At 47.8% G+C, this 286654-nt stretch overlaps 3 protein-coding genes and 1 pseudogene across 12 annotated transcripts in view; 1 reads left to right on the top strand and 3 right to left on the bottom strand.

Moving 5' to 3' along the window:
- The window catches only part of Cdc42bpb (CDC42 binding protein kinase beta), a 100016-nt gene extending 5979 nt beyond the window's left edge, over positions 1–94037 (top strand). The window contains exons 2-38 of one of the 2 annotated variants that reach the window (XM_028883766.2): positions 32164–32255; positions 38885–38968; positions 42035–42130; positions 45750–45898; positions 50601–50694; positions 53220–53420; positions 55623–55871; positions 56738–56817; positions 59142–59308; positions 59392–59511; positions 60710–60843; positions 62042–62284; positions 64041–64151; positions 65325–65569; positions 65655–65760; positions 66064–66188; positions 66432–66537; positions 69931–70079; positions 71072–71166; positions 73187–73266; positions 75326–75379; positions 76462–76551; positions 76846–76923; positions 78336–78441; positions 80272–80408; positions 80962–81101; positions 82238–82319; positions 83912–84128; positions 84236–84298; positions 85849–86448; positions 88950–89047; positions 89153–89237; positions 89379–89496; positions 89588–89705; positions 90177–90282; positions 90382–90452; positions 92778–94037. In XM_028883766.2, coding sequence (XP_028739599.1) covers positions 32164–32255; positions 38885–38968; positions 42035–42130; positions 45750–45898; positions 50601–50694; positions 53220–53420; positions 55623–55871; positions 56738–56817; positions 59142–59308; positions 59392–59511; positions 60710–60843; positions 62042–62284; positions 64041–64151; positions 65325–65569; positions 65655–65760; positions 66064–66188; positions 66432–66537; positions 69931–70079; positions 71072–71166; positions 73187–73266; positions 75326–75379; positions 76462–76551; positions 76846–76923; positions 78336–78441; positions 80272–80408; positions 80962–81101; positions 82238–82319; positions 83912–84128; positions 84236–84298; positions 85849–86448; positions 88950–89047; positions 89153–89237; positions 89379–89496; positions 89588–89705; positions 90177–90282; positions 90382–90452; positions 92778–92909 — 5021 coding nt within the window. In that variant the 3' untranslated portion in view covers positions 92910–94037. The remainder of the gene's footprint in view (positions 1–32163; positions 32256–38884; positions 38969–42034; positions 42131–45749; positions 45899–50600; positions 50695–53219; positions 53421–55622; positions 55872–56737; positions 56818–59141; positions 59309–59391; positions 59512–60709; positions 60844–62041; positions 62285–64040; positions 64152–65324; positions 65570–65654; positions 65761–66063; positions 66189–66431; positions 66538–69930; positions 70080–71071; positions 71167–73186; positions 73267–75325; positions 75380–76461; positions 76552–76845; positions 76924–78335; positions 78442–80271; positions 80409–80961; positions 81102–82237; positions 82320–83911; positions 84129–84235; positions 84299–85848; positions 86449–88949; positions 89048–89152; positions 89238–89378; positions 89497–89587; positions 89706–90176; positions 90283–90381; positions 90453–92777) is intronic. The other variant, XM_028883768.1, reaches the window with a different exon arrangement.
- Positions 94038–109447: 15410 nt separating this feature from the next.
- Positions 109448–116799, bottom strand: Amn (amnion associated transmembrane protein). Its single transcript, XM_037210862.1, has 12 exons — positions 116694–116799; positions 116025–116143; positions 115901–115945; positions 111456–111552; positions 111123–111340; positions 110858–110995; positions 110646–110754; positions 110474–110556; positions 110214–110361; positions 109963–110140; positions 109779–109872; positions 109448–109693 (listed from the first exon to the last, which is right to left on the bottom strand). Exons 1-12 carry the CDS (start codon positions 116794–116796, stop codon positions 109580–109582), a joined length of 1446 nt encoding a protein of 481 aa, XP_037066757.1. The 5' UTR covers positions 116797–116799; the 3' UTR covers positions 109448–109579.
- Positions 116800–120804: 4005 nt separating this feature from the next.
- Positions 120805–241310, bottom strand: Traf3 (TNF receptor associated factor 3). Of its 9 annotated transcripts, XM_037210860.1 has the most exons (15): positions 241121–241308; positions 240613–240721; positions 204365–204490; positions 192811–192946; positions 169265–169376; positions 149499–149757; positions 148139–148190; positions 145368–145472; positions 144359–144526; positions 137977–138057; positions 135514–135588; positions 133793–133885; positions 130404–130544; positions 127394–127568; positions 120805–126678 (listed from the first exon to the last, which is right to left on the bottom strand). In XM_037210860.1, exons 6-15 carry the CDS (start codon positions 149738–149740, stop codon positions 126107–126109), a joined length of 1704 nt encoding a protein of 567 aa, XP_037066755.1. In that variant the 5' UTR covers positions 149741–149757; positions 169265–169376; positions 192811–192946; positions 204365–204490; positions 240613–240721; positions 241121–241308; the 3' UTR covers positions 120805–126106. The 9 variants fall into 9 exon arrangements, with proteins under 9 accessions (XP_037066755.1, XP_037066756.1, XP_028739609.1 ...); XM_037210861.1 differs by lacking the exon at positions 169265–169376 and having other exon boundaries at positions 241121–241310; XM_028883776.2 differs by lacking the exon at positions 135514–135588.
- LOC114703074 lies at positions 186979–187573 on the bottom strand (annotated as a pseudogene).
- Positions 241311–286654: the final 45344 nt, after the last annotated feature.

The raw sequence follows: 286654 nt of genomic DNA, 5'->3' as shown, positions 1-286654 counted from the left end.
TTCTTGTTATATGAGACTGAACACAGGCTTTACCTTTATTTTTTTGAAAGAATTAAAAACTGGATAGGAATTTGGCTTAGTTGGTAGAGTATTTGCCTAGCCTGTACAAAATCCTGGCTTCAGTCTCTAGTACTGTATATAAACTTGGTGCACTGGTGCCTCCCTGCAAGCTAGTGCTAAGGAGGTAGAGGAAGGAAGGTCAGAATTCAAGGTCATCCTTGGCTACATATCAAGCTCAAGGTCAGCCAGGGCTACATGAGACCATGGGCCAAAAAAGAAAAACTTGTAAACACTAAAAAGCATAACCACGTAGTCATATCTGAGCCTGTGACAAGACACACCTTGGGTCCTTTTCCACTTTGATGTTTTATTATTTACTTATTTTTTAAAAGGTTATTTTGTGTGTGGATGGATGGGTACACCTGTGCCACAGTGCCTGTGTGGAAGTTAAAAGATGGTGTGTCAATCTGGGCTCTCTTCCTCCCTCAAATGCGCCCTGGGGATTACATATAAGATCATCAGGCTTGGTGGCAAAGCACCTTTACCTACCCTCTGAGCCATCTTGCTGGCCCTTGCTTATTTCTAACTTTTATTTATTTACTCTGAGAGACAGGGTTTTATGTAATCCAGCTGGCCAGGAGTTCTGTGTAGCCAAGGATGACTTTGGACTCTTAACCTCTCCGGTGCTGGGTAACAGACATGGGCCACCATGCCCAGTTCTTACTGGATTCCTAGGGTACTGTATAACAACAGGATCTCAGGAAGTGTGCGTTGGATCTCATTCATGCCTGTCCTTACTGATGAAGATCGAGATAACCATGCTCCTCAGTAGTAAGTGTGATGTACTTAGGACGATTCTCTTTCCTTTTTGGGTAGGGACTGTAGTCCCTTCACAGTAATATTTTTCACAATTTGTTTGGATTTAAAAATCTACCAGAAAAAGCTGGGCAGGGTGGTGCACGCCTTAAATCCTAGCGTTCTGGAGGCAGAGCCAGGTGGATCTCTGAGTTTGAGGCCAGCCTAGTCTACAGAGCTAGATCCAGGATAGCCAACAAACAAACTACCAGAAAAACCTTGTATGTGCAAACAGAATAGATACTACCTATGAGGTATAGGTCATTCCTTTAAGTTTGACATACACTCCTTCCATGACAGGGTTTCTCTGTGTAGTTTTGGTGCCTGTCCTGGAACTCGCTCTGTAGACCGGGCTGGCCTCGAACTCACAGAGATCTGTCTGGCTCTGCCTCCCGAGTGCTGGGATTAAAGGCGTTCGCCACCACTGCCCAGCTAAAATTAATCTTTTAAAAGTCTTTTTTAGGGGCTGGAGAGATGGCTCAGAGGTTAAGAGCACTGGCTGATCTTCCAAAGGTCCTGAGTTCAATTCCCTGCACCATATGATAGCTCACACCTACCTATAGCTGTAATACCATGGGGTCTGATGCCCTCTTCTGGTGTACAGAAGGCATATCACCATACACATAAAATACGTAAATAAATGAATTTAAAATTCTTTTTAATGTGCTCTTTGACCAGCAAGATGGCTTACTGGTGCCACTGTCCAGCTAAGTTTGACTTTAAACAGTCTGCGTTGACAGTTAGGTTTTGGTTGATTTCATTGGTTGGTGGTTGATTTCATTGGTTGTTTTTAGATGAATGTTGTCCAAAAAGATTATAGGGAACTTTGGATCTTTTTTTTTTTTTTTCTGTTCTTAGGAAGGTGTTAGAAATTCAGAAATTTTGAGTTATTTCATTCAAATTCTGCTCTGCACTGGAGCCTCGTTGGAGAAGTTGTGACACTTCTCCCTCAAGGGTGATTTCTAACGTCATCGAACCCATGATTCCTGTAGTCTCCAGAATGGGAATTTTGAGACACTGGGGCCTGCTCCATCCCATGCTCCTCTCCCTTGAGTAAACCAGTTGTAAACATTCCCTCTAATTCTGAGTCAGTGTCTAGCCCTGCCTGACTCTCTCAGGACCACAGTCATCCTTGGGCCTCCTGGTTGCTCGTTGGTTTTTGACTTTTTCTTTGGGTTCCCCTTGGCACTGGTCTGGATAAAGTTCTTGACCCTGGACGTAAGTGGGTGCTCTTCCCTGCATTCAGGGCCTCCGTAGGACCCTAAGTGGGTGCTATTTCTTCCCAGCGTTCTGCTATCCATTTCGTTACGATTTCTTCTAGAAGCTTCATTTCGTTATTTTTCCTAGAAGCTCATGCAGTGCTTCAGGATGTTGCCTTATAACATTGTCTGAAACCCAGGCCAGTGTGAGAGTTTAAAAGAGACTCAAGAAGATCCGTGGAATCCTAGTCTTAGAAGTTAAGGTTAACATTTCTGTTAAAAACACCTGAGAGTAATTTTCTTTATATTAAATTTTCCTTTATTAGTGTGGTACATTCACATAAAGCCAAGTAGAGCTATGGAATTCGAACATAATCCAGCAAGCTCCTTGGCTACCTCTGCCTCGGATTCTTTTGTCTCCTCTTTCTGCTTATCAGTTGGAATCACACTACACTGCCAGCCGAGGAGAGGAGAACTGGGAGACATAAAGCCAAGGCTGTGTCCACTGTCACAGAAAACTGGGATATCGTGGTCCAGGCTGGTAGGACACCTTGTTCTTAGAAGTGACCAGGGGCTGGAGAGATGGCTCAGTGGCTAAGAGCACAGCTTCTCTTCCAGAGGACCTGGGTTCAGTTCCAAGCATCCAAGGTGGCCGATAACCACCTGTAGGTCTAGTTGCAGAGGATCTGATGTCCTCTTCTGGCCTCTGAGGGTACCACCACGTGTGTGATATGCAAATACTCATGCAGACAAAATACCTGTACACATTAAAAAAAAAAGTGTGGGGCTTTGGGCCGCTCCTACTTACAGCTCACCTGTCAGCAGTGGCCAGCCCTTCCAGGTCTCAGGCAGCAGGTGGGGGTTACTATGGAAACCCTTGGCTGTCTGTGGCCACTTATTCAGCATCCCTGGTTCACTTCCTCCCACACAGCAGGCTTGTGTGGTCCTCCCACTTCCCTTTGGGCATCACCGGCCTCTTCCAGTGTCTCCTCACTCCTGCATCCGTGTCCTCCACTGCCCTGGAGACAGACTTTTCTGTCTCTCTCCGAACACTGCTTTGTAATTTGGCTTAGGTTGCTCTTCAGTGTTGCCATTCTTATCAATAAGTGAACCTGTCACAGCTAACCCATAAAGAGGACGGTTAATTTGGGTGTCCTTACTAAGACAGGGGAGATTTTTATGTGATTGGAGTGAATTATTTGCCTTTAGCTTGAGTTTCAGTGAACAGACCTGAATTTCATACTAGGTTTTTATTTTATTTTATTTTATTTACTAGAAACAGGATTCCACTATGCAGTCCTGGCTGTCCCTGAGCTGGCTGTGGAGACCAGGCTGGTCTTGAACTCACAGAGCTCCTCCTGCCTCTGCCTCCTGAGTGCTGGGACTAAAGGCGTGGGCCCCCATGCCTGGCTTCATACTAGGTTTGTAAGTGGAACATGAGTGTAGTCACATGCAGTCTGTTATTGTTGTTTTCTCTAGAGCCTTCCAGGGTTTCTGCTTCATTGTGGGATGTTCTGTAGGTTACAGCTGAGCTGCTGTCCATAGATCCTTTTCATCTTTATTGGACTCTTTCTCTTTCTGGGGTGGAGGTGGGGGTGGGGGGAGGTTTGAGATTGGCGTGGAACTTGGGGCCTCTGCCCGGGCTGGCCTCAGCCTCGCCCTCTCCTGTGCTTGCCTCCTGAGTGCTGTGTCTGCCACACCTGGCTGTCGTGGGGACTGCTTTGTTTCTCTCCTCCGTCATTTCAGTCCCTTCTGGATTCATCACAGGTAAATGTTTGAGGCCTGATCTGCCTAAAAATGCCCTTCCCCTCCCGACTGGGATCCCAGTTTGCCTGGATGTTGGGTGCTAGGTTGGAAAGGATTTCCCTGAGCAGTTTGAAGAATTCTGTTGCTTGTAATGAGAAGTCTGGGACCACTGAGGTTCTGTGGCCTTCATGTGATGTTTGGATCTGGAGGCTTTTGGAATGTGTAGTTTTGTCGTGTGCTGTCTGGTGGGAACCTTGGATCCTGAGATTCTGAGTGATTGCTAGTCGGCGGCTCTCTGTTTCCGGGTGACTCTGGGTAACTAGGTCCCTGGCTTTCTGTTTCTGGATTCTGCATTACGTGCTTCTTGAGCTGTGGGTACTCAAGACAGGAGACTCCTGAGTGGAAGGAGGTTCAGCTGCATCTTGTAGTCCTTACAGAGTATTTCCCTGGTGCCAGCTTTCATGTCTAGGTGTTCGTGTGCTTTAGTATTTCTTTTATAGCATCTTGTGTTTGTTTTATGAAGGCAATATCTTTTAAACATTTTTATGTTTTTATTGACTTATGCACACATATTTGTGTTGCACAGACATTTTCTTTTTTCATTCTTGTTTCTCTGCATGGTATAGGTGTGTGTGTGTGTGTGTGTGTGTGTGTGTGTGTGTGTGTATGCCTGTGTGTGTGGGGGTGTGCATATGTGAGCACGCTCCTGTGTAGAGGCCACAGGTAAACATAGGGTGTCTCTTTCTATTGTTCTCTACCTTATTTTTTGAAACAGTGTCTTTACTGAACCTGGAACTCACAGACTGCTAGACTAGCTGGCTAGTGAGCTCTAGGGTTATACCTGTGTCCACTCCCCTGGTGCTGGGGTTAAGGACTGTGTCATGCCAGTTTTTACATGGGTGCTGGGATCTGAACGCAGATCCGCCATGCTTGCACAGCCTGCACTCTACCCACTGAGCCCTCTCCATCCCCCCTTCCCTCCCCCCTCCTCCCTTCCCTTCCTCCCTCCCTCTCTTCCTAAGGGAGGGTCTCACTGTGTTACCCAGGCTGCCCATGGATTGGTATCCTCCCCTATAGCTCTGGGGTCACATTCTCCCTAGTTTCAGGAGTTGTCTCTGAGTTTCTGTTTTCCTGTCCTTGCTTTGGTCTGTGGGAAGGCTCTTTTCCCACATCTGGTGGTTTGGACTGTCTTTCTGTACTCGAATATTTGACTGGAACTCTGTATCACTGGCAAACTTGAAGCCTTGTCTCATCTTTAAGAGATAGGATGTGGGGGCTGGAGAGATGCTCAATATATAGAGCACTTCTTGTTCTTCTAGAGGACTCCAGTTTGGTTCCCAGCATCTGCCTAGGGTAACTCATAAGTGCCTGTAACTCCAGCTCCAAGGGATCTGACGTTCTTTTCTGGCCTATTTGGACACCTGTACACTTTGTGGCATGTACTCATACAGACACATGTAAACACTCCCCTTCCCCCCAGGGTTTCTCTGTATAACGACCCTGGCTGTTCTGAAACTTTGTAGACCAAGCTGGCCTTGAATTTACAGAGATCCTGCTTCTGCCTCCCCAAGTACTGGGATTAAAGGCTTGTGCCACCATACCCAACCCACTAAACATCTGAAAGAAAGAAAAAGACAGACAGACAGATAGCTGATAAGGCCCTGTCAGTGTGATTGGCAGTGCCAGAACTTAGTAATTTGGTAACATACTTTTCTCTTGGTCTTGAGAGTTTCCTCAGTGAGAAGCTTGTATGGCCTCCTCAGTTTGTCTCTCAGGCTCTGTCCCTGTGAAGCTTGCATGTTCTGATTGGGGTGGAGTCTTCTAACTGTAGGTAAAAGTTGTGCTGTGTTTTGTGGTTGTGGACTGGGGCCATGGAGTCCTTGTGCTTACTCTTTCCTTCGATTTGGATAGATTGCTGCTTCCGTTTTTTTATGCTCATTCATTTTCTTGAAAGGGACCCAGGTTGAGTAAGAGGAGAGAATGGAAGTGAGGGGTCAGACCTGCACTGAGGACAGAGATGGGCTAAAGAGGGATGAAGGGTGGAGGGACACCAGGCGGTGGTGTTGAAAGTCTGAAGGGTGCCTGACAGTTCCTGTTTCCAAGAAGGGGCTCCGTGTCAAGGGTGCCGTTTGTGGCACAGCAGCCGTGTGTATAAACTGTCTTGAGATGACATGGAGCTGAGTTTGTCTAGTGCCTGAGCTGCTGCTGTGTAGGAAGAAATCACTTGGAAATAAACAAGAGGGTAACAAGAAAATTCTCATCACTAGAACCTTTTTAAAAACAAAAACAGCTGGGCAGTGGTGGCGCACGCCTTTAATCCCAGCACTCGGGAGGCAGAGGCAGGCGGGTCTCTGTGAGTTCGAGGCCAGCCTTGGCTACCAAGTGAGTTCCAGGAAAGGTGCAAAGCTACACAGAGAAACTGTGTCTCGGGAAAAAACAAAAACAAAAGCAAAAAAAAAAAAAAAAAAAAACCATAAAAACAGCCTGGGTGGCGGCGGCACACGCCTTTAATCCTAGCACTCAGGAGGCAGAGGCAGGCAGGTCTCTGGGTTCAAGGCCAGCCTGGTCTACAGAGTGAGATCCAGGACAGCAAGGACTAAACAGAAAAATTCTGTCTTGAAAAACAACAACCACCAAAAAAAAAAAAAAAAAAAAAAAAAACAAAGAGGAGGGGAGGGGGAGGAGAAACCCAAAGGTCAGCAGTCTCCCTTACCTACAGCCACTGTTTGCAAGGCTGTTGCTCTGCTGCACGTCACCCTTGACAGTACAAGAAGGGAGTTGACACAGTTGACCCTGCCATTCTGTTTGAGAAATGAAATCTGCAAGCTGAGTGTATTTAGTATATACCACACCTTTAGTCCAAAGACCATTTTGTGTTGATTGTTTGCTATTGAGAAAGGTGCTGATTTCATAACTGGTGGATAGCTAGCAGTCCTTAAAGTAATTTCCTTTTATTTTATTTTTTAGACAGGGTCTCACTGTGTAGCCTTTGCTGGCCTGAAACTCACCATATAGTTCCGGCTGCCTCTACTACAAACATCTGCCTGCTTCGGCCTCCCAGTGCTAGGATTTAAGAGCCACCATGCCCTCCTTAAAGCTCAGTCACACATGGATGTTTTTTAACCCAAAGTGTTTGAAGTCAGGTTGTTGAAGTCTTTTAAGTATATGAAGAAAGCAGCTTTCTGGTGTACATTTACAATCCGTGTCGAGGAAACGTGGAAATGCGCTGTGTAATCTGTAGGTGGGTGTTGCTGGGAGGGGGCTGGTTCAGCTTTTTCTGGTTAGTTAAGGCATCGGGGAGAGCATTGGATTGTAAATATAGACGGTGTTTGAGAGATTTCTCAAACCAGGCACCAGAATAATTTTATATGACCAAAATGATAAACCCAGATACATTCCCTTCATAATAAATATTTCTTTTTTTTTTTTTTTTAAGAAAGCAAGGTTTATGTTCATGAAGTTTAGATAGCCCTTGTGAAATATTTTAAGAGGATTTTCAATTAAAACTGGAAGTCTGTTATAATAAATAAGAGAAATTTAAATTGAGTTATATAGGTGATTGTTTATTTTAGTGGAAAAAGTTTCTTCCTTTTCTTCATGAGTGTGTGTGTAGGTTGTGTGTGTGTTTGAAATAGGGTCTCTTGTGCACCTAGGCTGCCCTACAAAGATCCTGCCTCAGCTTCCCCAGTGCTGGGATTACAGGCTGTGTCACTTGTAATGCCTGGATCCTTAGTAACAGGTTTTCTGTTTTGTTTTGTTTTTTAAGGTATAGCTGTGCACGCCTTATCTGTTTAAATTTTATAATTCAACTCGGTGAGGTGCCTTGGTGGATGAAGTGCACAGGGGCCTGAGTTGGTATGCTAGCACCCTCCCTCCTCCCCCTCTCCCTTCCTCCGAAGCTGGGTGGGGTGGTTCACATCTCTAATTGCAGAGCTGGGAGATGGAAATCGGAGGATTGGGAGGCTGGTGTGGGGACACCTGATGGCTAGCTAGCCAAGCCAGATTGTTGAGCCCCAGGTTGTAAGAGACCCCTGCCTCGGGAAATAAAGTGGAGAGGGAGCATGTGAGGTGTGACACCTGACCCCTGGCTGCCACTTGCTCACACGTGGGGTTCATGCACCTGGTTATACATTGCGCGCGCGCGCGCGCGCGCACACACACACAAGCATACACCAGAAAACCCAAACAACCCCGAGTGTACAGCTCAGTGGTGTCTTAGTTGTGCCCCTGCAGAGCGTCTCTGCCTCACAGGGAAATTCTGCATGAGCCCACGCCCCCAGCTGGTGTCCTGTCACCTCAGCTCCAAGGTCACTGACCTTACACGTTTGCTATGCTATATGTAGTCATCCCCGCACCCAGGCCTTACTCTGTCTCAGGCTATTAAACTCATGGTGAACCTCCTGCCTCATCCACCCCAGTACAAGGTGAGCTAACCAGCCCGGCTTGCCTAGCTCTTTCACTGGCGTGTTTTCAGGGTTCCTCCCATAATCTTCCTTCCTCTCCATCATACAGTGAGTCTACAGTTTATCTATTCATCAACTGATGGACATTTGGGTTTCTATTGGGTTCTATTGACTATTAGGAGTAATATTATTATAATACTAGTATACAGTTCTTGTGGACATGTGTTTCTGTTTCTCTTGGGTTGTGGGCTGGCAGCTCTGTTTTTGGTGTTTTGAGGAACGACCAGATTGTTCTCCGCGGCAGTTGCCAGCAGCACAGGCCTGCCCCAGTCCATATCCTCCTGTGTGCGTGTCTGACTCTGTTCTGCTATTGGCAAGGGCAGGTCCTCACTCTTGACTTGATGTGCATCTCATCAGTGGCTCGTGATGTTGAACACCTTTTCCTCTGTCTGTTGACAGTCTGTCTGTCTCTTGTTTTGTTTTGTTTTTTTCGAGACAAGGTTTCTCCGTGTAGTTTTGGAGCCTGTCCTGGAGCTCGCTCTGTAGACCAGGCTGGCCTTGAACTCACACAGATCCACCTGCCTCTGCCTCCGGTGTGCGCTACCACCGCCTAGCCTGTCTCTTTTTTTAATAATCAGATTCTTTGCGTATTTAAAACTGAGTCAATTTTCTTTTCATTTTTGAGTCATTTATAGGATACATCACATATCAAACACATCTCAGTCTCTGGAGCTGCAATCTGCCGTCTCCATGGTATCTTTTGAAGCACAATGGTTAATTTTGATGAAGTCCAGTTTATTTTTTCTTTAGTTGCTTCTGATTTCTTCACAGCTAAGAAGTCATTGCCAAATCTAAGGTCATCTGTTCTTGCTTCTCTCTCCTCCCCCTTCTTTCCTCCCCTCCCCCTTCTCCTCTCCTCCCCCTTCTTTCTTCTCTCCTCCCCCTTCTTTCTTCTCCTCTCCCCCTTCTCCTTCTCCCCCATTCTTCCCTTTCCTTGGTTGGTTAGTTTGTTTTCAGGCATGGTCTCCTTATGTAGCTCCAGCTGGCTGTGAACTCAATTCTGCACCAGCCTTCTTTTGTTGTTTTTGAGACAGGGTCTCTCTGTGTAGCCATGGTTGTCCTGAAACTTACTTTGTAAACCAGGCTGGCCTCGAACTCAGAGAAAGATCCACCTGCCTCTGCTTCCTGAGTGCTGGGACTCAAGTTGTACACCACCACACCTGCCCTATACACCACCCTTCTGAGGATGGAACTGCACACCTACACCACTGTGCTCAGTGTCTCTTGTGAACTCACAATCCTGTGTCATCCTGCTGCAGCTGGAGTGAGACCTGACAACTATGCCCAGACTGCTGTTTGTTTGTTTGTTTGTTTTTAAGACAAGTATAGTTTTAGCATTTAGATTTGGGTCTTTGATTAAATTTTTTTTTTTTTTTTTTTTTTTTTTTTTTTTTTTTTGGTTTTTCGAGACAGGGTTTCTCTGTGTAGTTTTGCGCCTTTCCTGGAGCTCACTTGGTAGCCCAGGCTGGCCTCGAACTCACAGAGATCCGCCTGGCTCTGCCTCCCGAGTGCTGGGATTAAAGGCGTGCGCCACCACCGCCCGGCTTTGATTAAATTTTTATATGTTGGTTCGTTTGCGTGTAAATATCCAATTCAACCATTTGTTGAAGAATCTAGTTTCCTCCTTTGGATGACTGTGGGTGTTTTGAATGCAGAGCACTCCCATGTTCTCATGTGTTTGAATATTTGGTCCTCAGCTAGTGCCGATGTTTTTGGAGGTTGTAGAGTCTCAAGGAGCTGGTCCCTTTTTTCCCCCCGGCTGCCTCTGGGTGCAATGTAACTAGCCACCCGCTCTGCCATGGTGACTGTATCCTCTCAAACTGCAGGTCAGAAGAAATCCTTCCTCCCATGAGACCTTTCAGGTGTTGTGCCCAGCCATGGGGAAAGGTAAATCATTTGTAAATGTGTGGGTTTATTTAGACATTTCAGTTATCCCTTTGTTCTTTACACCAGTTATCACGGTGTCTTGATGATTACTGTTGCTATATGGTCAGGTGTTGAGTACTCCAGCTTTGTTCTTTCTAAGATGGTTTTGGCTACTGGGGGTTCCCTAGGTTCCCTGTGCATTTTCTGTTCACTTTGTTACTGCTGAGAGCCTCATAGGGACTGGGATAGACCGCATTGTCTGCCAGGAGTACTGCTGCCCTAAGGGTGGTGAGGTCCTCTCTTCATGAGCACCCATCCTCCTGGTCACGTAGATTGGCAGTATTCTGTGTTCTTTTCTGTATAGCAAAACATATAATGTAAAACCTGTCATTCTAACTATTAAATGTTCAATTCAGCGATTTTTTTTTGCAATCCAAGATTTCTTTCCCACATCATTGTAAATGGAAATTGTTTTCTCAACATCATTTTTAATTGTTCATTGGAAATATATCAAAAGACAGTTTCTTTGTGTATATTGATCCTGAGTCCTACAAATTGCTGAATGAATTCCCTTATTCAAGTAGTTTTTGTGGTGCTGGAGTTGGAATGTAGGGTTTTTTTTTTTTTTTCAGTTTTTAGAATTTATTTTACGGAGTTGTGAAATAGAGGCAGAGGCAGGGGGATCTATGTTCAAAGCCAGTATGATCTACACAGTGAGACCCTGTCTCAAAAAACAAACCAAAAGGCCAGATGTGACAGCACACATTTTAAGTTCCAGCACTCAGGAGGCAGAGGTAGGTGGATCTCTGTGAGTTTGAGGCCAGTCTAGTCTACGTAGTGAGTTCCAGGACAGCCAAGTCTAAATCAAGAGACCCTGTCTCAAGCAACAATTAAAAATTATAATTAAAAAAATTTGATTTTTATGTGTATGAGTGTTTTGCCTGCATACATAATGTACCATGTGCATGCAGTGCTCATGGAGACCAGAAGAGGGCATCAGATCACCCAGGACAGGAGCTGCAGACAGTTATGAGCTGCTGTTTGGGTGCTGGGAACTGAACCCTGGTCCTTTGGAAGAGCAATTTGTGCTTTTAACTACCAAGCCGTCTTTCTAGTCCTCAGTTGTAGCTGGAAGTTTTCCTATCCTGACCACTCACACCCCATCCTGGCAGCTGCTCCCAGTTTACCACACAGAGATTTAATATTATTTACAAATGCTCGGCTGATGACTCAGGCTTGTTAATAGCTAACTCTTACATTTAAATTGACCCATATTTCTAGTTATGCTTTGCCACATGGCTCAGGGCTTGTCACCTCATTTTTCTATGTCCTGCTTGCTCAGCAGCTGCTGGTGTCTCCTTCTCTCCACCCCCCTTCATCCTGGTATCCTCGGTTTGATTGTCCCACCTAACTATATCCTGCCTTGGTATAGGCAAATCAGCTTCTTTATTAACCAGTGAGAGTAATACATACTCACCGTGTACAGGAGGATTATTCCATAGCACCCGGTGCTAAGAATTTTAAATCTGTAAAACGAGGCTGGGTTTGCTGGCACAAGCTCTGGGCCAGCTTGGTCTGTGTAGTGTAGTGAGACCTTCGTTGAGAAACAAAGCAAAACAACACACACACACACAAACCCCAACTACCCCAAATTAAATATAGAGGAGCCGGGTGGTGGCGTACGCCTTTAATCCCAGCACTCAGGAGGCAGAGGCAGGTGGATCTCTGTGAGTTGGAGGCCAGCCTGGTCTACAGAGTGAGTTCCAGGACAGCCAAGGCTACACAAGGAAACTCTGTCTTGAAAAACTATAATAATAAAAACAACAACGACAGCAACAGTAATACATTTTTAAAGTAATTGTAGCTGAGTGTGGCTGAGGCATGAGTTTGAGGCCATGGTAAGACTTCCCCTAAAGACGAAGCAAAACAAAACTGAGGTGATTGTAAGTAGAAGTGACCTTGAGTAGAGCAAGGGTAATGTCCGTCGTCTGTCCGCTTGTACCGTTACTGCCGTTTACTCCTGATCTGGCTCTTCAGTTTGGGTTTAGCGATGAAGAGCACAGTGGCCAGAGCTAGTGTCTCTGATTCAGTCTGCCGTGTTGTTAGTAGGTTTGTTTGCTGTTGCTGTTTTCTGTGCTCTTCAGACCTTTCTCACTTCCTCTTCCCTAGTAGATTTCACAGATGATCCAGTCACCAGTTTGTGGTTTAGACTACCTTGTACTAAGCATCAACAGTATTGGAGCAGAGGTCACGGAAACTTAGGCAAGTACTGTTGTCGAAAGGATTGTTTATTTGTTTATTTTTGTGTTGAGAGGAGAATGGGGACTTGCTTTGTTGCCCAGGCTGGTCTTGAACTTGGAGATGAAAGTGATCTTTCTATCTCAACCTTCCAAAGCTGGGACTATAGTTACCTGTTGATCTGCCTACCTTTACTTACGTGTGCATGTGTGCATGTGTGTGTGTGGGGTACTCGCGTGCCTTGGTGTGCATGTGAAAATCAGAGGGCAAGAAGCCAGAGCTGATTCCCCTTTGACCATCAGGTCATGGGAACTTTTTTTTTTTTTTTTAAGATTTATTTATTTATTATGTATACAGTGTTCTGCCTGCAGATTTCATTATAGATGGTTGCGAGCCACCATGTGGTTGCTGGGAATTGAACTCAGGACCTCTGGAAGAGCAGCCAGTGCTCTTAACCTCTGAGCCATTGCTCCAGCCCTCATGGGAACTCTTAACTCAGGTCCTCAGGCTAAGTGACAGGTCCCTTTACCACGGAGCCATCTTGCTGACCCCGCTTTATTTTTTAAATTATGAAAATAATGTGAACTCATGGCTACATAAACTTAAATAGTGCAAAATAAAATATATTCCATAAAAAGCATCTCTTTCCTTACTTGTATCTTTTTTTACCTTTTAGATTTTAAACAGTTTCTCTTAGAGTTAAATATTATGTTTAAGTGTTTTAAATATTAAAATATATTCATTGTCTTTTGAGTTGTGAGCCTAGCCTTTACTGGCTGAGCCATCTCTCCAGCCCGTTAAAATCCCTTTCTGTTCATAGTCAAGACTTCTGTGAGAAGCTGATGCTGGTGTGTGGTGGTGTGTATATTGAGAGGATTTGGTTTTTGCCTGTGAATGCCTTTGTTGTGTTATCGTGCATTGTGCTGTTGACTCGTTCACTCCAGAATCAAACACGAAGTGCCATTTTATGTTCTGATGATGTAGTGAGCCTGTTAGGTTTATGCTTTGTTTGAAGACTAGGACTTAAAATTTATTGCACTATTATTTAAAAACTTTTATTTTGTGTGTGGTTGTTGCCTGTGTGTACCTGGTGCCTGCAGAAGCCGGAGTGCATCCGACCCCACAGAACTGGTGTTACACAGTTATGAATGTCCATGTGGGTGCCGAGGACCAAGCTCAAGGCCCTGAAGAGCTGCAGGTGCTCTTAACCACCAGACCATCTCTCCAGCCTGGTTTATCTGTGTGTTTGTGTGTGTGTGTGTTGCACACATGCCACAGTTCTTTTCTTCCTTCCTTCGTGGTTCTGGCCATCAAAGGACAAGTTTGTCTGGGGGCTGAGCCATCTCTCCAATCCTGATTTTGGGGGGGGGGGGGATTTTCCTCCTTTTTTTTTTTTTAAATTTGAGACAGGATCTCACTATGTAGTCCTGGCCATCCTGGAGCTCGGTAGTTGACCAGGCTTGCCTCTGCCTCTGGAATGGTGGAGTTAAAAAGCTGATTTTGATTAATAATTTTCTCTTAGAAACATCATCCACTTTCTCAGTAATTTCTGGTTTATTAACATGAATTGTCTAAGAATTACTAAATTTGATCTTTATACCTTTTCATTTTTATTTGAGTTAGAGGACTTAATTAGTTTATGACATTTATGTTGTGTGACTACAGTGATTCAGGGATGGAGATGTTGGGAAGGTGCTCTACCACAGACTGTATCCTTAGCTGTGACGTCTTTATGTTGGTTTAAAGAATCGAAAACCAGGCCGGGTGGTGGTGGCACAGGCCTTTAATACCAGCACTCCAGAGGCAGAGCCAGGCGGATCTCTGTGAGTTCGAGGCCAACCTGGTCTGCAAGTGAGATCCAGGAAAGGCACCAAAGCTACACAGAGAAACCCTGTCTCAAAAAACCAAAAAAAAAAAAAAAAAAAAAAGAATTACAAACCAGTGACAAACTTTTCTGGCTGAGTCATCCATTATAAGCCCTTGTCCTGTGAACGCGTCCAGTGAGAGTGCAGGCCCATGGACGTCCTTGAGCAGGTGAGTGGACGTGGGCTGTGGTTCGAGTGTGATGTGGACTGCCCCTCCCCTGACTCCTGGTGTTCTTCACGCACGCCGCTGCCTCCCACTCACCCACCACTACTCTCTTGTGCTCACCCCTTTTTCTTGGATTCTGTTTTTTTATATTTTTCTAGGGTCCTCATGGGTGTGTATATATGTCTATACACACAGTGTATGCATGCATTGCACATGTATGTGTACCTATAACTAACACTTGGGTTTATCCCCTTCTGAGGATTGAGATGTCTTCTGTTCGCAGCTGACTTAGAGTGAACGTGGAACTAGGGAGACATACATCTAGAGACCCTGCTTGGTGGTCATGTGGGTGGTAGAACGCTGTAAAGGCCTCTCGTTCGGTTGGTTAGAATTTCAGTGTTTTTTTCGGTGACGTTCAGTTTCCTCTAGACACAGCTCTTTGCAGACTCTGGCGTGTCCGGGTTGGTAGTCTTGGCTGTCCACTTGGCTCTAGGTTATGTACTTGTTTGTAGTGTAGGTCAGCACCGTTGTTAGTCTCTCTCTCCAGTAGCATCACAGTGGCCGTTGGCTGTACTCGAAGTTGAAGCGCGTGTTGCCGGGAATCGGGGCCCATCTCTCCCCCACCCTTCTCTCCGCTATCCTCTTCTTCTGTGGGAGTTCTTGTCGGTGGCAGCACGTCTACTTACTGTATTTACAGTCCTAGAGAAGAGTTCTCAGTAAGATGAACAGTAAATGTTTTTTGTGGAGAATTTCAATGCTTGTTTCTCATTTCCTGAGGTTTGTTCTGTAGCACTGTGTCTGGACGGAAGCCGGCATGTGGAACAGTAGAGAACCTGCACAGACCTGGCAGTCAAGTCCAGAGTGTGGCTGGGCTGGTGTTGACCAAGTTTGGGAAGTATGGATAGTTTGTGCTGAGTACTGAAACTGTCCATCACGTTAGCTCTGCAGGGTTTGCACAGAAGTTTTACCAGCCCGTAAAACTTTTATGGCCCGGAAGGAATGCCAGCAATAAACACAATGAATTCATAGCAACTCAGCTGGGCACGGAGCTGGTTGTCCTGACAGTGCTGTCCCGTGGGCTACAGGGCTGGCACTCACAGGGTTCTGGGTTCTGCTTGGAGAATGTGTGCATGGGCGCTTGTTCAGCAGTCTTTAGTGGTGTGTCCTCCAGACTCGTTTCTGGTGGCAGCCGCTGTCTCCCTTTACACCGTGAGGTCTGATTTGACCTTCCCAGACACTTCTGGTTTAGTTGGGGCCCTCCCTCCATGGGGTGGGAAATTTGCAGTGAAAGGGAGCTGTCTGGAAGGGTATACTCCCCCTCCCTCTAGCCCTTACCTTTCTTGTGCTGGCCAGATGTCCACCCAAGAGCTATAGGGCAGCTTCCTAGGATCCTCCTGTCTCATGGAACCACACAGACACAGGCTCTGGGGGGTGGAAGCCTTGTTTCTTCCTGTCTCTGGCCAGAGCACTCTCTGGTCCCGCCCTCCACTGGGTAGGAGGCTGTAGACTAGTTAGGAGGCAGTGACTGCCCCCTTTGCCAGGAGTGACTGGCAGGACCTCAGACCTGCTCCTCGGAGGGAGCAGAGGGAACAGAAATGTGTGGTGTCCTCCTAGCGTCCCCTGCCAGCAGTAGTGGACCCTTGCACCGAGTGTCTGTACAACAAACACATGGGCTCATTGCGTGCTCTACACTACTGCTCAGGATTCCACTACTGCCTGGAGACCCTTCATTGCTGAAGGTAGTGAGGACTCCGTTTGTTTTGAAAAAGGATCTCATGCAGCCCAGGCTGGCATGAACTCCTCATCTTCCCACCTCAGCCACCATGCCCAGCAGGACTTGGCTTTTAAATATGGGCTTGAGCTTTGTGGTATAATTGAGTTTAGGAAAAACAAGTTGATGCTTGCCCATCTCTGTGAGCCGTGCTGTGTCCAGCTACCTCAGGTGTGTGTGTGGATAGCTCTTCCAGTTGCTAGATCTCCAGACACTTGCTTGCAGATGAGTCCAGATGGCAGCCCTGGGCCGGGAGCCTCTTCCCACCAAGAGCGGTGTGTGCACCCAGGAGCAAGTATAACGCCCTGCACTTGTCTGTGTGCTCCCTTCCATTATGTGTTGAGCTTCTGTGTGGCTAGGCAGAAGTCCTTGGCACAGTTTTAAACTAGGGTACGGTGTTTGTCTTTTAGTCAGCCTCATATGAAAGTCTTTTCCATATTCTAGACAGATACAAACCCCTTATCAGCTGTGTGATTTGCAAATGCTTTTTTTTTTGACTGTGGTTGTTTCCTTCCCAGCCTCCCTTTTCAGTTTTTGATGCCCCCCCCCCCCCAGGAGATGTTGCCTGGTGTACGTGCTCACCAGAGCTCTCGGCTCAGCCTCGCAAGTGTCTGGGACTATAAGTACCCCACCGCCCCGCTCCACCACCCCGCTCCTTCTGCCTCTTCTTCCTCTTCTTCCTTTTGCTTTTTTTGAGACAGAGTCTATGTAGCCGAGGCTGGCCTCAAACTTGTGGTCTCTTGCCTCAGCCTTTCAAATGCTGGTATTATAGATGGGTACCACCGTTTTCTTAATACTGTCTCTTGTTTTAAGGTCTGAGGTGGAGGTCTGTGGTAGAGTGCTTCCTGGTACTCTGGACTCACTCTCCAGCACTGGGGAAGCTAGCCTACTGCCTTTGGCTCCTGACTGACACTTTCAAACACATTTTTATGCTTATAGTGTTTTGTTTGTTTTTTGACTTTTTGAGACAGGGTTTTACCAAGTAGTCCTGTGTAGCATGAATCTTAAAAAGTCTTATTAATAAAAACAAAACCTGGAGCCAGGTATTGGGGTCAATGCTGGAAGATCAGAGAAGCAGAACAAGCCACAGCTAATCTCACCTCGCCAATTCCTCAGCTGATCCCGTTTCCTCAGACTGGATGCCTCTGAGTTCTCATCCAAATAGATCTCAGCTGAACTGTTGCTCAAAAGCCTAAAAGCTTAACCATCTAATTCCTCATTCTCACACCTTAAATACCTTTCTGCTTTCTGTCATCAGTTCTGGGATTAAAGGCGTGAGTCACCATGCCTGGCTGTTTCCAGTGTGGCTTTAAACTCACAGAGATCTGGATGGATCTCTGCCTCTGGAATGCTAGGATTAAAAGTGTGAGTGCCACTATTTTCTGGCCTCTGTATCTAGTGGCTGTTCTGTTCTCTGACCCCAGATAAGTTTATTAGGGTACACAATATTTTGGGGAACACAATACCACCACATTTACCCTTTTTTGTCTAAAATTTTAAAAAAGCTTATAACTAATATAAGATAAACTATCCAATAAGTATATATAATATATTCAGTCAAGAATTACATTAACAATGTCTAGTCCACTAACATTTGACAGATTCAGACAAAAAACTTCATTTTATATATATTAACAATGTCCAGTCCAGTAACATTTGATAAACTCAGACAAAATTTTCATTGCTTATCCTATGTAAAACAAGTAGTTCCTTTTTAAAAGTAGATTTAATAATTGACCTTTTTGTCTTATCATATCCATATTCTCTTTTTTCTTTTCATAATAGATTCAGTAATCTACCTTTTGTCATTTTTATATCTTCCCCTTTTTCTTTTTAGAGTAGATTCAATGATCTACCAATTTACCCTATTATTTCTTTATCTTTTTTCTCAGAGTAGATTCAGTGATCTACTTCAAATCTATATTTTTTTAAACAAAAACTCTGATTCTAATCTCCTTTTTTTTCTGACCATTAACAATTAACAACCTGTAACCAACCATCATAAACAATAACAATATCCATAATTTATTAAACAACCAAAACCTCCCTTCCCACATCTTGGGAATGTGGGCATCATTTTCTTAAAATTACTTCCTGCTTTCTGGGGGTGAAGGCATCTTTAGGGAATCTTGAAAAGAAAATTTTTGTGTAAATTGTCAAGTCCTGTACCATTTGTCCAGTCTTTGCATAATGAGAAAATGCAGGGCTTGTTTCAAGTCCTTGTTCAAGTAGTCTGTCAGGCTGGATCATCTCAGCTAGCCATCTCAAAATTGTCCTGAGCAGTTTGTAGTCCAAAGTCGATCTTTCCATGGTGTTAATAGCTTTACCATAGTCCACATGGATTCATCTTTGTCGGGTCCCGTCATCCTTTTGAAGATTTCAAAGTCGCTGTTAGGCGTGGTCATGGTACCCTACAGACTTTTTTTTTTCTGCCTCCTCTGTGGTTTGGAGCAATCACAGTCTGATAAATGTCTGTCTCTCAGAACCATGAACGTTCTTCCCTAGAAGAGAAAATATTCACAGCAATTTCTCCCCACCATTGCTCTTGCCAAACTTTTCCAAACTGACCTTTGCCGATGCTTTCTTGTAACACGATGGTCCTGGCAATTCTTCTCTGAACCAGCAGCAGTAAGCCCTTCGTCCCAGGTAGCAGCATCACTGCAGTCACCAACACGATGAGAAGCAGCCACAACTCAGAGCAGTAGCCACTGCCTCCATGGTCCCACCGCCACTGTTTGTGGCTCGGCCCTGGCCGAAGGGATCCTCCTGTCTCTGCCTCCTTCAGTAAATCCAACCAGTGTGCCACCACAGCCAGTAACATGTAGCTCAGGTCTCAGCTGGGGCCCGCAAGGCCACAGGCAAGCGGCTTTTTTGTGAATTCATACCACAGACGTTGGGTGCCAGATGGAGCATGAATCTTAAAAAGTCTTATTAATAAAAACAAACCTGGAGCCAGGTATTGGGGTCAATGCTGGAAGATCAGAGAAGCAGAACAAACCACAGCTAATCTTACCTCGCCAATTCCTCAGCTGATCCCGTTTCCTCAGACTGGATGCCTCTGAGTTCTCATCCAAATAGATCTCAGCTGACCTGCTGCTCAAAAGCCTAAAAACTTAACCAGCATCTAATTCCTCATTCTCACGCCTTAAATACCTTTCTGTCATCAGTTCTGGGATTAAAGGCGTGAGTCACCATGTCTGGCGGTTTCCAGTGTGGCTTTGAACTCAGAGAGATCCAGGTGGATTTCTGCCTCTGGAATGCTAGGATTAAAGGCGTGTGTGCCACTATTTTCTGGCCTCTGTATCTAGTGGCTGTTCTGTTCTCTGATCCCAGATAAGTTTATTAGGGTGCACAGTATTTTGGGGAACACTATCACCACAGTCCTGGCCACTGTAGAACTTGATGTGCAGACCAGGCTGGCCTTGAACTCACAGATCTGCCTGCATCTGCCTCCTGCTCTTCAGAGCGTCTGCTGCCATGCCTGGCATGCTGTTTTGATGCTGGTTTGCTTGTGTTTTTGGTTTCATATCTAAAATTGTCACCTAGCTCAAGATTACCAAGATTGGGACCAGTTCTATTGTTCTAAGTGTTTCCTAGTGTTGCCCCCCACTTCCTTACTGAAGAGGCCGTTCTTTCCTGTTGGACTCCTGGTGGGGGGGTGCTTTTGAGTTCCCGGGGGTGTGGTGGATTGTGCCTGGTTTCATGTGTGGGTGTTCACACGTGTCCCACTCCCACCTTATCTTTAGAGACGTGGCTGTTACTGAGCCTGGTGTTCACTGATGGAGCCACGTTGACTCACACTCTGAGGCATCCTCCTGTCTCTGTTTCCCCAGCTCTGGAATTATAGGTGTGTTGGTGGTGTTTGTTTTGTTTTTAAACATGAGTTTTGGGATCCCCACCTCCCCAGTGCATGCCGCTCTCCCTCACCTTACGTTACGATTGATTTATGTGTGGGGGGTGGGTGGGCGTGTGGAAGAGCGTCAGGTGGGGGCTGGGCTCTCTCCTACTCCGTTAGTCTTCTGACTCCGGTCATCGGCTTGGCGGCAATGCTCTGCTCACTGGGCCATCTCGCTAGTGAGCACCCTTGGCCCTCACTTTCTCTTTGAGACAGTTTGTAGCCCAGCCTGGCCTTGAACCCATGATGATTTCTGCCTCAGCCACTCCAGCAGTAGGAGCATCGTGAGCTACTGTGCCCACCGTTAGCTTCCCATGGTGCTCCTGAGATACTCAAGTGTATCCGGCAGTAATCTGCTCTTTTTTAAGTGTAGTGATAGTATTTATCATATGAACAGAACAGATTGCCCCTTCACCTGGTAGGGAACGTGTGGGTGTTTTTAGATTTTGATGATCACAAATAAAGGTGCTGTGAACATCTCTGTGTGTCCTTTTTGATAGATTCGTCCATTGTTTCTCTTAGAGTTGCCTAGTCTGAATTCAGCCTTTGGGCTGCACCTGTGTTAGCCAGCGAGCTTCCTGCACAGGTTTGGGATGGTGGCAGCCAGATGTGCTTAGAGGAGAGTGAGATAATTTCCTGAAGTTAAACTTTTCCCTTCAACTAAGAGGCATGGCCCCTCTGACGGGCAGCGCTCAGAGCGGGCTCCTCCTACCGTGAGAAGCCACTGTCACTTGTCTGTTCAGCAGCACAGGCTGTTTTGATAATGTCATTTACTAATGATTACATTAAAAATAACCAAAAAAAAAGTCAGGAGCTAATTTCCCCTCTAGCTTTTAAAATGGAAGCATTTTAGTGTTACAGGAAATATAAGACATGGATGTGGAAGATGAAAATAAATGCTAACACATATAAATACCAAGTGTTACCATGAACTTAGACCTCACATTTCCTCCGTCTGCTTAGATAGTATCCATCCTTCAGGTTTTGAAGACAACAGTGTGATATCCCTGACACTTATTGTTCAGAAAACAGTAACTGCTGTCAGCTGTGAAGTGGATTTACTACTTACCTAAAAATTAGGATTCCGTGAGCAAACGATTTTTAGAATATTAGGTGAGTCCTGCCTTTCGAGTCTTAGATAGGAAGGACTGTAAGTCTGAGTCTTTGCAGGCTAGTGGTTTGTGGGGTCTGGAGAAATGCTTGTGTGGGTGGAGGGCTAGGATCGTGGCTGATCAGCCCCTTGGGTGCCAGAAGAAGCTTGGCCACATGAGAAGGACCAGTAGACAGCCCCTGAATGGATTTACATGCCCCTTACCCTCAGATTTTCGGGATTACGGAAGTTTAACCACCCACGTTCGCTTTAGTTTGTTGATGCCTGGTTAATCTCCCTGCTTCCTTCCCGGTGCAGTCTCTGCTCTGGCTGCCGGTTTAGCGAGTGCACTTGGTCCTCAGCCTGCCACTGCTGTCACCAGAAGCATGCTAGAGAGTCCCTTGGGCTTAAGGATTGGAGCCGAAGACCTCAGTTGTATTCTGTCAGACATCCCCAGCAACCAAAGTTGAATCTCCTTTTTGTCTTCCATTCACAGAAAACTCATGACCGGAGGCATTCTGGGAGGAAGAAGGGCAGACAGTTCCTTCCTCAGTGTCATGCCCTTCCTGTCGTAGCAGCCCCAGCCCATGCAAGTGTGGGAGCATCGCTGTGTGTTTAGAATGGCTCGGCCCAGTGCTGGGAAGGAAGGAGGAACCCAGTCTTGATTGGTCATCCTGCACCTGTACAGTACTTAAGTTCATTTCCCTTGTTGCTGCCCTGGAGACAGGCATTGTCCTAGGTTCTGTCTGCATGCTAGATCTGTCCATTTGATCTGGGGAACCAATCTGTATTGCTTCTTGTCTGTAAAGTGATTGCGTAGAACTTGAGGGTGGGGGAATGGGTCAGTCCCCACAGTCTGAGGTACTTAGTTCACAATAATGATGGGATTAGAAAACTTTATCTGCAGTGCTTTGCTAGTCTGTCTTGCTCACCTGCCAGTAGACTACACTCCATGGTACAAGATCCAAAATGACTCTGTTGAGCATGCTGTGGAATCTGCCACTACCAGATAACCCCAGGGTCTGGCTTTAGAAAACTGTGTGCGCCATCCTGGGAGGACATCACATATAAAGTCCCCCAAGGGCTTTCCTCAGTAAATGTGGGCAGAGGTAAATCTGGACTGGGAGACTTTGTTTCTCAGATTAGATGTTAAGGGGGATGGTTAAATTGGGACAAACCAGGGGCCTTTGTCTCTGTGTCTCTGCTAGAACACACTGTTTCAGCAAAGGTGATTTGCCAGTTAGCTGGTGGATGCCGCAGAAGACCCCAAGTTCTCTCAGCATGCAGAGCTGGTTCTTTTAATTTCACCCTCAGGGTGAATGATTCCAGATATTGAGTGAAATTCTTTGCATTTGAAGAGTGGTAGAGGTGAAGAGGGGTGGGAGTCCAGAGTTTGGGGAAAGGCCTGGAAAAGTAGGTGGTGGAGAAAGGAAAAGAAACCACAGCAGCTTCCTTCTGGAGGAGCAATGGTTTTATGATCTGTTCTCCGCTATTAAGCTCTTCATTCCCAATACTAAATGAAAGAAACAGACAAACGGCCTGCTGAATTCAAGACTCTTACTGAATTACATTTTGGAATGAGTTGGTGTCACAGGGTAACAGAAACAAGACGTTTCCCCTTGTGTCTTGGCTGTTCAACCCCAAAGCAGGAAGGTGGCTGTGGGGGAAATTTGGAAGCTAACTGGAAAGGCCCTTGTGACAGGGATGTGACCATCTAGCCTTCGCCTCTGCTTGGACTGTCCTAGCCTGTGCCCTGAGACCAGTGCCTGGGAGAAGGTGGCCCCCAGGGACCGACACAGTCAGATCTTTGATTTAGTCTTGGCCTGGGGTCGAAGCTCTGCTGTTTCCTGTGTGATGTGGCCACAGCCCTTAGTTGTCTACCTGTCAGATGGGGATGCTTCGGTACAGCCACATTGCTGGTGGTTGGGGTGGGTAGCAAAGTGTTCTGTGCACTCTGATTCACATCTGCTCACAGGCTGTCATTTCCATGGCAGGTTGTTCCACGCTTGTGTTTCCTTTCCATGCTCAGCTCAAGTTTTGCCCCATGTCTGTCTTTGTAAAACAAAGTTAAACAAAACAGTATTAAAGCTCTTACATTAAAGATTCTTCTTGCACTGGGCGGGGGTGGCAGAGGCAGGTGGAGCTCTGTAAGGCTACAGGAAAAAAAGTACATATTTTCCAAAATATTTTGTCCCATTTTCCCCCAAAGCAGCAGGGCACCGGACTTTACTGTGTCCTCTGGTACCCTCTCTTGTTGAGGTTCGTGGGAGGGCTCCACTTCCCACCCAGCGAGTGTCCGTCAGGATGACACTGAGGGCCTCTTACCACAGGGCTTCAGGGCTGGGAGGATGGCTCAGTGCAGTGCGAGGACCTGAGTTCTCAGCACCTGTGACAAGCAGGGTGTGGTGACACACGCCTGTAGCTCCGGTGCTGGCGGGGCAGAGAGACAGGTGGATCCCTGAGGCCTCTAGCCAGCTAGTCTAGACAAAGCGGAGCTCCAGGTTCAGTGAAAGAATCAAAGATGGCATCTGATGTTGACTTGTGGCCTCCACTCATCCATCCACTAATGAGTGCGCGTGCACATGTGAGACACACACACACACACACACACACACACACACACACACACATGCAAACACGCATGCACACGCAAGTGCACGTGCACCATACACACAGGTTGGGGTGTCTAAAGCATTGTAAGTCATAACTTCCTGAGTGCTGCCCCCCTTGCTGCTCCAGACTGGAGCATTCCACTTCTAAACTACCAGTGTTTTGTTGTTATTTAACATTTGTTTACTTATTTTGTGTGTGTTTGGCCGGGGGCTGATTATGGTGCAGACCACAGTGTAGCACAAATCTTAAAGAGTCTATTTAATAAAATCAAACCTGAGGCCAGTTATTGGGGTGAATGCTGAAAGAGCAGAGAAGCAGAACAAGCCACAGCTACCTCGCCTTGCCGGATCCTCAGCTGATCCTGTTTCCTCAGACTGGATGCCTCTCAGTCCTCATCCAGAATGAATCTCAGCTGAACTGCTGCTAGAAGCCTGAACACTTAACCAGCCAAATGCTTCTAGTTTCTGGTCCTCACAACTTATATACCTTTCTGCCTTCTGCCATTACTCCCTGGGATTAAAGGCGTGATGAGTTACCATGCCTGGCTGTTTCCAATGTGGCCTTGAACTCACTGAGATCCAGGGGGATTTCTGCCTTTGGAATGCTAGGATTAAAGGCATGTGCTACCACTGCCTATCCTCTGTTTAATATTGTGGCTGTTCTCTTCTCTGACCCCAGATAAGTTTATTAGCGTGCACAATATTTTGGGGAACACAATACCACCACACCCGGAGTGCATATGGAGGTCAGAGGACAGCCTGGAAGAGTTGGTTCTCTCTCCACTGTGAGGGTTCCAAGGATGAAACTCAGGTCATCAGCCAGCCTGGCAGCAAGCACTTTTCCCTACCCAGCCATCTTGCCGACACCAAAAAGCTGTCAGTTTGTACTCAGGGCACCATGGGCCTCTGGGCCCTTTTCAGCGTGTCTTTGGTTAGCTGGCAGAACTCCCGGGGAGACAGAGTTCAGGGAAAATATCCTGGCTTCTAGTTACTAAATCTCTGCCTTCTCCCAGCAGATGCTGTGGGCCAGTGAACTGGTTAGGGTTTTGTCAGCTTGACAGAGCTGGTTCATCTGGGAAGAAGGAACCTCAGCTGAGAAAATGCCAACTTCAGATTGGCCTGTAGGCAAGGCCAGGGGAGCATTTTCTTGATTAGTGGTTGATGTGGGAGGGTCCAGCCCACTGGGCAGGTGGTCTTGTGTTCTATAAGAAAGCAGGCTGAAGATGCCAGCTGGTGGTGGCGCACGCCTTTAAACCCGGCACTCAGGAGGCAGAGCCAGGCGGATCTCTGTGAGTTTGAGGCCAGCCTGGGCTACAGAGTGAGATCCAGGACAGGCACCAAAACTACACAGAGAAACCCTGTCTTGAGGGGGAAAAAAAAGAAAAAAAAAAAAAAAAAAAAAGCAAGCAGGCTGAGCGAGCCATGGAGAGCAAGTCAGTAAGCACCATCCTCCATGGCCTCTGCTTCAGTTCCTGCTCCGGGTTCCTGCTGTAAGTTCTTGCTCTCACCTCCCTGGGTCAGTGTGCATGTGGCTGGGTCACTGCCTTCTCAGAGGGTTCAGGTGGGGTGCACCATCTTGGAGCAGGAAGTCAGTGAGGTGATGGGGGAGTGGCTTGTTGAACAAAGCCCCTTCAATCAAGTGGGTGTGAGTGGAGAGAAGGAACCTGACCGACATGACACACGGAGTGCAGCCAGTGAGAGGCGTGAATTGGTCTGGAATTTAGGTGTGAATGGCTTCATAGGGGCCTAGGCTGCCCCTCCCATGACTGTATACTGCTGGAATGAAGGTTTCCCATCTGGGGTTGACTCAGCTCAGCCTCCCCGCCCCAGTGGACTTTCACTGCCCAAGCTTGTAGCTGGCTTGGCTCCTGACTCACTGTTAAAAAGCTGCTTCTCTACTCTGAAGTCTCATGTTGAGCATAGTTCACATTCACTGTTTGCTCACTAAGAGTGTTGCAGGTCTGCAGGTCCACGTCCGCTTGGGCGGGAGGGTTCTCGGGTAGGGAGCTAGAGCCAGGTGCCACTGGGGCTTCTTGGAAGAGTCAGATCAGTTTTCTCTAGCTGATGGTCATGGTGGAAGATTAGTAGTTGCCTGCCTGGGAGGCAGATGGCTGTCACTTTACAAATATCCGGTTATCTGTACAGTGAGTGCGGTTTTTATCATTTGAGCACAGTTTTCAGAACTCTTACGGTGAGTATTAATCTTTTGTGCCCTCACTAGGAGCCGCCCATGTGCCGGGGGCCACCCTACGCTCCCGAAGGGAGCCAGGCTCCCCGTGTCTCTATGATTCTGTCAGCTCTTCCCTTTGCCTCCTGTAGTTCTTCCGGGCAGAGCTTTCTTGTCTACAGGAACACTGGGCTTCAGTCTTTCTTAACAGATTGGATCTCATGTTTATCAGGAGTTCCTCTTTTTGTGTGTATGTTCTCGTGGGAGTGTGCCTGTGTGTGAACATGAAAGGCCAGAGGAGGATATCAGGGGTTCTCCTCTATTGCTCTGTGCCTTTTTGCCTTGAGACTGGGTCTCTCGTTGAAGTGGAAGTTTGCCTTTTTGGCTATGTTGACTGTCTGGTCATTGAATTCCTAGGACCTGTCTGTCTCTGCCCCTTCTGCTGGGGCACACAGAGCCATGCCTGCCCAGCAAGCAGTATTATTTACTGAGCCATAGTAGGTATCCTGGAACTCACTTTGTAGACCAGGCTGGCCTCGAACTCACAGAGATCCTCCTGCCTCTGCCTCCCAAGTGCTAGGATTAAAGGCGTGCGCCACCGCTGCCTGGCTTCATAGTAGGTATCTTGATTGATGAATTCATTGCCTTTTGGGCGACAAGAGAAGTTCAGAGGGTCAATAGAGATCTACAGCTCAGTGTAGAACACTTGCCTGGACTCTAGATTTGGCCTTGAGCTCTGCAAAAAGAGGAAAAGCAGTGTGGTTTAGAGAAATGGCAAGTCTACCTGGGTGAGGCGTTCACCCACCACCCCCACAGTTCCCCAGAGTTTTCTTGAGTGCGATCAGCAGGAAATATTAGAAGGATTTATTGCGGAGAATATCGCGGAGATAAACATAGAAAATAAAGGATAGCCTCGAGAGGGCCTGGAATCTATTCCAATGGGCCCCGACTGTCTCTGGCCCAGGGTTTTTATAGAGATGCCAAGGGGTGGAGCAAAAGACCTCCTCCCCCAGCACAGCCAAGTGCAGACCACCTCAGACACCTGCACTCAGGCCCGTGGTCCTGATCATCCTCTATTCGGACCTGCTGGGTAAAGCCACAAGGAACCCCAGAACGGGCTCCCACATACCTGCATAGACTTAGCGGTGTAAGCCTTCCACACAGAGAGGTAAATCTCTTTGGTGACTTGTCAGTGTGACCAGTTTGTGGCTGTACTGGGGAGAAAGCAGTGGTTAACCCATGGGAGGGAGACCTAGACTCCGAGTTCACTTTGTGAGGGGGTCTTGGTGTGTGGGAGTGTTTCAGGGCTCCTAGAGTCTAAGGCCAAGAGCACTGGTACCGGAGTGAGCCATTGAGGACTGGCTCTAAGTTAAAGCTGTGTGCCCGTCCCTTCCGGCCCTGTACTTGCAGGGTCCCTGTGGGCATTTACTGACCTGGCAGCATTTAGTGTTTAGATATAGACAGGTATAGATAGACGATGCAAGAAAGTTCTGCTGTAGTTTGTTTGTAAGACAGTCTCTCTCTGTGTAACCCATCGTAATGCCTCTGCCTCCTGAGTCTTGGGTTACAGGTGTTCGTCTCTGCACCTCACACAGTTCTGTTCTTGAAACTTAGAATTGTTGCATGTGGTCTTCCTGCTCCATTTATGACGTGTGGGTCTCACTGGGAGAGTCAGCGCCGTCACCTGAACCGTCTGCCTTTTTTAGCCTGTGTTGTGTGAGCTGGGAAGATGGATGCTCTTCAGAGGACCAGGGTTCCATTCCGAATACCCACACGGCAGCTCACAACCCTCTGTAACTTCAGTTCTAGGGGATCTGACACTGTCTTCTGGACTCTCTGGGGACTGCACATATGTGGACACAAACACATGCAGGCTGAACATCCATATATAGAAATAGTTCTTTTTGAAACAGGGTCTCTCTGTTTAGTCGTGGCTGTCCTGGAACTCACTCTGTAGACTAGGCTGGCCTTGAACTCACAGAGATCCGCCTGCCTCTGCCTCCCAGTGCTGGGATTAAAGGCACATGCCACCACCACCCGGCTTGAAGAACTTACTGATTTTGTCAGTACCGACTCCCTGGTTTGTGGTGTGTGCCGATGGTTTGTTACCACCGTGGACCATCTCTCCTTGAGCTTGTCTTCACACTGCAGGCTGCTCTGCCTTGCCTGAGGAGACCGGCTCCTTTGGAGGATATTGAGAAACTGAAACCTGGTATTAGGAGCTCATTTTTGTTGGAGTTTCTGTTTCTATGGCCCTCGGGAGGTAGAGCTTGATCAGATGTCTGTGTACACCCATTTATGTCTGTGCTCATTTCTATATGTCTGTCTGTCTGTCTCTGCCTCAGTATGTATATTTGAGACAGGATCTCACTGTCTTTCTGTATAATGGAAGTGGGGAGTCATGCTGACCCTATTGGATTCCCCCACATGCTCCCATTTCCTTCCTGTCCTTCCACCAATTTTATCTAGGTTTGTGCATTTACGTGATCACTCCCAAGTCTACACCAGCTCACCCCTCCATCCTCAGCCTCTCCCCAGTACAGAAGTCTTCCTTGCTCTGTCACCCAGAATGTGAGCTCTGACTCCTTTATTTTTTGGCCTAAAGAAAGTGCTAGATGAGGCTGAGAGATGGCTCAGTGGTTAAGAGCACTGACTCTCTTCCAGAGGACCTGAGTTCAATTCCCAGCAGCCACATGGCAGCTCACAACTGTCTGTAACTCCAGTTCCAGGGAATCTGACACCTTCACACCAATACATGTAAAATAAATAAAAAAAGAAACAAAGTGCTAGATAAACCCTCAAGGGCTTTCCTTCCAGGCCGCCATTGTCTGTCTCACTTTGTTTACATTGATTTCCTGGTTTTACTCCTGTACTTCTTTACTTTGTCTCATTCTCCTCTTAGGTTTGTTTCTGTAGTTGTCCAGTTTATCAGGCTGGCCCTGGTAACTCCATGTCAGCCTTTTGAGGACACCTGGGCAGGACTGTTGAAATGCACAAGCAACAGACAAAAGTTTGTCAGAGGGTAGAAAGAGAGCTTGACAAGACACTTAAGTGACCTTAGGGCAGGGATGTGGAAGGGTGGCCTGAAGGGAGGGACAGCCTGGGTGTGGGCTCCAGCGGGGAAGGACTTTGTGTGCAGAGAGAAGTCTATTCCCTAGAGCGTTGAGTGACCTCTAAGGTGGCGCAGGCGCCGGGTTGATCTGAGTCTGTGGTGGAGGCTGGAGCTTTTCTCTGGACCCCACAGTGAGGGTAGCTTCTGCCTGAGGAGGGAGAATTGAACAGAATTAGGCAAATCATGTTCAGACTACTTAGACGCATGTGGGTGGTTAAAAACAAGCATTAAAATCTGCATTTCACACCTGCTAAGAGATGAACAGTAGGTGGCATAAAGGATTAAATGGTTTTGAAAGCCATTTAACAGAAAATAGGATTAAATAGGATCTCCAAAGGATTAATTGGTTTTCTAAACCTTAATAAAATGATAGGAGAAAAAAGAACCAATTAAAATTTATTAAGATAATTTTTTGCCCTGCCTCAAAACCAAAATAAATAAATATATAAATATGATTTTCCTTAAACACTTTCTATAAAATGAAAAACAGTGTCATTCGTTAAAAAAAGGCCACAGTGTAGAAGAATTTCATTTACAGCCGTTATGTCTTGAGGGAATGAGGGTAAAGCATCCCCGTGCCCAGCAGGAAGAGCAGCGTGTGTAGGGTACAGAGCACACCGGTGGCTCACTAACCCAGCCCACTGGAGGGTTTCAGCTCTCCAGGTAGCATCTGAGAGCCGTGGTATTGAGAGTGTGGTCTGGGTTAGGTTTGCTTGGGAAGGCGTCTTAGGAGCTATACAACATTTCTGTGTTCTTTGGAGAGTCCAGGAATTTCATCCTCAAAATTAATTAAAATAATAAAAAGTTAGTGTGTACGCAAATGATCATTGTAAATTTATTCACTCTATGAAAATAATATTTATTAAAGTTAACGTATTCAATAGACTCAACTCATAAATCTACTAAAGCGATCATTGACTGATATAAAACATGAAAATCACAAGTAAAATAAAAACAGAGCAGAGGTTTGTAAGCAGTCGGTTAGTCCAGGAACAAGAACTGAAGTGGCAGTGTGGGCCAGTGCAGTACGCATGTGAGACTTTTATAGGTGGAATTCCCTTTGCTCCCCGAGTGCTTCTGTATGATGGCCCTCAAGCTTGTGCGCCTGGTTCCGTGGGGTCCAGAAAGCCCTCTGCTGTTGGCATTTGTGCTCTCGGTGGCTTGTGGGTAGGTGACCGGCACCCTTCCCTTCCCAGACACCTTTTTCTCCTGGTTTATAACAGAAGTCTGGTCCCTGTTTCTCCTCACAGTAGAGTGGAAGGTGCTGTTTGGTTTCTCCGAAAAGAAACCAAGAGGTGGTGTCCAGTGGCTGTCTAAAAGACTTGTTTCCTTCGGGGATTTTAAGAATGGTTATTTTTGGTGATATTTGAAAGAAACAAGCATGAACTGTAGATGACCCTTTAAGTTCTAACTTGAGGGTTTTCCTGTTAGACTGGCCTAAAAACCCAGGCTTTGTGTGTTCTGTTTTCTGAACTCTGTGCTGCTGGCGTTGCTGGTGATGGACTAGAGCCCACTGTTCAGCCTCTGAAGAAAGCCCAGAGTCTTCTGTTGCTTCCAGTCTGTTGTTCTGGGAACAGCAAACAACAATCATAGTGATTGACCGTAATAGTACTGAGCACCTGTGTAAGGAAGAATACAGAGAAGTAAGGTCAACGACGTGGACGTCAGTGTAAAGTTTAAAATGTCATGTTATTCATTTTGACAGAGCTAGTTTTAAATATTAATCTGCCCAGTTTCCCAACCACCTAATGTTCTAGAAACCTTAGAGTAGCCGGGCGGTGGTGGAGCACTCAGGAGGCAGAGGCAGGTGGATCTCTGAGTTCGAGGACAACCTGGTCTATAGAGTGAGTTCCAGGACAGTCAGGGTTACACAGAGAAACCCTGTCTCAAACAAACAAACAAAAAAAAAAAAAAAAGGAAAAAGGAGGAGAAGAAAGAAAAAGAAACCTCTAGTAATTAGGCCACATAGAAATGTGGGTTTGGGTCTGCCGGTGAAAGCAGGCAGCATCCGCAACCAGCCTACTTGCCAGGTGGGCAGACTGGGCAGGAGCACACTTCTCCAGAGTCGCAGTCCAGCCTCGTTTGTGGCATTCGCTGTGTCCTGGGAGAAATGAGCACCTCTCTGTGAGTTTCCTGGGATGACCATGCCTTGTCATATTGGTGGAGGTGGGGGGCGGGGCTTAAAGTGGCAGAGCCCTGCCTGTCACAGTTGTGAAGGCTAAAAGGCCAAAGTCAAGGTATGGTCTGTTGTTTCCTTGAAGGCTCAGGGAGAAACTTGTTTGCCTGCCCCAGCTCCCAGTGGCTACCAGTGTTCCGTGGTGTTAACTGGTTTGGGGCTCTCTCCCTCTTCTATTTTCATGTGGCTATTTCTCCTTCCTGCCTCTGTCCAAATTGTCTTCCTATAAGAACACCAATCTTGTTGGCTTTAGGGCCTACCCTGTTAGGGCCCACCCTGTTACAGTATATGACTTCATGCTAACTTGGTTATATTGGTGAAGACATAAATAAAGTCGCATTTTGGGGGAACACTTCATCCCATTACTACACCTTCCAAAACCCAGCTATTTACTCCTCTATAAAACATGGACAGTAATAGAGTTACTCTAAAGAGTTGGTGTGAAGAATACATACATAGTAACATGAAGTGTCTGACCGGCAGATGTCACGAGCAGATGTCGCCTGTCTTACCAAGGACATTTACAGCTCCCTGAGAATGCTAAAGGCATCTTTGAGTCTCACTGTCCTGCAGGAGTCTCCTGTTTCCATAGCTGTCCCATAGTTCCTGCATCACACGGGTAGGGACCACAGAAACACCCCACCCAGCACTCTGATCATTTTCAGAACTGTCCCTTAGGATGTTTGGGGACATGCCAGTTGCTCTCTCAGTGGACCAACCTTGGATCTGACCAGGAAATTTAGTTTTGGACTTTTTATTTTAAAACCAGGAGCTTTTCACAGCAATGGTATTTGCTACAGTAGATACTGAAGCGTGTGTAACTGTTGACAAACATCCACATTCAGAGAAACTTATAATGCGGTGTGGTGCTACCTCCATCGTTTAGGTTTTCATGGAGTGTTAGTGTGCTGGACTAAATTGGTATTTTTCTTTCTACTACAGCTAAGCCGTTCACACAGCTTGTGAAGGACATGCAGCTTCATCGGGAAGACTTCGAGATCATCAAAGTGATTGGAAGAGGGGCTTTTGGTGAGGTAAGAGGGACTCCCTCTTCATGGCCTGGGCAGCGCCAGCTCCATACTTCTTGGGTACCTGTCCACTGGCATCATCTGGGAAGCTCTGGGTGGGTAAACTCTGAGAAACAGAAGTAAGAAAACAAAGTTTATAAGTGATGAATTACCCTGCATATTTTGGGGCCTAAAAAATAGTTTCTTGGAGATAGAAGTTTTCAGTTTGTTGATTGAATTTTTTTTTTTTTTTAATTCTCTGTCTTTCCTTTTTTGTTTCTTTGCTTTTGGGGTGGGGGGGATGTCAAGATCTCATATAGCTCAGACTGGCCTTGAACTCACTATGTAGCTGAACTTTTGATCCTTCTGTTTTTGCCTCCCAAGTGCTGGGATTCCTGGCTCTTTACATTTTCCTAAAACTGCAGGAGGGGCTAAGTGAGATCCTGTTCTGTCTGTCTGTCCCGGGCACCTTTCTCTGGCCCTCCAGGGCCGTGCACTGTAGTGAGGTCTGACCTGATTCCCTAGCTTGCTTTGGAAGTGCATGTTAATCCCTGAGGAAGAGTCAAACAGTAACGAGGCGATGCATCACACTGGCTGGGCGTTGTGCTCTGCCTGGCAGTGACCCCGTCAGGCATTACCCACTGGGCACTGCTGTAGAGGGCTGCCAGACAGTCGATGTAGTACAGGGGATCCACTTTTCTCATTTAAAAAAGCAAACAAAAAAAATGAAGGAAAGTAATTTAGAGAGTGGCTGCTTCTCTCTGGGGTCCCATCTGACTAGAGTCTAAACCAGCTCAGTGTTGGAGGTCTCTTCATGATACCCCACTTTACTGCTGGCTGTGATGGACTCTGTGTCTCCCCATTCCTCCCTCTGCCTTCCCATATCTCCTCTCCAGACCCACCTCTCTCAGCCCTTTCCCATCAAGGGGAGAAAGGCATCCAGTCCCCAGTGGCTTTTCCACAGCTCCAGGCCTGTCTTAGTCCCGCTCTGGATAATTACATACAGAGTGCACAGATTTCAGCACATGGTTTGTGCCTGATGGAGGCCTGTGCCTCTGGAACCAGCACCCAGTCAGCCGAGTGTCTCCATCCCGAAGGTCCCCTCCTGTCTCCGACAGTACCTCAGCCACATCCAGACAGTGATTCTTCCGTTTCACTGGAGGGAACTTTTTATTTGAATGAGCCACAGGTAAAACCAGAGTTCCACATGAAGTCAGCACTCTTAAGTGGTCAGTAGCTTGCTTGATGGTATGCGTGTTGGTTTGTTGAGTAGTGAGATTTCTGTCTGGTAAACTCAGCCAGCTTCCACCCAGCCCACTGTTTGCCTGCAGTGGTGAGGCACCCGCCACAGCCAGAACATCCCTGCTGGAGGGAGCACACACCAGATGGAAGCAGAAGGGAAATTCCTTGGCCAGGACAGTTACAGTGTATGCCCATCGTGTGTTTACAAGTGTGTGTGACACTTTGGGGGGAGGGTGTTGAGAGCTTGTTGCAAAGCTCGGGTTTTAATGAGTTTCAGAGATGGCACTTAGCAGTATAGGCGTCTCTCAGGTTAAGAGAACCAAATCTCCTTCCAGGCTGGGCCTGCCCTCCTCTGTCTTCTCCCCTCTCTCCCTCTCTGTGATGCTGGACTCAGCCCACGGCCTCTGGAAGGCCTTGAAATGTTTTCTTCTTTTTCATTTTTTGTGTTTGATGAGTGGTGTCACTATGTGGCCCTGACTGTTCTGGAACTCTCTATGCAGACCAGGCTGGCCTCAAACTCACAGAGATCCACTTGCCTCTGCCTCTGGGTACTGGGATTAAAGGTGTGAGCCACCATATCTGGCTACCTTTTTTTGTTTTAAAGATTTTATTACTTTGGTTACATGTGTGTTATATGTAAGACTATATGAATTTATGTGCACTGCCTGCATGCAGGTACCCATGGAGGCCAGAGGGTGTCAGCTCTCCTCAGACTGGAATGACAGTGTGGGCCGCCTGGTGTGGGTGCTGGGAACAGAACCTGGGTCCTCTGCAGGAGCAGCTCTTAACTGCTGACCTTCTCTTCAGCCCCTTGGCCTTGCACCTTTTACCACCGGTCCCTCCCCCAACTCCCGTGAGGTATATTAGCTCATACCTGTGATGCAGCAGTTGGGAGACTAAGGCAGGAGGATTGCTGTGAGTTGAGTCCAACCTGGGCTATATAGTCCTATCACAAAAAACAATAACTAAAGAAAACTGCAAATTAAAAAACAAAAAATAAGCAAACAAAAACCCTCTTCTCTTTGTGTACTCTTGTTATCCTTTGGTGGCCTCAACATCATCCGTGACTGTCCTCCCAGGTCCCTGTGGCCTGGGCTTTGCACCCAGACCTCCTTGCTCAGTCCCCCAGCTAATCTGCTCGTTTTCCTGTGGCCATACACCCTTAGGTTTCCTCTGTCATAAACTAAACCTTTGGCCTCTGACTGAGGTTACCGCAGCCTTATGTCCCTGAAGTGTGCCAATCTTTGTACCTGTCTCTGGAAGCACTGAGCAAGTCACAAAAGGTGTGGACAGTTGCCAGTCATTGTTGGGAGAAATTTTCTTCCTGTCTGATCCGTTGAGGTTTGTGTTTATGAACATGTAATGTGTGTGTTTATGGGGCACAGGGTGGAGTCTTCAGTGTGCTCCCATGAAATCAGAGTCCCTGGCATGTCCCTGTCTGTCATTGTTATCACAGCGCTCAACTCCTCTCTCCAGCCTCTCACAAAGTACCTTCTGGGGTAGGCTTTCACATGTCACCGGTCTGCCTGTCTGCTCTGCACCGCCTGAGACCCTGTCCTCAGGTGAGAACACACACAGACCGGGTGTCCTAGTTAGGGTCACTACTGCGTTGATGAAACACCAAGAGCAAAGCGGATTGGCTTCCACTTCCACATCAGTCCGTCATTGACTGCTCAGGACAAGAACTCAATCAAACAGGGCAGGAACTGGAGGCAGGAGCTGGTGCAGAGGCCATGGAGGGGTGCTGCTTACTGACTTGCTCCCCATGGCTTTCTCAGCCTGCTCTTATAGAACCCAGGACCACCACAGTAGCCTGGGCCTTCCCATACCACTCACTAATTAAGAAAAGGCTCAACAGGCTTGCGTACAGCCAGATCTAATGGAGGCATTTTCTTTCTTTTTTGTTTTATCGAGACAGGGTTTCTCTGTGTAACAGTCCTTGCTGTCCTGGAACTCGCTTTGTAGACCAGGTTTGCCTCAAACTCACTGAGATCTGCTTGCCTCTGCCTCCCAAGTGCTGGGATTAAAGGCATGTGCCACCACTGCCTGGCTGGAGGCATTTTCTCAATTGAGGTTCCCTCCTCTCAGATGATTTTAGCTTGTGTAAAGTTGACATCCAACTATCCAGCACACCTGGACTGTACTGGTGCTTGATGTGCAGATGGGTCTCTGGGTAATCACCGTTGTAGGGTCAGGGCATGCTTTCCTGCTACCCCATCTCCATCTCAGGAGCAGCCTTATGCAGGGGATCCTGTGACAGGAACATGAAGGAGGCTTTCGAGGTGTATCTGAGGGATTATGGAGCCAACAGCGGACCTGACCCTGGGCAGCCCTTGGGTCTCATGGACACCTCCCCCTGGTGACCACACTAGGTATGGTGCCTGTTGTCCGGGAAGGACGAGAGAAGTTTGGAGCTGGAGCCCAGCCACTCTGCCTGCTGGAGTCACGTTAAAAATCAGATGAACAGCCAGGCAGTGGTGGCTGTGTGTGTGTGTGTGTGTGTGTGTGTGTGTGTGTTGCTGGAGAGAGAATCCGGGGCCTCGTGTGAGTCAAGTGAAGTGCCACTGAGCCACGCCCCAGCCCCAGGGACTCTTTTCAGAGGACACTACACACAGGACACACAGTTGTTTTTTTTTTTATTTTTTTGGTTTTTCGAGACAGGGTTTCTCTGTGTAGCTTTGTGCCTTTCCTGAATCTTGCTCCAGGCTGGCCTTGAACTCACAGAGATCTGCCTGCCTCTGCCTCCTGAGTGCTGGGACTAAAGGCTTAATGCCACCACCGCCCGGCAACATACAGTTAATTTAAAACAGGGTTTGTTTTTTGTTTTTTGGGTTTTTTTTTTTTTTCTCCTTTTTTCTTCCAGCACAGGACCAGCATGAAATATTAACTTTGTTCTCGTGTTTCAAGGTCAATTTTTAATGTTTCATGAAATTCCTTTGTTGAAATGTCTAATTTCAGAAATATTTTGACAATGATAACTGTGTTTGTATGTGTGTACATAAATGTGGGGGTGGTATTTGTACATGTTAGTACCTGGGGGGTCTTGGTGTAGCCTAAAGGTGATATCACATGTCTTTTGTCACTCTCCACCTTGTTTATGCAGGGGCAGGGTTGTCACTGAACCTGAACTCAGCCCGGCTGGCTCTGCCTCCCCAGTGCTGGGTTACAGGGTACAGTGTAGCATTCAGCTTTGCACTTGGGCCCTGGGCATTGAGCTAGCTCCCTAGCCCCAGGGGGATTGTTTTTGTTTGGGGTTTTTTTTGGGGGGGGGTGTCTTTTCTGAGACAGGGTTTCTCTGTGTAGCCCTGGCTGTCCTGGAACTCAATCTATAGACCAGGCTGGCCTCAAACTCAGAGATCCACCTGCCTCTGCCTCCAAGTGCTGGAATTAAAGGCATGCACCACCACTACCTGGCATAGAGGATTGTTTTTCTTTGAAAACTTGGATTGAAGTTTGGGCTGGAAAGTTTCTGGTAGGCCAAATGAGAATTTTATGCCTCGTTTATTTTGTAAGTTGTTTTGTAGTAAAATTTATCTAGCAGGCAAGGATTTGTTTTACATTAATTTTACTTGAATATTTCCCTGCTCTGGGAGGACTCTTCTATAAGCTGTAAAAGTATGTTACTCTCTTGGTTGATAATAAAAGCTAGTTTGGCCTATAGCCATGCAGAATAAGGCTGGGTGGGAAAGCCAAATGGAGATACAGGGAGAAAAAGGGAGGAGTCGGGACAGTCTTGAGCCAGACACAGAGGAAGCAAGATGAGAACACTCTAAAAACAGGTACCAAGACATTGGGCTAAACACAGATAAGGATTACGGGTTAATTTAAGTGTAAGAGCTAGTTAGTAATAAGCCTGAGCTACCAGCCAAACATTTATAATTAATATAAGCCCCTGTATGATAATTTGGGAAGCGGCTACAGACTCTTGGGAGTTGCTGGCAGGACAGAAACTTCCAATTACATTTCACTTCTACATATTCTTAACAGGTGTTTTTCTGTGACAAACATTTTATTGACTATTTTGTATGTTCTCCAAGCAGTAGTTGGTGCGAAATATGCATCTTGGGAGGATTGGGGTCCAGCAAGAGTTCCGATGTTGTGGGTCTTGTTCTCAGTGTCCCAAGTTGTTCTTAGGCTTCATCTTCAGAGTGTTAGTGCTTTTCTGAAGAAGCAGCTGCCTCTGCCGCCCTCTGCAGCAGGATGGTTTTCTGTGGTGAAGCCAGCGTGGTTTTAAATGGAGTGCCTCGCGCCAGCGCATGCGGCCTCAGGAGGGAAGAGCCACGCTGCTGCAGTCTGTACCCAGAGCTGCTGCTCCACGGAAACTCGCTGCATGCTCTGCTTTTCGTTTGCTCAGAGTGCAGCAAGCTTGGCGGGAAAGGCTGTCGTGAAGAGCCATCTGTGCTGACTCTGTAGCGAACGCTGCAGTGTAGGGCATATGTCCTTGACACAACCGGCCTGGGTTGGTCAGGGTGTGCTCATCAAGGAAGAGCCATTGTCCCCAAAAGACTTTGAGTTGGCTGTCATTTTAATGTGGGCTTTAAAAGCGTATGCCTGAGAGTGAGTTGAGATTCCTCCCACCCTCCAAGTCCACATCTGAAAAGTGCTGTCCAGCATCCTTACCATTGAGGACTGTGAGGACTGCTCAGCATGGTTCCCAGAACATGGCACATGCTTGAGACTTGTCAGCTCTCAGTCTCTTGGTGGTATTGTGAGGTGTGTGCTGTTTAGGAAAACAGGAAAGTAGGTGGTTCCATCTAAGAACTTTCTGTCCCATGGCTGTTATGTTCAAAGAGACACTTGGCCTTCTTGCCAGGGTGGCTCACAGTGTCTTGAAGATGTGGATGAGTGGACACATACTGTAGAATGGCCTGCCTTGATACTAGTCATGATGGAGCTCGTTCAGGGAACAGAGCCGGGAAGGCCTAGAGGACTTCTGAAAGGTGGTCACAGTCAGGCCTGAAGGCTGCCCTGAGCCTCCTGTGTGGAGTGTGAGGCCCGAAGAAGGAATCGTGTGCCATACTCTGACTCCACATGGCCACTGCCTCTGTGAGGCAGATCCAGATGAGTAACTGTAGAGAGCAGAGAAGGTGGACTTGGCAGGAGGGAGGGGGATGAAGGGAGAAAGCTTGAGAGCTACAAGCCAACTTCAAAAGGACTGGGTTTGTTTTTACTGGAAATCTTCAGATGTTGCTTAGTACTGAAGTGTTTTTAACTGAGCCAGGTGGTCCCACTCCGGCTACAGTGTCAAAGCCAAGTTTTGTTGTTTAAAGGGCAAATCTTTCTTCATATAGAAGACTTCTCTTTTTTTGACTTCTTGTTTCTCAGAGTTCCCAGGCAGTTAGGATTGCCATTTAAATGTGCAAGGCTTTTGAACCATTAACTAAATTCTTGTTAAATTCAAATTTGCACTCTAGGTTGCTGTGGTCAAAATGAAGAGCACTGAACGGATTTATGCAATGAAAATTCTCAACAAATGGGAGATGCTAAAGCGAGCAGAGGTATGTGTGGAGTGTGTAATAAGTAAAAACGGTGTGTGTGAGAAGAGACTGGCTGCACTGGCCCTTGCAGCCGCCTGAGACGCTTCTCTCCCACGTGCAAATGATACTTTCACGGTCGCTTATTGAGGGTGGTAGACGGGAAGGGTCAGAGGAAAGGGGCAGGGGTGGAAGGAGCTGCTTGGCCGTCTTGACACACTTGCCCTTGGTTCCTGCATCCCCACACCCAGCCTCTGGTCTCAGCCCTTCCGTCCCTCGTGAGCGTCAAGTTGTCTTCCTCTTGACTCTGCTCCATCCATTATGCTCACTCCATTTCCCTCTTACTCTGCCAGGCTCCCTTGGCTCCCCGTCTTTACAGATCCCACCTCTGGCCAAGCCCCTTGCTTGCCCAGGGCAGTCTGGGCTTCAGTGGAGCTGCAGTGTATGGCTATGGGTTTCTCTGTGTAGCTTTGCGCCTTTCCTGGATCTCGCACTATAGACCTCGGACTCACAAAGATCCTCCTGGCTCTGCCTCCCAAGTGCTGGGATTAAAGGCGTGCGCCACCACCACCTGGCGGGATATTCTTGATAGAAGTATACCTCCTTTTGGAAGACTTCTGTAGTTTCTGACTCTCGGCATCTTGCTACTCATACCTTTCTTGTCAGTTGCCCTGGACTTCTTACATGTTTTGCCATTGGTAGCTGCACCTTGGGCAGATAATAATATGTAAAATCCTTAAGCCAGGAGAGAGACAGAGACAGAGACAGAGACACAGAGACAGAGAGAGAGAAAGTATTGGTATTGTTTGGGGGAGAAAGGGTCTTGCTATGTAGCCCTGGCCTGGCTAGTCTAGAACTCACTATCAGGCTGGCCTCTAACTCATAGAGATCTCCTGCCTCTGCTTCCCAAGTGCTAGAATGAAAAGCATGTGCCGCCACCCCTGGCTATTACTAGGTAGGTCTTTCTTGAGCTTCAGATTTTGTGGACTGGGTAGTGTTGACCAGCCAGCCTCCCACAGACACTTCATGCTCTTGATGTCTAAATTGTTTGTATGTCTTGTTCTCCTTTGGTACCCATTTCCTGTTTCTGATGTAGCTCCACACATAAGGCCTTGCCCTCTGTCATTGCTCAAGAAGTGAATGTGGGTTGACAGAGTTGTCACCATTCTTGGTCACCTGGTAGCCCCATGACTGCCTTCGCCACCTGCATCACCGGCCTTGGAGTGGCACCCAGTGGCTTCCTTCCATTCTCTCTGCTTTCTGCTCTCACATAGTTTGTGTCTGTTGCTGTGATAAAACACTAACCGAAATCACCTGAGAGGGAGGGTTTGGTTGGCTGTCATTTCCCTGTCACGGTCATCGTTAAAGAAATTCAGGGCAGGAACTGAATGGAGATGTGGAGGATCACTGCTCACTGGCTTGCTCTCCATAGTTTGCTCAGCCTGCTTTCTTATATAACACAGGACTGCCTACCCAGCATTGGCACTGCCCGCAGTGAGCCGGAGCCTCCACATCAATCATTATCAAGAGAAGTCCCCACAGGTTTGTCTAGAGGCCTGTCTGATGGGGCCAGTTCCTCACTTGAGGGGCCTTCTTCCCAGATGACTCCAGCTGGTGTCAGGTCGACAAAAACACTTTGGCCAACAAGGGAGTCACTGAAGCAGTTGAGGGGAAGCAGCAGCTGGTGTGCCATAAAGTGTGGGAGGCGGAAGGTGTGTGGTCTGGATCCAGCGCCATGGCAGGAGAGCCGATTTAAGAGTTCCTTCCTACAGCTGATTCCGTTTGATGGGACACACAGCTTCAGTTGAACTAGCCACTCAGAAAAGGCTGACATACTCACTCGTGTGTGTGTGTGTGTGTGTGTGTGTGTGTGTGTGTGTGTGTGTGTGTGTGTACACATACGTACGTGTACACTTGCTTTCTCCCCTTTCCTTTTTAACCATACAGGCCTGAAAGCCTTTTTCCCGTGTGTCCGTGGCCCTCGGGGTTGACATAGGAGTGTCAGCTGTTTGTGATTGTTAATCAGCAGACTGAGTAAGCAGTGTTTCAGATCAGGAAGAAGTGTGCAGTTGGGCACCACGTGTGCCACACACCCAGGGCATGTGAAGAGGCTGTTGGTAAAGAGGTGTGAGGGTGTGTTGTGGTGGATGGGGGTGTGCAGTTGAGAGCTGCTGCTGAATCCATGCATCACATCAGGGTGACCTTAAGGTGTGGGCCACAGAGAGAGTCGTTGGGAAGGGGAAGGCATTTGTAGTCTCCATGATCCTTGCCCCTGCCCAGGGCTCAGGAGAGGGAAAGTGCAGCTGTGTTCAACTTCTAGGCTTCTGTAGAAGCTGTTGGGGACAGAGGTGCATTTGGTTCCAGGTGAGGTAAAGAGATCTGGCTCCGGGCAGTCAGGAGGTTTGGGGTTACTTACTGTGACCATGTGATCATGGTCACAACAGAGACTACTAATATTCAAGATTATGTTCTGTGGGAGTTCCCTAGGTCAGTGGTTCAACCTGTAGGTCACGACCCCTTTGGGGTTGATTGACCCTTTCAAAGGGGTCTCCTAAGACAATCAAAAAACAGATATTTACATTACAATTCATAACAGTAGCAAAATTACAGTTATGAAGTAGCAATGAAAATAATTTTATGGTTGGGGTCAGCACAACCTGAGGAACTGTGTTAAAGGGTCTCAGCATCAGGAAGGTTGGGAACCAGTGCCCTAGGTGGATACTGACTGACTTGCGGGGTGGCTACCCACCAACCCCACAGTTCCCCAGAGTTTTCTTGAGTGAGAGCAGCAGGAAATATTAATAGAAGGATTTAGAGTGTGGAGATAAACAGATAGAAAATACAGGATAGCCTCAAGAGGGCCTGGAACCTATTCCAACGATCCCCGACTGTCTCTGCCCTAGGGTATTTATAGAAATGCCAAGGGGTGGAGCAAAAGACCTCCCCCCAGCACAGCCAAGTGCAGACCACCTCAGACACCCACACTCAGGCCCGTGGTCCAACCATCCTCTCTATGTGGACCTGCTGGGTAAAGCCACGAGGAAACCTGAAAACGGGCTCCCACACTGACTGCCCTCTCCTCCCTCACAGACAGCGTGTTTCCGAGAAGAGCGCGACGTGCTGGTGAACGGCGACTGTCAGTGGATCACGGCGCTGCACTATGCCTTTCAGGATGAGAACTACCTGGTAGGTCCAGGCGCTCGGCACACCGCCAGGGACTCTTCCCTCACGGTTCTGGCTCTTCCTTGATGCCACTCAGGAAGACAGTGTGGAACGGACATTGTTAAGTACATGCTGGCCTACAAAAAACTGGGGAGGGGGTTCAATTTACTAGCCCTCAGGTAGAATTTTTAGCACTAGGTTCTCAAAGCGTGTACATCATTTTTCTCAAGCCATTAGTTTACTGTGTGACTTGGTTCTTAAAACATTTTAAATGGATAAAATTCTTTTTTGTTTGTTTCTTTTTCTATTTCTCATGGTTATTGTGTATAACCATAAGAAACTCAGCTTCAGTGGCAGCACACCTGTGGTCTCTAATACGAAGGCTAAGACAGCTAAGGGTCAGGGGTCAGAGAGAAGCTGTAACGCACGGGGTGTCACGGTGTCCTAGCTCGGCACTGCACGGCTGTTTCCTCCTTTGTCGCCGCTCTGAGTCTCCAGAGGGCGTGAGGACCTGGGCAGGTCTTCTGGGGTGCCTCGGTGCTGCCGAGTCCCCTCTGTTGCCTTGAGCCTGCACACTCTGTATTCCGTGAGTACTGTGGAAGTCCACCCGTGTGTGGATTTGAGTGTGGACAGCTGTGAGACCCTCCTCGCGCAGCCAGCGTAGAAGTGATGGCCTTCAGGACTGCCTCGTTTGGATTCCAGTCGGGGGGACTCTGAGGACCACGGAGAAGCAGGGCCACGCTTCCTTCCCTCTGACCAGTGCTCTTGCCTCATCAGTGGCTGAGCAGATGGGATCGCTCTTGTCCCCAGCCGGGAGCTGAGGCTCTTCTGTATCACAGGATGCCCTCCTCTGTGTGCCCTGGGAAGCTCCTTGGTCAAGTGTCCATTTGCTTGCAAAAACTTTTTATTCGTGTTAAAGCCATCTCTTAAACAGCAAAAATGCCTGAGATTTGAACCACCAGGATGTGGTAAATGGTATATGTCGTATTGTTTACTTAGAGGTTTGTTTTGTCCCAGCAGAGGGCAGCTGGTGTCTGCCGGGCACCCCATGACACATTAGGCCCTGGTCAGCCTTCTCAGTGACTCCATGATAGAAGCCTTTGTGAATGCCATCTTTTTATAATTGGGTGTCCAGGGCACAGAGTGTGTGGCTGTGTGCTCACAGTCCTTGTACAGAGGACAGCAGCCAGGTCAGGGCCCCTGCTCTGGTCTGCTGGGGCAGCTGGTTGATGTTGCTCAGTTCCTGATGATTGTTTCTGCCTGTGTGCTCACAACGCTGGCTGCTCTTCTGATAGGAACTATTTGAGCTTTCTGGGGAATACTAGGCAGCACGGGTCTGTTCAGTAGATGACAGTTGTGTTTTAAATTTCTTCTTTCAAATCAGTAGTGCGATGCTGTGTGAAGTGTGAGACAGGCATTATCGGGGTGTTCTAAATTCACACGTATCAGTTAGGAGTCTCCAGGGAAGATGCCAGTTCTCGGGTTCCCTTCTAGGGTGTGCCTGTGGTGAACCAGCAGGCCTGCCACTGCCCGAGCCAGAGCACAGAGGGATTGTTGGAATAGGAACTGTATTGTTATAAGGAGAGGAGGGAGACAGATACAGGAGCCCTGCTGCATGCCTGCGCCGGCTGAGAGCATGCATGCCTCACCTGGGAGCCTGCATGCCTCACCTGGGAGCATGCGTGCCTCACCTGGGAGCATGCGTGCCTCACCTGGGAGCATGCATGCCTCACCTGGGAGCATGCGTGCCTCTGCTGCCCAGGTGCTGGTGGCAGTGTTCTGATTTCTGTTGCAGATGTGTGGCATGAAGTCTCATCAGAGTAAGCCTGTTAACCGCCAGCTGAAAGACTTAAGTCTCAAGCCTGCATGACAAGCAGAGCTTACTGCCAACTAAGTTTCTTTGGTCTGTCCCATAAACTGTTAATTCCCTTTCCGTAGCTTGGTTTCAGGAAGCCGTCGGTCAGAATGGCCCTGGTACAGCTGCAGTGTGGCTCTTTAGATTCCTGGATAGGCACGAGACCCTTGGAGCTTGGCTGTACATGGTGCTGATTCTCACCCTCTGCTCTTTTAAGGGAGCTGTTTCATTTCTCCTAGGTCCACCCAGCCTCCGAATATGTCCTTTGGCAGCTCCCGGCTCTCTTCCTCCAGGGTTTCTAGAGTGTCTACCCCCTTCCTCCACACACAACGCCTTGCCTTCCTGCCTGGCCTCCAGTCTCGGTGATCCCCAACACAGCTGCCGAGCTCTTGCTACAGCTCTAGCTTCCTCCTCCCTGTACCCAGGCTCGGTTGTGCTCCAGCTGCCACATTCATCTCTTCCCTCCTGCCCTCCCCCCCCCCCCACTGGCCTTGACTCCAGCACCCCACAGTCTGTGCTCAGTAGCTTCTGTGCTTGTTGTGGTCTTCCTTAGTAATAGGAACCCTGCTGCTGAGCAAGGACATTTTCCATTTTCTACACTCCAGGCCTGGCCTCCCAAGGGTCCTAACGGGCTAAGTGTTGAGCGGGGTCAGGGCGCTGTGTGATGGAAACGGATACTTTAGTGTGTCCACCAGGACGCTCTGTGCAGTAACAGTTGAGCAGGGGTTGGGGCGGGAGACTTGCGGGTGCAGGAGTCTGCTCTAAAGAGTGCTGTTGGTTGGCAGGCAGGCTGAGGTGGCCTTCACAGGGTGGCGATGCAGGAAGAAGGAAGGATTTGTAGAGGAGGGGATACCTGAGGGGAATTTTGGAAGTGGGGTGAGAGCTGTTGGTCACACTCTAAGGCAGGGGTGCTCTGGTTTGCTCACACCCAGTGGGCCACTCTTAGTGGCGTGGTGACCGCTTTACTTTCATAGGGCATTCATCCCCTGTCCTACCGAGATTGTGGGCCCTGAGTTGGGCGTGAGAGGAGGGCTGTGTTGAGGACGGACAGGTAACAGGCCTGGCTCAGGGAGCTGGAGGCACAGCAGAGTCGGGCTGCCACTGTGTCAGATCTCAGTACTTGTTAAAGGGAGGTTTCCCTGGCCCAGTTAACCAGGCCATGATAGTCCTTACTGTGGCAGAGACTTAAAACTTAGGTTGACATGGAGATGAGACTGCCCGACACCCCGTGTGCCCGACACCCTGTGTGCCCGGCACCCCGTGTGCCCGGCACCCCGGCCTCGGGCCGTGTGAGTGAAGGGAAGCACGCGGTTCACTCGCAGAAGACATTTCTCCCCGTAGAGCAGGAGCAGCCTGGGCTGCCCGTGGCTGAGCATCTAAGTGCCACCCTCCGGCTTTGATGGCAGAGCTGCTGGTGTCTGTGATGTTAGATGCCCCCCCCCTTCAGTGTCCTCCTGTGACTGAGGACCTGAAGGACTAACCCTGCAGGCTCTTGACGGGCTCTCTCTGTGTGTGATGCCGTCAGCCGTTCTCCACTGACTGGCTACATTGTTCCGTGAACTCTGTCCTCTACCCTGTGTGCATTTGGACCGCAGCAGCACCATAGCGCATCAGAGTGTTTTCTGAGACAAGAGTCCTAGCACACTGCAGCCTGGGGCAGGAGGCCAGCCTGGGGCAGGAGGCCAGCCTGGGCTACTTGTCAGACCCGGCCTTGAGTCAGACAGCTTCCCTGGTAGTCAGCTGTCAGGTTTGATGTTAAGAACTGTGTTCTCTCTTTCTAACCTGTAGTACTTGGTTATGGATTACTATGTGGGCGGTGATTTGCTGACCCTGCTGAGTAAATTTGAAGACAAGCTTCCAGAAGACATGGCAAGGTTCTACATCGGCGAAATGGTGTTGGCCATTGATTCGATCCATCAGCTTCACTATGTGCACAGGTAACCACTTTTCATGAATACTTTCATGAATACTACATTAAACATCCAAGTTCTCCTTCTAACTAGTAGTTCCTTGTCTCGGGCCCCCTGAGGAATCCTGCAGGTGACAAGTCCTCCTGTCTACTTGTCTGAGAACCTGCCGTGACTCCCCATAGGCCATGTCATGAGCTCTGCACACCAGGAAGGAATGTTTTCTTTACTCTGCTCCGTTCTTCTTCGGTCTTGCTCTCCTGGGCTTATCCCTGGAGTGTCTTGAGTGGAGAGGTGCTCTCTGGTCTCTGGAATCCGAGCCCTGTTTTCTAAGCCTCTGACTTCCTTTTGTCGGCCTCATTGTTTGCTGTGGTGGTTTCTTGAGAAGGGACTTGTGAGGCGGTGACCTGGATCGCCCGTGGAGAGTGTCAAGCTGCAGGTAACTTCCTGGGGTTTTTGACATTGCAGCTCCTGTGTTTTCCTTCTCCACAGAGCTGCAGAGATGAGTGTTTGTGGTGTTGATTTGTTCTTTGCTTTTTATGTTTCTGGGGATCCAGGGCCTTGTGTGAGCTGAGCATACACTGGTGCTGCACCCCACCCAGCTCGCCTTGGCTTGAAGCACTTGTCAGGCCTCAGGCCTCTGTGAGGAGACTCCCTAAGGAGCAGAGCACCCACTGTAGAAGGATGGACTTTTCCATTTCACAGAGTGCCGCCTCATTACCAGGGGATGCAGCAGGTCCCAGGGGTGGCGTTGGCCCACTGGGGACCACAGGAGCTGCCCCGAGTACATAGTGCTCCCTGTAGCTCAGAGAGCTTCCATCAGTGCATTCCCCCCTTGTACTCTTCACTGGGGTATGCCTGCTTCTGTGGGTTACTGCGGTTCTTAGATTACGGTTATTATTTCACTGCTAGGGTTCAGACCTGAGCTTCACATTCTACCACTGAGCTGTTCCACACACGGCCCTTTTGTCGTGAGACAGTTTGCACCCGTCACCCGGGCAGGCCTTGTGCTTGTGGTCTTCCTGAGTAGCTGGGATTACAGGTGTGCATTCTACCAGGCCTGGCTATTGCAGTTCCGTTTTTCACTTTAAAATATTATTTTTATGTGTATGCATCTATGTGTGTGCCATGGGTGCACACCATGTGTGTATGGAAGCCTGCAGAGGCCAGGTGCTGTGAGCTGCCCAGTGTGGGCTAGGAACCAAACTTGCGTCCTTTAGAAGAGCAGCAAGTGTTCTTAATCACTGAACCATCTCTCTAATGCCCAGTGCATGCGTGAGAGAGAAAAAGTGTCCATGTGTGTATAGTCGTGTATGGAGACTGGAGGATTAGCTCTCCCCTTACACCCTTGTGTGGGCTCCAGGGATAGAACTCAGGTCATGAGGCTTGCACCCCCAAGCCATCACACTAGCCCTATTTGGGTTCTTAACATTTACATTTTGTACCCTGTCTCTGTGATAGAACTTTGCCAGCTCCATAATACAGAGAGAAATAGCTTTGTATTTGTCACAGGCTCTAGGGAAATTGTTTATCTATTTATTTCATGTGCATTGGTGTTTTGCCTGCATGTATGTTGTGACGATGCCATATGCCCTAGAACTGGAGTTATAGATAGGTGTGAGCTGCCATGTGGGTGCTGGGAATTGAACCTGGGTCCTCTGGAAGAGCAGCCAGTGCTCTTAACCACTGACCCATCTCTCCAGCCCCAATTAGGTTATATTTTAAATAGCTTATTCCTCTCTCTTTTCTTTCTTTTTACTTTTTAAATTTTGTTTTTGTCAATGTGTGTATTCCTGCTTTTCTGTGTGTGACGTGTGTGCAGTGCCCATGGAGGCCAGAAGAGGGCATCACACCCCAGGTTCTGGGGTCAGAAGTAACTGTGAAGTACCTGATGGGAGTGCTCGGAACCAAGCCTGAGCCGCCTCTCCAGCCCTTGCTCATTTTTAATTGGCCACACAGAAGTCCTGCTTTGTCATTTGACCTAGGAATAAACATACATAATTCAGAAACTTTTATTCTCCTCAAACCAGCTCAACTCAGATTGTATGCAGATGTAATACAGTAAGAGCTAATGCCGTCCAGTCTCAGGTAGGGGTGCTGTGAGGAGGTTGAAAACTTTATTTGGCCGTGTCAGAAGTGAGTCTCTTGGGCATACAAATGGCACTGGTGAACTCAACAGTAGAACTCAAGCACAGGCCGCAGCTGGGCTCCTTTCTTCTTCCTCTGTGGCTGGGGGTCATGACCCATTTGGTGGCCAGATGACCCCTTCACAGGGGTCGTGTATCAGTTATCCTGCATATCAGATATTTATGTTACTATTCATAAAGTAGCAGTGTTACAGTTTTGAAGTAGCAATGAAATAATCTTATGGTTGGGGGATCACAACATGAGGAACTGTATTGAAGGGTCACAGCATCAGGAAGATTGAGAACCGCTGCTCTGTGGACTGTGACAGCGCTGTGCTCTGCCCCCTTCCTCACAGCTGGATCCACCTGGCACTCAGGGAAACCCACGTGTGTGGCCCCTTCCCAAGGTGTCAGCCGCTAGGGGCCTGAGAAGGCAGACAGTGACAGGGTCACAGAGGACCACAGTGAGAACAGTGTGGATGCCCAGAGATGTGTCACACAGGTACATGGATGCAGATGAGCTGCAAGCTAGTACGCAGGCATCCAAAGGGTCAAAGCAGCCTAGGGGAAACTGAGGCGAGGGCAGGCAGAAGCAGAGCCGAGCGTAAAGCGAAAGCGGCTCACTGAAGGTGCTGGTCAGGCGTCCTTGTGCCTGGTGCCACCCGACGATGACGGAAGCTCATCCCGGGTGCGCGAGGCACCTGTTCTGCTGTGGGACTGGGATTGTGTCGACTGTCGCTCATGGGAAAGGAAAGGCTTTCGGAATACTGGGGGCTTTGTCAGAATGGTTTCCTTTTCTTACCTGCTGGTGAGTTTGGGCCGTAGATCGGTAGGTAACACCACACAGCTAAGGAGAGGGGACAGCAGGCAGTGGCTGACAGTCTCCTCCCGTAACAGAGAGGGACATTCATGTCGGCAGGTACTGTACAGGATGTAATGCTTGGTCCTAGCCAAGACACCCCTAACCATCGCCATAGTCTAATCTACATCTGTGTGTATGTTGGTACGAATGTGGCACATAGGTGTATGGGGTTAGAGGGCAAATTGCAGGCCTCATTTCTCTCTCATGAGGGTCCCAGGATCAAACTTAGGTGCTCTGGCTTGATGGCCATTCATTTACCCATGGAGCCATCTCTCTGGCTCTGGGTTCTTAATAAGTTAATCTAAATAGCTGTATGTGGCAAGAGACTTTATTAGATAAAGGAGCCTTGGGAATAGAAATTAGCTTGTTTTTAATTATATATCGTGAGCCATACTAGATATAAATTGTTTGTTGTGAGGTGATGGCCTGGAACTCGGGATCCCTTTGCTACAGCCTCGCTAACCCTGGGCTTACAATTCTGTGGAATGTTGTTGGTTCTATTTCAGTAGGGTTGTGTTTTATTATTGGGTTCCCTGTGTCTGTGGCCCTCTGCTGGCTCCCACCTCCGTCTTCAGCTCCTCGGCTGGCTTGTCTAGGTTCCTTCCCTCTGCCGTTAGGTTTGGTCTAAACTCACTCTCTTAAGCGTTGGTCATTAGTCTTCATTTGAGGCTGCAGTTCATCTTCTGGTTCTCCTTTAGTTAATCCGCTCCTCATTCTTCCTGGTTTTGTTTTGGTCCAGTGTTTTTATGTCACATCTTCCCCACCTTTCCCTTTCTCTCCCGTCTTTTCTAGTCTCACATTGTGGCTCAGGCTGACCTTGAACTCACAACACTCCAGCTTTGCCTTTCCGAGGGTGCTACACCCGACGTTTCTCTTTCCCTTAGTGTCTGTGTGAGGGCGTTACTTCAGGCTCCGTGTTGTGCTAGTTGTCTCCTGCTCTGTTTTCTGGTTTTGTGGCAGGATTCCTGCTGCCCTGCAGGGCTCCCCCGTGTGGCTGCATCGCAGTCTGCACACCTGCTTCTGCAGCGGATGCGGAGCATGTTTTTGTTCTGTGTGGTGCTGCTGGTGCTGCTGGAAACAGACTTGAGCATGACTTTGGACATCTTTTTTGCTTTCAGAACAGTCTGTAATGATTTTGTTCTCAGGGCTGTGGATACGCTGCAGCCCGGCATTGGGCATAGAAGGCAGGTGACAGCGAGGGCCCTGGGCGGCTCTGGGCTGTGTAGGCTGCTCAGCTTCGGGGTGCAGAGTAGGTTGTTAGCCCGCAAACAGCCGGCCCCACCTCTTCCCTGGCTCCTTACTTCCCCTGAAGATGCTTGCGGCAGCCACTCCATGCCGCAGTCCTCTGTAGCACTCTGCACAGGCCACAGTGTGGTGCCGTCCGAGGCAGCACCGCATTCGCTGTTGGGATGTCTCTCTCTCTCTCTTTAAAGAGAGTGCGAGCGCACCCAGGCTAGAAGAGAGCGTCCGATCCCTGAGCTGGAGCTGCAGGCGTTTGTGGAGCCCCTGGCTGTTACGTGGTTGCTGGGATCCAGAGGTTGCATAGCGAGCACCCTGACCTAGTGAACGTCTCCCCGACTCCTCAGTGGTGGTTCCTGTGGCTGAGCAGCCTCCCCAGGAGGCGGCAGGAACCTTGGCAGGGGCAGGAGTCGCAGGGCTGCTGGGAGGGTGGCTGCTCTCGGGGTGGCTGGGGTCCCTGTGAGCCGCGGGGACAGTTAACTTACTCTGCCCATCTCACCAACAGAGACATCAAGCCTGACAACGTCCTTTTGGATGTGAACGGTCATATCCGCCTGGCTGACTTTGGGTCATGTTTGAAGATGAATGATGATGGAACTGTAGGTATTTTTTGTTGAAGATCATCGTTTGCTTTGGAGTTTGACTTGTAGTTAAAAGGGGGTTAAGTGTTTAGTTTGACATAAAATTAAGAAAACCAAGTTTTTAAAATGTAAATTAAGAAAATGAATCTGTTTAGAAGACAATTGAAAATTTATATTTAGAGAATTTTGAAAGTTTGGAAATTGTGTGTGTGTGTGTGTGTGTATACTGTGTGCAGATGTGTATGTATGAGTGTACAGGTGTGCATGCTGTGCACAGATGTGTATGTATGAGTGTACAGGTGTGCATGCTGTGTGCAGATGTGTATGTATGAGTGTACAGGTGTGCATGCTGTGCGCAGATGTGTATGTATGAGCGTACAGGTGTGCATGCTGTGCGCAGATGTGTATGTATGAGTGTACAGGTGTGCATGCTGTGTGCAGATGTGTATGTATGAGTGTACAGGTGTGCATGCTGTGCGCAGATGTGTATGTATGAGCGTACAGGTGTGCATGCTGTGCGCAGATGTGTATGTATGAGTGTACAGGTGTGCATGCTGTGCGCAGATGTGTATGTATGAGTGTACAGGTGTGCATGCATGTGTATACCTGTGTTGGCTGGAAGCCAGCCCTGGGTGTCATTCCTCAGAAGCTACCCACCTTTTCTTTTGGAGACAGAGTCCCTCAGTGGCCTGGAACTCACAGAATGGGCTCTGTTGGCTGGCCAGTGGGCCACCTGTCCTCCCTCCCCAGCACCAGGGTTACAATGGCGTGCCACCATGGGCCACCCCACCCCCACTGCCCACTTCTTTTAACAATGTGGGTTATGACGATAGAGCACAAGATCTCATTCTTGTAAGGAAAGCAGTTTACCCACTGGACTGCCTTCCAGCCCTTCTCTTTTGTTTTGGTGTTGACATATGGGCCACTGGGGATTTGCCAGGTTCCCCAGACCCCTGGTGACTAAGCATGCCACACTGCAGCAAGTGAGGCCAGCCCCTTCCTCCTTTGAAAAGCCCTATCCATCTGGGCTCCGACTCCCTCTGCTCCAGGTAGCTTTCTGCCAGGTGAGCTTTCTCTTGTTGTTATTGCTGGCCTAAAAACTGGCTCCTTTGTACAGAGTGCTGTGAGCCCAGCTGTGGGACAGGAGGGTGCCCGGCTCAGCTGGTACCTCAGGTCAGATCAATACTGCTGCTGAGTGGCCTATGGGTAGTTGGTCTGTCTTACCTCAGTGGTCAGTTCCCCGAAATGATTTACTGCACTGTGTCATTGTATTCTTTCCTATGACCTCAGCAGCCCCTGCAGTCCCATACAGGAGGCTCTGCTCCTTTAAATCCTACACTTAAGTGTGATGCCAGATACTCCAAAAATGAGTGGCCCAGACATTTCCTACCAGTGTTTTTTCAAGTATCTATGTGCAGACACCAGCTGACCATGCCCCACAGGCCGTGGGGCTCCGGCTGACCATGCTGCATGGGCCATGCACAGGCCGTGGGGCTGACCATGCTGCACAGCCTGTGGAGCTGTTCACACCCTCCTCCACTGTCCTGTGCTTTGTTGTTGTTTTAACCCCCACACTGACTTGTTGGTGGGTTGGTGTTGTGGTCAGATCTACTCTTCTGGTAATGAGAGAACAGTGTCCGTGGGCACATTTACAGCGTCACCCTACCACAGTGGACATTGCCTTACCATCACCACCCTTGCTGCTTGCAGCGACTGCAGGCTGTATATGACCTGCCGTGATGACTCCCAGCTGTCTGTCCACTCTGAGTAGCATGTCTTACCCTGCTCACCCAGGGCACTGCTTGTCCCTGTGATGTTCCTTCCAAAGAAGACCCTAGAGAGTCTGGTCTCTTCTTAGATGGGCTTAGGACTCCTGCCCCATTTCTGCCTAAGTCTCAGTCTTAGAGACTTAGCCACTGCGGTGGCCACAGCCCTGCTCTTGTCCCATCTGCTTATCTAACTCTGTCTTGCTTTCCTGTGATGATTGGCCCTCACTGAAAGCAGCGCTGATAGAGTTCCTCTGCTCCAGGCCCGTGTCTGCCGATATGGATATTCGGGAACTGCTCTTTCTCTGGAGTAGTTACCACCTTCTCGGGCCCCTGAGCAGAGACTCTCTTGGGAACCGGTTTGTGCTGGGCCAACTTGCCTGTTTTCCTTCTGGATACTCAGGGTGGGCTGTGCTAGGAAGCTACAGCCCCTGAGGGCTTGTGAGAAGCCAGCGTATGCTTTTCCTAAGGCTCTACAGAAAACTGGAGGGCCGGCCTGGACGTGTGGCCCTAGACCACCCTAGGAGCGTGGACAGCAGGTGTGGAGCTGCTGCCTCGGGTCTCAGGCCCACGGGAACTTCAGAGTCTGAGTGCTCCGAGAGTGCTTGTGTATGTCGAGTTTTGAATGCCTGGTCTCTGGGTCCTGACCACTCACCGCTTTTATTTCAGGATTGCTTTGTTTTCTGTGGCTGCTAGATTCTAAGGAAGGTGGGTAGAAATCTGTCTTTAGTGATGCTCTCTGGTTTCCCTTCATTGCCCCTTCCTTCTCCCTCCAAGGTTCAGTCTTCTGTGGCTGTGGGCACACCTGACTACATCTCACCAGAGATCCTGCAGGCCATGGAGGATGGCATGGGCAAATACGGACCTGAGTGTGACTGGTGGTCGCTGGGCGTCTGCATGTATGAGATGCTGTATGGAGAAACGCCATTTTATGCAGAGTCACTGGTGGAGACCTATGGGAAGATCATGAACCATGAGGTGAGATGCTGTATGCTGTTCTGGTGCCTGAACAGGCTGGTGGGGGTGGGGTGGGGTGGGGGCTAATGGTGTTCAGGCCAGATGGGGTAGGGGGACAGGGAGAGGTGGGCAGGCGTTTGTGACATCATCAACAGAGGACGGTGCCACTGCACATGAGACAGAGAGGAAGGGATGCTTGAAAGATGACTCCCTGTGTCCCTGACGGTGCCTGTGTTCACTGACCTCAGACTCCCTGCAGGAGAAGCAGGCTTGTGTGGAACAACCCATGTGTTCATTTAACTGTCACACTGGGGCTTTAGATGACGCCTGAGACACAGTCGGTCCTGAGTGAGCTTGCCTTCATGTAGAGTGTCCTCATTCCTTCCCTGGTCCCAGTATATTCCTTTTTTCCCTTGTCAGGCTTTTTATTTTTCACTCTTACTTTGTTTCCCTGTTTTCTCCGTCTTCACCTCTGCCCCACAGTACATACTTGATTGAACACAGGGCTTCACACATGCCCGGTAGCCACCTACCACAGAGCCATACACCCAGCCCTGTAGATTATGGGGTAGGATTCCTTTCTCCTGCCTGCTCTAGTACAAACATGCCCAGGCATGTATGTGTGTATGTGCCTACATACATCCCAGAAAACAGAGTTGTATGTAGTTAACCTGGATTTCAGCCAGTCTCCCATTAACTGCTCATGTTGGGAGCAGATTGACATTAAAAACAGTAAATTGCTTTATATTTCACTCCAAATCAAAGTAAAAACTATAGAATATTTTCAGGATAGGGAGACAGCTCCAGCAATAAAGTGTTTGCTGTGCAGTCGTGCACACCTGATTTGAAGCCCCAGAACCCAAGTAAAAGACAGGTGTGGCGCTGCACAGCTGTAGCCTGTGGAGGGCCAGGTGTGGTGGTGCACAGCTGTAGCCTATGGAGGGCCAGGTGTGGCGGTGCACAGCTGTAGCCTATGGAGGGCCAGGTGTGGTGCACAGCTGTAGCCTATGGAGGGCCAGGTGTGGCGGTGCACAGCTGTAGTCTGTGGAGGGCCAGGTGTGGCTGTGCACAGCTGTAGCCTATGGAGGGCCAGGTGTGGCGGTGCACAGCTGTAGCCTATGGAGGGCCAGGTGTGGTGCACAGCTGTAGCCTATGGAGGGCCAGGTGTGGCGGTGCACAGCTGTAGCCTATGGAGGGCCAGGTGTGGTGCACAGCTGTAGCCTATGGAGGGCCAGGTGTGGCGGTGCACAGCTGTAGTCTGTGGAGGGCCAGGTGTGGCTGTGCACAGCTGTAGTCCCGTGGAGAGATAGGCACCCTGGAGCTAGCTGGTCCAGACAGATCAGTGCTGTCTAAGTTCTGTAAAGGTGGAAGGTAATTGAGGGGATCCCCCAGTGTGGACCTTTGGTGTACATACGCACACACGCACACACAACTCCATAAAATGAGGTAGATTTTTGACTTATAAATAAGTGCTTCCTAGAAAGACTTCACACAGTGCATACTCACGTCAAGTAGCTGGCAGCTCAGCGCTCAGCCCTGCGCTGTGCTTCATGTGTGAATGGGTTTCTGTTCATGTTTTGGTATTTTTTTCTGTAACACACAGGTACATATTTCTCATTGTTGGTGTCTATTCTATCCTTTCTAAACAAACCCCTTCCGTAGGAATTCAACTGAACACCTGTTCTCTTGGTCAGAGTGCAGATGTGAGGTGTTAGGAGCTTTAATCTGTTCTTTGGTCCTGACAGTTAAGGAGTGTGTGGTTTGTAGTTTTCCTGCATCATGAAGTGTAGATACTTGAGACCGCCTTCTTCTAAGAGTCGGTGGTGGCCGTGCACTGAGAGGGCTGTGCTGCGAGTCTCTCCAGCACTTTTGTCTGTCTGTGTGTCTTTGTCATTTGTGGGCAGTAGTTAACAAGTCAGCTCCCTTTGTTTGTTTATTTTAATGAATTCACTTACGTATGTGGGTGCATGTGTCACAGCGCATGTTGAGGACAGCTCTCTCCTACCTTCACACGGGTTCTAGGGATCAAAGTCCGTGTTTGAGGCTGAAAGCAAGCAAGTGCTTTTACCTGTGGAGCCACCTCACAGGCCCAAGGGAATCATTTCCTTGTTTGCCTTTATGCTTCGGATGACGTTTGGTTAATTGTAAAGTAAGGATTATTTCCTGTACTGTCTGCACATCTCAGGTTTTCCTGACTGTCCTCTGCTGTCCCTTCCTCCCCAGGAGCGATTTCAGTTCCCGTCCCATGTCACCGACGTCTCTGAAGAAGCGAAGGACCTCATTCAGAGGCTGATATGCAGTAGAGAGCGCCGGCTGGGGCAGAACGGGATCGAGGACTTTAAAAAACATGCCTTCTTTGAAGGTCTAAATTGGGAAAATATACGAAACCTAGAAGCACCGTACATTCCCGACGTGAGCAGTCCTTCTGACACATCCAACTTCGACGTGGATGACGATGTGCTGAGAAACACTGTGAGTGCCCAGGCTGGGTCTCTCTGGGTTGCTTCACGGTGGGGCTAAGTGTCAGGCTACAGTAAGGGGCAGAGTTGTTCTCATCTTTGAAAATCTTTGACAGCTGAGCTGGAGAATGGCTCAGCAGTCAAGATTACCTGGTGCTCTTCCAGAGGACCCAGGTTCTGGTCCCAGCACCCACATCAGGCAGCTCACGACTGCCTGCCACTCCAACTGTAGGGGCCCGACACCTTCCTCTGGTCTTTGCAGACACCTGCATGCATGTGGCATAGACACAGACACACACATAAAATAAGAATTAAAGTAGCTGAGGGTGGAAGCACACACCTTTAATTCCAGCACTCTTTGGCGGTAGGGGCAAGTAGATTTCTTTTGAGTTCAAGGCCAGCTAGTCTACATATTGAGTTCCAGGCCTGCCCAATGTAAGACCCTGTCTAAAAACAATTTTTTTTTTTTAATTTAGCAATTATTTTAAAGTCTTCAGCTTGGTCCTTAGTGTCCCTTTTAAAAGACGATGGATTACTCTTAAGACAAAAATTGTGCTCTTGTTACAGCACACATCTGAAATATTTTTGCTTTTATTTTTCCTGTATTTTGTACCTTTTTATGCAGTGTTGATTCATTATTGTGTGATTCATTATTGTGTGACAGCTTCATTGTTACCATGGCTACTTTGTGTATGTACAGGAAGCCTGGCCTATAGGCCTCTCGCTGGTGAGCCATCTTGCCAGCCCACATTAATTAATGCTGCTGGAGCTCAGAGTAGTGACCACAGTAATAGGGGTTTTGAGCTTTTTTGTGGCACGTGTTGTGTTGCTTATTGAAGGGAGATTTATTTCATTTGTGTTATGTGTGTTCTCGTGCAGGAAATATTACCTCCTGGCTCTCACACAGGCTTCTCTGGATTGCATTTGCCATTCATCGGTTTTACGTTCACAACAGAAAGGTATGGCTGGGTTGGTGCCGTGCCCATCACTCTTCACTAGGGGTAGGCACAGCCTGAGTGGGCTCTCAAGTGTCTGCTCATGCCCTAAGGGCTGGGAGGATGTCTCTCAAGAGAGAGAGATGCAGAGAGGCTTTGGTCCTCTATTGATTCCTATAGGTATATATCAGCACTAGCTGGCTTTTTCTGTAAAGGGAGAATTAGTAAATGTAGTCATGTCACAATGTTTTGGTCAACAACAGACCACATACACAGTGGTGGTCTGAAATATTCCCGTTGACAATGATGCCAATGTCTGCCATTTGTGGTGATGCATTACCATGGTAAACACATATGTTCAGTGGTCATACGTGGCACTGATAACAGGTAACTCGACTCACAGCTCCAGCACACTCTGTTGTGTTGTGTGGTATACTTGTTCACTGCACAGCATCCCACCATGCCAGCAACAGCTTAGGTCACATGTGTGCTCTGCAGTTCTGATTGCATCTCTCTGTCCTGCACATGGTTTACTCTCAGGTTGTGTAAATACACTTCATGCTGTTGGCACAAGATCACCTAACAGCACTTGCCAGAATGTGTCCCTGTCATTCCACAATGGATAACTGTAGCACATGTCTTCTGTTCTCTGTTACACATTTTTTTCTTCTCCAACCCCTTAAATGTATAGAAACTGAGGCAGTTAAGAGCCTGGCTGCTCCTCCAGAGGACTGGGGTTCCATTCCCAGCACCCACAGGGCAGCTTACAACCGTCTCTAACTCCCGTCCCAGGGGTTTTGATGCCCTCTTCTGGTCCCCTTGGGCACTGCAAGGATGTGGTGCACAGGCATACATTCATCCTCATACAATAAAATGGAAAATGGGAAAACTGGAAATGTAGCTCAATGGCAGTGCTTGGCCAGCATGCGTGAGGTCCTGGGTTCCATCCCTGGTGTGGGGGGTGGGGAGAGAGGATGGGGAGCAGTGACATGTAGAAAACATCCTTAGGCTCACGGAAGGTACAGGATTTGGCCCGCGGGCAGTGGTTGGTTGGCTCCTGTGTGTGGGCTGTCAGCTGGGAGGATTGGTTCTAGCGAAAGCCAGTGGCGGCCGCAGCTGTTTCCGCCCACACTCGGTCACAGAGTCTTTAGCGCACACTGCAGCCCCGGTTCCTAGTTCCCACCCGTGGAGCTGGAATTCAGTTCCTCCTGTGGTGTGACTTCAGTGTTTCCAAGAACATCCACCCCTGTGTGGCCTCAGCTCGTGGCATCAGATTGGTGTTTGCGTCTGTCATGTCCGTCCCCGGTGAGCCTGTCTGTTGGCGAAGTTGTGTGGTTGAGGACGTTCTGCCTCAGTTTTAGAAAGCAGCTGAGGTCCAAGAAGAAAGGACGGGGAGGTGAGAGTGAGGCGCGTCCTCTACCTGAGGGGAGTTACAGGACTGGAGTCCTGGGACCTTCTAGGCCCACTCTGGCGGTGGTGTGGTTGTTCCGGAAGGGCACCTCTGCTCAGGCTGGTAGGGGTCTGGGGATGTGGCATGCGAACCTCCCGTCTCCGATGCCACAGTGACTGCTGGCACCTCGTCACAGAAGGGTTCCAGGTGTTTTCAGTGACTCAGTGCCCTGAGTGCGCTCCACCTCATGGACACTTGTGAGTCCCAGGCCTGCCTGTCAAGACACAGTTTGTAAGGATGGGCTTAGAACTCTCCTTTTGTGGTAGGCTGTCTTCAGGCTGACTTACAGGCTGTAACAGAAGGGCATGTGCCTGGTGCCCGATTTCAGGTTCATGATAGGAATGGGACAGGCTAAGCAGCCCTGAGAGCCTCGTGCAACAGTCCAAAGATGCGTCTGCTGAATGACTGTCCTTGGCTTCCATGTGAGCAGGGGAGGGAGCGCACATACAGGAGTGTGGTTATGAGTCAGCTGATCCTTCACAGCTAAGCCTCTTGGCCAGAGCACTGCCATGTGCTATTTAGTCTCCAGGGCAAGAAGATGAGCCCTAACGTTAGCCTGGCACAGGTGTTAAGAGGCAGAACCGGTGAGCCTTTGACCACTTCCCAGAGGGCCATGCTTCCCTGTCAGCCCCACTCATTAGGCAGATGCCTTAGTTTTGACTTTCCACTTGAATGTGAGCACTGATTTCCCAGTGAGCATCTGTCTGTCCCTCCTGTGTCCTGTCCGGCCCCACTCCCTGCCCAGTCCTCTGTAGTAAGGAGGCTCTTGTCTGACTCTGGCTCCATCCACAATAAGGTCTTTTCACAGGTGTTTTGTGAGCCACTCTAAAAAGACTCTGAATGCTAATGAAGTCACCGGGGCGCTCAGTAGGTCAGAAGCCTGTCCTTCTGTTTGCAGCTGTTTTTCTGACCGAGGCTCTCTGAAGAGCATGATGCAGTCCAACACGTTGACCAGAGATGAGGACGTGCAGCGTGATCTGGAGAACAGCTTGCAGGTGGAGGCTTACGAGCGAAGGATACGAAGACTGGAGCAGGAGAAGCTGGAGCTGAGCCGGAAACTGCAGGGTGAGTGGCGGGAGTGGCCTGATGTGGGCGAGGGTCCTGCCTGCACACATGGCTGGCCCCTCCCAATGCTGTGTCTCCCTTAGAGTCCACCCAGACTGTGCAGTCCCTTCACGGCTCCACACGGGCCCTGGGCAACTCAAACCGAGACAAAGAAATCAAGAGGCTGAATGAAGAGATCGAACGTTTGAAGAACAAGATGGCAGGTCAGTGCTAGTCTCCCTGGTTGCCACTGGATCTTCATTCTTGAGTGTGAGTTCCTGTTTTCAGAATCCTTTTCCTTAAGGTGCAAAAAGTAGGGAGGAGCTAACGCTGTGCAAGCTCACACGGAGTTGTGGCGCGCTGTCTGCATTTGACGTTGTTTTCCTGCCTCGCTTGTTCTTACGACGTAGTATTCTCTAAACTCCTGCTTTTCCTGTACTTGGCTTGCCTGGCTGCTGCCTCAGAATTATAGGGGTTCAACCCCACCTCTACTTTCATTTTTTTGTTAGGAGTATTTATCTTACGCATATGAGCGTTTTGCCCACATCTCTGCATGTGTACTGTGTGTATGTGTGCTGTGCGTGTGCCTGGTACCTGTGGAGGCCAGAGGAGGCTGTCAGATTCCCTGGGCCAGAGGAGGCTGTCAGATTCCCTGGAACTGGAATTCCTGGTAGTTGGGGGCTGCCATGTGGTGCTGTGAACCAAAACCAAACGAGGTCCTCCGCAAGAGCAGCAGATGCTCTTAACTGTGGGGTTGTCTCTGCAGCACCGTCCACACTCTGTTATGGTCTTGGTCATCGGGACTTCCGAGGGCTCGGATCACTTCTAACTATAGCCCTTAGCCACCCGTGGCAGGCTCTTCGGCTGCCCCCATCTCTAGGTCACACCCCACCATGCTGACTAGAAATAATAAAGTGAATAGTCTCTTATTCACCAGATCACCTTTACTGCCTTCCACCCTGAGAGAGGGCCAGCACTCTGCTGGGTGACAGAGAGGGACTGAGGCAAGTCTTTGAAGCGAGAGACTCCAGCATAAAAAATGAGCAGACTACAAGTGTTTAGGATAAACACCAGGAAGCCTCCTGTGCCGGCGTGTGTGACACTGTGTGGGGAGACAAGGCTTCTGAGTGAAGACGTCGTGAGGCTGACAAGATGGTGCAGTGGGCGCCGGCCACAAAACCTGACGGTTAACGTTCAGTCCCTGTTGCCCACAGGCTGGCCTCTGCCCTCCACACCCTCACTGTGGCATGCACATGGGCACACACTACACAGACATACATGTCAAATAAGCAAGTGGAAACTAGTGAAAACAGTTGAAGAAAAAGACTTACCTGTGAATTGCCAGATGTCTTCAAGTCAGTAAGTCAGCTAACGCAAAATCGCCGTGCACAAAGGAACACAGGTCGTTTCTCTTCTGTCCAGATTCAAACAGGCTTGAACGACAGCTTGAGGACACAGTGACACTTCGCCAGGAGCATGAGGACTCCACACACCGGCTGAAAGGCCTGGAGAAGCAGTACCGCCTGGTTCGTCAGGAGAAGGAAGAGTTGCACAAGGTAGCCCAGCCTGTCTGTGTGGGAGGCCTGTGTGCGCGAGGAGGCCTGTGTGCGTGAGGAGGCCTGTTCACATGAGAGGAGGCCTGTGTGCATGAGAGGAGGCCTGTGTGCGTAAGGAGGCCTGTGTGCGTGAGGAGGACGTTCTGAGGAGGCCTGTGTGTGCAAGGAGGACGTTCTGAGGAGGCCTGTGCGTGAGGAGGCCTGTGTGCATGAGGAGGACGTTCTGAGGAGGCCTGTGCGTGAGGAGGCCTGTGTGCATGAGGAGGTCTGTGTGCGCGAGGAGGCCTGTGCGTGAGGAGGCCTGTGTGCATGAGGAGGCCTGTGTGCATGAGGAGGCTTGTGTACGTGAGGAGGCCTGTGTGCATGAGGAGGCTTGTGTACGTGAGGAGGCCTGTGTGCGCGAGGAGGCCTGTGTGCGCGAGGAGGCCTGTGTGCATGAGGAGGCCTGTGTGCATGAGGAGGCCTGTGTGCGCGAGGAGGCCTGTGTGCGTGAGGAGGCCTGTGTGCATGAGGAGGCCTGTGTGCGTGAGGAGGCCTGTGTGCGCGAGGAGGCCTGTGTGCATGAGGAGGACGTTCTGAGGAGGCCTGTGCGTGAGGAGGCCTGTGTGCATGAGGAGGTCTGTGTGCGCGAGGAGGCCTGTGCGTGAGGAGGCCTGTGTGCGTGAGGAGGCCTGTGTGCGCGAGGAGGCCTGTGTGCATGAGGAGGACGTTCTGAGGAGGCCTGTGCGTGAGGAGGCCTGTGTGCATGAGGAGGTCTGTGTGCGCGAGGAGGCCTGTGTGCATGAGGAAGACGTTCTGAGGAGGCCTGTGCATGAGGAGGCCTGTGTGCGTGAGGAGGCCTGTGTGCATGAGGAGGCCTGTGTGCATGAGGAGGCCTGTGTGCATGAGGAGGCCAGTTCACATGAGAGGAGGCCTGTGTGCGTGAGGAGGCCTGTGCGTGAGGAGGTCCTCGTTCTGCCTTGCCTTCCCTACGTGCAGCCTGCAGGAGGCACGCTGGCTCAGGTGCTGAGCACCCACACCACCAAGTCCCCGGGGACTCATGTAGGGCGGGTGGCCTGTTCCCAGGAGCACTTTCCAGACCCCGGCTATAATCCGAGCAGCATTTGAATCACTTTTCACTTTAATATGACAAAACAGCTTCTGGTTTTCCAGGTCTTTGTTAAGCAAATGTAAAACCTCCAGAATTCTTTTCGTTCAGCAATTGGTTGAAGCCTCAGAGCGATTGAAATCCCAGACCAAGGAACTCAAAGACGCCCATCAGCAGCGAAAGCGTGCCCTGCAGGAGTTTTCAGAGCTCAATGAGCGCATGGCAGAGCTCAGGTCCCAGAAGCAGAAGGTGTCCCGTCAGCTCCGGGACAAAGAGGAGGAGATGGAGGTGGCCATGCAGAAGATCGACTCCATGCGGCAGGATATCCGCAAGTCCGAGAAGTACAGGAAAGAGGTACTGTTGTCCTCGTTTGTTTTACCTATTGAGGGTGAGTTCGGATGCGCCTGTGCTGATAAGCACGGGGAGGCCAGAGACAGCCTGGGGTCAGTTCTCTCCTACTGTGTGGGTTCCAGGGGTAGAAATCAAGTCACCAGGCTCGGGGACAACTGCCTTCTGGTTTTTAAGAATTTGATAAAATACGTGAAAACTCCTAATGTTAGGTGCTTGAAAAAGGAGGGACTTTGGTCTTCTGAAGGTGCCTGGGACTGGGGGACCCTCCTCCTCGGTCCCCGCATGGTATGCTGCCACCCTGGGTAGTTGGTGTTCTGCTGTTTACTCTAAGCAATGCTTGGTTTTAAGTTTTCTTAAATATGTGTGATGGATTGTGAGCATAGACAGCCTGGCAGTGCATGATCTAATTTCTTCGTTCTCAGGCTGTGTGTCAGCCCCAAATACCTATTTGTTTTCTTAGTTTATAGCCCAGATATATTTGTAGTGGTAACCAAGTACAGCTCAAGTTAGTGAAACTCACAAGGATTAAGGAAGAAATAACAAGGTGCCTGGGCTTTGTTTTAAAACAACCTGTGTAGCTGGAGGCTTTTCTCTGTCCCGCTTGGTCCCGCAGCCGCTTAGAAAGAATCATTCAGAGGCTTATATCAATTACAGACTGTGTGGCCTATGGCGCAGGTTTCTTGCTAGCTAGCTCTTAGATCTTAAATTAACCCATTTCTGTTCATCTGTGTGTCGCCGTGTGGTTGGTGGCTCATGGGCACTTCCACGTCTTGCTTCTTGGGTGGCTCACTGCCGTCCCTCCACTCCACCCTCTCCTGTATCTCTCTTGGATTTCCCTCCTGGCTCTAGTCTGCCTTGCTATAGCCAAAGCAGCTTCTTTATTTATCAACCAATAAGAGCAACACATATTCACAGTGTACAGAATGGCATCCCACAGCAAACCTGAGAACGGACATACAGACGAAACAGGCGTGGTTCTTAGCTAATTGTCACCTGTCAGAGCTGGACTATGGGCATGTGGGTTTTTCTCTCCTTTGGAGGATGTTTGAATTTTTCTTCTAAAAGCTGGATTGTAAGTGTAATTTTTTGAAGATAGAAGAACACCATTTTATTGGGTGGTGTTTGGTCAAGAGGGATCAGAGTTTATTCTCTGAGCAAATGAAAGGCATTGAAACTCTACATTTGGGGCTGGAGAGATGGCTCAGCGGTTAGGAGCACTGCTGCTCTTCCAGAGGACCTGGGTTCGATCCCCAGTACCCACGTGGCAGCTCATACCTGTCTGTAACTCCAGTTTCAGGGGATTGATGTGCTCACACAGAGTATATACAGGCAAAATACCTTTGCACATTAAATAAATAAATACCTTTTTAAAAATTTGGGGGGGAAAAGTACATTGTTTTCCTTTTTCTTTTCCTCTTGTTTTTTTCTCTCATACATTACATCCTGAACACATCCTGAACACAGTTTCTCCCCACTCCTCCATTTCCACCTCCCATTCCGCCTCCACATGTCAGGATTGTTTCCACAATACAAGAAATACGGAGCTTTTCTTGAGTTTAAACCTCAAATTAATCTATTTGACTAGATCGCAGGCTTGTTTCATTACTAATGGTCATAGCTGACCTCTCCGATTAGAGTGTTCCTCGGCCTTCAACTCTTGGTGAATCTGATGAGGAGACTGTACAGAGACCTCCCTGCACCTGTTCCTCGGCTGGTTCTTACTGCAGTTTTATAAAAAGCAGATCTGCCTTTCCCTTAGCTGGAAGCTCAGCTTGAGGACGCCGCTGCCGAGGCCTCCAAAGAACGGAAGCTGCGTGAACACAGTGAGAACTTCTGCAAGCAGATGGAGAGCGAGCTGGAGGCCCTCAAGGTAGCGCTTCTCCCTGCGGCCGCTGGGCGGGGCTGTCACAGGGTTGTTGGACCCGTGTCACCCAGGGCAGTTCCAAGGAAGTAACAGGTGCGGGAGGAAGTGGAGTGTGGCCACTGCTTGGGACCACAGCTTTCATTATAAAAGCCGAGTTCGTTTCCTTGTTGTATAAAAGTTTTGGGTGTTTGTAGTCAGTATTGCAGAGTTAGCAGACGCCACCTCCTTCCTGTCCTGACTTCCTACGCTTGGGCATTTCAGTTCTGGAAGCGTTGTCGAAGCCATGCCCTGTTGTTGATGTGGCAGAGGCAGGCTGCCAGCTGATGGGGTCAGAGGGCAGAAAAGGCTAAGAGAAGGAACAGTCACGAGTGAGGCTCTCAGCCTCTCGTGCAGTGTGGTCTTGGATAAACGACTTCCCTCTTTGGAGCCGGGGCCTCCATACCCTTCTTGTGGTTGTGATGATGCCCAGGGCATTTATTCCTCTGTTGTCTTTGCTACCACCCGACCCAGCTCTCAGCAGCACTGTTTTCTAGACTGCTTACCTGTGACTGGCTCTCTCTGCCTGCTCCTTACCTCTGGGTAGGTGTCCTACCCCAGGACATGCAGCCATTGAGTTTAGCCGAATATCAGGGACACCTCTGGACTCAGCCTGCAGCCTGACAGTTTGCCGGCCTGAGTCAGAGCTCCTCTCCTGGCCCCTCTCACCAGCCTTGCCAGGCATGTCAGCCTTCCCGGTGGACCCAGCTCTCTCTCCTTCACCCCCAGCGTGCCCGTGCTGAGACCCTGCCAAGGTGGCACCATGCCCCTGCTGTGTCGCCTCTTCTTCCCTTTCTGAGGGTTTGCTGTGGCCACTCCCACTACCTGCCTGTGAGAGCAGGGACCTCAGTGTCACCCCAGTCACCAGAAGACTTGTGACAAGCAGTCGGTGGTACTCAAGAGTATTAGCGGGTGAAGAAGTAAACAGCCCACCACTGTGGGCCAAGCCTGTGCTGCACACTTTGCAAGACAGGTTCTGTCCCCAGACTACCTCGGGTTGTTAGAAGGACCCTGTCTCCCACGTGGGCTGCTCGGCCTGGTTCAGGCCTAGATGGCAGGTCCCTGCCAGTAGTAGAGACTGAAAAGACAACACAACCCTTGAGGGAGGACAGATTTGTCGTTTACATCAACCCTTGTCTGCAGGTGAAGCAAGGAGGCCGGGGACCAGGCGCCACATTAGAACACCAGCAGGAAATCTCCAAAATCAAGTCCGAGCTGGAGAAGAAAGTCCTGTTCTATGAGGAGGAGTTGGTCCGCCGAGAGGCCTCCCATGTGCTGGAAGTAAAGAATGTGAAGAAGGAGGTCCACGACTCAGAAAGCCACCAACTGGCCCTGCAGAAGGAGATCTTAATGCTGAGGGATAAACTCGAAAAGTCAAAGCGAGAACGGTAAGTTAGGATCTCATAGTGAGAACCGGAAGCTCGCTGCCGCCGTAGGCTCCCGTTAGTGAGGCTTTCTCCCTCCCCTCCACAGGCACAACGAGATGGAGGAGGCAGTGGGCACGGTGAGGGATAAGTACGAACGGGAGAGAGCAATGCTCTTCGAGGAGAACAAGAAGCTAACAGCCGAAAACGAAAAGGTGACTGAGTCCGTCCGCGCCACCCCTGAGGGGAAGTGGTGGTGTTTCCCGAGTCTCTTGGAAGCTTGTGCCTGTTTTAAATGTTTGGGTACTGAGATGAAACGGTCTTTTAATGGGATGTTTCCATTTGTGAAAAGCTGCTCATCCTTGGCTCTGTCACTGGGTTAGAATTGAACTGAGATGGGGTGAGATGCGGTGAAAGCCCCACAGTGCGGATGCGCTGCGAAGCTCCTGGGGTCACTGTGCTGTGTAGCGGAGAGGCTCCAGACAGACATGTGATGTGGTGACATTGTTTAATTTCAGCTTTGTTCCTTTGTGGATAAACTCACAGCCCAAAATAGACAGCTGGAAGATGAGCTGCAGGATCTGGCATCCAAGAAGGAGTCCGTTGCGCATTGGGAAGCACAGATCGCAGAGATCATTCAGTGGTACGTGCCCTGCAGTGCGTGAAAAGCTGCTCCTGGGCTGCCCTGTTGCCTGTAGGCTGGAGTGCCTCTTGCTGCTGCCTCTGGGTAACACGTAGCCAATGTACACTCAACTAGGGAGGCCCTAGGAGGGGCGGAGCCAATCTCTCCTCTGCTCAGTTAGAGGCAGCCGGTGCTCTGGCCACCTTGTCCTGAGGGATGCAGGACCTGCTCCTCTTCCTAAGACAAATGCCTGTCCCTGTGCAGGGTCAGCGATGAGAAAGACGCCAGGGGCTACCTCCAAGCCCTGGCTTCCAAGATGACCGAAGAACTGGAGGCCTTGAGAAGCTCCAGTTTGGGATCAAGAACTCTGGTAAGGTGCTCTCTGAAACTTGACGTCTCCTCGCTGGTGGTCTGTTACAGGTGAATGCGCAGCTTAGGTGGCAAGCTTCTCGGGGACGTTTCTTTAGTTGTCAACTTGACTGGGGCCTCAGAGTGTCAGGACAGGTGCTGCTCAGGGAACTTGATTGACTTCATCCTCCATCCGCTCACTTGGGGATCTGTTTTGAACTTGAGGGTGTAGCAGGCTCTGGGTTCTTTGGGGAACCGCCCCCTGTGAGGCTGCCTTTGCTCCTGTGAGGCAGCAGCCATGCAGCAGACGCTTCTCACCGCCACGGCGTTGGGGCTGGTTGCCCTCTGTTTTCTTGTTCAAGACAGGGTTTCTCTGTGTAACAGTCCTGGCTGTCCTGGAACTCACTCTGTAGACCAGGCTGGCCTCGAACTCACAGAGATCTGCCCGCCTCTGCCTCCCGAGTGCTGGGGTTAAAAGTGTGCACCACCACCGCCTGGCTGTCACCTTTTCTTAAGGTGATCTTGTGATGTAGCCCAGGTTGACTTAGGAATCACTCGGTGGCCCGTCCTGTCTTCAGACTGAGTCCTCCTGCTCTCGCCTTCGAGTGCTGCTGGGTACACAGGGGTACACTGCCACTCTCAGGCCCCAGGCTACCTTCTCAGCTGTGTATGTGTGTATGTGCATGGGAGTGTAGATAGATGCTCCCAGGGCCAGAGGCATCAGAGCCCCCTGGATTGAAGTCACAAGCAGCTGGGAGCAGCTCACGTGGGTACTGAGAACCGAACTTGAGTCCTGTGCAAGAATAATATGTCAAAGCCTTTGACTGCTGGAGCCATCTCTCTGGCCCCCGTTGTCCTCCCAAGACACGTGTACGAGTGGTGTGTGTGTGTGTGTGTGTGTGTGTGTGTGTGTGTGTACGTGTACATGAATAAATGGTAGTAAGAGCAAGACAGCATTTTATTTAGAATTTAAAGCTGGTCAACTCCCATTTTATCCACGTTTTCCTGGTTGAAGGGGTATTTGCTTGGGTATGGATGGCCAGGCTGGCATGGAGAGCATCTTACCTGCCCCCACGAGCCTGGAGCCCTCCCTGGGCACGCAGTGCTAGACGCCGAGACCCTGTGCTGTCAGCCTAGCTGTGCTCACTTCCCGTTCTTCCCGTTCTTCCCGTTCTTCCCCACTCTTTGAGAACACTGAACTCACTCTGTAGACCAGGCTGGCCTCGAACTCAGATCTGCCTGCCTCTGCCTCCTGAGTGCCGGCCAAGATTAACGGTGTGTGCCAGCACCTGGCTGAAAACACTGATAATTCTTAATTCTGCAGAAGGGTAGAAAGCAGCCATGTGTTTTACTCCATAGTGGAAAACATTTTTGGTTTTAGACTCGAGATTAAGAAACACCAATTAGGGGGCTGGAGAAATGGCTCAGCAGTTACGAGCACTTACTGCTGTTCCAGAGGACCCAGGTTCAATTCCCAGCACCTACAAGGAAAGAGGGAGTGAAAGAAGAGGGAGGGAGGGAGGAAGGGAGGGAGGAAGGAAGGAAGGAAGGAAGGAAGGAAGGAAGGAAGGAAGGAAGGAAGGAAGGAAGGAAGGGCAGTTGGAATATTCATTAAGGTGGGGGTCAGGTGGCAGCTTGGTTGGTAAAGTGCTTGCTGTGCAAGGAGGAGGACTTAGCTCTGATTCCCAGCACTCAAGTGAAAACTCAGCAGCTGTAGTCCTCACTGGGAGGACAGACAGACAGCACGGGACCTGGGCTTACTGACCGGGCAACTTAGACTAACGGGTGAGCCTCAGGCCCCAGTGAGAAACTTTCTTAGAAAATACAGTCAAAAGCTCTCGGTGAACAACATCTGGAGTTAACATCATGGCCTCTGTACTTGTGTGCACCCATGTGCAAGCATGCACAGCAGAAACAAAATGATAAATAAGGAATATTCAATAAGCTTATTCCATTTCTCATTTCTGTTTTATTCTAGTTGTTTATATATACGTTTGTAGTCCTGTTGATTTGTACTCGTGAGCAACAATAAGTAAATTTTTGCATAAACCTCATAAAAGATGGAAGTATGCTCTCATAGGCCTTTAGCAAAGTGGTAGAGATTCTTGTTTCAAAAACAGCCTGCCTTTTGAAGGGCCGACTGAGTAAGAATGGAGCAGTGTGTTTACCCATCAGGTCTTTAGGATGGACGGAAGCCGAGGAATCCCAAGGTTTTCTGTCACAGTCCACACCACCATTCTTAGCCTCTAGCTAGGGCGCCACCCCTCCCCCACCCTGTCCCTTTGATGGCATCTTGAAAAACATCTTCCTTGGATTAGTTTTCTTTTCTTGACTCTTAACGGGTGGAAGATGAAAGACTCAACTGTGTTTAATGAAAGCTTTTTAAGTAAGTCCACCAACATGGTGTTTGGAGACTTTTTAAGAATGGCATCATCAAGCGGGTTTTCTTCATTCACCGCGGCTTCATTCTGGCAGGTTATTCCTTCATTCCTTCTTTTCTTTGTAATAATTTTAGCCTTTACTGTAAGTAGGAATGAGTAATGACAGTTCCCTAGGGTGAAGTAGTAAAATGTTTCAGGATATAGGGAAAAGTTAAGAGACCCCATGTGATTTATGAATGTCCAATGGACCCACACAGAAATTGTGCCACAAAAATTAGATTTATTCTTTGTTTAAAAATCACACCAGTTGTGACACGATTCCAGCCCCTGAGAGGCAGAGGCAGGAGGACCTCTATGAGTTCAAGGCCACCCTGGTATATAGACAGTTCTTGGCTAGCTAAGGCTACATATTGAGACCCTGTCTCAAAAACAAAAGACCTATGCAGAGGTGCTGGGGCAGTGGCTGGTGCCAGATGGCGGATAATGGCACTTGTTGCCAAGCCTGACCATCTGAGTTCAAGCTCCAGAACCCGCGTAGTGGAAAGAGAGTACCTATTCCTACAGTAACCTTCTGACCTCTGTGTGAATGCAGTGGCTCGGTCACACACACAGTAAGGGAAACTTTGAAATTATTGTTTAGGTTTATTATTTTATATGAACTTTTGTCTGCGTGTATGTATGTGTAGTACAATTTTGCTTGGTGCCAGCAGAAGTCAGTTCCCTGGAACTATAGTTAGAAATGGTTATTAGCCACTGGATGAGTAATGGGAACTGAGCCCAGGAACTCTGGAGACAGAGGCAGGCGGATCTCTGTGAGTTCAAGGCCAGCCTGGTCTACAGAGAGAGATCCAGGAATGGCGCAAAGCTACACAGAGAAACCCTGTCTCGAAAAACCAAAAAAATTAAATTAAATTAAAAGCAGGACTGATGAAGGTAATTTGTAATATCCTAAAGGTGTGAGCCTGGAAATGGTGAATTACTTACTTGTATTCACTTTATTAAGTAATTTAAGACGTCTTTTTATTCTTTCAAAGGACCCGCTCTGGAAGGTCCGCCGGAGCCAGAAGCTGGACATGTCCGCACGACTGGAGCTGCAGTCGGCCCTCGAGGCTGAGATCCGCGCCAAACAGCTGGTTCAAGAGGAGCTGAGGAAGGTCAAAGACACAAGCCTCTCCTTCGAAAGGTTGGTTTGTCCTGGAGCTGACCCCTCAGCAGCTGGGCCTTTGTAACCTGCACACTGCCCCTGAGCTGGCCCAGAGAGACATGTGAGGTCCTTAAGTCAGGGTGAGGAGAAATGTTTTGAGGAGGCGTGTGCCTTTCCCGGAGGGTGTCACTTAGTGTTCCCAAGAAGTAATGAACCTGTGTGCTCTAATCCTGGCCCCTAGGCTGAGACAGATGCTGAGGCCAGCCTGGACTACACAGCCCTTAAAAACAAACAAACAAACAAATAAGCCATAAAGGGGGTGTGCCATTCAGTAGTAGAGAACATTTGCAATGGCCTGAATTAAATCACGTGTGACCCTCATACATCCCAGTGGAGTAGACATTATTGTCCCCATTCTCCAGGTGGTGAGACCAAGGTATAGGTGTTGGAGGTGAATGTCATCCTGTTGACTAGTGGCCATGCCCATGCTGGGTCCTACCCTCCTGTCCAGATTTTATCTGCTAACTCTGTCCTGGAGTAAGGCCTACTTAAGAGCCAGGCTCTCAGGGCCTCTGTACTCAACAATAGTTCTCTTGGTGTCGGTCGTGGGCAAGTCTTTTCCAGGATGACAGCCAAGGGATCTGGACTGTGTGTTTATCCTCAGAGGGCAGGCAAAAACTCACCCCCAGTTTCATGAGCTGCACTTTCTTTGACCAGGACCTTACTTAAATATTTTTGTTTTGTTGGTTTGATGTAGCCCCGACTGACCTTGACTCTTGATTCTCTTGTCTCTGCTTCCTGGTTGCTGGAATTGCAAACTTGTTCTCTCGTAACACCTTAGCCATGACTTAAAATCGGTGTTTGAATTCATAATTCTGAATTTTCTGTAAAATATGCTAAGTATAAAGGCCTAGCATGCCCTAAGCCGTTCCTGGGAAGCCAAGAAAGCCCCTTGTTCATACTCCAGCACACCGTAAACAAAGAACACGGCCTCAACCCCCTGCATTTACAGCTCTTTACTTTTATTTCAGTAAACTAAAGGAATCCGAAGCCAAAAACAGGGAGTTATTAGAAGAAATGCAAATTCTGAAGAAAAAGATGGAAGAGAAGTTTAGAGCAGATACAGGTAAATTAAACCTAAAGATTTGCATTACTAAATACCAGCCTTTTCCAATGAGTGGTTTTTCTTCTTAATAGCTATTTTTGGTTGTATAAAAATAATTCCGGCTGGGTCTTTAATCCCAGCACTTCAAGACAGAAGGCCCCAGGCCTCCACCAAACCAGATTATTTTGTTCTCAAAATCCCTCTCCAGCACTGGGGAGGCAGAGGCAGGCGATCTCTGTGAGTTTGAGGCCAGCCTGGTCTGTAGAGTGAGTTCCAAGACAGCCAGGGCTGTTACACAGAGAAACCTTGTCTCAAAAAACCAAAAAATAAATAAACCCGAGTTTGGTTATTTAACCAAAGTTAAAATTTTGAAACAATATGTTCAAAAATACCTTCCCCCAGATTAGCCATAAATTTTGGTCACTTCTTCCTTTGAAAATCAAAGCAAATGCGTGCGCACACACATTCTTATTCTCATTCTCATTCTCTCTCTCTCTCTCTCTCTCTCACTCTCTCTCTCTCTCTCTCTCTTTCTCTCTCTCTCTCTCTCTCTCACTCACTCACTCACTCACTCTCATACATTCCTATCCCCTGGTCACACAAAAGGTAAGCCTGTTCTGTGCCGAAGAGGCCACTGGACCACAGCCCATGGGAACCGTTTAGAGCCCTTTACAGCTGCTCTGTGCCCTCCAGGCAGAGCTCTTTGCTCACTGCAAAGTGCTGAGGTGTGGTGTAATCCCAGCACTCAGGAAGCCGAGGCAGGGGGATCCTGAGTTTGAGGGCAGATTGGAGTCTGTAGAGTTCTCCCCCACATGCTTCAGGGAGTAGCCATGTACATAAAACGTCCCATATTTTGAGATAGAGTTTTAGAAGTGAGACTTTGTCCACATCAAAAGGCAAAACGTCACATCTGTCAGTCTTGGACAAGAGGGTCTGTCCCCAGACCACACTCAACGTGAACTTCATGCTTGGGATTCTCCATCCCAAATAGGTGGCATCTCAGTACAGGAATTTGCATTCTGTCTGTTTCTTAAATTTGGGTTGTCTTACATTTCAGAAGCTTTTTATATATTGAGGAGGAAATCCTTTTATGATGTAAGTTACGGATATTTCCTCTTACTTAGATTTTGGCTAAGAAAGAGCCTTTCTAGGGCTCGGGTTGTAGCCTGTTAGCGTGTTTGCCTGGCATGCATAAACACCACAGAAACCAGGCGGGTGCACACACCTGTAGGCTCTACACTCAGGGCGTAGTAGGCGGTCCTGGTCTACTGAGACCCTGTCCCAGAAAGAGAAAGCTTTCCCTGTTTTGTGTCGAGTCTGTTAATCTTTCCTTGAAAAGGAAAATCTTCCCCGCTGCAGGCCGCTCAGGGGACACAGTACATTTTCCTGGTTATCTATTGGCTTATGTGCATTGCGGTTTTTGCTGGCGTGTGTGTCTGTGCATCACTTGCGTGTCTGGAGCCTTCAGAAGCTGGAAGCGAGTGTCAGACCCTCTGGAACTGGGCTTCAGTTACAGACAGTTGTGAGCAGCTGGGAATCCAGCGTAGTTCTCTGGAAGGGTAGCCAGCGCTCCTGACCATGGAGTCACCTTCCCAGCGCCCCCACCCCTTCCTAAACAAGACACAGTCTCACTGTGTTGATCAGACTGTTCTCAAACCCTTCATCTTCGCTGCAGCCTTCTGAGTGCCGGTCATTGCCGTGCACCTTGCATGGCTTCGGCTTTTAAGTTGGGGTGATTAGTTGATTTGGAACCCACTCTGGCCTGCAGCTCAAAGTGTCTTCCCAACTAAATGCTCATCTTAGTGTCCTTTCTCTCCTGCTCCCAGGTGTTCTCTGGGAACTGCTATTGTCATTTCTCATCACAGAGCATCCGTGGCCCTGTGGTCAGACTCTGTCACCCCTCCACCCACCCCCCAGAGGCTTTCCTAGATTTTCTTCGGAGGGAGTGTGTTAACTCTGCTTACCCTGGAGCCCCATCAGGTTGACATCGAAGACTGCTGTCTTTACAGTTTTTGCCTTAATTTTCCATTCTTTCTTGCAGGGCTCAAACTTCCAGATTTCCAGGACTCTATCTTTGAGTATTTCAACACTGCTCCTCTTGCACATGATCTGACATTTAGAGTGAGTACTGCTTTTTGAAAATACCAAGTATATGTAAGTTAGAAACAGTAGAATATGACTTGACTACCTGTGGGCCCAAAACATCTCCGGAAACAGGTCTGACATTCTGTGAGAGCTGTGCCAGTGACATCATGGCCAGGGAAGTCACGGTGGGAAGGTGGAGAGTGCTGTGGGTGTTGGAACTGTTTCTGGAGACTAAGAGGAACTGAGAAGATGCTTAGCCTCACTGCAGAAATCTACACTGGCCTCTGGCTGTGTGGTGATGTTTGGGGTCAGATTTAAAATATGAATAATAATGGTCATGTTGCCCTTTCTGGGACTTCTGTGTGAATATATAGCTTGGACCCAGTGATGAGTGGGAAAATGGTTTCTAAGTGATTCAGTACCAAGCAGTTCACCAAGAGCCGCCTGGTCCAGCTCCTTGCTGAGCCGGTGAACCTCAAGGTGACCAGTGCCGGCTGGTCTGCCTAGGATGCCCTTGCAGTGGGAGGAGCCCACTCCCCCTCTCCTGGAGCGGTGAAGTAGACTTGCTCTACGGGTTCCTTACAGCACGCATGTGGGAATGCTGAAGGCCAGGGATGCAGTTCAGTGATGAGCCCTCGCCTAGCCTGGGTTAGACCCCCAGTCCTGGGGGGCGGCTGGAAGAGTGAAAGCACTTGTCATGTGATGGACGAAGCTTCTGGTGAGGCACCCAGTGCTGCTTCCCACACTCGCTGTGTACGGTTGACAGAGTCAGAAGTCACACCGGAGCAGTGGCACCCTCCCCGGGCGTGAGCTTCGTGTGTGTACTCGATTCCCCTGCCTGTCTCCCTCACTCGCGTACACACGGGTCTCTTTCATCTAAACTGGTAGGAAGTGGTTTGAGAACAGCAGTGACCACAGGAAACTTGGCACCGGGTTTCAGCTCTGCAGACTCACCTGCGGTCCTGGCTGTGTCCTGGACAGCCGTGTTTCCTCCCAGTTCAGGACCCACCAGAAGTCACTGACAGCATTCAGTCATCAGGTTCTAGACAGTGCTACCTGTTCTACTTAGGGAGAGTGCCCTGCAGGCTGCGTTTATATCATGTTCCCTCTTGGTGCCCATGGGAAGGGGCTGTTGGCCCTGATTCTGCACAGGAGACAGGTTTTTTTCTGTTCAGAGGCCACTTTGCAGTTGCATCACCAGGTTGGTAGTGGCTCAGCAGGAGTGCCTCCCATTGTAAGCAGGGCACAGTGCAGCACTCCAGGAGTGCCCACATGGCACAGCGCAGCACTCCAGGAGTGCCCACATGGCACAGCGCAACATTCCAGGAGTGACCACATGGCACAGTGCAACACTCCAGGAGTGCCCACATGGCACAGTGCAACACTCCAGGAGTGCCCACATGGCACAGTGCAACACTCCAGGAGTGACCACATGGCACAGTGCAACACTCCAGGAGTTCCAGCTGTTCACCTTCACTCATCAGAGTATTTGTGGTTTTTCCCAAGTGGCAAAGTGTCTTTTCCCTTGATTTTTTTGTTTTGTTTTGTTTTCAAGATAGCTTTTCTCTGTGTAGCCCTGACTGTCCTGGAACTTGCTCTGTAGACCAGGCTGGCCTCGAACTCAGATCTGCCTGCCTCTGCCTTCCAAGTGCTGGGATCAAAGGTGTGCGCCACCACTGCCCGGCTAAGTCCTCAGTCCTTAAGCAAATATATTACAGCAGTAATCGCTGACCTTGCACGCTGGTTGCGTAGAGAGCTCAGTGGCAGTGGCTTTCACGGTACCGTCCATCAGCGTGGACTGAGTTTCATGGAGGTGGAGCAGCCATCAGTAGACCTCATTCACTGTCCAGCATCCTGCCATTTTTAGACCTCCTTCAAGGCTTTGTCATTTGAGTGTGAAGTGGCTTCCTTTAAAGGAAAACTCTCAGCTAGATCAGGTCCATGTTAAGTTTCCAGACTTGAGACCTGCCCAGGAGATCTTGTACTTGGCCAGATTAACCACGTTGCTGAGTGCTAGAGTGAGTCTGCACGGTAGCCTTGCCAGGCTTTGCTGGGGGAGATGATCATTTGTGTTCCTCCTGTCTGTTATACCAAGGACTCGCTCTCCTCCTCCTCGTCTGCATCTTCTCTGCTAGCCTTGTGGGAGGACGTAAGTGACCGCAAATGCCCTTCCGTGGCTTGCTCTCAGACTGCTAAGTCTGCATCCTTTGGTTAACAACTAAGGAAACTGGGCTCTTAAACCGCTAAAATTTACTCCATTGGCTTGCTCTTCACTCACCAGGTGGATTGCTAACTTGTTTAACTTGCCTTGTGGGTAATGTTCACATTTACTAGCTCTGCTCATTAGCTAGTTGATGGCCCTGTCCACAGGGGTTGTTGACGCACTCCAGCCCCCGAGTGTGCGGTTGTACCCGTGCTGTGTGTGACACCCCCCCCCCCGGAGTGTGCGGTTGTACCCGTGCTGTGTGTGACCCCCCCCCCCCAGGGTCTGATGAGTGCCGCTTTGGGAAGGTGCTCACCTGTGTGCTCTTGGGCTCCGCAGTGGGGCAGTTCAGCCGTGGACCTGCAGACTCTGCTCTGCAGTCTCCCATGCTAGCGCCGCCGTTCCGTGTGCTTACTGCACGCTGGGAATAGCGGTGACCTGGGCCCACGTGGCACTGTTCCAGGACTACACCTGCAGGGAGGTTCACCTCAGGTAGCCATTCGTGAAGTGTGCTGTGAGAGCCGCCACTGTCAGAGGAGGGCAGGCAGGCTCTGGCTGTGGGCTGTGGGCTGTGGGCAAACCGTCCTGATCTCTGGAAGGAGGTGACTATCTGGGCGGTCTGAGGACTGCCTGAGGGCGGTCTTCCCAGCTCCTTCTCTGAGGACTGAGGTTAATTTTTCTAGATCCATTAAAAAAAAACAACAGATTTTTACTACGTGGCCTTAGCAGATTAGAAGGCACTGTTTAGACCAGGATGGCCTCAAACCCTGAGATCTGCCTGTAGTGCACTGAGATCAAAGGGTGCGCTAACGGCCCCAGCCCCAGTCCCTACTTCTGAATGGCCGGAGGAGGGAAGGCTCGTGTAGGGAGCTGGCCAGGTACAGCTTTCCATTGAAATAACAGTGACTTGCCGCTCCCTGGCAAAGTTGGGGTAGCTGTGCGTCGACAGGTTCGTGGTAAGACTAGAGAGGCTCGGACACAGGGCACTGTCCAGGAAATACCTACTACCACCTTTGTCCTTGTCACAGACCAGCTCAGCCAGCGATCAGGAGACGCAGGCTTCCAAGCCGGACCTGTCCCCATCAGTGCCGGTGGCCTCCAGCACAGAGCAGCAGGAGGTGAGACTGCGCTGCCCTGGGGGCGCTCCGTGGGCCCTGGGGGCGCTCCGTGGGCCCTGGGGGTGCTCTTCAAAGGGGCCCTGCGCTTGTGGCTAGGCCCCTTCGCAGGTCTCCCCGCCCTTCCTCTTCAGAACTGTCAGACCATCAGCTAAATGAGGGAAACCTTGACAGGTGTCTGAACAATGTAGTAGATTAGAAATTCAGAATGTTAAATCATTTATCAATCCTAGAGAGAAGCCCCAGATAGGTTCTGGCAGCTAAGCTGAAGCTCACCTGTCCGCACCTTTCTCCTAGGGTACAACACGGGCCCAACAGAGACCATCTGCTGGGCCACTGCCCAACACACAGGCCCTCGCCATGGCTGGACCAAAGGTAGGCCCTCTCACATCGCTGGGTGCCTTCTTGGTTTTAGAAGATAAACTTTGGGTAAAATAGCTGTGCTCGCTGGTTTTGAATGTACACAGTCGGCCCTCGTGTTCTGTTGGGGGGATTCGCAAACCAAGTCCAGGGTCTACACTGTCGTCTTCACGCTTAGGCACTAAGTGTGTTCTTCAGCTGAAACAGTCCCTGAGCCTCCGCCTCCTCCACCTCCTCCTCCTCCTCCTCCTCCTCCTCCTCCTCCTCCTCCTCCCTGGGCAGCGGGGCCTCTCACACGCAGGTGCTGCTCTTTATTATTATTATGTCTGTTGTTGAGAACTATATGGTTTGTAGGAGAATGTCCCCAACATGAATAGCTACCCACAACGTGCAGTTTGGACCTCACCTTCTGCATGAGCACGGCAAGAACCTAGACTCAGTGTGTGTGTCCTCACCTCGTTTTCTTACGAGCCTTGAAGCTCAACTGGGTCTCCTTTCTCTTTGTAGATCCCAAGTTTCCAGCTGTGCCAGGCCCTGAGGTTCTGGCTTGGCTACATTTGGCCAGTATGCCTGGCATGGACTTGTGTCCTGGGTTTTGTTGTTGTTGCTTTAAATACAGACCTGGTCTATTGATGTTTTCCCCTGGAGACCTGAGAGGAATCCATGCTTTGGCTTTGGGACTCAGGCTCTTGTCGAATTAAGGCAAGGTGCAGGGCTGCTTGTTTAGTAGCTTCTGCTACCTGGAGAAGGAACTGTCAAGGTGACGTGTGTCTCAGTGATGACTGAACCCTGACCTCCTCTGGGCAGCTCCTCTGGGTGCTCCTGGGGCTGTGCTGACCACCCTACTCCTTGAGAAGCACATGTTCCTGCCGGTCCGTGTGTTCCTGCACAGTGTGTCACTTTGTCACTACATGTGGGCTTTCTAGGCAGCTGTCACGGCCGGTCCTTGTCTTCCCAGCTAGCCTCACGGTTCTTCGATCTGTTGCATTCTCGTTTTTCTGTCCTCCTGCAGGAGACAGTGGCTCTTTCCAAGACTTTGCTGTTAACATTTCTTGTAAATTAAAAGTGCTGTCTTGTTCACACACCCAAGAAGAGCCAAACCTAGACAGGGTTCCAGGCCAAATCCCCAAATCTAGTTGGTGCTGATCCCTGGAAAACGCCCCTAATCCAGTTAGAGTATCAGCTGTGAAAGGTAACACCACAACCTCGCCCAGCTCTGTGTGTAACAAAACTAACTGAAGGAAGCAGGGGTGGTGGCTTCGGGTTCTGGCTTGGGACCTTGGGGTTTAGGTGCCACTGATGAGAACCCATGGCAGGAAGAGAAAGAGCATGAAGCAGGCAGGCTGTGTCTACGTCAGTCAGGAGCAGACTGACCGCTTCTCCTGACTTCCCAGTCACCTGGCTTGTTTTGCTTGTTTTTCCTGCAGCCCAAAGCTCACCAGTTCAGCATCAAGTCCTTCCCCAGCCCCACCCAGTGCAGCCACTGCACATCCTTGATGGTCGGACTCATCCGACAGGGCTATGCCTGCGAAGGTGAGATCAGTGCACGCGAGCTGGGCAGTGCTGCTCGCGAGGGGGTGCTTACGTGATCGAGCAGTGTGGGCAGGCCTGTCTGCATCGATGCCTGGGCAGGCCTGTGGTCGTCCTGCACAGCCTGTAGGACCGACCATTAGCCAGGTTATCAGCTCAAAATTACTATAAAGCACACCACCTCCACCTGAGGTCCTGCTGTAGATCACACCTCCCCCTGATGGTCCTGCTGTAGATCACACCTCCCCCTGATGGTCCTGCTGTAGATCACACCTCCCCCTGAGGGTCCTGCTGTAGATCACACCTCCCCCTGAGGGTCCTGTAGAGCACACCTCCCCCTGAGGGTCCTGATGTAGATCACACCTCCCCCTGAGGGTCCTGTAGATCACACCTCCCCCTGAGGGTCCTGCTGTAGATCACACCTCCACCTGAGGGTCCTGTAGATCACACCTCCCCCTGAGGGTCCTGTAGATCACACCTCCCCCTGAGGGTCCTGCTGTAGATCACACCTCCACCCGAGGGTCCTGCTGTAGAGCACAGCACTCACAACCATTCTGTCACATCCGGAAACATGGAGGAGAGGCCAGAACTTCCCACTTTGTCGTATGGGGTTTGGGGGTTTCTTTGTTTTTGTTTTTAACTGTTAATTGCATTTACTTCCTGGTGTACGTGAGTGTGTGGGTGCGTGTGCCGTGGTGCATGCTGGGTGTCTAGGACAACTTGAAGGAGTCGCTTCTCTTCACCTTTGGTTCCAGAGGGCGAACTCGGGCCCTAAGCCTGGCAGTGATCGCCTTTCCCTGCTGAACCTCTCACAGGCTCCAGATTGTCTAGATCTCACAGGGATATAGTGTGTCTTTTGATGGCAGTTATTATTTTTAAATTACAAATCCCTCTTGTGCTCTGCTCCAGGCTGGCGTTTGGCCATGTGCTCTCGAGCCGGGCCACTGTGACTGTTGCCGCCTCACTTCACAGATGGCGCAGTGCGGAGTGAGATGCCTTGGTCAGAGCCTCCAACACTACTTGTAGCACAGATCCTAATTGGTCTTAATAAAAACCTGGAGTCGGATTTCAGGGTGAAAGCTGAGAGATCAGAGCAGCAGCCATTACAGTTCTTACCTCCAAGGAATTCTCAGCCTGAAAGGGCCCGAGCTCCTGTCTCCTCCCGCCTTATATTCCTTTCTCTGCTCAGCCATATCACGTCTTGTCTCAACCTCCCTAGTGCTGGGATTAAAGGCGTGTGAGCCACCACTGCCTGGCTGTTTCTCTTTTAGACTGGATCAATCTTGTATAACCCAGGATGGCCTTGAACTCACAGAGATCCATCTGCCTCTGCCTCCCGAATACTGGGATTAAAGGTGTGCGCCACTGCTTGGCCTCTGTGGCTAACTAGTGGCTTAGCTCCACACTCTGATCTTCAGGCAAGCTTTATTTGTTGATCATAAACAGAACATCACCACAACTATTGGCTGTGCTCTGCCTTTCTTCCTAGAGACATTCTTTTTCAGTTGCTAGTTTGTTAGTTGTTTTGGGTCTTCCGATTGGCTGTACATCACTGTGACCACTGCCCTGCAGGGACGCCCAGGTGACCTCAGTGAGCAGATCTGGAGACTGACTACCCATGTGGATTTAAGGCAGGCTTGTTGGGTAACTGTAACGCAGACTTCAGGCTTGTTCAGGTGGCCCCTGAACAAAAACCTTCGGGAATTGTTTTCAGTGGAGTCTGCCATCCTGGACACCTAGCTTCCTGGGCAGTGTGTGCAGAGAGCCTGTCTCAGCAGGTCTACTTCCTTGGTTGCATGGTGTGAGGTGGGTGGAACTTTTCCTCTTTTCCAGTGTGTGCGTTTTCCTGCCATGTGTCCTGCAAAGACAGCGCTCCCCAGGTGTGCCCCATACCTCCCGAGCAGTCCAAGAGGCCTCTCGGCGTGGATGTGCAGAGGGGTATAGGCACAGCCTACAAGGGCTATGTTAAGGTAAGAGGAGCCAGCGTCTGTCCCATAGTCCATTGTGGCTCATTTTTCATTCGGTCAGTTTGTGTCTTTGCTCTCTCTAGTAGCCCTGGTACCTTGAGGGTCTCGGGCACAACTGCTACTTTACATGGCCAAGAGCCCGAGTACCGTTGGACGTGGGGATCCTGCCTCATGGTCCTATAGTTACTCTTCTTGGGTGTCTGGCCATGAGCTCAAAGTCAAGGTTCCAAAGCCAAGCGGTACTTGCAGAACACAGGTACCTGGGCCACCTGCATGTCCTGTCCAGCCGCAGCGTCCAGGATGCGTGTGGTCCTGGGCTGCTAGCATCCCTTGTGCTTTCTTCCCATTCACAAGCTTCTAGTCAGGCCCTGAGTCTCCTGATCCAAGACCGGCTTGCCCAGATGCTTGGGAAGAGGGTTGATGGGGGAGCGTCCCTGGGGACCAGGACAGGCATACAGCAGGTGGACGCAGACTGAGTGAAATGCCAGGGGTCTGGCAGCCTCTGTGCTGCCCGTATTTGTGGCCCAAGGGAAACATGGTCATTGTTGGTCTGCAGGTCCCAAAGCCCACAGGAGTGAAGAAAGGCTGGCAGCGGGCTTACGCAGTGGTCTGTGACTGCAAACTCTTCCTGTACGACCTGCCGGAAGGAAAGTCTACCCAGCCTGGAGTCATTGCCAGCCAAGTCTTAGACCTCAGGTATGTTTCTCCAGCAAAACAACGGCCCTGGTACCCAGTGCTCACTGCCCACGGTGGCAGGCCCGTGCTTCCTGCCTGTTCTCGCCAAGGTTATGTGAAGAATGTAGCAGGGTAGGAGGAGCTGTCATGAGGATTAACCAAGGGCACACTCAGAACAGGGCTGGCAAGTGTTGCTGCTGTCATCGCCATGTATGTGGAAGGCCTGTGCTTTCCTCGCCGTATGCCAGATCAGGAAGGCAGGCATCATGACCGTCTGCGGTTAGCATCTGTCTGGTCTAGAGACACAAGCTCCAGCGTGTTCTTAGCAAAGGGGGCTCTCTGGCTGGTTCCTTCAGAGATCTGTAAGAGCACAGGGGAGTCAGAATCACCCAGCAGTGGCAGCGTCCCATACTTCCTGTGTCTGCATCACATGGTACCTTCCGCTTCCCTTGTTATGTACAACTGCCTTGGTCAGTGTTCTATCGCTGTGAAGAGACACCATGACCAGGGCAACTATTATAAAGGGAAACATTTAATTGGCTTGTTTACAGCTTCAGATATTTAGTCCATTATCATGACAGAGAGCATGGCAACATGCATGGTGCTGGAGCAGTAGCTGAGAGCTACATCCCCATCCAGAAGCAGAAAGAGAAGTGGGCCTGCCATGGGCTTTTAAAAACCTCCAAGCCCACCCCAGTGACACGCCTCCTCCAGCAAGGCCACGCCTCCTCCAGCAAGGCCACGCCTCCTCCAGCAAGGCCACACCTCCTCATCCTTTTAATCCTTTCAAATGGTTCCACTCCTTGGTGACTAAGTTTTCAAATATGTGAGCCTATGGAGACCATTCTATTCAGACCACTGTAGCAGCTCTGTCCTGGCCTGAGCCCACGTGATTGGGCACCGTCGAGGGTGGGAACAACTCAGCTGGCATGTCCCTGTGAACTCAGCACCTTCTGCTGCTTATTGACGAGCCTTTGCCTGATAGTACCACGGACAAGCCAAAAATAACTGTTGTGGAACTTGGAACTGGGGCACAGTGTGAGTCAGGCAGGGGCTGTTTTCAGTGTCCCCCCATTAAGATGTTGGGATGAGTTGTGAAAATGTGGCAGCAGATCTGCAAGGCTTTCCCAGAACTGAGTGTGTTTCTTTCTTGCCAGAGATGACGAGTTTTCTGTGAGCTCAGTCCTGGCCTCAGATGTCATCCATGCAACACGCCGAGACATTCCATGTATATTCAGGGTATGCGTTTCTCTGATTTCATTTGTTTGTTAGTCATTTAAAAAAAATAAATGAGCCGGGCGGTGGTGGCGCACACCTTTAATCCCAGCACTCAGGAGGCAGAGCCAGGCGGATCTCTGTGAGTTCAAGGCCAGCCTAGGCTACCAAGTGAGTTCCAGGAAAGGCGCAAAGCTACACAGAGAAACCCTGTCTTGAAAAAACCATAAATAAATAAATAAGTAAGTAAGTAAGTAAATAAATAAATAAATAAATAAATAAATAAATGACACTGTTAAAAGACAGCAATTTTTAAAAACAACCAAACCCACGGGCACAGTGGTACATACCTTTAATCCCAGCACTTAGGAGCCAAAGGTCATGGGGTCTCTGAGTTCCACGACAGCCAGAGAGCTACGTGGTGAGACCCTCACTCCCTACAGAAACAAAACCGAAAGGACAGCAATTCTCCGAGCATCTCGCTGTGCTGCGGCAAGCTCAGGGGTATCCCAGGTGGTCCCCCACCTACCTGCATTCCTACTGTGTACCGGGTTCCGCCTTTGCCACGGGCCTGGCGTAGCCGATCCTCACCGAGCACAGCGCCCTCTGCACTGACCACCACCCCTTTCTCTCCTCCGCTGAGCACCCTTCCTTCCCACCTGGTGTTCCTTCCACCCTGGCCACAGGCCTTAGCACTGAAGGGGTCTTCGTGGTCTGTGAGACGTGTCTTGCTAGGTCCCCTCCCTGGCATACATTCTCTCTCTGAATAAGGCAGAAAACATTTTTAAATGACCGCATCTGGTTTGTCTGTCTCTCTGGCTGAGCTGAGCTCTGTTCCCCCAGTTAGTGCTGTACACTAAAGCATCAGAAAGCTTCTGGAGGAGTGTTGGTCAGAGAAATACACACACCTTCAAGTAGGAATTTTTATAGGCACATCTGGTTGACCAGAAAGCTGTCTTTAGAGTTGTTTTTACTGAATCACACTGTTGTTCAGAAACAACTTGTGGATACAGTCCAGAAAAAGCACTGGCGTCCTGTGCTGAGAGTGGCCATTGTTGTGTAGCTGTGGAGCCCCCCAGGTTCCTTCCTAATGGTGCTTAGTGAACACTTAGTGGAGACCCTCTCTTCCCTGGACATGCCCAAAGAACCCACATCTTAATCATAATAAAGTTACTCAGGGAAGCTTTTTTTTTATTTTTGAGACAGGGTCTCTGTTTATAGTCCTGGATGTCCTGGAACTTGCTGTGTACTGCCATATGTATGTGGCCAGTGTGTGGCAGGCTGGCCTTGAACTCGCAGAGATCTGCCTCTGCTCCCGAGTGCTGGGATTAAAAGCGTGTGCCACCAGGCAGGGCAAGAAAGCAATTTTAGAATGTGTGTTTCCATGACCGTGTTGACAGGAGCAGAGTTAACCGACATGGCCAGGAAGGGACTTGTGTGTCCACGGCACTGCCCTTCCTGTTAGTGGCCTTTGGGGCAGCACAGGGACGGCGGGGACTTGAACCTCTTCCCATCCGTCCTGTTTGTGACCTCTGTGTCTGGGTGGCTCCAGCACAGTCCTTGCTCTGATCTGGCTGGCCGCTCATGGTTTTGTCTGTTTTGTCTCTCTCATGAAGGTGACGGCCTCTCTCTTAGGTTCACCTTCTAAGACCAGCTCACTGCTCATCCTGACAGAAAACGAGAATGAGAAGAGGAAGTGGGTCGGGATCCTTGAAGGGCTGCAGGCCATCCTCCATAAGAACCAGCTGAAGAGCCAGGTGGTGCACGTCGCCCAGGAGGCCTACGACAGCGCCCTGCCGCTCATCAAGGCTGTCCTTGCTGCTGCTATCGTGGGTACGTCTGCGGAGCCTGTGGCTCCCTCCGTCTGAATGTGTAGACATCGTCTCTCCTGTCTGAAGAAGCAGGCCTTGGCTCACAGGACTCGTGTGTTGTTTCCCCAGATGGAGACAGGATTGCAGTCGGCCTGGAAGAGGGCCTCTACGTCATTGAGCTCACCCGAGATGGTGAGTAAAAGGCCACCTGAGTCCCACTTTACTGCTCCAGACACACAGGGCCTTGAGAAGAGGGGTCAGTGGTTCACTTGGACTTTGTGTGGCACAGTGCCAGAAGGTGTGAGGCCCTGAGGTCCATCTCCAGCGCTGTACAATAAGGGACATCCTGTTATGTAATCGAGTGACAGTGTCAGAGGACTTAGACAAGAAGTGGAGACAAAGAACTTTCAGTTGACACAGCAGGCGTTCAGCCATCCAGGTGCCTGGACGTGTGGAGACAACAGCGAAGAGCCTTGTTATGGCTGTTCTGTTATTTGTTTGGTTTTTCCAGACAGGGTTTCTCTGTGTAGCCCTGTCCTGTAACTCTCCGTAGACCAGGCTGGCCTTGAACTCACAGAGATCCTCCTGCTTCTGCTTCCCAAGTGCTAGGATTAAAAATAGGCACCACCACCATCTGGCAGGCTAATTTTTTAAACGCACATTTATTTAATTCTGTGTGCATGTCTGTGCACATGTGTAAGTACAGAGGTCAGAAGACGGCCTGTGGTAGCTGGCTTCTCCTGTCGCCACGTGGGTCCTGTTACTCAAACGCAGGTCTTGCAGCCTGGCAGCAAGCACCCTTACCCACAGAGCCATCTTGCTAGCCCTCTGTTGAATTCTTTGTTTGCTTGCTTGCTTGCTTACTTATTTTTGAGACAGACATAACCCTGGAACTCACTCTGTATTCCAGGCTGACCTGGAAATCTCAGAGATCCACCTGTCTTTGCTTCCCGTGCTGGGGTTAAAGGTGTGCACCTCCACATCTGGCCTCTGTTGACCTCTGTTGAGTTTTTTTCTTTTCTTTTTTTTTTTTTTTTTTTTTTTTTTTTTTTTTTTTTTTTTTTTTTGGTTTTTCGAGACAGGGTTTCTCTGTGTAGCTTTGCGCCTTTCCTGGAACTCACTTGGTAGCCCAGGCTGGCCTCGAACTCACGGAGATCCGCCCGCCTCTGCCTCCTGAGTGCTGGGATTAAAGGCGTGCGCCACCACCACCCGGCTCTGTTGAGTTCTTTAAAGAGACGGGGATAGGGGGGTGAGTCCCAGGGCCTCTCAGGAGAACCCAGCAATGCTGGTGCACTGAAACTTAGCGGAGTTCCTGGGTCCCCTCTCCTGCCGGCGAGGGAAGATGGCCTTTCCTCCTGCCTTTCCCTACTCCATGGCCCCTTCCTGTTGAGAGAGAGTGAGCCAGAGCACGTGGGCAGCTGAGTCCTTCAGGCTCTAGACCAGGGAGGGCAGAGGAGGTCCTAAGCCGGCTAGTGTCCTAGTTTGAGTGGGCATGAGCTTGGAGAACTCCAGACCCGGCTCACAGGGCCTTACTGTGTTGTAAGGATCAGCCAGACCCTGGCTCACCAGTACAGGACAGGCAGTGGCGGGTCAGGGTTGTCAGGTAGCTGAGACAAGCGCCACTGTGTCTCTGTTAGGGACATTTGCAACATTGGCCCTGGGGCTGGCTGTGGTGGGAGGATGGCTAGGGACCCGAGGGGCCATGTCAGCCAGAGCAAGTCACCTGCATCCTCTGACCACAGTGATCGTCCGCGCTGCTGACTGCAAGAAGGTGTACCAGATCGAACTGGCGCCCAAGGAGAAGATCGTCATCCTCCTCTGTGGCCGGAACCACCACGTGCACCTCTACCCCTGGTCCTCCTTTGACGGAGCGGAAGCAAGCAACTTTGATATCAAGCTTCCAGAAACGAAAGGCTGCCAACTCATAGCAACAGGGACCCTGAGGAAGAGTTCATCCACCTGCCTGTTTGTCGCTGTGAAGCGACAGATCCTTTGCTACGAGATTCAGAGAACTAAGCCTTTCCACAGGAAGTTGAGCGAGGTGGCGGCACCAGGGCACGTGCAGTGGATGGCCGTGTTCAAGGACAGGCTCTGTGTGGGCTACCCTTCTGGGTTCTCTCTGTTGAGCATCCAGGGGGACGGGCCGCCTCTAGACCTGGTAAATCCCGCTGACCCCTCGCTTGCGTTCCTCTCCCAGCAGTCTTTCGATGCCCTTTGTGCTGTGGAGCTCAAAAGTGAGGAGTACCTGCTTTGCTTCAGCCACATGGGACTGTACGTGGACCCTCAAGGCCGGAGGTCACGCATGCAGGAGCTCATGTGGCCTGCGGCTCCTGTCGCCTGTAGTATGTATATGTTTTTCTGTTGCCATATCACTGTTGCTGCTTCTCATGCGGACAGTCGGCATGTGTTCTCTTGGCTTTGGTTTGTCTCCCGGTCCCCGAGCTGAGAGCTGAGGAGCAGAGCGACTCGGGTGATCAGAGACGCCGTGTGCAGGCCTGGCGCTGCACAGCAGTGCTGGGCTGGGCCGTGCTGCTGCTGCTGCTGGCCAGCAGCCCCTCCCGAGCAGCCAGGAGCACCCGCTTGTTCTTCAGTGTGTGACAGCAGGTGGCCTCCTGGGCAGAAAGGGACCTGGAGTCTCCTTCCAAAAGGCACTTCCTGTAGTAGACGAATTCACGGGGCAGGGTAGACTAAAGGGATTTGGTCACCAGGAGACTTAACTCCAGTGCCAGCCGGGTCATGCCCTTGTGGACCGAGCCTGTGGGTCTGTAATGCACTAACGGTGTGTGAGCGGGTGCTGTGCAGAGGCCAGAACGCCCTGCTTGGCTTGAGAAGCCCTAAGGCTGGAGAGCCGGGCAGCTCCGTTCCTTTGGGAGGCGTTGGCCTCTCCACCCTGCCCAGCTGTCGGAAGTGAGGTCTGTGGCCGGCAGGGCACAGGCTGGTCTTGACACCGAGCCTCTGGGGCTGCGGGATAGCCAGGAGTGTCGTGTTTCCTTGATGGTGGGCAACAAAACAGCAGGGCTGCCTCCTCCCGGTCTGGCCAAGCTAGGCACCAGGCTGTCCCGGCTGATAACCAGTCTGCGTTGTGACAGGCGCTGACAGACCCTTCTCACCCCGGAAGCGGGCCAGCACAGCAGGAGGCAGCCTTGCCGTCCATTTCCTGTCCCTCACAGGCAGTCCATGCAGCGCTCTGCCATGCGCTCCCTACTTCGAGATTTCATTTTTCTCTGCAGTCCTCAGGTCCCCGAGTGCAGTGTCTTTTTAATCCTGGGCACGGGTCACTAGCGTGGACACACAGTGGGCTACCTTCCGCCTTCATGGTCTTCCTTCTCAGCCCCGTGTGTAGCAGACTCCAGGCCAGCTTTAGAGCTGGGAGAAGTTCGGGAGCTCGAGGGTGGAGAAGTACTTGTTAGAGCCCCTCTGCGTGAGTGAGTGTCTGTCTCAGGAGACCGAGGTGCAGGGGCACCCAGCCTGCAGGTCTGCCCCGCTCGGAAGCACACGGCCTCCCGAGTTCTCTGTAGTGTCTGCTTTTCTTCAAACCTTCCAGTTGGAAGCTCGTCCCTTCTGACAAATCAGGAGTGAAGTCCCATACATTGAGCATGTAAGAGCGCTCGCCCCACCATCCCCTGTCGGGGGTTTTCATCTTAGAGGTAATTGAGGGCCGGCCTCTGCACACGGCATTCAAAAACCGCTCGTGTGTGCACACTCGTATGTGCACACTCGTATGTGCGTGTATGTGTGTGTGTGTGAAACTGCTGCTGGACAGGTGTGGTGGCTGGTTCCAGCATCTTACCTTGTCTAGGCTGACTGCAGCTGACTGGAATCAGGCAGAGCCATAGTGTATCTCCTAGAGCACATTCCCAGTGAGTGCTTACAGCCTCATTAATCCAGCTGTGTGCAGAGGCGCTCCAGCACTCAGCCTGGGATCAGGGTGCACCTCCTCCATTACTCTGCATTTCCATAAGGACACTGCAGCTTCCTGGTGGCGGCTGGGCAGTGTGCCGCAGCGGAGCTGAGGAAAAGTAGACAGCCACTCCTTAGGTCTGGCAGGCTATTCAGGTGGGCTTTGTTTGTTGTGTCCTAAACATGAGGGCGTCTCCTTCGACCTCCTGCTCATGGCGGCAGAGGGCGCTGGGCATGTATCTGCTGTGTACCAGTTGTCAGAACCTAACAGACGGCGTTTCTCAAGAGTGCTGGGAGAGAGAGGAGAGGGCACCATCCCTACACGCTCGCACTAGAGTGAGGCCCTGCCCTGCAGGGTAGTTAGAGTCCTCACGTGAAATGCACACCGCTAAGTCATGCCCAGAGCAAAGCAGTTAGTGTAGTCTGCAGAATACTCACCCACCCAGAGACCTGGCTGCTTCTTTCCATCATTTTAGAAGACTGGAGAGGTAGCTCGGTGGTTAGAGCACGGGCTGCTCCCCTAGAAACTGAGGTTCAATTCCCAGCACCCACACGGCAGCTCCCAGCCATCTGTAAGTACAGTTCCGGGGGATCTGGCACCTTTTACTCGTCTTCTCGGCACGGCATGAGCGTGGTGCCAGATGTACATGCAGGTAAAAGACCTCTAATGTGCAAGAAAGGAAAAGTGGAGATTTTGTCTGCTAATGTGGTCCCTGCCTGAACTTAACGGGTTGAGCCCCGCCAAGCTCACTTCTTAGGAGAGCTGAGCTGAGGAAGTAAACTTGGTAAATGAGCTTTCACATCTGGCTGTGCTGTGGGAGAGCGGAGGCCTCTGAGCCCCACACAGGCCGCGCATGCGCCTGCTCCTCACCGGTGCCGCTGTGGCCTGAGAGGGCAGGCGAGGCTGGAGCTCTGGCTTACTTGCTCTGCTTCGTCTGCCCAGGTTGTAGCCCCTCCCACGTCACAGTGTACAGCGAGTACGGGGTGGATGTCTTCGACGTGCGCACCATGGAGTGGGTGCAGACCATCGGCCTTCGGAGGGTAAGATAGCACGGTGGCCTCATCCAGGGCGGCTGCCCCCTCCCCCCTCCCCCCCCCCGTTTCCGGCTGCCACACACACGATGCATCTCCTCCACTCCTCCACAGATACGACCTTTGAACTCCGAGGGCACCCTCAACCTGCTGGGCTGTGAGCCCCCACGCCTCATCTACTTCAAGAACAAGTTCTCAGGTGAGCTTCCCCACGGGTGGGAGGCGGCCTCAGATGGAACAGGCCGCGTCCATCCCCCGACCTGCTGGGCGGTCTGAGGGATCGTTTCCGGCACGTGTGGCTGCACCTCCGTGCAGCAGCCCAGTGACTGCCCCCCTACAGGAGTGGTCCTCAATGTGCCCGACACCTCGGACAACAGCAAGAAGCAGATGCTGCGGACTCGGAGCAAACGGCGTTTCGTGTTCAAGGTTCCGGAGGAAGAAAGGATACAGCAGAGGCGGTGAGGCGGGTCCCCAAGTCCCCGTGATTGTGCAACCAAGTCCTGGAGGATGCTTCCCGATTCCTGAATCCCAAATGTTTCCTTTTTGCAGGGAGATGCTCAGAGACCCAGAATTGAGATCCAAAATGATATCCAACCCGACCAACTTCAACCACGTGGCTCACATGGGCCCCGGGGATGGGATGCAGGTGCTCATGGACCTGCCTCTGGTGCGTGCTCAGCCAGGTGTGGGCATGGGCTCCATCCCCTGCTGTGAGGATAGCCTGACAGACTGTCCTAAGGCCAGACCCCAGAAGCCTCTCCCCAGGCCCGTGAGCCTGTCCTGCCCCAGTGTGCTGTGCTGGCCTGTGAAACCCTCTGCAGTACTATGGGGCCATTCCTGGACCTTCCTGTGTCCACTCGTGTCCCTAGGAAACTGCTGTCCAGATGAGGTCTACAGTTTTGTGTCTTCATTTTAAACAGTGTTTTCTGTGGAATTTTTCTGCAGTTGCCATCTCTGGTTCTTAGTTCAGGCATTTGTGGTCCAGTGGTGCACATGGCTGTCTTGCGTTCTTAGCTCTGACTGATGAGAAGCCATGTCCAGGGACCTACAGCCGGCCTGTCATTACCCCTCATTGTGACAGCCCCACTGTGCCCCTGGTCCGTGTTCACAGACCACTCTCCTGTTCTGCTCTCCCCAGAGTGCTGCACCCACTGCCCAGGAGGAGAAGCAGGGCCCTGCCCCTCCAGGGCCCCCTCGGCATCCCCCGCCCAGGAGCAAGCCCTACATCTCATGGCCCTCATCAGGTACCGGGGGGCGGGGAGCTGCTGGGGTGGGTGGGGCGGGAACTCCACTCCTTCTTTCTCTTGGCCTCTCCCTGAGGTCACAGGTGTCCTTGTCCACAGGTGGCTCTGAGCCTGGAGTGAGCGTGCCTCTGAGGAGCATGTCTGATCCTGACCAGGACTTTGACAGAGAGGTATGTGTTCTCCAGCACAGAGGATGGGCACATAGGGCCGGCAGAGTGGAGACAGCCGTTCTTGTGTGCCTGTGACCCCGGGGCCAGCTGGCTGAGAACTGGGACACGGAAGACACCTTACAGCGGGGAGCGCAGTCTTGAACCCTTCTGGAGCTCTGCACTCCCTGGAATACAGTGGTCTGAGCACAGAGACCCTGGTAGGATGGGCAGCTGCCCGTCGTGAGTCACAGGCCCACCTCCAGCAGTGTAGCCAAGGTTGTGGGGTCACCAGGTACACCCCCCCTAGGGATGAGGATCTCCTGTGGAGCTGAGTGAGTTTCTGCCAGAGGTGCCTCTCCTTTGAACCTCTCTGTTCCCTAAAATGGTTTCGAGTAGCCCGGACTAGCCTCCAGCTTACTATGTAGTTGAGGATGACCTTGAACTCCTGATTCTCCAGAAGTAAACCCTACATCTTGGGGTATGGTGGTGAGTTCCATGTCCTGCTGTGTAGGCAGTCGTGCCTAGCAGAATGTCCCTGAGGCAGGGGCATGCTCAGGCCTCATGTATTGCCATTTTCTCCCAAGCTCTGGAGTCACAGGCCTGCACGACCTCACTTGCCTCCTTCTGGACTTTGTTCTGTAGTTTTGTTTGTGAGGGTTAGTTGCTTTTATGCAGGGTCTCACTATAAAGCCGGGTCTGGCCTGGAACTCACGATGTTGACCAGCCTCACTGAGCTCTGCCAGCCCCTGCCTGCCTCCTGAGTGCTGATGAAAGGTGTGGCCACCACATGGACCCTGCTTGTCTTTGCTTTTTCTGACAGGCTCTCAGTCCATTGCCCAGCCAGGCTCTGTACTCCTGATTCCTCTGCAACCTCCTGAGTTCTGAGCATGTGCCACCACACCTGGCCTTTCTGTCCAGCTTTTCTGTGTGTGTGTGTGTGTGTGTGTGTGTGTGTGTGTGTGTGTGTGTGTGTATCTCATCCTGGAGGGTCTTCTCTGGTCACCTGTGCTCCTTACCTTCTAGAACACTTGTGAGGGTGTGAGCAGCAACACTCCTATGCTCTTGAAGGTGACAGTAGCCCCTGCCTCAGTTTCCCTTCTGGAATGGGGATGAGAAACAGATGAGATAGGACTTACCTAGCATTTAGCACTGAGGTTCAAGACTTAGGTCTTTCTGGAAACAGGAGCTGGCCTGTCACCCATGGCCACCCCGTGGAAGTGGGGATTGACATGGCCTCTCTCCTGCTCCCTTTACAACCCTGAGGCTCACCACACTGGCCATCTTCTCCAGTGCAGACTGCAGAAGGGACCTTCTTCCCCCTTCTCAACTCAAGCATGCTGGGTGATGCCCTGCTCTCCATTGAAGGCAGCCTTGTCTCAGGGTTTTGTTTTATTTATGTGTATGGGTGTACAGACCTTGAACTTGTGACCCTTTCTCTTCAGTATCCCAAGCAGCTGGGATCATTGGCCAGAGTCACCAAGCCCAGGTTTTCTTCTATTTCTGCAAAAGGCCATTGGAATTTCAGGAGATCACATGGAGTCTGTAGGCCACTTTGGGGATTGATACCATCTTGATTATATTTCAGCCTATGAATATAGGGTCTTTCCATTTTTCTGAATCTTTATTATGTGTGTGTGTGGTGGTTGCTAGCACAGGCCAGATCCACCAGAGGTGGAGTTAGGGACAGTTCTGAGCTGCTTCGTGGGTGCTGGGAACTGAACTTGGGTCCTCTGCAAGAGCGGTTTGCACTCTGAACTGCTGAGCCATCTCTCCAGCCTCTTAAGTAGTGGTTTGTAAGTGTACAAATCACCTCCGTTGTTATTTTCAATGCTGCTATGACTTGAATTGTCTGGTTTTCATGTTGTCTGCTGTGTGTAGAAACGCAGATGGGTTTTGGATGTTGATACTGAACCCTGAGCCTGCTGAATTCACTTGCAGTTCTGGTTTATTCTTGCTGTGTGCAGAATCATGTCACCTGTAGATAGTGTCATGTAAATAGTGTCTGTCATGTCCTCTTCTAGTGCAGTGCTGAACTTGGGCAGGAAAGGAGCAGGTCATTCTTGTCCCGAGCCTCAGGGAAGCGCTTTCTCTTGAATATGGGATCTGTAGGCTTTTGTGGCAGGCTTTGACCCCGATGAAGTTCCCATCTGTTTATTCCTAGAGTGTCTTTTGGCTCCAGGCTTCTTCCTGCAGTCAGAGGTCCTAAGTCACTTCCGAGTGCAGGGGGCAGTGGATGACGTCCTCACCTGCAAAGTTAAGGCCCGATGAGGCTGTCTACAGCGTGTGCACTCATGCAAGGGGCAAGAGCACCGCCCGCCTCTCACATGTCTCTCTTTGCATTGGCAGCCTGACTCGGATTCCACCAAACACTCAACTCCATCCAATAGCTCCAACCCTAGCGGCCCCCCGAGCCCCAACTCACCCCATCGGAGCCAGCTCCCTCTGGAAGGCCTGGAACAGCCAGCCTGTGACGCCTGAGGCGGCCAGCATAGCAGCGTGGGGCCAGGGAGCCCAGATGGCCCCAACATCAGTGCCAAGACTGAGCTGACCCTCCAGTGTTGTCCAAGGAAATGTAGAATCAGTTTGTAGATAGAGAAAATAATCTTTATTATAATGAGCAGTTTTGTGCCACGTTGTTGGTGGCAATCGACCAGATGTGTTCGTCTGCACAGCCGTAAGGCATCACTGTTCCGTTTGCACATGAAGGACCACCGCTCACCTCCCACCAGGACCACCCAGGCCCTTTCCCATGGGCTTCCTCGGCAGATGCTGGGGATGTGGCCTCAAGCCCTTCCCCTGCTCCTGAAACTGTCTCAAGAACCTTAGACGAAAGTTGTGCGTCACCCAGTGTCAAGGAGGCAGAGGCCAGGTTGTGGCTCTCACTCATTTCGCCCCGACACAGCTGCAGCGGTCCTGACGGCCTGTGTCCGCGTTAGTCCATGCTGGGCCGCAGCCACGAGATGCCCCTGCTGCAGTGAGGGCAGCTGCGCACTGACTCCGTGGCTGCCCAGCCCGCTGCAGGCCAGCACACACCGGGCTGGCAAGCCCATGGCTGCTGAGCTCAGAGAAGGCCGGAGCCTGGGAAGCCATGCCGCAGGCCCTGGGACATCCCTCCCTCTCCCTCACCCTGCATGGAGCCTCTGTGCTTAATAGCCCAGTCAGTCACATAGAGTCGCCCGACACTCCTGCACACCGGCCCACAGCGCAGGCCCGGGAACGCCACATGTATTTAACCTCACCCCTCCCTGTGTTGAGTGACCAGGCCTGCAGCCCCGCCTGAAGGCCTGTGATAACGGGCAGCAGGCACGTCTTGTCCTCTTTTGGGACAGGCTTCCCTTTCCTATTGGCGTGCTTGGTGACGCTCTTCAGGATGTGCACTTGGCCGGGTTGGCACTGAGGGTCGTGGCACAGCTGGCCATGCCTGTGCGTCACCCCCAGCACCTGCCTGCCCCGTCCACCCTCCCGGCTCTGCGCTGGGGCAGGCAGGCGCTGGGGACTCTGGTTTTTACTTTTTCATGTAAGTCTGAGTCTTTGTAATTATTGAATTGTGAGAACATTTTTGAACAATTACCTGTCAATAAAGCAAAAGACAGCAGTTTTACAGTTCCCGGTGGCTTGTCTGAGTGCGAGGTCGCCCACTGTGCCCACAGGTGAATCTCTCCAGGGATGTACACATGCACTTGTATCCACAGCATAAGCTGGCATGTTAGCTGTGCCGTGGCAGGCAAGGCAGATGCGTGGTAGTAGGAGGGGCGATCTGCTCAGACGCTTTCACCAGGCCGGCGAGTCCCCCCAAGAAGCCTCTACACAGAGTTGGCCTTCCAGCCTGAGCAGCAAGGCAAAGGTGGCAGGCAGCCTTGGAGGACAGTGTGTTGTGAGACCCAGCAAAGCAGTGGACAAGCCCGTCAGGGAGGCTTGTGCAGGGCGGCCTGGCCAGCAAGACCTGCTCCCACCACTCAGCGTTCCTGAGGTTGGAGTGGCCACTCGGACCTCCTCCTGTAAGGCTTGGTAAATGAGGACACCACGAGCCTGCCCTGACTGGGCACGAGGGTGGCTGCAGGGTCAGCTGCTCGTCTAGGAGCTCCTTCCCTGGTACAGACAAACAGCAAGGATTAAACATTTGGAAAAACACATGACCCAGCCCCAGAAAATCAAAGGTAGCAGTTTCAGAATAGGAGGGGCCAGCCCTGGGTCCTGTTAGAAAACTGGGCCATGGGCATGCCTTTAATCCCAGCATTCGGGAGGCAGAGGCAGGTGGATCCCTGTGAGTTCAAGGCCAGCCTGATCTACAAAGCGAGTTCCAAAACAGCCAGGGCTACACACAGAGACCATGTCTTGGGGCATGGGGGACAAGCTGAAGAAGCCAGATGGAGCGAGCCAGTGAGCAGCAGTCCTCCACGGCCTCCACACCAGCTCCTGCCTCCAGGTTCCTGCCCTGCTTTCGTTCCCCTTTGCCTGGCTTCTTCAGTGATGAACAGTGATGTGGAAGCATGAGCCAGGTAAACCCTCTCCTCCCCAAGTTGCTTGGCACTGGTGGCCCTGTCGCCCTGGCCCTGCTCCAGGCCAGGCTAAGGGCTGAGCTGAGCACAGTTGGTCATGCTGCTTCACAGCAAGGACACCTTAACTAGGACAGGCCCTAAAAACTGGGGATGTGCTAAATGGGCTCTGGCTTGGGCTTTATAGGTCTCCTGGGTCCTCTTTCCCCTGCTGGTCCTTGTTTAGATGCTCACCCTGTACCTTGTTCTCACAGTACCGTCCAGGAATAAGCTCTCCTGTCGGGGAGCTCACCACCCCCACGTCCTTGTCATCCGCGGCACATCTAGCTGCTGCGTGCTGAGGGGGCAGAAGCTTGGGAGTGTCAGTCCAACAAAGAAGGGGCCCTTAGGAGGCAGGCTTCTGGGCCACTTCAGTGGGCTGTGGTCCCACAGCCTGAGCCACAGCCTGAGGTGATGCATTGGATCCCTTCAGAGCTCGGGTTGAACCTTTCTTCCAAACTTAAGAATGGCCTAGGTGGGCATTTTCTTCCATTAGGTCCTGGGCCAAGGCCAGTCAAAATAAAAGTGGGCTCTCTCTAAATCCTTGTGGGTTGGACAGTCCCAGGTGATAACCAGCTAGAGAACCTTGCTTAGATCCTGGGCAAGAGAAAGTTTAGCTTCCAAGGCCAGTCTTGAGGATGATGACACCAGAATCTGCTTTCAGGAACTTTCATCACTAGTGGAATGGCTAGAGTCACACTGTGAGGTCCCTCCTAGATGCCTTCTAGAAAGAGAAAAACAATCCAACCATCATTTGATCCCCACTCGCCTTAGGTTTAAACAGTAGGCCTGTCTTGGCTGTAGGTGGCCACTGCAGTGTTGAATCAAACCAAACTCATGATGTCCCATTCCTGGGCAGTTTTTTCCTCATCAATATTATTAGTGAGAAATACACGTCTAAAACATGTCACACCGGACGACAGTGGTGCACACCTTTAACCCTAGCACTCAGGAGGTAGAGCCAGGATGATCTCTGAGTTTGAGGCTAGCCTGGTCTACACAGTGAGATCCAGGACAGTCACCAAAACTACACAGAAACTCTGTCTCAAAAAAAAAAAAAACAACAACAAAAATGTCACATACGAATTTAAGCCTCGTGTCTAGGGAATATGATCCTACTTAGGAGTATGATCTTTTGACAATTAAATTCTGCATTCAGGAAGCAGAGGTACAAGGATCTCTGTGCGTTCAAGGCCAGCCTGGTCTACATAGCAAGTCCCAGACCAACCAGGGCTGCATAGTGAGACCCTGCCTTGGAAAAGAGGAAGGAAGGGAGGGAGAGAGCGGGGTGGAGGTGAGGAGAGAAGGGATAGAATAACCACTATTTTAGTCTTTGGTCCTGCTTTCCTGTTGGGTGTTCGAGATCCAAAATTAATCCTTTTTTTCCTCTTTGACTGTCAAGGCCGGTTGAGGTTCTGGTCTTTAGTCATTTGAATTGAGGGAACCTCTGGCTCCTCTAACCTTTTTGGTAGTGATTACATCCATGTGAGGATAAGTCAAAGGCCTTGCTTGGCCATGGCTTCTCTTGGAAGCAGAGAGGAAATTATCCCCCTGTATCGACCCTCCTGTTTCTGTATTGACCCTAGTGAAAACTTACCAGCTGGAGTCTCCTCAGCCATCCCAAACAAGAGAACAGGTGGCCCGCAGTCATGGCCCACGGTTGACCTTGGAGGGCAAGGGTTAAGTCTCCCCTTAACTCCTCTGACTGCACTGGTGTAGACCTCCAGGTGTGGTTATTGGACACCCAGAAGGTGGGTTACACCCTTTATTTTTTAACTACTGAGCAACGTTTAGATAAAGTTTAGGCAAAAATCAAGCACTTAAATAGACTTGGATTAGACACATTTGTTAAGTCAGTCCTTATAATTGCTAGGAAGAAGAGACCAAAAATTCCATCGATCTAAGGAGAGGTTTGACATCAGTGAACTAAATATTGGTCTTTTACATACCTTATGTAACTTGTTCAGACCTTTGTAACCTGCTCAAGCTTTCTTTCTTGTCTTAGTTGGGTTTACTGTTGTGATACCATAACCAAAAGCAAGATCCCTGGGGAGGAACGGGTCTCACTGACTCAACTTCTACTTCACTGTTCATCATTGAAGGAAGTCAGGACAGGAACTCAAACGGGCAGGAATCCAGAAGCAGGAGCTGATGCAGAGGCCATGGAGGGTGCTGTTTACTGACTTGCTCCCTCTGGCTAGCTCAGCCTGCTTTCTTATAGAACCCAGGACCACCAGCCCAGGGATGGCACCACCCACAATGGGCTGGGCCCTCCCCCATCAATCACTAATTAAGAAAATGTCCCACCTGCTTGCCTACATCCTGATCTTATGGAGGCATTTTCTCAATTGAAGTTCCTTCCTTTCAGATGGCACTCTCTAGCTTGTGTCAAATTAATATAAAACTCGCCAGCATATTTTTCTTTTTGAAAAAACATCCAGCCATCTTACATGAGAATAACATCAGCAAATCAACAAAGCCCACCGCACTGATCTCAGCTGACATCATGGCAGTTGTCTGGCTTGAAGACTGCTCTGTAACCCCGCCTTAACAAAGTTGAGCCAGGTGGTGGAGGTGCACGCCTTTGATCCCAGCTCTGGGGAGGCAGAGCCAGACAGATCTCTGTGAGTTTGAGACCAGCCTGGTCTACAGAGCGTGTTCCAAGACAGGTAGGGCTACACAAAGAAACCCTGTCTCAAGAGCAAAACATTGAATCAAAACTACATACATGTATGTAGTGATATTTTGTTTGTGCTCTAACAAATAAAGCTTGCCTGGAAATCAGAGTGTGGAGCTAAGCCTAAGCCACTAGTTAACCATAGAGGCCAGGCAGTGGTAGCTCATGCCTTTAATCCCAGCATTTGGGAGAAGAAAACAGGAAGTGATATGGCTGGGCAGAGAGGAAGTGATAAGGTGGGTGGAGACAGGATTCAGGCCCCGTTCAGTCTGAGGATTCAGAGAGGTAAAAAGTTGATGGGTGGTGATGTTCTGTATGCTGTGAATATGTGTTGCTTTGATTGGTTGATAAATAAAGCTGTTTGGCCAATAGTGAAGCAGAATAAGGTTAGGCAGGACATTCTAACTAGAGAAAGAGGAAGGAAAAAGAGGGAGCCGACGCCAGGAGAAGCAAGATGTAAAGATACCGGTAAGCCACAAGCCATGTGGCAAAGTATAGATTTATAGAAATGGGTTAATTTAAGATATAAGAGCTAGCTAGCAAGAAGCATACCATGGCCATAGTTTAAAAAAAAAAAAAATAATACAAGCCTGTGTATGTTTATTTGGGTCTGAGCAGCTGCGGCTCAGGTGGGACACAGGAAAACTTTCAGCTACAAAAGTCTCTGGTGGGAGCTGGAGAGATGGCTCAGAGGTTAAGAGCACTGGCTGCTCTTCCAAAGGTCCTGAGTTCAGTTCCCAGCAACCACATGGTGGCTCACAATCATCTGTAATGAGATCTGGTGCCCTCTTCTGGTGTGGAGGCATACATGCAGGCAGAACACTGTATCCATAATAAATAAATCTTTGGGGGGGGGGGAGTCTCTGTAGTGGCTGCTGGTCTACTTCTCTGATCTTTCAGCTTTCATCCTGATATCTGACTTCAGGTTTTATTGTTAAGATCAATTAGATCAATTAGAATTCCTGCTCCACGTGTACATGAAGCTATTAAACCATAGTGCTCTTGGTAAGTTCCCTGGTAAACCTTACAGAAAACACAAGAGCATCTCATACAGCACAGAGGCTGTAACTTTGCCCTGGTCTTGAGTGTGAGGAGCAGATAGGACCGAGGTGCTGTGGGGTTTTTATGGACAACAGCACCAGCAAGCGTAGCGGGCTTCTGCACTTGCCCGTGGCTCAGTCCCTGCCGTTTGGTGGTTCCCTCTTGAGTCTTGGGCCTGTATCACCCGCTGTCCTTCCCCACAGGGACCAGGGTTCAGGTCCTTACAGCTACCCAAGACATTTGATGTCACCCCTCCCTAAAACACTTGTCCCTTAAGCCCCATGAGCTGAGGGACCAGAGCCCCATTCACCAGGTTCCCTCAGCACATGCTACATGATGGAGCGGGCAGGGCTCCACCCTCACACGATCCCAGAACTGACGGTTAGGGGGTGCCCAGTGATCAGGAAGTGATCACTTGAGTTCACAGAGCTGGAGCAGGAGCCAGATGCAGACAGGATGCCGGTAACTTCAGCCCACCATGGGTCAAACAGCCAAGGCAGAGTCATCATGAGTCCAGAATTTGGGGTCTTCCTCATTCCGGGGTCAGCCACCCAACAATTAAATACTCAAGTGTTAGTCACTTGCAGAAATACCACAGAAAGAGGAGTACCAGCCCATCGTCAGCCCAGCTTTGTCTCCAGTTCCCATCACATTCCTACCTGGTCCAGAACGAGCAGTCTGGAGGTCTTTGGGGAAACAACTCCCGTCTCTGCGAGCTTCACACCCGTGGCTTGGCCCTGAGTCTAGTGTCTGCGTTCACGGGCCCTTTAGACCCGGCAGCAAGGTTCCAGGCACATGCAGCCTGCATCTGGGCCGTTACTACTCTGCTGGCTTTCCTCCAGGAACTGGCTAGTCAGAGCCACCTTCCTGTCACACCTCACACCAAGGCTGCCACAGTAGCTCCTGTAACACAGGAGTAGCCCAGGAGGGTGACTCCTCAACACCACCCCTTGGTGGGACAGGGGACCTAACAGATTAAAAAGTGGCCAAGGATCATCAGAAGAGTCCACAGCGCAACTCGGGGACATCTGCAAGGCGGCTGCTGCTGGACACTAGCCTAACAGTACCCTCCACGGTGACCCCGGCCACAGTCACCAGGCACAGGCCAGGGGCGTGGTGAGATGGAGCAGGAGCAGCAGCAGCAGTGAAACTAGATGCCACGCACACTCTTAACCTTGGGAAGCCAGAACACAGGAGAGTCACCCCAGGTGCTCAGGACATGTCTGACTTCAGAGCCCCGGAACCTAGCCCCTTCTGGTTTCTGCTACGGCTTGCAGCCTCTGTTGCCTCTGGGGACCTTCCTAAAGGTCCTTCCCTTGTTGGCACTTGGCAGAAGTCCTGAAGTACAGGAACAGCCAACAGCCTCTTCAGCTTCATCCAGCAAGCAGCAGCTCGTTGAGCGCTGGCCTACACCAGGGTTGGCCGTGCAGGCTTTCTCCGCTGCTGGTTTTCACATGCTCTGTAGCTCCATTAGAGATGAAGCCCGTATGCAGAAAAATACCAATTCTTCCCTTCTTACGGCTGTGGATCAGAGATCCCAATGGATAAAGACACAGCCTACGGGAGCCTTTGGGAACGACCATGCATTTGTGGACAAAAGGTGTACGGGAACATCTTCTAATCTTTGTCTTCAGCTCGAGAGTCTTCTGAGTTTTGTTTTGTTTTGTTTTTTGTTTTTGTTTTTTTTAAGATTATGTTCTGCCTGCATGTACGCCTGCAGGCCAGAAGAGGGCACCAGATCTCATTACAGATGGTTGTGAGCCACCATGTGGGTGCTGGGGATTGAACTCAGAACCTCTGGAAGAGCAGCCAGGGCTCTTAACCTCTGAGCAGTCTCTCCAGCTCCCTTATTTTGTTTTTTAAGCCAAGGTTTCTCTGTGTAGCTCTGGCTGTCCTGGAACTCACTCTGCAGACCAGGCTGACCTCGAACTCAAATCCGCCTGCCTCTGTCTCCTGAGTGCTGGGATGAAAGGTGAACACCACCGCTGCTGGCTGGGTCTTCTGGAGATTTTAACAACGTGGGCAGAGGGACCTGTGTCCTCTAGTTCCCCATCATCCACCATGAAAGGAGGGAGAGTGGTCCTTTTTAGGTCATGCTGGTGAGACTTCATGGGTGCACAACTAACTCCCTACACTTCTGGCTCTTCCTGCCCCTCTTTCCCAGCGATCTCAGAGCCTTAGGACAACAGCTGTGTTGTAAATTTATCGGTTGGGACTGGGCTCTGTAACTGCCCTTTGTGGCTTTTGACTGGTTGTGGCTTTCTGTAATGGTCTCCATCAATTAGACATGCTAACGTGGATGCTGGGTGGGGGGCATGTTGGGCTTGGGGAGCTCATGAGGCCTCAACCCGAGACACAATACTACAGGCAAGTAAGGAATGTGAGCGTAGGAGCAAGTCTTCCCCAGGGAAGAGCACGCCAAGAGACTGCCCCATACCGATGTTCAGCCCTGAAAACAAGGCAAGTCGAATACAGACTGAATAAGCTGTATTTATGCACTTAGGAATACAGACATGCCCACGTGTACCCACGCGTATGTGTAACACTAATTAAAAAGAATCCGTGAATTTGAGAAAGAGCAAAGGGTGAGGTACATGGGAGGGAGACAGGAAAGGGGGAAATGATACAATTATCTCAAAACATTAAATATTTTTGAAGAGAAAGAAAAGAGGGGAACTGTAATATCTGCCCTCTATGACTCTTCAGTACCCTGTGCCTTAATGAATTAACCACCATTCGCAAAAATCTCAAATCTCCGAGGTAAACAGGCCCTTTGACACCCTTTTCAAATTTATGATCTGTAAGCTGGATAAGCACTCAGTAAGTAATTTAGCGCATGGACCTGAAATCTAGAGAGTGTGGAACGCTTTTTCCTCAGCCTGTGCATGTGGCAGCAACCGGAAAATAAAAACAAAGTGGAACGGGACAGGACCCCAAGCAGGTGGCAAGGAGGGGTGACTATTCCATCTCAAGCAGACGAAACAAGTGTGGCTGGCAGGCAGGAAGAGCTGGCGTCCAGGTCCAGCCGGGCCCTGGTCTCTGCCTCCCACCCGGGCAGGCGCGGCCTCGGTTCTCGGCAGGTGTTCCTGGCAGCAGCTTCTCTTAGCACCCAGCCCCGAATGTTGCAAGTCACAAACGCCTCCCAGGCCATCCTAGTGCGACATGGCTGGGAAAGCTCTCGGTTCCCTTTGTCCCAGAGTCCAGTGTCCCCTGCAAGGCCAGCAGAGCAACACACACACACACACACACACACACACACACACACACACACACAGGGGACACAGAGCCTGGGCTGGAGAAGGGACGAGCCTGGAGGGGTATTTGCAAGGTCACAGCTGTCCCTGACACCCAGCCCTGTCTTAGAGTTCACATCAAACATTCTTACCTCTCCTCCATCAAACATTCTTACCTCTCCTCTAGGGAGCTCCAAGGGGGAGAAAGGACGAGCTTCTGGCAGCCATATAGTTCCAGACACAGCCAAAGCCTGTGAGCCATGCCAGCCCCCAGCAAAGTTTTCCGATAGGGAAAGCACCTCCCTCCCAGGCCACTCAAAGCAGCCTTGAGGTGGCATGCCTCACTTCAAACTCAAGGCAAGCCTGGGATCACTTTTTTCCCATCTATAATGGAAAAAAAACTTCAAGGTCAGGTTTTTCCCTGCATGCTAGATTGGCTCAAGAAACATTAGGGAAGCTGGGTGGTGGTGTCGTCGGCGCACGCCTTTAATTCTAGCACTTGGGAGGCACAGCCAGGCGGATCTCTGAGTTCATGGCCAGCCTGGTCTACAGAGCAAGATCCAGGAAAGGCACCAAAACTACACAGAGAAATCCTGTCTCGAAAAAACAAAAACAACAACAAAAAAGGAAATATTAGGGAAAGCTGAGTGGGTCTTCGTCCCCAGGTGCCTGCCCTCAGTTACTCACAGCCTGTGGGCCCCCAAGCCAGGTGGGGCGAGGAAGCTACGGAGCAGAAGAATGACCTTCCCGTGAACCTGGCCCAGCTGTGTCAAGTGGGCATCTGCCCTCCCCCCCCAAGCCCCCGGAAGTATCAGTTCCTTGGTTTGCCCTATCTTAGGAATGGTGGCTTCCACCCTGGTTCTTGGGGTGAAAACTCCTTCCAGCCAGAAAAGATCAAAGCTCTCTCCCTCAGAGTCTGAGTACCCTACTCTCCTCATGGAGCTAACTAGGGTTTCTCACCATGCTAGTCTTGGTACAGGGGTCTCAGAAGGGGCCCCCAGAGGGCCTGATGGTTGAGGCCACCTCCAAGCCCTCCTCCAGGATCTACTACAGTCTGGAATACAATCTTGAGTAGATTGCTCCCCAAATCCAGTATAAGTACCCTGAAAAATCTAACAGGGTACATTGCAGGCATCTCCAAGCTCATTCTCTGACTGGGGGAAAAAAAATCCAGGAAAGACAGAAGGCCAAAGCCAAGCAGGGAGAAAGTAACAGCTTCACCCTTCAGGGCTGGGGAGGCCCATGCCCCAGGCTTAGGTACTTCATAGGGCCCCTGGGTCCTCCCCTTCCTCCTATTGGCCCTGTTTAGACGCACACACCCACCAAGCCTCTGAGTGATGGGCAGGGCTGGAGCTTGGAAGGCAGCGCTGGACACCAGCACTGGACGCCAGCAGCAGCTCTCAGCCCAGCTCGGCCCTGCAGACCCAGGCCTCCCTGGGCCTCAGGCAGCAGTCAAGGAGGCAATGTGGTTTTAGAACATCAGCTCCAGGCTGGAGAGATGGCTCAGTGGTTAAGAACACTGTCTGCCCTTCCAGAGGTCCTGAGTTCAATTCTCAGCAACCACATGGTGGCTCACAACCACCTGTAATGAGATCTGGTGCCCTCTTCTGGCGTGCGGCAAACTTGCAGAACGAACACTGTTTACATAATAAATAAATCTTAAAAAACAAACAAATCAGCTCCACTGTTACCCATGAGGGGGGTCACATAGTCCCCTCCCATTTCTTGGGCAAATCAACTACAACCTCCCAGGAGCACAGTCCTCCAGCATGCCTAGAGGGGTTTAGATAGGGACATAGTGGGCTGCTTAGGACACAGAGGGCCCTTCCGAGCTGGTGGCTGAAGGAGCAGAGCACTAGGAACCAGGAACCAGCTGGGCTGGGTGGGCTGACCCATCCCTGACATACATGGTAGGCTTGAGGATTGAGAAAGGAATGACCATACTTGATGCTCGGGTCTGAAAAAACGCTCCAGCGTGAGCCACTTTTCAAAATACTAGTCCTCTTAGGATCGTGGCAGCATTGTAAAGGATGAGTCACAGCCACAAGAGTGCCACGGGCATCTCATTTACATGAAATCCCACACAGCTAAGCTGTCCCAATGGGGACAGTGCCACTTCAGAAGCACCTGACGACGTGAAGAAAAGGTTGCTGACCGTTCAAGCTGCACATATCCAGTCAGGAGCCCCGGCTCTGTGCACACACATGCTATGACCTGCCCAGTGGCTGTCCTATAAACACTCCAGCTCTGGCTCCCCAGTGTCTGCACCAGGCTTCTTCTCTTAGGTCACCAACCAGCTCCCAAATCATGACACAGAGACTTCATATTGGTTATGAATGCTTGGCCTTATTTTAGCTCTTTCTTTAATCTCTTTCTCTTTATCTACATTTTGCCTCGGGCCTTTTTACTTTCTTTTTGCATCTTACTTTCCTGCTGTCTGTCTGTCTGTCTGTCTGGCAGCTGCCTGGCTTCTGGCCCTAGGAGTGTCCCTCTTTCTCTTTCTCCTCCTCCTCTTCCTCTCTCCCCCTCCCCGCCCCACCCCTATACTTTTCCTGCCTAGCTCTTGGCTGTTTGTCTCTTTATCAGACCAATCAGGTGCCTTAGGCAGGCAAGGTGAAACAGATGCAACACATCTTTACATAGTTAAACAAATGCAGCAGAAACAAATGTAACACACCTTCACACAGTTAGAGTACTATATTCTGCAGCATAAATAAATGTAACACATCTTTACCTAGTTAAAATAATATTCCACAACAAGTGTGTACCTCAGAACTGCCCTTGGGGAAGGGTGGGCTTTGCCTTACAGCAATGGGAGAATAACAATTGTAAAAAGCGAGATGGCTTCTTGCTTGGGAGCCAGAACCACAATAAAAATGAGTAAGAGTTAGGAAGGGGGAGAGCCATGCCTGTGCAGCGCACCGGCCAAGAACATCATGGAACTTCAGAACACAGCCTCCTCCCACAACCCACTTCTTCAAGGACGTTTGTCCAGTGACAACTTCAGCTCCAGACTGGCCCCGTCCTTGTGAAGCCTTCCAGCTTTGTTTTTAAAAGCTGCTTTTAAAACCTTCCCTTTGCTTAGAGCTTTTGAACAGGCCCATGGCCTCCTGGGCACGCCAGTGCTCGAATGCAGTGCCCAGCTGTAGCCGGAAGGTTTCTCTGCTCCCACCAGGCCTGGCAGTCCCCAGGTCCTCTGGTTCCGCCCAGCCCCACAGTCCCTCAGCTGCTTATAAAATAGTCATTCAAAGGCTTATATTAATTACCAATTGTATGGCCTATGGCAGGCTTCTTGCTAGCTAGCTCGTATAACTTAACCCATTTCTATTAATCTAAAGGTTGCCACGTAGCCATGGTATTACCAGTCTGCTGGCATCTTGCTGCTCTTTGGTGGTGGCTGGCACCTCTCCCCTCTCTCCTTTCTTCTCTCCGTATATCTGCTCGGATTTCCTGCCTGCCTCTAAGCTGCCTTGCCATAGGCCAATGCAACTTTATCAACCAATCAGAGCAACACATATTCACAGCATACAGAAAGACATCCCACAGCACCTAGCTCTACCAGGATACGTCTAGTGTGGGCAGAGAGATCTGGTCAGGTCATCTTCAGAGGGACTCAGTAATTAAGTCTTTTAGACTCTGATTTTACATTTGGACCCAGAAGACACCCCCACCCTGATGCCTTGCCCATCTGCAGCCTGGCTGATTAGGTGGACCTGGGGTATTAGATCATATAGGAAGTGTCATCAAAAGGCTTCAATCAAGAGCTCTTTAAGTCACATAGATGCTACTGATGAAAACTGCCAAACTGTCCTCCTGTGATACCTCGGACCCACTCGTTAAAAACACCATCAAAAACAACCCCCTTGTCAGTGACTAAATTCAAAAATTCTAACTGTGGCTGTTCTAATTAGCTTGTCGCCCACAGTTCTGAAATGCTGGCTATCAGGTTCTGGAACCTTCATAAATACTCTCAGTACAGAGTTCCGATCACTTTCAAGATGGATGAAGTAGGGCTGGAGAGATGGCTCAGAGGTTAAGAGCACTGACTGCTCTTCCAGAGGTCCTGAGTTCAACTCCCAGCAACCACATGGTGGCTCACAACCATCTCTAGTGGGATCTGATGCCCTCTTCTGGCGTAACATTGTACATGCAGATAAAGCACTCATACAGTCCCAGGCCCCACATCAGATGCACCTGTCACTCTAGCTCAGAAGATCAAACACCCTCTTCTGGCCATCACAGACATCACTCACACATGCTGCACACATATCCATGAAGGGAACCACACATTCACATAAACTAAAAAATAAATCATTTGTTTAAAAAAAATCATTAAACAAAATGTAAAATGTCAGGCTAGACATGGTAGCACACACCTTTAATTCCAAAACATGAGAGGCAGAGGCAGGATGAGCTCTGTGTCTCTGAGGTTAGCCTGGTTCCAGGCCAGCCGGGGCTAAATCTCAAGAAAATGATATTCAGAACTCTGACTGACCCAAGGCTGGTCCTCTCATGAAAACCCACATAAAGCTACAGTGTAGAGGGGCAGCTGGAGAGCCGGCTCAAACCGGTAGGAAGACTTGTTCTTGCAGAGGACCTGTGTTTGGTTCCCAGTACCCACATGACAGCTCACAACTGCCTAGAACTCCAGTCCCAAGGAATGTCCTCTGACTTCCATGGTCACCCATACACATATTCCACACACTCGCATTCACACACACACATAATGAAAACAAAATCTTTTTTTGTTTTGTTTTGTTTTTCGAGACAGAGTTTCTCCGTGTAGTTTTGGTTCCTGTCCTGGATCTCGCTCTGCAGACCAGGCTGGCCTCGAACTCATAGAGATCCGCCTGGCTCAGTCTCCCGAGTGTTGGGATTAAAGGCATGCACCCCCACCTCCCAGCTAAAAACAAAATCTTAAAAAAAAAAAAAAAAAAAAAAAGCCACAGGAGTGGTAACGTGTGCCCAGCACTGGACAGACAGAGCCAGGAAATCAGTGGGGTTGCTGCCAGCCCATCTAGCCCAATCAGTGAGCTTGAGATTCAGCGAGAGACCCTGTCTCAAAAGGTAGAGGATAGAGGAGCCCAAGGTCCACCTCTGGCTTCCACATGTGCACTTCAGAGTTCAGAGCTGCTGGGTGCACACAGCCAAGGAAACTTCAAACACTGCAGGTTGGAATTACATGAACCCAGACAGAGTGCCCATGAAACCTGCTGTTTATAAAACACTGTGGTTTTGTTGTGGCTGTTTAAGATTTTATTTACATGTGTGTACATGTGCCTGCTTGTCTGTATGTACACCGTGTGTGTGCAGGTGCCTTCAGAGGCCAGAAGAGGGCATGGGATTCCTCAGAACTGGAGTTAGAGATGGTTGTGCGCCACCATGTGGGTGCTGGGAACCCAACTCTGGTCCTCTGCAAACCCAGTAGTTACCTGCTGATCATGTCTCCAGCCCGGATGTATTAAGATAATCCTACTATGTAGCCTAAGCTTGCCTCAAATTGGCAATCCTCCTGCCTCAGTTGGCTATGTGCTGGGATTACAGTTCTATACCTCATGCCAGGCTTGTTTTTTGACTGAAATTTTTTTCTTATAAATTAAGTTTAATTTTTTTTAAGTGCTGGGACACAAGGCTTCACTTCAGGAAGACTTCTGTACTCAGTGCCAACACAGGAAAACCCTAGGCTCCCTAGAGTTGGTAATAATTTAAGAACAACTTCTGCGAACAAGCGTAGAAGGCTTCATTTTTACTCTTCTAACTTAGGTCCACTAAAATTACATCTCCCTCTTAATGAAAACATTGTTCTATGCAGAGGTGAAGAGGAACCTGTTGTGCCTGTCGGGACAGCACACTTAAGAACAATACACAAGTCCTGCTCTTGGGGTCCCTGCTTCAGGGAGTGGGTTAAATCATGTCCCCTGAATCCTGCTTCCCCAGTGTCCCAAGAGCTAGGGAGACTTGCCTCCCCGCCCCAGAGTGGAACTTGAATGGTTTTTATGGTGAATCATGGGTGGTTGTTGTTTTTGGGTTTTGTGGTTTTGTTCCATTTATATAATCAAGCCAAATTTGATGAAACTAAATTCTTCTTTGTTTTGTTTTGTTTTTGTTTTTGAGACAAGGCCTCTCTATGGAACTCTCTGGCAGTCCTGGAACTCTCTATGTAGACCAGGCTGGCCTTAAACTCACAGAGACACCCCCACCCCTGCCACTGCCTCCCAAGTGCTGGGATCAAAGGCGTCATAAAAGAGAGAAGAAATGTTTTTTAAAAAACTATAATATACTTCATATTTATGAGGTTGTACTTCTGTGGTTTTAAGGCTGGTTTTTTATGTGTCAAGTGCTTTGCATGTACCTGTGTGCAGCACTTGTGTGCGGTGCTCAAGGAAGCCAAATCCCCTGGAACTGGAGTTACGGATGGTTGTGAGCTGGGTGGGTGCTGGGAACCAAACCCAGAGCCTGACGGAGCAGCCAGTGCTCTTGATCTCTGAGCCATCTCTCCAGCCTGTTTGTTTTTAAGGGATTTTTTTTCTACTTCTAGACTAGAATCCACCCTAAATCCTTGCCTGTGCTACCAATCTTACTTTCTCTATTCCTTCTTGTGAGGGGAGTGTGCATGTATGTGTGCATGTTCAGGTGCATACAGGTGCATGTGTGTGCGTGCAGGCATGTGGGGCAGAGTACCTGTGCAGGTGTCTTCCCTCTGGAGCTCACAAAGACTAGATGGGCAGATACCCCCCACCCCCCAGCACTGAGGTTACAAGCTTGCACCCCATGCCTGCGGGGTCTGGGAATCAACCTCAGCTCCCCCACTTGCAAGGCTAATATTCAGCCCACTGAGTCATCTCCTCAGCCCCTCCGCTCCTCCTCTTTGCTTACTTTGTTTTTGTTTATTGAGACAGTTTTACAGTACTGCCCAGGCTGTCCTCAAACTCTATCCTCCTGCCTCCGTTGTTAGCACTGGGACTGCAGGCGCTCACCACCATGCCTAGCACTGATACAGTTTTTCCCCACAAAATTACTAAGAACTGGAACTGCTCTTTCCTACCGCCCTGTAAGCTAAAGCCAGGCATCCTGGGATGAACCAAAGGGACAAGCTTCCTGTCCACTGTGTGGCTACAAAGAGCAGCCCCCTGCTCCTGGACCCTAACCAGAAACAACAGCTAAAGACCAGAATGAGCGAGTGCTGATGAGTTAGTGAGACTGAACCTGGAAGTGAGCTGAGGGAACTTAAAGTCACCGATTACTTCCCTCTGACATGAGACCAAGCCTGACCAGGTCAACAACTGGGACAGGTCCATCCGAGCATCAGTGGCCATCAATGGCCTAAAGCCCCAGCTAATCCTGGAGGCTAAGGCAGAGAGATACTTGAGCCCCGACATTTTAATGCCTTCCTAGGATATATGGTGAGACTCCCACCTCAAAACAAAACACCATGTCGAGTGGGTAAGAACACTTGCAGGGCAGGTCTGAGGACCTGAGTTCAGATCCCCATAAGTCACTTACTTAAGTATGACCACCCATGCTCGCAGGTTAAAAAAGAACAAAAACCCAAACAACCCTTTATTGGACAAGGTGGGCCCGTCCTTGCCATCAGGAGAGAAGTCGTGGTCTCAGAGGGGATGAAGAGTCCACTGGCTGGAGGAATAGCATTCTCCCAGGAGGTCAGGCCTCTGCCTCTGCCTCCCCGGCAAAGAGTGGGTTAACGAAGTAGCTGAAGTTGGTGTCCACGATGTCCACCTTCTGGTCTGAGCCAAGCGGCTCCACCGAGGGCTGTGGCTGCGGGGTTACAGTGTCAGGGGCTCACGGTGCCAGGTACCAGCCCCCCCGGGAAGACCCCCAAAGCTTCTTCCCGCTGTCTCACCTGCTGCTTGAAGACCATCACGTCGAAAAGCGGATTGCGGAAACCCAGCGGCAGCCCAGCGGTTGCGGGCCCAGCCTCTTCCTGCCTTCTCCACCTGCGGGATGCAGGAGCAGGTGAAGGCCTCGGGCCCGGCCAACCTCTGGGAGGCCGCGCTCGCTCGCTCAGGAGGGAGGGGCCGGCGTACCTGAGCCTGCCGCTGCGGTGCAGCAGCAGCAGCACGGTCCCCAGCAGGGCCAGCAGCACCACGGCCGCCACGCTGCCCGCCAGCCAGGCACGGGACCCGTCCAGGTACAGCGCCGAGCCTCCCGTCGCGGGCATGCCCGACTGCTGCAGGGTCGCCGACAGGATGCCGAGCACGCCGCCTGCAACCAGGGGGATTCAGCGGCGGCGCCCGGGCAGCCCGGGCAGCGGAGGGGCGGGAGGGCGCCAAGTTACCTTGTGCCACCGCGTCCTGCAGGAGCGCGTGGCCCAGCCGCCCCGCTGCGCCGGTCTCGGGCCCGGTCTCCACCAGCACCACCTGGATCTCGGTGTGAGCCTCGCGCAGCACCTTGGACACAGCCACCTGCACCCCCTGGTACTGGGGCTGGGGAGGGAGAGCGTTGATCCCGAGTCTGCCTTCGGGCTGGGGGCGGGGGAGGGCAGTAGAGTCGGGGCGCAGCTGCCAGCAGCCGGGACCCTGCCTGTGGCCTCGTTACCTGCTTTAGGAAGAGGTCCAGCAACCGTGCTCGATACTGCTCCAGGTCAAATGTGGGGTCGTGGGTCAACGACACGATGGCTCCTGCGACGGGAGGACAGATCAACGCCGCGGACCCCAGCAAGAGAGGGGAGCCCGCGGGGAGCGCATTAGAGGACCAGCGGGGCGCTCACCGCAGAGGTCGCAGCACTGGCCTTGGGGCAGCAGCGGGTCGCGGCAGGTGGCCTGGGGGCAGCGGCCGCCCAGGGGCTGCAGCAGAGACGCGCAGATCCACGGCAGCGTCTGGGTGGGGACACGGCGGTGAGCGCCGGAAAACGCAGCGACAGCCGCGCGCCCCACCACGGCCGAGCGGACCTCGCGCCGTCCCCGGCCGAGGCTCACTCACCTCGGCGTAGCCGCAGACGCAGCCTGACGCGTCGGTGCAGGCCTGGGAGCCCACTCTCAGCGCGCCCGGCCCGTGGAAGCGCAGGCGACCCTGGCGGGACGCCAAGAAAGCCGCCAGGTCCTCGTCGCGCGTGAACGTCTGCGGGTGGCGGCATCACCGGTGGCAGGCGAGGACAGAGTCTGAGCGCGCGGGGCCCCGCGCAGCGGCAGGACGCCCTGGGGACGCGCACAGGGGTTGGGACCCCAGCCCTCCCGCGCCTGCTCACCTGGCCCACGGCCGAGACGCTGCGGACGTGCACCGGGTTGGGGCCCGGGCCGAGCGCTACGCGGAAAGACCCGTCGCGCGGGAAGAGGACATCGTCGTAGCTGCAGGGCACGCGCTCGGCGTCCACGGAGAAGAGGCCGGGCGCCTGGGTCGCGGAGCTCCACAGGTGTGGGTCAAGCCAGGAGAAGCGGTCGGGATTTCGGAAGAGCAACGGGGCGCCTGCGGGGGCACGCACCAACCCACGCCGCGCACTGAGCCCCGCGCCACGCCCTCTCCAAAGCACGCCCACCCTAGCCACGCCCCGAGCCCGCCTCCCGAGCCACGCCCCCTGCACCTTCCTCTCCGGAGTGACAGGCCGGGTCCGAGCCGACTGCTGCAGCGCTGAATGAGGCTCCGGGCGCCAGGACGAACTCCCCGTCCAGCGGCAGGAGCTGCGGAAGGGGCGGGCTGAGGTGGCGCAGGGCCCAGGCACGCACTGCGCCCAACTAACACCTCCCGGGCACCAGGAGAACCCAAGCTGAGACGCTGGCAGCGATCTCGGTGAAGGAGTCAGGGCCCGGGAACCTTAACCTGGCTGAGGCTAACCGGAACAGCTGGATCTCACCAGGGAGAGAAAAGGGAAGGGCGTTGTACACCGGGCACGACATGTGCCAGGCCCGAAAGACCCCCACCTCTGAGCTGGAGCAGAGGCTAGAGGGATATATAGGCCTAGGTGGCAGAATCTGTTGCTACGGGGCAGGACACAGCTGAGATCCTGGGAACCCGTGGGGCAGGAGGTGACATTTGCCAGCACCCATCCCTCTGGAGAAAGGATAAGACAACGTGTCCCAGGTCCTAGAAGCCAAACTTTAAAATATTCATACTCCACTGGGGAAGGGGCCTCAGCTTCAGGGAGAGCGATGCCGGCGAAGGCAGGCACCGTGAGAGCGCCTGTACCTCGTGGCGTGGATCCACTTTGGGAGCCCCCTCACCCCTCAAATCCTCTTCTATGCTAGGAATATGCTGTGGGAAGGGGACATACCCTTTCCTGATCCCCCAAGCCGCATCCCTCCATCCTTCACCCAGAGTTTGAGGGGATGGGGGCCCGTGGGAGCTGCTCCTTGCGGGGCCACCAGGTTATCAGGCGTCACCCACAGCTCAGGCTCTTGTCCCCACTTGAGGGGACAGGGCCTGCTCCTTGGCCTCCCCAGAGCTCCAGACCTGCCCCAAAGCCCACAGCAGAGAGGGGAGATGAGGTCACAGGCTGGCTCCACCCATGCCAAGGGTGAAGCGCACTGAATGGAAGGGCCTCCACCCACAGCCGGGGACAGCGAGGGACAGACATAATGGGTCGTAAGCGTGGTAGCACCTCAGCCCAGGAGGGGCACACCCCCCTGTGTGAATGGAATGCATTTTCATGAAGAACCGGGCTGGGTAGAGCTCGGGGGCGCAGCACCTGCCTAGCATTTGTGAGGCCCAGGGCTCTGCCCCAACACCACAGCGAATGAACAGAGCTGAGGAGGAAGTAAGGAGAGAAGGTGGAAAACCACCCCAGTGAGATGAAATAGGCATCAGGGCTGATCCAGCTGAGGGTGCTCAGGCCAGGCTCCACAGAGGACAGCAGAGAAGTCCAGAACGGTGGACTACGAAGACCCAGATCCACACTCGAGGGCTGGGGGAGGCCGAGGCCGAAACAAGAGGGAGAGCGTCAACACCTGAGGCTGGGAACTTCAGCTCAAGTGCCAGCAAGCCGACTCCAACCCACATGTACCAAGCACAGAGAATATTCTAGAAAGGAAGGACAGATCACACAGGATATACAGAGACAAGAGAGGGCTGGAGAGATGGTTCAGTGGTTAAGGACACAGACTGCTCTTGCGGAAGATGCAGGCTGGATTTCCAGCACCCACGTGGTGGCTCACAACCCGCTGTTATCTGACGCCCTCTTCTGGCCTCTTCAGGTGCTGCATGCACATGTTGCCAGGAAGACTGGGGTGTGTGTGTGTGTGTGTGTGTGTGTGTGTGTGTGTGTGTGTGTGTGTGTGTGTTTTGGTTTTTCGAGACAGGGTTTCTCTGTGTAGCTTTGCACCTTTCCTGGAACTCACTTGATAGCCCAGGCTGGCCTCACAGAGATCCACCTGGCTCTGCCTCCCCAGTGCTGGGATTAAAGGCGTGCGCCACCACTGCCCGGCTGTGTGTTGTTTTTGTTGTTGTTGTTTTTCTGAAAATTGAAACTGAGGGTAGAACTTGCATCTCAATCCATTAGGACATGACACTGAGAAGTTCAACTACCTACTTAATTTTTTTAAAAGAGCTGTTAAGCTTTAGTAACAGAATTTCTACAATGTTCTAAAGCTTACATCATCCAAATTTAGAGCCAGCATGGCACTCAGTAGAGAAATGTAACACGCTTTTCCATTAACTAGACAACCTCACAAGGGCTCCTAATTCGATAGGAGCAGTGAGCATGACCAATAAGGAAAGGAAGAGACATACACGGCCTGGAAACAGGAGAGATGACTGCCGTCTTTCATGAGAAGAGCCACCGGAACTATAGAATATAATTCTTTTTGTTTGCTTTGTTTTTTGAAACAGGGTTTCTCTGTGTAGCCGTGGCTGTCCTGGAACTCCCTCTGTAGACCAAGCTGGCCTCAAACTCACAGAGATGTGCCTGCCTCTGCCTCCTGAGTGCTGGGATTAAAAGCATGCCTCACCACTGCCCGGCTTAGAATATAATTTTTAAGGGTACCATTCACGATAGACAAAACGCTATAAAGTACTTATGAGTTAGTCAGTATTCTACATGACCACCTATTTTTTTTAGTTAATGAAAAATTTATAGTATATGTAGCATTATATATGTTTATATACAAGTTATAGAAAAATACTGAATTTCTTCAATATAAGTTCTTAATGATCATTAAACTGGGAATCCAGAATTTTGAAAACTTTTCCTGTTTTCTAGGATGAAATAATGTGTTTCAGTCTTCCTTTTCAATTATGGCTACACATTCGAACAACAGTTTCCCCAAACTTCAAGGCTCCAGTCCAATAAAATGAAAACACAGTCCTCCACAGTCCCTGTGGGCCGGATGGGAGCTCCGGGTAGGACGACCACCTATTTTTTGTTTTGTTTTGAGACAGGATCTCACTGTGTAGCCCTGGCTGTCCTCGAACTCACTCTATAGATCAGGCTGGCCTTGAACCCACAGAGCTCTGACTGCCTGTGATCCAGAGTGCTGAGATTAAAGACATGCGCCAGCACTCGGAGAGCGTCTTAAGTTTGTAGGAGAATGAAGCTGGCGGAAATACTGGGAGACGCAGCCCATGCTCTAGAAGGGAGAACTCGGCAACTCAAATGCTCGGGTTCTGTTGGGGTGTGCATATGGGTTCTCTGCGCGACAATCAGAACCACAAGGAAGACCCCCGTGTTGAGGTAAAGGGGGGGAGGGCTGGGTATTTGCCCACCAACAAAGATGGAGATGGAGATAGAAGTGGGTAGGAGGGGAAAAACTCCAAGGGAGGAATGTGTGAGGAACTGATGAGGTCCAAGATGAGGCCACAAGAAATAGGGGTGACACTCTGCCTCCTCAAAGTGACCCCGTAGACATCCCTGGCAGTTCACACCCTGAGCTGGGGTACTGAAGAGGAAAGCGAGAAGGAAGGAAAGCTGACTGCCTGGGAGGATTTCACCTGTACACATGACTGTCTCTGGGGCCAGGGAGGTGGTGCTCTAAGTGGGTTGGGGCAATAGCTCAGGCAGGGACCGTCCTCTGGGTCTGCCACGCCCATGAGCCCCAGTGAGTACTCGGTGCAGGATGGGTGTGGTTAAAACCTGGGCACTGAGTCTTGGCTGGTGGCTCACACCTGTAATCCCAGCCTCTTGGAGGTGAGATGGGAAGGTCAGGAGTTCCAGGTCAGTCTCACGAACATAGTGAGTACAAAGCCACCTTGGGTTACTTGAGACCCTGACCCACAGAAAACATTATTTCTTGCCGGCCAGCACTTGGAAGGCAGAAGCAAGTGGATTGCTGAGTTCGAGTCCAGCCTGGTCTATAAAACGAGTTCTGGGACAGCCAGGAATACATAGAGAAACCCTGTCCTGAAAAACCAAAAACAACAACAAAAAACAAAAACTTGGAGAAATGGAGGGTTTTTTTGGGGGGGTTGCAATGAAATATTGTTGGTTTGGTTTGGTTTGGTTTGGTTGTTTGGTTTGGTTTGGTTTGGTGGTGTTGCCGGCTCAGCGTTTAAGAGCACCAGCTGTTCTTCGGGAAGGACCCGGGTTTGAATCCCAGCATCCACGACCCATGGTTCACAAACATCTGTAACTCCAGCTCCAAGGGCCCCTGCGCCCTCTTCTGGCCTGTGTGCACACTGCACACGGGTGGGGCACAAAACCCCCCAGTCCTAGTTCCAACCACAGGAACTGAACGCGGTACCGAGGCCGGCAGCCTTGGGCTCACTGAAGTCTTAGCATGTGCGGGCGGCAGAGGCTGGTCAGCCTCTTGCTTCTAACCTTCCAGGGTATCTGGGCCACCAGCTTTGCAGGCAGGTTGCTAACGAGGCCTCCAGGACGGGAAAGGGCAGGCGGCTTCCCAGAGCCCACCCTGTCCAGCAGACTGGGGCGGGGGACGGGGAGGAGAGCTGGGCTGTGAGACCCCATGTGCTCTCTGATGTCCCCTCCCAGAGAGTATCTCCACCCAGCGGCTCCCGTGGCGACGCACAGAGGCCTGGAGAGGGATCTTCGGCGACCCTGGGGCAGCCATGACCCCCTGTGGCCACAGCCCCGAGCCTTACCATGTCCGAGATGGCGTGACTGTCTCGCACCAGGACCGACACCATCTGCAGCAAGAGGCGGCGTCAGCTGCGGGCCTGGCCGACCTCCCCACCCCAGTGCCTCCCGCGCCCCCTACCAAGGCACCTTGTCCGCCGGGAACTGGACCGCATCTCCGGCGCACGGGGTCCGGTTCTGGCTCCAGTTGGAGGCAGAATCGAAGTAGGTGTTGGGGACCCAAAGTTTGTAGGCGGCCCGAGTCAGTGCTAGAGAAAGGAAGGCTGGGTGTCTGCCTCCCTCGAGGAAGGCGGCCCTCCAGGGGAGTGGTGCACACAGCCCGGGTGCAGGTCGGGTCCCCGAGGTGGCCCCGACCCGGGCGCTGGTCTCTCAGCGCAGGAGGTCGGACCCCACGGGAACCCCATTGCGCGGCCTTCTCCGGTGCACTCTTAGCAGATCTGCAGAGCCCGCGCAAACGTGCCCTCCCACGGGACGAAGTCCCTGTTCACCCGTCGCGGACATCCCGGGATGGAGGGGAATAGGACACAGAAAGACAGAAAGGAGCTCTGGCGGGAAGCGCCCTGGGCGTAGAGAGGCGTCCCGGGATCCGGGAGCCAAGGCCCTGGCCCTTCTGCGCACAGAGGAGCCGCGAGGGGCTTGGAGTCCACAGGGACAGGACTGCGGTTTCTCCACCTCCTGGGCACTGGCGACCTCACCAGCCCATGCCAGAGGACGGGGAAATCGAGGCAGGCTACGAACGCTGAGATCACGACCCCTCGGGCCTAGAGAAACAACCTGAGGGTCCGCACCCCGGCCTACCGCACAGCTGCAGCCACAGCAGGACCCGGCCCGCAGCGCCCATCTCGCCGCTGCCGACGCTCGCTCTCCTGTGGCAGGTGCGGACTTTGCTCCGCCGGCCCATGTGGCCGGGTGGGGCTGCGGGGCAGGGGGCGCCCAGATGTTACATATTTACCTCCGGACCGCCCAGCTGTCTCCTGAGGCTCCTTGGAGGAATCTTCCCAGTGACCTAAAGGGCAGGGCCCCCGGTGCCCAGTAAGAGGCCTGACTTGCCCTCTGACATGGCTTGGAAGTAGCCAACAACCCTGGGGGCTCAGCGTCTTTGCCCATCTTCTCCAGGCCGGAACTCCTGGCCTGAGTTCATGCTCTGCACGGATTGTGTGTACTGGAGACTGGAAAGGGCAGATGTGTGGTGGTGAACATGTAGGTAGGGCAGAGTGTGGTGTTCCTGGATAGGTAGAGGGACCGTGAAGATGCGTAAGGACAGCCGGTCACCAAATGGTGGAGGAGTGGGAGGGGGGCTTATGTGGGCTCAGGGTTGACAGAGGCTTCCGGCGCTGGATATTAAATGCCCGGGAGCAACGGGTGATGATGGTGGCTGGAGATGACTAGGTCGGTCGCAGAGGGTGGCTGACGGATAGTAGTGGGTGGGTGGGTGGGGACAGTGGGCGGTGGCAGGGTGGCTAGTGGTGAGCAGACAGACATGAATAGGTTGTGTGGGAATGGTGGGTGGCTGGGGGATGGTGGGTAGAGGAGAGCGGGCTGTGAAGGATGGGCAATGAGCTGTTGCTGTGGGTGAAGATGTTGGTAGGCACATCTGGATGGAAGGTTGGTTGGGGTCACAGGGAGGGGGAGGAGAGGTGTGGACTTTTTAACGGGGAAATGGGTGGAAATGGACGGTAGATGAGATGCTGAAAAGATGGAGAACGGGCAAATGGGGATAATGAGAGGTTACTGGGAAGCTCTTCCCTGTCCAGAGGTACACGCGTAACTCGAGAGTTGTCCCTTGTGATCCAGCCCTGCCCAGTCACGTGTTCCTGTGGGGCAAAATAGTTGCGTGCAGAAAGTACCGGGAAAGGAATGTGAGTGAACAGGGTGTGATGGTTAAACTTCATTGTCAGCCTAACTGGTCTCCCTGGAAACACCTCTGGGTGTGTCCGTGAAGGTATTTCCAGAGAAGCAGCAGTACACCATACTGCGACCAGCTGCCTCACGCCACCATGCCTTCCCAGCTGCGTCCTCTGTGAGCCCAAATACACGTTTCTTTCCTGAGGTTGCCTTTGTTGGATGTCTTGCCACAGCAGGGGTGTTGGAGGGATCAGCTTGGGTTCGAGTTCGTGGTGACAGATGCACGGATGCCAGGGTGATGGCGCACCTGTGGATGGTAGATGGATGTGTGTGGGTGATGGGAGGGAAGAGGTGCTCAGGCTTGGGGACTCCCTGAGCCCTCCTCCCTGGAGTCATCCACACTCATCGGCAGAGTTCAGTCCTTAACCCTCCACGCTTTTGCTTCTCCCGTGCAGAAGGCATTTCATCCACTAGGGGGCACTCATTTTCACACCCAAGTTGGGCCCAAACTGGCCAGGGAATGAGCTCGATGTACCCTTTACTCTGGTACTGTTGTCTTCAAAGGGGGCATCAGCTGTCCTGGCTCAGCAGGAGAAACTGTTGAGAGGGTCTTGCTCTTGGCCTCCAGCTAGGCCATGCACAAAGGAGACTCTTGCAGGGGGGGGGTGGAGGGGGGTGTCACATTCTTGTTGCCTATTGTTCTATTTCTTCCTGGAGAGGAAGCACTGTGACAGATTGGGCTCTGGCTGAGCCAGTATGGCCCGTAGGACATAAATTCCTGTGGCTCAGAGCCACAAGGTGGCCACATGGGAAGGGCAGTGAGTGCCTGGGCAAAGGGGGTCCCTGTAAGAGGCAGCCACAGAAAGGATGGGTCACAGCTGCAGTCACAGGGCAGGAAGACTGGCCGGGCCAGCAGGCAGTGTGTCTACAGAGCCCTGGATTACAAACATGACCCCAGGCACGTGTAGACACACACCTGTGAACTGGTCAGGCCCTTCACAGGAAGCGGGAGAAATGCAGAACCCTAGAGGAACGAGGCGGACTCATAGCATGGCTACTCCAGCAGGTAAGGGTGGAGCCAGGGGGTTGTGCCCTTGTGGTTTGACTGCCATCCTGTGTCAGATTATCTGTACAGTCAACCTGCACATGCCAGGGAAGCCATCTCCCTCACTAGGCCGCTGATACAGTCACCACGGGGCTTCCCATTGGTTCATTCAAACTGTGCAGTCGATTAATGTGGCTGGTTTTGTGCTTGGTCATTGTGGCTCATGGCCTACCCCAGGGTTGTGGGAACCCTGGATGACAGCCCTGTGGTGCTGCAGGGACGGGTAAGCAAAAGACAGATGGACAAGGATGTCTGCAGAAATAAAGCCTACAAGGCACTGAGGCAGGGGCATGGGAGGCTAGGAGGTGGCCAAAGCTAGAAGTGGAGCCGGCCCATTGCTGCCGAGACTGGCTTGATACAGCTCTGAGGGGTGAGGTGGAGAATGTGAATTAGATGGGTTGGGGCCCAGTTACACCCAGAGGTTCCAATGCTGGCAGCTTCTCCGACCCTCTAAGCCTCTGGTTCATTCTTCCAACTGAAAAGTGGGTCCCAGAGCCAGTTTCCCCTTCCTGTTGGGGTGTGGGACAGGCGCTCTCGGCAGTTGCTGCCTTCTCTATCTGTAGGCAGTGGAGGCGGACAGCGGGGAGGCAGAGGGCTCTCAGCTGTCCTGTTCTGAGAGATACCATTTAAGTCACTGGCCTCTAAGGATGAAGAACCAGCAGCCTTTGTCCTTCCCCCGTCACATGGCCACCTGTCGGCTTCTGTTTGTTCCTTTGCATTGAGACTGGAAGGCCATAGGTCTCTGGGTCAGGGGAAGTCACAGCTGGATGCTAGGCTTGCTGACTCCAGGCCTGAACACTCTTTGTCCCTCCTTGGGCGGGGTCCCTGCAAGGACAAAGGCTGCTTGGCTAGGAGCTGTCTGGTTGGTGGCATCCCAGTGAGGAGCAGCCCCAGAGCTGGTCCCTCGAGCTGGCCACCCACAGTGTGCTCACAGGGCTGCCTTCAGGACCCTACAGAGGTGGGGGCAGCTCAGGGCAGGGTCCCAAGTTCCATAGCCAGGGGCACACAGTGGGAGTCTTCTGAGCTCAGTGCCACGGCCCCGGTGTGCTTCTCCCCAGGGGGCTGCAGTGCCAGGCACCCTGGGAACTGAAGCACAGGGTGGAGGTGCAGGGTCCAGCAGTCCAAAGCCACTGGAGGATTCACCCTAATGGGATCTTGGGGACATTTGCTAGCTATCATGATGCCTGAGAGAAACCTTCATAGGTCTGGGTGTATTGCTACTCCGGAGTCAGCCCTCTACCATCCCCGCCCTCAGCCTGGGCCCACAGGCCCTGCCAGTTCCCAGGAGTTCCGAGTTCCACTATCCATGGCATCAGTCCCCATTTTGAGGTGTGGGCCACCAGCGTGTGCTCAGGGTTCTGCTGCAGTTGGCTGTGGCATGGTTTGAACAGGACAGGGAGGGTGGCATTGAATTCTCCAGGGCTTTAAAAATGAAGTGTTGATGAAACTGTCCATTTCCAAAAAGGGGGAACGCCAGACCTCCCAGTCTCCAATGCTCCCATGTGTGGTTCTAGTTACCTGGCAGCATCCTACAGAGCAGGCAAGGAGCACTGAGTAATCTCTGGCCACCGGCAGCAATCCCTCACAGGACAGAGCACATGGGCCCCAGACAGCCCGGGGCCTGCCTTCCTCTCTAAGCCTCCTGCTCTCTATTTGAGACAGAGCTTTCAGAACATGGGCTCCCCGCCCGGCCACGGCTCCTATCTAGTCCTGGTACCTGTGGATCTGGTTCTCACCCGTGTTTTCTTCTTCACCTGGACCGCCACACGGTCTTGTGAGCTGCAGGCAAGACCTGGGTGACATGAGCAAACAGGCCTTGCTCAGAACCTTCTGGTATCTCAGGATGGTGGCAGCTTGGAATGAAGGGGTCCGCAGGCAGCTGTCACTTAGCCACTTGTGAGAACAGCTGGAGGAGGCCAACCCAAAGCTCAGTGGTGACAGACTGCAGTAAGAACGCAGGACTCTTAAATCAGCTTTATTTTCCTCTAATAGACACTTTAGCATTGCAAAATTTTGCATTCTACAGTCTTACAAACTTTATTATTAGCAGCAGAACAGAAACATCGCAAGACCTCAAAACACAAATAAATACCAAATGAAACCACACATAACATACAGTAAACAGAATACAAAACATCATAATGCTATCAGGAAATGAGACATGTTGCTAACTCCTAGTGACAGGATTATTGCTGAGCAATAACTCACACTGTCTCAGTTTCTTAGAAGAGCGGAAGAACACGGGACGCTAATCACTGGTCACAATCACTTGGACTGTCAAGATGGGGCCTCACAGCGAGCGGTTACTACAGACGGCAAGTGTCGAAACAGGCAGATTAGAAATACAGTCAAATGAGAGATTGGCCTTCTTTGGTCTTTGTTTTTGGGTAATAGAACTGAACACAAGAGGCGTGCCATCAGAGAAAAGAACGCAACTCCACAGCAGTTATCTGCATCAATCCCCACTTCCTCAGTCAGCGCCTACAGATGCTTAGGGAAATCCTTGGAAGGAAGGCCGGCTTTTGTGTTTTCCAATTAGGTCATTTATTTGCTTTTGAAGGTTATCTGACTTGACTAAAGGGGACTAAGGGTGTACGGCAGTCACCACTGACTACGGAGTGGCACAGTGACCTCCTTTCCACAGTGAACTCACAAGAAAAACTCCAGACATGGTGTGGCAGGGGAAATGAATCACTCTGCTTGGCTGCTTGGGCCTGCTTAGCTGTATGGCTGCCTTTGTGTGGGTCACTGCCCACCTGCTAGCAATGGTGCCCAGGGAACCCTCCAAGTGGACACAGGCTGGGACATGTCCAGGCCTTTGGGATGGGCTGCTGGCCTCTTTCTACTGTCCCTGCAGGCCTGGCTCCCTGATGCCACAGTGCCCATGGCAACCAGCACCAGCTGGAGTGGAACAGTTAATGATGGCTGGATCACTTGCCAACTATCCCCTCACCTGACCCAGACCCTGTGGACACATTCTAGGCTGGAGAAAAGAGCTGCTATGGATTTGCAAACGGAAGACAAAACCGTGATCTTAGTCTGAGAAGATGTGGGGGCAGACCCTCATTTGTCACACTCAGACACAATGAATGGCATGCCGGGAACTCACACTAGCTCTCCTGCAGTCTAGCCAGGAAAGGGCTGGGTAGAAAGTTTAAAAACAAAACCCAAAGTACCCTAAGCTCCACCAAGCCGTCTCCCCTCACTGATGGTCCCAAGCAGAGGGGTGTATAGGAGGGTAGGGGTGTATAGGGGGGCAGGGACCGACCCACCCTGTCCCCGTCAGGTGGCAGATGTCTTGGCCAGGTACAAAGTGCTTCCCTGCAATGCTTGGCAGTGTGCAGGGGTGAGGAGGCGGCAAGGGTCATGCTGTTGGCACTGGCACTCCCCTGCCCCCCTCTTGGGCCGGCAGGAGTCGTCCACCTGAGCCCCTGTTGCTTGGCATGCCCAGACACACTCCCCTTGGCGGGATATAGTCCACTGGTCGTCAGGCCTGTCATGGGTGACTGCTACCATATACTGCTCAGTCACAGCGGCATCGTTAATGTCAGGCCCCAGGGAGCAGGCATGTGGTCCCGACTCCAGGTAGGACTCTGGGGCAGACTAAGGAGGTATGGGAAGGTGGCCAGCTACCCGAAAGGGACTGCATCTGACCTCTAGGACCTCATGAGGCTGACCACAGATAGTCAGACAAAGCCAATTCAAAGGGGATCTGTGGTGGTGGGTCTGAAGGCCCTGCTGGAGGCTGCCCAGGGAGCAAAGCCACAGGGCTTCATGCCACAGTGGACTCCCTGGAGTCCCAGTCTTTGGAGGAAATGGAGGAAGAAAAGAGAAAAGGAAGGAGGCAGGACGTGGCCATGCGCAGTGACCTCCTCCACTGAGTGCTGCGCTGTCCGGCTGCTCTGCTGTCTTAGGGACACGGTACATCTGTGCACAGGCTACTTCAAGAAGGGGAGACGGAAATGGACCGAGGTGCAGGCTCCCTCAACAGCCCTTTGCTTCTTCAAATGCTAAGCACGGGTTCGAGAGAAGCTGGTAGCTGGGTAGGTTAGGGTGTGGGCACTGCTCGCCTCCTCCGTAAGCCCATCACGCATACTCATCTGCAGTCTCATCCATTGCTGTCTTACCCACAGCCTGGCAGGCTACACGGCCTCGGTTGGGTCTGTCTATCCCCAAGAAGTAAGGGAGGCCCAGTCAGGGCCTTCAGGCTACCTTCCTTTCCCTGACCAACGAAGGCAGAAGGCGCTCACTCCCAGCCTGCTCTGGGCTGTTACTGACGCAGGCTTTCCACTACTCACAAAAACCCTGGGTCAGGCCTCAGGACACACTGCGACTTAGTGGCTTGTATCTTATCGGGGTGGCTTTGAGCAGTACAGACACTGGCCCAGGCCAGCAGGAGTTGTGTCCAATTTCCTCATGGAGGCCACGGGGCTAATGGCCTTTATAGAGTGAGCAACTGACACTTTCGCAGAGCCAGGTACACACTACATGACCAGCCTGTGTTTCTTGTGGCCAGGACCCTGTGAAATGGTGAGGACTGCCTGGCTGCCAGAACTGGCAGCAGGGCCTCAACTATGCTGAGACCACAGCCCAAAGCTGGCCCAGGCGGTGAGCACCAAGGGGCACCAAGGAATGCTGAGCCGGAGCAGAGCAAGGCACACCCAGGCAGGACATGACACGCTCCACCCCTCCCAGGAGACATGTCTCGCATGCACGTCCTCCACACACTGAGACAGGGCACAAAGGGATGAGCTTGCCCACTACTCTACTGTTACCAAGAAATGCAAAAGACACACTACAGGAAGCTGTGACATGCTGGGCCCTCATCCCAGGGGGCAACAGTTACTTAGTTGCTTTACTCACATCCTGCAGGTACCCAGGGGGGGACAGGAGGGCCCGCATCACGTAGGAAGAGTCTTTTAAAAAGTCTCACTAATGGAGTGCCTGAGGATCCCTCAGGGTCACCCTTATAGCAAGGTCTAAACCTAAAGACCTTTCTATCAGCCCACAATGTTGCTGGCCTCTACCTATTGGCCCTGTGCTGACTTCAAAGGGGTGTTGCAAGGATGTCCCTGCTGCTGACACCTGCCCATGAAAAAGCTACCTGAGGCCAGCTAAGGACTGCCAGGTCTTTGGGGAAGAACCCTGGGGGGCAGGCCCGGAGGAAAAGAGGGCACCTCTAAAAGGATGTGGGCTGTGCAGGCCTCCACTGACTTACCCCAAGCGATGCCAGCAGAGTGGAGAAGGGAGCAGCAGGTGAGGAAGCCAATGTTTCAGCCATGGAAGGGCAGGACAAGTGCTGGAGACCAGGAGGTCACTCATGGAGGCATGGGGACAGGTGTGCAGGAGGAGGGCACTTCCAGCAGGCACTGGGGCAAAGGCACACCCAGGACAGATGGCAGCACCAGAGACAAGGTGGGCCACCAGGCACCAACCCAGCTGTCCCCGCGCGACCATGGGGAGAGCCCAGAGGCAGGCAGTCTGAAGCGCGGGCCCAGCTGGCCAATTGTGGGCGCGCCTTTTGGGCAAGTGGCACAGATGTGGTGGTTCGCACACATTGGTTTTGCCTAAGAAGCACCCGTCGCGTGTAGCACCCATCAGTGTGAGAGCACCATGAAGTGTGGTGCATAGCAAAGGGGCACCGGGGCAGGGCTCCAGGCTTCTATCACAGTTGGACCATCGAGAGACGTAAACAGTGAGCTGGGAGTGCCATCTGGACAGGACAGGCTGGGGCATCAGCTGGCCATCCTTCTAACAGGGAGGCCAGGGCCGCTGCTGGCCAGCCTGGGCAGGCCCCCAGACCAGTGGTTCGGTCTTGGGAATGCTTAGGGTGGGGTGGGTGGGGGGGTTCTCCTTCATGCTGTGGGGGTTTTCAGGGCCCTTGTGGAGACCTGGAAGGGTGTGGCTTCTGCTTACACCTCCCTCCCTTGGGGTGGGACTGAGCTGCTCTTGGGGGCCTAGAGTTGGAATCCGTGACTATTTAGCAGCAGAGCCTCCAAAAGCTGCCAATGGAGGCCTGGCTTCCCCAGGCAGGTTCGCAGTTGTCTGAGGGCCCTGGTAGAGACAAAGATTGGTGGTGGAGAGAGAAAGATCTGGTTAAACTACCACTTTCTAGAATCATGGTGAACGCAAACCCAAGGACGAGAAGCAGCATGTCACATCTAAGGCACATGTACCGTATGCCACCATCTCTGAGCACAGACGTTGCTTTCGGAGATCATTGGCCTCCTGCAGCAGTATGACAGAATGAGAAACACTTGCTGGGGCCTCCTGCAGCACAGGTCACCTGCCTATCCCCATACACTGGACACTGGAGACCATGGCTGGTGCTGTCAGCAACAGAGAGCTTGTCTAAACATGGGGCAGAATTTTAAAAACCTACAGGGTTTTGTGTAGAACTCCAAAGTTCAACTAATGCCCTATTTTAGGGTGAAGACAACTGTAGTCTGCAATGATGCACAGCATCCATGAGCATTGTCCCTCTCAGTCATTGGGAAGATGTCACTAACTACGACAGATAGTGAAGGGTTACATTTCTAACGAGAAATAACGACAGGTTGAATATTCTCTTTCCTATCACAAGTGATAACCAGTGTTTGATATTTTACATTTTCTTCCAAGAAATATCAGTCTATCAACGTTTTAAAATAAAATGTTGCAGTAACAATTATTTGTAGAACTTTAAATTAAAAATGACTTCTGAATTTAGAGACTTGATGTCTACTCAGGGCCTTCTGACAAACAGATTATTAGAACAGAGACCAGATGAGGCCTTAAAAATAGACAACATACTATATTTGAAACAAGATTGCACTCTTGAATTTTAGGATGAATATATCAAAACTGTATTATTATTTCGTAAGTTCTCCTTTTAAATTAACATGCTGACACGCCCAGCTACCTCCACGTGTGTTTTCTGTTTTGGTGTTCAAGTTAAGGAAGAAAAATCATGTTTCTTTTTAGCATATATGTTTCCACCTTAATTAACTAGATCTTTAAAAATGAAAATGAAAACCTCCTCTGACAGCAGTATTTATCTTGTTGAAGGATAAATAATTCTTCAGAGTGAGTGTGGCTAGTCTATTAGAAATCCGTTGGGGTCTGTTTTCACGTGTGGCTCCTCCAGCCACGCCTCCTCCTCCTCCGGCTGCTTACCCTGTTCCACACGGTCCTTTTTGAGGGCGAGGACCTTCGTGAAGACAGACCGCTTCAACCCCCCAGAGGAGTTACCTTCTGCTGAATCCACCTCCCCAATTACTTGTCAGGGGTCAGGCAGATCCGAAGTATCCACTATGACTTTAATAAAAATTGTATCATCTTTAATATACGTCCCATTCTCCAGAACAGTTTGGGCGACAAAGACTGGGCAGCCAGAGGCGATATTCATCTCTCCAGTGGGTTTCTTGAAGCTGCTGCTGTTGGGATCAGGCTTGAATGCATCTCCCAGATGACGTCGAGAGGATCCCTGATCCATCAGCATGAGTGTCACTTTCTGCTTGAATGGCCACGGCAACAAAGCATCATATTCTCCACGCATAATGACAAAAAACAGCGACAAGTGTGTCCCTTTCCCCATTCCGTCCCCATTCAGGTAGACCCTGGCGCACATCTTATAGCCAAAATAGCCCGTGTAGAAAGGCTGGCTGTAGAGAGACAAGGTCTTCCCCATGACGGCTTCCTGCTTCCGGCGCTTGTAATCACGGATCTTCCAGATCAGCACACCATTGTAGCTGGCGGTCTCAAGGACCTGGAACCGCAGGTCCATGTCCGCCAAGCGGATGTCATGAACACTCAGCATCTGGTCATGCCGGCTCAGCTGGGACTCCAGCAAGCCTGCCACAGGCAAGAAAACATTTGGCAAACGAGACATGCAAACCTCAGAGAAGCACATATGTACCAGTGTCTGGACTGTGACTGCACAGGGCAGACATGTGCACGGTGAACAAGGTGTGGGGCATCTGCATTCTATCTTCCTTTCCCTCCTCTCTGGTGGCCACAGTGTACCAACTGTCAGGCCACAGCTGTCAGAGCCTGGCGGCCTACTTGCCCATGCTCCCCTGCCTTATGGCCCTGGCATACATAGGAGCACTAGGCTCTGAGCCTAAGCTGTCCCTACTCTGTTCTGACCACACACCCACCCATGTAGCACAGTCATCTACACCTACTCCCTAAGCCTTCCCCACAGGTCATCACTGCACTCGTTCCGACTCAAAGCTATAGGCACACATCTGCTCACCATGTCGGAGATACCTGTGCACTAGGCTGCCCACCTCCCCTGCCTGGTCTGCTCCTGTCTCTGGGCCCTCAGAGTGTGTCTGTGTAGTCCAGCCTCTCTAAAGGAGGGCTGTGTACCCCGCCACGCTGGGACTCCTGTGGAGGGACAACTCTAAGTGAAAACCCATCTCTGCAGGAAGCCTCTCCGCATGCAACACCTGTGCCTCCGGGCTGTGGTGCCCCGGCTGCCTGTGCTGTGCCTAACACACCCCCTCCTCAGGCAGTGGTGCCCCGGCAAGTGCACGCCGCTGCCTCAGACCCAGTGCCGCCTCACCTGTGTTGCGAGCCGCCTGCCCAGCACTTTTGTCCACGCTTTCCAGCTCGGTCACACGGTTCTGGAGGGACTCCACACTGCTCTTCATGCTGTCTGCTTCCTCCCAGTTCTGCCGGAAGGGACGGATCTCCTTGTCGAGTTCTTTCAGTTTCTCTGCTTGGCTGTCTATTACTCGCTTCCAGACCAGAGGGGTTAAGGGTAAAAAGCAGTCAGAACTCGGGGCATACTGTGCTGTCACCCCCAAGTGCCAGCCAGGTGGAGCTGTCAACCCCTGTCACCCACTGGCTGAGACCCACCAGCCTCCAGGGGACAAGAACTTGTCAGAACACAGTGAAGCTAAAAGCAGTCAGATAATGACCTGGATAACGTGCCATCACATCCAGCCTGCAGGGTTTCTGTGTGCATGTGGTCCAGAAGTCGTTCTTCCTTTTCCTGCCCATCAGACATGTGGTACATGACCTGTCTCTCTTTTCTTTCTGTGTGTGTGTGTGTGTGTGTGTGTGTACAGCCACACACACACACATGGAGTCAATTCTCTTTTTCTACCATGGGTTTTAGGGACTGAACTCAAGTTGTCAAGACTTGGCAACAAGCACCTTTATCCACTGATCCACTTTACCTACATATTCCCCCTCGCTCTCTCGCTTGCTTTCTCTCTCTCTCTCTCTCTCTCTCTCTCTCTCTCTCTCTCTCTCTCTCTCTTTAAATATCCCTTGAAGTGGTCCAAATGGAACCCAGGGTCTTAAGCATGCTAGGTAAGCACACTACCACTTAGCTTTGCACTCAGCCCTTTTTAGTTTTATTTTGAGACAGGCTATCACTAAACTGCCCAGGTTAGCCTTGGACTCTCCATCCAGGATATCTTTTTGTTTCTGTTTCTCTGTGTAACAGCCCTGACGGTCCTGGAACTCACTTTGTAGACCAGACTACTCTCAAAGTCACAGAGATCTGCCAAAGATGTGTGCCACCACACCCGGCTACTATTTTTAAAAAAATGATTCATTTTTATTTTATGTGCATTGTGTTTTGCCTGCATGTATGATTGTGTGAGGGTGTTGGATCCCCTAGAACTGGAGTTACAGAGAATTGTGAGCAGCTACGTGGGTGTTGGGAATTGAACCAGGTACTCTGGAAGAGCAGAGCCAGCTGTCAACTGCTGAGCCAGCTCTCCAGCCCCCAGGCTACCATTTTGATAAAGAAAAATTGGTTTGCTGGACCTAGGAGCAGAGGTCTGCGATCTCAGTTATTGAAGAGGCTGAAGAACGAGGGTCACAAGGGCAAGGCCTGCCTGGGCTATGAACTGTGTTGAAGCCCAGCCTAGGCAACTTACTGAGACTCTGTCCCAAATAAAAAGTCAACAGGGATCAAGTTTAGCCAGTTCAAGAACTTGGGTTCAATCCCAGTACTGGGGGTGGGGTGGGTGTCAAAACCCAAACATGTTTTTTTTTTTTTTTTTTTTTTTTTTTTTTGTGTGTGTGTGTGTGTGTGTGTGTGTGTGTGTGTATGTATGTATGCAGGTGTGGCTTGTGCAAGGGCCAGAGGTTCACTTTTGGATTCTTCCTTGCTTGTTCTTCACCTCATTCTTTTCACAAAGTTCTTTCAACTTAACCCAGAGCTCACTGCTATGACTAGTCTTGCTAGCCAGACTTTCTGGAGGCCTTTCGAGCACTGGAATTACAGACAGGTTGCCACGCCCACCCAGCATTCACATAGGTCCTGGGGTACCCAGCTAGTTTGTGTGACAAGCACTTTACCCATGACCCATCTCCCTAGCCCCAAACATATTCTTTGGTACTCACAAACATTCTCCTGCCTCTGCCTCCCAAGTGCTGGGATCAAAAGCAGGTGCCACACAGCCAGCTGTTCTTTAAAATTCTGTTAAGAAACACTTCACTTCAAGCCAGCTGGTGCTTTTTATCCCAGCACTTGGGAGGCAGAGTCAGGCGGATCTCTGAGTTCCAGGACAGCCTGGTCTATAGAGTGAGTTCCAGGACAGCCTGGTCTATAGAGTGAGTTCCAGGACAGCCTGGTCTACAGAGTGAGTTCCAGGACAGCCAGGGCTACACACAGAAATCCTGTCTTAAACAAAACAACACCCCCACACCCCCAAACATACACACAAAAAACCCCAACATACTTCATTCAATTCTATTTCCTTTAACAACTTCGGCACCACATGAATGCAATGCCCACAGAGGTCAGAAGAGGGCACCAGAGTCTTTGGAAATAGAGTTACAGAAAGCTGTGATGTAGGTTCTGGGAATTAAACCCTAGTCCTCTGCAAGAGTAGCTGGTGCTCTTACCCACAGAATATCTCTCCAGCTCTGCAAAAGTTTATGCATTTGTTGTTTTGGGAGGATCTTTGGATTATTATGGTAAAATAAAGTTAGGGGTGTGTGTGTGTCTGTGTGTGAAAACTCAGAACCAGCAGTTTGGCTTGATTTTGCTTTAGGAAGTGAAACTTGGCATACAGTACTAACGAACAATGTATCTTAAATAGTAATAAGAATAAGATTGTACACACACTCTCTTTTTGCAGTGGTGGGGGTGGAACCTAGGGCCTTGCACATGCTAGGCAAATAGTCTACCATTGAGCTATACGCCATCCAAAACAGCTCATTTTCTTTCCCTCCCTCCCTCCCTCCTCCCTCCCTCCCTCCCTCCCTCCCTCCCGTCCATCTATTTTGTTTTTTTGAGACAGGGTTTCTCTTCGTAGCTCTGGCTGTCCTCAAACTCAGAGACCTGTCTGCCTCTGCCTCCCAAGCACTGGGATTAAAGGTGTGCACCACCATAGCCTGGTGGTGGGCTAAAAACAGCTAATTTTTAAAACAAGGGCTTTAAGTTTTACTTTGCTCCAATGGGTTGAAAGAACACAAGAGGGGTTTTGGGTCAGCTTCCTAGGCAGGTCCACGCTGACCCAAGTTGCTCGAGTGTTCACACAAACAAGAGAAGCTGTGGGCCTGTCTGCCAGGACTCAGTGAGTGATGCCTGCACCAGGCAGGGTGCTCACCTGCAAATGAAGGATTTTGGATTCATTGTTTCGAAGCATTTCCTTCTGTCTCTCAATTTCAATTTCAAAGCTACATATCTGATTGTGCAAACTTTGGATGCTCTTGTTTTTTTCAACACTTTCATTCTGCAGCAAGGAAACCTGAGGAAGAAGAAGAACCAACAAACTAGTAAGTGCTCACTGAAAACAAGTCTTTTACCAGTGAAGCTTCCAGATTTGGCCAGGGCACATGATAACACAGTTTTCTATTTTATCCAGCTTACACAAGCACTGATAACACAGGCCTCACAGAATCATACCTGTTCTAAAAACACAGCATACTCGACAGTTTCTGCTTTAGTCTTTCTTTGTGACACAAAAATAATCATAGAAAGCTAGTCCTGGAGGGCATCACTGGCTGAAAGCAGGCCAGGGACAGAAAGACACACTGCCTGTTTTCACAACTGGAACTGAAAAGCTGAAGCCAGAAGCAAAGGGAAGGGGCACTGGGACTGGGGAGACAGACACCGGCCACATGCACAAAGCTTCGGCGTAACTGTTCTACAAACTCCTGCACAATATGCTGGCAACGGTTAGCAATGACATGAGGACACCAAACTGCTGAGAACAGATCTGAAATGTTCACATCATTAAAAAAGTGGTGGTGGTGGTGGTAGCGATGTATGGGCCCATCAACTAACTTGTTCTAATCATTTTCTAATATATGAATACCCAAACATCACACTATATATATAATCACTATCTGTCAATTTTTTTTTGAGACAGGGTTTCTCTGTGTCGTTTTTGGTGCTCGTTCTGGATCCCGCTCTGTAGATCAGTCTGGCCTCACAGCTATCCGCCTGGCACTGCCTCCTGAGTGCTGGGATTAAAGGTGTGCGGCGCCTCAGTCAATGTTTAAAAAGCCAATCACTGCCCAGTGAATGTGGTCTCAACTCTGCAAGGAGCCTACTCACTAGTGCGACATCCCTAAACACAAGGAGAGGGGCTGGAAAGCTGTTACACAGGTACTTCATTTCACCCTCGGGCTAGCCCATAACTCCTCAGAAACAGATGGAGCTCACACCCAAAGAGACCCTGACACAAAAACTCAGTAAGTTAGCCAGGTGTGGTGGCACAGGCCTTCAATTTTAGCACTTGGGAGGTGGAGGCAGACAGATCTCTGTGAGTTCCAGGACAGTCAGGGCTACACAGAGAAAGCCTGTCTCGAAAAACCTAGAAAAAAAAGAAAGAAAACAAATGGAGCGCACCAAGGCTGCATGTCTCTTAGGCAAACGACACCTTCAAGTTCCCAGCTTTCTCTCACCACCTAAGGCCATAAGCTTCTGCAGTACCAACTTGTACCAATGAAGGGCAACAGCAGTTTTACAAAACTCTTCTCAAGTTAATGTTCAATCATTCCCATCTGGCAAAGCAGATCGAGTTTCCAGGCCTTTCTCATCCTTACCCCAAGTGGGAACATCATTTTTAACAGAATCTCATTGATATTTCTAAAAATACCAATTTTCCTCAAGTATTGGTTGAACAGAAGCAACTAACAGTAACATGCACCCATTGTACCAACTAATCTTACTTTCTTCTCTTTCGAGTTTCCCTTCTTTGGACTGTGAATTCCCACTTACACACTGCCTTCATCTGCCTCTTGAATGACCGCCATCGAGGTTAGCAGGCAGCTGTGTTCCTGAAGCCCAGCTCACCTACTCCCGTCAGTTACAACAGAGACCCCAGTAACGTGCAAACCTGCTTTTACCCCCCACTTCCTGAGCGGGCCTACTGGACAGCCACACACCCCACAGCCACTAACGCCTGTGACAGTGCAGTGAACAAGACCAACACAACAAAACACTAATTCTTTTTTTTTTTCTTTTTGAGACAGGGTCTCAAGGAGCCTAGGCTGGTCTTGAACTTGCTATATAGCTAAAGATGACCTTGAACTTCTGACCTTCCCTCCCTCCACCTCCCAAGGGCTGGGATATCACAGGTATGTGCCACAATACCTGGGTAAAAATGAAGTAATTAAGTAAAAGGAAGAGCCTTTTAAATGTACTCGTGAGATACAAGACATCCTGAGTTATATAGTAACTTAAAAATGAGGGAAACAGAACAGCTTCTTCAAGAAGAGGGGGAAAAAAGATTCCTAGGGAGCTATCAATGGGCTCAGAGCAAAACTATGTGTCCCGGGGGAAATGGCCACCGACTGGGCTACCAGAGACTTTCTGTGCAATGGCACACTCCTGCAGCTGGTGGCTCTGGTTCTCCCTAGTCCTCACCTCACCTTTCCAGTTGCATCAGCACATGGTACCATGCTGGCTCTCTTGAGAATCTCCCGTTTTGTCACTTTAGACCAGCAGTTCTCAACCTGTAGGTCGTGACCCCTTTGCCAGGCTTCTATCTCCAAAACATATTTACATTACGATTCACAACACTAGCAAAATTACAGTTATGAAGTAGCAAGGACTATAATGTTATGGTTGGAGGTCAGCACAACCTGAGGAACCGTGTTAAAGGGTCTCAGATCAGGAAGGTCGAGAACCACTGCTTTAGACTCTGAAGTACATTTGTATTAAGCATTTAACACAAGACTCTCAGATCTTTATAAAACTCCAGTGTCACCTACACCAAGCACTTAAATCCATCTCAGTGCCCTCCTAACACAAGTTTTAACCGATGTACTGAATGTAAGTGAGCCATGGCAAGTGTGAGCCCATAACCAGTTCTCCCTTCAGTCCTTGGAGTGTCCACCTTCACCATGGGATCCAGCCCTGCTGTGGGGGAACACCACAGCACAGACGGCATGAGCATGGTGCACTCTCACTGGAAGGACCTTGCTTGAGGCCCACGCCCTCCTGGGAAATGAGACTGTTGGTAGTGGTGCTCTCTATGGGGTCGGCATAGCCGAGAAAACCAACTGCAAACACAGGGAGAAGGAAACACGTTTTCTGCTCTGGGTCTTACAAAAGGCACAGCTGTAGATCATCAACACTAGTAACCAGACACGTGGGGATTGGCAAACCTGCTCTGTGAGGAGCCAACCAGTACTTGGGGTTAAATGGTCCAGCCTAGCAGTTTCCATGCTGATCACTGTCAAAGCAGCCAGAGGCAATTCACCTGTCCAGAGTATGGATACTAGGCCCGTCTTTGTGCTAGATCAGTGCTAAGACGACCACAAGACGATTCAGTAGAGAAGGAATCGGGCACTGCACGTTGCTTGGCAGCTTAACAGGAGCAAATACCTCTCTGTGGAAGCTCAAGATTCAAAACAGAACTGACTGACAATCTCTTCATGCTGGTCCTTTCATTGAAAAACCCAATGATAATTACAGAACAGATTTCCTCTTCAAATAGTCTGAAGCATTACAGAACCTGACGAAAGCCAGGAGCCCCGAGCCTACCTTCTTCTCCAGGGAGTTGCTCCACTCCTTGAGCAGATTCACGTGCTGCACTGCGGAGCTGGCCTCGTGGGCCTTGATCTGCTGGTTTGTACCCTGCAAGAGCCAAGGGGGGACACTAAGCCAGCCACTCCACTCAAGGACAGAAAGCCTCAGACTCAACTCTAGGAGCAGCAGTACACATGAAGGGGCTTATTTATGGATAGAGAATTCCAGACTCTCACTCGGGGCCTCCTAGGCTACGGTGCAGGGCACATGCCAAGAGCACTGTGATGCTGCAGAGCTAACCTCAAGTTCTCTCTAGTGGCTTCTCATCAACGTTTCATACTTGCAAAACCAAATAATTAAATTTGAAACTCATCCTATTCCTTTACAAATCATTTTCATTAAGATGTACCAAGAGAATATTCTGGAATCTATAGCTGCAGCCAGATGCTGCTACAGCAGTCCAGTGAACTATGGTACAGCATTGTACCCAAAAAGACATCGCCTCACCAGGCTGAGTGTGCTGAGGAATTTACATACAGAACATAAACAATCTACAGAGTACATAAGATGCAGATCATTCAAGCCAAGAGCAAGCACATTAAATAGTACTTTGCATATTTAAGGAAACAACCAACTTGAGATTATAATTTGTTTTGATACCAGAAAATGAAGAAATCAGAAAAAGCGTTTTCATGATCTCCAAAACATATACTCTGTACATAGACTCTCTCTGTGTATGCCGATCTGAGCACAGCCCCGCATCAGCATACATACGCACACACAGATGGATGGCACTACGCACGACACAACAGGGAGGTGCAGGCGCCTCCTAGACTAAAGCAAGGGAGAACTTCATTCTTAGTCTCAGCTTTTTCTTAGGAAAAAGGACTGCAGCCGGGCGGGGTTAGCACACGCCTTTAATCCCAGCACTCGGGAGGCAGAGGCAGGCAGATCTCTGTGAGTTTGAGGTCAGCCTGGTCTACAGAGTGAGCTCTAGGACAGGAACCAAAAGCACACGGAGAAACCCTGTCTCGAAAAACCAAAAAAAAAAAAAAGAAGAAAGTACTGCAGTGCTGCTGACTGTCTCCATACTGACTCTGTAACAGTGCACTGCCGATACATAAAACTAAATAGATGTTTTCTTTGTAACATATTTTGCCTTTTGGTAAATAAACTCAGTCTTAACTTGTAATCCTAGGTATGTTTAGAAACAGAAAACCACAGGCAGGTTTCTGATATGAACACTGTTTCCCAGGAAGTAGTTTTTTTACAGGCTTTGCTCAGTCAAATCCAACTCTGGCAGGGTAAAAGCCAGCACATATGTGTAAACAAAGCATTACAGACACCCATGTGTGATTCTTACAGCTAAGGGCTGACAGACGATGTCAAAGCTACATCAAGTTTAATATTCACTCAGGTAATGAACAGTTAAAATCGCCACAGAAACTCCACCAGATGCCACTGCTTTCTTACTACCCGGAGCTGTCTGGGAGGGAGCAGTTCTCCTGGCATACTGACTTCCCCATGCTGTTCCATCTGAGTCTCAAAACGTCCTGGCCTGGCAAGTGAACACCCCCCCTGCTGCATGTATGGTTTGTTTCACCCATGCAGCAGGGTGATATGGTTTCACAACAAAGACTGAAAGAGTGAGAACTCAAATGTTAAAATATTATTATGAGAACTTTCTTCAATGGCAGAATGTCAGTGACTGGGAAGGACAAATGTTGGATACTGACCTGAAAAACGCAGCCATAGCGCTTAAAACTACAGGTGCTGGGGGCATTGACACACTCTGACAAGTGTGCACTCAACTGCAACGGGAAAAAGACGTGAGTTGTGACACAAACGTTTGCATGAAAATGTTCAAACATATCAGGGCACAGAGAGCATCCAGGCTGTACTGTTAAGGGTGTTTATCAGCTGCAGGTGTGTACGCATTGTCTGCGTGCTGGACTTCAGGCAGTAAAATACAGTTTCATCACAAATATACACGTATACACACCAATATACATAAATACATTTACTGTAACAATTCTTAACTTCCAATTTCTTTAGAACAAATTGTTCAAACTGTGACATGCCGTCTGAAGTGCCAGAATTGAAAAAAAAAAAAAAAAAAAAAAAAAAGAACTGAAATGCACATTTAAAGACTATTAACAAAAACTGTATGAAACACAAAAAATCAGAAAGCACTTGGGATGCAACTGGGTCACACACCTACTATACAGTACACAAAAATAAACCCATTTTCAAAACAAGCTCACACACCGAACCATTACTAGTAATACCTGAGATGGCTGAAGGCGAGTTACGCCTTCATCTGAAAAGCCTTTTTTCCCTGGCATGTTCAGAGCCTCATAAGCTTTTCAAAGGTCCCTACAGCTATTCTATCAACAGGAATCTCATGCTCTCTCCTCTAGCTGATAGATGAAAATTAGGAGCGCCTGGAAAAAATCCAAGCTACCCTGAGAGAAGACAGCCTCTTGTTTAACTCCAGGATGCCCCAAGCAAGAGACCAGGGAACTGAAAAGATGATCCTAAAGACAGACTTGTATCTGGGCTTGTGTCGCTGTGGGCTGCAACACAACTCCTGTATGCCTGCTGCCTTATTCTCACCGCTCTTACTCTGCACTGTCTGCGCAGATATGGGCAGGTGCAGGTTGGTGTAGCTTTGGAATTTTCCTTGGTCTACCAGGACCAAGGTGGCTATTGGCTATGCCTGGTATTTAGGAATGAGGGACAAACAGGGATCCAGTCTTGCTCTGCTCACTGACCCTGTCACAATAGCTCAGCAGAAAGGCAACCTGGAAAAGGGCCTTGAGGCCCCCACCACAACCAACCATAAAAAGGGCCTGTTAGTTAGGCAGTCATAATGATCAGCAGCCTAGTGTGCTTGCAGTTTCCCTGAACCCAGCCAGGACACCCTGGGCTGGACTCAGAGGAAGTACCCAGAAGGCCCCACAGGCAGGTCAACGTGGACCAGTTTAAAACTTGAAGGTGTGACATTCAGGGCCATTTACAATTACAAACACGACTGGCTAACACTTCTAATGCTACAACCAGGGCATGCTGTTCTGACATGTCATTTCTACCATAAACTCACTGTCCCACCTTTTCCTAACCTGGTTTTATTATAAGCACACTCAGGGCCCTGAAGAATTTACAGGAGCTTCGGAACAGAAGCAAGACTAATGCACAGTCCAACAGCTCCTTTCACTGAAACCAAGAGAAACGCAGTTGAATTTTTTATTTTGAAATAAAAGTAACTTAGAGGCTGCCTTTCATCTTAATTCCGAGCTCTGAGTGGACAGAACTGAGGCGAGGGTTATAAACTCGGGATCATTTTAGCAGTTACCCTCTCCAGACACTGACTTTAACAGAAGGATCTTCCAGTGGCCCAGCATGGACAGAGGCCTTTCAGCAACCTTACCCACCACTGTCCTGGAGGCTGTACCTAGGGAGCGACTCTCAGGGTCTTCCCAGCTCTTTGGGCCCCTAGCACAAGGCCCACATTAGCTAGTGTTTCTAAGCCACCTTCCTCCAACTGCCAGGAAGATGCCAGGCTGCTGGAGAAGACTCGGGAGGCTCCAAAGACTAGAGACTCAAATACTAAGTAACCAGGGGGTGGGGGGGGTGGGGGGTGGGCCTCCAGGTCAGGTCACAAGTTAGGATCCCTGGAACTTTCCACATGGATCCATCCATATGGGCAGATCAAATGAAATCAATGATAAAATCTACCCCCCCCCCACAGAAGCACCTGGGCAGGGTGCAGTGTACAGTCGCTGGGACCAGATGCTCCTCCACTCAGTATCTACTTCCCCTCTAGCACTGCCCTGCCCATGAGGTGGGCAAATGGTTTTAAGTTTAAAATCACTTTTTTGAGAAAATCTTACAGAAATTCATTATTTTGTAGAATTTAAAAATAAAGACTTTGAAGCACTACCTTTACTTACAATTGTAAATTAGTCACATTTTTTTCAATTCTTAATATTTTCAATCCCAAATTTACCTTTTTGTAGTGCTTTGTAGCTTCTGATTTCCAAAAAATCCCAGTTAGTTTTGTCTTTGTTGTTACACACATTACCATAGTTGACCATGAATGAAGACGGAAACAGATGCCCACAACTCGGGAGAGTGGGCCTACAGGACATGGGACCCACTGTCACAGGGCTCCTGCCTGGGCCCTGGCTGTGCCTTACCTCACTTCTCAGAAGAGTCTGGACGCTGCACTTATGCGGGCAGGACACCACCACACAGGGACAATCAGTGTCTTCGTGTTTCTACAAAGAAAGAGGAAGTGAGTCAAGTGTGGACCAGCAGTCTCCCTCTCAGGGCCCACCAGCTCTCCAATACAGACACAAAGGAAACTGCATCCACCATTACCCCATCACACTCATCAGACTATGACTGTCTAGGACCTTGTGACATCAGGTCAGATCTGACTCAAAGGGAACTTGTGGAGGACACTGCTGGTGGTATCCCAATGCCAGCTGCCTCCACAGCAGATTCCAGGTCAAGGGCCCTATGGACAATGTGGGGTTGGTCAAATGCCCATGCTCAGATTTTTCTCTGGCCTTTCAGTTTGGAGTCTGAACAATCCTGACAGTGGCATGGTCTCCTGGATACTGTCCTAAAATTTTGCCTACATTATCTTTAGTACACAGAATGGATAAATTTTGGTCTAGGCCCTGTTGAAATTGTATCATCTTTAGCTGTGTAGAAGAAGGGCGACTATTAATCTCAATGCCAGGGGCACCTGTCCATAAAAAAGCAAGGGCAAGGACTTGAGGACATCAAACCTAAAGGCCCAAGAAAGTACCACTAGACCCACAATGACGGCACAGGCAGAGACAGAAGTGCCAGTATAGCAACTCCTATTGAGTAAGGATGCTCAGTCGCTCTTCTGAGGTCCCGGGACACTTCAGCTCTTAGTAGGTCCTCTGGTTCTTTTGGCCTTCATTGACACTTGTCTTTAGGTGGATTTGGACCATGGCACTTGTTCCAGCACTGGTTCAGTCTAACTAGGCAGGTACAGGGCCAAAACAGTGTCCATACAAGAGAAGTACATGGTTTGTTTGTTTGTGTTTGTTTTTGTTTTTCAAGACAGGGTCTCTCTCTGTGCAACAGCCTTGGCTGTCCTGGAACTCTCTGTAGATCAGGCTGGCCTGGAACTCAGAGATCCACCTGCTTCTGCCTCCCAAGTGCTGGGATTAAAGGCATGTGCTACCACTGCCTGGCTAGAAGTACACATTTAGCAGGGGATACCAACCTGAGGGGGGTACCAGGCTCAATTTTGTTGGAATTTTGAAGGCCTATGCCTTCCTAGTATGAACACTGCATCTGCAGGACAGGGAAATGCCTACAAGATTAGCTGCTCTGACATATAATGCCTGGGGGGCGCTCACCAACCTAAGACAGAGCGCCTGTGTGGCCTGGGCAGGCATCTCCATGACAGGTAAGGTGACCTGCTGATGTCCCACACAACCTAAGTTAGAAGATCATTTTTTTAGTAAAACGAGGAGGACCTGTAGGGTCTTGGCCCCTGTTTTGGGTAACTGTTGCCTTGCTTGCTGACCTTGACCTTGATATCTTCCCTATGCTAATTCCCTCCCAGGTTCCACCCTCCTGAAAGCTTAAGGGAAGTTCCTTGTCTGTGTATCCTGCATAATGGGCATTAACAGCTTAGATGCAACATTGTAAAACATCAGTAGCAAACTTCTGCCCTCCAGGGCTCTCCCATTGTGCTATAAGCCTGTATTTAAGACCTCTTCCCTCCTTCAATAAACAGCATTTGGCATTAAATAAAAGAGAGAGAGAGGGAGAGAGAGAGAGAGAGAGAGAGAGAGAGAGAGAGAGAGAGAGAGAGAGAGAGAGAGAGAGAGAGAGAGAGAGAGAGAGATTGAGATTAGCTGCTCTGCTCCTGACCTGGGTCTCAAAGTCCCTAGAGTACATGGTAAGCAAGTCAATTTCCATTCCATATTGACCAGGAAGAACCTGGTCATAGGCCTACCTCAGGAGACAGCCTGCTCAAGGACCCAGCATACATGCTGGATTTGCATTGAGCTGGAGTTTTCAAGACCCACAAAGGCAAGGCATTCTGTACATTTCAGAGGAAACCCCAGTAACCAGTCTTGCTTCTCTGATACTGACCATATCTGTGAACCAAGTTTGACTACACAACCTCCCATGTGCGGAGACCACAAGCCCCCATCATAGAGCAGAGTGGGTCTCTGAACATGGTGAAGGAACCACAGGTGCTCTCTCTGCTCCCTGTTCCTACTACACACTCCCATCTTCATTCTCTGGGCTGGACGCTTGCCTCGTGCCTCATGGACACAAGCACAGTGGAGGGGGGGGGACCAAGATAGCACTGGGGGAGGTAAGGGAAAGCAGGGCTGGGAGAGGAGGGGAGAAAGGGTAGGCAGGCTGACTGGGAGGTCAATGAGGCAGAACAGCCAGTATCTCTGCATGACTTCTGCACACCTATGAAAGAATATCAGGAAGGTTTTAAAAGCATCAAAGGATGCACATTTTAAGTTAGATTTTGATGAACTGTTGTCAAATTACCCTCCAATAACCTGACCCCAATCTGGAATCTCATTATCATGAGAAAGCATATTCCTGCACTTTACCAATTCTATCACACTTTTTAATCTATGACAGTCTAATGGAAGGGATACAATGGGGGGGGGGCACGTGTCCTGCAGTGCAGGCATTGTGAATTGTTGTATTTCCTCTTATTAATCATAGATATTTTTTTTTCATTGAATTGCCTGTTCAAGACTTCTAGCCATAATAGTGACTGAATAGTGGGTCCTCTCACAATACTACCTATGTTCATTCAGAACCTGTGAATGGGACCTTATTGGATCTGGTTCTTCGCAGCTGTCATTAATTAGGACAGACCCTCAGTCTCATGACTGCATCCTTAGAGAAGCAAGGACTCAGGAGCAATCACCTAAACACAGAGACAGAGCAGGAGCTGTGCAACTTCTAGTCAAAGGTGGATGACAACCAGGAGTGTCTCGGGAAAGGAAGAAAGTACTCAGCTGCTGCTGGGAACACAGCCCTGTCAACACCTTGGTTTCTGATTTCTTTTTACATTTATTTGACTTAATGAGTGTGTGAGTGTTTTGCTTGCATGTATGGCTATGCATCACATGTGTGCCAGGTACCATGGAGGTCAGAGGATGGCATTACAGATGACCTTAAGCCACCACCTGATGCCTAGTGATACTGTGTTGTAACAGCCGAGGGAAGGATGCAACACTGAAAACACAAAACTTGGACCAGGCTTGTGCATGGTGCACACCTTTAACCCCAGCATTTCGGAAAGGCAGGCAGATCTCTGTGAGTTTGAGCTTAGCCTGATCTCATAGCAAGTTCCAGGTCAGCTGGGGCTACATAATGAGACTGTCACAAACAAAACAAAAACTTGATGAATGCTGTAGTGGTTTGTAAGAAGACTGGTTACCTAGAAAACAGTGTAGCTTTGAATCCTTGCCTCTGCCTTTTGATTGCAAATTAGACCACACATGTGGGAAATACAAAGCCTAGCTATACAATGAACATTCATGAAGCACTACCTAGGTGGAGAACATAATCAACACTTTCCACCTACCTCATCCTTACTTCCTTTAAGTAATCACTAAAACAATGCTGAATTCTGTATTTCTGCCTTTTACTTAAAAGCTTCATCACATATTTATGTGTCCTTAACAAAAGAGTTTCATTTGGGTTGTATTCAGATTTTATTAAAATACAGTTTGCTACAACAAGAACCGTATGTAGTCTGGTCCTGCACCAGACACTGGCAGTAATGCACTGCCAGCTATACAGTGTACGCTTACAGGTCCTATCCTAGCCTACTGTGTGGCACATTTCACTGTGGAGAGATTAAGGGTGCTAGAGCTAAAAATCACAAGATTTGGGCATGCCATGCTGGCACTAACTAGGAGAGGAAGACCAGAGCAAGTCACAGAACCTTCCTAGTATTACAAAGAAGTGAGTGCACACTTGCTCTGCTAGTGTCAGGAACTGTGCAGTGTCACAGAGGGAATGCACAGGCAATGCTAGTTAAAACCACTGCTGGAGCTGCAGACACACAGCTTATAGGTAGAGTGCACGCCTAGACCAACATGTTCAATGCTCTGGCTTCAGTTCTCACTATGATGTAAGAGTCTGAAAACTAGAGGAGAATGTGGTGGTATTGTGTTCCCCAAAATATTGTGTACCTTAATAAACTTATCTGGGGTCAGAGAACAGAAAAGCCACTAGTTAGGCAGTGATAGCACACGCCTTTAATCCTAGCATTCCAGAGGCAGAAATCCATCTGGGATCTCTGTGAGTTCAACACCACATTGGAAACATTCAGGCATGGTGACTCACACCTTTAATCCCAGGAAGCAAGCCTTTAATCCTAGGGAGTGATGGTAGAAAGCAGAAAGGTATATAAGGCGTGAGGACCAGAAACTAGAAGCATTTGGCTGGTTAAGTTTTCAGGCTTTGGAGCAACACAGTTCAGCTGAGATTTATTCTGGATGAGGACTCAGAGGCTTCCAACCTGAGGAAACAGGACCAGCTGAGGAATTGGCAAGGTGAGATAGCTGTGGCTTGTTCTCTCTCTGATTTTCCAGTATTCACCCCAATAACTGGCCTCAGGTTTGATTTTATTAATAAGAACTTTTAAGATTCCTGCTACAGGAGAAAGCAATCTGGGCCTTAATACAGGCAGGTAGTTGTGGCACACACCCATAATCCTAGTGCTTAGGAGGTGATGGCAAGAGAATCAGGAGTTCAAGGTCATCCCTGGGAATCTAGTAAATTGAAGATCAGCCTGGGCTTTTACGAAAGAACCTATTTCAAAACAGAAATGGAAACGAAAGACCACTGGGGTGCCACATGCTGGTGACTATAACTACTTAGGAGGCTAAGGCAGGAGGATGCCAAATTTTAAGCCCAGCCTGGATGAATGGTGATTTCAAGGACAGTCAGACCATGTCTTAAAATAAAAACAAAATTAAAAAGCAGTCTCTGAGGATGGCCTAGTTCAATCCTGAGTAACAAACAAAATGAACGCAGCAGAGGAACATGCCAGTGACACTGTTCAATGAACTTGCAGCCAGTTTCCACCACAAAGGCCTCCAGAGATTTACAAGCAACAGTCATTTCTTTGTGAACTTCAGATCTCAAACTGCCTTCCAGGTCCAATTAAAACTCAAATGAAATAAATACGCACTGCTTCTTCACTGACCTTTCCTGGCCCTTCCTTATTGGTGTTCTGTACACATGGTGGTCACAGTACTTTCCATACTATAGGAATTTAACTGCATACCTGGTTCTCCTTCCACAGACTGCTGACTAAAGATAGAAACTTCAAGTCAGCCCCTCTGCCATCAACACGTGGTTGACCATGACCCTCCTGACTCTTACAGCCTCGTCTGCTGTTCAGAGGTGGCTGCTTATGCGGCATCTAACTGACATGTTTTCAGTTCCTTCTCAAATGAATACTACTTGATTTTACTCTGTAAATAACTGATCTCTGCAAGAAGCAAAGTGTAACTTTGGTAGCAGTGTATTAATATGTGTACAGCCTGGACGGCTACTCATTAGGTCAGTGTCTCCCTCACTGCAAGTTTGTTACTGGATAAACTGTTCAATTAGAACACAGTCTACAGTTGCTTCCCAAGTGGGGAGACACAGTTCTGGAAAGCTCTTAGTAACTGGTAGTCTATAAGAAAAAGATGTTCAGATAAAATGAGGCCCAGACTCAGGCCTGGCTGGTGATGGAGTGAGTGCTGAGACAGCAGAGCAGAACACATCTCATTTCACAGGGTAGGAGACTCATGGTGACCATGACACGTACCCTGGCTATACCCAAACAGTCCCCCTTCTGATGACCCCAGCATCACCACCAAGAGTAGTCCCTACTTGCTTGGCCTCCCGACAATACCTGGTCAGGGCCCCCAGCTCTCTTGACATTCCTAAGGCCCCTCTCAACAACCTGCAAGCAGTCCGTGTGCTGGAATGGCATGGTGTACAGGTAGGTACACAACCGATATTTATTCGGTGAATGACTGTTTTTAAAGTTGTTCTTCTACCCTCAATGTCTCTTTCACCTTTCACACAGAAATGATTCCACTGCACACACACAAAGACCATGCCAAAACAATGAGGCAGGAAAACATTTAAATGCTCATCTCTCCCCAAGACAGACAGCTGCCTTTGACGCTGCAGGAAAAATGAGCCTGTTGTAAGTGATGGTTGTGTCATACAGCTGTGAGAAGATGAGCACTCCATCAAAATTTGAGGCTATTCTTTGGGACAAGTTACAAATTCTACCTTTTTTGAATCATCATTCTTCATTTTTTTTTGACATCTCAAATGAGTCAATCAAGGCAATGGAAAGTGTTAATTATATAAATCAAAATAGGCAAAACAAATACAGCTTTACTCTGAAATAAAGTTAGATGAAAATTGCTATTTAATCCTCTTTCTCTTTATCCTTGTTAGAATCCTCATCTCTGCAGAGGAAGTGCACCTGAGCTGAGCAGAAGGGACATGAACAGCACAACATCGCACCTGCAGTGTGATCATGGGGACTTGGCTCTTGCAGTGATTGCACGTGGCCTCTCGGTATTTACAGGCCTTTTCCACATGATCCCGCAAGTCTTTTCTCAATACTTTTTCTTTGCAATCGGCACGAAGACAGGGAAGCTCCTCAAACTGGCATTCGTTTTTTAGGTGCATCTGTAGAACAAACCAAAGTTTTTACTGGCAAAAAGTAAATGTGAAATGGCAGCCTGCCGCTGCCACAGTGAGGTCCTGCAGAGTGCTATGACCCTGCTATAGGGACGGTTCTACGCAACAGAGTGGCAGAGCACAGCAAGGGACAGGTTCACTGTGTGCACCTTGTGTTTCCTCAACACACATGTGAGGGAGGGACCGTACACCCTTCTCTCTGTTACCAGAACTGAGCACTGGGGTGTCTCTGTTAAGAACTGTTTTAGCCAGATGTGGCGATATAGACCTGACCTGTCATCCTAGCAGATGGGCTGAGATGGGGGGGGGGGTCTTGAGTTCAAAGCCTGCCTGAACTATATAGCAATACCAGTGTCAAAACCTACACACAGACACACACAGACTAGAGAGTAATACCTGTGTCAACTTCCCCTCCCACAAAAACACCACTACCACAGACACACACATACAACACACCAACCCTTTAAAGTCTTTATTCTAATTCAATTATCCACTCTGAATAAAATACAAAAATTAAAAATAAAAAAGCAACCTTAACTTATGTGTAATTTCATGGTAGAAGTAATAAAGTGCCTTTGAAAATCAAAACCCAACTCCAATTTCTTTATTCTAAGTAGGACAGAGGATGACAACTCACTGATGTCATGAAAAGTGACACTTTAGGTCCTAGGATTGGACACTCTCTTGCATGGCTCTGTTTGGAAAGAATATAGTAAAGAGAGCACACAGTGCACACAGTACTGTCAACCTGGCCAGGCAGTTAGATGAGATGATGCAGCTCTCTGCTGAACAGAGATGGCTCTGGTTCTGGGACCACTTGGGTACTCACCAGCAGATGTCCCAGAGTCAGTTGCTCTACACAACCTCTGCTTTCATTCCGACAGTAGATCTGAAGGGCCAGGATCTCTCTCTTGCAGCAATTATCCTTAAACACCTGAATTGAAAGATAGTTAGAGGATTAATACTTCTTAATCTTCACATGTTGCCATTGGACAAGGCAAAACCACTCTAAAAATGCTAAGAGCAACTCTTAAGTGGGCCTCAGAAAGCATTAAGGACTGTCTTAATTTCTGTAAGTACAATGAAGGAGCTGGCCCCACTAGGACACCGTTTAACTCATAGACCTTTGACCATTATCTCTTACTAGGTAGACCAGAAGGCACATGAGCAACGGTACTTTGGAGCACTATGGTCCTTGAGTACTGACACAGCCTCAGGACAGGGTAGGACCAAGTCCCCAGCCAATAAGCAGCAGATGGCCCTGGAGGACACCTCCTGCCAAAGGACTTGGCAACTCAACAGAGCGTATAAAAAGCTTGTCAGAGTCAAACCCAGAGTTATGGAGATAAGGTCATACTTTTCAATACATGTGAACAAGGTAGCCCACTGCCATGTAAAGAAAAGAAATGGGGTAAGAGCCAGGCTCGGTAGTGCACACCTTTAATCCCAGCACTTGGGAGGCAGAGGCAGGTGGATCTGAGTTCAAGGCCAGCCTGGTCTACAGAGTGAGTTCTAGGACAGCCTGGGCTACATGTACACAGAGAAACCCTGTCTCAAAAAAAAAAAAAAAAAAAAAAAAAAAAAAAAAAAAAAAAAAAAAAAAAAAAAGAAGAAGAAAAAGGAAGGAAGAAAGAGGGGGGGGGGAGGAAAGGAGTGGGGTAAGTGATCTGCTTTTCTTAACAACTGGCTAGAGTCTTCAGCAGCACAGATATGCTACTGTGCTAGACAAAGCAGGGAGCACCGGCTAACTGCCTTTCTACTATTCAGAACAAGGTCCATCAGAGGCCTCACCTGGCCTGCCCTGACCAGCAAGTCCAGCATTTGCAAATGCTTTTGACAGGAAACCCCAGAGCAAGACTCTTACTGTGGGATTTAATAGCTTACATTAAAAACTGTTAGGTTCATTAATCAGAATATTGGAATCATACATATTTTTATTGACATTTAAGTCCTTAAGAGTGAGCTATTTCAAGCTACAAGTGTGCCTGGAAGGGCTTAGCAGTATGTGGGTGGCCATGTGCCAGAGGAGAGGAGAGGGAGTGGGTTCAGGAGGAAGATGGAGGAGCGCCTCGGTGCTACCCACTCACTAAGTGCACACCGACACCCACAAGGGCAGAGAGCAGGCTGATCTCCCTCACTGTCTCAGCCCTTCAAGATACTAGTGAAGGGGAGGAGGACAAATTCCACTGCCCGCCCCACACTGGCACGGTGAGGGACGGACGCTGTAGGAGAGAAAGCTGAGAAGACAGCAATGGCTGGACCACAGGCAGCACTGCCGGGACAGACACCTCCGCACTTCTCAAGCCCCCACTCCGCATACACCCTCCCTTGCAGCAAACAGGTGCTACCAACGCTGTGATGGGGAAGCAACTGGCTCAGGGGACAGAGTGCCTTGCAGGAATTAGATCGGAAGTGTCTGCCCAGGCACTCACATGACACATCAGGCCCTGGAGCCTGCTGCACTACTGTCAAAACTAAGAGCTGTGTACTGTGGCACACACCTGCAATCCTAGGAGGCTGAGGCAGGAGGATTGCCATGAGTTTCAGGCCAGGATGGGCTACATAGGAAGACTCAATCCCAAAAAACAAAACAGAAGGAAGGAAGGAGTGAGGGAGGGAGGGAGGGAGAGAGGGAGGGAGGGAGGAAAAAAACAATCTCAGGGGACTTGCCTTGTGTGGAAGCAGAAGCAGGTAGAGAGGCCTCTGAGTTCAAGGCCAGTCAAGGCTACACAGTAAAACCCTGTCTCAAAAAACACCCAGGGTATGGAGATCTAACTCAGTTGGTGGTGTGCTTGCCTAGAATACTTGAAGCCCTGGGATATTTCCTCAAGTGCTGTATAAACAATGGGAGATGGAAACAGGACCTTAGCTACTAAGTTTAGTTCAAGGCTAGCTTGAGCTAGACTGCCATCCTCACCTCCCCACAAAAACATTAATTTTTTTTTTTTTTTTTTTTTTTTTTTTTTAAAAAGACAGCCTCTCTTTATTATGTAGTTCTAGCCGTCCTGGAATTGCCTATGTAGATGAGGCTGGCCTTAAACTCCCAGAGATCCCCTGCCTCTGCCTCCTGAGTACTGGGATTAAAGGTGTGCTCCACCATGTCTATTTTAATTTTAAAAGGTAAAATAGCTAGGCAGTGGTAGGACACGCCTTTAATCCCAGCACTTGGGAGGCAGAGGCAGGTGGATCACTGTGAGTTCAAGGCCCAAAAAACAAAAACAAAAAAGTGAAATAAAAACTGTACAAAAGTTATGTAAAAAGGTGGCTCAGAGATAAATTATTTTCTGTGCAAACCTGGCAACCTGAATTTGATCCCTAGGACCCAATTAAAGATAGGAGAGAATCTCATAAGGTTGTTCTCTGACCTCTACATGAACACTTAACTATGGCATACATGCACCTCCCCCCCAATAATAATGAATAAATAATAAATAAAATAAAAATTTAAGCTGAATTCCAGAGCACCAAATGCAAACTATGTGAAATGTATCAATCACCCAAGAAGCCCAGCATGGTGGCACACCCCTGCACTCAGAGGCTGGGGCCACCCTGGACTATAGAACAAGCCTCTGTTTGAAGAAAGGAAACAGGCAAGAGTACCTTGTCTTTGATGATGCTTTCTTGGCACGCTGTACATTTTGGACTCGAGGAGCTGAAGGAAACAAAGTAAGCATGTTAGAGCAGCAGCCTCCTTCCTTCCCTCAGGCTACCTGGGAACACAGAATGCTCTCCTTCATAGGCAGCCCGCTCTAGCTTGCAGCAACAGGCAGGGCTCCAGGATGCCATGGAAAATCTAACTTAAACAGCAATCCACAGGAGAACAAGAGCCAAACTTTAAAAAATGGTAATTTTTCAAAAGGAAGCTATTTTGTTCAATAACCCAGTCCCATTGGAAAGACTTAAAGAACACTCTGGTTTTCAGAGAGGGCCTTCTGGGAAGCGCACCCACAAGTACTGAGGGCCTTTGATGTTCTAGTCTTGGGCTACAGACAAGTTCTCTATGTGTAAAAACGCCAGTGGCTCCTGCACAGGAGGACTGCCCCTCCCCAGGATAACCCAAGTTCAACTAGGGTCCTTTCACCCTCAGCAGGCAAAGCCAAGTGGGCTGTGTGGATCCAGTGAATGGATGCGATGAGAATGTGGGGTACACAGGAGACTGGTTATGGGCCTGGCCTTGGTCTCAGGCACCCAGCTGTGAGTGGCCAGTTGGGAAGAAGGTGGCCCTCTCATGCTAATGTGCTGAGGGGCACTGAAGGTCCGATGATGCAGTATGTTCTGTAGTGACGCGTGCCAAGCACAATGCCTGGTAAATACACAACAGGATGTCGTTCTTCCTGGCCAATCCAACTCTGTCCTCTAACTCCAGCCTGCCCTTGTGATTTTACCACAGCAACCCATAAGGCTCATGAGCATCTAGGGTCTTGGTACAAGCTCTATGGGTACCCCCTGGGCAAACATGCATACTTACACCTGTTTTGTCCTACAGGTGACCCTGACCTTCCTCTACCGTGGGTCAGTGGTACCCTTCTAGTTTTTTTTTTTTTAAAGGATTTAATTTATTATGTATACAGTGTTCTGCCTGCATGTATGCCTGAGCACCAGATCTCATTACAGAAGGCTGTGAGCCACCATGTGGTTGCTGGGAATTGAACTCAGGACCTCAGGAAGAGCAGTCAGTACTCTTAACCTCTGAGCCATCTCTCCAGCCCCCGCACCCTTCTACTTTAGAGACTTATGACCATTTGGTGTCACTATCATAAACATGAACTTCTTGAGCAGAATACAGCAGCACAGATGGGGACAGAGGCTTTGTGGACAGAGCGCTGACACCATTGAGGAGACTTCAGGGGAGGGGCCTGGGGGAGTAGGATGTGAGGCAGGCAGGGCAAGGTACAGAGGCCTCAGAAAACTCAGCCATGAGATCTGCCTAAGTTTCCCTGAAGATGTGGACAGCACCCACCTGAGCAGGGCAGCCATGCAGCTCTCACAAAACCGGTGCCCACACTCAGTCTGCTTGGGGTTGCACAGCACCAGGCGGCACTTCTCACACTTGTACTTGTCCTCCACTGTCTTCACAAACTTCTCCTTGTAGCCGCCTTGCTCTGGCACGAGCACTGAGCCTGCACCCCGGTCAGGCTGCAGCTTGAGGGGGGGGTTGGGCTGCAGCGCGCCAGCAGCGTCCATCTTTTTGCTCGACTCCATCTTAGGAAAAAGAAATTCTGCCAGGAGAAAAGTAATGGTAAGTGTGCATCATCTCCTCCTCTCTTGAAAAGGCCTAACAAACATGCCCAAGAAAAGTAAAAGTGCCCGAGGGTCACACTTCCGTATTTAAATAGTGACCAGAATCCTTCCCAGCCTTAGTCTGCCATGGCACAAGACATGACCATGTAACTTCCTTCTTTATGTTATCCAGACGACATTGTTAACACCGATATTCAAATGCTTCCTGAGAAATAGACTTAGGAAACTGTATTTTCAAGATTCTTTAAAATACATATCATATTTTTCTGTGCCAAAACTTCATTCCAATGATTTGGCTGGAGCCTGAGCCATTGTTATTGTTAGGATTTGTTTTGCTTTTAATTGTGTGTGTGTGTGTGTGTGTGTGTGTGTGTGAGAGAGAGAGAGAGAGAGAGAGAGAGAGAGAGAGAGAGAGAGAGAGAGAGAGAGAGAGAGAGAGAGAGATTGATCTACACACGAAGACACACACATCAGCGCAGGCACCCTTGGAAGCAAAAGGCCTGAGATCCATGGAGCTGGAGTTAGAAGTAGTTGTAAGCTATCAGACTTGGGTCCTCTGCAAGAACAGTAGGCACTCCTAACCGCTGAGCCACCCACCTCTCCAGGCCCAGCAACAGCCATTCTTGACCAATTTTATTTTCTGGTTAACTCCCTGACCATAACTCCCACCATACTGTGATAGAACCAGAGTGGGCCTGTGGCTAGTACACTACCTTTTGTTCCAGCAGTAGTACTTACTGGAAACGAGGTGTTTCCAGACCACAAGAGCCATGTGTGAATGTGCCTGCAGGATGTAGGGCCCTTGTTTCTGCCCTCTGCCCTCAAGTTTACCAAGCCTGGGTTGGCCTGAGTAAGCCCCCACATCACAGAGCCATGGTATTGTCACATGAAGCCTGTGAAGAGCAGAGAGTAGAAAGATACAGGCAGGTAAAAGGTGCTCAAGTCAGGTCTGGCAGAGGAACATGGGACTGGATAGATCACCGAGCCCCTGCATAGGTTCATTTCTGACACCTGGCTACCAGTTTCTCTGCCTTCCACCTGCAAGTCCCATGATGGACAATGAGAGCACTCCCTAAATCAGCCACACAGATCCCAGAATAGGCAGCTTTGTTAGCTGAGCCTTGAGGTCAAGTAAGCAAAACTAAGCAAGAACACAAAGCGGTTGACTAGGTTCCTAAGGAAACACTGGCTGTCATGGAAATTAGAGCCAGCATCAAGAACACACACCAACACCGACTATCATCTTCAGCAGTCCAGCACAGACGAAATGAGTCCAGATGGTGGCAAAAAGGCTGGTTTCTCTTTCCTTCCTTTGTGGCTATTCCACAATCAGTGTGAAGTTTTATAACAAGAAACTTTGAATGATGGACAGTTACATCTATTAGTACATTGTGAAGTTCCTCAGAGAAGTTTTTTCGGAGTGTGTCACACTCCTCTCTGAGACCTTTCTGGGTGGCTCTAGCACACAGATACACTTTGTTTCAGTTCTGCTTGCAAAGCCCCATGAGCCCTGTCCCGTGTACCTCAGCAGAGAAGCAGGTCAGAGACCGCAGAAAGAAGCCTGTGCTGGCCTCCAAAATACAAAGTTTATTTTCCTGTCTCCCACTCCCAGTCCTTTCCCACACCATGCCATGTATCTGCTAAGTAAACAGGTTCTTTCAAAAGTTAACAGTTCCCTTAAAAAATGCATTGTGTTCTTGCCCAATTTATTTTTGCTACTTAAAAAACTACAAGTTTGAATGGGCATGTATATAATTCAGTTGGTAGAGAGTTGGAGTGGATTTGATCCCAAGTATCAAATAAAACGTGTCATGCACCTGTAATCCTAGCATTAAGGAGGCAAAGACAAAGGAGGATCAGTAGTTCAGGGTCACTCTCTGCTCCACAGTGAGTTTGAGGCTAGTTTGGGATCCATGAGAATCATCTCAAAAACAAAAAACATAAAAACAAAACTCTCTAAACCCATGGGACAAATCCCATCAACTCAACAATATCTGGAGCATCTGCCCCCAGGACTCCCCTTACTTCTCATGCAGTAAGACTGGGAACCCCCACATACCAGAGGCACAGAGCAGATACAAGTGCTCAGGAGAAGGCTGGGGCAGAGCCGAGTCCTCCTCTTCCCCAAGCCCTGCTCATGTACTGTTTTCTGCTGCTCTTTCTGAGGTGCAAGGAACAAATGTTTCATGGCTAGGGATGCACAAAAATGGCTGTCAGCAGCCACACCTGGGTAAGCTTTAATAAGAAAGAATGTTGCTGTGGCCTTGTATGAAACCTACAGATGTGTAAAAGTAAATTTTCAAGATGACTTCAAGCAGTCAGTGACTCTGCTTACAGTCTGACATTGAGAAGCTTGCTCACTAGAATGACAGCTTACCTTTCTGAGCTATGTGAGAAGGTGCCTGGACTGAAGATCTGCAGGGAGCTCACTGGCTGCCCATCACCAACAATACTTGGATGCTCCAGTATCTCTGCATAGCCCAACCTCACTGTGTCCCTTCCTCTAAAGGAGCTCCAAGCAATCCTGTGTGCTTGTCCAAGGCACTTTCCACTAAAGAGCAGTAGACTTGGATACGGTCTGGGATTTGGATCTCTTCAGCTGACTTATGAGCCCCAGGTGCTGAGAGCAGTGCCTGATAGGTAGTGAGTGCTCAGTATGCATTTGCTGAGTTACTAGACAGGCAAAGTCTGAGACACTTGTCTCAAATGATTTCTGTGACAAGCTAATTCCAGGAGCAGAGAACTTTAAAAAACTGATCTAATTCTATGCAATGTAAAAACCAAGAAGGATTTCTTTCAGCTACTCAGCTTTAGTGTGGTGCTCTGCTCTATAGTATTTGGGAGATTGGGGAAGCTGTGTTCAGTAGGATCTCATGACGAGAAATGAGGGTAACTGAATTCCTATTTCTAAGTATCTTAGTTGGGGTTTCTATTGCTGTGAAGAGACACCATGACTACACCAACTCTTAGAGAAGAAAGCATTTAATTGGGGCTGGCTTACAGTTCAGAAGTTTAGTCCATCATCAGCATGGTAGGAAGCTTAGCGGCACACAAGCAGACATGGTGCTGGAGAGGTAGCTGAGAGTTCTACATCTGGATCCACAGGCAGCAGCAGGGCTTGGGCATTTGAAACCCCAAAGCTCACCCCCAGTGACGTACTTCCTCCATCAAGGCCACACCTCCTACGGCCACTCCCTAAGCATTCACAGGTTTTTGTTTATAAGGGCCATTTTTATTTAAAGCACCACACTGAGGGACCAAGATAATGATGAATAATCTTTCTTCTTCTGTGGAATGCTATGCTCCACAGAAACAAGTAAAGACTGCAACTGCAGGTCTTTGTTTTTGTAGAATGCCAAAGAAAAGCAAACAAATAAAAAAAAAATGCTATCCCAAGCTTATCAACTAGAGCCTTGCAGCACTCTGCTGCAAAAGGTACAGAATATCTGGAGGCAGGTCTGCTGGGACTCATCTCACCACCTGCCCCCAAACACATACACCCAGGACCACCATAGGCCTCTGAAAACCTGTCTACCCCCATTACACAGCCATTCTTGAGCTCAGTGGTTGTGAAGGAAGCAGCTTTAGAAAAGAGAAACCACAGGATGGGTACAGCAGGTCTGTGTGCTGCACATTTACCAGCCATGACAGTCTGAGAAAAGTACCCAAGTCGAGTGCCCAGGGCAGGAGCCCAGACACAGTGGGGACCAGTGCTGCAGGGCCCAGGAAAGAAGAATGCGGCAGAGGCACTGCCAGGGGGCGTGGGGCTTCTTGGTGGGAAGGTAAGAATATTCTGGAATTAGAGTGCCGTTAGCTATACCACTGGGTACAAGCCACTGGGCTTGTACTTTAATGGGAGTGAATTTTGCATTTAAATATAAAAACTTGATGTAAACTAATATAAAATAATTTACTCAAAATAATACAATTTAAATTTGATTAGTTTGTGATATATAATAGACAGAGCAGGTCACATTGACCTTAATGCTGAAGCTGTACGGTGCTGCAAGCTGTGGACTGTATTTGCCACGAAGGACAAGACTCTCGTTTTTATTGTAATAATTAAGACATGAACAATCCCAGATTCCCTGATGCAAGTACCCAGCAGACAATTTCTTCCCATGTTTAGAGTAAAGAATGCAGCAACCCAGCCAATGCACAAGCAGGCAAACATCTACTCCTCCCTCCATAAGCTGGGCCAAACATCCGAATTAAGCTAAGTTTTCATTTGCTTCCAATAATTTATCCTAAAGAATTCTCTTATCAGCATGTGAAAGCCTGAATTATTATTATTTGTTATTCTAGGATACTTTTTATTGAGGTATCTTTCACTCATGCTGTTATCTTCTGAGTTTTATTATACAGCTTACTACTGACAGTTAAATTGTTTTGTTTTGTTTTTTAACCTGTAAATAGCGTGAACAAGTTTCTCCATAGGGACACGGAGAAAGATGATATGCCACAGGAATTTTTCTTTTTCTCTTCTTTTCCTCTTCCTTCCTTCCTTCCTTCATTTTTTGAGACAGGATTCCTCTTGTGTAGCCCTGGCTGCCCTGGAACTTTCTCTGTGGACAAGGCTAGCCTTGAACTCACAGAATTTCACCTGCCTCTGCTTCCTAAGTGCTGGGATTGAATGCATGGCAGTGCACTACTGCCTGGCACATGGTTTCTTTAAATTACATTAATTTATAGGGGAAGTTGAAGGAATAGTGAGTGTATGCTATGGTATACGTATCAGAAGACAATTTGCCAAGAGTCAGTTCTCTCCTTCCATCATATAAGTCTTAAGAATCAAACTTCAGTCAGCAAGTTCGGCAGCAAGAGCCCTTACCCACTGAGCCATCTCACTGGCTTCCATGTAGTGGTGTGTGTGTGTGTGTGTGTGTGTGTGTGTGTGTGTGTGTGTGCGCGCGCGCGCGCATCACTGGGATTAAAGGCATGTGTTATCATGCCTATATAGTTACCTTTCCTAGAATTTGACAATTAACCTAAAATTTTTCTTTCAGGATAAAGATAACTTCGCCCATACCCAGCAGGAAGCAACTTTAAGAATACAACGCCCACATTCTCAAAGAGGTGGTGTGGGGCGGGTGGTTTTTTGGTCTTTTAATGGGTTTTGGGTCTGGGATAATTTTCAATGTTTAGGGGGTTTGGTTACAAGTTGTTAATTGTTAATGGTCAGGAAAAAAGCTGAACATGGAGATTAGATTCAGAGGTTTGTTTAAAAAAGAAAGAAAAAAGAGAAAAGAATATAGACATGAGATAGATCACTGAATCTATTCTGAGAAAAAAGATAAAGACTAATAGGATAAATGGGTAGATCACTGAATCTACACTAAAAAGAAAAAGAGGAAAATATAAAAATGACAAAAGGTAGATTACTGAATCTATTATGAAAAGGAAAAATACTTTTAAAAAGGAATTACTTGTTTTAAATAAGATAAGTAATGAAAATTTTTGTATGAATTTGTCAAATGTTACTGGACTGGACATTGTTATATATTAATGGATTTTTCTGTCTGAATCTGTCAAATGTTAATGGACTAGACATCGTTAATGTGATCTTGACTGTGTATATTGTATATACTTAATTGGACATAATTTTTCTTCTATTAGCTTTTTTTAATTTTAGACAAAAAAGAAGAAATATGGTGGTATTGTGTTCCCCAAAATATTGTGCACCCTAATAAACCTATCTGGGGTCAGAGACGGAACAGCCACTAGAGATAGAGGCCAGAAAATAGTGGCACTCACACCTTTAATCCTAGCACTCCAGAGGTAGAAATCCCTCTGGATGTCTGTGAGTTCAAGGTGACATTGGAAACGGCCAGGCATGGTGACACATGCCTTTAATCCCAGGGAATGATGGTAGAAAGCAGAAAGGTATAGAAGGCATGAGGACCAGAAACTAGAAGCATTTGGCTGGTTAAGCTTTTAACTGGTTAAGCTTCAGACTTTCGAGCAGCAGTTCAGCTGAGAGCCATTGGGATGAGGAACACAGAAGCATCCAGTCTGAGAAAACAAGACCAGCTGAGAAGTTGGCCAGGCAAGGTGGGCTGTGGTTTGCTTTGTCTCTCTGATCTTCCAGAATTCACCCCAATAACTGGCCACAGGTTTGATTTTATTAATAAGACTCTTTAAGATTCCTGCTACAATGCCTGGCCCACATCTTTTTTAATTGCAAAGCTAACAAAATGTCTAGCTGCACTTCTTAAAATACATACACAAACCAGGTATAGTAACTGAGCTTCTACAGGCAATATATTTAAGCCAAAAGACTTAAAAAAGACCAACTGGGCTGTGGTGGCACATGCCTTTAATCCTAGCACACAGGAGGCAGAGGCAGGCAGATCTCTGTGAGTTCGAGGCCAGCCTGGTCTACAGACCGAGTTCCAGGAAAGGCTCCAAAGCCATACAGAGAAACCCTGTCTCAATAACAACAACAAAAAGATTTAAAAAGACCATGCTCTCTAGCCCAATTAGGGGAGTCTGGTTTCCTACAGAACACTCAGTATCAACAGCATGCTATACTCTCAGAGGCTGGATGACACCCTAATAATCCTGCTCAGAATATTTATTCCAATACCTTTCCCAGTTTCCAATTCACAAATAACGATAATAGTTTGTTTACTCTACTTCAGAAAGCCTCTTCCAAGTTGTTTTGTTCACAATGGCAATGTTCAAAAGTGCACTGAAGATAACTGGACCACAGACTATAGAAGCTCCTTCATAAGAACTTCGGAAGGAGCATGGGATGCAGTGCAATGCTAGAATGCATGGAAGCATGGGCAAGGCCCTAGGGCTGATCCTCAGTGCTTTTTACACGTGAATTAATAAGATAATTTAAAAGTTCATGTAGACATGTAAGAGCAGACAAATTTTGAAAAAGAGTAACACTCAACTCAGCTCAGCAATGAGGACTCTGGCATTAGGGTAAGAGCTGCAGAGCTGAGCTGGTGGTTGGTTACTGGCTAGTAGCTGCTTGGACACTTCTGGTGTCCTTGTGTTCCCTCCAAGTGGTCAACCCTATTGAAGACACTGCTTTGGAGACAATAAGTGGTAGGTTCTAAGACCTCTCTGGTGGGATCTTTTCTTTGCTTAGAAACAATGGACTAAGTGACACTAGACACATATTCTGATCATGTGCAAAATACACAGACCCATGAAGTGAAACTTCAAAGTTTAAGTATTGCTCCTTTCTTGTATCCCACCCCCTTCAAATGCAAACATCATCTGAACTTTCTGTTCTTAAGTTTCTTACTACATTCATATTTAAAAACTTTTGTTTTATGTATATGGATATTTTGCCTACATGTATATCTATGCATGTCTGGTGCCCAGGAGACCAGAAGAAAGTGTTGGATTTCCTGGAACTAGAATTCTAGACAGTTGTGAACTACCACATGAATGCTGGGAAATCAAGCCAGGATCTCTGTAAGAGAAGCTAACTCTTCAGATCCCTTGCTTGTTTTATTGAGACACAGAGTCAGATAGTCTAGGTTGGCCTCAAACTTAATATGTAGCTGAGGATGACCTTGATGGGTCGAATGTATTGGGCCAGAAGGACAGATAGAAAAAATTAAAACCATATGTGGCTAACATAACAATAAATATATGGGGAATTGATTTATTACAACAATGAAAAACACAGATTAACATTCCTCTGATCTCAAAAACAAACCATAAAGTAGAAAATGCTTCTGAGAGAAATATTAGGAGGCATTCTTAAAAGTGATCACAGACAGTTCAGGTTGTACATAAGCAGGGCACAGCAGCTGGTGATGTTTCAAAGGTGCCAACAGCCCTACCTTTATAATAGTTAACTGACAAACCCGTCTGGTGCAACAATGGCCTTTAACATCAGAAAACTTACAGGACTTAGAACAGCTGGTACAGGAGCAGCCAAATGTTGAACATATTGAAGGATCGCCCAGTCCTTGGAATTCTCCTGTATTTGTCACTACAAACAATTCTGGAGAATGTTAACAGATTTGGAGCCCTAAATAAGAAAATTCAGCCAGTGGAGTCTTTACAGGCTGGAACTAACTCCCTTGCCTTATCTATTAGCTAAAGGCTGGTCTATTATAGTGATTGATATAAAAGACTGTTTTCTTACTATATCTTTACAAGAACAGGACAGAGAAAATTTGCCTTCATGGTGCCTACTTATAGTAATTCTCAGCCTGTTAAAAGGTATCAGCGGAAAGTTCTTCCACAAGGAATGTTAAACAGCCCCACCTTGTGCCAATATTTTGTACAAGAGACATCAGAAATAATTCATAAAATTTCCACAATCTATAATTTACCATTATATGGATATCTTACTAGCTGATTCAAATGCAGATACCATAGGAAAAAATGTTTGAAGAAGTAAAGAAAATATTGCCTTGTGGAGATTACAAATTGCTCCTGAAAAAACAGAGAGGAGATTCTTATAACTTATAAGATAAGTTTACAAAAAAACTTATAAGATAAGTTTACAAAATATTCAACCACAAAAGATACAAATCAGGAAAGATCAATTGCAAACTCTTAATGATTTTCAAAAATTTCTGGGAGATATTAACTGGCTAACAGCCCACAACTGGATTAACAACTCAAGAACTAAGTAATTTATTTGAAACCTTTCAAAGTGATAAAGACTTAAGTAGTCCAAGAAAATTACCAGCTGAGGCTGAGAGAGAATTGACTTTGGTTAAAAAAAAAATGCACACACACACACACACACACACACACACACACACACACACACACACACACAAAGATACATATGTGGATCACTTGGATCCAGAGCTTGACTGTATCCTAGTCATTCTACCTTCTACTCATTCTCCTAGAGGAATTCTCATGCAGAGAGAAGATATACTTTAGAATGGATATTTTTGCCACACAAACAATGTAAAAAATTAAAGGTCTATGTAGAAAAGGTTTCTAAATTGATTCTGAAAGGAAAGTTGAGACTTTGTCAATTAACAGGAATGGACCCAACAGAAATTGCAGTACCTTTTACTATTGCTGAAATGTTCTCATTATGGGCAAAAAATGAACACTGTCAAAGAGCTTACAATAATTTTTTTGGAGTGATTAACAACAGATATCTTCAAAACAAGAGACTTCAATTTATAAAAAGATCCAACTGGGTCCTCCTCACATTGTGTGGGGAACACCAATATCTAGAGCCCCTATGTTCTATACTGACGCAAATAAATCAGGAAAGGCAGTTTATAAATCAGGAAGTTTAAGTAAAGTGGCTCAAAGCCCTTATGGGGATTCTGTCAAACACTGAAATTATATGCTATTCTCAAGGTATTATTAGATTTTCCAGAACTTCTCAGTATAGTTACCGACTCTCAATAGGCATAACAAATTGTTTTACACATTGAAACCGCTGAACTTATTTATGATGATTCAGAATTAACTTTGTTATTTATTCAATTGCAGGAAATAGTCAGAAATAGAAATCCCATATATATTACACATATCAGATCCCATACAGGCCCTACCAGACCTTTTAGCACAAGATAATGATGAAATTGATCAGCTATTGGTAGGAAATGTGCCAGAAGCCTCAAAATTTTGTAAGACACACCATGTTAATAGCAAAGGTTTAAAAACAGATTTTTCTATCACTTGGCAACAAGCCAAGAAAATTTTAAGAAAATTTCGTTATACTTGTGCCCTATAGAACTAAACTCCACTAACTGCAGGAAGTAATTCTAAGTGTATTCAAAGAAATGAAATCTGGCAAATGGATGTGTTTCATTTTGCAAAATTTGTAAAATTAAAGTATGTGCACTATACCATACATACATATTCAGGATTTCAATGGGCAACTGCTCTGAGTTCTGAAAAGGCTGATTCTGTAATCACATACTTATTAAAGACTATAGCCATTATGAAATACCTGTACAAATTAAGATTGACAATGCTCCAACATATATCTCTAATAAAATGAAACAGTTCTTTACATATTACAACATAAAGCATATTACAGGTATACCACACAATCTTACAGGACAGTAACAGAAAGATCTAATTGCACTTTAAAATATATGCTTAATAAACAGAAAGGGGGTAATAAAAACCCCTAGAGACAGATTGCACAATGTTTTATTAACTTTAATTTTTTTAAATGCTAATGAAAAAGGAATAACAGCTGCAGAGAGACATTGGATAATAGAAAAAAATGTTGAACTAAATCAGCCAGTATTATTTCAAAGATGTGCTGACCTCAGAATGGAAACCAGGATATGTGTTATGTTGGGGAAGAGGTTTTGCTTTTGTTTCCACAGGAGAAGAAAAGATATGGATACCATCAATATTGCTAAAGATTTATTTAGCAATTAGAACATGAGAGACCTCTTGATTAGGAGAGGTGATGGTTCATCAAACAGCTTGGTCATTCAACCTGGCAAAAAGGAAAATTCCCCCAAATTAAGGTTGGGGTAGGGTTTTGTTTTTGTCTTTCCAGGAGAATAAAAACATGCAACTAAGAAATCTGAAGACCTTTGGACAAATGAAGCATCTGAAGAAGGAAGAATCATCTGGAAAAACTGTCCCAAGAAGAGGAAAGAATAAATTGGCCTAATAGTATAGCACACTTTGCTGTGGGATGGTCTTTCTGTATGCTGTAAATATGCATTGCTACTATTGGTTAATAAAAAAGCTGTTTTGGGCTATGGTAAGGCAAGATAAAAGGCAGGTAGATAATCCAAGAGAGAGACAAGGAGAAGGGGGTGGAGTCAGAGAGATGCCAGCTCACCACCCAAGGAGCAACATGCCAGCAGACTGGTAAAACCATGACCACATGGCAAAATATAGATTAATAGAAATGGGTTAATTTAAGATGTAATAGCTAGCTAGCAATAAGCCTGAGCCATAGACCAAACAGTCTGTAATTAATATTAAGCCTCTGAGTGATTATCTTATAAGTGGTTGAGGGACCACAGAACTGGGTGGGACAGAGAAAGGCTTCTGGTTACAAATGGTGTCCAATGTGTGGCACAAACCCATGACCCTGAGATTAAGAGTCTCATGCTCTATCTGAGCTAGCCACGGGACCGGGTGGGACAGAGAAAGGCTTCTGGTTACAACATTGCCAACAGAATAAAAATTCATAAATCTTTCAAAATGTTTGTTTCTGCTGTTCTCGACTGACATGTTAGGCAAATGGTCTTTATGTAGTCCTAACTCAATTAAAAACTTAAGTTGGTTTTGAAGCTGGAGTACAGTTCTCTCCTTCTCTAAACTCAAGCATGTTTGTTAAAGAAAATCCAAATACTCTGTCTCATGTCAGAAGAGCCAGCTGGCATGGGACAGAAGAAAAATAAAATCTAGGGACTATTACATTGTCACTAATCTCATATTCCTCAAATTTATTTTGACTCTTTAAAACTTTTCTTAAGGCATAAATATTACCTCAAAATTTATAAGATCAATATACTATGTATTTATTTATCAATATATGTATTTAAATGTTCTGTTGTGATATTAATAGTCATACTGAGTACTAACTAATGCTTTTTTTGTTTTGTTATTTTGTTTTTGTTTTTGTTTTTTCGAGACAGGGTTTCTCTGTGTAGCTTTGCGCCCGCCTTTCCTGGAAATCACTTTGTAGACCAGGCTGGCCTCGAACTCACAGAGATCCACCTGCCTCTGCCTCCCAAGTGCTGGGATTAAAGGCGTGCACCACCACCGCCCGGCAAGTTTTTTTTTTTTTTTTTTTTTACGACAGAGTTTCTGTGTGTAGTTTTGATGCCTGTCCTGGATCTTGCTCTGTAGACCAGGCTGGCCTCAAACTCACAGAGATCTGCCTGGCTCTCCCTCCTAAATGTTTTTAAAGGTGTACGCCGCCACCACCCAGCTGAGTACTAACTAATTCTAACCTTAGGCTTCATGTAGCTTCCTGTATGTGATTTCATGCCTGAGTCTAAAGTGAGTATTTAGGACTTAAGCCTGTGTATCCTGGGTGTATTTAATATTTAATAATTAATATGGTCCTTTAACCTCTCTGAGATCTGCTGCATATTAAAATGTTTAAGTTTTCTGAAGTGAATGATGAGTATTCCTAACAGTGACCTTTGAAGTCTCCAAAAGATGATGGGGTCCCACAACAACAATTCTACCTGGATTGTGGTATTGCTGATAAGGTGACAAACACCATCCAAAGATCAGCTTTGGACTACCAACTGCTCAGGACAACTTCAAGACAGTTAAGATGGTCCAGCCTCTTAGACTACTCCAGCCAGGACTTCTGATAGCCTTGCACTGTCCTGTCACGCTAGACTGGACAACGGCTGGATTCCCTGGAACTTGACCATTATCTCTATTTTCTCAGGGTCCCCTAAAGATGCTAGCACCCCATGTCAACAGAAAACAGTCTAGAAAACATGACTCCTACATTCCCAAGAGGTGGATGGATGGTTTTTGTCCTTCAGTGTGGGATGACTCATCTCTAACAGGCTGGAGGGCCAGCCAGTCCAAACCAGTAAATTAGACACTTTCTGAAAGTCAACCTGGTTCTGCCTAAGGGCCCTAGCAACAGCAGCTGAGACATGACCTGGACCAATGAGAGGCAGCCATGTCATACCAGCAGATGCATATTCATTAGACTCCCCGCCCCCCCCTGTGTGGGGTGGAGAGTATATAAGGCTGCCTCTTCCTGAATAAAGTGAACTTGTTGTTTCAACATTCTCCCAGAGTCTGTGTCATTGATTCTGTGCCTACTTGGCCCCCCTCCCCCAAAGGGAACAATAACAAAGGACCCTGCCACACTTCAGTGGATTATGAATGTTTGTTATTGTTTAGGGGGGCTGGCTGAAAATTGTTATTAGTCTTGGTCAAGAAAAAACTATGCAAAGGAGTTAGGAATCTCTTTTGAAAAGAAAAAGGAGCCGGGCGGTGGTGGCGCACGCCTTTAATCCCAGCACTCGGGAGGTAGAGCCAGGCGGATCTCTGTGAGTTCGAGGCCAGCCTGGGCTACCAAGTGAGTTCCAGGAAAGGCGCAAAGCTACACAGAGAAACCCTGTTTCGAAAAAACCAAAAAAAAAAAAAAAAAAAAGAAAAAGAAAAAAAGAAAAGAAAAAGGGAGAGATATAGGAATAATAGGAAAAAAGTGTAGATTATTGAATCTACTTTAATCCAAAAAGCAACTATTAATCTCAAAAAATTTTACATTGGCATGGAGTTTACTTTCTTTGTGGCAAAAGCTGGCCATCTGGGCAAGAAATTGCCCTTTCCTCGACTGCTGACAGTAAGTACACTGTTCAAACTGGACAAGCAGGACACAAAGAAATGCGACTGCTGAACTTTGCCAAGACAAGGTAGGGCAGTCCTTCAAAATTTCCTGCTTCACAGAAATATCTGTCAGATATTCTAGGCCTATAGGCAGAAGTTGGATGTCCCAATATCTCTGAGGAACACAGGGTGACTGGCCAAGCAGCCAACTGTTTCTGTCATTTCTTACAATTTTGTAAGTTGCTTGCTCTGTATTTCCTGTTTACTCAGGTAACATTATATCCTTCTCAGGTCTTTGATGGGGTTGAAGACTAGATACTTACAGTTACAGTTCTCCTTAATCATGGTAGAAAGTATTTTAGGTACAAAACTTTGAACCCATCAGGAAAAGACAGCTAATTGGGTAGCTTCTCTAAATTTGACAAATACATATGGACTGGACATTGTGAATGTATTTCTTACTTGATAATTGTTCTTGTATATAGTTTCATTTTGTTAGGGTTAATACCTTCCCTTTCTATTTAGACAATACCTGATAATCATTCTTATTATATAGTTTTACTATGTTAGAGTTAGAACCTTTCCTTTTTAATTAGACAAAAAGAGGGAAATGTTATGGGAATTTTGTGTTGTGGTCTGATGTCCAATGGAGTCCAGCATTGGTTTGATACATGGGGTTCACATTCAGCTGGCCAGAATGGATCATGTAGTTCCCTGGTGGACTTGCGAGAAGGTAAAGAAAGGCCCTTGGAGGAGGAAGAGGTGGGTCCCGGGAATTGTGTGGGCATTTCAAGCCAGGAAGTGGACAGTGGTGGTATGTTGTGGTTGCTTGCAGTTCTCTTGGATTTATATCCTTAATATTCATCCCCAAGTTTTATTTTTTAATAAATGATAAAAATTGACCAAAAAAAAAAAAAAAAAAAAAAAACAAACTGTCTCGAAAACTTCCCCCCCAACAACAACAACAAAAGGATTCCTAAAGTTAGACAGCTACATCCATCCTGATGGGTCAGGAATCCCCCATGTCCCACCTGTAAGCCATGCACTATTATCAGAAAAAATAGCAAAATCAATCTTTAAAACCTCTCCAAATAGAAGACCATAGAAACTTTTGATTAGATTTCACAATTAGATAGAAATACTTTAATTTCACTTATTTTTGCATGGCTATAAACATCGTATACCTCTGTCCTAAAATCTAGATTTAGCAATTATAAGCTAATGAAATTCTGTATTTATAACTGTATTAAAGAAGAAAATTTATGCTGGGTCAGTCAAATGCATTAAAGACGGTGTTTGAAGCAACTTTTTAGGGTTTGGTCAACTAACGTTTAACAGCCTGAGCTGGAAAAGCAACATGGAGTTTCCAATGCCCAGAAACTGAACACATGCAAGTCTGGGTAACATGGCAGGTCACCCACACGATGGAAACCTGAGGCTATTGCCAACACTTCTGCTTCCATCCTCCTGGAAATCAAGTGGGAAAAGAATATTTGCTTCCACACATGAAGAGCTAGCTTTTGCTGAATGGACATGATGGCACCCCTAGGGAAGGGGTTACCCTAGGGAAGGGGTCACAGTGAAGGGAACTGCATGGCTAGAACATGGCATTTACCACTCATATACAATGGGACCGTGAAGAGGAACCACAGCCAGCAGTGAGCAGAAACAGCAGCCCTGGAGCCCACATCCTGGCACTGCTATATTATAGAACTCTGTGCTGTCCTTCAAGCAGACTTAGTGCTCTATTCTTCACTATCTGCTATATTTTCAGGTGTAAATGTATGGTATCTGAAGGCCTTATTTTACCCACCATAAGATATCTCTAGTCTTCTGAGGACATAGCTTTACGGTTTCCATTCAGCTGCTGTGGATGCTTCGCTTACATGTGTGATGCAGCAGAATGGATGGTGACTTCACACTTGTAACTTCAGTATTAAGGTCTCTACTGTGATTTCGCCATATTTTAATTTTGGAGCTTAGAAACTAGAAACAAAAGTACATCTGCTGACAAAAGTATTCCAAAAAACTGGAAAGCCCGGGGAAAACCGAAAAAGGGAAGCATCAAATAAACAAAGAAAATGGCTCCTGCCAGCGATTGAAAGGATGAAACAGCACTCATGCAGAGAACAAGCGTAACATCAAGTCCAGCAGGGAATCGGTGCCATCCAGCGAGGCCAATGGTGAAGGGGAGGGGAGGGTGGTGAGCAGGCAGGTGTGCTCTGACAATAAAGACACCTCCTGGGACCCTGCTTTGGCACAGCAGCCCTTCATGATTCCTGATGCCAGATGCCACACAGTGGCAGAAGGCCCAGCCTCTCCTGCACAGCACAGGTGAAGAGCACACCAACAAGCGAGCAGAGCATCCACACCATGTGTTACTCTCTGTGCCGGTTCTGTTACTGATCTGGCCAAGGCAACTTTAGGGAGGGAGGGAGGGAGGATGGGAGGGAGGATGGGAGGGTTCATCTTAGCTCTGAAGGTGCAGCTCTACATGGTGGGGGGGAGGTGTGGCAGCGAGGGCCTGAGGCAGCTGCAGTCAGGCAGCAGAGATGGATGCTGGTGCTCAGCCCACTTTCTCCTTCTTTTAATTTAGTCTACTGCCTCAGCCCCTGAAGTAATGCAGTCTGTATAGATGGTGGTCTTCTAGTAAATCTTTCCGGAAATATGTTCATATACACATCCAGAGGTGTGTTTCCATGGTGATTCTAAATTCAGTCAACCTAACAAGATTAATTATCTTATTAAAAGTCCTGGTTCCAAGAGAGAATGAGACAGACCAACCCACCCAAACTGAGAGGAGCAAAAACCTAAATTATAGATAATAGCTTACAACTATAAGAAAATAGCAGCCACTTGTAGCTCTACATTACCACTTGGTTCATACAATTTAGGATATTTATTAATTAAGATTTACTTATTTTTAATTTTTATGTATGAGTGTTTTATCTCACCTAGGTGTTCCATGCATGGTACTCAGGGAGGCAAGAAGATGGCACTGGACCCCCTGGAACTGGAGCTACAGGTGATTGTCAACTGAATGTCGGTGCTGGGAACTAAAACCTGGATTTCTCCAAGAGCAGTAAGTGTTCTTAGCTGCTGAACCATCTCTGCAGTCCCACAACTTAGGAGTTTGAAAGCACCTCTTAGATGCAGACCTGTAGCTCTCCTGGTCCATAGCTGGAGTCCTGCCATCTGGACAGAAAGGAAGCAGCAGGAGCCAGAGCTCAAGCCACTCTGCAGGTCACAGGAGCAGGCAGTCCCTTTTCAGGGGAGGTTCTGCCTGTCCATCAGAAAGGGGGTAGGGAGAGGGGGAGGGGCTGCAATTCCCTTTCCTAGAGTATTACCTTTATAGGAAAATGGAGTCAAAGAGCAAGACACAGGGCTACATTAAGGAGGGGCTTACACTATGTAAAACTTGAGAATAAAATGTGGTATTCAAGTCAGCAGCTTTCGCTTCTCCTTCCATTCCCCATCACACTGGCCCTTTTCTGCTGGATTCAAACTCGGCTCCAGTTCTAATCCAAATCCTCCCCTCTCCTTCACTGAACACTTGGCACTGAGGTACCTAGGTAGGGCATGGGGCCCTGAGAAGACACCTCTTCCTCTTCATCTCTGAAAACACATGAGAAACTTTAGCAACCTATTTTTTGTCACTGTGAAGAAGGATTGGGAATAGAAACTAGGATTTTTGAGAAGTATTTAATTGTGACTTAGAATCATGAAAAGGTTTTGTAAAGTCACAATACAAATAAAATGAAAAAGAACCTCTTCCCTTAAAAAATAGTGAAGTAAGTGTATTTAACCATGTAACCAGTTGATGGTACTGCAAGGGAATGGCTTATCTTAGTCAGGTTTTCTGTTGCTGTGACAAACACCACAACCAAGGCAACCAACAGAAGAAAGAGTTCATGTGGGCTCACAGTTCCAGAGGGAGAGTCCATGACAGGAAGCATGGCAGTGGGCAGGCAGGCATGGCACTGGAGCAGTAGCTGAGAGCTTACATTTAAATCCATAAGCAGGAGGCAGAGAGACGGGAGGTGGCAGGGGGTGGGGGGGACATGAGTCTTTTAAAACTCAAAGCCTATCCTCAGTGACACACCTCCTCCAATGAGGACATACCTCCTAGTCCTTCCCAAACAGCTCCACCAACTGGGGACCAAGCATTCAAATATATGAGCCCCTGGGGGCCATTTTCATTCAAATAACCACATGACTCAAGTGACTTAAAAAGACAGCTGTTTGGCAGTCCAATGACACAAAGAACTGCAGGAAATATAAAGCTGTGTTGGTAGTATAATGTTGGTGATATGTTGCTAGTACTGTTATTTAAAACAAGCACATACTTTTACAGGTTAAAACAAGTGAATGAATATGGTAAGTAAGTATGTTAGGAACCAAGATTTTCAGCATGAGGGGGAAAAAAGATAAATATAAAATCAAAGAAGTAAAACTCAAATACTCCTAAATCGCATGTGAAGACTGAACACATCATGGTCTCCAGAGATGATTAGCAGCTCCACAGCAGGAGCATTCATGCTGGCAAGCTCCCACATCGTGAGTGCCCATATCAGCAAGAGTCCTAGGGCCTCAAGATGCCACTTCCCACAAAGGAAACCAAGGCTCAAGGTAAGTAGATAACACCTACAGAGACCAGAAAGCAAGGAGGGCAAGCTTTGGTGCAGGTCAAACACTGTGGCTAGAACCAGGAGGCTCTGCTGGCCAGAAATGGCATCTGACCATCTCTAAGAATACCTGAAAATATGATTCAATTCACAAGTAACAACTGGTTACATGCCAAGTGATAGTAGAACCGTATGGCTGAGAGAATTTATAGAAATAAAGACTCAGGCATGTATTTATCCTATATTCTATTTGAACTGTCCCTTAGGGCAAGCAAATACCCAACGGGGAAGCTACTGACACAATAGTATAGAAACATTTCAGTTATTCAAGGAGGAATACATGACAAAGCTAGAACAGAAGCATTCTGCAGGCTCTAGTGACTGAGCACTGAGCAGGAGCAGACCCTGTGCCTCCCAACAAGAACACACTAGCACTGAGTGCCTACAAGGAGGGCTGATGAAACCAGGGAGCCAGCCTCTGCATAGACCCACCTGTCACATGTTCAGTGCTAATGGCCAAAGCAGGGAAAGCTCTGGTCACAGGACAACCAGCCTGGAATGTAGAGCACAAAAAAATCCAGGGGAACTGGGTGGAAAAGATTATAATGAATAAGACTCACTGGCTACTAGCCCCACTTCACAAACTGAAAGAACTGTTAACTATGGGGAGGGGGTGGCACTGTGATGATATTGTGATTAGAAATGAAACTTAAATGACAGTTTTCTCGCTACTTTTCAACTGATCAAAAGTAGCCATGTATTAACTCTCACTTTGCAATTTTCAAAACCTTCTGGTATTATCTTAATATGGTAACATATTACAGGTTCTTAATTCCAAGTATAAAATGTCACTCAATCACCATCATACCTAGAAACAGTCACGTCCTTTCCTTTTTTATTTCTTTTTTTCCAATCACAAATTAGAGATTAAAACAGTATTATTTTTTCCCCTTTCAAGTCTCTACTGAAAGATGGTTAAGAAGGCAAAGGCACAGTCCACGTGGCACTGGCCAGAAGGCTGTCAAGGAGGCATGCTTATGGGTGGGCTGCAGGGAGGGGTAAGAGTTTCCAGAGTAGGCCTGGCAAGACAGCAAGGCCGCTACTCTTGTTTTTCAAAGTTATGAAATCATTCTATAGCCTCAGAGGCCCTGTCCACCGTGGTCACAGTTTAGTGCTAGTTTTGAAAGACTGGAAGAGGGCTGAAGAGATGGTTCAGCAGTTAGGAGATGTAGTGCTTTTAAAAAGGTCCTGAGTTTGGATCCCAGGACCCTTATCAGGCAGCTCACAAGTGCCTGTACTTCCACCTCCAGGGTATTTTTACACCCTCCTGGATTTCACAGACATCCTGCACTCTGATGCACAAACCACAAAACATACACACATACACACACACATACAATAAATGTTAAAAAGGAAAGGAAAAAAAGCTGAAAGATACAGTCAAACACAAACCAAAACCCAGGGGCACATCTGCAGATCCTCAACAACTGTCTCAGAGGGAAACTGCTATGGCTAAAAGCCAGTAACTTCAGCATGTTTTGGAACTAGATTATTTTCATGCAAAGCAAAAAGATAATAGCTTAAGAAAGAAGCCTGCCCATATTAAAAATTCCTAACAGCATACCTGTGTCATATGCTGTAAGGAGGTTTCAGGGAGGCTCAGGAGTGAGGGAGAAGCTTCCACAAAGATGTCGAGCAGTGCCAGCCTTATCCTTCAAGTAATGGGGATCTTGTACCTGGGAATCAAGAGGAAGGCCTGGTCAGCTTTCATCTGGAAAATGTCAAAAGCTCTAAATAACAGAATTTCAGAGCATACATTTTTATAAAATGACAAAGTTCAAGGTAAGTATTTTTAATCATTCTATATGCATATGTACTATGGTTTTTCTACACTTTAAAAATCAAACCATGCATTATGAAGTCTGGTTCTTTTTTCCTTTAAGTCTCTTTTATGCTAAACTATTACATACAGACAGCAAAGTTCAGGGAACAATCACACAGTGTTACCATGGTTATTACACACTAAGATTAGTACCAACCTGGCCAGGTAAGGGAGTGCTGCCAGAACTCCAGAAACACAGAATGTCTTGTTCTGATAGCAATGATTCTGTAACTTCCAAGAAACCACTACCTTGGCCAGGTGGTGGTGGCACACACCTTTAATCCCAGCACTCAAGAAACAGAGACAGGTGAATCTCTCTGAGTTTGAGGCCAGCCTGATCTACAGAGCGAGTTCCAGGACAGCCAGGGTTAAATGGAAAAACACTGTTTTGAAAAACTAAAATAAATAAAAATAAAAAAGAAATCACTACCTTAACTTTTATGGTTGTATTTCTTTGAGTTTCTTACTACAGTTAAAACCCAGGTAAACAACCCTAGAACATACTGGAGTTTTCTTTTTCTTATTTTTGCTTGCTTCTGAATTTTATATAAATACACCAGGCTGGCTTCAATCTCACAGAGATCTGCCTGCCTCTGCCTCGAAGAACTAAGATTAAAGGTGTGTGCCACCATGCCTGGCTGTCTGTCTATAATCTCATCTTGCTTTTTGTTGTTCAACACTGCTGTTGCTATAGCTATGGTCTGTTTCCATTATCATGGAATACTGGAGTATAAACACACAACTTGGCTATCCAGTCCTTGGTCCAACATTCCTGATTAAGAACAATTATGAACCTCAAATGATCTTTCTGCTACATCCACCTCAAATATATAGGCACATAGGTGTGCACACACACATCTAGAAGAGCGACTGCTACATCAGGCAAGTACGTAATTGAACATTTTCTACAGAACGCTCAGTATTTCTCACAGCAGCTCTAATAATGTGCATTCCTAGAAGAAGGATCTGATAGGACCTCCTGCTCACTTTTCCAACAGAACTCGGTGGATGTATTCATCCTGCTGACTAAATAGCTGCGTAATGGTATCTTACAAACTCTTAATACAAAGTATAGATTATTTTGAATAAATTTTATAAAAATTTACATCTGATGATCACTGCATAGAAATTTAATTCTGCAACTAAGCATCTGTTCAGGGTCTTGTACCCAATTTCTCACCAAGTTTAACTTCCCATTCTGAGCCCACCAGCTTCTAAGCTCTGGGCCTAGAGAAGCACTAACTTGGGCCTGTCTTACCAGAGATGGTCTACTCTCTGAACATGGCCCAAGTCAAAAGTTTACGATGTTTTTACTTAAAGAGATTGTTTCCCACAGAACTTGAACATAAATATAAAGAAGTCTGCAGCTGACAATGTCATCAGCCAACTCTGAGTAAAGTTTTGACTTGAGAAGAGAGCAAACCTGGAGGACCATGCAAGAAAGAGCTTCACCCAGTAGGGTACCCACAGGCAGCCTACCCAATGTTTCCAACTGCTGATACAGAGTTTCTATTATTCTACTGTGGTGATATTTTAATTGTGCTAAAATGTGATTTTATTTGTACGTTAATAAGTAAAGTATGCCTAGAGATCAGAGGCCACATAGCGAGGTCACATAGCCATAAACAGGAATCAGGCGGTGGCAGTACGAGCCCTTAATCCAATCACATGGCAGGCAGAGTCTCTGTGTGGTCAAGGACACAGCCAAGAGTGGTGACACAAGCCTTTAATCCCAGTACCAACCATAGAGACCTGGAGGTCTGTACAAACAGGCAGTGATGAGGAAGTCATGTGGCTGAACTTAGAGCCAATGAGAAGGCAGAACAAGAAGGCAATAAAAACACAGGTTTAATGGGAAGAAACTCTCTGGGGAAGCGATGGTGGCGAGGTGGTAAGATAAGGCTCTTCACTAGTTCTCTGATCTCTTTGGCTATTACCTCTGTATTTGGCTCTGTGTTTCTTATTTAATAAGACCGTTTAGAAATTCGTCTACATTCTACCTAAAATGTTTTCTAGCTTTCACTAATGTTCTTTAATCGGGAGTTATGTGAAAGAATTATTTATTTTGAAATGAGTTTCACTATGTGGCCCTGGCTTGTCTGGAATTTACTGTGCAGATCAGGCTGGCCTCAAACTTGCAGCAACCCTCCCTCCCTCTGCTGAGTGCTAGTATTACAAACATGTACCATCATGCCCAACAAAAGTTTATTTTTAAACTCTGAGGATTTTGTAATTACCTTTTTATTCTTGATTTATAACTTAATTCCACAGAGGTCATAGATTACAATCGTATTACAACAGTGTTCTGAAATGCACTGACACTGATTTGAACTACTATGCAAGACTGGCCAGTTGTTTGCTTATTTATTTATTTATTTATTTGTTTTTTTTTTTCCCCCAAGACAGGGTTTCTCTGTGTAGCCCTGTCTTGGAACTCGCTCTGTAGACCAGGGTGGCCTTGAACTCAGAAATCCACTTACCTTTGCCTCCTGAGTGCTGGAATTTAAGGTGTGGGCCATCACCGCCTGGTCTGATTGGCCAAGGTTTATAAACATCTTTGCCTACTTGAAAGATAACTATGATGTTATTTTTTAGATATATTATGTATGTAACATCAAACCAGAGAGTTAGATGCTAGTTACATTTACCTTTTGTTTGCTTGTTTCATCAATTATAGTGATGTGCAAAATCTTCATCATGATTATGAATGTGCTCATTTCTCTTAGAACTGCTGTCAGTGTCTACTTGTCCATTCTGAAGTTATGCTGTTAGGTTTATCTACGTTTAAAGTTAGTTTTCCTCTGAACTGAAACTTTTATAATTACAAACTGAGGAAAGCTTTATATGCCCCCAAATAATTTTCTTATCCTGATGGGCACATAGATACATGCCAGTGACTAGCCTGTTGGATGAGTCAACTTCTGCTAAGAAAATGTAAGCACCTTTAATCCCAGCACTCGGGGAAGGAGCCAGCACCGTGGGACTCAATGAGAAGGACCAGAGCATTCTGCCTGAGGCCGACCCAGGGCCCAGCTGCCAATCCTGCAAAGCCCAACAACTTGGAGGTGTTGGTGAGATTGCCCTACTGATCAAACTGAGATCCATTTGGGAGAGGATTCAGAAGCCTGCAGCCTTCAGTCTGAGGAAACAAGATCAGCTGAGGAGTGGGTGAGCAACAGAGAAGGCAAAAGAGAAGGAGCCGTCCAGCCACCGAACCAGATCACCAGAGTCATAAGCCTACACTACATCAACTGGGAACAGGTAAGGCCCCATCTCCGGACAGGCAGACCAGGTCTCTAGTCCCTAGGCCCAGACATCACAGCCCAAGGAACTAGGTAGCTACCTTTCCCTGCTCCTTTGCCAAAAAAAAAAAAAAACAAAAACAAACAAACAAACAAAAAAACAGCCCCTGCGAACCCAACAACCACCGAAGTCATAAACCCACCCTGCACCAACTGGGAACAGCCATTGGAGCCCCAGGGACTGGACAGGGGCCTCTTTTCCTGTCCCCTCACCAAGAACACCATCCCATCTGACACCAACAATTACCGAAACCATAAACCCAACCTCCCTGATTGGGAACAGCTCCTCCCTGAGACAGAACCCACTAATACCCATTGGACTAAGCTGTTCCTGGAGAAACAGAGCCCAACAGCATCCATTTGACCAGGACTCCCAGAGGACCAAGATTATCAATTTGAACAAGAGAGGCACCCTCAGATACAGACACTGCCTGCACTGAGCGGAGGAAGAGATGAGTAGATGCCAGTGCAAAAATACAGGCAATAACATAAAGACCTATATGACACCACCAGAACCTAGCAATTCTACACCTGCAAGAGCTGAACATACCAAGACAGAAGAAACAGAAGAAATCAACCCTAAAAATGACTTTAAGAAGATGATAGAGGCCCTTAAGAGAAAATAAAAAATTCCCTTAAAGAAATGGAAGAAAAAAACAAACAAAAATTTGGAAGGAATCAAAGGAAGCCAAGAAAAAAGAAATTAAACAGATGAAGGAAACAGTTCAAGATTTGAAAATTGAAATTGACAAAATAAAGACACAAACTGAGAGAATGCTGGAAATAAAAAATCTGACTAAACAAACAGGAACTACAGATGCAAGCATAACCAACAGAATGCAAGAGATGGAACAGAGAATCTCTGACATTGAAGACACAATAGAGAAAATAAATTCAGCCAAAGAAAACACTAAAGCCAAAAAAAAAGTCATAACACAAAACATCCAGGAAATTTGGGATACCATGAAAACAACAAACCTAAGAATGACAGGGATAGAAGAAGAAGAAGAATACCAACCAAAGGCACAGAAAATATATTCAATAAAATCACAGAAGAAAACTTTCCCAATCTAAAGAAAAAAATACCTATGAAGATACAAGAAGCTTACATAACAGCAAATAGGCTGGATTAAAAAAAAAGTCCCCTTGCCACATAATAATTAAAACACTAAACATACATAACAAAGTAAAATTATTAAGAGCCGCAAAGGAAAAAGGCCAAGTAACATGTAAAGGCAGACCCATCAGAAAAACAGCAGACTTTTCAATAGAGACTATGAAAGCTAGAAGATCGGGGACAAATCTTATACAGACACTAAGAGACCACGGATGCCAACCCAGACTATTATACCCAGCAAAATTCTCAATCACCATAGAAGGAGTAAACAAAATATTCCACGATAAAACCAGATTTAAACAATACCTATCCACATATCCAGCTCCACAGAAAGCACTAGAAGGAAAAAGCCAACCTAAGGAAATTAAACACATCCATGAAAACTCAGGCAATAGATAATTCCACACCAACAGGAATTAACAATCACTGGTCATTAATATCCATCAATATTAATGGTCTCCACTTACCTATAAAAAGACACAGGCTAACAGAATGGATAAGAAAACAGGATCGATCCTTCTACTGCATACAAGAAACACACCTTAACTCCAAAGACAGACACTACCTCAGAGTAAAGGGCTGGGAAAAGACTTTCCAATCAAATGGACTTAAGAAGCAAGCTGGTGTAGCTATCCTAATATCTAATAAGACTTCAAATCAATCGAAAGAGATCAGAAAGAACATTACATATTTATCACAGGAAAAATCCACCAAGTTGAAGTCTCAATTCTGAACATTTATGCCCCAAATACAAAGGCACCCAAATTTGTAAAAGAAACATTACTAAAGCTTAAATCGAACATCAAACCCCACACACTAGTAGTGGGAGATTTCAACACACCACTCTCACCAATGGACAGATCTGCCAGACTTAACAGAGAAATAAAGGACCTACAGATGTTATGACTCAAATGGACTTAATAGATATCTACAGAACATTCTAGCCTAACACAAAAGAATATACCTTCTTCTCAGCACCCCATGGAACCTTCTCAAAAATTGACCACATGTTTGGTCACAAAGCAAATCTCAACAGATACAAAAACATTGGAATAATCTCCTGTATCTTATTGAACCACCATGCCTTAAAGTTAGATTTCAAAAACAACAAAAATTATAGGAAGTCTACAATCTCCTGGAAACTGAATAATGCCCACATGAAGCACCAATGGGTCAAGGAAGAAATCAAGAAAGTAAAGATTTCCTAGAATTCAATGAAAATGAAAGTACAACATACCTAAACTTATGGGACACTATGAAAGCAGTGCTAAGAGGAAAATTCACAGCACTAACTGCACACATAAAGAAGTTGGAGAAATCTCACATTAGTGACTTAACAGCACACCCAGAAAAGCTCTAGAACAAAAAGAAACAAACTCACCCAGGAGAAATAGACACCAGGAAATAATCAAATTAAGGGCTAAAATCAATGAAATAGAAACAAAGAGAACAATACAAAGAATCATGAAACAAAGAGTTGGTTCTTTGAAAAAAAAAAAAAAAAAAAGAATCAACAAGATAGACAAACCCCTATCCAAATTAACCAAAAGGCAGAGAGAGAGAGTATCCAAATTAACAAAATCAGAAATGAAGAGGGAGACATAACAACAGACAACAAGGAAATCCAAAAAATCATCAGGTCATACTTCAAAAACCTGTACTCCACAAAATAGAAAAATCTGAAAGAAATGGGACAATTTTCTGGATAGATACCACATACCAAAGTTAAGTCAAGACCAGATAAACTATTTAAATAGACCAATAACCCCTACGGAAAAGGAAACAGTCATTAAAAGTCTCCAATAACAACAAAAAAAACCCCAGGACCAGATGGTTTCAGTGTAGAATTCTACCAAATTTTCAAAGAAGAGCTAATTCCAATACTCTTCAAATTGTTCCACACAATAGCAACAGAAGGAACATTACCAAACTCTTTTTATGAGGCTACAGTTACCCTGATACCCAAACCACACAAAGATGCAACAAAGAAAGAGAATTAGACCAATCTCCCTCATGAACATTGATGCAAAAATACTCAACAAAATATTGGCAAACCGAATCCAAGAATACATCAAAAAAATTATCCACCATGACCAAGTAGGCTTCATCTCAGGCATGCAAGGATGATTCAACATACGAAAATCTGTCAATGTAATACACCATATAAATAAACTGAAAGAAAAAAACACATAATCATCTCATTAGATGCTAAAAAAGCCTTTGACAAAATCCAACACCCCTTCATGACAAAGGTCTTAGAGAGATCAGGAATACAAGGAACATACCTAAACATAATAAAGGCAATATACAGCAAGCCAACAGCCACCATCAAATTAAATGGAGAGAAACTCAAAGTGATTCCACTAAAATCAGGAACAAGACAAGGCTATCCATTCTCCCCATATTTATTCAATATAGTACTTGAAGTTCTAGCTAGAGCAATAAGACAACAAAAGGAGATCAAAGGGATACAAATTGGCAAGGAAGAAGTCAAACTTTCACTACTTGCAGATGATATGATAGTATACATAAGTGGCCCCCCAAAAATTCTACCAGGGAACTCCTACAGCTGATAAACTCCTTCAGTAAAGTGGCAGGATACAAGATCAACTCAAAAAAGTCAGTAGCTCTCCTATACACAAATGATAAAAGGGCTGAGAAAGAAATGAGAGAAACATCACCCTTTACAATAGTCACAAATAATATAAAATACCTTGGGGTAACACTAAACAAGTGAAGGACCTGTATGATAAGAACTTTAAGTCTCTAAAGAAAGAAACTGAAGAAGATATCAGAAAATGGAAAGATCTCCCATGTTCATGGATAGGCAGGATTAACATAATAAAAACGGCAATCTTACCAAAAGCAATCTACAGATTCAATGCAATCCCCATCAACATCCCAACACAATGCTTCACAGACTTGGAAAGAACAATACTCAACTTCATATGGAAAAACAAAAGACACAGGATAGCTAAAAGAATCCTGCACAATAAAGCAACATCTGGAGGCATCACCATCCCTGACCTCAAGCTCTACTATAGAGCTATAATAATAAAAACAGCTTGGTACTGGCAAAATAAACTGACATACGGACCAATGGAATCGAATTGAAGACCCTGACATTAATCCACACACATATGAACACCTGATTTTTGACAAAGAAGCCAAAACTATACAATGGAAAAAAGAAAATATCTTCAACAATCTTCAACAAATGGTGCTGGCATAACTGGATGTCAACATGTAAAAGATTGCAAGTAGATCCATATCTGTCACCATGCACAAAACTCAAGTCCAAGTGGATCAATGACCTCCACATAAATCCAGTTACACTGAACTTGATAGAGGAGAAAGTAGGAAGTACTCTTCAACATATTGGCACAGGAGATCACTTCCTAACTATAACACCAGTAGCACAGACACTGAGAGCAACAATTAATAAATGGGACCTCTTGAAACTGAGAAGCTTTTGTAGGGCAAAAGACACGGTCAATAAGACAAAAAGACAGCCTACAGAATGGGGAAAGATCTTCACCAACCCATCTAACAGAGGACTGATCTCCAAAGTATATAAAGAACTCAAGAAACTAGACATCAAAATACTAAACAATCCAATTAAAAAATGGGCTACATAGCTAAACAGAGAATTCTCAAAAGAAGAATCTCAAATGGCTGAAAGACATTTAAGGAAATGTTCAACATCATTAGTCATCAGAGAAAAGTAAATCAAAATGACTCTGAGATACATGGCTATGATCAAAAACACTAATGACAGTCTATGTTGAAGAGGATGTGGCGTAAGGGGAACACTCCTCTACTGTTGGTGGGAGTGCAAACTTGTACAACCACTGTGGAAATCAGTATGGCAGTTTCTCAGAAAACTGGGAATCAATCTTCCACAAGAATCAGCCATACCACTCTTGGGCATATACCCAAGGAATGCTCAATCATACCACAAAGATACACGCTCAACTATGTTCACAACAGCATTATTTGTAATAGCTAGAACCTGGAAACCACCTAGATGCCCATCAACTGAAACATGGATTAAGAAAATGTGGTACATATACACAATGGAGTACTACTCAGCAGAGAAAAACAATGACATCATGAAATTTGCAGGAAAATGGATGGAACTAGAAAGTATCATACTGAGTGAGGTAACTCAGACTCAGCATGACAAGCATGGTATGTACTCACTCATAAGTGGATACTAGATGTAAAACAAAAAACAATCAGACTGCAACCCACAACTCCAGGGAGGCTATATAGCAGGGGGGATCCTAGGACGACTGTGGCTTATAATAAGTTTTGGTTTTGCCTAACCACTGGGCAAGCTTTAGTGAAACAATTCACTATTAAGGTAAGAATTTGTACTGTATCAAGCTGATGAAAGAAAATGCTGGCCATACTTTCAGGAAAGGAGGCTAAAATCTTTTTAGATTATGGATTAGCCTATAGAAAAAAATGTCTGCCATAAATCAAAAAGTGAAGGGGAAGATGAATAGAAATCTCACTTACACAACTTAAGTAAAACATAGCTCTCTGAACAGATGAAGATAGGTTTCTTCTGTAGCCCAAAGTCTAGTCAATATTTATATGTATAATTCAGCTGTCATTTAGCTTAAAAGGGCTTATTGGGAAATGTTATCATTTTTACTATTTTCTACAGAGAAAATACTTTCCTGTTTAAAAGAAAAAAATAAAAGAAAATGTAAGCATAAGCAAAATGTATACTGCTTTCAGGCCTGGCCTAACCACATGTAGATTCTCTCTGCTCTCTTCCCCAAGTGAGACAATCCTGCAGAGCATGCCAAGGTTCTAAAAGATGATAATATGGAGGTAGAAAAAAAACCCGAAGTGGGCTGATGAAAAGGCTCATAGTAAATAAAGGCACTTGCCATACAAATCTGATGACCTGAGTTGTGATCCCTGGAGCCTACATCAGGGTGGAAGGAAACAAATTCAAAGCTGTCCTCTGACCACCACATGCTTACATGCTTTCTGTGGTGTACTTATCCACCTCTCCCTCCCTCCCTCCCTCCCTCCCTCCCTCCCTCCCTCCCTCCGTCTCTCTCTCTCTCTCTCTCTCTCTCTCTCTCTCTCTCTCTCTCTCACACACACACACACACACACACACACACAAACGCAAATGATAAAATTAAAAAAAAAACAACAAAAAACCTTGAATCCCCAAATTACCATGTGCAAGGCAATCTGCCCACTAGGACAGACCTCTACATGACAGAAAATGAATACATTAATAAACTGCTGATATGTGTGACACCCTCACCCACAGTACTATGTCTGTCACGGTGTGCATTTTATCTGATTTTATACAATTGTGCATCTGGTTGGTATCTGTGTTCTTCATTTTGATTTCAACATTTCTTAATCCTTATGCCCTAGAAGGGTCCCTAGAGAGCAGCACTGTCTTAAATTTCTTAGAATTACAATTTAATATTTTTATATTTTTCAACATTTTAAAAGATTTGTATTTTATATATGAATGCTTTATCTGCATATACACCTGCACATCAGAAGAGGGCATCAGATCCCATTATAAATGGTTGAGAGCCACCATGTGGTTGCTGGGAATTAAACTCGGTACCTTTGGAAGAGCAGCCACTGTTCTTAACGGCTAAACCATCTCACCAGCCCTAATATTTTTATCTTTAACTGGAACACTTGATCCATTTACACTAGAAGTGATTATTCATATTTGGGTTTCAATCTGCTTTTTTTTTTTTTTTTTAAAAAGATTCATTTATTTATTTTGTATACAACATGTATGATTACAGGTCAGAAGAGGGCACCAGATCTCATTACAGGTGGTTGTGAGCTACCATGTGGTTGCTGGAAATTGAACTCAGGACCTCTGGAAGAGCAGTCAGTGCTCTTAACCTCTGAGCCACCTCTCCAGCCCTCAATCTGCTCTTTTACAAGATTGTTTCCATTGCCTTCTTTTGGATTAGTTACCACTCCCGCCCCTGCTTCTTAGTCATCAAGCTAAATAGTCTCTTTTTTCTTTATTATTTAGAAATTATAGCATAAAGGGTGACTTATCAAGGCCCAACACTTGCAAAGTCTTACCACTCCTTTGGATGACAAAAACCATAAGCCATTAACTCCACTCACATTTCAACTGTTCCATGTGTACACATGCGTATGTGTTCACAACCTGCAAACCATTATGCTTTATGTGACAGTCATTTATCTCTGTTAGATACTGGACTTCTGTATGGTTGAGCAGTGTCTTGTGTAGCCCATACTGACCTCCACCTCAACTATGCAGCTGAGAATAACCCTGAACTCCTGATCCTCCTGTCTGCAGTCTGGCATCTTTCATATGCTCTGAACATCTTCAACCATTACTTTTCCAAGATACTCCTGTATCTTGGAAAGCCACCTCCCTCCCTCCTTTCCTTCCCCTTCTGTCTTCACTTTCATCTGGGGCATCATTTTATGTCTTCTGCCTTCTGTGCTTTCTATTTCCCATTTCTGCATCACTGTGGCATTTCTCTTTGCTTATTACTGTAGATGTAACCAATTGTCTTATTAAAATAAGAAACACAGAGCCAATGTAAAAGAGAAAGTCGAGAGGTCAGAGCTCGGAGCTAAAAATCTTACCTCCTGCAGTGCGCCTAGCTTCCCTGAGAGAGAGCTATTTCCTATTTGTCTGTCTTTAAATAGTCTTTCTGTTCTGCCTTCTCATTGGTTGTAAAGCCAGACACATGACTGCCTCGTCACTGCCTGTAAGTACCGCCCTCCAGGTCTTACAGGCGTATGTCTCCAATACTGGCTGTATCCCTGAACACACAGAAATCTACCTAGCTGTTCTAACCACCACGCTCTTGCTATGGCTCTAATAGCTCTGACCCCAGGGCAACTTTATTTATTAACATACAATTAAAATCACATTTCAGTACAAATAAAATATCACCATATATTACTCCAGTTGGCACAATGGATTTTCCAATGTTAAACCTACCTTTCATTCCCAAGATAAACTACTTTTGGCTATTATGGAGCAACCTCTTTATCTGTTGCTATATAGATTTGATTTGCCATATATATGGGGGATTTTTCTTTGATTTATAGATCTGTCATGGAAATTTGTCATTATGTCTTGTCTGGTCTTGCAATTAGGATAGTGCCAGCTTTGGAAAATTGATTAGAAAATATTTTCTATTTTTTGAAAAAAAGCTTTTTTTCTCTTATTTTTAGATTTACTTTATGCTTATGCATGCTTTGCCTGCATTCATATACAGGCACTAAGTGCACACTTGGTGCCTGTAGGGATGTGAAGAGGGCATTAGATCCCCTAGAACTGGAGGTACCGATGGTCCTGAGTCACCGTGAGAATGCTAGGAACTGAACCCAGGTCCTCTGCAAGAGCAACAAGTTCTCTTAGCCACTGAACCATCTCTCCAGCCCCAATGTTTTTTTTTTTTTTTCTTTTCTTTTTTTTTTTTTTTTTGGTGGTGGTGTGGGGGTAGGTTTCAAGACAGTGTTTTCCTGTTTAGTCCTTGCTGTCCTGGAACTCACTTTGTAGACCAGGCTAGCCTTGAACTCAGAGATCTTCCTGCCTCTGCCTCCCAAGTGCTGGGATTAAAGGGTGTTTCACCATCACCCGGCTAGCCCCAATATTCTTGGTTTTTCTTTTTTTTTTTTTTAAAGATTTATTTATTTATTATGTATACAGTATTCTGTCTGCATATATACCTGCAGGCCAGAAGAGGGTGCCAGATTTCATTACAGATGGTTGTGAGCCACCATGTGGTTACTGGGATTGAACTCAGGACCTTTGAAAGAACAGTCAGTGCTCTTAACTGCTGAGCCATCTCTCCAGCCCCCCAATATTCTTTCTCTTAAACGTTTAGTATAATTTGCCAGTAAAATATTGTATACATAGTCTTCTTTCAGGCATTTTAAATAAAACTAAGTTCTTTTTCAAAATTTTTTTCTTTTTCAAAAATTTTAAAGTTTTTTAAAATTACATTTATTTATTTTGTGTATGTGTGTAAAGTCAGAGGACAGCTTGCAGAGTTAGTCCCAGAGACTGAACTCCAGTCCTCAGGCTTGAGGTCCTTGGCCTTCACCTGCTCTGCTCTTACTAGCACTAAACATAGCTCTTTAATAAATAAATAAATAGATTGTATATCTTTCCTTGAGTAAGACTCAACAATTGTGTTCATTTGTCAAACTGCTGGCATAAAGACATTTATATTATCATGCTTCAGCCTGTAATCTGTGGTATTGTCTCATTGTGTATTTCTGATGTTGGCAATTGTTTTTTTCCCTGAAGAAATATTTCCCTGATCTAATTAATATACATCCTCAATTTTGTACAGTACAGAACCTTATATAGTTCAATAGCTAGGCACAGTGGCACATGCCTCTAATCCTACCATTCAGAAAGCTGAGACTGGAAGATCACAGACTCCCTGCCAGTCTAAGATACATAGAGACTGTCACAAAAAACAAAAACAAACAAAACCTTATGAACTCCATACTTGCATTTTCTTCCTTTCATTTTTTTTTTTTAAAGATTTATTTATTTATTATGTATACAGCATGTATGTCTGCAGGCCAGAAGAGGGCACCAGATCTCATTACAGATGGTTGTGAGCCACTATGTGGTTGCTGGGAATTGAACTCAGGGCCTCTGGAAGAGTAGTCAGTGCTCTTAACCTCTGAGCCATCTCTCCAGCCCTTCTTCCTTTCATTTCTTGCTGTTACTATTTACTTCACCTCTACAAGTATTACAGCTTCCAAAATACATTATTTATTTTTCACGTTAAATAGTCAACTTTTCAAAAGCCATTTAAAGTAAATAAAATGAGCCCTGTATGGACCATTTCAAGTTCCTACCTTTTTTTTTTTTTTTCTCCAAAAGCTTCCACATTGTCTTTTTCTTCTATCTGAACGCCCCTTGGTATTTCCTGAAGTGTAATTTTGCTGGCAATCAGCTGTTACTTTTCTTTCCTTTTTCTTTTTTTCTTTTTTTTTTTTTTAAGTTTAAATTTTTTTCCCCTGAGACAGGGTTTCTCTGTGTAGTTTTGGTGCCTTTCCTGAAACTCACTCTGAAGCCCAGGCTGGCCTCGAACTCAGAGATCCGTCTGCCTCTGCTTCCTGAGTGCTGGGATTAAAGGTGTGGGCCACCACTGCCCGGCTCTTGTTGAGTTTTAATGTAGTGGTTGGAAATAAACTCAGAGCCCTGTCTACACTAAGCATTCTCTCACCCATTGTGCCCCAGCCTCATGGGGCCTTACCATACCTTTTCAAGTTCCTGGGTTTTGTTCTTGGAATACAGATAAATGACCTAGACTTGGCTAGAGAAAATCTGAAGCAACTTTAGGGCTCCAGCCTCCTACAGGTTATATCCTTCTGAGCTAGCTACCCATCATCCTAGGTAAAAAGTTGCTCTGTATATCACTAACAGTAAAAAGGCAATCCTTTAAGGATCTAACTGACACCACCATAGCAGGAGAACATATTCCCAGCCTTCTGTGACAGTCTGCTCTTTCTGATGGCTTTTTCTGGCTTTGAGGTATGTCCACTGTGTATGTGACAATCCAAGCAAGATTTTGGGTCGCTGTGCAGATCCCTGCAGTTCTAAGCAAGTCTCTTCCTCAGATTTGCTCAGCTTTGTCACGTTGATGAGGCTGCTGGACTCTGGATTTTCTCCCCGTTACCTGAAGTGTGGAGACTCTGCCTCTGAATCAGGTAAAAAGCTACCTGAAGGCCAAATCCAACCTGCTGCTGCTTTTATAATGAAGTTTTGTTAGAACAAATCTATACTTGTTTGATTACATTCTTGCTTTCACAAAGGAAACACAAGTGATAGCAGAGTGGTCATGACAGAAACAAGAGTTCCAACCAGCCCAGCACGGGTGCTTGTGCCCTCTGTAAGGAAAGCATGCAGTGCCTGCTCCAGGAACGAGCTGGGCACTGTGCGCTTGCCCACCTGGTTCCCTGTCTCAGGGGACACAGTTCTAATCTACCCTGTATAAACCTCTGAAAATTGTTGTTTTACATATTCTGCCTGACTTCTAATTTATTAAGATGGTCTGTTCTGGATTAGGGTGAAGTAGAAGACTTGCTTCAGGCACAAATTTTAGGAGAATGCAGAAAAAGCACAATGATAGAGAACATCAAAACTATTGGGGAGGACACTAAGGAACAACACACACAAATTTTATATACAGCATCAGTCACAGTGCTGTGTGAGGAAAAACAATCAATACCAATATCATCTTTACCTAAACTTTTTATTTTTCACCACAGATTTCATTTGACTTTTAAAAGTATTACATTAAAATATCATTAATCTCAATTACCAACATTTTTGGTGCCCTCTTAAATTCTATACTATTTGCCTCCCCTAATCTGGCAGAGGTCTAGTCCCTGTTATTCCATCATAGTGCAAACAGAAGTCTCCAGGAATAAGTCTTCCTTCCATTCAGTAGAATTAAGACCAATGCTGACCAAGTTGAGAAAGAGCTACATCCTGATCCACAGGCAGAGAGAGAGACTGGGTCTAGATGTGGGCTTTTGAAACCTCAGAGCCAATGACATACTCCTCCAGTAAGAACACACCTCCTAATCCTTATAATCCTTTCAAATAGTGCCACTCCCTGGTGACTAAGCATGTAAATACTATGAGCCTGTGGGGACCGTTCTCATTCAACCCACCACAGGTAATAATTTATAATGGAATATGAGGAACAGCAAACAGCATCTGCAGCACTGATACCAAGTGAAGATCTTAGTGCATGTCAGTCCAATTATAAGTGGACTGACAAACTTCTTGACTTGGTTTTACAGAAAAACTATACATCTGAAATCAGCCATCTCATTTCCCAAATATTCCCAACTCCTAATTCTGCTGAATAAACAAGGAACTTTCACCCAATTCCCACATATTTTCTACATCATTTATTTCTTTTCTAATGCATAGTGTAAAAGAAGTCTTCAAATATTCTGTCAACATTCCTTATACAAATGAAATAGTTACATTAATGAATTTTGTTGAAAAAATTATGGGGGAAAAACTCTGAAGATAGGCTAGACAGTTACTAACCAAGTCCAGGAAAGACCCGGTGCAGAGGGTATACCTGGAAGACAGCTGGCACAAAAGGTGCTGTGGCACGGCCAATCCCACCTTGCCATGCAAGCTGGCAAGCCAGCCAGACACCAGCAGGAACCTAGCACCCACTATTTTTGAATGCCAACATTTTTTCCTCTGGCCTAGCACTTCGAGGAAAACAAACTTAAGAGGACTGCCTATAAATAAGAATGCCAAAAGCTCTGGGCAGGTTTTACTAGTTTTTCAAAAAATTACCTCATTCTCTCCATCTCTCTATTTAAATGCAAACACAAGGGAAGAGTAACAAGGAATGGCCTGCTCGGGACAAAAATGGTCATTTATTCAAGGAGGAGGAAGAAAATGGAAGTAATCAACAGTTTGAAAAACTAGTAAAGTTGATTATGAAAAAAAAAAAAAAACTTCTGAGGAAATCTTACAAAGGAAAGGGTTAACACAGACTTTAGACCACCCTAATTTATCTGATGTCGATGCTGGGGGCACTATGAAGGAGAAGAAGATAAGGACAGAGGCCCTGCATTCACCAACTGTCAGGCTAAGAAGGTGGTCAACCCGACCCCAGGTATAAGACAGGAAAACTACTAAAGGGAGATGTGAAAATTGAATTAGGTATGGCCTTCACAGACTCACGTGTTTGAATGCTTGGTCCATAGGGGGTGGCACTATTTGCAGGTGTGGCTTTGGTGGAGTAGGTGGCCTTGTTGGAGGAAGTGGGTCACTGTGGGGGGTGGGCTTTGAGGTCTCCTTTGCTCAAGCTTTGCTCAGTGTGACACTCAGCCCACTTCCAGTTGCCTGCAGATCAAGATGTAGACATCTCAGCTCCTTCTCCAGCACCATGTCTGCCTGCAAGATGCCATGTCCTACCAGGATGATAATGGGCTAAACTTCTGAACCTGTAAGCCACACTAATTAAATGTTTTCCTTTATAAGATTAGTGGTGGTCATGGCATCTCTTCACAGCAAGAGAAACCCTAAGACAAGAGATACACAATATATAGAGCAATGGCTCCTATGCACAGGGCTTTAGAAAAGATCTCCCCAAGAGGACATGTATGCATAAGCTAAAGGATAGACAGAAATTAATCATTTTCTCTAATCCTCAGATTTAGAAATAATAGACACAGGTAAACAGAGTAAAAAGCGGCTCAGTACTGAACATCTCACTTCCTGAAGCATGTGTTTTATATCAGTATGGATGTGTGTGTACAAGTACACAGGGCTTCATAAGTGATTAGGTAAACTGGGGAGGCTGTCCTCTTGAGCCTGAAGAGGACACTTGAAAGGATACTTCTTGGGGCTGGGGAGATGGCACAAAGGACACGAGTGCTTACTGTGCCCGCATGAGAGTCTCAGTTTGAATCCCCAGTGTCCACATAAAAAACTGGGCATGGCCACACATGCCTGTAACCCACCCCTACCATTGGCAAATTCCAGAGCTTGCTGGCCAGTCAGCCTGGCCAACATACAGAGTTTTAGGTTCAGTGAGAGACCCTGTCTCCAGAGAATAAAGCTGAGGGTGGTGGAAGAAGACACATGACATCCTCCTCTGGCCTCCACATGGGCATGCCTGGGTAAATGCATCTGCATACACCTCCCCATTTTTCCTCACACCTCTTTCCATAAAAGAAAAAAAGGGGGGCATCTCTCATCTTTTCCAAACGCAAAAGAAAACTTTGTGTTAAATGACTGCCAGGTATTAAATGGCACTTTAAAATTATTCTTATTGATGGGCAGTGGTGGTGCACACCTTTAATCCCAAAACTCAGGAGGCAAAGGCAGGTGGATCTCTGTGAGTTCGAGGCCTCCCTGGTCTACAGAGCTAGTTCTAGGACAGCCAGGGTTACACAAAGATACCCTGTCTCGAAAAACAAACAAACAAAAAAAAAAAAAAAACAAACTTTTTTAAAGGTGAAATATAGTTGGTTTTCTTGATTTTGTTTCAAATTTTTTACTCTTTTTTTGTATGCTGTTTTATTGTATGCTGCAGCCAGTGTATATAAAGTAGTTAAACCTTGTGAGACAGAAACCCATGAAAATTCAGAAGTAGATGTTAAAGATTGCTAAGATTGCATATTATGGCTCATGTATTATAGGGAGACTTTCTGTGTAGACTTCAAAATTTAGTTCTCTTGAACAGTCACTGGTTTGTGAAAAGTGCTTTGAGAAACCTCTGAAACATTTGACTACAAAAGGGAGCAGACTTTCTGGGGGCTGAAGGGACTTGTAGAAGACGACACTAGTCAACAGAAGATCATTTTGAACATTCTGTAGACAGAACTGTTTTGAGTATGCAGCTAGCTGCCTGGGAAAATTTCACATGGTTGAACCTGGCCTCTAGCCAGAGCTGCTGAACCACCTTCTCCATGGTGGTGATTCTGGAGGAACCCGACATGGTGCTCAGGACAATGTGTAACTCGTTTGTCCTAGTGAGAGGCAGGAGGTAGCAGGTGTCTGTCTGTTTTTTGAGACTGGCTGTCCTGGAACTCTATGTAGACCAGGTTAGCCTCAAACTCACAAAGATCCTCCTGCCCCCTGGGATTTAAGGCATTCTTAAACAAATAATACATTAAAAACCCGTTCTAAGTTAATACTACCAACAGAACTTTACATGAGCAAATGTGAAAGCAGGAAACAATTGGTTTTACAAGTTTAGAGGTGGCAGCTCTAGTGGTCGGTCACACTGACCATGATGACAATAGTAACAGCACTTTCTTCAGAAAGGGGGAAGCAAGTTGAGGAACCACAGGTTCTGAGTCAAGGCCCTAAGGCAAGCACATCACTGGTATTCTGGGCAGCAGGACTAGGTCTGAGAGAAAGGGCATCCCCAGATGGGCAGCACATAGCCTAGGGCCAGACAGGCTGGGCAAGAGGTGTCACCAAGACTATCACCTTGGCTTGAGTGTCTTCCACAGTTGGGAGCGTCAGAGGCAACTTTTCATGGTGTGGCAAACTGGATCTCACGTTTAACACTTTCTTTCAAAATATTTGAACTCAGCCTGCTAAGTGTAGGGACATGGTTTTAATTCTATGATAGATGTTACACAGAAATGTTACAGCCTGTCTTAGTAAGGCTTTTATTGCTATGAAGCAACACCATGACTCTTATAAAGAAAACATTTAGGGCTGGAGAGATGGCTCAGAGGTTAGGAGCACTGACTGCTCTTCCAGAGGTCCCGAGTTCAATTCCCAGCAACCACATGGTGGCTCACAACCATCCGTAATCAGATCTGGCGCCCTCTTCTGTATACATAATAAATAAATAAATCTTTAAAAAAAAAAAAAGAAAGAAAACATTTAATTGGGATGGCTCACTTACAGTTTCAGAGGTTCAATCCATTATCATCAGGATGGGGAGGATGATGGCTTGAGCATAAGAGACCTCAAAGCCCACCCCACAGTGGCACATTTCCTCCAACAAAGTCATACCTCCTAATAGTGCCACCCCCTTTTGAGGCCATTTTTATTTTTCAAACCACCACACAGACTAGAGAAGGACAGTCCAAAGTCTGGTTCTCTGGTCTGCTGAGTCCTCTGAATTGAAAGATATAGCAAGGGCTATATAAACAAGCCTCAAAAGCAAGTCTTCTCTGACCTCTTGTCCCCTGTCTTTTCTACTCTACAGTGATTCACAGAAACCATATTTCCTCTTCCCAAGTTAGGCCACATAAACTATGTAACTTCATCCCTACTCAAAATCTCAGGCCTACTTCAACTGATAGCAGGTCCTAAGACACTCCAGAGCACCCTGCTGGGGCAGGAAAAGATGAGGCTGCATATGGAGGCCAAGCAGGATCTGAATATCCAGGTTTCCTCAGGTCTCATTCAGTTTAGGACCACCATATCAAGGTCTCTGGTCATGTCTACACAACTGTCCACCATTCATTAAACCTAGACATTACAAACAAAAGAAAGTGTCACAGACAGAATCAGAGGCAAGAAAATCATACATCTGAGGCCAGTCTAGACAATACAGCCCAAGGCAGCTTTCCTGGAACCTTTAAGTCTTCATTTTTTTCCTTTGAGATGTGGTCTCACTCTGAAGCCCGGGTCAGCTTAGAGCTTACTATGTAGTACAGGCTGCTCCTGAACTGTAATAATCCCGCCTTAGCCTCTCAAATGCTGGAATTTCAAATGTGATCCACCCTAGAAATTTTCTTCATTTTTGTTTTGAGACAGAATCTCACTCTGTAGCCAGACTAGCCTGGAATTTGTTCTATAATCTCACAGTCTAGGCTAACTTTGAACTCATGGAGATCCTCCTGCCTCCCAGTGCTGAAATAATAGGTATAAGATACCATGCTCAGCTTGATGAAGCCTTCCTAAATCACATGAAAGTGTAAAAAACTAAAAATTTTGACGTTTCTTGTGGAAGCATTTAAGAGGTTTATGTTCTTGTGTATACACCATGTGCCACTGTGTATACATGTACATCAGAGGAAAACATGTGGGAGTCAAGTCTCCCTTTCTACATGTAGGTTCCAAGAATCAAACTCAGGTTGTCAGGTTTAGTATCAAGTGCCTTTAACTGTTGAGCCATCTTGTTGGCCCTGAATCAACTTCCTCTGTTCTTCTCTTATAAACCCATATTTTGTTACAGGAATGTCAGCTATGATCCTTATTACCTTTCTCCTCTATGGAAAATAGACATCCTCTAGCTAAACACAGGCCATCAGCTGAGGTATAGTATACACAAGGATGTGTTCCCCAACCAGAGGGTCTAGACACTTCTAAAAGGTTTAAATAATGCATCTGCTTGTGAAACATCATTCTCTAACACATGTAGGGTTTATCTGACCATGAAAAGTTAAATTCCCCTGAACTGAATTTCATCCTCTCCTCTTTGGTTTTGTTTGTTTGTTTTTTCAAGATAGGGTCTCACAATGTAGCTCTGGCTGCCCTGGAACTCACGAAGTGGCCAGGCTGACCTTGAACTCAGAGATCTGTCTGCCTCTATCTCATTAGTCCTAGGATTAAAGGCATGTAGCATTATACAGGCTCTGAGACAAGATGTCACTATGTAGTCCTGGAACTCACTATATAGACCAAGCTCACCTCAAACGGATCTATTTGATTCTGCCTCCTGAATACTGGGATCAAAGGGGTATACCACAATACTTGGCTCACATTTCTTTCTCTCTCTCTCTCTTTCTCTCTCTCTCTCTCTTTGTAAGTCAAGAAAATATCCTTCAATGACTATATTTTCTTCCTCTAAACAAAAGAATATTTATTTATTCATTCATTTATTTATTTATTTATTTATTTATTTATTTATTTATTTATTTATTTATTTATTTTTTGGTTTTTCGAGACAGGGTTTCTCTATGTAGCTTTACGCCTTTCCCGGAATTCACTTGGTAGCCCAGGCTGGCCTAAGAATAATCTTAATAAGATTTTTCTACTGAATTTATTCTTAGTGTAAAATATGCCTTTAATACTAGAACCAGTTTCACAGAGGCAGATACACAGCAATGACTCACAAATATTTATTAAATGGTCTTCTGCAGACAAATAGTGCTGACCCCACTGGTTCTGGCTAAGACCAGATCTTTCCTTTTGGGATCATGTCTTTACTTCTCCCACTGATGTGATCTTTAAAACAGGCATGTGTGGGAATAAAGGGGCACAGGACAGACAAGACAGGCAAATGCACACATGGCACAGGAAAACTGCGCAGGTACATCATACACTTAAACTCAAACCCTGTAGTCTATTTTCATCTGACCAGAAGATCTGCCACAAATGTGCTTCTGTCTGTAGTCTGACCTCTGACCTACCATAACTGACTTTCCCTCCTCAAAATTCTAGTTTACAGCTCACCTCTCACCAGAGTCTCAATATAAAGTCTTATTCACATAAGAAGTGCTTCTGAGCTGGATGGTGGCGCACACCTTTAATCCCAGCACACGGAAGGCAGAGCCAGGAGGATCTCTGTGAGTTCAAGGCCAGCCTGGTCTACAGAGTGAGTTCCAGGACAGACTCCAAAGCTACACAGAGAAACCCTGTCTTGAAAAACCAAAAAAAAAGAAGTGCTTCTTAAGTGCAGCAGCAAGGCCACTGTAGTTACAGGTTACCACTTCACTCTTCAATCTAAATGTGTTCCTGCAAGGTACACAGGACCACAGTTCAGCGTAATGTGCCATGATGCTGGTCTTTCATTCTTATTTGTCTGTTGAATAAATTGTCTATAACTTCAGGTTGATTAAAGTGTTCTAAAATCAAATAGAATTCTGAACAACTGTGAACATATCAACACTGGATACCACTGTATCACAAGACAGTTTATCCTATATGAATTATGTTATCAAAAACACATTTTGGCCCAATGAGATGGCTCACTGAATAAAGGCAATGCAGCAGAGAAAGAAGAAAAGAAGAAAGAGCTGGAGAGAAGGCTCAGTGATTAAGAGCACTTGCTCTTCTTCCAAGGGATCCGGATTTGGTTCCCAGCATCCACGAGGCAGCTTACAACCATTCTTAACTCCAGTTCTAGGGGAGCCACCGGCACTTCTGGTCTCTGTGAGCACCAGTCATGCACACATATATACACATAACACTCACACGAAGAAACTAAAAATTTTAAAAAAAAAATCTTTTTTGTGGGAGAAGAAAACAGGTGTGGTAGTGCACACCTTAAACCCCAGCGCTGGAGAAGCAGAGATAGACATCTCTGTGAGTTTAACACCGGCCTGGTCTACAGAGAGAGTTCTAGCACAGCCAGGGCTGTTGTTACACAGAGAAACCCTGTCTCAGAAAACCAAAATAAATAAATAGATTGACTGACTGAACCTACTGTCATTATGTCATTCTGCCTTCGTAGGTGTGGTGTCATAACGGTGACTGAATACAGGTGTTGAGCCAGAATTGTAAGTGTGTGAGTCTTGGTGGCAAGAGGTTGACACTGAGTGTCTTATTCTATCATTCTCCACCTCAGTTTTGTTTTTTGTTTTTTTGTTTTGTTTTTTGTTTTTTGGTTTGTTGAGGCAAGGTCCCTCTGTGTGGCCCTGGCTGTCCTGGAACTCACTCTAGACCAGGCTGGCCTTGAACTCAGAGATTCACCTGCCTCTGCCTCCCGAGGTGCTAGGATTAAAGGCATAGGCCACCACCGCCTGGCTAAGGTCTCTTCCTAAACCTGGAACTTGCTGACTTGGTAGACTTACTAACCAGCAGGCTCTGGGGACTCTCCTGTTTCTACCCCTCCCTGCTCCCTCAAGCCCTGGCACGTAGGATGCTGGGGATCCAAACCCTGGCCCTCATGCTTGCATGATAAGCACTGTACAACTGAGCCATCTCCCAAGCTCCTCAATTCTCTCAATTCTGAATCTAGCTGGAAAGTCCATGACTGCTCACAACTCTCAGCACAGAAAGTGGCACACAGAGCAGAGGCTATGTCCTCCCCATGAATGTATCAGTATCTGTACACTAAGCAGACATTCATAAATGATGCAAGAAAAAAAAAAGAAACATGGAAATTTAATGGTTTTTTTTTTTTTTTTTTTTTTTTTGGTTTTTCGAGACAGGGTTTCTCTGTGTAGCTTTGCACCTTTCCTGGGACTCACTTGGTAGCCCAGGCTGGCCTCGAACTCACAGAGATCCACCTGGCTCTGCCTCCCGAGTGCTGGGATTAAAGGCGAGTGCCACCACCGCCTGGCCATGTTTTTTTTTTTTTTAATTGAAACCTCTAAGTTAGAGACCTGAAATTATGAAAGACACCCTTTCTGACAAAAGGAAAACAAAAAAGTATTAACTGAGAGCAAACCTTGTCTGTCAGGAAATGAACCTCAGGGGATCAGACAGCCAGGAGCCAGGAGGAGGTTTCTGATAGTGGACCTGGTTCTGATCTATTCTGGGACCTCAACCAAGTGGATAACTTCTTTGGGCCTCAGTTTCTTCATCTGAAAATAAAGGGATAGAATTAGACAAAGATTCTAAATGAGACCCATAGGTAAGCCACAGCAATACACCTACTAAATGGGTAACTCCAATAATAAGCTCCCTTCGAATTAAAAGTTACACCATACAATTCTGAATTCTAGGCCAGACAGGTATGGGTAATAAACTCAAGCAAATTGGTGCTTTAAAGCAAGACCCTATCTCCAAAAAGATTGCAATGAGGTTTAAACACACATGGAAGACTGTTTTGTTTTGCTTTGTTTTGTTTTAATTTTTGCTGTTTGAGAAATCTATGTAGCTATGGCTGGCTTGGAACTCACTATATAGACCAGGTTGGCCTTGAACTCACAGATATCCATCTGCCTCTGCCTTCTGAGTGCTGGGATTAAAGGTGTATATCATCATGCTCAGCTTGGGGAATGAACTAGCTCTAAATGTTGCCAGCAATTCTTTGATAATGAAGCCATGGACAGTCCCCTCCCCTTTTATAACTCTCACAAGCTTGATCACGGGGGGCCCCCTTCCCCAAACCAACCACTACAACTTCCAAGCTAAGAGAAAGTCAGGCTTGGAGCCTGGAAACTTCCGGAAAGAAGTTCTTCACATGGAGAGAAAGCTCCACCAAGACACTACACCACATCAGGACATGAAGTACAAGTAGAGTTCAGGAAGCAGGGATCACCAGGCATTGTCAGTCCCATTCTACATGGCCCACTGGCCGATTGTGATGGCTCCTCAGCCTGAGGCTGAAAACAAGCTTTCAACCATAGTCTGTGACCAGGAACCAAGAGGCAAGGTAGATGTCACTAGAGAAAGAGCTGAGCAGGGTAGCCAACTCTGTTAAGCACAGAGAAAGGATGTGCATTCCATAGAAAGCTGAATTTATTTACACTGATCATGTATGCAGGCTCTCAGCTGGAAAATCTCAGTTAAAATGCCAGGAGGTTCAGAGCCCATTCACAAGCTTTTCAGAACACATGCAGTTGCCATGGTAACCCTGACATTATATTTCTTGGCGCTGGACATATAAAATTAACAACCATGAAGCATTCAATGCATTTTGGGGTCACCAATTTATAGCAAAACCATTCTGAGTTTGGATTTAGTCTCCCTTTTAGATAAACAAAGAGGACCAGCTGAAGGTAGTGGCCAGCTCACCCCATGCATAAGCACAGAGCTCCACACTTGAGAATATGCTCATCTGAGGATTTTTATCTGAGGAAAAATAAGAACTCAGGGAACTGGACTTTATCATCCATCATCTTATGGCTGATGATATATCTTATGCCAGATCAATGAAATAGTCATTGTTTAAAAGAAACAAATGTTATAATCCATATCTACATTTCTGAGATTCAAGCTTGCTTATTAGAAAGCCAAAGGAAAGGCTAACCCTTTTCAAAGAACACCCTGAGTAATTCATTAGAGAACATTAGTTCACAATAAATAAGACAATTCTTCAAATGTCAAAACTGTCATTAACAAGATACAAAGTTTTATTTCTTAGATTCAGTGGAGATCTATTCAAATCATGATTTACTTTGATTTTGGATATTCATAAATACTTAAAATACACAAATGCATGCTTTTTAAAGTCCCTTACCTTTGTATAACCTGCCATCTGAACTCATAGATGAAAACCAAATTACCAGGCACAGACTGCAAAGGCATCTTCAGTTTCACATTCCGAGGAAAGCCTACTGCACCAGGAACTAAGAGCTGCTGCAGGACAAGCCTGTGCTAGCAAAGGCACTCACAAAACTGCCTGCATCTAACCACAGAACCGAGGGTCCTGAGGCATGGTAGACCCACCATCTCCTCCTTCAGCTCACAGGCAGCAGGCAGCAGTCTGAAGGGGAGCGAGTGGCTTCCATATTAGCAGGGCTTTGCTAACCGCTGCATTGCAGTCTTTCTGAAAGCTACCAACCTCAGAAGCAAAGGCGCTGGAGACAGACTTCTCGGCAGAGGGAGCTGCGTTTGGAGCCACAAAGATTTTTTTTTTTTTTTAAAGGATCTTAAGAAATGTTACAAACTTCTAGAGGTATTTCTGGGTTTCTAACCTGTTTCCTAAGGGCTGTCTGGTTTGTGGTTTATACTGGGGTATGGCTGGGACAACTGGTTGAGCCAGGTAACAATGCTGAAATGAATGAAATGTACATAGTGACAGTCATTAATGCTCAAGATGCCTGTGAGGACTGTGCACATCTGCCACCAGGAATGTCAGCTTCCAGGCTCCTGCTGAGAAGCTCTGAGAATGAACCACAGCTTTCATTTAAAAAAAAAACAAGTAAGCCATGTCTAGCTCTTGTACAGGCAGCTTTCACCAAGACACCCAGCCACCTTCTCAGCATGGTAAAAACTCCCATGTGGTCAGAAGACCGAAAATATTAAACCATTGACCATGCAATCAAATTTAGAAAAAGACTTTAACAACAGTAGCAGTTTCTTAAATGACTTTTACATTGCATTAATTAATTTGTTCATTCATTGATTCATTTGGTGAACACTATGTATTATATGGAAAAGGGATATGAATGACAGTTTACCATTATGGTGGTTACAGGCCATTCAATGAGAGTGCAACTGGGGAACAAGTCATTCCAAATGTAAGGACAAGTGCTATGGTGAGGGCCAGCACACCGAAGGGAGAACAGGAGCTATTTTGGGAATCCAGACAGGGATCAGGACAAGGTCCTATAAGGAAAGAGCCTATGATGGATGAAAGAATGGGCTGGCCTGGAAAGAGGAAGGATGAGAGGATGTATACTCAAGACAGTTGTGCACATCCCTATGTGGGAAAACAGGTGGTCAGTAAAAGTTTATGAGCACCACTCTAATGTTAGGGCCTGACCCTCTAGACTCACAGCAGCACTCTTGAGTAGCTCTGTGCACACACAGATGACAGACTATCAGAGTATCTTGTATCTGAGGCATACACTTGCCCAAAGCTAATGAGGACCAAGTGGCAAGGCCAGAATGTGAACCTAGCAGACAGCTCTGTGCCATGCAGTCCTACTCTATTGCCCTGAGCAGGTTAACAGCTGGCTTCCATTCTTTCATCCATCATAGGCTCTTTCCTTATAGGACCTTGTCCTGATCCCTGTCTGGATTCCCAAAATAGCTCCTGTTCTCCCTTCGGTGTGCTGGCCCTCACCATAGCACTTGTCCTTACATTTGGACAAGTATTTGGATTCTGGTGACTGACCAGAAGGGATTCCTGTCTATAGTGGCTTCTGCTCAGATGTACTTTGTTCTACTGTAAATCTGTGGCCCAATCTGACTTGAACAGACAGTATATCAAGGACTAGGTGAGTGAATAAACAAGCTGAAGCTCTGCTGGCCACTCCCACACATTCCTGCAGACATCATGAAAACTCTCCCTCCTCTTCACCTCTCCTATCTACCTAACTATACTTTAACCACAGGCTCTGGGATCACCTCCTGGAAATTTTCAGAAACTCTTTTCCCATGGCCAGCATCAAAGCCCCTTTCTCCTGTCACCCCTAAGGGTTACCACACTATGCTCGTGACATATATTTCCATGGGTATCGCATGATGTTGTGGCTGCCATTCACAAGACACACCATCAGTCTCACTCAGAGAACTCAATTGCTCCCTGTGAGGTAGCTTCTAGTATCATCTCCACCTGACAGATAGGGAAACTGAGGCACAAGGACCCTACGTTATTATCCAGGATTGAAACTCAGACCCTGGCCTCCATAGGTCATTTGCTAACTAGCCACTTCCTGCTTTTATGGGCATCCACAAGGTTCACTGATACTAACTTGGAAAGAGGATGTTAGCCTTATAGAGAACTTTTAAGAACTATTTATTTATTTATCTGTTTGTTTGTTTGTTTTTCAAGACAGGATTTCTCTGTGTAGCCCGGGCTGTCTACAGAACTCATTCTGTAGACCAGGCTGGCCTCAAACTCACAGAGATCCCCCTGCCTCTGACTCCTGAGTGCTGGGATTTAAAGGCCTGTGCCACCACCGCCCAGCAAGAACATTTTCTATTCTTCCTGCTCTGTCTCTTTTTCCAAGCAAGACATGAATAAATCAATACAGTCTCATCACATGCCATCTGGTCAGCAGTGGACTACTATAAGGCTGTGGTCCCAGGACCACAGTCACAACCTGTGGTAGCTGTCCTGATGTGAGCATGCTATGATGGTCTCACTCTTCAGTCACTGGCACATTCTGTACATCCATCCTCCATCCTTTTGGGATGCATGACTGTTACTGTTGACTCTACTCACTAGTGAGTTCCTGACTGACCTGGAAACTCGCACAGCACGTAGAAAATGAGTGGGGAGACAGCAGGAGGAAATGTCTTTTTGTCATCACTGTGCTTTAGAGACTCACTGGAGTAGTTAAACCCTCAGAGGAGCTTTCATCGCATGCTGCTGGGCAAATTTAGGTGCCACTGTGGGCGCTCCCCACTGACGTCCCAGTAGAGCTCTACCTTTCAAGTTAGGGATCAAGGCTTGTGCTCTGTGGTCGTCTCAATCCCACCAGCTACAGGCAGCTGTAGCATAGCAGCTCAATTTCTCCACTTAGCTAGCCAGTCCAATGCAGCCCAGTGAAGCCAAGCCCTGTGCTCCAACCCGAACGGGGTTTCCCAGCAGAGTACTGCAGGGACAGGCCCTTCTATCAAGACTCTTGAGCCTCCTAGGGACACCTACAGAGGTGGAGCCAACAGCTAATCAGTGTACAATACATGGGGATGCAAAGAGGCCAGCAGTGGACACAACCTGCCCCTAGTGCTGGTGCTGGTAAACAAGAGGTACTCATCTTGTAGTCCTTCATTCCACCTTTAAGACTGACTGACCACTGGGAAGCCTAGAATAGGGAAGTTCAGTGTGGATGTGACTGGGTTCCACAGGTCTGTGGTGGTGGCTTCCTGCTACCTCTACTTTATAGAATACTACAATTGAGGAATGGCTTTCTTGGGTGTGCCAACACTCAAGCCATGCACCTGCACTTTTAGTTCAGATCTGGCATGACCAGAAGGCAGCACCTGCTCCTCTGGTGTACATTGTAGGCAGACTAGAAAGGGCTCTTACTACTCTGGGGTGACTCTTCTCAAGCAACTGCTCCTGTGCTAAATCCCAGGTTCCTTGACCAGAAAAGGAATGAGACGCATACTATCAAACCGTCATGGAGATGATGTGACTCAGCTGATGATGTGTATGAAAGACCCTTGAAAGGACAAGCTGTCTCAAAATGTTGGGCACAATGGTTACAAAATACAACTGTAAAACTCAGTCATTTTTCCAAGTCTAATTTGGTTTAAATATATGAGAGACCTTGGAATGACCACAGCAAGACCCGTCCCTTTACTAAATAGTCATATTGAAATTAATAATCCAACTTAAGCAAATTAACTATTAATAGTGCACATTTATGTGGATTTGATATGAATTATAAAAACATTCACAGAGGTTTCACTTTAAAAATGCTAAAGGGGGCCAGAGAGATGGCTGAGTGGTTAAGATAAAAGGATAGCTGAGTGGTTAAGCCATTTTGCTTTTCTTTCTCTAGGTTCAGTTCCCAGGATCCTCACAGTGGCTTACAACCATCTGATACTCAATGTAGTACCACATACATGCAAGCAAAACATATATACACATAAAGAATAAAAATAAAGCCTTCTATTGTTGTTTTGTTTGTCTATTGGTTTTTCAAGACAGGGTTTCTCTGTGTAGCCTGAATAGAAAACACAGAAAAACATTCACTGATTAATACCTGTAATCCTAGCACTCAGGAGTTGGAGGTAGGAAGATCAGGAGAATGAGACAAGCCTAGGCTACAAGAGGCTTAGAGGGCTGCAGAGACAGTTCAGTGGTTAAAAGCACTGGTTACTCTTGCATAGGATCCAGGTTTGATTCCCAGTACCCACACAAGGGCTCCAACCATCTGTAATATCAGTCCAGGAGATCTGAAGCACACGCAGATATACATGTAGCCCATATACTCATACACACAAAATAAATAACTAAATCTTAAAAATAAACAAAAAATCCAGCCAGTTTAGCCAGGTACGGTGGTGCAAGCCTTTAATCTCAGCACTGGAGAGGTGGAGGCAGGCAGATCTCTTTGATTTCAAAGCCAGCCTTGTCTACAGAGTGAGTTCCAGGACAGCCAAGGCTACATACACCATGAAATTCTGTATGGAGGGGGTGGGGTAAACAAACAAAACCCAGCCAGTTGGTAAACTAACTGTAATTCTACAATTGGCTGAAATCATCACCACAATAATGTGTCTTTACTTTCTGGGGGAGAGAATCACATCTACTCACAATGAGTCAACTAGTGTCAGGGTATTCTCATTAAGTCACCAGGAATTACAGGTATAGAGGTGCCTCTCTAGTAACTGAACCAAAATCAAGAAAAGAAACTACTACAGATATGCACACTTTTAGTCCCACAGACCAAATTCTTTTCGTGGTTATATTTAGAATTATTCACATTAGTAAATTCAGAGTTTTAAAATCAGCCTGTTGGCAACATAGATAACTTAAATTTAGCTGGGTAGTGGTGGCATACACCTTTAATCCCAGAACTCAGGAGGCAGAGGCAGGCAGATCTCTTAGTTTGAAGCCAGCATAATCTACAGAGCAAGTTCAAGGACAGCTAGGGCTACACAGAGAAACCCTGTCTCGAGAAAAATTAATTAATTAATTGAAATAAATTTGGTTTAGAGACACTATGTTGCTTGCTATTCCTGTAGCTAGGCAAAGCAAAACCTTGAGATGGCTTCAGGTTCAGTTTTCTGTTTCTGAGATGTGGTCTCACTACATCGCCCAGGACAGCCTTAGCCACATGAGTACAGGGTTACAAATGGGTACCACAATGCTTGGCTAGTGAACCCTAAAATGGTAACATGATGGTTCCTATCTGAAATGTCAATAGAGCCTTCTTCCTCCCATGATGCTTCACTGCAAAAACATTTTTCTGTAGAGACTCTTGTGATACTGGACTCAGTATTTCCCACATGCTATCTTCATTTTGTTTGTTTGTTTGGTTGGTTGGTTTTTTTTGAGACAGAGTTTCTCTGTGTAGCTTTGCGCCTTTCCTGGAACTAGCTTTGTAGACCAGGCTGGCCTCAAACTCACAGAGATCCACCTAGCTCTGCCTCCCGAGTGCTGGCATTAAAGGCGTGCGCCACCAACGCCCGGTTCATTGTTTTTTAAATAACAGTGAAAGCAGATATTCAAGCTATCAAAAACCTGGAACCTTCCTGTTTTTTCTAATTGTAATTCCATCACAATACAGAGATAGACATTTTATCTCTATCTACATGACATGCATTAAAAAATCAGAGGCTGATCACCTGCAGGTATGTGCAGCCAATCCTGTAACTTTTACTTTGGAAGTTAGTTCCCAGAAAAGGATAACTGTTAAACCTAGGATGGAGACTCTTTTCCTGCTTCCTTTTTTTTTTTTTTTTTTTTTTTTTGGTTTTTCGAGACAGGGTTTCTCTGTGTAGCTTTGCGCCTTTCCTGGGACTCACTTGGTAGCCCAGGCTGGCCTTGAACTCACAGAGATCCGCCTGCCTCTGCCTCCCGAGTGCTGGGATTAAAGGCGTGCGCCACCACCGCCCGGCTTCCTGCTTCCTTTTTAAAGATTTGCTGGTTGTAAGGCAGGACCCCAAGTTTGCCTCTATCTTGGCATCATTACTTAAAAGTCAGAATGTACAATAAAAGAAAACACTGCAGAGAGACACTGCCAGCCGCCACCATGACAAGCAGCATGTGAAGACGCCGGTAAGCCACGAGCCACGTGGCAAGGTACAGATTTATGGAAATGGATTAATTTAAGCTATAAGAACAGTTAGCAAGAAGCCTGCCACAGCCATACAGTTTGTAAGCAATATAAGTCTCTGTGTTTACTTGGTTGGGTCAGAGCGGCTGTGGGACTGGCGGGTGACAAAGATTTGTCCTGACTGTGGGCCAGGCAGGAAAACTCAAGCTACAAATGGCGCCCAACGTGTTGGCAAGAGTTTCCACCTAAAACCTGAGAAAAAAGATTCTAAAACGGAGCTAAAAACAGTTCCTAGTTGTTTCTCTCAAGTTAGCGGCAGCCTGCGTGTTTGAGCTACTATGGCCGGTTTCTGGCCTATGCGCTCAACCAGCACAATGGAAGGCCTCTCTGCAAGTGGCACATTAAGCTGCATGGTAGATTAAGCCTTTGCTAGTACAAAACAAAAAAAAGAGGTTTCTGGGCTACACGCTGCTTTGATAGACGCATAGACCCACTATTTCTGAGAATTAATGGCTCCCAGAGCTGGTGGAAAACGTACCACGGCCATTTTGGGAAGCTGAAGTGGGCGGAGTCAGCAGGCTTAAAAGGCTGCAGTTTAAAGCAATAGGCTCAAGGTAATATAAAAAATAAGCCATGTAAAGATGGCTACCACACAGAGAATCTGGATTATGTTCTCTTTGATATTTGTAACTGAAGAAAAACATTTGATTGCAAAAGCTGTTGAGTTATGCCAAAATGTATATTTTAAAGGTAACTTGACTTCAAACTTTAGATGTAAGGATATGTTGCTTTGGAAAGGAGGCTCTGCTTTTGTTTCCACAGAAAGCCAGAGGCTATGGATTTGTTCCAGATTAAGATACATCAGGTTTGACCAGCCAAGACCACCTGAAAGGTCTCTGATGACACAATGGCCCAGAGGATCCAACATCCAGAACCGTTTCAAGGCAACTGGCTCAGATGATACAGCCTCACAGAATACTCCATAGTCCTAAAAATTTTCTTTGTGTCACCATAAGAAAGAGCGCCCCCCTCCAGCAGGAAGTAGTAAGAGAAGCTACACCCAAATTCCCAAATATACCAAGCTGGCTTTGGAGATGTGTACAAATTAAAACCTTCCTTTTTAAAAAAAGAAAAGGGGAAGTGCTGTGGGATGGTCTGTATGTCAAATTGCTCTGATTGGTCAATAAATAAAACACTGATTTTCCAGTGGCTAGGCAGGAAGTAGGTGGGGCAGGGAGAGAGGAGAATTCTGGGAAGCATAAGGCTGAGGTAGAGAGACACTGCCAGCCGCCGCCATGACAAGTCGCATGTGAAGACACCGGTAAGCCACAAGCCACGTGGCAAGGTATAGATTTATGGAAATGGATTAATTTAAGCTATAAGAACAGTTAGCGGGGGCTGGAGAAATGGCTCAGAGGTTAAGAGCACCGACTGCTCTTCCAAAGGTCCTGAGTTCAATTCCCAGCAACCACATGGTGGCTCACAACCATCTGTAATGAGATCTGGCGCCCTCTTCTGTATACATAATAAATAAATAAATCTTTAAAAAAAAAAAAAAGAAAGAAAGAAAGAAAATGCTGCAATGCAAACTATTTAAATTTTGTGTATCTGTTTGATGACCACATCTGTAGGATATTCTACAATATGTGCTACACTCACTAATTTTCTTCACAAATCTGAAAATTCCAAATTTTCAGGATACCTATTCCTAAGAATTGCAGATAAAGGACTGTGGTCCCTAAAGCATTCAATGTCAACAGGACAAGCTCTGGCTGAGACATGCTACACTGGAGATGCAAATGGACAACATGAGGACATGCACTTTACTGGCCAGGAAACAGTACCAGTTTATGTTGGGGAAATGGGTATATCCCTGCCTGGTTGAATGAGACCCTGAATGAGAAGGCTGAACTTGTCCCCAGCAAACTCAGCTGGGGCTAGTATGGAATAGCAAGGAGGGGAGCTGATAATCTCTAGGAAGGAGCTGGCAGAGGAAGCACAAAAGGCCTCTGCAGGCTGCCAAACAACTGTGAGAAGGATGGACTGTGGTGGGCAAATAGTGTGCTATTATGGTAGAACATACCTCTAGAGAGTTAAGATAACTGAGACAGCCTACCTTGGAGGCTCTTGGAGTGGAGAAGCATGTAAATCTGGGAGGTGGCAGACCAGTTAGAATTTTTGTGGAAAAGGACAGAGTTTCACTATGTAGGCCAGGTTGTCCTTGAACTTGGAATCCTCTTCTCTTTCCCTCCTGAGTGCTGAGATTACAGGCATGCATCCCTACCAGCTAAAGTTTTTAAACTAATTTTCAACTGACAGGAAAAATGTATTTGTTTATGGGTTCAAACGATGTCTCAGTATATGTTCTCATTGTGAAAAGATTGGCATACCCATCATCTCAGCTATCTCTGTTGTATTTGGTAAGAACATTTAAGAGCTATTCCTTTAGCAACTGCCTATGTGCATTATGATTAACATAGTCATGGATGAACCTCAAGAATATTATGTTAAGTGAGACACTCTAGATGCATTCTACGTGTATTTTTAAAAGTTGAAGCGCTGGGCGGTGGTGGTGCACACCTTTAATCCCAGCACTCGGGAGGCAGAGCCAGGCGGATCTCTGTGAGTTCGAGGTCAGCCTGGGCTACCAAGTGAGTTTCAGGAAAGGCGCCAAAACTACACAGAGAAACCCTGTCTTGAAAAACAAACAAACAAACAAACAAAAAAGTTGAAGCAAGGTGTAGGGTAGTGGTTCCCACAGGCTGGGGGAGAGATATCAGTCATAGGGCACAAAATTTCAGTCAGCATTGGGACTTAAGTGTGAGAGACCTAGCCATTAATATATGGACTAATTACTGATCAACACCCCTCCCCACAGCCTGTCATGTCATCTTTCAAAAGGAAGAAGGACAGAGTTGATGCTGCAGTCCAGTCACTGTACTTCTTCCCAGTGAGGAGGGAGGGAGGGGCATGAGGACCTGGAGCTACACAAGAGCCTCTGCTACACAAGAACCTTTCTCAAAGAATAAGACAAAGGCCAGGTCTCTGCTTCCTCGAAGACTTCCTTCAATGACTGTTCACAGCACTTTCTTCTATAAAGGCTGAAAATTTTTCTTTTAAGACAGGGTTTCACTACATAAACCAGGCTGGTCTTAAATCTAAATGCTCCTGCCTCAACTTCCTAAGTGCTGATGTTACAGGCATGCACAACCATGTCAGGTTAGACTTCGATTGCCAAGGAAATTACTCACATTAACTGTATAGGAAGAAAAAAACGAGCTATGCCAACAATTTTCAATCACTGCTGACGATTAACTATTATAAACTGTAGCTAAGAACCCTGTATTTGGCTCACCCAAGCACTCTGCCAGAATTAGGAGGAGCAGCATCTCTATTAAGAGTGAACACATTGCCGAATGGTAGAGCAAGCCCTTAATCCCAGCGCCAGGAAGGCAAAGGCAGGTGGATCTCTTGAGTTTGAGGCCAGCCTGGTCTACAAAGTGAGTTCCAGGACAGCCAGAGCCATACACAGAAACACTGTCATGAAAACCAAAAACAAACAAACAAACAAACAGAGTAAGATGACAGGGAAAAAGAGCTCCTGACACTGCCCCTAGGGAGCCCAGGCAGGACCCATTCCCTCTACATCCTTACCTGGGGAGGACATGAGACTCTCTAGAGGCCACTGCAGTATGCCATGCAGACCTTCCCCAGTGCAGAATGAAGTGGCTTGCCAAACTATGCACAATTGGAGGGATATTTGGAGCAGCTGCAAAAGCTCTATTAGGGATAACAGAATGGGTAAGTGAATCTCAAACTCTTTAAGGTTAAACACTCACTAGGGTGAGATTTAATAACATAACAACAGACTACAATAATGAAGTGACTTCTCAAACTTTTCATCAAAGCACCCCCAAGGCACAGGAGAGAAAACCCTGAGGGGAAGCACTTAGAGGCAACTCAATTGATATGTATTCCTATGTTTTGTATTAAAAATTCACACAGTTTGCAATGAAACAAAATATACCCCTCAAAACCTTCCCCCTATTAATCTTTCCCTCTTGGAAACAGAGGCAATGGGAGATGCTCTTCCCTCCCACTGGCTGCCAAATGGAGGGCTTGCCTTCCTGATGTACTTGCCCTTGGTATTCCACAGGCAAGACCATACACCACTCTGGCACTGGGTCCTTGGCCCTCCTTCTCGCCCCACCCCTTTCCAGGTCACAGGCTGCTGGCAGTGAGCCCTGCCCCCCCCTCCCATTCTCCCATCCAATGACCACATCAGCATCTCCAACTAAGTACCAAAAGGCATCTCACACTTAGCAAGTCAAACACTGAACTCAGGGGCCCCTTCCTTCCCATCTGTCTTCAGCCATCCCTGCTCTAATAAACAGTACCATACAATTGCTCAGATCAAAAAGGTACCCCTTTCTCACATGCCTCCACCCTCAGAACCCAGAAGCAAACAGACACCAAACCAAGCCCACTCTCACTTCAGAGGGTTTCTACTCTCTGCTCCCTCTGCCTGAAATGTTCTGCTCTCAGGTCTTCATGCGGCCCCCTTGTCCTCAACTCTTTCAGTCCTGACTGAAATACCATCCTCTCAGAAAGACCTGGCAAATATACCAAGTGGGCAAGTACTCTGCCGGCAGCCTGTGATTCTGCTTTCTTTCCTTTGCTAATGCTGCCCTTTAGTATTAACTAATTTACTGCTTGTTAACCATTCCTCACTCACTAAAATATCAACTCCAAGACGACCAGAATTTGAACTACCAAATTTCCCAACCCTCCCAACAGAACTTGGAGACTCTCTATGCTTAGTGATTCTTTGCAGAGCCTTATTTTAAAACCAGTTTAAAATGAAAACATTCACAACTCTTAACATAAGAGTCTGTATTATGTAGACTACACAAACATGTTTATGCAGTGTCTTGGTAGCAGTCACAGGAGTACAGAAGACCACAGCAAGCAGAGAAAACTGGAAACAACCTACATGTCCAACAATACAGAACTGAGTCAAGAAACCATGATACAACCATTACATAACCAACCACATTATTAAGAAATACCTCTGGCCTCAACCCTAGACAAAGAACTACAGGCAAGTAAGGAATGCTGAGAGCAGAAGTGATCCTCCCTGGGGAAAAGCAGAGCAACTGATTATCCTATACCAAATTGCCAGGCCTGAACATATATACATATAAGTAACATCAGACAGACTGAGTAGTTTATACTTAATTATTTAGGAAAATATACATACACACATATTCATATGTAACAAATAAAGAGAGGCCTTGAATTTGAAAGAAAAGAAAAGGGCCAGAGAGGTGGCAAATGCTTTTAATTCCAGCACTTGGAAGGCAGAGGCAGGCAGATCTCTGTGAGTTTAGGGCTGGCCTGGTCTACACATGGAGGTCCAGGACTACATAATAAGACCCTGTTTGGGGGGAAAAAAATAAAAGAGAGGAAAGAAGGAAGCAAGGAAGGAAGAAAGAGAGGGAGGGAGGGAGGGAGGGAGGGAGAAGGTATGTAGGAGGGCTTGGAGAGAAGAAAGAGAAGGGGGATATATTATAATTATATAATAATCTCAAAAATACTAAAATGAAAATACCTCTGAAGGGTTTCAATACAGCTTACTGGTACACTACTTTCTTAGTGTACCCTGCGATCTAGCTCCAGCATGGGAGTAGGAGACATTCTAGTTTTTTTAAAAAAGGAAAAATTTCTGTTCAACAGAAATGACAAGGACATATGTCTTAGTCAGGGTTTCTATTGCTGTGAAGAGACACCATGACCATGGCAACTCTTATAAAAGAAAAACATTCAATTGAGGTGGCTTACATTTTCAGGTTTAGTCCATTATTATCATGGAGCAACATGGTGGCATGCAGGAAGACATGCAGGAGGGCATGGTGCTGGAGGAGCTAAGAGTCCTACAGGCAACAGGAAGGGTTTGTCTCACTGGGTGTGGCTTGAGCAGAGGAGTCCTCAAAGCCCACTTCCACAGTGACACACTTCCTCCAACAAGACTACACCTACTCTCTTTAGGGGCCATTTTCTTTTAAACCACAACATAACATATTTTTATTTGTTATTATTATTTGTGTATGTGCATGTGTAAAAATGCATGAACGTCTAAGAACCACTTTGTAAAGTCAGTTTTTTCCTTCTATCTTTACATGGGTTCCAGGAACCAAACTTAGGTCACCAGGTGTGCTCAGAAAGCACCGTTACTCACTGAACCATCCATCCCATTGGCCTGATAATCACATAATTTTATATGTCCTATTGGGCATATTGAAGTAACCCACAAGATTGGCTAATGAATATTATCTAACTCGATATAAGATTTTATAGTATCTTTTTTATTTTTGAGACCTTTATTTATTTTTATCTTCTGTGTTTTATGAAGTCTGTCCTGACAGCTATCACAGGCTACATGAAGACCAGCTCAAGGTTATTCAAAGGTAGCTACAGAAAGTAGGGATACTCTCCAGGGAGCAACTTGAAATAAGTGACTGCAAAGCCTCTGTCCTCACGAACTGGCCTGTCCCTAAAAATCAGACTGTCTGCTGGAATCGCAGCACCTTCTCTTCCTCTGAAAGAGCACATCCACACTCAGGTGTGCTGACTCTGACATACCACTGTGGAAATTCTACACACAGAAGGTAAATGGCTGAAACTGATATTGACTTCAGCAAGAACATTTCCATCTGTCTCTAGATTCTCTCAAGCTCCTCCGTTTAAATCACGTCTACTGCAGACCTGAAAGTGTAAACAAACGTCAACCCGAAATCACAGCTGTAGACCCGCTGAACACCCAACACCAGAACCAGAAGCCTGGCTGTAAGGAGTGTGCTCCCTTTTGAACATGTAACTGACAAGTGATGGAGAACATGTCTCAGAACCACCTGAACTGTTTGTTTTCAATTTAAAAGCTGTTTGTGGTTTGTAGCTTCAGATTACATTTAAGCTCTTCCCTTACAACCCCAAAGCACCACCCAAGGACACTGCCAATCTGCTGGACAGCAGGCACGCCTCTCCGCCATGGTATCTTCGCCATGGCATCTCCACTGTGACAAAACCACTACCACGGCTGCCCTGAAGTTAAAACAAAACAAAACAAAAAAATCTTATTTTGTAAAAATTCTTGCTTTGGTCTTGTTGTTGTTGTTGTTGCAGGTGTATGGGGCTTTTTTTTGTTTGTTTGTTTGTTTGTGGGATGGTGGTGGTTTTGTTTTTCTCCTTCTGGTAAAAATTCCTGAATTTCTAAGCCAAAAAAAACCAAACATTTTTGTGCATAAGATTAGAAAGCATGTATTTTCAGCAAAAGAGCCACATACAGTTCCTGTCATACACTCTTCTTTGCCTACTTTTACAACCCATAAAAACATGAATAAGCCAGGTGGTGGTGGCACACGCTTTAATCCCAGCACTCAAGATGCAGATGTAGGCAGATCTCTGTGAGTTCAAGGCCAGCCTGGTCTACAAAGTGAGTTCCACGACAGTCAGGGCTGTTACACAGAGAAACCCTGTCTTGGGGGGAAAAAATGAACATTATTACAACTGGGGTTTGCCAAATCTCTTAAGATACATTATTCTCACACCAGGCTCAAACGTCCATTCTGTGCCATTTCTGCCTTGTCATTATTAATTCCTAATGCTGTTGTTCTACTACACTTTCTGTTCTGCCCTGTCTAATACCTCACACTGCATACTGCCCCCACCCTTGCCCACAAGACTTCATGCTCTTTGAAACAGGAAAAATTTATTTCTATCAAACTAATACAATTGAAATTTTTGGTTCATGAATCTTCAAAATGATAATTTTTAAACAGAGTATGCTGAATGTTAAATTCTTAGTAAGCATTTTCCATCCCAAGCAGCTAAAAAAAAACTTGTTTTTGCTTAAGCAAACAGTTCTAAGGCACTTCTTGAGCACACAAAGACAGCGCGGTGTCAGAGGTATGAACCTTTGCAGTTTGGTTTCAGACAAACAAACTTGTGAGCTAAACAATCACTTTCTGTCAGAAATGTCTTCATGGTTTTTTTTTTATTTTTTTGAGACAGGGTTTCTCTGTGTAACAGCCCTAGCTATCCTGGAACTCGCTTTGAAGACCAGGATGGCCTCGAACTCACAGAGACCCACCTGTCTCTGCCTCCCAAGTGCTAGGACTAAAGGCATGAGCCATCGTGCCCAGCTAAAATAATTGTTTAAAATTTATCTTATGTATATGGTGCTCTATCTGCATATACACCTGAATGCCAGGAGAGGGCATCAAATCCTATTATAGATGGTTGTGAACCATCATGTGGTTGCTGGGAATTGAACGCAGGACCTCTGGAAGAGTTGCCAATGCTCTTAACTACTGAGCAATCTCTCCAGCCCCCATTTTCATGGTCTTTAAGAGCAGTGGGTAAAGGCACTTGTTGCCAAGCCTGACCACCTTAATTTGATCCCAGAAACATACATGGTGGAAGAAAAGAATAAATACCAAGGGATGTCCTCTGAACTCCACTTCCTTATCCTGGAGACAGACAGACAGACTCTCTCTCTCTCTCTCTCTCTCTCTCTCCCCCTCTCTCAACAAATAATAAGAGTAAAATCTAAAAAAATAATAAAAAGGTAAAATCCTGTGCTGTCAGAGATTTCATTATAAAACTTAAAAACAATCTTCAGGGGCTGGAGATGGTTTAGTACTTAAGAACACTGGCTGTTCTTCCAGAGGACCCACATGGTAGCTCATGACTTTCTGTAACTCCTCTTCTGGCCTCCATGGGCACAAGGCCTGCAAAGTGGTACAGAGACATAAATGTAGGCAAACTACCTATATACATAAAATAAAATATTAAAAAAAACAACAACCTTCACTTGGGAGCCTAGATTTGATTCCTTTCACCCATATGGCAGCTCACAGTTGGCTGTAACTCTAGTTCTGGGAAACTGGACACCCTCTTCTGGCCTCCATAGGTACCAGGCATGTACATGGCACACAAACATACATGCAGGCAAACACTTTTTTTTTTTTTCAGGGCTGAGGACCGAACCCAGGGCATTGCGCTTGCAAGGCAAGCGTGCTACCACTAAGCTAAATCCCCAACCCCGGCAAACACTTATATATATATATATATATATAAAATAATAAATTTAAAAATTGTGAGCCAGGCAGTGGTGGCGCAAGCCTTTGATACCAGCACTCAGGAGGCAGAGCCAGGCAGATCTCTGTGAGTTCAAGGTCAGCCTTGTCTACAGAGCAAGATCCAGGACAGACACCAAAACTACACAGAGAAACCCAGTCTCCAAAAAAACAAAACAAAAAAGTGAACCATAAAATCATCCTCACTTGGTGTACAGAGTTTCTAGATGAAACAGAAGTTTTCAAAAAGTAAAGGCTGGAGCCATAGGTCCGTGGTAGAATGTTTGCCTAGCATGCATGAGGCCTGAGGTTCAGACACCAACACCAACAAAAAATAAAATAAAATAAATAAATTAAAAAGTCTACTGTATCAAAAGCTTAAAAAAAAAAAAAAAAAAAAAGTAGGACCAAAACTGGGTATGGTAGAGCATCTTGTAATTTTAACACTTGCAAGACGGAGGCAGGGGGATTAGGCATTCAAAAGTGACTTCAGCTACAGGAGCAGAGTAGCCTAGGATACAAGAAACCTTGTTGAAAACAGATTTAGACAAGGACTAGAATTTCTCTAGAAACAGCACCAGCGATTACACTCAGAGTGTACTTCCCCAGCAGGAAATTAGTATCTCCAGCTCCTTTTAATAAAATGTGTGTCCACCCAAGACCTGTCTTTTAGATCAATTTGGAAATGTGTCACCCACAAATCATCCTAAATGTCTCAGTTTCTTCTCTCTGAAGCCCCTCAGGACTCCTGTGTCACCTGACTATCTTGTTGTCCTTCTTTCTAAATTTTAGAATGCCACAGCAAAGCCTGTCAGAAACAAGGGACAAAGCCAGAGTTACTCCTTCTGCCCCTTTCCACATCCTGCCCATCCAAAACACTGAACCAAACACACACACCATTTCAAGTACAGGCACCTGGACTGTGTACGTCCCATCTCTAACACACTGAGACGGAGCAATTTAGATATGACTTAAAGATCAGCAGAGCAGGAAGTGCACCACCTCAACTTTGTTGCCATAGCAATTTGCATGCTAGAGTAATTATGGCAATTCAGTGTCTTGAGTTTTCCACTTCCTTGTTGGTAATAAGAAAGGCAACTTCAAAAGCTTCTAACTTCACACAACTCCCCTTCTGAAGACAGGGATAACTACAGGCCAGCTGTAGGGATCAGAACTCCCAGGAGGTGCAATCACTGTCTCCACCCCTCATCACTTAAGCTGCAGTTCTTTTCATACTCTCAAAGGGTGAGGAAAAAATAGACAGAAAAATCCCCTATGCAAAAGTCCCAACTCTGCAGGAAGGAGGGTGGGTCCCTGTGAATCATCCCTCCTCTAGTGAAAGGTGGCACAGGTAAGTGGTTTTTGTGTCTGAAGAGGCCAATAGCCAGCGACACAGAACTGCAGGTGGGGGAAGAATCAGAGGGGCTCCTGCAGCAAAGAGATGAGTAGGTCTGAGTGCAGGAGCAGACTCACCACAGGAAGGGCAAAGCCAAGGGCAGGACGAGTAGGCATCCAAGAAATGGTATTCTAGGCAGGAGAGGCACACTACACGTAGATAATGTAGTGGGGACTGGAGCCGAGAAAAGTTAAGAGCAGCAGCATGACAAAAGGGCTCATTTGGACTGAGGGACCAGATGGATTAAAAACAGCACCAGGACTGAAGACGGGTCAGTGAGGAGCCCCAGTCTTCTGGCTTAGCTGGTAGTAGACAGGAAGGAGGCAGGAATCCTAGAGAAAGAGCAAGTGAAACCCCAGGTGCTCTCAGTTGGCCTAACTACTCCCTCCGGAGCTTGTGAGTAAAACGATTCCTTCTAGAAGCTAGACAGATGGCTCAGTGGTTAGTAGCACTGGCTACTCTTCCAGAGGTCCGGATTCAATACCCAGTACACACTGCTGCAGACAACCATCTGTAACTTCAGCCCCAAGGAATCTGAAACCCTCTTCTGGCTTCTGAGAGCACTGCATACATGTGCTGCACAGACACACAAGCAAGCAAAATATCCACACACAAAAAGCAAAATGAAAAACAATGGCAAAAATCTTCCTCCTCCAGAGGAGTTAGCTGACTCCTCTCAGATAACTGTGTGAAACATTCTACTCCATCTGTCACAACTCTACCAACACCCCTCAAATCTTCTGGTGTGAGCTGGTGGGCTTTCTGTCCTTCATGACAACGTGCTAGCCGCCAACATGGCTTCCTGAACATATTACCCTTAGGACTCCAGCAATAGTCCAATAAACACACAGTCCAATGGCAAAACTCAAGAGGAGCACAAACTAAACACACACATTTGGGGAACTTGGAACCACAGCTGGAAATTTATTATTTTTCTAATAGTACCTACTCAAAAAATCCCATTCTACTAACCTAAGTTTTGCTGTAGACTACAGAACCTTAGGAAGAGACTATCCAAGTAAATTTAATAGACATCTGGGCTTCTATCCCAGGCACTCTAACCTCCCAGTTTCCTCTGCCAGTTTTATTTTTTTAACATTTATTTTACAGCCAGGTGGTGGCTCATGCCTTTAATCCCAGCACTCAGGAGGCAGAGGCAGGCGGATCTCTGTGAGTTTGAGGCCAGCCTGGTCTACAGAGCAAGTTCCAGGATAACCAGAGAAACTCTGTCCTGTGGGGGAAAAAAAGATTTAGTTTTATCATACATATGTATGTGTATCTGCATATAGGTATGTACACATGAGTGCAGGTGCCTGTGGAGACCAGAGGAGTTGGATCCCCTGGAGCTAAGAGTGAGAGGCATTTGTGAGCCACTCAACATGGGTGCTGAGAACTGAACTTGGTTCTCCTATAAGAGCAGTATGTGTTAACTGCTAAACCATCTCCAGCTTCCTCCTTACACCCACCTGTTTTAACACACTCTCACTCTAGCCCTGCTATTTTAAAAATATTTTTAATGCTTAAGTCATTTAATGACTGAAACTTGAATTTTCTATCAGAAGTACTTCACCTTACAAAAACATTAAACCTGGGCCAGGCATGGTGGCATACACCTTTAATTCCAGCACTCAAGAGGCAGAGGCAGGCCTATCTCTGAGTTCCAGGCCACACTAGTTTACATAGGGAGTTCTAGGTCAGCCAGGGCTACACAGTGAGCCCATCTCAAAACAAACAGACGCACACATTAATCCTGAGTCACACACTTAACATAAACAAAAAAGGATGTCCTTGTACAATTTCTAGAACAAGATTTCTCACGTTGGCACTAAGTATATTTCATACCACATAAGTCCAGTGTGGTGCTGAGCATGGACTGTGGGTTTACAGTACCCTTAGCCTCTTACTAGCTGTTAGAGCGTATCCTCTAATCTAGAAAGTTCTCAAATACTGCCAACCAGCTTCTGGAACTTGAGATTAATCCCCTATCTCTGAATGAGAATACTGCTGTAGACAAGTAATTTCTTTTTAACTTGAGACAGGGTCTCCCATAGCTGTGACTGGCCTCAAACTTGCTAAGTAGCCAAGGATGACTTTAAAATTCTAATCCTCCTGAGTGCTGGAATTATGGGTCTGTGCCACTACATTCAATATATGCAATGCTGGGGATAACATCCAGGGTTCTGTCATACTAGGCAAACACTATACCAACTGAGGTACGTTCCCCAGCCCCAAACGATCTTTTATATAATTTGAACTACAAGGACAGGGATCAATACAGTTAAAATTTAAGTGCCCCTTAAAAACAACTAGATGAGCCGGGCAGTGGGGGCACACACCTTTGATCCCAGCACTCAGGAGGCAGAGGCAGGTGGATCTCTGTGAGCTGGAGGCCAGTCAGGGCTACACAGAGAAAAACAACAACGAGATGAGTACTTAGGAGGTGGAGGCAGACGGAAAATGAGTTCAAAGCCAGTCGCCATTACTTCAGAGAATTCTCGGCCAGCCCACAATATGCTAGTTAAACAACTAAGGAAACCCGATGATGAAGTCCAACCTGGTGAAGGTGAAAGCACACAGAGACAGCCATCCTAGTGAGACAGTTGGCCACAACATCAGAAATGCTGATGCTTCTTCTGGAGAGCGAGCGAGCGAGTGAGCGAGTCTGAGCTAAGAGCTGCGAGAGGAACACATCACCTGGCCTTTTCACTGCTACAGAAGGAAGATCCTCAAATAAAGCAACCGCCTGGCTGACACAGCCTCTCGAGGCTGACGACACACTGGAAAACAAGGCTCTGAAGCCCATGCTCTCAATCCGCAGGCAGCACTGGGGGAGTCACAGAAGTGACAGGCCTCCCTGGTACTGCTGTGCCATGCTGGCTCATCAGCTGGGAAAATCACACCTTCAGCCTCAGCAGAACCCCCAAGGGGCACTTGTCTGAAGTTAGTGTGGATTCTACTTGAAGAGCTTAGATGGCCCAGAACCCACAGACCAAGACTGAACCTCACGCAGGTACTTTCTTCTCCCTGATATCATTTCCATGAACACCACTTAGTGCAGAGAAGTCAGTGTTTCCTGCACACTTTAAATCACTTGAGACTTTGGTAATATCTCAGATGCTCACATCAACTTACCATTTTTTAAGGTTTTATCTTTCCCTCCACTATCTAAGAAGAGCCATCACACAAATGTCAGTGAGTCTCTTGGCCTTCCACATTCCCCTTGATGGGACTAGGGATGGTGGTTTCTAGACTAAAATTTCTCTCTCTCTCTCTCTCTCTCTCTCTCTCTCTCTCTCTCTCTCTCTCTCTCTCTCTCTGGTTTTTTTGAGACAGGGTTTCTCTGTGTAACAGCCCTGGCTGTCCTGGAAATTGTTCTGTAGATCAGGCTGGCCTCGAACTCACAAGAGATCTGCCTGCCTCTGCCTCCTGAATGCTAGGATTAAAGGCATGCACCACCACTGATTGAAATTTTTGATGAGACCAAAACCAGCTGCCAATTATCTAAATTATTTAAACCAAAAGGCACTAAATATGCATGTAGAGCAAATATGCCCCTAAGGGCCAAGGAAAACTGAAGATAAATAATTAAGAGATTAGAGAAGTGTCAATTTCTGTGCTCAAGGAAGGTCCAAATCCTTCCTGGTGCTTGATTTAAAAGCATGAATTGTATGGTGGGCAAAGTTATGTTGTACATTTTCCTGTCCTAAAAGGTCCAACTTCAGTGCACAGAAAGAATTTCAGATGTCTGTAACAGTAAAAATATACATTTACACCAGAATGTAAAATTCAGGTGAGTTTAAATAATACGAGTCCACAGAACCCAGTATTAAGAACAAGCTACTTCACAATGTTGTATTCCCGGCCCTCTGAAAGGGCATAGGTCACATGTTTACTCTCCTCTGTCACTGGGAGGCCTCCACAGTGGGCAGTTTGGGAGATACTTATAGTCATTTTCAATGCAATAAAAATGTCCCAATTATTTTCCCAGCCCAGGTCAATTAGAGTAAAAAATCTGAAGGATTCTCCAGAGAACTGAAGGGTCCAAGTCTCTTTAGAGAAAAATCAGTAAAGGTTGAACCTGTCTGTAAAGACAGGTACAAATACATGTTATTATTTCTGAATTTTCAGTCAGTTCTTTAGTGAACTTCATGTGGTCACCTCCTCAAAGGCAAGACCTGTATTGATGCGTATTTTTGTGATATGCGCAGCCATCATCAGAGACTCACAAAGAAAAAGAGTAGAGATGTAGTTCAGCTGGAGGAGTAGTTACTGACGGCCGCCAGCACTGCAAAGACCAAACACGGTGGCCCACATATGTAATCCCAGTACCCGAAAGGTAGCCACAGAAGGACAATAAACTCAAGGTCATCCTCAGCTACATGAGTGCAAGGCCAGCTTGGGATACAAGAGACTCTGCTGCTGCAGATTAATTAATGGTAAAATATGAAGGTACAAAAGGCAGAGAGAAATGGGCGACCACTCAAAGCCATTCTATAAGCAAGCAAGGACCCACTGGCTCCATCTCTCAAACCCAATCCCAACAAGAAAATTCCATTCAGAGTTCCAAGTTAGTCATTAGTTTCCACTACTATTCTTGTACCATTTACTAGTTTCTAATTAAACACTTGTGCTAAATGCTATTTATTTTACTTATTTTTTTTGAGACAGGATCTCACTGTATAGCTAAGGCTGGCTTGGAATTTGATACTGCTCAGCCTGGCTTCAAACCCACTATTTTCCTGTCTTGGCCTCCCAAGTCCTGGGATTACAAGTATATGCCATCATACGTGGCTTAGACACTTTTTTCATCTCTACTCTCTGAGATAGGTACTGTTACCCCTATTTCTAGATAAACATATACTCCAGAGGTGAAGTCATTTGCCCAAGACCCATGGTCACTTGGGCAAGACAGCCCGCACCCGGCATTCCCACTGTTAATCACCACACCACCCTTGTCCCTGGAGATACCCAGGTATGCATCATCTAGACAGAAAGAGAAGTAAAAAGTTGAGGGTCTGCCATCTCTCCCACATTTAATGCCCAACAAAAATCCCATCACCATCATGCAGTGGCCCCTGCAATCCCAGCACTCAGGAGGCTTAGGTATGAAGAATGAATTCCAAGCCAGCCTGGGCTACACAGTGAATCCCTGTCTTTAAAAAAATTCCTAGCTTCTATAAAAAGCTAGGCAGGAGACCAGACCAAGAGCATGAGCCACCTTCTAACATGTCTTCTTCTCTTGCCTTGAATGTCAATCACTTAAGTGGCTGGGGAAGCAGGCACTTTCCATCTATTCATGCTTTCTTTCTAGAACTATTTTCCAAGCTGTGCTGGCAAGTTCCGTGTCATATGACATTTGTCTTAGTTAGGTTTCTATTGCTGTGATAAATGCTGTAACCAAAGCAACTTAGGGAAAAAAGGGTTTAGTTTAGCTTATAGATGTAGTCCATGTGACAGGAAGTCAGGGCAGGAATTCAAAATGGGAACCTGAAGGCAGGAAGTGAAGCAGAGACCATGGAGGAGTGCTACAGACTGGCTTGCTCCTCATGGCAAGCTGACTCAGCCTGCCTTCTTATAGCACCCAGAACGATCTGCCCAGAGGTGGTACTGCCCAATGTGAGCTGGGTCCTCTTCTATCAGTCATCAATCAAGAAAATGCCCCACAGGCTTACCCACAGGCCAGTCTGGTGGGGCATTTTCTCAGCTGAGGTTCCCTCTTCACAAATGACTCTGGTTTGTGTCAAGGCCATGTAAACTAGATAGTGTAATATTTTTACCTCCATAACACCTAGCCAAGCGACCTCACAGACTAGATGATGCATACCCATTGTGGGTTCAATTTACTTCTGATTCACTCAGCCTGATTTACAAAAAACATTGCAGTATCTGAAAGACAAAGCCTGGCATACAAAATTTATATGTGCTGGGAAAATAGGAATGAAGCAGTGAAGTGAAGCCACACAAATGGAAGAATTGGGAGAGCACCAACAACTGCTTTGGTGAATGCCTTCTAACTCCCTGAATTTTACACACACTGACACATACCAATGTTGCCTAAGCTAACAGACCCATAAGATGGGCATCTATAACACCAATCAGTCTCTTATCCAATGGTGTTGTCAGGTGTGTTTCAGAGTTCAGAATATTTTTGGATTTTTAGAAAGGAAATATTTTTTGTGTACACTATATAGCACTTCCAGGTAAGTCTGGGATAATTTCCAGGAGAAAACACACTAAACTGTCTGCAGAGAAATACAGAAATATTCCCATGATTCACATGAAGTGGAACAGAGTCTAAGCAGCCTCCCCTAAGTTCAGTTCTGATGGTACAAACAAACCTACGGAAAAATTTGTTTTCAGAGGTTCTGAAGTTTCAAAATTGTGGCTGAGGAGTGGATGTCTGCATATCCATACTCATTTTGTGAGCAAGGGCCAGAGGCTCAGGAAGGCTGGTAACCTGCTCAGATTCATGAATGCTTTGAAGGACAGGTCTTGACTCACACCCCAACACAGTACAGTGCTTCTCGCACTGAATGCACAGGGGCTGAGATGGAAGCTGTGGATCATGCGGACCTGTGCGTATGTATTTCTCAAGAACTGAATAGAGAACGTTCATATAGCAAAGGCTCTTAGCCTGGTTAAGCATCATGTCATCTCTTGGGAGCTCTTAAAAAGTGATTTTTTAAAAAACAGCATCTCAAAATAGAGCCCAGGCTGGTCTCAAACTCATGATCTTCATACTTCCACCTCCTGAATATTACAGAGGTCAGGATAGAGATACAGCTCAGTGGTAAAGCACTTGCCCAGCATACATAAGGCCCTGGGTTCAATTCTCAATACCACACACACAAATAACAGGTATATACCACCATGCCTTTTTCAAAGAACCACCAAACTCCTATTTCTTGTCTTCCCTGACAGAAATGATCTGGAGTAGAGTCCACATTTTTGTGGTTATTTCTGATAGCTGTAATATGCAGTCAGGAATCAGAAATACCAGACCAAACTATTCGGAGAAGCCACTATGGAACAAGCCTGAGAAAGCGTCTGCACATCCTGTCAGGGAGTCCCCACGGAATCCATACTTCCATCAGAGAAGCTGGGAGGCTTCCAATGATGACCATGAAGTGACATTAAACTCTTCAGAGATGGAACATCCCCAGCATCAAAGACTCTAGACCATTTGTACTTTTTCCTTTCTCTGAATACAACAAACTCCTAATCATACCTCCCGAAGGCCATCAAGTCCTTACCAATAGGCACAGAAATGTGAAACCCAGAAATCCCGCTGCCTGGCAGCTGACGACAGAACAAATCTTAGCAGCAGAAAAGAAGGTTTGGCAGTTATGTTGGTGCTACTTTGTAGACATGAGCTTATTAACTGAGTAGACTCTGTGCACACTGGTCAAAGTGTGAATTTTACAACTATGCTCACCAAATTCTAATCTCAAAATAGACCTTAGGTTCATCCAGCCAGCTCCTCCAACATCTAGTACCCAAATGGTAACCTGCAATATGACCCCAACATTGTCACCCTCTTTTAAATTTTTTTATTATTATTCTATGTCTATGAGTGTTTTGCCTGCATGCATGACTGTGCACCATGTGCACGCCTGTATCCATGGAACCCAGAAGAGCATGTCAGATTCTCTAAAGTGGACTTACAAACAGTTGTAAGCTGCCATGTGGGTACTGGAAATTGAAGCCAGATCCTCTGGAAAAGCAGTCAGTGCTCTTAACCACTAAGCCGAATCGCCAGCCCCCATCACCCTAATTCTTAGCCACAGTCTCCCAGATGTGTCTCACATCACTCCTTCTGTCTTCTATGTGTACTCTGTCCCAGTTTCCACCCTAACATCAGTTTTATTTGGTAACATTTCCCATGTAGTCTGAACAGGTCTCCTAGCCTGATCTAAGCATCAGTTTGCTAGCTTAGCTTATGATCTGGGCACTCTACATTTCCATTCTACTGACCTTTACATAAAGCACAATATTCCAAACTCAGTAGCTTAATACATATTGAACTACAAATGTTCAGTGGGCATAGCCCACCTTCTCTCTCTGAATTGAAAAATATAACTTTAACCTTAAATACCTTTGTTTGTTTGCTTGCTTTTTTGTTTTGTTTTTTGTTTTTTCGAGACAAGGTTTCTCTGTGTGGCCCTGGCTGTCCTGGCACTCTGTAAATCAGGTTGGCCTTAAACTCAGAAATCCGCCTGCCTCTGCCTCCCGTGTTGGGAGAATAAAGGCATCCGCCACCACTGTCCAGCTTAGACAGCATTTGTTTTTTCCTGAAGCAGGGTTTCTCTGTGTAGCTTTGCGCCTTTCCTGGAACTCACTTTGTAAACCAGGCTGGCCTTGAACTCATAGAGATCCGCCTGCCTCTGCCTCCCGAGTGCTGGGATTAAAGGTGTGCGCCACCACTGCCCAGCTAAACAGCATTTTTTTATCTTTGTGGTAGGTGTGTTTATGATGAGCTTATTATTTTATTGCCACAGTAACTGTGAAAGTCATCTAGATATGGCTAAATCGTAGGACCCTTCCAAGAAAATGGGTTTCAACAGGGGCTACAAGAATTGCCAAAAGTCACAAGGACTGGTGGCCCACTTGGCTGCTGCCCCCCTGCTTTGACTCTTGTCCCTTCACCATACAGCCTTATCAGGCAAGAGGATACGCTCCCTAGAATTAGCTCCTTTTCTTGTTGCTGTGACCAAAGTCGTGTGACAAAAAGCCAAGTGTTTATTCTAGCTTACATTTGAGGAGGCAGTCCGTCATGGCAGGGAAGGCATGGACGAGAGAGAGAGAGAGAGAGAGAGAGAGAGAGAGAGAGAGAGAGAGAGAGAGAGAGAGAGAGAGAGAGAGAGAGAGAATGAGAATATTTTGGTACTCAACTAGCTCTCTCCTCGTGTGTGCGCGTGTGTATGCATGTGTATGCGTGTTAAGTGTGTGTGTGTGTGTGTGTGTGTGTGTGTGTGTGTGTGTGTGTGTGTGAGTGTTTTAAACTTAGTCCAAAACCCTATCACATGGGATGGTGCTACCTACACTAGGGTGGGTGTTTCCTCTTCAGTTAACCTTCTCTGGAACCTCCTTCACAGACACATCCATATCTGTTCCCTAGGTGACTTAAATCCTGTCAGGCTGAGCATCACAATTCCATGTCTCTTTAACTTGACACCCAAATTATATGTCACATTAAATCAAATATTCCACTTCTGGCTCCTAAAGTTTGTTTTTAATCTCATAATGAAAATACAGTTGGTCATCTCTTCCATCTCTAAAAGTTTCCATTGTCTTTTAACAATCCCACAATTGCTCAAGTCTATTCTGAGACTCAAGACAATCTCTTATCTATGAGTTTATGTTAAAAAAAAAAAAAGTTTTTCATATGGAAAAACAAAAGACCCAGGATAGCTAAAAGAATCCTATATGATAAAGCAACCTTTGGAGGCATCACCATCCCTGACCTCAAACTCTACTATAGAGCTATAGTAATAAAAACAGCTTGGTACTGGTATAAAAACCGACATACGGACCAATGGAATCGAATTGAAGACCCTGACATTAATCCATGCACATATGAACACCTGGTTTGTGACAAAGGAGCAAAAACTATACAATGGAAAAAAGAAAGTATCTTCAACAAATGGTGCTGGCATAACTGGATGTCAATATGTAAAAGATTACAAATAGATCCATATCTGTTACCATGCACAAAACTCAAGTCCAAGTGGATCAATGACCTCAACATAAATCCAGTTACACTAAACTTAATAGAAAAGAAAGTAGGAAGCACTCTTGAACGCATTGGCACTGGAGACCATTTCCTAAATAAAACACCAACAGCACAGACCCTGAGCACAACAATTAATAAACGGGACCTCTCAAAACTGAGAAGCTTTTGCAGGGCAAAAGACACAGTCAATAAGACAAAAAGACAGCCAACAGAATGGGAAAAGATCTTCACCAACCCCAAATCTGACAGAGGATTGATCTCCACAGTATATAAAGAACTCAAGAAACTAGACATCAAAGTACTGAACAGTCCAATTAAAAAATGGGCTAAAGAGCTAAACTGAGAATTCACAAAACAAGAACTACAAATGGCTGAAAGACATTTAAAGAAATGCTCAACATCCTTAATCATCAGAGAAATGCAAATCAAAATGACTCTGAGATACCACCTTACACCCGTTAGAATGGCTACGATCAAAAACACCAATGACACTCAATGTTGGAGAGGATGTGGAGCAAAGGGAACACTCCTCCACTGTTGGTGGGAATGTAAACTTGTACAACCACTGTGGAAATCAGTATGGCGGTTTCTCAGAAAATTAGGAATCGAACTACCTCAAGACCCAGCCATCCCACTCTTGGGCATATACCCAAGGAATGCTGATTCATACCATAAAGATACATGCTCAGCTATGTTCATAGCAGCACTATTTGTAATAGCCAGAACCTGGAAACAACCTAGATGCCCATCAACGGAAGAATGGATGGAAAAAAATGTGGTACATATACACAATGGAGTACTACTCAGCAGAGAAAAACAATGAAAGCATGAAATTTGCAGGCAAATGGATGGAATTAGAAAAAATCATCCTGAGTGAGGTAACCCAAACCCAGAAAGACAGTCATGGTATGTACTCACTCATAAGTGGATTCTAGATATAAAATAAAGAACAATCAGACCACAACCCATAGAACCATGGAGGCTATATATATATAGCATGGAGGTCCCTAGGACGACTGTGGCTTATAATAAAATTCGGTTTTACTCAATTATTGAAAAATGGAAACACATGAACTATGAACCAAAGGCTGAGGGGCCCCGAGCTGGATCAGGCCCTCTGAATAGGTGAGACAGTTGTTTGGCTTGATCAGTTTGGGAGGCAACTAGGCAGTGGGACCAAGTCCTGTGCTCATTGTATGAGTTGGCTGTTTGAAACCTGGAGCTTATGCAGGGACACTTGGCTCAGTCTGGGAGGAAGGGACTGGACCTGCCTGGACTGAGTCTACCAGGTTGATCGCAGTCCTGGGGGGGGGGGGGGATTTGCCCTGGAGGAGATGGGAATGGGGGGTGGGCTGCAGGTAAGGGGAGGGTGTGGGAGGGGGGAGAATAGGGGACCCCGTGGCTGATATGTAGAACTGAATGGTATTGTAAAATAAAATAAATAAATAAGAAAAAAAAAGTTTTAAAAAGGTAGCTAGTCCCAATATACAAAGGTACAAAATAAACATTTCCCATATCAAAATGGAGGATTGGGGGCATAGTAAGGAGACAGCAGGACAAACCAAGATCCATATTCCACAAGGCAAACATCAAATCCTGAGGCTCCCTGCCCAGAACATCATCTGGACCCCCACAGGCTAGACCAGCACTGGGTTTTCAGTTGTGCCACCTGCTGCACACACAGCCTCTAGAGGAGCTGCTTCATTCTGTGTCCCCACTGTTCTCAGTAGACATTCCTGGGCCTCAGGTGCAGTTCAGGCTTTACCACCACAACCTCCTACCATGACCTCTTGGGCCTCATTGTAGGAAATCCAACCCTACCAGACACTGTGTGGCTTCAACAGCTTTCTGGATCCTTGGTGCAAGCTGCCTTCATTACTTCATAATTCTTGCATTTTTCATGCCTGAAAAACACATGGACAATAATGCCAAGTCCTGCTGCCAGCTGAAGATATAGTCTGACCCCCTTCTACCACAGCTAAACTGGCTTCTCTGTGCCTTGAGGGCTGAACCTGGGAGAACTCTAGAGGTTTGTTTTCAAGCAGGAAATCCCTTCCTTGGCATTAGCAATCTGGTCTCTCTTTCAAATGAATCTCCATTTTCATTGATTACAACCATCTTCTGGGTGGGGGTCTACTCTCAGGGCATGGCTCCTCTACTGTCTGCATATTCTGAGGACTCTTCAATAGTGCTTATCTTGTCAATAGGTATAGCTGCTTCTTCTACACCAACCTCCACTGAAACTTTAGACTTACTCAAATTCTGTCTTCACCAAACTACAGACGTTATTTCTGTTCTTCCTCGACGTAAGTCTGAGAAAGAGTAGTAAACAGTACTCACACCAGTCTTCATGCTATGCTGGGTTAAATCTCCCTACACCAGCTGGGCATGGTGGCAAATGATCTGAATCCCAGCACTAGGGAGGCAAAGGTAGGAGGATCTCTGTGGCTAGCCTGAACTACACAGGACAGTCAGGACTACATAGAGAGACCTCAGCTCAATAAACAAACAAACAAATAAAATCCCTACAGCAAACAACTTATTGTATTTAAATTCAGCCACACTCAAGTTTTTAGAACATAAACAAAAAAGCAGACAGAATTTTTAATTTTTGGGGGGCCAGAATGTAACAATAATGGCCACTAGCCCAGTTCCCAGTAGGGTTCTTGGCTCCCTTAGAACCTACTGAGCAGTCTTTACCATCTACCTTTCTAGTAGCATTTGGTCGTCCATAGTTTTACCAGCATGGCCCATTAAGCCCTGGTTACAGCACCCTAGGGTTTCTCTAGCACACAACTCCAAACTCTTCCACATTCCTTCCCCCTAATCTAGTCACAAAGGCCTGTGAACCAAATGGCCAGATCTGCCCAGAAAGCAGCCCCACCCCTTGGCATCCTTATTCGGTACTGAATATACTTTCTCATTGCTGTGACCAAAGTCTTGACAAAAAGCAACTTAAGAAAAAAGTGTTTGTTTTACTTAATGGTTTAAAGGTACAGTGTGTCATGGCAGTAAAGGCACAGGTGTCAGCAGAATGAGATAACTGGTCACGGAACATCTGCAGTTCTATGAGAGGCAGAGAGAGACCGAAATGCTGGTGCTCAGGTGGTTCCTTCCTCTTTTCCATTGTATTCAGCCCAGGGCTCCAGGTCCTTGTGTTGGAGGCACCCACATTCGGAGATGCTGTTGTCACCTCAGTTAAACCTCTTTGGGAACATCACAGATAGACCTAGGGTATGTTTCCTAGGTGATTCTAAATCCAGACAAAGCCAACATGAAGAATAACCATCACAGCCCTCTACCCCAACAGTCCAGCCTCTACTCACTCACACAATGCACATGTCCAACACTCAGAAACAGGTCCATTACATAAGTCGGGTGGTGGTGTATGCCTTTGATCCTAGCACTCAGAGGCAGAGGCTGACACAGGAGGATCTCTATGCATTTGAAGACAGTCTTATCTACATAGCAAGTTCCGGGCCAGCCAGGACTACATAGTAAGACCTTGTCTTTTTTTTTTTTTTTAAAGGAAGCTACTGGCCATGATGACATGTGTAATCTAGGACTTGGAAAATAGATTTGGGAGGAATTCAAGGTGATTCTTGGCTACACACTAAGTCTAAGGCCAGCCTAGACTAAATGTGACCATGTCTCAAAAAGTTAAAGAAAAAAAAAAAAGCCATGCCTAGAAAAACAAAAGGCCAAAGCTTTACGCATGGAGGTGTGGTCTCAGACAGCTTTTCACAGGTTAAACCATACCTGATGGGTTTCACTTCAAGCGTAAGTGACTAAAACCTAAAGCAGTTCCTAAGAGCCCTAGGAAAAAATGAAAGGTTAGCTACATTAGTACACTGTAAATCAAGGCAAACCATGCTATAAGAACCAGAACTGAGAAATAAGGCAAGTTAAGGGCATGCATCAACTGTGTGAAATGTTGTTGGCCTTGCACCTCCATTACCATCCTCCCCAAAGACTAATTACCCAACTTTGGCCCCCATATTGGTCAGACCTGGGCCACAGTCACCAATCACACTGTGGTATAGAAAATCCTGAAGGCGATAGTGGATGAGGAAGGTACATGACATCAAATAATATGGCCAGAGGATTACCGAGAGCAAATATTTTGTCCCATATGATACTCCAAAACTGGCAAATTTAAAGAATTAAAAGGAAAAAACAATGAAAAGCAGACACCCTATTCAAAGCATATATTTATAACTTTATTGTGGCAAGAGACCTCAGACCATGTAGACCAGAAGTTCTTGACCTCAGAAGTCACAAAAGGGGAAGTAGAAGAACCCAGGGTTCCTTGAAATTCCCTATCAGTCATTCTGGTGTATCACACACTTAAAGAAGAACATGCTCTTCATTCATGCTTTTTGCACTGAAGGCAAGATGCCTAGAAGTGACTTGCTTGGGAAACAACACTAGTGACTTCCCGGCCAGAAATGTTGGGGCTCACTGTGCAGATGCAAACAGGCATGACTCTTCCCTCACAGAATCCAACACACAACTGCATGAGAGACATACTTCTAGTTTCATTATTTAACTCTACTCCTCATTCCCCTATGATGTCATCATCTGAGCTCTTGCTCAGATAAGTGTTGCAGCCATCAGCTGAAATAGGCTGAGAAGACAAGAGCCACAGAAAATGAAACTTCTATATTAGAGCTGATGCATACATCTCTGTGCACACTAACTGATCCCATCCTTTATATAGAAACAGCCACAGGTTAATTCTAATATGTCTCTAAGGAATTTGCTAAAATGATCTACATGAAAAGGAAATTTATGATATGTAGATTTACTATTATTTTCTCAATGAAGCTTTTTAAAGAACAGACAGAAGCTGGGGGCGGTGGCACACACACCTTTAATCCCAGCACTTGGGAGGCAGAGCCAGGCAGATCTCTGTGAGTTCGAGGTTGGCCTGGTCTACAGAGTGAGTTATGGAAAAGGCTCCAAAGCTACAAAGAGAAACCCTGTCTCAAACAACCGGGGGAAAAAAACCGACAGAAATATTGGCCATATGTGGTGGCACATGTCTTGAATCCCAGCACTTGGGAGGCAAAGGCAGGCAGATCTCTGAGTCTGTAGACCAGCCTGGTCTACAAAATGAGTTCTAGAACAGCCAAGGCTACACAGAGAAATCTGACTTGAAAATCCAAAGAGAACAGAGAGAAATACTAACTTAAATTTCCCAACACAAGTGTCAACTGATCTTGTTAAATCAACTCACAGGAAGGAAAGGATCACAGACCCAAAGCTGCCCTCAAACTACTGATCAAACTCTTAGAATCTGATCACAAGTGAAAGACCAAAGGCCAATGCTGAGTCCACCCTAGTGGTGCACCCTAAGATCCATCCACTTGGAGTGAAAAAGCAGGAGGGATTACAACTGCAAGGTCAGCCTGGGCTATACAGCAAGACCAGGGCTAGAAAAGAGAAAAGCAGCTCCTGATCTGTGAATGATCCATCGTATGAATGGGGACACTCCAGAGCTTACTTGTGAATTCATTCAGAGGTGTATCTGATAGCACTGCTGAGAGCACCATGCTACCTAAGCATCGTACATACAGTGGTGGGTGTTTACAAATCTTTACACTCTTCCCATTAAGAAGATCCCATCTGGGGGCTGGAGAGATGGCCCAATGGTTAAGAGTACCGACTGCTCTTCCAGAGGTCCTGAGTTCAATTCCCAACAACCACATGGTGGCTCACAACCACTTGTAATGAGACCTGGTGCCCTCTTCTGGCCTGCAAGGACACATGTAGGCAGAATACTGTATACATAATAAATAAAATAAATCTTAAAAAAAAGAAGAAGAAGAAGAAGAAGAAGAAGAAGAAGAAGAAGAAGAAGAAGAAGAAGAAGAAGAAGAAGAAGAAGAAGAAGAAGAAGATGATCCCATCTACAGTCCACCCTTTAAATCTGGAAGGGCTCTGGGGCAGGAACAACACTATACTGATTTCCAAACTCAGGTTTAAGGAAGGCAGCTCTTAAGAAAGATCACTGTCTACGAGTTCTGAGCAATCACACTCAGGAATGTGAGTCAATCAACAACAGCAACAGACCTGAGATCACAAAAAAGAAAGGAAAACACTGATCTAGACCTTCCAACCACACAGGCATGTGAGTACAACCACTGGATCCTTAAGACCAGCTCAGCCACCAGACAGATCCCAGTGAGTGACTTCAATCAGTGCTACCTGGAACAGAACCATACATATGAAGTATACCTTTTTCCTATCAAGGCATCAAGGACAGAGTTCCCTTCCTAATTTTCTATTGGTAGACACAGGATGATGGAGGTAATATCAGTCATGATTTTCCCAGCTGTTAGCCATTGGGGGAAACTCCTGACCTTACAGCCAATTCTATAGTGATGTGTTGGGAAGTATGGGAAATAAGCTATATGGTATCATCACCATGTCTGCTTTGAACCTTCCTAGAATTTTCTGTATGATTGGAGATTGGAGAGACCAGGTAACAAAATTCTACAAAAACACAATATACCTTTTAGTGACTTGATATCAAAGCAAAAGATATTAGAAGAAAACAAAGTTACAAACATAAGCATAAACGTCCTCAGCAGAACTGTGGCACATCATGCAATAACTATGAAAAGGATTGCATTCACGACAAACCAGGATTTACCCCAGGAATGCAAGGATGATTCAATACACACCATCACCAGGGCTAGAGGAACAACAACTCAGTCAGTAAAAGTGCTTGCCATGCAAGCAGGGGTACCTGAGTTTGATTCCACCACACGTAAGGCAGGTGCACAGGCAGGTGACTCGCTGACTAGCCAGCCTAGTCCAACTGGCAAAACTCAAGTTCCAGAGAGAGATCTTGGCTCAAAAAAGAAGGTAAATGATCTGAGAAATAATACCTAATGGTGATTTCAAGCCTCAGGTGCATGGTACCTACATAAACAAATATGCACATAGACTTATAAACACACACACACATACACACACACACAACATGCACACAGGCTCACACATACACGCACAAACATGCATAGGCTTGTACACACACACACAATCACTATAACAGTATACTAATAAGACAAAGAAAAAAATACATGTTCATTCTCAAACTACAAAAAGACTTGATAAAATTCAACAACCCTGGTGAGAGATGGTGAACACCTTTGATTCCGGCATGCAGGAGGGCCTATGTTAAGTTCAAGGCCAGCTTGGTCTACTAAGCGAGCTCCAGGACAACCAGGCCTACACAGAGAGACTGTGTCTCAAAAACAAAACAAAACCAGCAAAGTAGGAACGGAGAGGAACAAAAACTTCCTTACTTTAGCAAAGAGCCTTTAAGGATTTGTGTCAACCCCCACCCCAAGCTGGGGATCCAATCCAGGGCCCTACACAGGCTAAGCATTGAACCAGTGAGAGACCAAGTTTCCTATGAGATCAGGAGCAATCAATACAAGGATGCTCACCACCACTATGATTCTCATCACTATCCTGGATACTGAAGATGGAGTAATTGGGTAAGAAAAACAAAAGCATGAGGTTGGCCAGGTGGCGGTGGGGCACGCCTTTAATCCCAGCACTCGGGAGGCAGAGGCAGGTGGATCTCCATGAGTTTGAGCCAGCCAGGTCTACAGATCAAGATCCAGGACAGGCACCAAAACTACACAGAGAAACCCTGTCTTGAAAAACCAAAAAATAAAAAAAATTAAAAAAAAAACACATCAGGCTGGAAAGTGGATGTAAAGCATCTCTATTTGCATACAAGATGACTGAAGAAATTCCCACAGGGGCCTAGAGAGATGGCTCAGAGGTTAAAAGCACTGGTTGCTCTTCCAGAAAACCTGGGTTCAATGCCCAGAACCCACAACCATCTGTAACTCCAGTTCCAGGGAATCTGATGCCCTCTTCTGGCCTCTATAAGCACTAGGCATGCACACAGGGCACAGATATACACACAAACAAAATTCCCATATACATTAAAAAAAATATATCCCACAAAATATCTGCTACAGGCAACTCATGAACTCAGCACAGTTGTAGCACATCAAAACAGAACAAAAGAAAAACGTTGTGCTTCTATACATCACTAACAGCAATCCAAAATGAAAATAAAAAATTCTATTTACAGTAGAATCCACAAAAAACAAAATATTAAGGAATTAAAATCATCCAAGGAGTTGAATATTTATACACTGAAACTATAAGGTACTGATGAAAAATAAATGAAAGCAGGCTGGGCGTCTGCTCAATAGCAGAGCATTTGTCTAGCTCTCCTGAGGACCTCAGTTCAATCCCTAGCAGCACGAAGGAAGGGAAGGAGGGAAAGAAGGAAGGAAGAGGGAGCTGGGAGAGCAAGTGGGAAAACACCCATGTTCATGGAATGGAAGGCATCGTTAAGACAGTGACTCCAAAGCAATCTGATTCAGTGCAGCCCTATTAGAATTCCAGTAACCATTTTTACAGAAACAGAAAAGCAACCCTTACAACTCACATGAAACATCAAGGGGCTCAAAACTGTCAATACAATATTGGAAATGAAAAAGCTGGAATACTCTCATTTTCAAAGCTCACTACTTCAATATTTACTACAAAGCTACAACAATCAAAATAGTGTGGCGCTGACATTAGGATAGGCATACAGATCAAAAGAACAGACCTGAGTCCAGAAATAAATGTAAATATCTATAACCAATATATTTTAAACCTCTCTATGGGTTAAGAATAGTCTCCTCAAAAGCATGCTGGAAGAACTGTATAATCACCTACAAAACAAAACAAAAAAAAAAAAAATGAAGTGGGAACACTCCTACCGCAATCCACATACAAAAACAAACTCAAACTGGATCAAAGACCTAAATATAAAAACTAAGCCTATAAAACTCTTAGAAAACATAATGGTAAATCTTGATGGCTTAACAATAGATTCTCAGACTTGACACCAAAAGCACAAGTAACAAAAGAAAAAAAAAAAAAAAAAAGCCAGGCAGTGGTGGTGCACACCTTTAATCCCAGCACTCGGGAGGCAGAGGCAGGCGGATCTCTGTGAGTTCTCGGCCAGCCTGGGCTACAGAATGAGATCCAGGAAAGGCACAAAGCTACATGGAGAAACCCTGTCTCAAAAAAACCAAAAGGAAAAAAAAAAGAAAGAAAGAAAGAAAAAAAAAATGAACTCCAAATAAAACTTGTGCAAAGGATAATATCAACAAAATTTATGAAGCAGTCTACTAAATGAAAGAAAATAATTGCAACTCATGTGTCTAAAGGGTTTCATGTCCACAATATATAAAGAGCTCTTATAACTCAACAAGAAAAAAATCACCCCAATTAAAGCAGAGACAAAGGGCTTAGGCATTTATACAAATACATACAAATAGACACCAAGCACATAGAGAGACATTCAGTATCACTGGTCATCAAGAGGTAACAAAACAAAATGACAACGACACAGAAATTCACATACTAGTTTAACAGAGTTAGTTTTAGTGAAGATGTGCAGAAACTGTAACACTGCTGGTGGGAATAAATTAAACTCAGATATGTAGTATTACCAATGCTCTGTGAGATATATCCAGAAGAAAAGAAGACACACACAAACACACACAATTAAACACCTGCTTATGGCAACATTATTCCTAACAGTAAAGAGGATGAAAACTAAATGTTCATAGACAGATGAGTAGATAAAGTGCAAACACAGATGATCGAGCACTAACCCTCATGCATACACATACATGTGTACGTACACGTATACACGTACACGTGTACACACACACACACACACACACACACACACACACACACACGACAGATTATTATTCAGTCACTAAAGGAATAAAATACCAGTACCTACTACAACTTGGATACACCTCAAAGACATTACACAGACATAAGTGGTCATATATTTATTGCATGATTACTTTCACATGGTATATTAAAAATAAGCAAATCCATGGAAACAGAGAGCAAATTAGACCAGGGCTGGGGGGGGGGCAGTAATTACTCAAGGAGTATGGGGTCCAAGTTTTGAACTAGAAAGACCCAGTAACTGAATGACATTTTGAGTACAATAAATACCACTGGACTGCATACCTTCGAATAGTTAACTATGAGCTAAGCGGTGGTGGCCCACCCCTTTAATTCCAGCACTTGGGAGGCAGAGCCAGGTGGTTCTCTCTGAGTTCGAGGCCAGCCTGGGCTACCAAGTGAGTTCCAGGAAAGGCGCAAAGGTACACAGAGAAACCCTGTCTCAAAAAACCAAAATAAATAAATAAATAGTTAACTATGTGCTATGTGAATTTTGTCTCAATAGAAGAGAATGTTGAACTATTTTATGGATTCATTTAACCAATAGTTGACTACCAACCATATGTCAGAAACTCTCTTCATGAAGGTGATAAACATTGTTTTTTGCCACAATGGAAAAGAAGCAAGCTAAGAGATTATGAGAAACATGGGCTATTTTAAGAGAGTTTAAGAAGACCTTTCAAATATTTGAAAAGAGACCTGAATAAATCAGAAAACATTATTCCTGATAAATAATGGGAAAGAAAAGATCAAAATACAACTTATCAAAATTCAATCATATGCAAAAATTGCTTTCTTAAAAAAAAACCAGAAATATCTAAATATAGATGTTCCTTTTATGCAAATGTAATGTGACTTTGGTTTCCAGACATTTTACCTTCTGTTCTAGACTTTCTTAGCTGGGCATGGTAGCTTACACCTATTAGTCCACCACTCAATCTCAGGAGGATGAAGTAGGAGAACTATAAGTCTCAAGGTCAGTTTTGACTACACAGCAAGACCCTATCTCAAAAAAACTGAAAAGAAAGAAAGAAAAAGAAAATAAGGGGAAAATACTTTCTTCATAATCCAATGTTCTCCCTCAACCCCATATATAAAGTACTCTTCTGGCCCAGCCCATACACCTTGTTGAAAATATGCAGGAAAAGAAAAAGAGCGCAATTATCACTTCTTTTAAATTATTTTCTGGAGACAGGTCTTTAAATATCCCAAGCTGGCCTCAAACTGAATCTGAAGCCCAGGCTACACAATCTTCACTCTCCTGCCTCTGCCTCACAGGTACTGGTTGAATTATGACTGTGGTATACTAATTTCTCATATTCCACTACTTATCACTTCTTTTGAACAATGTCTCTGTGAGTGATATACACGAGTGAAGATGCCCTTGGAAGACAGATGCACCTGATCCTCCTGGAGCTGGAGTTACAGCAGTTGTGAGCGACCAGGCCCGGGTGCTGTCCTCTGCAAGGGTAGTACATGCCCTTAACTGCGGAGCCATTGCTCCAGCTCCCCAACTACTTCTCACTTTTATACCTCACAATTAATTTTCTAATGTTGTAAAACACACATACGGTTTTCCATCTCAGCCATTTTAAACATATAGTTTAGTGATGTGAAATCAGTCATAATGTACAGCTGTCACCAGGACCCAGCTCCAGGGCTCTGCATTCCATAGACAGAAAACTGAGCTTAGAGACAATGAGCAACTGGACGGTCAGCTAAAGGAATAACCGGAAATCAAGTAATGTCTGACTCCTTACATACATGAATGTGTCTCACTTTTTTTTTTTAAGATCTTTTTATTCTATGTACATGAGTGTTTTGCCTATATGTAGGGATGTGTACTGCATATATACCTGGTGCCAATAGAGGTCAGAAGAGGGTGTCAGATCCCCTGGAACTGGAGTTAAGAATGGTTATGAGACATCAAGGGGGGAATAGGAATTGACTCCAGGTCCTCTGGAAGGACAAGCCAGTGCTCTTAACCACTGGGCCATCTCTTCAGCCCCAAATGTGTCTCATTTTCATTCACACTTTGTGGTGACATTGTGTTCCCCAAAATATTGTGCACCCTAATAAACTTATCTGGGTCAGAGAACAGCCACTAGATACAAAGGCTAGAAAATGGTGATACTCACACCTTTAATCCTAGCATTCCAGAAGTAGAAATCCCTCTGGATCTCTGTGAGTTCAAGGCCACACTGGAAACGGCCAGGCGTGGTAACTCACACCTTTAATCCCAGAAAACCAGCCTTTAATCCCAGGGAGTGATGGTAGAAAGCAGAAAGGTATATAAGGCATGAGGACCAGAAACTAGAAGCATTTGGCTGGTTAAGCATTCAGGCTTCTAGCAACACAGTTCAGCTGAGAACCATTCTGGATGAGGACTCAGAGGCCTCCAGTCTCAGGAAACAAGACCAGCTGAGGATCCGGCGAGGTGAGTTAGCTGTGGCTTGTTCTGGTTCTCTGATCTTCCAGAATCCACCCCAATACCTGGCTCAGGTTTGATTTTATTAATAAGACTCTCTTAAGATTCCTGCTACAACACTTCAGGCTAAACTGTGAAAAAACAAAGGAGAAAACAACCCCCTTTTCCCAGCCAGGCAGTGGTGGCACACACCATTAATCCCAGCATTCAGGAGGCAGAAGTAGGTGGGTCTCTGTGAGTTTGAGAACAGCCTAGTCTGCACATCGAGTTCCAGGACAGCTGGGGCTATACAGAGAAACCCTGTCTCAGGGGGGAAAAAAAGTTTTTCATCTCAATCTCAGATCAGTCAGAGACACACCAGAACTTCCCTGAACCTGGAGAAGGGCACGGAAATTTTTGGACTCATTGAGATCCTTGCTCACATACTACTGCCTGTTACTTACTTTTGTCTAAAACAAAAATCAAGCCTCTATCAACCCAGAGACTTGGGTTGAGCCCTGGTGTCTAGCCCTCCCTGGAGTAGGAACATGGCCAGGAAAGAAGTCCCACACCTCTGACCCAGCAGTCCCTGGTCCTTCCTGGTTCCAGTTCAACACTTCACAGTGGTTCTAGCTATAACAGCCAGATCGTCTGAAGCAGCCAACATCACTTCCCTGCTAATTGGGGAAAAGCTTCTTTCTTTTAACTTGTATTCCCATGAGCCATCTGTAGTCATAATTAAATTCGAGATAAACGGGTGCTGAGTTATAACCATGATGCTCCTCTCTACAGAGTGACCAGGCCTCAGGGACTTGTTCACCACTAACAAGCTAATGTTTGTAAAACTCTGCAAAGGCAGAGGACTAAATACTATCATTAGTACTAGACTACTGGTTTAAATGTAAATTAAGAGAGATAAAGAGGGAAAAAACACATTAGTAAATCAGGTTAGGGACTGCTAAGATGTATGAAATATCTGAAAGCACAAGAGTAAACAGTATCCTAACTGAGTTTTTCTCACTGCTGGGATGAAACCCATGGCTTTGCATGTGGTAGGCTCTACACTGAGCTACAACCCCAGTCTCCAGCTGGTCTTGTTAAAGAATACAAGCACACTGGTGCTGGTCTAAGAAACTAGCCTAAAACACAGAAAAGGAATGAAAACTGACTAGGGGCAGGGGAAAGACAATATAGCCAAGCAAATGTCAGCAGAAAAAGGCTGCATGAAAAACTGCTCCAAAATCCACAATGTATTTGAAAAAATACTATATAGGAACAAAACAAAATCTACACTCACGAAACAAAACCCAAAACCCTACAACTGAACAAAATCTACATGCCTGTAAAGCCCAGCACTTGGAGGCAGAGACAGGAAGACTGGAAAATCAAGATAATCTGGGCTACATGGTGAGTGTGAGGACAAAGTGAACTACACAGGAGACTCCATCTCAAAAACCAAACAACAAACTACCTGGCCTAAAGGGTCCACAGGTGAAAAGGACGTGGTGAAAACAGGACCCCTAGAAAAGACCTCTGCTCTTCCTTCCCTCTCCTGTTCCCTTTCCAGGAAGGGTGGCTATGGAATCACCCAGACTTATGGTACTTCAACTCTGGGGCACTCTTCACCACAATTCCTCTTCATTTATACTTCTTACTCTAGTTAAACTCCAAAGAATTCCTGCACAGCCTGTGATCCAAACTCCACAACACTTCTATTCAGCTGTCACAGCGCCTCACATCGAGTTACCACCAAAGTGTTCTAGCTTGGCCCTGGCATGGAGACTCCATGAGGCCAGAGGTCATTCAATATCTTACCTGACTTTTTAGTTTTAATCACCAGCACAGTGCATGCTCGGAAAAAAGAAAAAGAAGAAAGAAAAGAAAATGTAGTTTGATTAAATACAGGTTGAAAAAGCCCTTCTTCAAAACACCTGGCAACAAAAGTATTTCAAATGTGTGGTTAGATCACAGAGGCTCCAAAAAGAGCCATGAATAAACACAATGCATCTTTTGCAGAATCAATTCTACTAAAAGATTAGGAGCAGAGTATGTTTATATTAAAACAGACTACTGAGGACCATGTATAATTTACATTAAGATAAAATTTCATGGGCTAGAGAGATGGCTCAGAGGTTTAGAGCACCGACTGCTCTTCCAGAGGTCCTGAGTTCAATTCCCAGCAACCACATGGTGGCTCTCAACCATCCATAATGAGATCAGATGCCCTCTTCTGGAGTGCAGGCATACATGCAGGCAGAACACTGTATACATAATAAATAAACTTAAAAAAAAAATTAAAAAAAAAATTCATGTGCTTGCCCCATCCCTACTGAAGGTAAAGTCCTAGAGAAAAGCCTTCTGAAACCTATGCACTTAATTTACCCTATAATAAGGCGGCAGCAGACTGCACTGAATTTCCAGCGTGAAGTTAGGACTTCTGAGCATTACTGGGCAAAGTGCTCCAGAAAACTAATTTCCCTGTTCTTCGAAGAAAGAAGTTTGTATCAAAGAAGTTTTCTGCCAAGCTTGGTGGTGCACACCTTTAATCCCTGTACTCTGGAGGCAGACACATTGACAGATGGATCTCTTGTGAATTTGAGGCCAGCCTGGTCTATGGGGCAAGTTCCAGGACAGCCAGGGCAACATAAAGAGCCCCTGTTTCAAAACAACAACAACAAAGTAGTCGTTTCCTACTGTGTAACTCCCACTAATGTATCAGAGCAGCAAGGCAACACAGTGGCATCTAGGAAAATGATCAAGGGAGGCACTAGGTCTGCACAACTACAACACAGACTTGGAATGCAGGGAAACACTGTGGTCATCTGTCATGTCCTTCTCTTCCTACCTTGCAGAATCTGGATACAAACATTCACCAAGCACTTACCATGTGCCTGGCCTTTGGTGGAAGGAAAACAGGCATTACAAGCACCTAACTATAATCACCTCCTGCACATGTAGGTCTCTAAATGGGCATTAGCCTTTCAGAGTAAAAGTTAACCTTGGAAAACCTCATCAAAACTATTATGACTCATCAGGCATGGTAGCTCACCAAGCACTAGGGAGGCTGAGGCAGAAGGATCCCAAGTTCAAGGGCAACCTGGGACTATAAAGGGAGAATCTGTCTCAAAAATAAACAAAAATCATCATGACTCCTAGAGAAGTATTTCACCACTGGAATGCTGCTTACTACCGTCCGAAAGGTCACATCATTTCACTTGGTTATTCAATTTAGCCTTTCCCACCACTTAAAAGATGTCAAGCTTCTCATTGATATGGCATTATGGTCTGGATGTAAGATCAGTGCTCAAATTGGAGAGGACATCAGGAAATCAGAACAACAGTCCCTGGTCTCTTTTTTAGTAAATGGCCTCATGAGAAGTTACTAAATAGCCTCCACTTCATTTTTTTTTCCTTTACATTTTTAATGGGGGAAAAAGGCACATGTGTGGAGGTCAGAGGGCGATCGGAAAAAAAATCAGTTCTCTCCTTCCACCAACTCTTTCCTTTCCCCATGAGTTCCAGGGATCAAACTCAGGTCATCAGGCTTGTTGGCAAGCCCCTTTACCTGCTGAGCCATTTCAAATGGTTAAACCCGCTAGTTTCAAATGGTTAAAATCAACATGAAACCAATCTTTTAAAAATGAAATCATGAAATGAAACACTGGGGACTGTGAGAAGGCTCAGTGGGCAAAGGTGTTTGCCATCCAAAGATGCAAGTGTGACCACCTGAACCCAATCGACAGAACCCAGGACGGAACGGACTCACAAAGTTAAAGAGTCACTCACCCCTTGTCACACACACGTCATAGAATACAATAATAATCAAAATTTTAGGACAGTGAAACACAGGGTCCAATATTTCATTTCTTGAGAATTAAAACATTTTAAATCCATCAGTAAGGACCAGAGTGGTGGGTTTGGGAAAAGTGCAATTTGTCTCTCCCACCACCACCAATTTTTGAAATTTTCTACCTATAATAGTTATTCTCAACATGTGGTTCATGAACCCTTGTGGGTGCATATCAGATATTTACATTACGATTCATAAGAGTAGCAAAATTACAGGTAGGTATGAAGTAGTAACAAAATAATGTTATGCTTGGAGGCCGCCACCGCCGCCACCACCGGAGCTTGAAGAACTGTATTAAAGGGTCGCAGCATTAGGAAGGATGAGAATCACTGACCTTCACAGAGAAACAGTAGGCACAGCAACATGCTATGGTCCAAACTAGTACCCTTGCTCTCTGCCCTTCCACAAACCAAGCTCTTCAGTCAGAGACTGCCAGACTACTTCAGCTCCAAACCACACAAAGCCTGAAAGAGCTGGAGGTCAGCACAGGAAATGTAACATCTGGAAAACTGGCTAGCAGCACTACCAGCATCATCTAGACCAGCAGGGAGCACAGCAGCAAGCTAACAGCTCACATCTTACACAGAAGGGAAGGGAGGATCCCCAGACTGCCATTCTCAGGGCCCTACAAGTGGGACCACACTTCCTAACATGTGGTCAACCGGGGTGCCTTTCCCAGATGCCTCCCTGACGAGTCAGGGGGCCAGCTTTTCTCTTACAGGAACACAACCCCCACCCCATACTTGCAGACTTCTATACAACCCACTAATTCATTTCCTCCTACACATATGGGTGACTTTCCTTATTTTTCCTGGTTAAGTCTTTGAGGGGTACCGGTGACTTGGTTTTCCTTCACTCTTCTTTTGGAAAGTTCTTGAACTGGTGTCACAGTCAAATCTCAGGTGGGTTCCGGCACTGCCCTTCACTCTTCACAGGAACCCAGATGTCCCACATATCTACAGATCACACCCCTAAAAGCAGGTGCTGTGTCTCACTCATCCTAGCATAGTAACCAGATTATGGGAACTCAGGGCACATTAATTGAATGTTAATTAAATGAGCAAAAGACTCCCAAGTCCCAGCTAATAATATGCTCATCTGAATGCAGCATGCATGCCAACATGACTCCTGGAGGGGCCAGAAGGCAACAGTCACCTGCATCAGTGACACCCCACTCCCTGCCAGCTGACCCCAAATGTGTAAGCACCAACAGGTTTCACCAAAGGTTCTATGTTTAACAGGAATTTCACCTTCTTCCTAGAGTGGCCTCTCATCCCAATTCTTTCCTGGAACATGCAAAACAATAAAGGCTTTCCAAAATGAAAAGGCATTTTATATTTTTATTAATTAGTAATCATAGAAATTACACAAATAAATTTAATGTTTTCCTCTATACTTTTCTTTTTAAAACCGAATTTTCGCCGGGCGGTGGTGGCGCACGCCTTTAATCCCAGCACTTGGGAGGCAGAGCCAGGTGGATCTCTGTGAGTTCGAGGCCAGCCTGGACTACCAAGTGAGTTCCAGGAAAAGGCACAAAGCTACACAGAGAAACCCTGTCTCGAAAAACCAAAAAAAAAAAACAAAAAAAAAACAAAAACAAAAACCGAATTTTCTTCTTTCTGCTAGCTCCTCTGGGACCACACCAATCAATGCCCAGCTACCTCTCTCTACTGCTTCCTGTCTGCAGGCCTCTGGGCCTCCCTCACTCTGGTTCCAGGCCTAAGCACCATGCTGTACTCACTCAGGCCTCGGCTGCTGCTCTCTGGTCACCACCTCTGACCTCACCTCTTTCCTCACTTTAGCTCTCTTCCCAACTCCCCTCCCTGTCTGGAATGTAATGAGCATATACATACACAAACATCAACAAAAAAATTAATTTTCTTCTGTAAATACTTGTAAAGACACATACAGGGGTTCTGATTCCACAAATCACGCTAAGGCCTTGGGTCATGAGATTTCTCTGTTAATAATTCTAAAATTGACCACTGAGAAGAAACTGAGCTATTGCATAATATTTAACAGGTTAGCTCATTTGCTGTTTGGAGAGTCTTACTATACAAGATGAGAAAACAAAGATGGGCAAATTTTATATGCAATTTCCTTTGTGTGTCTGAGCTAGCTCAGGCTTGCAACACCACAGTGACAGTTTCATCTCTCTAGAGGTACAGTTTCAGCATTACAAAAAAGGATTTCAAGGGAATGATAATTCATGCTCATCTTTTTGGCTCATTAGCATATCTATCCTGACAATACCCCCAAGAAGTCCTTCCTGGTTTACACACTGAAAATTTCTAAGGGATTCTAGCAGAAGTGTTTAGAAAAAAAATCCCAAACACAGGGACAACAAGAAGTATCCAGTTAAATGAAGGACTTTCTTCAGAGCTCCAGCAAGAGTGGCAGAAACAACTGACTACTGCCTGTTTCCAACGGAATGTCTCTGCAGCCTTCTCACTGGGCCATCTTCTTAATTCCAAAAAGAATGGATAGCATCCAAGAAAAATAATTGGTCTGCTTTTCCCTCACAGAAAAATTCACATTCATGTCTTGGTTTAAAAATGCTGGAATTCTCCCCGGCCAGCTCTCTGCCTCCCTGGCTTCTGCACTGTGACAGCTGGAACAGAGGTGTCTGGGTGAGACACCTTACATCTTAAACCTTGTCCGCGATGAGGTCTGATCTGAGCCAGTGAGGCTGGAACCATCCCCAGCACCTACTCACAGGGATTTCTGACTCCTGTCAGAGATTCCCCAGTTTTTACACTTTAAAGGTTCAATTTGCTTTGACCAGAGAATTTTCACCTTCAGACTAATTGTTACTATTTAAGATGTCACAATATGGCGAAAAGGGAAACATTTCCTCTCCTTTGAGTAAAGGATGGCTGTACACTATTTTGCCAGACATCCTACAATGATGCAGTATTTTCAACAGGCCATTTTCCAAGACCTGAAAAGCACCAGAAGATTTTAAAGCCCGACTGAGGGTCCACCTGGACATTTCTACACAGAAGCATTTTACAGACAACACAAAACAGCATTTCCAAAGATTTCACCTGTGCATCTAATCACAGAAAATGCAACCCCCCCCAAAAAAATTATGGCTCCTCTTCAGTTGTATGCTGTGAATGTAAATTAAGACGCCAATACAACACTCGATATACCCTTTAAGACTCCACAAAAAAAGAGCATGCATACATACACACACACACACACACACACACACACACACACACACACCCTTCTATTTCATTCTCAAAACTGAGTCAAAGCTCACTACAAAAGCCATGAAAATAAAATCAGTTCCTTGAGCCGATCATTAGTCTGAATGCTTCTTAGATTTCAGAGCACGTCCACGGCACTTCACCCATTTGCATTTTGTTGCTGTTTCAAATTAAAGGTAAAGAATTTTCCACGCGGAATTCTCTCTAAAGGTTTAATCCTGAAACCCGCGTCCCCAACCGGGGGGTGATGACAGTGTGGAAACGTGGCGAAACGTTACGTGAGCCATAGCCTGGCGCCTCCAAACCCTGCAAAGCCCCGCGGCGGGGATCGTTTTAATGACTCGCCCGTGGGGAGCCCACTCTGACCTTTGGTGTTAATCGAAGGTGGAAGGTGTGCATTCGGCCCCAGCTGGATCCCAGAACCGCCTGCCTTCCAGCCTCTCTGCAGCTCTCCGACTATGAATCAGTCATTCATCTGCAGAGCAATGACTCAGTATAAACTTTTAAATAATGGCTCAAAAACCCACCTCCACCAGCCAGGGCGAGCACGCTTATCTACACGGGCAGCCCGACTCCGTCGTTCCGCACCGCGCCAAACCCCCGGGGCCTCTGAGATGCTGCCGGCTCAGCACCCCTCGGGGCGGGCACCTCGGGCGCGAGGCCTGGCTGCCCCGTCTGCCTGAAGCGCCGGCGCCTCCGGCCGGGAGCCGGCCCCACACACAAAGTTTCCAAAGTTGGGGCGGCGGGCGGGCCGCACCACAGACGGTGAGGAGGCCGGGCCTGGCCTCGCAGGACCCGCCGGGCCCCGGGGCCGCCGCCGAGATGGAGCCGCCCCGCCGCCCCGCCGCCCCGCCGCCCGGCCCGCCGACCTTACCCCGCGGCCCGCCCGCTCGGCCGGCTCAGGGGCGCCGCGCGCATCCTCCGCCGTCGTCTGCAGCGTCCAGCTCCCCGGGCAGCCCCATGTCGGGGGGCGGGGAAGGGCCGGCGGCCGCCGCCGCCGCCGCCGCCGCCGGCTGGAAAGTCCCTGCTGGGCTGCAACCCGGCTCGCGCACGCGGCGGCCGCCGGCCGCGCCGCCTCACGCACCCTCGCGCTGGCACTTCCTCTCGCGCGCTGGAAATCCCCGCGGGCCGCCGCCGCCGCCGCCGCCGCCGCCGGCGCGCGCCCCGGCGCGCCCGCCCCGCCGCCCGCGCGCGCCTCCCGCCCGCCGCCGCCGCCCCCCCGCCCGCACCCCCCCCCCCCGCGGCTGGCGCGCGCCCGCGCCCGTTGCTAGGGACCCTCGGCCCCGCGCTCGCCGCCGGCCTTAGCAACGGCGGCGCGCGCCCCAGGCCCTCAGGGCCCCGGCAGGGCGGGCGGGGGGGGGGGTCCACCCTCGGCGCGCTCTGGCTCTCGCGCGCTCGCGCGCGTGCGCCCTCGCGCCCCGCCCGCGTCCCGGGCTTTCCGGGTCAAAAAGCCAGTGGAGCCGAGTTAAGGCGAGGAAGGGTTCCTCGCGTCGCCACCTCGACGGGCGGCCCCGACACGCTCGCCTACCCGACCGAGCACTCACGTCGTCCTCACACCTGTAGAAGACACGGGGGTCGCGGGCACCCGCTGACACGCGTGCCGAGTTCCTGCCTCCCCCCCCCCCCAGAACGCACGGGCATCGCCGACGGAGCTCCCGGGCGCGCAGATCCCACAGACGGCCCGCACGCTGGCACAGACTCGCCGCCGCCACGCGTGCCCCTCGCATGCCTCTCCCAGGCGGGCCTGGCACCATCTGACCCAGCTGTCAGAGGTGGAGCAGAGTTCCTCCTTGGCGCCCTCCACCCACCCACCCACCCACCCACCCAGGGAACTGGGTCTGGCCCAGGGTGGACAGGGTGGCCAATTTGCCCTGGGCACTTCTCTAGGCCAGGGACGCCCACTTCTCCAGCGGCTTCATCCTGCCCGATCACGGCCACCAAGGGCCCCCAGGGCTCCCCCCGATGGCCCCTCGTGCCATAGCAAGATGGGAGCAAATGAGGGCCCATCCTTGGGAAGTTCGGGCCACTGAGGAAAGAGGCCGTGATCGGCTGGACACTCGCACACTTCCCTCTCAAGAAAGCTCGTGGGATCCCTAGGCCGAAGCCGAGACCAGGGTGACCAGCCTGCCAGTGCCAATCCACGTGCTCTGCAGTGCACAGAGGCGGGAAGGCCAGCATCATCTGCCCAGCTTAATCTCGTGGAAGGTTCTAGAAGCCTAGCTAGTCTGGCAGGACATCCCTGGATGCATTCGCCAACAGGTGCCTGTACCAGAGCCCAGACGGCAGCCTTGCTAGCCAGGCTCAGCTAGGCCGGTGGCGCCCCCACCTGGGTCACACGGCCGCAGATCTGAGTTCAGGCAGGAGGTTAGATGGAGTGGCCGTCCCACCCATGCGGACTCTGGAGCCCACTGCAGACTCATGGTCAGATGGGCCTCCCCTTATGGGTGTCTTTAAATGACCCAGGAGGCTCAGGGCGCCCCTGGCTCCTATACCTGTGCTCGGAGGCCTCGTCCCATGTCCTCAGCCCTGTCCAGGGCGCAGTCCTGGCACACTGAGGACTTGGTGCCTTACACTACCTGCACAAGGGAACTGCCCAAATCCAGAAAGGCTCCCTCGTCTCTAGGCTGCACTATTTGGATTCTTTTCAAATAAGCCACAAGGCAGAAGGTTCAAAGATCCGTGCGTGGGGTTTCCTACGGCTCCGTGCCTCCTTTTATTCTCTGCCAAAGCGCTAGTAAGCCTCGTTCAGAATGAGTAGGTTGAGTCCGCCAGCGTGGAGCCCTCTGCGGGTGAGCCCAGCCCCTGGTCGTTTCTCTCTCGCCACCCCAACCAAGGCCTTCTCCCATTCAGCGGCTTGAGACCCCCCGCTTTGGCGAACCAGAGCGGACAGCATAAAGAAGTTTGCCCCAAACAGGGCCACGGCTTTGGGGGCGGGTGCTCTGGACGCTGCAGTGCCAGTTGCTGGGCAGAAGTGATGAGCAGTACGGAGAACCAATCAGAGAGCTCTCCTCTGGGCATTTCAAAAGCAAAGCTGGCTGTTCCCTATGGCAACGCCGAACAACACGCTCACACTGTTTCTGGACAAAGACATTTCTCTCAGGAATTTATGTGGCCTGACATGTTCAATTTGCTGCATTTTAGGGAGCCGTGCATGCAGATCTCGAGATGACTCACCCGAGTACAACCGCCCAGAAGGCCGCTCCCATCTGTTGTCCTAAGAGGGAAAATATCCACTGCATGGTGTGAGGGGCTTCAGGCCTGTGAACAGGTGTCGCCAGGCCCCTCCCAGCGCCTCAAATGACAGCTCCTGGAGCAGAAGCCACCTGCCCCTGCGGGTCTGATGTGGGCTGAAGTGGGCTGACAATTCGCCCACTAAAACACATTAAATACTGCCAAAGGAGAGACACACGGCTAAATTATAGTTGTGGTAAGGGTTCCCAAGCAAGTAGCTTCCAAACCTGTTGAATACATGATGCACACTTACATACACATCAATACTTAATCCTAAACAGGCAACGTGCTCTGATATTTCTGTTCTATTTGTTTTTTTAATGATTTTAATTACTTATGTATTCAGAGAGAGTGTGTGTCGCACATTCATGTTGCAGATGCATGCACGTGCCATGATAGAGTGTAAAGGTCAGAGGACAACCTGCAAAAGTCAGTTCTCTCCTTCCACGGTGTGTGTCCCTGGGACCGAACTCGGTTTGTCTGGCTTGACAGCAAGCACCCTTACCTACTGAGCCAACTTGCTGGCCCAATCTATTTATTAATTTTAATACAGGGTGCTGATATGTAGTCCAAGCTAGCATCAAACTTGAAATTCTTCTACCTCACCTTCCTAAGTGCTAGGACTTGAGGTAAATGCCACTCTGCTACAGAGCAAGCTTGGGTCTCTCTGGAGCTCATTCTCCACCCCACCCCACCCCTTGAATAGGGTCTCCAGTAACCTAGGCTGGCCTCAGGTTCACTGTGTAGCTGAGGATGACCTCAGACACCTAATCCTTCTGCCTCTGCCTCTCAAGTGCTGAAACTACAGGCATGCTCCACCATATCCAGTGTCTGTTGCTTATGTTACTATGCTTATTTATTTGTTTGTTTGTGAGTTTGTGTGTTTGTTTTGTTTGGAGTAGGGCACGTGTGTCAAGGCACGCCCGTGGAGGTTAAATTAGGATGCTCTGCAAGAGTCAGTTCTTCCCGTCCACCATGTAAGTCCTGGTGATCAAACTCAGGTCAGAAGGCTTGGGGCCAAGTGCCTTGACCCACTGAGCCATCTCAGAGGCCCCCTATTTACTTTTTTAATGCTGATCAGGACCCTTTGAGCTTACTGGAGATTCATGACCACAATACACCACTTTAGACTAAAAGATGCTGATGATAGTAAAAGCAGTCCCTGCTTTGAGGAGACGCAGCAGCCGGTCCCCGCCCAGCCCTGTCCTTCAGTGGACCCCTGCACAGAAGAGCTGCTCCAGCAAAGAAGGTGGCTACAAGTAGAACTTCCCTGGTTAGGACAGTTGATAGAGGAGACACAGAGCAGGCCTCAGGGTAAGAAAGCACATCCCTGGGTCTGTGTGATGCTGAGGAGATGGGGGAGATGAGGAGGTTTGACAATGGGCCACATAAAAAGTTCCATCTTTCCCCTGATTTCTGTGGGTCAATCAGGAAACAAAGGTGTCCCCATTTTAAGGGGTCCATCCCAGGATTCATGGGTGCACAGTGCACACATACACATGCCATCTGTGCCGTCTCAAACACCTGCCTGAAACTGTACAAGAGCCCTGATGTGGCCTGCCTCCACCTGCTAGTTTTGACTATAATACCTTTTTGAAGAGAGACCCCCACCACCACTCTCCCAAGAAAGAAAGAGTCTTCAATGGATGTCATGGGAATCGGGGGCGGGATGTGCAAGCCCACATAGTAAACCCCAGGAAACACGGGCAACACACGTTCCACGCCTTCCTTCCCTCGGCCACCGCTGGCCCTCTCCCCAGCCCACAGGCTTCTGCTGGCTGCTTCGACTTTGCCCAAGCCCTAAGCAAACAAAAGCCAATGGCTGCTGAAACAGTCCCGGGGAAGGCACAGCTCCTCCCACACAGCAGCAGCCAAGGAAGTGAGGAAGGAGGAGCTACTGCATCCACACCAGGGCCAGGGAAAAAAGGAAAAGAAACGTCTAGAAACTGCAAGAATCATGCAAATCCTAGGCATCGCAATAATCCATCCCCATGCAAACACAGGAAAGAACATGGGATGCTTCCTTGTCTTTCCAGCTTGAAATAGCAGATGGCTGCAGATGGAGGCACCCTTTCCCACTTCCCCTCACTTCCTGATGTGGTCTGCTGATACCTGCCTGCCCAGCAGCACCCCTGCCCGGTCCTGCTGCTCAAAGCCAAGAATGTGCCCATTCCTTTGAGCTTACCTTCTAGTGGGTAGAAACCAAAATGAACCAACCACAGGTTGATCTATAACGAGAAACTGAGGGAAGGAAGGGAGAGGAGGCCTGAGCAAGGGTCAGGGAAGGGGGTAGGTGGGGGCAGATGGATCCAAAAGAAAAGGACAAGGTGCCATGGGGATGGTAGGTAGCACGGACAGCAGAGGCCTTGAGGTCAGTGAGCATTCAGGGAGGCCAGGATGACTCCAGCCAGGAGTGGGGGAAACTCCAGGAAGGGAGGAGGAGGAGCCAGGGATGCAGGGCCTCGCAGGTCATGGACAGGCCTTTGGTTTTCCTCCTAGATGGGATGCGAGTGTCCACTGTCAGGTTGAAATAACAACTTGTAGTCCACTCAAGTCAACCGTATACTTTTCCCCATCCGGTAAACACACACCGAGAACTGGAACAACAATGGTGTATTGTCTTCTTGTGTCAGGAGACGTCAGCTCTGGCAAGTGAGAACTGGGGACAGAGCAATTGCAGACGGACACACAGGTGTGGACCAGCATAAAGGCATCTAAGCACTCGATACTGGAAACCCTTGGGCCCTTTCTTTAAGCCAGAGGAGGAGAAATGAAGCTGCCCTTTGCCTGAGAGCTGACCTGCTAGGCTTCTAAAAGTTCTGGTGGATGTTCAGTGGCAGGCCTTACCTGCCTATTTTGTGAGGTGTTTTCTGTTTTGTTTGTTTTTGGAGGTGTTGAGATTGAATCCAAGGCCTCATGCATGTTAGGTATGCCTGTTTTCAGTTTCAACTCCAAGTGCCACAGAGACCTCTGTGCCAGGCTCAAAGGAGTCTACCTCAGAGCCGAAGGAGAAGGAAACCATGAATAGGGATCTAGAGTCCTGAATACAGGGCCCATGAGCCAAAGAATTCTGCTGTGGCCTAGTCTGTTGGACGGCCTTTACCAAGCTGATTTCAGTAGCTGACCTCAGGAGAAGTGAAGGGCCACAGTGGTCAGCTTGGATCCTGTAATTCCCCCTCTTGCCCACCCAGGAGGACCCAGGCTGGCTGGCATGTGAGAGCCTTTCCCCTGGGCTCCACTTGTGACTCAACGACTCCATGACCCCAGCGTATGGAACAAGTTACAGCACACACGTGGAGGTCAGAGGACAACCTTCAAGAGTCAACTCTTGCTTCCCACCTTGTTGAGGTAGGATTTGTTGGTTTGGTTTTTGTTTTTCAAAACAGGGTTTCTCTGTGCAGCCCTAGCTGTCCTGGCACTCACTCTGTAGCCCAGGCTGGCCTCGAACTCGCAGAGATCTGCCTGCCTCTGCCTCCTGAGTACTGGGATTCAAGGCATGTGCCATCACTGCCTGGCTATGAGTTTTTGTTTCTGCCTTTGCTTAGCATACTCTGGGACAGCTGGCCTGCCAGCTTCCAGTCAAGTCTCCCTTGTCCACCTTCCATCTTGCCAAACAGTGCTGGGATTACAGCATTTGGCTTGGTGGATCCCTGGATCAAACACAGGTTATCAGGCTTGGTGACAAATACCTTTACCCACTGAACTATTTTACTGGCTACCCCACCCCACCCCCGCAGGCAGCGTCTTACAAAGCTGAACCTGACCTCAAACTCCTGACCCTCATACCTCCATCTCCCAAGTGCTGGGATTACAGGTTTTTGCAACCATGCCCAGCAAGGCCATGTTTCTCTTGCTAAAGGCTCCCGGGACATCCCATGAAGAGTTTCCTTTCAAGGGTGGATGTGCTCATTAGTTCTTGTCGACTGACACCGTCCAGACGGACCTGGGAAAAGGGAGTCTCAGCTGAGGAGCTGCCTCCATCAGACTGGCCAGTGGTATTTTCTTGATGGCTGATCGACATGGGAGAGCACAGCCCACTGTGGGCAGACCCATCCCTCGGCAAGTGAGCCTGAGCTGTATAAAAAGGGTGGCTGAGCAAGTCGGCAAGCAGCACTCTCCCACAGTCTCTGCTTCAGTCTCTGCCTCCAGGTCCCCTCCTGCCTTGAGCGCCTCCCCTGACTTCCCTCAATGATGGGCTGTGATGGGAAAGTGGGAGCCAAGTGACCCCTTTCCTCTCCAGAGCGGTTTTGGTCGGTGTTTTAACACATCGATAGAGAAGCAAATTAAGATTTCTAGAGTAGGATGAGAAAGCAGAAGTCAGCTCGCCGACAGCAGGGAGATCTTACGAAGACACTTGATCTCCCTGGGCCCGGGTTTCCCCTCTTGCACAGCGGAAATAGGTCGGTGAGCCCCACCCTGCCCCTTGGGAGCTGCGAGGGGAAGCCCTCGCTGGTAAAGACCCTGCAGCTACCATGCTTATCTCTACCAGGCCCGCGCTGGTGGCAGCTAGAAGTGGTCCTATTGTCTCAGTAGGGACCAGCCTGGTTTCCCTCGCTGGGAAGGACGGTGGCAACTTTAGGTAGGCAGGATCCACTAGAGTAGACAAAATCACAGCTGCCGTGAAACGACCGAGACATCCCTGGGGTGTGGCTGGGCACTGTCTTACCCTTTGCTCTGCCACACTGACTGGCTGGCTCTGTCATCTGTGTACTCAAAAGCACCTCTGAGAAACTGCTGGTCCATGGACCTCCAGCCCAGTTATAGGAAGTTGTCCCAACTGCCCCAACCCCTCACCATCCACACACTGCCCTCCCAACTGCAGGTTTCTCTCTGTTCACAGGCCATCAGTTAGATGAGTGAGTGACCAGCATCTTAAAAAAATAAAAAATAAAAATGAAAATAAAGAAAGAAAAAGAAAGAATTGAAGCAGAGTACCATACACTCCAGGAAGGACTGATCGCTTTTTTGGGTCTCGGCTTTGGTTCTGTGTGGACGTGCGTCTGGAGGTGCCATGTAGCTCTCACTGTGGGTCCTGATGAAGCCTGCAGGCCACTGGGCTGCAGATGAAACCCAGCTGTCACAGCGACAAGGTCTCGGAAGGTATGTAGTTTAAAAGCTCACACTCTTCCCTATGAGTGCTGCAAAGTGGAAGGTCATTGACCCTGAGTTGACACACAGGTAGGAAGTAGGGAGGTTTGTCACATACAAAATTAAATGACAGTCAATGATACAGCTCAGGGGTTAAAGGTTCTTGTCACTGCCGGGCGGTGGTGGCGCACGCCTTTAATCCCAGCACTCGGGAGGCAGAGCCAGGCGGATCTCTGTGAGTTCGAGGCCAGCCTGGGCTACCAAGTGAGTTCCAGGAAAGGCGCAAAACTACACAGAGAAACCCTGTCTCGAAAAACCAAAAAAAAAAAAAAAAAAAAAAAAGGTTCTTGTCACTAAGCCTAAAAACCTGAGTTAAGCCGGGCGTTGGTGGCGAAAAAACCTGAGTTAAATTCTGAAATCCACATAGTTCCCTTGAATTCAGTCTCCTCTACATATGTGGTATGTACACACACAAATATACATACATATACAAAAACACAAACACAAAAACACATGTATAAATATAATAAAAAAAACAAATACTATGGGCCAGGGAGAAGGCTCCGTCAGTAAGGTACTTTCAAACAAACGTGAGAACTTGAGTTTGGATGCCCAACACCCACACAGTCAGGGGTGGCTGTGCCTGCTCTAAGTCCCAGAGCTGGGGGAACAGAGACAAGGAGGCTCTCTGGGGGCTCTCTGGGGACTCCCTGGGGCACCCCTGGGGGCTCACTGGCCTGCCAGTCTAGCCAAACAAGCAAGCTCTGGGTTCAGAGAGAGATCATCTCAAAAACAAGGTGGAGATCAACTGAGGAAGACCCCAGGGCTGCTCCCTGCCCCTGACACATATGCACGTAAATGAACTATGCACACACAAAATAAACAAGGAAATAATAGGACAACTTGCTTATGTGCTCCAGGGCAGAGGACCCAGGGCCCATTTCACTATTATCCTATCTCCAGAAAGCCCAGGTCTAGAAAGCCTGGCGCAAAGAGGCCATTGTCACCATCCATGATGGCAAGCCCTGGGTGCACTTGAAACATTTGGTTAAATGGACGGTATGTGAAAAAGCCCATGGGTGGAAGGGTGGGTCACCCACCCACACCAAAGCTCTCTTGATCAGGTTTCACAGTGAAGTGCCACCTTCAGGGGGGTCTGCCTGGGCTGTGCTCTGAGCTAAGGATATCAGTCATTTGAGTGGGTGTGGCCAGCATCTGTGGCCCTGGAGTTTCCTCGAGAACAGCGGGTCATTCCATTTTCTATTGCAAAGAGCACACCACAGGTTATAGAAGTTTTCATGTAAAGAGGTTTATTCTCGCTCCCCACTCTAGGGATGTGAGGGTGAAGGGCCACGTCTAGTGTTGACCTTACTCACAGAGTCCCAAAGGGTCAAAAGGTGTTGTGTGGTGGCTAAAGCTAGGAAGCTTGCATGTCCCTTCTAGTCTCTCCATCTTATAAACCCACCATCCAAATGACCTTAGCTAACCCTTGTCCTTCTCTACACTACAAACCATGGCTGGTTCATTTCACCCCCTTACATTTTTACAAGTTGGGCAGACCCGGGGTCTCCCTAGTTCTCCCTGGTGGCCCCTTTCCACATTTCCTCTAGCCCATTTCCAGTAATTTGTGACACCTCTAACTCACAAAACCTCTCTCTCCTGGGAACCCACAGCTACCACACTGCTGGGATTCAGATCAGAGCATGGCTCAACCCTCATCAGAGAAGCTGCTTCTCCACGTAGCTGGTGATTAACAAGAGCCACAAGTGGGCAGTGTGCAGAGTGAGACTAGATCACTCCGCATTAACGGGGTGTCTTTATCAAACCCCTCTCCTCAAGGCTCGGGGATCTATGTGGAAGAGGAGGTAAGAAGATTGTAAGAGCCAGAGGTGGTGGAGGACTCCAAGGAAACAGTGCCTCCCAGATGCAACAGGACTGATAGGCGTATGAGACCTGCACAGGTCAGGTCCAAGGCAGATGGGCCACAAAGTGCCACCCCTAACCAAGAAGCTATGTGCTCTTAACCACTGAGCCACCTCTCTAGCCTCATGAAAAAATTCTCCATCCAGGCAGTGGTGGCGCACGCCTTTAATTCCAGAACTCAGGAGGCAGGGCCAGGCAGATCTCTGTGAGTTCAAGGCCAGCCTAGTTTATAGAGTTCCAGAACAGCCACGGCTACACAGAGAAAGCCTGTCCCCAAAAAATAAAAACAATAACAACAAAAAAAAAATTTATTTGACAGGACAGCCAGGCCTATGGATAAAGACCCTGTCTCAATAAATACATAAAGCTGTATTTATTTCATGTGAATGGGTGCTTTGCCTGTGTTTCCGTCTGCCTACCAGATGCACGCCTGGTGCGCAGGAAAACCAGAGAGGGCATTGGCTCCTGTAATTGGCTTTACAGAAGACTGTAGGTGCTGGGAATCGAACTCAGGACCTCGGGAAGGGCAGCCAGTGCTCTTCAGTGCTGAGCCTTCTCTCCAGCCCCCTGTTCCCATCTTCCTACTGACTCACAGGAGGACACTCAGACCATGCCAAGACCACCACAGCAGGACACCCATGGCAGGCTGAATGTCTCCGAGGGGTCTGCAGAACTTGACTTGTATTCTCACTGCCACCAACCTTGGCCTCTTTATCTAATAGGTGATTTAGGGAGCGGTTGAAGATGGAGGTGAGGGTCTTTGGCCGCTCCTTTGCCTCAGCCAAGTGTAGTAGATACAAAGGAACCAAAAGCCAGGTCTGGTGGCCTGTACCTGTAACCTCTCAGCAGGTACCGGACCAGCAAGGAAAGGAGGCAGGGGGACGGCTTAGTGGGCAAAGTGCAAGCCGGATGAGCTCCATCGGAGGTGGTGGTGTCCGTCCACCATCCCGAGGTTCTCATAGAGAAGGGAAGCTGCTGGACTAGCCTGGGGTAGGCTGGGCAAGGGCAGGAAGAAGACAGACCCTGCTTCAACAAGGTAGAAGACGAGAATAGACTCCCGAAAGTTACCCTCTGACCTTTACACACACACCACAGCACTCATGCACCTGTCCACACACACACACACACACACACACACACACACACACACACACACACAATAATAAATAAATAAGAAGGGATTGGGGACAGGGATGGGCAAACGGAGGGGAGAGGGCAAAAAGAAAGGCAATTTAAGGCCAGGCTTGTTTGGTACTGTGCCAGGTTGTCTGTGTCTGAGACCCTGAAACAGTGAGCTGTAATCGATGAACTCAGTTATAGCGAGACTCTCCAGATGCTGGAGCTGTCGATGGTCCGGGGCCAGCAGATGTTGTGCACGTGGAACCCAGGCTATCTGACCACGGTGGCACTGCTCTGTAGAAACCCAGTTCCATCCCCCTTCCAGAGGTGTGTGGAAGCCTAGTGGGGTCTAAGCAGATCCTAAGTCCTGGATCCTGCTCCTCTCTATCTTGGTTGCCAGGGCAATTCCAGGCTCCCATTACCCAGTGGCTGATGAGCAATCTGAAGACACTTAGGAGCCCAAAGGCAGGACTCCCGAAGGGCCGCCTCAGGAGGTCATTGGCAGAGCTGAGGCCCTCCCGATACTCCCTAGGGCCCTTGGGTAGCTGCTTCAGAGGGCCAATCCCAGGAAATAGCTTTTTCTCTCTTGCTGTTTCTTTTTGAGTATGTGGCAAACTAAAAAATTTCCTCACGGATGGTTCAAGAACCGAAATTGGGGGTTCTAACTCAGCTTGGGGTTTTTTACTGTTGGGACAGGCATTTTGTTCTATGTGTCTAAATATAGAAACTGTATAGACATTGTGGGCCTCCTCCTCAATACCCTCTCTCAAGTCCCCAGGGTCGTTAAGCCAAGGGACATGAATGTTCCTGTGGGTCCATGGGAATACTATGGATCCCCAAAGACAAAAAAAAAAAAAAAAAAAAAAAAAAGGATGATATTTAAGAAAATGAGAATGCTTTGTTTAGAATGTGGCTTTCATTTTCTCTCCATGGCTTTGCTTTAAGAGCTGTTGAAAATAGGGCTGGAGAGATGGCTCAGCGTTTAAGAGCACTGGCTGGTCTTCCAGAGGACCAGGGTTTGATTCCTAGCACCCACATGGCAGGTTGTAATCATCTTGTAACTCCAGTTCCAGAGAATCCATTGCCCTCTTTTGGCCTACATGACAGGACACACATGTTGTACACAATTAGTTATACATGTAGCCAAAATACCCATATACATAAAAAAATGAAAAAAATATTTTAAAAAATCACCTATGATTCTCCTAGACATTTGTTCATGGTATCCACATGTTGGCACATGTGACTCAGGCAGAAGTTTGGAAAGTGCTAGTGTGCTGGGGTTCTCTCCGATGACATGGGAACTCTACATGGGTTCATGGGTCCTCAGAGACATCCTAGAGGAGAATCCGGGCATCCTAGTGGGCAGAGTACACCTGGTAGAAGCCTACACTACATCCTGCAATACCCAGCCATGTCAGGATCACTGAGCAGCCAGGTGGACCCAGGGTTGCCCAAATGAGCCAGCCCAAACTGCCAACACATATAACCAAGAGCCAGGCAACGGCCGCTACATAAGGCACTTTCTGAATGTTGCTCGGCAAAGTTCCTTAACTGGTGCCCTGCTCAGAAACCTGGCAGTCCCCCCGCCCCCCCCCCACACACACACACTTTTTGGAAAGATTTATTTACATCTTGGCACCACGTTTACATCCATGTACCACATGCATGCAATGCCCACAGAGGCCAGTAGTGTATTGGCTCTCCTGGAACAACCACCATATGGGTGCTAGGAATCCAATCCAGGTACTCTGGAAGAGCAGGCCAGCCGGTGCTCCTCACCACTGACTCTCCAGTCCAGGTTTCTTCATCCCTGATAACTGCATAGTAAGGCCTGCCTGGTCCATGGTCTCCCGACTGCCACCCCCTTGCTCCTCATACTAACCTATCGAGATGTCACCACCACTGAACTCAAGGCTGTGGCCAGCCAGAGACTGGGCTTTTAGGGATTCTGGAGGTTTGGTGATTAATCTGGGTTGTCAACTTGAGGGTTCTGAAATCAAATAAGAGACACCCTGGGCAGGTCTGCCGAGACACTTCCAGAGGGAATCAACTGAGGGAGCAAGGCCCTTCTTCAGAGTGAGTGGCACCCTACAACAGGTAGCCCAGGGTCTGAGGGTGAAGCTGTGTTGCTTGCCTTCACTTTGGCGAACATGTCTGTCCCCATTTCAGCTGCAGGAATTTTGTGGACTGAGCAGCTCCTGGGTTCTCAGCCTCTCCAGGGAGCAGATGACCACTGTGGACTGCCCAACCCTGTGGTATAAGTCAACCTAGTGCATCCCTCCAATATACGCACATCTACTGGGTGTGTCCTTCTACTCTGCCTAAGACTGAAGGGACAGGCACAGGCCCCAAGAAGTTTCCAGAGGAGCCCCAACCCTTGCTTTTGACCTTGAGACTAACTGAGTTTGGGTAAAGGACAGTGTCACCCAGGGTCACCCAATTACCAGCTGACCCAACTTTAAACTAAAGCTGGAGAGCCTTGTCGAATGCCATGCTACTCATCGCAGAACATTTTCTGGGTCCCTTGGATAAATATTTCAATATTTAAGATTTTCCTCATGATTAAATTTTCACTGGGTGGGCCACACACACACACACACACACACACACACAGAGAGAGAGAGAGAGAGAGAGAGAGAGAGAGAGAGAGAGAGAGAGAGAGAGAGAGAGAAAACGACTATATTTCAATGTAAAATTTGAAGGATTTAGTGATTTTTCCATAAATTTTGAAATGTCGAGGATATAGATCTCTCTCTGAGAATACAGCCTGTGGCAAATTTCAGATTTAAGAGAAGGAAAAAAAATTGATTGATTTAAGAGACCAAGAAGGGGAGCTGAAATCTACAATTCAAAACTTACGAAACCGCTATGTTTTCAGTTAATTTACAAGCCATCTCAGTGGAAAATGCTTTCCTTGGGTGATCCAAGGGAACTGATTTAGAATTGCAGCTGCAGTAAGCCCTGTAAGAGTGCTTGCTGGATGAAATGATCAAACCCAGATCAAAGGCGCTGGCAAGCAATCGGCTCTCATTACCCAACACACTGCAAGTAGCTCTGCAGCTCAGCAGCAAGCCCGTCCTTCCCAGCCCGTCTCCGGTCTCACAGCCCAGCAAGCGTGCAACGGTACCATTTTCAATTTGATGGTGCAGGGAGGTTTGTAGTAAATATTTATTAGCTGCTTAACCAAGATAATTAAATTTCTGGCCAATCCATACGTGGCTCTTATTAGAATTAGCTAAGATTTACTTTCAAGTCTAAAAGGATGCAATAGAATAAAATGGTATAGACATGAAAATCCGAATGAAATATTAGTGCTTGGTACAGCAGGGTGGGTGAGGACTTCCTGTTCTGAGTGGCAAAGGAGTCAGAGCAAACACCCACATCCTGGCCCTCCTGTGTCCTTGGTGGAGGGCCACCTCAGCTGTCCCCGGGACCAATGGCAAAGAACTGTTTTCTCCATTGGGCTTGCGGGGCACCTACTCAAGGCTGGGTACATCCGCTTTAGGACCCTTGAATGACAAGTTTCCCCAGTGGAGACCAATAGAGCAGGCCTTTGGCCAATCTCTGTGGTGAGGGGACAGTCCAGCCTATACCACAGCCCCTCTGGACACTCTGATGCCTCCCATCAACCTCTGAAATACAGATGCTCTCCCTGTCAGAATGACTTGGCCAGCAATTCCCATTCCTGGGTATTTGTTCTAGGAGGAAGGAAAACATCTGTTCACATAAAAGTGTGAACACTGGCACCCAGATTGACCCTTTTGGCAATACCAAGAGGTGTTGGTAGTGTTAGTGTTGGTAGGTAAATAGTATTTTACTTTTTTTGTTTGTTTGTTTGGTTTTTGTTTTTTGAGACAGGGTTTCTCTGTGTAGCTTTGAGCCTGTCTTGGAACTCACTTGGTAGTCCAGGCTGGCCTCGAACTTACAGAGATCCGCCTGGCTCTGCCTCCCGAGTGCTGGGATTAAAGGCGTGTGCCACCACTGCCCGGCCTTAGTATTTTACTACTTAGAGAGAGAGCCAAATTTCATCAGCTGATGACCAGAAAGGCACAGGCAGGCTGCCCGGACAGAAGGACGTGAGGTGGGACTTGGGAAGGAGACACTAACATGACCCAAACAAGGTGACATGTGTGAAGAGAGACCAGGGCAGCAGTGTAAGCTCTGGGCGGGATTTCCAGCCTCCTTTGCCAGCTGTGGGATCCTGTGGGGCATACCTCAGTTTCCCTGGGATCCTTTGCTCAGCTCTGGAACGGTAACAACTGGAGCAGATGAGGATTACGAGAGCTCCGGGGAGCCATGCTGGGCCACATCTCCCCGGGAGTCCGGTGAGGCCAGATGAACACCCCGAGGAGAAGTGGCCACATGCACAGTGGAACTGAGGGCAGGAAGAGGCCAGCTCCTGAAAGCCTTCGTGAGAACACAACTTCTCCAGACACAGGAGGGTGACAGGTGGTCCCGGCGACACTCAGCAGACTGTCAGCCTGAGCTACTTCAGTAGCATTCTCGTCTTATTGGGATATTGGCACCTCAGGCCGACTCAGACCCTGGCAGGACCCAATGGTATCTGAGGGTCTTGCTGTGACAGATTAGAAATGGAGATTTTATCAAGGCCTTTGACAGAACAAGGTATTGACATTGGTTTGTTTGGGTTTTGTTTGTTTTTCAAGACAGGGTCTCTCTGTGTAGCCCCAGCTGTTCTAGAACTAGCTCTGTAGACCAGGCTGGCCTTGAACTCAGGGATTTGCTTGCCTCTGACTCCCAAATGCTGAGATTAAAGACATGTGCCATCATCACCAGGCTTGGGGACAGATTTGAAGTCCCTCACTCAGGATCTGCCCTTCCTTCCTTACAAACACAGTTTTGTCCTGGGTCCAGACACTGTATGCCTTGGGGTTGGGCTCTGATTGAGTAAAACCAATGGTTCTGCTAGCCAGATAAGCCAGGCTTAGCCTGGGTCGTGTGACTCAATCTTAGTCAATAAGAAATGAGGATGGCTACTGAAGAATAACAGGATCTAAAAAGACAGATCAACAGACACAAAGATGGCCTCTCTTCTGCTGCTGAGAGGCAGCAGATGACACTGAGAACCATGTTTTCCAAATGAGCCAGATTAAAAAGGTGAAAGAACTGCCCCTCAAGAGGACACTGCATTGTTAGGTATGGGGGTACTTGGGAGACTGAGGCAGGAAGATGGTAAATTCAAGGCCAGACTGGGCTACGTAGTGAAACCCTGATTTATCAATCCAAGACCAGGGTGATAGCACATTTGTTTAGGATGCACAAAGCCTGGCAACAAATAAGAAGCTTCATGGGGACGCCCCTCAGCATCTCAGCACAGCTGAGTCACCTCACGGCGAGGCAAGGTGAGGGGTCATCCATCTGGAAGAACTGAGGAGTTCGCTGATAGAGATGCCTCAGCCCTCACCCACTCTAACAGACACTGGAGAGACTCAATTTGGAGTGGGAAACGGTTTGTTTTGGGTCACAGATTTGGAATTTCAGTCCATCATCGATCGGTCTTGTTGCTTGGGGCCTGTGGAGGCCCATCACAGCAGGAAGGGCTTATTTTGGCTACATTTCGAGGTAGAAGCCCATCATGAAGGGGATGCGGCACGGCAGCTCTGGCTGGGGCGGCGGCGGCGGCGGCGGCGGCGGCGGCGGCGGCGGCGGCGTCGGCGGCGGCGTCGGCGGCGGCAGCAGGAGTGTGTGGCAGCTGATCACATTGTGTCCAGTCAGGAGACATCTCCATTCTTCTTTGCGTTCATTCTAGGACGCCTAGACCATGCAGTGTCACCACCCATCCGGGGTAGGTTGTCCCTCCTGTATTAAAGCCTTTCTGGACCTTTCTCCCTCACAGACATGCCCAGAATTTGGTGTGCTAGGTGTTCTGAGTCCTGTCAAGGCGACAGTCAAGATTAACCGTCCCTACCAGAGAACGAAAGAGAGAAAGAGACCAGGACCCCATTTAAGGGCACACCCCCATGCCTGGTGCCTTCCTACTAGGTCCTGCTTCTTGGTTCTACCACCTCCCAACAAGACCACCCTGAAAACCAAGCCTCCACCATCCAGGCCTCTGGAGACTGGAGTTACAACCTGCAGCTAAGAGTATTAGGCACAAATTAGGGGTAGTTTCCACAAGGGTTTCTAACTCAGCCTCCTGGTTAGTTAGCTTTGGAGACGTGTGTGCACTCCCAGCACGGGCCTGCTGAGTCAGACTACACTAAGATGTGTGCTGTGGCCCAGGACTGGCTGTCAGAAAAGACAAAGAAAGTGGCTGCTGGCCATTGATCTTTCCCTGTGGGAGCCCTGGCTTCGCACCAAGCAGGAGATCCTAAAGCCATTAGTTCCACGGCCTCCAACCTTCCAGAAGGCTCTAAACCTCCAAGGGTCTAGAGCCTGAGCCAGCACCACACCCTTCTCTCTGGGGAGGAGATCCCAAATAATGTCAAGGGGTGGGGGCATGAAAGTGGGGATCTCAAGGATGGGGGACTTGAGGAAAGGACAGGAACCACGCAAAAAGAGAAGCTACTGCCAAGGTCCCCACGGCTCTTGACCCTGTGGGTCTGAACACCACCAAAGGGAATAAATCAGAGATGGAGTTGAGCCTGGTGGCATGAGCAGTTAGTGCCCATGGATCAGTTAACTGAAGGTAGGAAAAGGAACCTAATCTCTCCAATCCCTGATACTACAGCAAGATCAAATAACTCCACCGGACCTCCCCACTGGAGACCCCAGTTCGCTGGTCTTAGAGGGGAGTGAGGTTTAACCCCAGTGAATGAGTCAGGTTGTGGGGGCACAGTTTTCAGGTCTCACCAGACAGGCTCTTGAGTTCCAACGTCTGCGTTCACCTCTGCCTCAGTTTCTCCCATTATTGGAATTGCTCATCATTATTTTGCCCACGCAGTGGCTCTCACACCTGCTTCCTCGGCTCTAACTTTTCACAGTCCTCCACAGCAGCCACTCTGCCTTTCCAGCAGAGACATTTAAAGATGTAATAGTTGAGGACTGTAAAGAGAACCCAGGTTATTAAGATCTCATTTCTCTTTGAAAATATCTCATGCCGTATTCTCCTCCATAATTAAAGCTAAGTTTCACCTGTCTAAATAAATGGGGAAGGCTGCTTGGCTCTGGTGTCCTCGGCTGACTCCTCAGGGCCAGTGCTCTTTGCTGTACTCTCTGCCACCAGATTGATTTACACATCCTGGGCTTTCTAAACTCATTTTCTTCTTCTCTCAGGCCAGTGCTGTTCCTGGCATCACTAGCCAAGTCACTGACCTTCCCAATATATCACCCATCTGCTGATGCACAGGCAGGTCACCCAGATGCTCATGCCCACTGGCCAGTCCCAAAATACATGTTTATATATATTCTAGACATGCAGCGACAGCTATACTTAGGATGTGAACTTCGGTCTCACCGGACCACAGTGAGCTCATCGCCTCTAGGAACCCTGGAGTCTGTGGACATTGCCGGACATCTCTCAGTGCCAGGGTATCAAGGTCCTCTGAGTAGCCCCTTGGTGGAGGGGTCATGAGTTGGTGAGGCTGTTGTGGGGGCCAACAAGGAGAGGGGAAGAAATGCTGGCCATGCCGCGTCATTTCACTTATCTCCACACAGTCTCCGCAGGGATACGCAGGATATCCCACACGCCCTGGTGGTTTGGGTCTGAGCTTTCCTTAAAAGTCAGTCACACACTGTACTCTGAGTGTTGGCTGTCCCATAGCTATTGGTGTCCTACTGAGTGACAAGTAGACACTTGGTGGTGCAGTGTAGGGATCTTTGCAAACCTCCCTGACAAATATGCACCGACATGATGGTAACCATGGGGACAAATGAAAAACTGCAGGAGATATTTCCACGGAAGGGTGAGATGAAAGCTGAAAAGCGCCTTCCTGTGGCCTCTCTGTGTGGTTCGACAGGGGCCAGACATCTGAGAAGCTGCTGTTCTCTACGTAGACCCCTTAGACAAGTGGTTCTCAACCCTGTGGCTCGCAACCCTTGGGGGTTGACCGACCCTTTCACGGGGGTCACATACAAGATAGCCTGCATTTCAGATGTCTACAATTCATAACAGTAGCAAAGTTAAGTCATGAAGTAGTGACAAAAATAATTTTATGGTTTGGCGTCACCACAACTCGAGGGTCGCAGAATTAGGGAGGTGGAGAACCCCTGCCTCAGACCCCCGTGCAGCAAAGGGCAGTATCCAAGCACATCAGCACATTATAACCCTTTCCTGTCCCCTCCCTAATTGACACCCAGCAGCCTCAACGGCCAGCAGGATCACTTGTCAACCAGGAAGCTGCAGGTGACCTGGAGTGTAGATCTGAGAAGCCTCCGGGCAGCAGGTGGGTTGCTTCTGGGGCCAGCGCTGGGGTTAGAAGAGCTGGGCCTGGGACACAGTGCCCTGACACGGAGCAGAGAAACCGACTGGTGAAGTGGGGCAGGCTGGGCGCGGGAGGACTCAGAGCGGAGTCCAGGAGGGGACAGAGTTCCCACGGCAGGTCCAGTGCAGGGTCAGCACTAAGGGATGGGACTGTGCTGCCCAGCTCTGGTTCATCTGTTCGGTTTTGAGACAGTCTCATGTAGCCAAGGTTAGCCCCTACGTTTACCCCGTAGGTGAGGATGACCTTGAACCCCTAATCCTTCCTAGGACACTACCACAAAAGTTTTACGTGGTATAGGGGATTAAACCCAGAGCTTCATGCACGCTAGGTAAGCACTGTATCAGCAGTTACATCTACAGCCCCATCGGTTGGCCATGAACCAGGAAGGATATGATGCTGCCAAGGACCAGAACGTGTGTGTGTGTGTGTGTGTGTGTGTGTGTGTGTGTGTGTGTGATTGAGGTATTCCTCTCCTGGGGTCTCTTCATTCTGTACCACCTCCTACCCACATGTATTCAAAACCTAGACCACAGTTGTGTTGTAGGCCCTGTCCCAGTGAGGAGCCACCAGATTCAGTTACTCTCCAAGACAGCCAGTGGCCCAGTGCCCAGCCCAAGCTTCTGGGGAATGGTCTTTTTTTTTTAAATCATTTTTTTAATATTATTTTATGTGCATTGGTGTTTTGCCTGCATGTATGGTTATGGGAGGGTGTCAAATCTCTTGGAGCTGGATTACAGACAGTTGTGAGCTGCCATGTGGATGCTGGGAATTGAACTCAAGTCCTCTGGAAGAGCAGCCAGTACTGGGAGCCATCCCTCTGGGGAACAGTCTTAAGGAATCATTGTAACCACAGAACTTTTGTCTGTGGGTCCCAATAAAGTTATTTTTACTTTGAATTGAGGAAAGGTGAAAACCATGAATGTTCCTTTTCCTGAGTGTGGACTCAGGATTAAAAGGGACTCTTCCATGCATCCTGAAGTGAATGCCTGGGGTCTCACTTCTGCCCCTCTATTCCACCTGACCCCTAGTGGCACCTACCTACCTGCAGCCTGTACTCTTGGAGGGGTGGAGCAGGCAGCCTGGCAACAGACCTCCTGGACACGTAGGCATTGCTCAGCCTGGGTCCTGAGGTGCTCAGGGGACAGAAGTCATTGGTGCACCTGAAAAGGGAGGGCCTCTCTTCAGTGGATGCCAATGACAGTTGAGATGGCGGCCTCCTCCATCAGGAGGCCTCCTGGGCTCGTCCCTGGCTCCCTTAATCCCCACTACAGTGGAACTGGTTACATTATCTCTGTTTAGAGATAAGGAACTCAAGTCCAGAGAAAGACTTTTACAACTGAAAGTCTACTTGCCGTGTGTGTGTGTGTGTGTGTGTGTGTGTGTGTGTGTGTGTTTTCGTGCGCACATGCGCGCGCGCGCGCTGGTGGGTTTGTGTGTCCAGCATCCTCTGACAAAATCCTGGCTCTCTAGTGCCTCCTCCTAGCTCCCTCCTTCTCTCCCCCTCCATCCCTATCCTTCCCCATCACTGATGGGGAGTTCTAGGAAACCCTACAGTTGAGGCAGTACACCCAGCATGAAACACTCCTCTGGAATGGACTTGTCTGTGACCTTGTTCCAGAGCCCCCCAGTGAGTCTCAAGAGAGCCCCACCTGGGCCCTGGCCACCTGGGCCCCGACCACCTGGGCCCTGACCACCTGGGCCCTGGCCACCTGGGCCCTGACCACCTGGGCCCTGGCCACCTGGCCCTCTACTCCAGCCCTCATGGATCTGAGGCTGGTCCTCAGCCCTGCCTTTTTGGGGCTGAGAGCAGCTGTGCTCAGTGACCACCTCCTCATCCTGATGAGAAGCCTGGTCCCCATCAGGCTTGACTCGGGCAAGGCAAGAGGCTCCCTACAGGCCACGTAGCAGGGGCCTGGATTTCATATTGACCTTTAACCTCTTGGAGAGGTTTCATGCCTACCGACTGTCCCACTGTGGGTCAGCACATTCAGTCACTATTACCTTCACCCAGAAGTCATGCTGGTGACGACCCTGCCTGAGCAGGGCCCTGAATCTGGGGGTTCTGCTCTGGATTCTCAATGTTCCTGTCATGTGCCCCAATTTCTGTATGGATATGGTGGCCATGACCACAGGACCCGGCCAGGAGTAGCTTAGACTCTCAGGCCCGGGTTTCCTTCCTTTCCTTGCTCACCTGCCTGCTTCTTTCTTTCCTCCCCTCTCCCCTCCCCTCCCTTCTTCCTTTCTTTCTTTCGGGTTTTTTTTTTTTTTTTTAAAGATTTATTTATTAGCCAGGCGGTGGTGGCGCACACCTTTAATCCCAGCCCTCGGGAGGCAGAGCCAGGCGGATCTCTGTGAGTTCGAGGCCAGTCTGGGCTACCAAGTGAGTTCCAGGAAAGGCGCAAAGCTACACAGAGAAACCCTGTCTCAAAAGAAAAAAAAAAAAAGATTTATTTATTATGTATACAGTGTTCTGCCTGCATGTATTTCTGCACACCAGAAGAGGGCACCAGATCTCATTACAGATGGTTGTGAGCCACCATGTGGTTGCTGGGAATTGAACTCAGAACCTCTAGAAGAGCAACCAGTGCTCTTAACCTCTGAGCCACCTCTCCAGCCCCCTTCCTCCTTTCTTATTCTTTCCAGCAACATATATTGAACCCACTGAACCGGCTCTCCAGCCCTCTTTTTTTTTTTTTAATTTTGACACAGGGTTTCACTAAGTGGTCCAGACTGACCTTAATCCTCCTGCCTCGTCTCCCAAGTAGCTGGGATTACAGGCCTACACCACCAGGCTAGAGGGGCCTAGATTTTTCTGCTAACAGGCAGGACCCTTTGAGATTGCCAGGGTGTACTGACCCCAGGACACCCCAGCCCCTGCACCAACAGTCATGGTAGGCTCCCCTCCTGCCCTTCTCATGGGCTGAGACAGGGTGCCCTGTGGTCCTCGGAACCACCGCTTGGGCCCCATGAGGATCTATCTGGTCTTGCAGGAGGGTCAAACCTGGGCCCTAGCGGCGCTGACAGACTGACTCTGCCACTCTCCCTCAATCCACCAATTAAAAGACAAGTTACCGGGAAAGGCAGAGAAAGACTTGTTCAGTGTGGCCACATGGGGAAGAGAAACAAATGAAGAGCCCAGTGACTCCAGGGCCTTCAGAAACCATCATGAGGTTTAGCTTAAACCGAGGACAAGCGGTATGCGTAACCTTAGGCCGTCCTGGTTAAGGTGTGGTCTCATCCTTCATTGCCCTGTCTTGTTTTGGCTCCTGGCTTCCAGTCTATCCAGGAAGTTGTCAAACTGTGAGGAAGATAATAAGTTCCTCCCTTCCCCAGTATGAGATTCCCATGGAAATGCCAATTCCTTGGGGTCTGTTGTCTCACTAGCCTGATTGTCTCTTCACTCCCATCAGGACAGTGACACTGGGTACCCACAGGGGACCACCCCTGCCTCCAAGCTTTAGTGACCCTCCCAAGGCCTTCTCTATTCCCCACATGAACTGCCTGCACCAGGCCTGGCTTCTTAGGGTGCCGGTCAGATCTCTGACCTCTCTGAGCTCCCCCTTCCTCGCCTGGAAAGAGGTCTAAGAATGACCTGTAAGACCAGCCCTCTAAGGAGCTCCTTGGATCTGTTGTGGCTTGCACACATCCAAACCAAGTTGGGGGAGAGAAGGAGACCCATCACAGGCCTCCGCGCACCGGGCCCTGGGTCCAGACATCATTTGCTGATGGGTGGTCTAACTGTTGACCTGCTGATGTCCTACTTGCTGCCTTTGGGTTTGCACAGATTTCTCCCACCACACTCCCTGCAGCTTCCTGCCTAATTCAGGCAAACCCAGAAGGTTCTGCATGCACTCAGCCACTGTCGCAGCACAAGCTGGATAATGGATGACAGGCCCTGCCCCCACCTGCTCTGGGAAAACAAACAGCATGATTAGCCAGGAAGACTCAGCCAGGCGGCCAGGCGGGAGGGAAGCCATACAGAGATGTCAGCTCCTGGAACATTCAGGAGAGTGACGCTTCGGTGATTGGGCCCACCTGCCATGGAGACAAGCACTAATAGGCAGAGGCGTGCAATGTTACTCTCCCCTCCCCAGGGTACAGTCCGGAGTCGGCCTCTTTAAGACGTGGCATCAGGGACCCTGTGTGGAGCGGGATGGGGGGGGGGCTGCACCAGCCATGCTGGCACAGGCTCCTGGCTGCTGCTAGACAGAGTCTCCAGGGAGCAGACTGCTCCGGGGGGGGGGGGGGGGGCTCCTGCACAGGGCCCTGATATTGGGCACGTTGATGCTTGAGGACGTGACCTGTCACTACGGCAGCACCTTAGAGAGTTCAGGACCAGATAGATCCTCATCTGACCCAAGTGCCAGCTCTGGGGCACAGGCCTTGGGCCAGAGAAGGCAACGCAGGGCTGCATTCTGCTGCAGAAACGGGAATGATGCTAGGCAGTCCCCTACCCTCTGGGCCTTGTAGGGAAATGTGACAGCCACCCGGGATGGCCCTGGGGAAGAGAGGCCTTCAGGGCCTCAGAGGCCGTGGCTTAGTGGGAGGACATGTTTACAGCATCCTTGGGGCTAAAAATAGACAGACCCTTGTAAGCAGCTCTGCCTGGCCATGCCGCAGGTGGTGGGACCAGAATAAGCAAACAGACCCTCGAAAAGGCTAGGCATGTGTGTCTCGTACTGAGCTTCCCAGAGGGAAGCAGAGGATGACCCTGGTGGAGGAAGGACCAGGGCACAGTACAACTAAGTGATACGCCACACAGGCTCAAGGGTTGGTGAAGAGCTCGCCCAGAGAACCCAAGGGCCCCATCCCAGCTTGCTGGCTTCCAGAGCTGGAATTGGGGTTCTGGTCCCGGCACAGCTCTCTCTGTCCAAGCTGAGTCCTCACTCACACCCTGGGCACCGTGGGTCTAACCTCGTGGGTGGGGAGAAGGTGAGCGCTGCTGGGAGCAGGTGGTTGGCGCCGCCGACCCAAGGCTCAAGGTCAACAGAGGACTGGGCTCCCCTGGGGATGATGTTTCCAGAACCGAGGTAACAGGCAATGTCCCTGTGAAGGGGTAAAGGTGCAGGCCTGGGAACCAAGGGCACAGAGCCGAGTCCTCAGAACAAGCCCAAGGAGCACTCCGACAGCTGAAGAGAACTGGCTGCCGCCGGTTAGACTTTCAATCTCAGACTTCTTAAGTGACGTGCTCTGCTGGCTAAAAAGGTTCCGTCACCAAAACACAGCCACCAGGGCGCCAGGCATCCGGTAGAGGCCCAGGCCACACTCTCAGACATCGAGCTCATGTTTTCAAAATATCACCCCTAGTGACTATTTCCAGCTTGGCCAGAGGAGCGGGCTTTTCATCAGTGAGCCGGAGTAGCCAGCTTCAGGGCCCGGAGCTGGACCCCACAGCACCTGGCACCTGGAGACCCAGGGCGGGGATTTGCCCCCTGGGCTGTGCCTGTACGTCACTGGGAGGTACGCGTCTGCCTCCTGCACACGCTGACTAGAGAGGCCCAAAGGCCAGTGTGGAGTCTGCTCATTGGAACCCCAGCCCAAGCCGTCCGCATCCAGCCTTTCTCCTTCCGCTGGGCCCTCATCAGGACCGCAGGCAGATGAGACGCTGTAGCACTGACAAAGCTCTCCACAAGTGGAAGCCCAGGTTCTACCTGGCCCTGTAATTGGAGGAGACGCAACCTCATGGCAGGCGCACCCAGAAGCCAAGGGTTCCCAGCAGGGGGGCACCAGGCCAGATCTCACACCCTCAGAGTCTACGGCCTCCAGCATCAACGTTTATTTATTCGCTGTTCCGTCAGTGCCGGGAGCCGGCTGTTAAAATCTCCAGCAATTACGAATTTGTTCTTGCCTCCCTTTTGTTCCTTACAGAGGCATGCATATTCACAGCTGCGGCAGCGGCGTCCTTCTGATGCGCTGACCTTTCTATTGTGGAGAGCGCTCCCTCTCGGTCTCTCACAATGTGCTTGCCTGGAAGCCTGGTTCCGGCCACACTTACCAGCCTGCCAGCTGCCGGGCTCCATGTTTGTGCGGAAGTTCTTCCACGTACTTTTCCTTCCAGTCTTTCTGTGTTGTCTCTGAGCTGGGGCTGTAGCTCGGTTGGCAGAGTGCTTGCCTAACATGCAGGAAGCCCTGTGTTCATGCAGTTCTGCTCCCAGGGCTGTGCAAACTAGGTGTGCTGGCAGATGCCTGCAGCCGAGGTGGAGGCAGGGTAATCAGAAGTCCAAGGCCATCTTTGGCTACATAGTGAGGGGAGGCCAGCCTGGACTACCTGAGACTCTGTCTCAAAGAAAAACAAAAAAGGAACATTTGAAGTGTATCTCCTAAGGAGAACATTCCAGAGCCTTATTTTTCACTCTTTGGTTTTCTTTCAGCACTGGGGATTGAACTCAAGGCCTCATGCATGACTGGCAAGCACTCTACCACTAAGCCACATCCCCAGTGTATTAGCCAGAGTTCTCTAGAGGAGCAGAACTGATAGAATGACTATATGTAGGTACATATGTAAAGGGGATTTATCAGAGTGGCTTACAAACTGGTCCAGCTAGTCCAACAATGGCTGTCTACCAACGGAAGGTCCAAGAATGCAGTCGTTGTTCAGTCCACAAGGTGGATGTCTCAGCTGGTCTTCAGTATATTCCAGAATCCCAAAGAAGTAGGCTGTAATGCCAGTGAAGGAATGGACTTGCCCGTGAGATCAAGAACAAGCAGGTAACGAGAGAAAAGCTTCTGTCTTCCATGTCCTTTATGTAGGCCGCCAGCAGACAGTGTGGCTGAGATTAAGGGTGAGTCTTCCCACCTCAAAAGATCCAGACTAAAAGTGGCTCTTCCCACTTCAGATGATTTAATTAAGAAAAAAAAAATCCCTCACAGGTCTACCCAGCCTCTTGGGGTTTAGTTAATTCCAGATGCAGTCAAGTTGCCAACCAAGAATAACCATCACACCCAGCAACACGCTAAGTTAAAAAAAAAAATCTGGGACCTGAGAGGAGCTCAGCAGTTAAGAGCCCTTGCGGAGGACCCAGGTTCCGTTCCCAGCACCCACCTGGCAGCTCACAACCACTTATAACTCCAGTTCCAGAGATCTGTCACCCTTATGTGGCCTTCAAAAGCACCAGGCACCTGGTACACATACATGCATACAGCAAAACACTCATACAAATAAGTAAAAACAAATACCTTTTAAAAATCTAGTGTGACGCTGAGCAGTGGTGGCTCATGCCTTTAATCCTAGCACTTGGGAGGTAGAGCCAGGCAGATCTCTGTGAGTTCGAGGCCAGCCTGGTCTACAGAGTGAGCTCCAGGACAGGAACCAAAACTACATGGAGAAACCCTGTCTCAAAAAATCAAAAAAAAAAAAAAAAAAAAAAAATTCTAGTGTGACAATCTCTTCCTACTTGTGTATGCGAGCACTCTCGTATATGGTGTGTGTGACGTTGGGAACTGGACACGGGACCTTGCGCATGCTGGGCAAGTGTTCTCTGCCACTGAGTTACAAGCCCAGCCCTTGTTTTGTTTTATGACAGGGTCGTACTCTGTAACAACATCTCAAACTCGCCATCCTCCTGCCTCAGCCTCCCAAGAGTAGGAGTCACAGGCACGTGAAATCTTTACCCTTCCGCTGGAGTGCCTCTCCATCCTCATGGGCTCACCTGGAGTCTGGTGACTCAGCTGTCCTGTCACTCATCGCCTCCTCTCTGCAGCTGTTCCTTCCTCTTGTGCTGATGTGATCTTTTTCCGTATTCTGTAATTTTCCTATTATGTGTGGTTACGGATATTTTTAATGACGGCTCCAGAGATTAAACTTGAGTTTATCCCAGCACACTCAGAATTAGAATCAAATTACTTCAAGTAAAATATAGCAACAGTGAGTTCTCATTGGCTCTGCCCTTAGTGCTGTTTCCACCAGTCACGTTTATATTAGAAAGTCAACACAGCATGACTGTGTGTCCTTTGTGTGTGTTTTTGAGACACACACAGTGTGTCTCACTCTGTGGTCCAGGCTTGCCTGGAACTTACTATGTAGTCCAGGTTGACCTTGAACTTGTGACATCCCTCCTGCCTCAGCTTCTCAAATGCTAGGATTGCACCATACCTGGCTACCGTTCTCTTTTAAAGAAATTAAGGGTGCTAGAGAGACAGCTCAGGGGCTAAGATCATATACTGCTCTTGCAGAAGACTCAAGCTCAGTCCCAAGCATCCACGTTGGGCAGCTCATAACCACCTGTAACTCCAGCTTCCGTGGGATCCTATGAGCAAGGAAAGTTATGGATGAAGGTGTCTAATTTGGGACTTATGGTTTCTGAGGGTTAGAGTGCATGACCATCATGGAAGGGAGCATGGCAGCAGGCAGGCAGGCAGTTAGGGATGATACTGGAGCAGTAGCCGAGAGCTCACATCTCAAAACACAACCATGAAACAGAGAGAAAGACAGGGAATGGTAGGACTCTTGAAATCTCAAAGCCTGCCCCCACTGATATACCTCCTCCAACAAAGCCACACCCCCTAATCCTTCCCAGATAGTTCCACCAGCTGGAGACCAAGTGTTGAAACTCCATAGGAGCCTGTGGGAACCATTCTTATTCAAAATGCCACACACATACTTTAAAATAATAAAAAATCAATCTTGAAAAAAGAAAAGAAAACCAGAAACAGGGGTTGGATACATAGCTCAGTTGACAGAGTGTTTGCCTAGCATGCATGAGGCCCCGGGTTTGAGTCTCAACACTACATAAAGCCAGGTATGGAGCCAGTGAAATGTCTCAGTAGTTAAGGGCGTTTGTTGCCAAGCCTGATGTCCTGAGTTTGATCCCCAATGGAAGGAAGGGATTGATTCCTGCAAGCTGTCCTCTGTCCTAGTTTGGTGTCTATGGCTCTGATAAAGACCATGACCAAAGGCAACTTGGATAGGAAAGGGTTTATTTTGCTTACATGTCCCAGGTCACACTTCATCACTGAGGGAACTCAGGGCAGGAGCTCAAGAACGGCAGGAACCTGGAGGCAGGAACTGAAGCAGAGGCCATGGAGAAGTGCTGCTCACTGGCTTGCTCCCCATGGCTTTCTCAGTTTTTAATACAACCCAGGACCACCAGCCCAGTGGTGACACCACCTACAGTGGGCTGGGCCCTCCCACAATCATTAGCCAAGAAAATGCCCCGGAGCTGGAGAGATGGCTCAGCAGTAAAGAGCACTTAGTACATTTACAGAAGACCTGGGGTCAATTCCCAGCACCCACATGGTACATCACAACTATCCACAACTCCAGTTCCAGAGGATCCCATGCGCTCTTCTGACCTCCATGGTCACCAAGCACACATGCAGGCAAAATACTCACACATAAAATAAAATGAATAAATATAATTTTAAGAAAAGTTTAAACAGAAAAGAAAATGTTCCCCCAGACTTACCTACAGGCCAATTTGATGGAAGAAATCCTTCAACCTATGTTCTTTCTTCCCAGATGACTCCAGCTTGGGTCAGGTTAACAAAACTAACCAGCACATCCTCTGACCTCCACAATACAAACAAACAAACAAATTAATTAATAAAAGTTAAAAGCAAAACCAGGCATGGTGACAGTAATTCCCAAACTTGGGAGATGGAGGCGGTAGGATCGGGTGTTCAAGGTCACCCTCCGAGAGAACTACAGATAAAGTTCAAGGACCTGAGACCCTGTCTCAGACCCCATGTGATGGCGCATGACTTTAATCCCAATACTCACGAGGCAGAAGCAGAAGGATCCTGTGAGTCCGAGGCCAGCCTGGTCTACACAGCCTACCTGAGACGTTCTAAGCTAGGCAGGGATACACAGTGAGGCCCTGTCTCACGCCAACCAATCAGCAACATCAACAACAGTAACAACAAACTGTCTCAAAAGACGGAAAGAGTCGAACACTAGCACCAAAGAGTAATGAGCTGCTGTCTTCAGTACCCTCCTTTGCCAGTGCTGGACCGACGAACTCAGGTCTCCCCAGTCCACCGGAGCAATGCTGGGCGCCGTCAACAGAGGGCGGTGGAGAGGCACTGCCGTCTGCAGTGAGGTCCTTGGTGGGGCAATGGGGCCCTCACTTCCTTCCAGTGCCAGACTCAGCCAGCAGGTCTGTGAAGTTTCTTCTCCAGTGCCAGGTGGCTCCAGGCGGCTCCAGGCGGCTCCAGGTGGCTCCAGGGCCCAGACTCTCAAAAGCCTATATCCAGCCAGGGGATGGTAGCCTGCTGCCAGCCCTCCATTCCTTCCACCACTGGACCGCTCATTCCTGCCTTTCTATCAGCATCTTTTACCATTTTATGAGCTAACTGTCTTCTTTACCAGCTTGCAACTCTTTGTTAAGATCTGTCAGTTATAACAAAGAATGAGAACAAAGCATAATCTCTCCCTCTCTTTCCCTCTCTTACACACACACACACACACACACACACACACACACACACACACACACACACACAGAAAGAGATACCAGGATGAAACCCATTACTTTCATATGCTATCATAAAAATTCATTTAAAAAAAAATGGGCTCGAGAGGTGGCTCAGAGGTTAACAGCACTGGCTGTTCTTCCAAAGGTCCTGAGTTCAATTCCCAGCACCCACATGGTGACTGAAAACCATGTGTAATAAGATCTAGTTCCCTCTTTGGGCCTGCAGGGATACATGTAGGCAGAACACTGTATACATAATAAATAAATAAATCTTTAAAAAAACAAACAAACAAACAAACAAACAACCCACAATCTTCCTGTTCAAATTACAAGCATAGTTGCCTATAGATCTGAGACACCCCTGGGACCATCCCTCCTCCCTCCCTCCACCCTCCCTCCCTCCCCCTCCCTCCCTCCTCCCTCCCTCCCTCCTCCCTCCCTCCTCCCTCCCTCCCTCTCTTCACCCCTCTCTCTTCTCTCTTTCCCTTCATCTCTCCCTCCCTTGTTTGTTTTAATGTGTGTCGTGTTTTGCCTGCACGTATGTCTGCGCACCACCGGGCATGGCCCGCTGCCGGACAGCACTGGACCCCCGGAACTAGAGTTACAGATTATTTCCAGCCATCATGTGGGTGCTGGGAATTAAAGCCAGGTCCCGTGCAAACGCAGCGAGGACTCTCAACTGCTGAGCCGTCTCTCCAGCGCAGTCCTTGTTTGTTGGAGACAGTGTCTCACTCTGTAGCCCAGGTTAACTTCCAACTCAGGCTCCTCCTGCATCAGTCTCCAGAATGCCAGGATGTGTCACAGGGCCATGGTGGCCAGCACACCTCAGCATCTCTTAGAGTGAGGGGCTGCTGGTGGCGACTGTCGCAGTTTCTGATTTAGAAATGCCCTTTGTCTTCACTGTGAGGACTCCATTCGGAGGCAGAGTTCTGGTAGGGCAGATTTTGTACCATACTGACACTCTCCCTCCTCAGGAGTCTCTGTTGGGAAGCCAGCTGCCCCCAGCACAGCTGCAGCCTAACACAGCTGCAGCCTAACACAGCTGCAGCCCAACACAGCTGCACCCCAACACAGCTGCAGCCCAACACAGCTGCATCCCAGCACAGCTGCCCCCAGCACAGCTGCAGCCTAACACAGCTGCAGCCTAACACAGCTGCAGCCCAACACAGCTGCACCCCAACACAGCTGCAGCCCAACACAGCTGCATCCCAGCACAGCTGCCCCCAGCACAGCTGCAGCCTAACACAGCTGCAGCCTAACACAGCTGCAGCCTAACACAGCTGCAGCCTAACACAGCTGCATCCCCCCAACACAGCTGCCCCAGCACAGCTGCATCCCCCCAACACAGCTGCCCCCAGCACAGCTGCATCCCCCCAACACAGCTGCCCCCAGCACAGCTGCACCCCAGCACAGCTGCACCCCAGCACAGCTGCATCCCCCCCAACACAGCTGCATCCCAGCACAGCTGCATCCCCCCAGCACAGCTGCATCCCCCCCAGGCACAGCTGCATCCCCCCAGCACAGCTGCATCCCCCCAGCACAGCTGCATCCCCCCAGCACAGCTGCATCCCCCCCAGGCACAGCTGCATCCCCCCCAGCACATCTGCATCCCCCCCAACACAGCTGCATCCCCAGCACAGCTGCATCCCCCAGCACAGCTGCCCCCCCAGCACAGCTGCATCCCCAGCACAGCTGCATCCCCCAACACAGCTGCATCCCCCCAGCACAGCTGCATCCTCCCAGCACAGCTGCATCCTCCCAGCACAGCTGCATCCTCCCAGCACAGCTGCAGCCCAACACAGCTGCAGTCCAGCACAGCTGCATCCCCAGCACAGCTGCATCCCCAGCACAGCTGCATCCCCAGCACAGCTGCATCCCCAGCACAGCTGCATCCTCCCAGCACAGCTGCATCCCCAGCACAGCTGCATCCCCAGCACAGCTTGTGTCTGTCTAGCAGCTGTGCCCTGGGGTCCTGATTTGGGTTCAGTGAGATTCTTAGATGTATAATTTAATGTTTCTCATCAAATCTGGGATAGTTTTATTATCTAAAGAATATTTACCATCCATTTCTCCATTCTCCATCTCTGTTTTTGTTGCTTTTTTTTTTTTTTTTAAGATTTATTTATGTATACAGTGTTCTGTCTGCATGTATGCCTGCAGGCCAGAAGGGGGCACCAGATCTCATTACAGATGGTTGTGAGCCACCATGTGGTTGCTGGGAATTGAACTCAGGACCTCTGGAAGAGCAGCCAGTGCTGTTAACCTCTGAGCCACCTCTCCAGCCCGTTTTTGTTTTTTGAGACAGGGTTTCTCTGTATAACTTTGTGCCTTTCCTGGATCTCACTCTGTAGCTCAGGTGGTCCTTGAACTCAGAGATCCACCTGCCTCTGCCCCCTGAGTGCTGGGATCAAGGGTGTGCGCCACCACACCTGGCTTCTCCATCTCTTCCTATGAGACCTGTGACACAGGCTGGTTCATTCCGACTGCAGCTCAGGGTTCCCCTCCTTTCTGGGGCCGAATGGGACCCCGCTGTCTGGCTAGCCCACGTCGGCGGTGTCTCCGTTCAGCTGTGGTGGACTCCTGGGCTGTTTCCACCTCTCAGCTGCAGGGAGCATGAGTCAAAATGTCTTCTCCAGCCCCTGCTTTCAATTCAATTGCTTTCCATTTTTTGGGTATGTGCCCAGAAAAGGAATTGCTGGACCATATGGTAATTCCATTTTCAATTTTTTTTTTTTTTTTGAGGAACTCAATACCCTTTCAGTAAGACCCTCTCTGCTTAAATTGACCAGAATTATGCAAGTGACAGAATGCGTGTGCCCAGCTCCAGTGTGCAGCAGGCTCAGCTCCCCAGAGCAGCAGGCAGAGGTCTGCAGCCTGGCCTACCAGGAAAGCAGAGCCAGGGTCAAAGCCTGCAGCTAATTCTCTTAGTCCCAGGAAGCAGAAGAGAGAGGCCATGGAGAAAACAAAGACAGGAGGAGGCCAGGGACACACTGACCGGCTCCATCCCTTGGCTGTGAGGCCACAGCAAATGCTGCCCATCTGAAAGGTTCAGAGTTAGGAAAAGGGAGAATTGGCCAACTCAGTCTACCGGCTGCTGATTCCCGCTGCAGCTCCTGGGCACACAGGCTTCAGGAGCACTGGGAGAGTGGAGGGGGTCCCAGGCCTGGAGGGGAGTCACCAGGGCCAGGAACACAGTGAGGCACTCTCAGGGGACAGCCCAGCCTGGCTCAGGAGCCCGGGACCTGGAGTCAGCCAGTGCCCCTGAAGTGTCTGAACTCTAGAGCCTCCAGAAAGAGCAACTCCGAGCAGCATTGGGGCCATCCTAGGGAGACAGGCTCTGGAGTCTGGGCATGCGGAGCTGACTCTGGCACTGCAGTATTATCCCACAGGGCTCCAGCAGGGCAGGAGCCTATGGAACTGCTCCACAGGTGACCGGACCCTTGGCTTCAGTGTGCCCAAGAACTAGGTCCCACAGGGAGGCGGGAAGGGCTTAGGGAAACACCAGGGAAGACAGTGCGAACCTTCTGGAGGTCACAGTCCAAGGCCTCAGACGGCCCCAGCTCCTGGCCTATGAGGCACACCAGCCTCAGTCAGCACACCAGCCTCAGCTCCCAACGTCTACAAGTCCCTGGAATAGGAATGAGTGTGACTAAGGCTTTGCACTCTGGCTCGAAGCCTCTGTTTACTGGCAGGGCAAACCAACAGCCTCTCAGGAGGACACAAGAGAGGAGGCGCAGCCTCCCGCCGCCTCCCTCACCATGCAGCATGTGGCTCTCTTCCCAACAGCCCCAGCTGACAGCTCAGGTGCCAACTGCCAGTCCCGGGCTGACTCTGGCTCTCCAGCTGTGTCCCGCTGCCATCTTCTTACTCTGGCACAGGCACCCACCCGCCTCCTCTTTGACTGGGCTGAATGTATAACGTCCATCTTCCTCTGCTCCGCCTAGGCCCTGCTTCCCACAAGGCTGAGTCTCGCCTGCTGTGATGCTGTACCACCCAGAAGACGGACGGGGGTGGGGTGGGGGTCTGTACCTGTCGGTGCCCCACAAGTCACGACAACCAGAGGACGCCTGCTCTCTCATTCTGCCGGATGTGCCCACCCTGGCATCATCAGCCCGTGTCTTTCCCATGAGCCCTTCCTCCGAGCCTCATAAACAGCATGAAGAAGGTTGAGCAGGCTTTGAGGGTGACTCCAGAGGGAGGAAGGCTGTCCTTTCCTGCTGCAGTGTGTGATGGGAAGGGGGCACTCGCGTTTCCTGACTACTGGTTCCTCTTCCCCTTTCTTGCCATCGGAGTCTAGTGGAATTTTCAGGTTTATCCACCTGATGTGGACTCTGGGAAGGGCAGTGATTTTCTCTGAGCCTGTTGCCATGGAGCCCAGTATTGTTAGGAGATAAAAGATGCAGAGGCCTGGGCCCATCCTGAATGTGACTCAGGATCCATCTACTCATTCAGAATTTCCTAGGTGCCTACTGCGAGCCAGGAATCCTGGTGCTATGGAGGTAGCAGGCACTAGAACAAAAGTCCTTGCATCAAAACCTTACATGCTGTGCTGGTTTGAATAAGAAGATTCCCCCATAAGTTCATATCTTTGAACGCTTAGTCAACAGAGAGAGGTGCTATTGGAAAGGTGTACAAGGATTAGGAGGCGTGGCCTTGTTGAAGGACGTATCATTGGGGTAGGCTTTGAGGATTCAAAAGCCCATGCCAGGCCCAGTGTCTACCTGTGGATCAGGATGTAGCTCTCAGCTTCTGCTCCAGGCCATGTGTGAGGCCATGCTCCCCAATATCATAATGGACTAAACCTCGGAAACTGTAAGCCATTGAATACTTTCTTTTTGCCAAATGGTGGTGGTGCACGCCTCTAATCCCAGCACTCAGGAGGCAGAGGCAGGCAGATCTCTGTGAGTTTGAGGCCAGTCTGGTCTACAGAGTGAGTTCCAAGTCAGCCAGAGCTAGATAGTGAGACCCTGTCTCAGGGAAAAAAAAAAAAAGTGTTTTGTTTTGGTTTGGTTTTTTGAGTCAAGGTTTTTCTGTGTAGTTTTGGTGCCTGTCCTGGCCTACAGTTAATCTAAAAAACAAACTGTAAAGCCTGGGGCCGTGCCAAGATCAGTGTCCTGGGTCTCTTCAACCCTTCCCCTTGCCTCAGGCCCTCTGCACCCTTATTTTAGAAATAAGTCAAATTTAGTAAAGCTTCGCTAAGCATCAATACTGTCCCCAAGACACAGAAGTGCATGATGTCTTAGTTGCTTCTGAAACCTCAGAGTCTACCACCAGTGACACACCTCTTCCAACAAGGCCACAACTTTTGCGCTAATCCTTCTAAAACCCTTCCGTGGACTGAGGACCAACTATTCAGACACACGAGCCTGTGGCGGTCATTCTCCTCCCAACCGCCACGGTGGCAAGAGTGAAAGCCCTGGAGATTTCAAGCGCTTAGGGAGGAGGTGTAGGAGGGAAGGCTCAGAAAGCTCTCAAGGGAAAAGAGCACAGGATGCGGGGTGTGCACATAGGACCTGGGAGGGGCGATTCAAGAAACAACAAGACCATCCGCTAGGCCAGGTAGCCCCCAAAGATGGCATCTGAAGTCATCTAGTGGGACCAGAGCCCCCACTGCACTGCCAGGGCTCGGCCCCTACTGGCTGCCCACTCCTGAGACTGTTACAACCTCTAATTGTCCTCCTCGCCCGCCCCGCGTGTGTGTGTGTGTGTGTGTGTGTGTGTGTGTGTGTGTGTGTGTGTGTGTGTGCTTGCGCGCCTGCCCGCTGCCACACATGACATGGGCTTTTCTTTTCTTTCAGCCAAAACCACCCCAGTGATCCAGGAAGTGGGTATTGCAAGCTGTAAATATTTTAATGATGATAATTCAAATATACACAAAAGAAAATGGCATAATAAGCCAGCTTCAAATAGGCAGCAATTTTCCACAGAAATGGAAAACAGATTCATAATTGCCAAGGATGAGAGGGGAGGATGGCAGTCAGTTCTTAGTGGGTGTAGGGTTGTGTTCTGGGGGTGAAGAATGAGATAGAGGTGGTGGCTGTAGCCACAATGACACACTAAGTGCCACCAAATCATGCCCATTAAGTGAGTGCTTTTCCTGTGATGCCAGGTGAGTCACCATTTTAAAGAAAGCAATATTTTTAAAAAAAATATGTTTTAAGTGTGTGGGTGTTTTGCCTACATGAATGTCTGCGTACGATACGGGTGCCTGGTGCCCTCATAGGTCAGAAGAGGTCTTCATCTTACCTGGAACACGTTGTAAGCTACCACGTGTGTGCTAGGAATCGAACCGAGGTCTTCTGAAAGAGCAGCCAGTGGTCTTAACTGCCGGGCTGCCTTTCCAGCTCCTGGAAAACATTTCTGGGTCTACAGTAGCATCAACTGTGAAACAGCTGTTCTTCCATTCCCTGTTGCTCGGCTGGAGAGCCGCAGGGTAAACCCCAGGTTCCACAGTCTTCTTCCACAAATACTTGGAGTTTGTTTGCACTGCTAAATTGATGTGATTTTTTTTTCAAGCACCAGGGTTGGAATCCAGGGCCTCCAGCCTGTGAGGCAAGGGCTCCACCACTGAGCTGCAAAACCAGCTCTTGAGAAGGAATTAATACAACCATCTTGTCAGTTTCACAGAAATATGACTGACCTTTTCTTAAAACTGTTCATTTCCCGAGTCATATTCAGATTGCATTTTTATGGCCCCCAAACCATCTTTATGGGTGGTCTGTCCCGTCAGCGGGGAAATGAAGTCTGCTCATTGCTTTGGTTAATTTTGCCTTTTAATTTACTTTGGGGGAGGAGGGGCCCACATGTTACAACCCACGTGTGTGGAGGCCAGAGGACAAGTTTGCAGCAGTCAGTTCTCTTCCTCTACCATGTGGGACCCAGGAGGGTAACACTCAGGTCACCAGGCATGGCATTGAGTGCCTTTGCCTGCTGAGACAGCTTGCCGGCTCCCTTCATACCTTTTCTATGACATTAACTTGGGGAGTTTCAGTCCTGCAGAATTGCACATTTTCTAAGCTGGAAGCCCATGGAAGCCAGAAGAGGGCATTAGATCCCCTTAGAACTGGAGTTATGAGCAATTGTGAGCTGCCATTGTGTTCTGGGCACTGAACTGGGGTCCTCTGCAAGAGCAGTCAGCCCTTTCCTATAGTTAAGAATTCTTGGAAGAGGAAGACTGAGTCAGGAGTCGCCAGCCAGACACAGAAGAAGCAAGATGTGAAGGCAGAACTGAGAAAAGGTACCGAGCCACATGGCTAAACACAGATAAGAATCATGGGTTAATTTAAGTATAAGAGCTAGTCAGTAGTAAGCCTGAGCTCATGGCCATGCAGTTTGTAATTAATATAAGCCTCTGTGTGTTTACTTGGGTCCTGAGCAGCTGTGGGACCACGATGCCGCAGAAGCTGGGCGAGACCAGAAAAACTTCCAACTACCAATGGCGCCCAACATGGGGCGCAAACCCACAACCCTGAGATTAAGAGCCCGGCTAGCTCAGTCGGTAGAGCATGAGACTCTTAATCTCAGGGTTGTGGGCTTGTGCCTCACATTGGGTGCTATTTGTAGTCAGAAGTTTTCCTGGTCCTGTCCAGCTCTATAGCCCCATGGTTCCACAGTCGCTCAGACCCAAGTAAACACACACTTTCCTATTTCCTTCATTCTCTCTTCTCTCCCCCTCCTTTCTTTCCCATCAAGACAAGAATCTTACTGTTTAGATCAGGCTGGCCTTGAAATAATAATGATTGGGTCCTCCTGCTTCAGCCTCCCAAGTGCTACCTGGATTTAGTAAGAGCAGTGTGTTAAATTGGCTTTCACTCGCACTGCAGACAGGTGCACACATACACTTCTGTATAAGCAAAGCCACTGTGGGGATAATCTAAGGATGGGATGGGGCAATCAGCACTGTCAGGAAAAGGCACTTGCTCTCTGCCCTGTGAAATGTCACTTGAAAGTAGACATCCTTGCATTAGCTGTAAATGTGTACTGTGAATAACAGGAATCACTAATGTGAAAAGAGGAAACTGAGTCACACACATGCTCAAAAACCAGAAGAAACAGGAAAAAAGCAGAAGACAAAGCCAGGAGGGAAAAGCAACAGATGGGAGTCAGAGCGAGTGGAGTGCACTGTGGCCCAACAGTGTCAGGACGCACTTTGGTTCTCAGCTGTGTTTGTTTTAGGGTAGGCATTTTTTTTTGAGTTTATGTGTTTGCTTTCCAGAATTGGTCCCTTGTGGACCACAGGTCACTATGTAGCTAAGAATGACCTTGAACTAATCTTCCACTTCCACTTCCAAAGTCTGGGGTTTTAGGTATGTGATGCCATGCTCATGATGCCGTGATGCTGCTTTGATCACCAACAGTATAAATGTGCCAATTAAAAGTGATTATTAGGAGCCAGGTGATGGTGTTATGTTGCTGGAGTTATCTCCAGTCCCACCCAGGCCCACAGCCACTCAGACCCAAATAAACACACGGAGACTTGTATTATTTATGAATTGTATGGCCATGGCAGGCTTTTTGCTATCTAGTTCTTATATCTTAAGTTAACTCATTTCTAATCATTTATAAATTGCCATGTGGCTTGTGGCTTGCCGGTATTTTTACATCATGCTTCCTCTGTCTCTGGCTGGTAACTCCTGACTCAGCCTTCCTGTTCCCAGCATTCTCTTCTCTGCTCTTCCTGCCTATACTGTACTTCCTGCCTGGCTACTGGCCAATCAGTGTTTTATTTATCAATCAATCAGAGAAACACATTCACAGCATCCCCAGCAGTGGCGCACACCTTTAATCCCAACACTTGGGAGGCAGAGGCAGGTGGATCTCTGTGAGTTTGAGGCCAGCTTGGTCTACAGAGTGAGTTCCAGAATAGCCAAGGCTACACAGAGAAACCCTGTCTCAAAAAGTAAAAAAAAAAACAAAAAAAAAAACAACCCAAATAACAAAAAACAAAACAAAATAAAACAAACCAGCAATAACAACAAAGAGATTATTAGGGCTGGAGAGATGTCAGCAGTTAAAAGCACCAAATTCTGTTCCCAGCACCCACATGCTCACAACTATCCAATACTCCAATGCCCCATCTAGTATTTATGGACTCCTGCATGCACACAGTGCACCTACACACATTCAGGCACACACACACACACACACACACACACACACACACACACACACACACACACAAAGTATTTTAAAAGGACAAGATTATTGCCAGACATGGTGGCATACACCTTTAAGCCTAGCACTCAGGAGGTAGAGGCTGGTAGATCTCTGATTTGGGGCCAGCCTGGTCTACAGAGCAAGTTCCAGGGCAGGCAGGACTAAACAGGGAAACTCTGTCTCAAAAAACAAAACCACGGGGGGGGGGGAAACAAGTAAAGTAAAAAAGACAAAATTATCAAGATTGGGTTAAAATAAAAGACCAAACTCTACATTATCCGCAAGACACCTAGAAAAAAGATGATGCAGAAACGAACACCTGGATAACACCAACAAAAGTCAGAGGGAAGTCAGACACAGTGGCCCAGGCTTGTACCCTAAAGACCTGGGAAGTAGAGGCTGGAGATCCATTCAAGGTCGTCTTTGAAGTTAGCCTGGGGTAGGTGACACCTGTCTCAAGGGTATCAAGTGGGGCTGGTGAGAGGGCTCAGCAGGTAAAGGGGCTTGCTGTCAAGCCTGATGACCTGATTCAGTCCCCAGGACCCACATGGTAGAGAGAGAACTGACTCCTGCAAGTTGTCCTCTGACCTATTGTATGCCACAGAAATAAAAATGTAATTAAAATGAAAGTCAACCAAGTCAAAGGCCGTAGTTATAGTAACATCGGCCAGTTTCTCCATGGCAAATAAAGTTACAAGGGATGAAGGGGTCACTCATTTCTCGGTAAGAGCCAATGATCTATAAAGTATATGCACTAACAGAAGGCTATCAAACTACCTGACACAGTCAGAAGGAACTCCCTCCACTGCTGTGGGATGGTCTGTATGTTAAATTGCTCTGATTGGTCAATAAATAAAACACTGATTGGCCAGTGGCTAGGCAGGAAGTATAGGCGGGACTAACAGAGAGGAGAAAAGAAAGAACAGGAAGGCAGAAGGAGTCACCGCCATGACAAGTAGCATGTGAAAATGCCGGTAAGCCACAAGCCACGTGGCAAGGTATAGATTTATGGAAATGATTAATTTAAGCTATAAGAACAGTTAACAAGAAGCCTGCCACGGCCATACAGTTTGTAAGCAATATAAGTCTCTGTGTTTACTTGGTTGGGTCTGAGCAGCTGTGGGACTGGCGGGTTACAGATTTGTCCTGACTGTGGGCCAGGCAGGAAAACTCAAGCTACAGTCCACTACTACAGCTATCTAGTTCATACCTCAGCCTTCTGGCTCAGCCCAGTGTCTCTTAGCTTCAGTCTCGGGTCTTCCATTTAAGTCTTTAATCCACTTTGAGTGAATGTGGGGTGATAGGGTCTTGTACACAGCTTTGGTTTTGTTCAATGCCATTTATTGGAGAGACTACCCTTCCCCCAACATGTGTTCTTGACCCGTTTGGTGAGGATTAATTGACTATAGATGCATGGGTTTAGTCTAAGATCTCTATTCCGTAAGTTCGTACATGCTGGAGAAGAATCATGCTGTGGTGTGAATGCTCCGGGTTTATCTGTCAGGTCCATCTGGTCCATAGTGCCATTTCCTTGTGGGTTTCCCATCCTGGTGATCTGACACATTATTTAAAATGGGACTGAAGTCTCTTTCTATGTCACCTTTCATTTTAATATTTGCTTAATATATTTGGGTGCCCAATGTGAGTGTATGTATTCATAATGACTATATCCTCTCTAAGAATGGACTCTGTCACTGCATTAGTTACTTTTTATCCTGTGACCAAATGCCTGACAAGACGTCACATGACAGTTAAGAGCACTTGCTATTCTTACAGAAGACCTGGGCAGTTCCTAGGACCAATATAGTACCTCACCACCATCTGTAACTCCAGGTCCAGGGGACCTGATGCCCTTTTCTGACATCCACAGGTCCCAGGATGCACAGGGTACACAGGCAACATACTCACAGGCATAAAATAAAAATACATTTCAAGAAGATTGGAGAGAAGCAAGTTGAGAGGGCAAAGGCTTATTTTTGGCTGGCTGTTTCAGGGGTACGGTACACCATACTGACATGTGGGGAAGGTGGGCTGCCAGCCTTCGGGCGGCTGGGAGGCACACTGTATCCAGTCAGGAAGTACGGAGACGGATGCTGGTGCTCAGCTCACTAGCTCACTTTCTCTGTGTGTGTGTGAGAGAGAGCTCTTGCGTGTGCTATAGGCAAGTACGTGAGGGTGCACTCGCCCATGCAGGTGTGTGTAGAGGCCAGAGGTTGACACCAGGATGTCTTTCTCACTGAATCTGAGTGAACCATTTTGGCTAGACTGGCTAATGAGTCCCGGGGATCTGTTTGTCTGCCTCCCAGAGGACATGCGCTGTCATCTCCAGCTTTTATAGGTGCTGGGGATCAAGATGAAGGCCCCTGCGCTTGCCCAGCAAGCGCTCTGTCCACTCAGCTACCTCCCCAGCACCCACTGATGGTGCCACTCACATTCACAGTGGGTTCTTCAGTTATAAACCTTTCTGAAAAGGTCTTCCTAAACATACCTAGACGTGTTTCCATGGTAACTCTAAGGCCCATCAAGTTGACAAAGACAGAACCACCACAGATGTTATTATGCGGTCATCTTGGTCTACTTCGAAAGCAGTTGATAACTCAAAAGTCCATTTTATCTGGAATCTGACAATGATAGTATAAGCCTGTGACACTGTGCACAGGCAGCTGATGCAGGAGGACTGTAAGTCTGAGGCCAGCCAGGGCTTCTCCACTGTTCTTCTCTTGCTATTTCCATTGTCCCTCAGGCTCCTGGAAAGCTTTAATTTTTGTCTTTTATTTGGTAAAGTTTTTGCTTTATGGTTGCTATAGGGGGTAAATGTTTTATATTTATTTCAGCTGAATAAATCCATGTTGATTATATATAAAAATCTAGCTTTATGTCATGTTTTATTGACTTATAATCTGTATGTTTTTGTATTATCAGCTTATCACTTGGCTCATATATTGCAGGCTGGTTTTGAACTTACTATGCTCCAGAGTGCAGTTCTGCACCACCATGCCAGGTTTTTTGAGCCCTGGGTATCAGGTACCCCACTAACAGCTCCAGCCCTGCCAGCATCCTATTCCGCTGTATAGTATATCATACTGAATTAAATGATGTGTGGGGTCAGTGAGATGCTCAAGAAGCAAAGGCATGGGCTACTGAGCCTGATGGCCTGAGTTTGATCCCCAGAACCCACGTGGTGGAGAGCTTTGGAGACAGAAGCAGATTAGGTATTCAATGCCAGCTGCAGCTACATACTGAGTTCAAGGCCAACTTGCACTTATAAGACCCTCATCTGAAACAAAACACACAAAATCTATCAACCTAGTCTTTTTATTTTTAAGACAGAGCTTCACTATGTAGCCCAGGCTGAGACTAAAGATCTTGCCTTACCCTTTCAAGTGCTAAAATACAAGGATGTGTCACTGGCTTTTCTGGTCATTTGTTTCACTTAGCACAATGAGTCGTCACATTCAGAATTTCCTGCTGCATCAAAGGGGAATGGCAGGCAGTAAGCTAACTTGCACACATCCCACTGCCCAGTCACTATGAATACTCTTTGTTGCTTCTACATTCTGGCCATTATGAGTCATGTTGCAGCTAGTTTGTTTATGTTTTTAATTTTTGTTGCCTGTGTCCGAGATGTTTGACTGCATATAGTCTATGTACCACATGCATGCCTGGTTCTACAAAAACCACAACTGGGGTCCCAGATTGTTTGGAAATGGAGTTAGAGATGGTTGTGACCTACACCAAGATTATCCTTTGAGGGATCTTATCTCTAGTTTCTGAGTGCAGGAAACCAAACCTTGGTCTACAAGAGCAAGTGCTCTTATCTGCGGAGTCATCGTTGGTGTTCCCCTAACCCTAGACAGGGTCTCTCCACACAGCCCTGGCTGTCCTGAGACTATGTAGCCCATGCTAGCCTTGAACTCACAGAAGTCTGCTTGCCTCTGCTTCTTGAGTGCTAGAATTAAAGGCTAGTACCACTGCAGCAGGAACACCCCCTTTTAAAGTTATTTTTATTTACATGTCTGTATGTGGGTATGTGCACATGAGTGCAGGTTCCTACAGAGGCCAGAGGGTGTCAGATCACCCAATTTATGCTGCTCCTAATGTGGGTGCTTTGCTCTTATCTGGCCTCCATAACGGAAGAAAAAAACAACAGTGTGTTTGTTTAGACAATGTCTTGCTTTGAAGCCCAGGTCACTCTCAAAGTCACAGTAACTAGTAACCCTCCTGCCTTAGCTTCCAGGTACTGGGATTACAGGTGCACGTCATGATCTTCAGTTGAAGGGGTAATTAAAATGCTCTCAAAGTTGCTGTAGCCCAAGGGCGGAGAGGGAAAGAGACTCTGTGACTCTGGCATCCTCAGTTTGTTCCAGAAACAGAGATGGCAGCCACAGAACAGGGGAAACTGGGGAGCTACTCCCTTGCTAAGAGCTGGAATGGACAGCTGAAACTAACCATTTATAGCAGCCTTCCAGAGATGAGAGCTCCAAAGTGCCCCATCACAGGCTCTCCCAATGGTCTCATGTGGCATTCTTGAGCTTCCTGGGGCTCTGGTCCCTGAGTCCTGAAGGGCAGGTTTCCATGTCAAAGGTGTGAAGAGGCTTCAGGCCCAGCAAGCTCTACTGGTGCTTCCTCCATCAAGCCTCTCTGATGGTTCTGTCAGGCACTCATCCGCTGGGATCATCCATGCCTTAAGAGACAAACTGAGGATGTTCTAAATCCCCAGCATGGGATTTGCTACAGTTCTACATAGAACAACTTTCCTACTCAATGATTTCATTGTTTTGAAGTACTTTGGTTAAAGTTGGATGCGTTTTAGATGTCCTATATTGTGAAATATTATTTTAAGATGGTGTTACATTTGTTTATGCTGTGGAACATTTGTTTAATGATGCAAAGTGTTTGGATGGAAGCTCCATCTCAACCCCTGGCACCCCGGCACCCATATACCCAGAGTTTGGAATGTTCTGGTGGAAGAGCTACCTCAACTCCCCTCCCCCACCTCTTTCCCCAAACCCGCCCCTTCAAAGCCCACCAAACACAGCTCCTCCCCAGAGAGGCTCAAGACCACTCCCACAGGGTATATAAGCTGCATGTGAAAACAGACACAGGGATCTTCCGGTCTCTGGTCCCTGTCTCCTCTCTGGGGGGCTGGAGACCTGCCTGGGAACGCTTTTCCCATTAAACCGGGGCTTTTCTGATTCTGTCTGATTTGGATTGCTGCATCAGCAAAGAGGCTTATCGGGTGCAAAAAGCCTTTCACAAAGATGTGTTACTTTTGCTTATGTTGCATTTGTTTAAAGCTGTGAAGCGGTGATACTTTGCCTGTCTAAAACACCTGATGATCTAATAATGAGCTGAACAGCCAATAGTAAGGCAGGAGAAAGGATGAGCAGGGCTGGCAGGCAGGGAGAATAAACAGGAGGAGAAATCTGGGAGGAAAAGAAGAAAGAGCAAGAGAACGAGGAAGATGCTAGGGGCCAGCCATCCATGAACTAAGAGTGAACGAAAGATTTACAGAAGAAAGGGACAAAGCCCAGAGGTAAAAGATAGATGGGATAATGTAAAATTTGGAAAAGCTGGCAAGAAACAAGCCAAGCTCAGGACAGGCATTTAAAATTAAGAATAAGCCTCCATGTGTAATTTATTTGAAGCTGAGTGGTGACTTCCCAAAAGAGCAAAAACAACCAACATCCTTTCATTTCCAAAATGCTTAACAGGTGTTGACAAAAATGCCATCAGGGTGGTGAGATGGTTCAGAGGGTAAAGGTGCTTGCCATGATAGCTGGCAACCACACCTGAACCTAGCTACTTACCCAAAGAGCACTCATCTTTTCAGTGGGCAACAGCATTCAGAGATTGTAATGTGGGCTTTGGGACAAGCTGTCTGCCCCAGCCTGCGGTCTGCTCATCATGCCTATTATGCTAAAGGTTGGTGCATAGATGAATCATGACCCTTAGGCTCAGTCTCTTGAAGTGAACTCAACAGCTGTTAACAAAGCCAGGAAGGGTCTGGGTTAAGCAGGGAAGATGCCTATGGTTATCTTCTGGCCCATTCCAGGCCTTTGCAGTCACTCCAGGCACCAATTCAGCCACAGCAAAGCACTCCTCTCCCCCTGCTTGCAGGATCCCACCTCCTTGTCTCCCCAACTGGAAGTCTGGTGCTTGTGTTCCTTCTACTGCAGGTGCTACTATGCAGGCTCCAGAAATACCTCGTAACCAAACTCAAGGAAGTTGCCTTTCCCCGAGTCTTAACACATTAAATGACTCACCTGAGCTCAAGTAGGATTGTACTTCTTCTTCTTCTTTTTTTTTTTTTTTTTTTGGTTTTTTGAGACAGGGTTTCTCTGTGTAGCTTTGCGCCTTTCCTGGAGTTCACTTGGTAGCCCAGGCTGTCCTCGAACTCAGAGATCCGCCTGGCTCTGCCTCCCGAGTGCTGGGATTACGTGCGTGCGCCACCAACGCCCGGCCAGGATTGTACTTCTAAGGCAGCCCTGCTGCCCAAGGACTGGGCCCAGGGGTACCTACTGTTAGAGCATGCTCACTCCCCACACCTCCGTGAAATTGGCTGTGTCCATTCTCATTATGACTGGAAACCTGCTGAACCCTATTCTTTTTTGCACCCCCACATCAGTCCAGTGTTGGAGACCCCATAGATACATCTGGCATTTAGTCAGGAAGGTCATGCAGATGAACAGGAGGGAATTGGGTGTCACACAGGACGAAAACACTGATGCCCAAAGTGGAAAAGCACTTCAAGCTCGAATCTCCTTAATGAAAAGCATTCAACCACCAGGATCCAGATGCAGATGCAACCTGGGGAAGCTGGCCAGAGTGTATTTCCACCTGTCAGCTGTTTATTCCATACCTGGCCTTGGATGTCAAACGTGTGATCCCAAAAAGTGGCCCGTGCCTTCTAAGCAGTGGTGTCCAGTGGGGGAGCCATGCTGGTGACCTAGCCTCAGAAGCAGGGCTTGCACTTCCCACACACTAGGCTAACGCTGTCTCAGGTAAGGGGCTCTGCATGCAGGTAGCACCGCAGACTCCAGAACACAAGTGCCCGGCCCTTTCCTGCAGCCCGAATTGAGTTCCATCCTC

Source organism: Peromyscus leucopus, chromosome 14 (assembly GCF_004664715.2).
Source record: "Peromyscus leucopus breed LL Stock chromosome 14, UCI_PerLeu_2.1, whole genome shotgun sequence".
NCBI classification, from domain to species: Eukaryota; Metazoa; Chordata; class Mammalia; order Rodentia; family Cricetidae; genus Peromyscus; species Peromyscus leucopus.
Note: the sequence above shows the minus strand (reverse complement) of the source record. Positions and strands in the feature narration are given on the sequence as shown.

What these genes read in the sequence shown, in the direction of transcription:
- Amn (XM_037210862.1), bottom strand. Translation starts at nt 116,796, where the DNA reads ATGGGCCGGCGGAGCAAAGTCCGCACCTGCCACAGGAGAGCGAGCGTC. An exon ending in TGGACCTCTTCCTAAAGCAG is followed by an intron (nt 110,362 to 110,473) that starts GTAACGAGGCCA and finishes CTCCCTCCCCAG; the next exon opens with CCCCAGTACCAGGGGGTGCA. An exon ending in GCAGGACGCGGTGGCACAAG is followed by an intron (nt 110,141 to 110,213) that starts GTAACTTGGCGC and finishes CCCTGGTTGCAG; the next exon opens with GCGGCGTGCTCGGCATCCTG.
- Traf3 (XM_037210861.1), bottom strand. Translation starts at nt 149,740, where the DNA reads ATGGAGTCGAGCAAAAAGATGGACGCTGCTGGCGCGCTGCAGCCCAAC. An exon ending in AAAGCATCATCAAAGACAAG is followed by an intron (nt 145,473 to 148,138) that starts GTACTCTTGCCT and finishes CTTTCAATTCAG; the next exon opens with GTGTTTAAGGATAATTGCTG. An exon ending in TCCCCATGATCACACTGCAG is followed by an intron (nt 138,058 to 144,358) that starts GTGCGATGTTGT and finishes CTTTCTTTGTAG; the next exon opens with AAACACGAAGACACTGATTG.